At 37.6% G+C, this 288,358-nt stretch overlaps 1 protein-coding gene and 1 long non-coding RNA gene across 3 annotated transcripts; one reads left to right on the top strand and one right to left on the bottom strand.

The window, feature by feature from the left end:
- Positions 1 to 101,657: 101,657 nt before the first annotated feature.
- SKAP2 (src kinase associated phosphoprotein 2) lies at positions 101,658 to 242,696 on the bottom strand. Its single transcript, XM_081343192.1, has 13 exons — positions 242,565 to 242,696; positions 236,079 to 236,184; positions 226,686 to 226,711; positions 204,311 to 204,418; positions 157,234 to 157,311; positions 155,650 to 155,733; positions 151,644 to 151,768; positions 150,690 to 150,753; positions 150,159 to 150,275; positions 132,968 to 133,051; positions 115,937 to 116,049; positions 106,281 to 106,382; positions 101,658 to 104,245 (listed from the first exon to the last, which is right to left on the bottom strand). Exons 1-12 carry the CDS (start codon positions 242,614 to 242,616, stop codon positions 106,290 to 106,292), a joined length of 1,050 nt encoding a protein of 349 aa, XP_081199318.1. The 5' UTR covers positions 242,617 to 242,696; the 3' UTR covers positions 101,658 to 104,245; positions 106,281 to 106,289.
- Positions 242,697 to 243,032: 336 nt separating this feature from the next.
- Positions 243,033 to 269,011, top strand: LOC308678504. Of its 2 annotated transcripts, none has more exons than XR_014028668.1 (3): positions 243,033 to 243,169; positions 251,583 to 251,645; positions 268,652 to 269,011. It is a non-coding gene; the product is annotated as an uncharacterized lncRNA (long non-coding RNA). The 2 variants fall into 2 exon arrangements; XR_014028669.1 differs by lacking the exon at positions 268,652 to 269,011 and adding an exon at positions 252,073 to 252,145.
- The last annotated feature ends 19,347 nt before the right edge of the window (positions 269,012 to 288,358 follow it).

The following is a 288,358-nucleotide window of genomic DNA, read 5'->3' as shown; positions in this document are numbered from 1 at the left end:
CCACTACGGTGGGAAGGTAACAGCGTTCCATGCGCCTTTGGCATCTAGTCAGGCCGGCCACATGACCATGGAGACGTCCTCGGACAAACGCTGGCTCTTCGGCTTTGAAACGGAGATGAGCACCGGCCCCTAGAGTCGGAAACAACTAGCACGCATGTGCGGGGGAACTTTTACCTTTACCTTTATATAACTACATATTTTATTTTTTAATTACAGTGGAATACATTACCTTGTGAACATTTAAAACTGTGTTCCATAGATGTTTGCAAATTAACAGATAAAATTTTTCAGAATGATTTGAGTTTAATAAAACATGCTGCTGTAGGGTTTGGATTAAATTACTCTCAATGTCCTTGCAAAAGCTGATGATTCTATGGAAAAGGAGGGGGGGAATCCAAAAGGAGGTGCTGCTAATGTAACCTCCACTGTACATTGCTTGGTAATTTGCTTTGTCAGTATGTTTTCTCAGTCTTACTATAAGAGTGGACGATAACTTTGAGGCTCTAATTAGGATTCAAACTATCATTCATGGAGTCTGGTAAGAAATAATTTGGATGAGAATAAAATAAAGCAACTGATTTTGACCTTTTCAAAAATTCAAAAATATAAATCCTTCTTTTCTCATATAAAAAATGGGCAGAGGACTGATAAAAAGACAAAGATGTTAGTCATAGATTGATGAATATTTTTTTAAAAAATCAGAATATTAAAAAGCAATATACACCCATACATCATATTATCAGTGTATCATCTGTCTATCTATCTATCTATCTATCTATCTATCTATCTATCTATCTATCTATCTATCTATCTATCTATCTATCTATCTATCTATCATCTAGCTATCTATCATCATAATCTATCTCTGTCCATTGTTAAAATACACATTTTGCTGGTAAAAACATTTTTTAAGGTTACAAATGATGACAGCGAGATGTGTAGCTTTCTAGCACCACCTTACAGTTTAAGACTTTGAGTTGACTAATACTTTTATACAATATCACCTATAGTGGGAGAGTGAAAGATATCAAGATGGTGGCCACACAATTGAAGTCCTGCCCTTTCAATATGCGTTAGAAGTTGCAACAGCCATTTATGATTTCCCCACTAATGGATGCTTTTGTCAATGCACTTTTGAATAGGGTTTGCCTTTTAAGAGTTTTACAGGAAACTCAGTGGGCTGCAGATTGTTGGTGAAAACCAGACACTTACACATGTTTATCTACATGCAAAGTAAATTACATGTTGGTAAAGGTTGTGCCGATGTTCTTATGGATGTTATGTCTGTCATGTCATCATTCTTCAAATTACAAAATTTGTGTTGGTTGCCTCTGTGACTGAGGAACATTTTCTAATGTGAACAGTTCGATGTCATCATGATGCATAGGATATCATTCGGATGTGCTTTAGCAGATGCACTTTGAGAATTTTGAAAGAAAAGTGGGAATAACTTAATTTGCCATGAATCCGAATGGCAATGTCTGGGGAAGAAATGTTTAGCACAAAACTAGTATGGTCCCTCAACCTGTCAATCTACTGAATCCTCCCAGTTTTCTCAAGAATGTATTTTCCCCATACCCTAATAAAGTCATCAGTACCACTTAACTTTCCAAGAAAACACATCTTAATTCCTTTATTTCCAAACAGTTCTAACAAAGGCTGAATGAAAAGAGTTCTTATTACCACTAAGACAATAACAGATTAAAGCAGATGAGTCAAATAGTTAAACTTCTTCTTAGAGTTATCCCTAGAGAGGAATGTACCATGTTGCTATGGAAGCTGCAGTGGTATTGGCCATGTAACCAAGGCTGACAGACTGCCTGCATGTGGGTGGCTGTCTTCTTTCCAGCTGTGACCTGCTGAATTATATCACCTGTCCCACTTGATATATTAGGATATGCCCAAGCTCAAGATGCATGTTGCTGCAATAGGGAAATTAATGTCCACTACTGGAGGCAATTAATAATGATTAGGAGCAAAACAGCAGGGTTAAATCGGTGCATTTAACGAAGTGTTCATACAGAGGTTTTTGTACTGACTTTCAGCGTGGGGGTTCCTTAGAATTCCCAGGACTTGTATTTATCAGATGATGGAGGCTTCAGAACAATTATATTAATTACAGTGTATATTTAGTTCAAATATCATAGGTTTTTAGTGGGACAAATTGATTTCCTTCTTATCAGTAGAAATATGCATACAGCATAGTATTCTAGAGATGAAACTGGAGAGTTCAATCCTTGCATTCCATTCACAGATATAGCCATTATTCAAATGTACATTGGTGCATAGCTGTAAATTTGAAATTCTCAAATTCTAGTCCTTTGCTCAGTCTGTCCTATGTTTAGATTTAGCAAGCCAGTTATAAATATATTGGATAAAATAAACAGTTTATTGCAACAAGAAATTGGCAGTTCTGTGGCTTTGTAGTTTTTGTTTCTGATATGCAGAGATCACACACTTCCTAGTTTTTAATGCAGGTCTTAAGTAGAGTTATGAATGAGTCTCTGCCAAGTGTATTACTTTTGCATCAATCCATTTACTGTAATAACATTATGGGAATTCTGCCAGTAAGTAGAATGATCTGCTTTCTTTAAATTCTGTATTCCTGTTCATAACTTGGTGAAATATAAATAGCTTTTGCAGAATCAGATTCTGAGACCAAATATGTAACTGCTATGTATATATTAAATTATCCACCTGATGTTAAAAGTCCTAATGCCAGAAAGGCAGTTTTTGTGAATATTAAAATGAATTATTATATAGATATCCATCACAAACTATAATGATGCCATATGAGATCATTGTCGATTTCAGAAAAGACAGGCACAGCCACACTCCTCTGTGCACTAATGATTCACCTGTGGAGATGGTTACTAACTTCAAATTCCTGTGCAGTTAACATGTAGGCTGGCTTGGTTGCTCAACAGTGAGACAGACACTGGTGAAGCAGGTGCAGCAGCACCTGCATTTTCTGCGTCACATGAGAAAAGCACATCTTCCTTCCCCTATCCTTACCACTTTCTACAGAGGGACGATCGAGAGCATCCTGTCATACAGCATCACAGTCTGGTTTAGAAGCATCACTGCTTCAGATAGGAAGGCGGTGCAGAGAGTGATGAGGGTGACTGAAAAGATTATTGGCAGTTCCCTCCCTTCCATCCAGGACATAGCACATAAGCATTGCTTAAGCAGGATCCGGAAGATTGTCTGGGACATGATACATTTGTTGTGATTCCATGCCAACCAGTGGACCCAGCAGTTGAGTCTGGGGAATCAGAGGAGGAGGAGGAGGGACCTGGAGAGCCATCAGAGTCGGAGGAAGGCTCTGATGAGCTCCAGGACTTGATGAAGAGCCTGGCCCTTCCACTCATGCTCAGGCTGAGCCCCAGCTGTGCTGGGAAGCTGAGTCAGACTCTGAGGACTCACAGCTGAAAGACATTATAGACATTCGCAAATGCCGACAGGCAACAAGAGCAGGCAGAGGGAGGCAATGGGGTGACTCCAAGGGCGAAGGAGAAAGCATTGAGAAGCCACGCCTTGGGGTTGCATAATAAAAAGGGAAGGTGTGCGTGGTGCTGGTTGCTGAAGGCAACTGTTTGCAAAGGACTCAAGTTTCATGGGATCATGTTCTGATTGCCTTGCCTATGAACAATTCTCCGTTTGAATCATGTTTTGTTTGTCTTTGCTTTTGGGACATTTTGCAGGTCTGTAAATAATATTAAAAGGGGTTTGTTTTTCCTGCATTTCCAGCCTACTTGTTGGAAAAGGGGTTTGTCCTTGTAAGTGAACAAGGACTCACGTAGGATGGGACAGAACAACTTCCTCTTCATGACCTGTTTTCCTTGTTATCTTCTGGAAGGAGGCTTCGTGGTATCCGAAGCAGAACATCCAAATTCAGTTAGTTTTGTTCCATGCAGTATTAATCTTGTGAACTCTAAAGCTTCCTCCTTCCGTTATGTATTCAAGATGGACAGTGATTAATATTTATATGTTACTTATATGTAAGGGTATATAGTATGTTTAAATGTGCGTTATGTATGTGTACACTTTGAGAGCAAGCAACTAAATTTCATTTTTAATGTGTGCTGTTATGCCCATAATAAAAGGTTATCTAATCTAATCTAATCTAATTTAATCTTTCATGATGTCATGTGTACAGTGATTTTGTGGTGCAAGTGATGTCACCAGCCTCAAAATTAGTGGAGGAATTTGTGATATAATTCAAAGGGCAATGTGAAAGCAAGACAGATAATATATAGGGACAAAGGGGGTGGGTGGGAAACCAGCATAGTAAGATTAAAGACTTCGTTGCAGAATCTTTTCAGACTTTAAACTGTAATGTGTTTGGTTTGGCTCTGGTTTAATCTGATGTATGAACTCAGTCATTATGGACTGTATTTCAGTAGCAGGATTTCTTTAAATAATGAACTATAATCTTTTAAGTTACCCCAAGAAAACTTTGCTGTGAAAGGATATAATATTTTAAAAATAAGATCCATAAAAATAAATCCATAAGACCCTAAAGACTGGCTCTGCCAGTTAGCTTGGAACTCCAATGGGGGAGCATCACAGTGAACGTGATTGACACTAGATCCCATCTCCCTCGCATCCCACTTCCACCCTCCCAATCTTTTAATTGGGCTGCAGTATTTGGCTTTTCATTGTATTTTATTTATATCTTTTAGCTTTGTACAGTTTTTATCTTTTATTATTATAAGTTGCCCAGAATTATCCTGGATAAGATTGGTGGGCAATACATTTTTTTACAAATAAATAAATAAGAAACCATCATGTATAGTTGTGTTTGTTATGCTAAGTCAATGATGTATTCAATAAGCCATAAATAAGCAAACCATGTCTAATGAAATATGTGAACTAGATCATTACAGCTAGAAGGAAAAGCAAAACTCAGGAACATAGCTTAGGGGTCCTAGAACCCCTCAAGAGACAAACTACAAAGTAATATAAGAACATGAGTTTTACATTTGTATGATTAATGACAACATGCCAGTCATCTAAGGTTTCTGTTTTTCTGTTAAATTTTCAAAACTGAAAAAGGCACAACTTACTTCACCTGAGCAACTTGTGTGGAACAGGAGAGTCAATCTCATAATACTGCATACTTTAACATTGTTGTAATATTTCTACCTAGACCTATATGATTTTTTTTCCTTTCTGATTTCATATATTAACTATCTTTCCTAATTCAATATGATAACTTCAACAAATCTTATTTTCTATTTTTCCATAGTTAAGTAAACAAAAAAGCCATATGCTTTGCTTTTGCATGCTTCAAAGTTTATAATATGTAGAGCTATTGAAAATTTGCTTCCTATGAACTTTCTTCAGGGTAAAAATATGTATTCTTATATTTCAATGAAATATACCATATGCTGGTTAACCTTTAATGTCCATCTAGCTATACAGTGGTCTAGATCAATCAGGAAAAACAACAACATTGCATTAGTAATGGAACCTCCAGTTCACCCTTTTTCTCTTCCAATCATTACCAAACAAACCACAGACTTGAGAAGTTACGTATTATTAACATTTTAAGTCTTTCCATCCAGGAAGCTCTGGAACATACTAGCCAAAGTTTCCAAACTCTTGCACTCATAGGAATACTTTTCAACAGCTTATCATGTCAAAATTGAATAAGAGGCTACAAAACTCATCTCTGCTTCTCCTGCCTTCACTCCCTTCATGAGTGGGAAGCCGCTCCATATTGAAAGCTAATATCATACAGCAATATGGATTTTTCATGTATCTTTCATGCCACTTCATAGGATATTATTTAAAAGATATTTCAAGGTCTGGACAGTTTTCTTTTTATGGGATGCTGCTCCTTCTGATTTTATCTGCTATATTGCCAGATTGCCAGTTATGCTCTTCTTAGTACCAAAGTAATGGGGCAACAGTGAGGATTGTAGACAAATTCATACTAAATGTATGCTTTTCAAAGGCATTTCCGAACAACAGATTTTACTTTGCCTAAAATTTCTAATTCAATAATTCATTCAATAATTAAAAAGGATATAGAAGAGGCTATTTTGACCTGTTCCACTTTTTCTGGGATGCTAAGGACTATGGGAATGTGTACACATTTACAAGCCTATTGATTCAAGGAATTAATGCCTAATCAGGTCCTGCATTCTTCTGATAAAAGTTGAGCAAAGAAAAGAATTTGATGCCTAAAAAAGAATGTCTTGTTTAAGTCCCTTATTGTTGTCCCCAGGCACATATTATCTCTTTATTCTTGTTTCTAAGGGATTAAAGTATTATTATTGCTTGAGTTTATATGTTTGCCCACTTTAATGGTATTATTATGATGATGATGATTTTGTTGATTTGCATGTACACTGAGTGCTTCTGTACTGGAGATAAATTCCTTGTGTGTCAAATCATACTTGGCCAAATAAAATTCAGTTCCATTCCATTCCATTCCGTTCTATTCCATTCCATTCCATTCCATTCCATTCCATTCCATTCCATTCCATTCCATTCCATTCCATTCAACACTATCTATTCTTATATTAGAATGCTGTCAATTCTGCATTTAGCAACTATATCATCATTATTTCAGATGGGATTCCATGGTGTTTGAGGGCAGGACTAGTCAAACATCTAATCCTGTCATTCACCTGTAAATAGTGAAGTACCACCTCGGCAGCAGCAATTATGACTTCACGTGGACTTTTCCAATTTGAAGAAGATTTTAAGACTGCAGCAGGGGATCTGTAAGATTTAATGAGATGGTAAAAACCTAGTCAGAGGATTAGTAGGGTTCAATTCAATTAAGTAGGGTTCAATACTAGAAGTGTCTCCCCCTCATAAGAGAATGTTTGCTTAAATAATGGAGGCTATTTTTTAATAATCACAGACTGTTTCCTGGACTAGGTGGTTTCCATGTTTCTCTCAATTCACTAGCAAATCTGGCAAAGTTCACATAATTGGAGTTAAGGCGTCAATCTAGCAACACATGGTTTTCCTGCCATTTTAATTTTGTTTTTTATTAATAGTATATTTTAACATTTTTTGTTTCCTTTTAATTAATTTCCAGTTAAAATAAGTATACTGGAGTACACTATGTGTATTAGATTTTTTTAGACTATTTATAAATTTAATCATAACTTTTTCAGGCAAGATAAAATGTGGAGGTAAAAGATGCAGGTAAATGATTCTTAGTGGATTTGAACACTCTGGGGAAATGAAAGAAAGAAATGACATGGCATCAGTCCAGGCTCTCTCTCTTCATCCAAGTCAACTAAACAACCAAAAATAGAATACCATCTTATATGAAAGGAATCTATAAGTAAAACAAATTTCTCTCCCACCTCTAGCAAATTTGCATGGGACTTTCAAACAGAACTCAAAAAAACAACAGCTGTTAGATCTTTCCTGATCTGTCAGACAGTTGCTAAATGAAAATCCAGTCTATGTTTTAACTTCTTTTTTTTCATCCATGCTGAATGAGGATAAGATGTAAGCTAGACTGGAATATAGATTTTGGAACAGAGAAAGGAACTATTATTTATAACAAGAAAAAAAATCTTTTAAACAGTTCCAAAGTGATCTGTGAACTGCAGTTGGGCTGTTAGATCTACTGTATTCCTTTAGTTTATACTACAAATGCAGTTGAATCCATGGACAAGCATGCTTGAATTGCAGCTAATCAGAATGATTTCAACACTAATACTTTCAAGGTTGACTCAGCCTTCCATCCTTCTGAGGTAGGTAAAATGAGGACCCAGATTGTTGGGGGCAATTAAGCTGACTTTGTAATAATGCCGCTTGGGGGTGTGTGTGAAAGCCCTAATAAGCAGGCATATACATAGAATGAAGGCTACTGCTAAGCTTGTAAGCCACCCTGAGTCTTCGGAGAAGGGCGGGATATAAATGGAATTAAAATAAAAATAAAATAAAATATCCTGATGTTATGTACCATATTGAAATGGAATAAATCTATTTTCCAAAGTAGGTGATGGTCAGGATTTGGTGGTCAGATCAGTCAGTGATCATTCAGCAAATATCCAGCAGAATACCTTTGTTTAAAATGGGAAGGTACAGAGTTCATTAATCTTCAAATTGGAGACTGCTGGGACCACCTTCTTTTATAAGTTTCATTACCAAATTAGAAAAAGGATAGGTGACAGATGAGCAATTTCCCATAGTTGTCATTTGGAAAGCAGCCATACCAGTTATAATGAAGTGAAATTGAAACACCGTAAGTTCCTCCCATGCTGCCATTTTTTCAATACAAATGTCAGCTTTTCCACAATACCTATGTAATAGGGCTCCTGCATTTTAGTCCCCAAAGTAGAAAAATGTTGAATACAAAAATGATGGGAATAGGAAGGGTTAAATTAATCCTGCTCTGAAACTCCTGTAGAATCACTGAAACTGAACCACCTCCTACTGGCATCTGTTCTCAAGAGGAACATAAAGGACATTAATAAAACTGCTCACATTGACAATCTAACTTTCTAGTCTGGCAGTGTAGCAAAAGTGCTAAATTCCTATACTGAAACAAGCGGCTTCATTTAGAAATAGAAACTATCAAGAGGCTATTCATTTGTCTCTTACTCAGTAGAGTTTGGATCCAGCAATCTTTTCTGAAAAATCTTCCAACAGAAGGCTCTTTCTAGACATCTTGTTGACACTATGTTGACTTCTGGAAATTGTTGTAATTGAAGAAGCATCTGCAAAGGAGGTTGAAAAAGTCAAGATGGTGGCCATGACTATACAATCAAAGTCCAGTCCAGTACATGTGTACTACATACTTGGTTGCACAGCTGGGATTGTGATCACGGCATCCTGGCTGCCGTTCTGACATTTTTGAATCTCCTGTTTGGTTGCCTCTATGAGGTTGGTAAGATATGATTTAGATTTCTGCCTCAGTGCACATCAAGGAACATATGTGTCTGTTGTTCAGAGGGTTGCATGGCTATTGCATTTCTACTTTTTGCAAATGTTAGCATTAACTAGGGGATCCTGAAACAACAATGTGTTTTATCTTCTGCCCTCTTCTCAGTAGAAAGTCGGATCAGCCAAATAGCATGCAGGACACACATCCGTACACATGTAGGTAGGTACATTCATTGACCCACCTGCAATTATCTTCAACCTATGCTTATCCATCCACCCCATCAAAGTCTACATACAGTTGTGGAAAGCCTAAATCAAGTTTAAGAAATGCTAAAGCCCACTTTCAAGATACCTGTACCTCACACTCATCTTTAGCATTATTTTAAAATAGATGCAAATCCTCATCTATTACATTCAGAACCAGTATATTTGTAAATTACATCCCAATGATAAAAGAAAAGCAAATATATGCAAACAAAATGATATACTACATGTATATGCATACATATACATATGCATATAGTCCTTCAGGGAAAAAAATACCAGGACTATCCCTAATACTGAATTCCCTTGTGCCTACTTGCCTGGCTCCCTGCTGTCTTTTTCTTAAATAGATTATTTTATTTATATTCTTTGCCAACACTCCTCCAGATCCAACATATGCTTCATCACATTCTTAGAAAATAAAAAAAATATGGCTGGCTGCAATTCAGTGCTTTCTTTGGAAGTTGCCCATCTGCCTAGGAAACCCTCCAAATGAACCAGGAAGTGGTAAGAAATAACTTGGAAAAACCCAAGAAGGAATCAGAAAATATTCTCAAAAGTTTCCCTTGCATTTTCTCAGCAGCCTTGCCTACTGTATGGTGATAGCCATTTACAAAAGCCACTTTAATTTGGGCTCAAAATTTCAAGTTTGTTCACTGCTTTGAAAAAGGTAAGTGTTGAATGGATCCTGATATACACCGTTTTATTTTCAAATGTGTGTTTAATTTTTTTGCATGTGGGTTAGAGATGGGAGATATATATAGCATATAGTGCATATGTCAGTTGCAATTTTTATCATCTGTTTTCTGACTTATATGCAGATGACTGTGTACAGTATATAAGTGCAAATCCAAGGTTGTTATGTCTATGGTATAATTGTCTGAGAAGCACCTATGTTTACCACAATTCTAATTTAATATATTAGCAACTTCAAAACATGGAAAACTGTTGCATAAACATATATAAGGAAGAAGATACTGTCATCCCAAGGCTTGGTAGATTCACACAAAGGGCATTGCTTAATATGTATGCTGTAGCTGAGGTATCCTCAAAGCAAAGTTTGTTTGACCAGCATATCAACTAGAGTTTAGGCAAAAATCATTTGAAGTTTGCAGTGACATATTTCCAGATACTTAGAACATTGGGATTGCTGTTACGCTGCACTGTTTGCAAATTAAATTTTTCATGCAAGTGCATAAACATTTGGTGGAAGCAAAAACCATTTATGAATGGCCACCACTATTTCAATGGATAAGGGCAATATAACAAAATTACACCCTTAAGTGTCCTATGGGTAGAAAGGTGGAGTCCAAATTGAAATAATAAATACAGGCAATACATTACAAGATTATTTGAGCATGAATGAAATATACATTTTTACACAAGAAGGGGTATCTTAACGAAGCATTTCAACACATATTAACTATCTATTTTGCTGCAAATTGGCGGAGCCTAGCTTCTATATCTTTTCCTCACCTCTTCAAAATAGGAGTGTTTCTTCCTCCGTATGTTTGAATAAACTCTAGAATGTATATTTACCAAAATACAGCAGTTGTCTCATTCAGTTTTGACAGTAAAGCAAAATATATGGACAACAGGAGTTTGCCTCTACTGTTCACTGTATTCTCCTGAAGATCTATTTAGAAGTATTTATCTTCTACCAATATGCAATTCAAAGGAAGAAAAGTATGGTTTTAGAGTTAGGCAAGAAAAATGAAATGCACAGATATAGAATAGGTGGCACCTAGCTGAATAGCAGTAACTGCGAGGGGGATCTAGGAATCCTAGTGGACAACCACTTAAATGTGAGCCATCACTGCTGCCGCTGCCAAAAACCCCAACACAGTCTTGGGTTGCATTAACAGAGGGATAGAATCAAGATCAGATGAAATGTTAATAGAACTTTATAATGACTTGGAATATTGCATCTAATTTGGTCACAATGATATGAAAAGATGTTGGGATTCTAAAATAGAGTGCAGAGAAGAGCAACAAAGATAATTAAGGGGCTGAAGGCTAAAACATAGGAATTGGATATGTCTAGCCTAATGAAAAGAAGGACTGGGATCATATGATAGCAGTGTTTTAATATTTGAGGGGCTGCTACAAAGCACCTGAAGGCAGGACAAGAATCAATGGATGGAAAATAACCTAGGAGGAACTAACCTAGAAGTAAGGAGAAATTTCCTGACAGGGAGAACAATTAACCAATGGAACAGCTTGTTTCCAGAAGTTGTGGGTGCTCTACTACTGGAGATTTTTAAGAAGAGATTGGATAGCCATTTATCTGAAATGATACAGAATTTCCTTCTTGTTGGACTAGAAGATCTCTATGGACCATTCCAACTCTGTTACTGTGTTATTCTTGACCATTAAGTATTTCTTCTCTTGTTCATCCAGGATGACATTATAGGAAATTCCATGTAATTTATGTCTCTAAGGCCACACATATATTTTCATTCTTCATTAACTGATAAATGCCTTCCATTGCCGTCTTTTTTTTTACATTTTCACTGATGGGATAGCAAACAATGACCCTCTCTTTGTTCTATATTTAAACAGATGAAATTGACAAGAGCTTGAACAGGCTATTATTTTTGTTATCATACTAGACAACCTGTACCCTGATGGGTTGTTTCATGGATATTTCCTTACCTAAACAGAAAAATAGAATGGGTGGGCAAAAAAAAAAAACACAGTGGGAGAGTGAGCAATTTCCAGCTGGCTTCCCCATTGAGTTTCCTTGAAAGAAGCTGTCAGGGAGCATCAGAAACCTTTCCTTCCTTCCTTCCTTCCTTCCTTCTCAGGAGGGATTAAAAAGCAGACAAGGACACCATCGTAAATGTAATTCCCACAGAACTCTAAGCCATTATGTGCTGAGCTTTTGTGTGAAGAAAAAATGATCTTGGTTCTCTTCCTCTCTCTTGTTACCAAGATTGGGACTTAGAGCCTGGAGGTTGTACAAAAAGGAAGCACCCTCTCCTAAGTGCAGCTCAGCAGCAGATATCCATGTTATTTTCTTGGTAGCCATAGGGAAGGGATGGTGTTCTGTCTCATTGTTCCTCAGCCTAATCCTTAGTACCTCAGAATCACTTTTCTGTCCTATCTTGCATGGTTTGCCTCTTGTATGGCTATGAGGAAACCATTGCATAGCTGCTTAGATAATAAATCCTCTGGCAATTGCCCAAATCTTAGGATAATTCTGTCCAAAGACATCTTAAATAGCAGCTGTCTTTGCACTATCCATTGTTGAAGAGATCGCAACTGCCTACACCAGCTAAGTCAAAACTCTTTTTTTACTGCAGCATTCTGTACATTTTCTTGCAACTTACCCCTCATTTCATTATCTCATTTCAGTTCATTTCCACTCAGCACCTTCACCTGATTCACCATCTCCAATATATTTGATTTTTAAAAGCTTTCAGATTGAACCAACCATAAAAAATCATTCATTTTGAATTATAAGAAAATACTGGAAAGTTGTGAATTAATACTGCCTGAATAATGAGATACCAGATTTCAGACAGATGTATTGTCAAAATGTCAGAATATTTGCCTTGCTGCCATGCCATATGTTTTTCCCATACTCAGTATTGTGCAGTCTCCCATTCAAACACTACCTGAACCTGAACCTGCTTATTTTTTCTTAAAATTAGCCAAATTCAGCGTTATCTTGCCACCTGCTATGACCACTGTGTGTTTTTTTTTAAAAAAAGGTGCCGGAACTCACACACGTCATACTTTGCCTACTTTATAAAGTTCCATCCAAAAAAGGTGCCGGAACTCCATTCTGGGCATTCTATGAGAAAAAAAGCCCTGGCTATGACTATTATGAAAAACTCATTTTCTTCAAAGCTGTTTTCCTGCAATAAAAGCACTGGAAGAAAATCAGAGTGTAAGCACAATTTTAGCAAATGCAAAGAGCTAAATTAATCAGATTGCCCTCTGTTGACAAGTTCTATCACTTGATTACAGTCCCCACAGTGACTGCAGCCTTAAAAACTATTGCCAGGAGATTGTTCATTCCAGAACTACCAGATCTGATCAGCAGAAATCCAGATGACAGCAGAGAGATATAGAAAATGCATTTTTGCCATCCAGAAGCATCCAGATTGTATAATCTAGTGGAATGAATTAAACTATTTTACTCACGCTCTATAGATTTAGGAATGCATGCAACACATGCAAATATATTGGGCCTCTTAATTCCAATTGTTTTTTAACAGATATATCTTTCATTTCATTTTCCTAATCTCAAAATCATTTTGAATCAGGATGCTAAGGGCATCGCATTACAGAGCGAAAGAAAATATAGCATTTTTTATAATGTGAAGGTTTAGTTTCCATCTTCAGTTATGAATATGAGGAAGAGGAACATAGGATTCCTAGTGAAATTCTGCTGAGCTGTTCTATTACTGTGTTGTTATGGTAACCAAGTATTAGGGTTACCATATCTTCTTTCCCCAATAGAGTCAGAGTAGATTTTTTCTCTGTAACTTTTAAATTAATAAATTAATTAATTTATAAATTAATTAATTAATTTATCAATAATTAATTAATTAATTAAAATGAATTAATATGTTATTAATTTTATGATATTTTGTTGGATTTAAAAGATGAAATCTACCAGAAATAATACATATTTCATCTGTATACCGACATAAATACTAGACCGCTGTTTGAAAAATCTGACGCATATTTATGCTGTGCTGTTTTTTAAATTTTACTGCAAAGGGTCACCAGACCTTTTAAAATCAAAGGTTAGATCTGGTCTAAATCATGCCTTAAGCTATTTTTACAGTAAAATACACTGAATAAATGAAGGTATTTGCTTCCAAAGTCTAAAAGTATACTTCCCCATTTTAGTATTGGGTTAAAAATATATGTACTCCTGGTCATTATGGCCTACTGATTATAACACTAATCAAGCATCACATTCTCTATGAACCCTTTGCCTAAAATTTTTCAACCATTCTGTAGAAGTGATTAAATTTTCAACTGACATGGTTCAAGATCATGGATGCTGGAAATCATACAATAGCAGGTAGAGAATATCAAGTCCATTTTTTTCTATCTTTAAGAAAGGGATGAAAAAGAAATAGAACAAACCAATACAATCAATACAATGGGTTATGTAGATGCTGAATTGGTTTACACATATTTATAATATTTACACATATTTATAATAAGGGTTCTATAGATCCCATAATCCTGTGTATATTATTAGGAAACTCTTCTTTGGGAAAAATAAAATAAAATTGAACATGATGGGTGGCCTCTAAATGCTGGATTCTGAGGGGGGAGGGAAGAAGAAAAAGTGAGAATGGATTGGCATAATCTGTGTGTGGCATGCTATTAAGCATTCTAGGCTTTCCATTAAACTAAATGTTGTAGATCTTACTTGCCTGGGACATTTATAAAGTTTGGAAGTCTAATTAGAAATCTAATACTACTTTTTGTCACATGATATGAGATGAGGAAGAGACAATCATATGGTTATTGTGTTGATAATTTGTGGGGATGGGGAACAATAAAATTCTTGGCTAGTTCTGATATATTGAGCTAGAACAATACAACCATCAATCTGGTTTGTGAATTCAGTATGACAGCAAACCACCACTATTTTCCTCTCATTTTCTGCATATCCCCTTTGTTCTCTTCGTTATTTCGTTTTTCCCCAGTCTATACAGGAAAGGGACAATCTAAACTCAGCACTGGCAGAGTACCTCTGAATTTAAACCAAGAGCTCTCAATAACATCATCCCTTATTTAGAAGCATTTCCTTGTTATTACACATCTTTTGGACCTGGCCTTAAATATAAAAACTGTTGTGTATTGGGTTCGTTGCGCAGGAATGAAGACGAGGCAAGTGAGTTCAGCAAAGATCATGGTTTATTGCTTGCAGGATCTGAACTGGGGAACAGGGCTGCAGATGCAGCAATTTATACCCTGGCCCCTAGGCGGCGGCCAATAGGTTTGAAGCAACCTATTGCTGCCCTAGGGGCAACCAATAGCAATGCTGGAGACGGTTTGTCTGAGGAGCTGGGAGCCATTAGCTAGCTTCCCTGCTCAAACAGCCTTCCAGCAATTACCACGTGGTTTTCCCTTAACAAAGCAAGCCCAATACATTACACCCCTCCCCCCCTAGAACGAACAACATTATAGCAACAACAGAATATAATTACAGCAATACAAATTACAAAGTGAAAACAGGTTTCCACTTAGCAGCTCAATAAGGCACTTACAACATCATAGCTTCATTGTTCAGGACAATCTTGTAGGTCAACAGGCATTACAAAAGGTACATACAACATTATAGCTTTATTATTTCAGGACATAATCTTGCAGATAAGCAGGAGGTTTGCGAGCCCTTGTGGAATGCCTGGGGAACCCAGGCACTTCCTGGTCTACCAGCTTGCCCGCTGGGCTGGGTAGACCAGCGTCTCTTAGTTCAAGCGATTCAGGATGGCTCGGTGCTCTCAGGCTGGCCTTTCCAGGTTGGCCCACCCCAGAGTCAGTTTGTTCAGCAGAGTTAGTCCAGTGGCTGTATAACTCAGGTTGGCTTTCTCCATCAGGGGACCCATGTTGCACTTCCGGGCTCCCCTCCTCTCCAGCCAACTCCCCGTTGCTTTGGCTGTTTAAGCTTTCAGAGTCTATGTCTGGATCGGCCTGGCTGCCGGTTTGCAGCCCTTGGTATGGACTTATGATGAAGTCCTCATTTTGTGGACGTTCTGGGAAACGCTTCCTAAGCTGATCAATGTGGTGCTGGACAACTCGCCCACCCTCTAGGCCCACTTCGTAGGAGAGAGGGCCTGACGTTTTAGTGATTTTTCCTGGCACCCACAAATTCCCATGCCCACAGTTCCTGGCCCACACCCCGTCGCCCACTTGCAGCCCCCTCGGGGGGGTTGGGTGAGAGGCTTCTGCTGCCACCTGGTCTGGGTGCAACCTGTCCAGTTTTGTGATCAATCACCTCCCCCAGCGCAGCTCTGCTGGGCTTTTTCCTGTAGCCATGCATGGCGTGTAATGTTGGCAAAGCAAAAAATCTGCCAGTCTGTGGTGCCAGTCCCCAGTCACTATACGCTTCAGTGACTCTTTTGTGGTGCGAACCATGCATTCGGCTTGACCATTAGAAGAAGGGTGAAATGGGGCCGATGTATTCTGCCACAGTAAATTGGGCTCCATTGTCGGATACTACAACATCTGGCAGCCCGTGCATGGCAAAGAGTTTCCTAAGCACCTGGATGGTCCTAGCAGTAGTCATGTTTGCAACTGGTATTACTTCAAGCCATTTAGAGTGGCCATCGACCACTATAAGGAAGAGCTGTCCCTGAAAGGGCCCAGCGAAGTCTATGTGAATTCTAGACCAGGGAGTGTGAGTCTCCTCCCACCTGTGAACTGGAGCATGCGGCATTTCAGGCCTTGATTGCTGGCATGTATAACATCCATGCACCTGGGCCTCAATGGCCTTATCTAATCCTGGCCACCATAAGTAGCTTCTAGCTAAAGCTTTCATACAGACAATACCCGGATGGCCTTCGTACAGTGATTGTAAAACCCTGTCTCTTAGTGAGGTAGGAACTATGACCCTGTTCCCCCAAAGAATACAACCCTTGTGAGCTGATAGCTCATGTCTTCTTGTAAAATAACTCTGAAATTCAGGTCCTGGGCTTTTATCCAGCCACCCTGTGTGTACCCAAGAAAGCACTCTACTTAGTGTCTTGTCAGCCGCCGTTTCTGCATCTATGTCTCCTGCTTGGAGGGTAAAGTTTGGCAAGTCCTGAATGGACAAAACGCGGGCTGCTGGGGCCGGATCTGGTTTGATTTGTGGTAGTGGAAGCCTGCTCAGGCTGTCTGCATGGCCCATCTCTTTGCAGGGTTTGTGAATCAGCTTATACGTATAAGCTGATAAAAAAATAGACCATCTCAGCATTCTAGGGGTAATATGTGGGATGTCTGTTTGTCTGTAGTGAATAATCCCAATAGCGGTTTGTGGTCTGTGAAGGCCGTGAAGTCCCTGCCATATAAGTAGTCGTGGAATTTTTTAAGTCCAGTTACAATGGCCAATGCCTCTTTGTCAATTTGAGCGTAATTACGCTCAGCAAAGGACAGTGTCCTCAAATAAAAAGCAATGGGAACTTGAGGTCTATCTTTCTCTAAGTGACTCAAGACTGCACCCACCCCATATGGAGACACATCACATGCTAAGCAAACTGGTTTAGACTTCTTGAAATGGATGATAGTGGAACTGACAACAGAAGGGTCTTCAGATCCTAAAAACTTTTTTCGTGAATGCTAGTCTACTTCCAAGAAGCTTTTTTATCTAGGAGCCTGTGAAGCAACTCTGCCGCTGCAGCCTTGTTAGGAAGGAATGCATGGTAGAAGTTGAGGAGGCCCAAGAATGCTTGCAGGTGCCATCTGAATGGCTTTTACTTTGGACTCAGTGGGGTGGATGCCATCATCATCAATGCGAAACCCCAAAAATTCAGTTGAAGGGACCCCAATACTGCACTTGCTCTGTTTTAGGTTGAGGCTTGCTCCACACAGCCTCTGCAGGACGGCTCTGAACCTCCTTGCTAGCACCTCTGTGGATTCTCCGGCAATAAGCATGTCATCAAAATAGGGACAAACCCCAGAATGCCCTTGAGTGTGCGTTCCATGATTCCCTGAAAAATGCCCGGGGCTACACTGACCCCAAATTGCAGGTGCTTAACTTTGAATGCCCCCCTGTGGGTTACAATTGTCTGTGCTGCGGCTGTGGCCTCATCAACAGGAAGTTGCTGATAGGCCTGCGCCAAATCTAATTTTGCAAAAGTGGTGCCACCCTGCAGAGATGACAGGATGTGGCTCACTACTGGAACTGGGTATGCGTGCTGTTTGAGGGCCCGGTTAATTGTGCGTTTATAATCTGTGCAGATTCTGACTTATCTGTTGGCTTTGAGTGGTGTTACAATAGGAGTTTCCCACTCCCCACCATCTACTAGTTGCAAAACACCCTGTTCAACAAGTTTTTCTAGTTCCGTGTCTATTTTGTGTTTGAGGGCAAATGGGACCCTATGAGGCTTAATCCTGACTGTTACTACATTTGGGTTTAGTTTGAATGCTATTGGCGAGCCCGTGTAAGTTCCTAGAGCTGAATCAAATACATCTGCAAATTCCTCGTAAACTGTCACAAGACTCTTGACTTGTGTCCGGTTGATTCCAGTTACTTGGATGCCTAGTGCATCAAACCAATTGAGTCCAATTAGGCTCGTTCTCTGGCCCCCTACTACAACATCCAGGTGTCCTGAAAACCCCTTAAATTTAACGGCCAAGGTGGCTTCACCTTTGACTGCGACTCTGGCATTCTGAAAATCTGTTAGAATTATGTCAGAGGGCCTCAGCTTAGCCCATCTCTTACTGCGACCAAAAACAAAATTAAATGTTTCAAGGGAAATAATGGAAACGGCGGAGCCTGTGTCCAGCTCCATCTTACAGGGGACCTCTTGCAACTCCACCTGCAGTCTATACTTGGGCTTAATGGGGTGGTGAGCCCTGGTACAGCAGACGCTTCTGCGGCTTGAACAAAACCCTATGCTGTACAGCCCTGGGGCCCTGATACCTCTCCTGGTAGGATCTTCCAACTGACGATTCGCTGGCCGGTCCCTCTGGTGACCTCTGCAGACAGATGCAATGTGGCCAGTTTTTCTGCAGGCCCGGCACCTGCAGTCCAAGCATTGGTGATGACTGCCACAACCTGGACATCTAGGCAAGGGATCTGCCTTGTAAATAGTCTCTTGTTGCTTGCTGCTGCGGTGCTGTTGGTCGGGTTGTCTGTGCAACTTGTCTACTTCGGTGTCTTCTTCAGGGCCTTCTGTGAGTTCTGCATTCTCGTGGTGGACGGCTTCTTCACATTGCATTGTTTTGGCAAGCCAGATAGCTCAGACGGCTCCTCCGGCAGCTTCATCCGCCATGGCTTCCTTCTGGGTGTCCGAAAATGATAGGACCTCCCTGGCAAATAGTTTCTGCTGTAGCTCTCAGTTGTGGAGGCCACAGACGAGCTGGTCTCAAAGTCTCTCTTCGATGTCTGAGAATTGGCACAGTTGTGCAGCCTGCCTCAAGGCCACGATGTACTCGGATGTGGTCTCTCCCAGTTGCTGTATTCTTTGCTCGAAGGCATAGCACCATGTAATCACTGACATCTTTGGTTGGAAGTGTTCTCCGAGCTTCTTCTTCAATTCTGCGTAGGAGACAGACTCCAACAGTGTTGGCACGAACAGGTTCTCTGCTAGATTGAACATCACTGGGCCACACAAACAGAGTAGCGTGGCAGCCTTCAGTCCGTCCTCTGCAACCTGGTTCGCCTGAAGGTAGTTTTTGACCTGGGACAGGTACGAGGGCCATTCTTCTGGTTGCTTGATGTTAAATTCTCACATACTTCCGACCATGGCCATTCTGCTGGTCTTCACGGTTGGATCTCAGCGTCTTGAAATCCTGCCTCTCCGTTGCCCAGAGACTGGTCCTCTGAGCGTGTGGTCACTAGTGTGGCTTAGCTAGCCAACCGTAGGGGGGAGGGGAATTGCTTTCCCACCAGGCATGCGCTGCCTCTCCCCTAGTGACTTTCAGCTTTGACGGAGAAGCAGGATCCCACCTTCGTCGCCAGTGTTGTGTACTGGGTTCATTGTGCAGGAATGAAGACGAGGCGAGTGAGTTCAGCAAAGATCATGGTTTATTGCTTGCAGGATATGAATTAGGGAACAGGGCTGCAGGTGCATCAATTTTTACCCTGGCACCTAGGCAGCAGCCAATAGGTTTGAAGCAACCTATTGCTGCCCTAGAGGCAACCAATAGCAGCACTGGAGATGGTTTGTCTGAGGAGCTGGGAGCCGTTAGCTAGCTTCCCTGCTCAAACATCCTTCCAGCAATTACCACGTGGTTTTCCCTTAACAAAGCTAGCCCAATACATTACAAAAACACTCATGGTTTATCTGGAATGCTTCTACCCTTATAACTAATAATATTATCTTTGATATCATATTTCAAGTTACCACTATAAGCTTGTACTTCTTGACAAATTGCCTGTCACCATTAATAGTTGTTTGTAAATAGCCAGTTGCTAGTTGATTTTTAAAATCAATACCCAGATAATTTTAAATACCAATATAAATTATTTTAATGTGTTATGTAATCATTGTAGGTTTTGTAACATAATGTGACACTGGATTCGTAGTTATGCTAAAAAATTTCCCACTTGCGTATCACTTGTATATAATACAGAAGGGGAATGTGTTTTAGACAATAAAATCTGGGTGGGAAAATTTGTTGTCACATTTCCTCTGAATCATTAAGCACAGAAGCATCCACACTGCCCACTGCTTTGTAGAGGAGTTGTGGTAAAATGTGCAAGTTTACTGCTTCTCATCTCCCCTGGCAAACAGATTGCTTATTTTAGTTTTGAAAATGAAGAGATGGCAGCATCGTGGCTCTGTAAATAAGAGCATGCATCTCAATTTTCTGCAAATGCTTAAGTGGTTTACATCTGTTTCTTCCCCAGTTGTATTTCTCAAACATGAATTTCCATTTTAAAAAGAGTCGTAAAATCACCACTATTTCTCTACAGATCTATTAGCAATAAAATAGCCTACAGAGGTTTGCACAGCCATGGAAAATGTGCAGTGATAATAGGATGTCCTGCTGTTACATATCTTGTACAAACTTTACATCTATCACTGTGGAAGCATCTATCTGCAGGGTTAGAGTAGAGCAAACAACTTGAATAAGACAGACCAAAAGTAGGAGAATGGTATAAGATGCTCTGTATACACATCATTAATCAGACATGATGAATTCCCAAACTCAAAAATGCATTTACTTAGAGTCAACCAAGTAGGGAAAATGCTGATCAGACTCTGAGATGTAAAACTTTACATAAAATTAATCTCTAGGAAACTGGAGTTGCATCGTAACAAGAGGAGGCTTATTTCCATATTCCTCTCAGTGCTTTCACTGTTTCATATTGCTAAATTATGGCAAACTCAAGCCTTGAAGCTGCCAGATACTCTGGTGATGAATGTCAGAGAAATACTAGATCAGGAAGCATTGCCTGCATCCCCAAGGTCAATCAGGAGGACTGGAGAGAGAACTTTGGAAGCTGTACATAAAAGCACAGCAAGAGGTCATCTGAGGTTGGGCACGGCTAACAGCCTCCACTTCGGCATTTCAAGTGTTATTCTAAACAGAACTGTACAACCTGTGGTCCCTGGGGAACAAGCAGCCTCAAATAACCTAAATTCCTTCAAAATGTAGGCAAAATTATTAAATACTTGACTGGTGCTTTATTGGCCTCTGTTAAGTGTTTAATTTTGTTTTGATGAAGTGATTCACATCTTGGGGACACATGATTTACCCCAGGGAAGTACTTCATGTCAGCCTGGTCGCTTTCTCTGTTGCATTGCACAACACGAAGGCATCTCTTGTCTACTAGAAGTGCCAGAGAATGGAGCCTTGTGGATACCTGCTTTCCTGCTTTTTAGAAAATGATGTTACATTATTTCATAAAGCAACTCTGAAGAGATGCTTTGCCTGAAATATCATCAAAACAAATTCGTCTTTGAAGTATTATGAATCCAAATATTTTATGTTAATTGAATGTAAATGTCAAATGAACTAAATACTGATTTAATTTTTAGAATGTCCTTACCTAATACTTTTTGAAAGTGTTGCCACTAACATACTACTTAAACAAGAGTGGGGCCATTATCTGCCCCTCCCCCAAATTATATATTGTCCTGAAGGCAAAAGGTAAAGACTCTTTTATGCTTCTAGCCCATCTTTACTCAGAAGCACATGAAGTCCAGATCTTTAGGACTACAGCAAATTGTCAGTGTTCTGACATAACGAGAACATGTTTGAAGGATGCCAGATTAGAGACCCTGAAGAATTAATCTACCTAGCTGTGCTCTTGGGTTGGGCCTCAACACAGTCTAACGTTTCCCCTTTCCTTTCCTTAGAACAGGGCTTTTCAACCTTTTCACCCATTGTACCACTTTTAGGATATGGCAATATCCGAGTACCACCAGTCGCCTAGCAAGGTGTCAAATACGTGATGACGAAAAAAAAAAAAGGAAAAAAGTGATGAAGTACAGGTAGTCCTCAACTTACAACAGTTCACTTAGTGACTGTTCGAAGTTACAATGGCACTGAAAAAGTGCCCCCCAAAGCCACAGCCGAGCAAGACACTTGCCTGCCTGCCTGGTGGCGCTCTTCCTCCTGTCCAAGGTTTTCATTGGTGTGAGCATTTCTGTTGAGGATTGGCAGTGGAGGTGGGGTGGGGTGGGTGTTTGGTTTTTATTCCCCCCGTCTGCTGGGTGGTTGCAGCAGGTTTTGGTCACTTCACATGACCCTGGGACACTGTGACTGTCATAAATATGAATCAGTTGCCAAGCATCTGAATGTAAATCACCAGACCCTGGAGATGCTGCAGCATTCCAGCTGATTGGCACTTCTTCTAAGCTCAGAAGCGCCAGGATCAGCGCCGAGCTCCAGCTGGAGCCTGGCACTGATCCTGGCACTTCCACTGAGCCCTGACAGCCCTGCAGCTCCAGCCATCTCTCGCTCAGGCTTGTGCAGTGCTGCCACCGGTTCAGCTCATTCCCCTCCCCTGCTACCACTTTTCTAGGATGGTCACGTATCACCTGCCAGGTGGCAATGTACCACAGGTGGTACCTGTACCACTGGTTGAAAAGCTCTGCCTTAGAACACTTTGTTAAGTGTTCTTCTGACTTTAAAACAAATCCAAAGCAACTTCCAAAAGTGAAGTTTGGGGAGTGGGGGGGGAGCTATTTAAAAAATGCTAACTTTCCAAACACATTGAATTGTAAAATACAAAACACATTATAAAACAGCAAAACAGTACGTCAATTCTAAGAAACAAAAGTAAAAACAAGTTTATTGCTGATTAAAATTCAGACCAAAAAAATAGTTGGATTGTCTAACTAATTATATAAAGTAGGCAAATAATGAATGAATCTTTAGCTGTACCCCATGAAAAATCTACTGGATTAAAAGATTCAGAACTACAGTAATATCCATGATACAGGCCCTAAAGCTATTTTCAATTTGCCTAATGTAGTTAGAGAGAGAGAGAGAGAGAGAGAGAGAGAGAGAGAGAGAGAGAGAGAGAGAGAGAGAGAGAGAGAGAGAGAGAGAGGAGGGAGGGAGGGAGGGAGGGAGGGAGGGAGGGAGAGAGAGAGAGAGAGAGAGAGAGAGAGAGAGTAGTTTATATATGGATATTCCTATGCAACTGTCATAGAAGGGCAATATAAGAGAACCTCTGTGGAAAAGCTTTTTGTCATGTAATTAATTCATTATGCTGTAAGTTCAGTATATAGAAACATATTCTTACATGGAAGAGAAATGTTATTTGATGTTTTAAAGACAGGAGGTGTGAATATTTAATTTCCCACAATGATGTTTTTTGCCTGATAGATTATCTGGAACTGATTTTTATGTGCGAAAAATGTATCAATATGAAATATGTATGCTCAAGCATAATATTCTATTTTAAACATGAACTGCTAGGCATAACATGATCTATTGTGATGATAGTAGAAGAAGACCTTCAACCTCACTTGAAGGAGACACCAAGTAAGGTTGAGATGTTGCAATATTCGAGCACCGTTTATAAAAAGATGTTTCTTAGGAGGCTTTGCCAGAGAAAGACAGCTAGATTACTATTATTTGCCTAAATAATCAAGCTTCTCTGTCCAAATTGCAAATCTTAATCTCAGCTGCAGAAGAGTCCACCTGATAAATAGTCTTTTGGACTCTCTATTCTCTTTTTCTATTTAAGCTCTAAATACGTAATCTAAGAAAAACTTTGCAGAAAGTAGCACATGGTGATCCTATATAACAGGAAAGTTTTTTTGAGAAGAACATTCCAACGGAGTGGGAAAATCGAGTCTCCTCATGGCCTTTCAAATGCAGCTGGAAATTTTCATCTGCCCCAAACTGCTTGTTTGTTATGGTGGTCTTGTCCAGATGGTGGCTAGTCCTTGAACACTCTCCAGCTCCCCATCTGCTCAGTCAATTTCTTCAGTTGCAAGAGGCAAAAAATATAATTTCAACTCCTCAACTTACATTTTCAGTCCTTGGCTGACATTACTGTTCATGGCTGCAGCACTCAACTTAAATCCTCCTCCTCCTCCTCCTCCTCCTCCCCTCTAAAAGGGTAACTGAGTACAAAGACAAAGCAAAAAAATATGGTTTTGAAATCAATTAGAATAAAACAACACAAGATACTAAGTCACATTAAAATAGATGTGTGTGTGAGAGAGAATAAAATACTGTTGACTTTCAACAGTTCGTTCGTTGATCGTTTGAAGTTACAATGGGACTGAAAGAAGTGACTAATGACCATTTTTCACACTTATGACTATTGCAGCATCCCCATAGTCAAATAATCAAAATTCAGATGCTTGGCAACTGACTCACATTTATGATGTTTGCTGTGTCCCAGGGTCATGTGATCACCTTTTACAACCTTTTGGCAAGCAAAGTCAATGGGGAAGACAGATTCACTTAATAAATGTGTGTTACTAACTTAGCAACTAGAGTGATTCACTTAACAATGGTGGCAAAAAAGGTTGTAAAATGGAGTAGAACTCATTTATTAACTGTTTCATTTAGCAACAGAAACATTGGGGTAAATTATGGTCTTAAGTTGAGGACTACGTGTATATAAAGAGTTTTCTTCAGATATGGACAGATGGGAGTTATTAAACCTTTGGAGAAAGTTGAATGTTCTCAAAGTGAATATTATTCTCAGATTAATTTACATTTTGAGATGAATTCCTGTTCAATTTCTGAAAAATCTTTCCAGAAAATAAACTCTTTAGAAAATTTCTAAAGTTCTCCAATTCTGAGAATACCTTTACCCAAAATGCAATTACAAATTATTAAAGGTTGATTCAGTTTTTCAAATCTGAAGTTATTCATCAAGCTTACCTATTGTCAAGTGTTAATAATAGTAATCATCAATTGCTGTTAATTTTCTAATCTAGACGATCGGAGGTCGGCAGTTTGGCGGGTCGAATCCCGAGTGCCGCGTAGCAGAGTGAGCGCCTGTTACTTGTCCCAGCTTCTGCCCCCCTAGCAGTTCGAAAGCACGTAAAAATGCAAGTAGAAAAATAGGGACCACTACGGTGGGAAGGTAACAGCGTTCCATGCGCCTTTGGCATCTAGTCAGGCCGGCCACATGACCATGGAGACGTCCTCGGACAAACGCTGGCTCTTCGGCTTTGAAATGGAGATGAGCACCGGCCCCTAGAGTCGGAAACGACTAGCACATGCATGTGCGGGGGAACCTTTACCTTTACCTATATAGTATTTTTAGTTAGATGATAATATTAGTATCTAAATGTAATAGAACTGTAGTATCACTGGAAACAATCATATCAATTAGAAAATTATGAAATAGAATTAAAAAAATACACATTTCCCATACTAAATTGACATTATGCATCAATGCATTAAAGACCTGAAAAAACTTGATACGTATGATTGGATTGCCTACAGAGTGGATAAATATAATGCAATATAGGTCTGATTTTTACATAATACCATTATCATTATTTAAATGTACTAGAAAATATTCTACTAAGAATAATAATTTGAAAGGTAAAAGTAAAGGTTTCCATGTCCAGTTGTGTCTGACTCTAGAGCGCAGTGCTCATCTCCACTTCTTGGCTGAGGGAGCCAGCATTGTCTATGGCCATGTGGCCAGCATGACTATATTCTGAGGTACATGGAACACTGTTGCCTTCCCACCAAAGTGGTACCTTTTTATCTACTTGCATTTGCATGCTTTCAAACTGCTAGGTTGGCAGGAGTTGGGGCAAGTAATGGGAGCTCACTTCATTGTGCAGCATTTGGGTCTTGAAGCCAGGTCATCAGTTTTCTAGCTGACAAGCTCAGCATCTTTAGCTGCAGAGCCATTGTACCCCATTTGAAGGGTAATGATTGCATTACTTTGATTTTTGCAATGAGTGTTTTTAATGATCTTGTTATCTGAAGTGAGTGTGTATGGCCATGTGTGTACATTTGTTTTGTACCAGCTTTCTCTCTAATGTGACATTTCAATCTATCTACTGAAAGCAGCATGCAAATGATGTGCCTCCTATTGCAAAACCAAGCAAAACTTGTGATGGTAATATTTCAGTAAGAGTGATCCCTCAGTCAAAATATTTTATGGGGAAATCAGGCTATGCTAAACCCAGAATATAAGCAATCACATGCTGTCATTTTACCAGATTCCTTTGACAGACATTTTTGAATCTTGTAACATTGCGCTATAAATTTCTTCCTGTTTCAACTTTTAGCTATCAAAGGTTAAGGCAAATATAAAATTCGAACCATAAAAAATGACCTATCATGCTAAAGCAAAGTGTCTCAATAAAATATTTAAACAACATATTTCCATACATTTAAGAGACTATACCTTAAAATGCCAAAAGAATGTGGGAGTAACTTCCCAGAAGTGCTTAACAGAGTCTCCTTATTAAGGCAGATGAGAGAAGAAGAGAAAATGGAGTAACTGACCTTTCTCCTACAGCAAACCCTCCTCCCAAATTGTAGCATCTCAATTTTTACCAAGCAGGATTAGACTTATTTTTCAAGCCAACAGCCATTCTCAACCACACTATAACTAAAGATAATAATAATAATAATAATAATAATAATAATAATAATAATAATAATAATAATAATAATAATAATAATAATAATAATAATAATAATAATAATAAGAAGAAGAAGAAGAAGAAGAAGAAGAAGAAGAAGAAGAAGAAGAAGAAGAAGAAGAAGAAGAAGAAGAAGAAGAAGAAGAAGAAGAAGAAGAAGAAGAAGAAGAAGAAGAAGAAGAAGAAGAAGAAGTTGGAAGGGACCTTGGAGGTCATCAGGCAGGAAACCCTATACCATTTCAGGCAAATGGCTGTCCAGTCTCTTCTTAAAAACCTCCAGTGTTGGAGCATTCACCACTTCTGGAGGCAGGTTATTCCACTGGTTAATTGTTCTGTCAGGAAGTTTCTCCTTAGTTCTAGGTTGCTTTTCTCCTTTATTAGTTTCCATCCGTTGCTTCTTGTCCTGCCTTCAGGGGCTTTGGAGAATAGCTTGACTCCCTCTTCTTTGTGGCAGCCCCTAAGATATTGGAACACTGCTATCATGTCACCCCTCACCCTTCTCTTCATTAAACTACACATACCCAATTCCAGCAACCGTTCCCGATATGTTTTAGCCTCCAGTCCCCCAATCATCTTTGTTGCTCTTCTCTGTACCCTTTCTAGAGTCTCGACATCTTTTTTGCATCGTGGTGACCAAAACTGGATGCAGTATTCCAGGTGTGGCCTTACCAAAGCATTGTAAAGTGGTATTAGTACTTCACTTGATCTTGATTCTATCCTTCTGTTAATGCAGCCTAGCACTGTGTTGGCTTTTTTGGCAGCTGCAGCACACTGCTGGCTCATATTGAATTGATTGTCTACTAGGACTCCAAGATCCCTCTCACAGTTACTACTATTGAGCAAGGTACCACCTATACTATACTTGTGCATTTGATTTTTCCTGCATGAATGTAGCTGGGCTAAAATTTATTCAGTTTAATTAAAAATAAGTTAATTAGACATGATTAATTAATCATGTTTTACAAAGTGGTACATGTTAGAAAAAAATTCTGGAGACATTCTTTGGGACTTTAGCACCTCTTTCTATATCCATCAAAGCAGCCTCGCTTTTTTTAGACTCCTAAGTAACCCTAAAAAAATGATGATGGCATTGATGCTTTAAGGAATCTGCTGAAAAAGTGAATGAAAATATTGGTTTCAGTTTGCATCATGTTCTCTGTTCTATGATTCAACTTGTTTGTTTCTCAGAACTTAGAAAAATGAATTAAAATGGAAAATGTAACATTCTGATTATAAATAAAAAATATGTCCTCTAAATACATAGTTCTCCTTTTTTGTCTAATAGCAATGAAAACATTGCAGCCAAATATAATAGTAGTTCAGTGAGCAACTTGGATGGCATTTTTTGTTTTGTTTTCATTGTTTGGGCAAGATCACTTCTTAGGTGAAGAAAGAGACTATATTTTTCTTTGAGAGACTTCCATGGAAAGAGATGAGGCTGAAAGCAACTCTTAACTCTCTCCCACATATATTTTTCTTGCAATTAAAGGAACAGAATAGAACAAGTTTAAAAACAATTAGTACACATGATGTTCATTCTTGGCTCATTCCATATCCTTTTCTGCCTGAGAATGCTCAGCAGTCTTTCATGAAAAATGTTTTTGAACTAATGAGGTATATTTGCATTCCCTTTAGAATGGATTTGGAATTTTTCATCTATGCTGTGCCATGAAAAATGAATGTGTTTTTCACAGAAGTAATTTGAACATAAACCATCACATCAATGAAAAGACAGCCTTTGCAGAAGCTTTTTAACTTAGCTCATTCCATTTGTTTTCACTGGGGAAGGTCAGACATAGGCAAGGGATGTAAATTTCATGCACAAAACCTAGATGCTGATGAGATTTGTTTTTGTAGATAATCTATAGCAAAGATATTTTTCATAATGTCATGGCAAAATAAATTAAAATGTTCATCTTCATATGGTTGGTTCCATTGCATTAAAATAAATGTTGCAAGCTCATTTAATTAGTATAGTTAGGAATGTCTCTTCCCTGCTTCACTGACTTTCCAAATCACAAGTTAATTTGTCAAAATCAGACCATTGTTTTTCCTTCATTCTTCATTACGGCAAAAGACAGCCCTATTTAAATAAAAGTTTATGCTACAGAGAGCAGAGTGGTGAACTATCCCAAATATTTTTATAAGCCAATGTTAGAAAAGTTTGGTGCACACAGTACAAAAATACCTGGATAGGATCAGGAGATACCTGGATAGGATCAAGAGAGGTTGTTGGATCTTTGACTAGATGGATTAAAAAAAATCAAGCAGTTCCTTGTAAGCGATCATACTTTTGTACCATTTCTCATGCTGGCAGCTAAATAGACTTGGTAACCATTTCCCTCAGTATTTCCAAAGACAATGGATGGCATGAGATGCAGTCCTATAAATTATCCTACTCAGATTATCCTACTCTTATCCTTCAAGACTCTTGGTTAATCTATTATTTTGTATTACGCAGTTATCTTGATTGTATCATCATTCCCATTAGTATGTAGTGTACCTTCCTTACTAGGACATGAGTAGAACAACTTCTTCATTAAATGCATGATCAAATTATGAAGACAATCCTCTAAACATTTTTAAATAAAAAATAAGTTAGAGTAAGAGGCATAGTAGAGAAGAAAAACAGTAAATAAAATCGGAATTACAATATAACCAATACAGTAAGGACACTTGAGGTTGCAATTTCTAAAGCACATATATAAGGTGTCACTAAATGCTATTTTTAATGGGCCTAAAAGGGGAAATTATGAATAATAGAGAGTACCGGGTAACTATATTCATACTATCAATAAATCAAATCAAATGAAAATAAGCTCTTCTGAGCAACAAGAATTAACAATAATTCCCACGTACTTTTTAAAGTGTGAGTCTTGGATGCCATTAAAAGCCAAATGTGACCCTCAATCTCCCAAAAGTCCTTCATTACTGAATTATGATAACAATCCAACCCCCCAATAGAAGTGGCTAGCAAGCTAAGACTGGTACATAGGCAGTGGTGGGGATTCAAATATGTGAACATCCGGTTCTCTGTATGGATGCCACTTCTGGAAGTCCATTCTGGGCCTGGGCAACAAAAAATTAGCTACCAGTTCTGCCGAAGTGATGCGAAGTGGCTGAATCCTACCACCGTATGTTGGCTGTGATCTTATAGAGCGTGATATACTGAGGAAGTCACTCATACTGTTATATCTTCAGTTCTTAGGCATTAAGCGAGATGAAGTGTTGAAACAGCAAACAAGTTTATTAACTCAGAACAGAAGCAAGCTAATGGCTGTTGCGCAGCTATTTATACGGTTGGCCTCTAGGCAGTGACCAATAGGTTTAAAGTAACCTCTCCAAATCTAATTATCAGCCTGGAGACAGCAAGTTTGGCTTCAGTAACAGCAACCGTTACATAACACAGAAAAGTAGGTCAGACATTAAGCAAGTGATTTTAAACATAAATGGCCAATACATTACACATACCTTTGCCAATCTGTGACTATTTTTTTTAAATTTACTTTAATAAATGCTCTTAAAGACCACGGAATCTTCATTGATGAGAAATGGCTCTACTAAACAGTCATGATACTTCCATGGTATACTGCTATTGTATTTGTTATCAGTGTGCTTCCAAATGCAATTCAAAGTGGCTGGATGGAGTCACTGAAGAAGTAGGTGTGAGCTTAAATGGACTCCAGAAGATGGTAGAGGACAGGAAGGCCTGGAGGAACGTTGTCCATGAGGTCGCGATGGGTCGGACACGATTTTGCAATTAACAACAACAACAATAAGAAAAATACAATGCTCCTTGGCAAAAACCTAAGCACCAACTTATCTTGGCAAAGAAGGTAAGTGACAATTATTATTATTATTATTTATTAAACTTATATACCGCCCTTCTCCCGCAGGACCCAGGGCGGTTCACAAGGCAATTAAAACAACATCACAATACAAAAATTAATAACAATTAAAATAGATTAAATTATCCTTAATTGAAATCTAAAACCCTATAACTCTGATTAAAAACCCAATTACAATAAGTTAAAAAATTTAAAAATCCTCAGTCCTGGCCGGAAAGCTCAAAGAGCCAGGTCTTCAGGTCCCGGCGGAACGAACGAAAATCAGGGGCAGTCCTAAGCTCTACAGGTAACTGGTTCCAGAGGGCAGGCGCACCCACAGAGAAGGCCCTCCCCTGGGCATTGCCCGCCGGCAATCTTTTGCCGGCGGCACCCTGAGAAGGCCCTCCCTGTGGGAGCGCACAAGACGAAGGAAACTTGATGCCGGCAGCAGGTGTCCCCTCAGATATCTCGGACCCAAGCCATTTAGGGCTTTATAGGTATGAACATATGAACAATATGAACATCATGATATCATCATACATGCATCACCATTTTTCCAAGATTGTGGTTTATTATGGACACTTCAGAAGCACCCTTCTTTTTATTTGTATGTGTTATATGAAAAATATATGAAAAACAAAAGGGAAAAAGAGGTCTTGAGAAAACCTGTTTGGTTTTCTTTTCATGCTTTCAGTTTAGCCTTAAATCCAGAGGTGTCCACAGAGTGTAGTCCAAAAATCATATAGGCCACCATTTGAAGCTCCATCTGTTTTTCAGTTTTTACCAGTGGCTTTATTTATGATAAGTGGGTTGAACCAGTGGGAGATTTCCACGTTATCAACTTCATCAGTGATTGTGCCCACCAAGGGTACAAGGAAACATCCTGTTCTAGGCAGATAATATTACATAATTAATAATAGTTGTATTTTTAGTATGGTATTTTTGTTTGTGTTTATACTAAGAATAGTACAAGGCCTATAATACCATGCTAGAGATGAAAATATAAAATAAAGAATGAAGGGACATGGTAATTTTAGTTTAGTTATTCAAAGCTGTATTTGAAGTTGTTCAAAAGGCTTAATGCTCCTTAAAGCAGAGCATCACCACCAAAGCACCCCAAAACCAATTAGAACTAGTCTATTCATTTGAACAACCAGATTACATAATTACAATTACCAAGAATTTCTGGCTGCTCAAAAAAATGCATTGTAAATCTGAGGTTTTTCCTCCCTGACATATCTGATGACAGAATTTGGTAGATGGTAATTGACTAGAAATAATGGAGAGTTGAATTAAATGTATATCTGTTATGAAAAAGGCAAAGACTAACATTGGGAATGGATTGAAACTAAAACCGCAGTGTTGCCAGCTTCTATATAAACCTAGGAGAAAACCACATTTGAAATATTATGTAAAGTTCTTGTCACCACAGTTCATATTTTAGAACTGGAAGAGATATAGGAAAGGGCAGTGAAACTGATCAAGGAGCTGAAGCAAGTAATAGGTATATAAATTGATGTATGATGAGGAGAAACCCAGGAACAATACTATGAAGCTGAATGAGGGAGATTCGAGACAGAGAAAATGAAGTGTTTCTTCACACAGCAGATAATTAAACTATGAAATTCACTGTCAAGAGATGTAATATCAGCCATCTATTTGGACAGCTTCAAAAGACTTAAAACAATTATATTTGCCTCTCATCATAAATAATAATAGAGCCATTTTAATATAATGAGTGAATTACAAGATACTATACCCAACTTTCATTGGCCTGGACTGCAGATGAATGCCTTGAAATTTCCATTTTAAAAGATGCAAGTTTTATTAGCTGATAAAATACTGACAGGAAGATGCCATGGCAAATATACAAACACCAGCATGAAAAAAAAGCTACTTGTTGAATCTTCATCAAATAGATCTCTGTCAGAAATGGCATGGAAATGGTCTTGTTTGGCAATCTAAGTGGGTTAAATCATATAGAAAGAGGATTAGTTTCAGAGACTTTGATACCAGCCTTGGGCTGTTATCAATAATAAAAACTTAAACTCAATTCAGTTGCTAAAGATTTTTAAATATAATTATGTTATAGGTATAGAAGACTTGATTTCTCAGTTTCTTTTAATCTCCCATAGAAAGTCTGCAGAAAAAAAGATAAATAGTTATGTGGTGGCAGCAGCTGAATAATGCTGCTAGTTTTAAAATAGAAGCTCGGAGACTCTATGAATCTTGAGTCTATGAATTGACTAACTGATTTCAATCAATTTATATGGCTGCCCATCTCCCAACAATGACTCTAGGCTCCTAACATAAAGTTAAAATGTAATAAAAACAACCGGTAACAATAAATATACACATAATGTCAGCTGAAAACAGCAACAACCCCCTACAATAACATCCACCTCATGGACCCCTTTCCCTTCCTAGCCTCTATGCATTTGGAAAGCAGCCATGTGTTTAAAACTTTCCAAATTGTCAACTAATTTAAGGTCAACTGGATCTTCAGTTCCTGTTCTATCACATATTGAATATATAGATCTTTTATGCTTTAGATAGCTACATATTCTACATTAGCTTTAGGAGCTATCTAAGAATGCTCAGTACTGGGAGAAAGGGAATTTGAGAAGAGCTATCAGAAAATCTTGTAAAATCTTGTACTTGGCATGAAGGTCTGTGAGTTCAATTCAATTCAATTCCCAGAAGAGGAATATCAAACAATATCTGGCTACTTATGTCTGAAGAGCTCCAGTAAGGACAAAAGTGATGTTTTCCACTTTTGTTGCACCTTCTCGTCAGTGTTTAACTCCTGGCAGCTGCCTGAACTGGTCCCTTGGGTTTTCTTGCCAAAATTTCAGAATTTGTTTGCCATTGGATTCTTCCTCCTAGAACAGAGAGAAAATGAACTGGCCTAAGATCATGCAATTGTCTTGATGCCTAAGGAAGGATTAGAATTCACAGTTTCCCATTTTCCACTCCAGACCATACCATTACATATACTGGCTCTTAAAGACTGCCAGCCCTTTCTCAAATTCCCCAGGCACTCACAATTTATCTAGTTGTTTTCAAGGAACCATTGCAACTGTGTTTTAGTCTCTTAAGCTTTTTCAGAATCCAAGGTGATGGAACATGACGAGATAGGTAGAAATGTGAAGATCTCTGAATATTGTCCCTAAAGTTATAGCCATAGTCAATCTACTCTTGCATCTTGCTATGAAATCATGGGCTGTATTTGCAAACCCTTGGCTGATTGAGACTTCAGATGTAGGCAACTATTATCAGGCCTGCTCAATGATCAATAGCCTCACTGTGTATTAAAAGTACACCCTTCCCCATCATCCAGCCAACCTTACCAGTTTTCAACATTTTTTCTACTCTAAGAACATGAATACTCATATTGTGAATGACTACCATTCCCACCTCCATGCTTTTGGTTAATTAACTTTGAAGTTATTTTGTCAGATAAGGTTGTTTATGGTTAACCAGTGATGACTCATCTCTTTTATTTTGCAGTTATATTGCTGAGTCGATGCATAGAAGTGAAAGCCTTTGCTAAAGACACCTAGTTAAACTGCCAGCAAAACACACACACACACACACACACTTACTTCTTGGTTAGACAGTACTGAGGAGTTTAAAATAAATTCAGAGTTATTTAAACTTAATTTATTGCCAGGAAAATAAACCCTCTGATGCCATTATTATTTTTTTAATCTGGGCTATCAAATGTCACACGCTACTGCCTTTTAATGTAAGGTCGTTGGAAACAACATATCAGGGGTGTCACCAACACAAATCAAATGAAATTCCCTTAAAAATAAAAATGTCATGGTTAGAATAATATGCAATAGTTATTTCATACTATGAAAGATTTCTAATATATCAAGAGTTCACCTTTTTCTTTATATCATTTTTAGCACGGAATACAGTTTTATTTAGCAGATACAAAATAAGAGCAGTTTACAGGCTTAGGGTAAAGGCACTAGTAAGAAAAGTAGGTGAAATTCATTACCACAATGGAAGTATCTATTAGAAAATATTTTCTTTTAAAATCTATTAAATAATTGGACATTTAAATTTCACATGCAGCATGCCCTTCTAGTCAGGGATATTCCTTAATTCAAAAATCAAGAGAAACTTTAATTCTGTTGAAAGTCAAATTTATGTAGGTGATATGTCAGAATTTCAGTATCCCTGGCTGGTTGTTCCTGCTGGGCGGTCAATCTGCTTATTTAGAGGTAAAATCAGGGCTTTTTTTCTCATAGAACGCTCAGAACGGAGTTCCGGCACCTTTTTTGGATGGAACCTTGTAGGGTAGGCAAGGCGGGTTGAATGACATGTGTGAGTTCCGGCACCTTTTTCTTTTACAAAAAAAGCACTGGGTAAAATAATCAGAAACAAAGAAGAAAAGAAAAACTGAACTGGGGCTCTCAGTTTATCACTACAAGCAGTCAGAAACACCCCCCCCCAAAAGAAGCTTCAATTCCTGGTTTGAGAGGGTAGTCATTGAAACAATCCTGAGAACTTTATCACTGACACGTAGTTTGCAGGATGAGATCTCCTCTCTTCATCTTTGTAACTCATTTTCATTTCGACTGATAGGCTCAAACTTAAGCTTCCCATCTTACAATGAAATACTTCTAAAACATTTATACGTCTTATGTGCCAAACAAAGATTAAGCTGCTGACAATGATGAAATATATGCATCAACTTTATACAGTCCCGATGGTGTTGTAAAATATAGTGCTGGATGCTAGAAATCTGAAATATTTGTGATGAGCATAGCTTTTTTCCCTTTAAATTCTGAAGTTATAACCAGCTCCTGCTTGCATGACAGACACCTGGAAATCTGTTAACAGTTTACAGTCAAAACATGTTTCTGTTGCTGTGTTATATCAATATATAAAATGGACAGTCTGAAAACAGGCTTCCTAGACATTTTCTTTCTCTACTTTACATATAATGATAGAAGTAAGGGTAGTCCTCCACTTACACTTTTAACAATGGTCTGAAGTTATGACAGCCACTGTTGTAAATGCTGCTTTTCTGGCATGTAAAACAATTCCCACCATCGCAACACATCCATTTCATGTTCACATGATGGCAATTCAGTCACTTGGTTATCAATTTATATTTACAACCAGTAGCAGCATCCTGCAGTCAAATGATTGCAATTTACAACTATTGTTGAAGTTTTGGGCAAGAACATTCACTGTGGAAAATGAATTCGCTTAATGACCATGAGATTTGTTTAACAGCTGGTGACTCACAACAGTCATAAAAATGGCAACAAAATCAAATCCTGTCATAGGGTGCTTCAACTTACAAGACTTATGACAAAAATTCTGGTCCCTATTGTATGAAATGTTTAAAAGAGGTTTGCAATATGCAATTTGAGAAAGTTAAGGTTCAAATAGATACAAGGAAAGATGGAGAGGGGGGAAAAAGAAAAAAAAATCTAGCAATTTTACTAAACTGTGTCCAAAAAGGAGACTGCAAGCTATAATAGAATAATGTTTATTTAATGAATATGATTATACCAGAAAGATATGAATTTATGGAAATGAGACCAATTCTTGAAAAATAAGCCAAGGTCATAATAGAATAGCAGGCTAGGAAGGTAGAAAGATGGAGATGTTTACCCCAAGTATTGCTAGCAAATAGTTCAGGAAATATGTAAGATGCAGCTTGTAGATAATTGTCTAATTAACATAATGACCACTAAACACAAATCCAGATGACCAGTCTTACTTTATTTATTTCCAATAAATTTCCAATAGCTGCTGTCCTGCTTATTCAAATTCCTGATTTCCTAAATGTTTGCATCCAATTGAGAGCTACTTATTCACAACAAAAGACCACTGAATTAATATAACATGCAGTCTGTGGACAGAATATATGTCAGAATGAAGATTAAGGGGCAATTTTCTAGGTTTGGGAAAATAATTGAGGTTATTAATTGTATCCATTCTTTCTTCTTTATTCATTAGATGAAATGGCTAATATTTAAGGAAAACTTCCGTTGCAATGATAAGACAGGAGTTTCACTGGGAATAATATTATTAGCCATTTTCCCCAAGGATCCCTACTGCATTTCATATCTTACAGTTGTTATTCTTTAAAGGTACAAGAGTTGCATCTTTAATATATCTAAGTCTGTGCTTATGTGTAGTATGCTTCAATAGATAATTCAATGTTGAGTTAGTTTTCATTGTGTATATACAGTACCTGGTTAATTTAAATTTATTTAAATTTCAATCACAGATGCTTGCATGAATGGTGTTTAAAAAGCACTGCATTTGAGTTGAGTTGACCTGAATTAGTTCTGTGGTGAGTCACATGCTTCAGTTATTCCATGATGAATACACACACACACACACACACACACACACACACACACTCTTTAATTATTTAGCTAGATAGAAATAAACTAATAAATGTTTATTGTATGAAATTCAACTATTGTTTTCTATCCACAAAGACACTTCTATGTGATCCCAGTTATAAAATCAGCCAACAGATGAAAATTAGACAGCACTTTTTTTTAATCCCATCAAGTGTCATCAGGAACATGAGTTTAATTTCCAATTTCCTGGCTAGAATGCAGGTTTTTGTTTAATCATGCAGAGGGCAGTTTTGCCAATGAAATTGGCTTTTACTTAACCCCTTTATTTCATAAAACATAGGATAAGTTTTCACGAGGAAGAACAGGAAGAACAGGGAGTTTCCCTTCACACATATTTGAGAAAAATCTATAAGAAGAAACATATGAGTTCATTTTCATTGGATTATGATTTCACAAGTTTTTCTCCTTTGTTGCTTGGCTTCCAGAACAAGATTCTCTATTCAGACAGGACACCAGGATACTTCATTGTCCAAAATTTATTATAACTTTGCAAATCCAGGTCTAGCACACATGGGGATGATAGTAAAACTCTGGGAGCAAGATTCTGGAACAAAATAACGGTATATTTATTACCAACCAACAATGCTTGAACTATGATGTGTGAAAACATGAATGGTTACAAAGAAACTCAAAGAAAATAAGTTGCAAAAGTAAACCTTTTCATAGCTCCACCCATCAAATTTACTTTCACATCTTTTTAACCATGAATATAATACAGTAACTACTTCCTCTTGAAGTCTACTTGCTTGTTAAATATTTGCTGCTATAGTTCAAACTCTTACTATGCTCAGGAATTAAACAATAATAAAATATTAAAAATATTTATTAAAATTCAAAGTAATTTCTTAATTTCTTGCTTAATTCTCCCATATATCAAGAAGATCCATGTGAATTCATTCCAATCATCCTCTTTGAAATTTTTGTTGTAAAAAATTCAGCTATGGTTGAGCATGAGTGGAATTTTAAGAGCTTATTTAAGTAATACATAACAGGTTAGCTAATTGATCTCAGTTGGATTGTAAATGCTGTCTTCCCTTGCTTTTCCTATACTTTTCCCAGTTAATTTCTTTTTCTGTCCGGGGCATTGTTTCTCAGCCTTGATAACTTGAAAATTTATGGGTATTAACTCCCACAGTTCCCCCATCAGTATCTAGGGAATTTGTTTTGTCTAGATCTAGAGAATTTATTTTCATTAGTTGAGTAAAAGGAATTCTCATCAAAACCTTTGCCTTGTACAAGGGCGTAATTCCCACAAGGTAGAGGGGATTATAAAAATTAGTAAGATGGCAGATGCAGTGTTGGGGTGCAAGCTCCACTCTTTTTATCCATGTACATCACCTGCACATTGGAAATAGGTGGCATTTCAGTCATAAGGCTCTATCCACCATTTTGTCAACTTTGACCCTTTCCTTCAGGATATCACTGACCATATAGCCACTGCTGATGTTTAAGGAGTTTTATAAAATTTGTTAAGTTTTGTATTTCTGACCTTTGGAAGAAGAGACAGAGCACTTTCCTTTCTGGTTTCCTAGAGCTGGGCCCAAGATGGAAAACCTACACCTAAAATCCTAAGAACATTCTCTGGATAAATAAAGAGCGGTAGAGGAATTTCAGCCACATTAGGGAGAAAGCATTGCAAGCAATCATCCCTCTTCTGGTTTGTAACACTTGCTTCCTCAGCTCTGATTTTTTCTTTTCTTTTCTTTTTTGTCCATATAGAATACCTATTGGTTCATTAATGTTTCTGTTATTTCAAAGTTGATGGATTGATCCTTCTTTAAATTTTCTCAGGTGTAACACAACTCTGTATGTTTTGTTTCATACTAGGACGCAATATGCTTAGAGCCCACAAAAATATTTTACTGTTATTCTTTTAAACAAAAAGCATAAAAATAAAATAGAAGTTATTTATTTTCATGCCTTTTAATAAAAATAGCTAAGAGATGCACAAATATGAACTTATTTGTAACCTATAGGCATAGTATGAATAGTGAAGCACAATAACTGATGATATACATCAAAAAATAATGCATATATTATTTACAATTCCCAATTTCTTTACAAACATACAAAGAATATATTGGGAAAAAATCATTCAGAATCAATCAATTAATTAAGAATTCTATTATTTTAATGGCACAGGACCATAACTAATATTGCCACCTGGTAGGTGATATGTGCATATGCATTTATGGTACATGTGATAAGTTCAATGTTAAATATGGTTTTTGGATAAGAGGAAACAACACTTTATAAAGTGCTGGTCACTTTATAAAGTGCTGGTCAAGTTCCAGATACCTCCTTCATTTGGAACCATTAAGAGTTCATCTGAGGTCCAGAATAGCATCTATTGAAAACTGAATATAATGATGCAATATTTGTACTATTTCTTCAGATTGGAAGGATATTTTCTGTGCCTGGAGGCACCTAATTTCACTCACAACTAATTTCTAATATTGCTTCATGCTATTACTTGTAAATTCAGTGTATAGTTAGGGGCATATTAAGTTCATTACCATTCTGAACCCATGTCCATTTTTTTTCTTCAATGCACTGCCTTTCAAAATCATTTTTAAAGGAAACAATATATCACAATTGACCTCTTATTAAGATACCGTAATATCTTCTCCACAGAACGAAGAATCTTAGGTGTGCGTTGTCCCAGAGCTACAAATGTGGAGGGGTTCTATAACGTGGCACCAAAATGTTAAGATTTATATATTAAAACACTCTATATTTACATTTTGATTCCTGGATTAAATTATCCTGTATGCTTACCGTGAACTCACCCTCTAAGAATGAATCTAATGTAATCAAAATGCATGGTGAAAGGAGGTTCAGTGAACAAAAACGTATCAGCAATAATGTGGGAAGAAAAATTATTTACTTTTTGAGTGAACAATGTTACATAAAACACAGAAAGGTATTCAGAAATTGTCAGCCAAAAAAATTAAAGGCATGAAATAAGAAATGGATATATAGCTAAATCTGGTTTATATAAGCTTATTCATTATACTTCTATATATTGTTCTGTTGAAAATCCTCCTTGCTATCAACACCTGTATTTACCTCTTCACAAAGTTCTTTAAACTTCCTTTTTCTCCCTTGGAGGATATCATCCTCTTCAGCCAATCACAACTTCCTTGATCTTCTTTCTATTTACCTATTCATTCTTTCTTCATTTTATCTTCATATTTATTTATTCAATTTATATACCGCCCTTCTCCCGTAGGACTCAGGGCGGTTCACAAGGTGTTTTTTTTTTAAAAAAAAACAGATACAACAATTACAAAACTTAAAATCAATTAAAAAGAATTATATAAACCTTGCAATAAAACCCCAGTTAAAAAACAGTTAAAATCCCAATTAATATACTCAGACCAGGCCAGAGAGCTCAAAGAGCCAGGTCTTCAGATCCCAGCGGAATGAGCAAAGGTCAGGGGCAATCCTAAACTCTACTGGCAGCTGATTCCAGAGGGCAGGCGCACCCACAGAGAAGGCCCTCCCCTGTTCACTCCATTTTTCCTGGCAAACATTATTTTATTCTTTGATACCTTAATTTTAACATGTATATATGTTATTGCATCATGACTATTAGCATACATGGAATATCATATGAATTTTCAGAGTATCATATTGCATCATCTGCATAAAAAAGTACAAGTATATTAATAACCTACACTGGCACTATTTAATTTAATTAATTATAAAAATAAAGAAAAATAAAACATCCATAATTACTCTGACATAACCACAATTACACATTTAATCACAGTCAAGTGGACAATGGATCAGTATTGAATAATTCAACAAGCATTCTGTTTATTCTCATTTACTTTACTTCATGCATATATTGTTCTTACTGCATTCACAAGTAAGATTTCCTATATTGAAAAGTTAACATACATCCCAGCACATCTGAAAATTCACATACCTGAAATGACTATAGCTGAACATTACTCAGGTTATGACTTTGTGGGTCAAGACATATCTGAATGATACTGATTATCTAGACTTAGTTCAATCAACATTTCATCAAGGGCATAGTACTGAGATTGTTATAGTTACCTTGGTGGGCAATCTGTGTTGCTAATACACCTGGTGTGCATGTGTACAATTGTAGCCCAATTAATTATCTTGGTTCTCATGGAAGCTTTCAATGCTATTGACCTTAATATCCATCTTACTGTATAAAGACTTGAATTACTGTTCTGCAGTAGATTTGATTCTTTTTGTTAAATCTTGTTCAAAAGAGGGTCCTGCTAGAGATGACAGTTTGACATCAATGCTACTGACCTATGTTCTCCTGCCTTGTTTGCTTACCTATCCATGTTGCTCAATGTCTACATGAAATTGCTAGATGGCACATGGCACACTGGCCCTTTCAAATAGGGATTTCTCTATATATCATCTAGTTCCTTAACATCCAACTCCAAAAAGTGGTGTCGAATCAGGGGTGTCAAACTGCTGGCCTGCAGGCTGGATGCGTCATGCTGAAACCGTGCCTACCCATTGCTGGCAATGGAAAAAAAGTTGTGATACATCGCGATATGTCACGTTACATTGCGAGTTTGACACCCCTGTCTTAAATAGTGTTTGAAGATTCTCCTAGATTTAGGAGAATAAGCTGATATAATTAAGCTGAATACGCTGAAAAGATAGAGGTGGTGCTGATAAATAAGAAACTGGAGACAAGAAGATTTAGCCTGAAAGTGCAGGTTGGAGATTTTTTTTTTAATCCCATTTATATCCTGCCCTTCTCCGAAGACTCAGGGCGGCTTACAATCTAAGAGGAACAAATCAATGTGCTTAGCAATAGCCTTCATTCTATGTATATGCCTGCTTATTAGGGCTTTCGGGGGGCCCCAAGCGGCATTATTACAAAGTCAGCTTATTCCCCCCAACAATCTGGGTCCTCATTTTACCTACCTCAGAAGGATGGAAGGCTGAGTCAACCTTGAGCCTGGTGGGACTCGAACCTGCACTAATTGCAGGCAGCTGGTGTTACTTTAAGGAGGCATTAGTCCACTGCTCCACCAAGGCTCTTGATGGAAATGGAGGCGATATTCTTGAATAGGAAACTGGAGACAAGAAGACTTAACCTGGAAGAATCTGATTCCTCCTGAAAGAACAGGCCCCTATTAGATCTTCACCTATCGTTAGATTCAGAGCTATCAGTTTTGGTAACTAGCTCTTCTGCATTACTAGGTTTAGGTTACCAGCTGAAACCTTTCTGAGCCATTTAGATTTATAATATTAATCCCTGAATACTAAAAAGTGTTTTATATTCTACTACTAATCAGTACAAGCTTCATGAGCCCATGATGTCAGTATTAGAAGATCAAGACTAGTTTCAAATGGCATGCTTACATTTGGCATTGCCCTTGACTTTTAAAGCTTTAAATGGCTTATGGCTGATCTAAGCAAGTATTTGGCCTATAAGGACTTGCCTTGCCAATAAGATTAGCAAGGAAACTATTCCCAGATGCCACTGCTGTCAGCAGTCAGCTATTCTGGTATGAAAGAGAGGAGTTCTTCCTGCTGTGCTCCCAAGCACGGCAGGTGTTGCTTTGGGAGTTGCCTTTGACAGCTTGCTTTCAGAAAATTTCTGAAGATGCATTTCTTTTGCTTGGACATTCAAAGATTAAATAAAAAAGTAACATTAAGATTTTATTTAAAACTTTTAAATATTGCTAGTCACCTTGAGCATTCATCTAAGCATAAAGCAGGTGATATATCAAGGAACCAAGAGAAGTACAGCTATTGCTTTGCTTCAAGTTTTTCCTCAACCTTTGCTTTTTTTTTAACCTTCATAACTTGTCAAGGTTTTTTCAATTAAGCAGTACATAATTAAATCAATGATTAAACAAAGAAGTTTGAGTTGATAAAGTGCCATTATGCACCCTGACTGCCATTGAGCTCTAATGATATGTAGATTAAGAGCAATTGTTCTATTACTATACTAGTTTCAAGGCAGCCTTTCATTTGTTTGGTTCCTTGTCAAGCCCTGGTATGCTCTGGTGATGAGGAAACAGAAACTCTGTCATAAACTAAGCCAGAGTAGGATCTGGTTTAGTGCTTCTGGAATTATGTTACACAAAATGAAGCCCAAACTTTTATTTTAAGTTAATGTTATCTGATTATTTAAGTTATATACTTAATCTAAAACATTATCTTATAACGTTATTAGATATCTGAGGAACTGCCTATCCCCAATTACATCTCATTAGCTCTGGCAGAATGGACACACTGTCTTCTAATGACTTACATCTGATGGATCCCACCTGATGGAACATTCTCCTCCTTAGCTTATTCCTGTTAATGTTCTTTAAGTCCCAGAAGACCTGGCTTTGTCATTAGGCATGGAAATCTCAAGGGATAAGGGATATCCTAAGATGGACTAACATTGTCTTTAATTTACTTTCTCCTGCACCTGCTAGTTATATTTTTTCATAATGATTGTTTTTTATAATTATTGCTTTATTTAATATTGTACACCACTCGGGAACTCTTCGTGTGAGATGGGCAGTCATATAAATTTACTAAATCAAGATCTAAAGAAACATTTTCAGTAATAAATGTATGATTTGTCTCTAGAAGTGATCCTAATTATTCTTAAGAATACATTATAAAATTTAAAGAGGTTTTGTATATAGTACATATATACACACAGAGAGGGAGAGAGCCACTATGGCTGAATCATAGATTAGCATCCAAGTTTCCATAATATTGGAAAGTCAAGAGCAGACATTGCAAAAGAAGAAAGAAGCACTACTTGTTACTAGCCACTTTTTTAAAAAAAAAACCAGTAGTACAAATATACAATATCATTAATCTAATGAGGCAGAATTATTTGTCCTATTCATAGGCATTCAGTAGAAGCCACAATGGCATCATGAACATTAAGCAGAAGACAGCAGTGTGGTACAACTGCCAAATCTTGGGCTGCAACAGTACTATAGTATGAATATAGTACTGATGTCATGTTAAGTGGCAATTCTGTTCTGTGCTGTACTGACCACCACTTGACATACTGTGTCCAGCTCAGTTCACATAATACAAGAAGGACAGTGAGTAATTGGAAAGTGTAGAGCAGATCAATGAAAGTAGTGAAGGGCTCAGAGGCTAAATTGTGTGAAGTACAGTTAAAGCAGCTGTAAGTGTTAGTCTAGTCTAGGACGAAGAGATGATAGCAATCTTCCAATATTTCCTAATCTTTTTTGCCCCACATCAAAAATGTCAGTCATAGGCAGCTAAGTGCTCAAGTGGCATTAGTCTAAAGAATAAATGCATAAATATACAGCAGGCATCAAGAGTCTGAGGACTTCCAGATGTTGCTGAACTACAACTCTCAATTACTTCAGTTATCATAGTTAATAATGAGGGATGCTGAAATTGGAATCCGATAATGTTTGGAGATCCCTCCCTCTTCAAATGAAGTTTCTAATGCATATAGAAACCCTGGTCAATCCTATCCATATGGAAAAAGACTACAAACAAAGAAACAGCACTCCTACAATTGACTAATACTGTCTATTATAACAATGACTCACTTAAAGATATCATAAAGAATGTATTTCTGTTGTTGTCTCGATACATTTAAAACATAAGACATATTTAACGTTTAAACAAACACTTTTGAGGTACTTTAAATATGCTAGCAAGGTATGTAGAATTCCATCTTATCAGTGAAACAATTATAGTCTTGAGCTGCAAAATCATCTGTTTCTCCTAAGGTAAAGGTAAAGGTAAAGGTTCCCCCGCACATGCGTGCTAGTCGTTTCTGACTCTAGGGGCCGGTGCTCATCTCCGTTTCATAGCCGAAGAGCCAGCGTTTGTCCGAGGACGTCTCCGTGGTCATGTGGCCGGCATGACTAGACGCCAAAGGCGCACGGAACGCTGTTACCTTCCCACCGGAGTGGTCCCTATTTTTCTACTTGCATTTTTACGTGCTTTCGAACTGCTAGGTGGGCAGAAGCTGGGACGAGTAACAGGCGCTCACTCTGTTACGCGGCACTCGGGATTCGACCCGCCAAACTGCCGACCTTCTGATCGACAAGCTCAGCATCCTAACCCACTGAGCCACCGCGTCATCTGATTTGGCTGCATTTTACACAGAACAGGGGGGAAAAGCAGCATCAAGATTGTGATGTTGGTGGAAAACCTAATTTATTAGATTTGACATGGTAAGGAGATAGCTGTACCATTTCATGCATATTATATTACATATTAAGGACTCAAAAGAGAATCTGCAGATCAATATATCTTAAGGAGTTATATTTAAGTAAACTACTGACTTCTAATGCATGTTCTACATTCTAAACAAAGCAAGGGAAAGGATCTACTATTGCCATCTGCATGGAGAAATTTTGAAGTTAATGTGAAGAGATAGATAGAATATGAGATGGGAGAAATGCATTGAAACATTAATCTATTTAACTTCTAGATTGTTTTTGATAGGGGTAAGAAATCTCTTACTCAGAATTTGAGCTAGAATATGTAAGAATGCAAGTAGAAAAATAGGGACCACTATGGTGGGAAGGTAACAGTGTTCCATGCGCCTTTGGTGTCTAGTCATGCCGGCCACATGACCATGGAGACGTCCTCGGACAAGCGCTGGCTCTTCGGCTTTGAAACGGAGATGAGCACCGGCCCCTAGAGTTGGAAACAACTAGCACGCATGTGCGGGGGAACCTTTACCTTTACCTTTAATGTTTTCTTTTGCCTTACATCCTTCTCTTCAAGTATGGCTGTTCAAGGCCTCTGTTTCTAAATGCGTCTCTAAGTAGCAGCACCAAGAATTACGTAAGTTATTTAAAATGCTCTAAAGTCTAAAATCGAGCTTTGATTTTGATCTGTCTGACTGAACCTGCCATGGATAACATTGTTCCAACCTCAGCACTGGCAAATGTTATGCGATTTTTAGTAAGGGAGTAGGGGTGACTCAAACCATCATAAAAAAATTGCATAGAATCTGAACACGGTTCCAGCTTTTCTTCTGTTGGAACTAAGGTTTTAACCAATCTGAGCAGAAATACTTTTGTTTTTCTTTTTGTGGGGCTGAGTGCAGGATTTTAGATTACATACATGAAACAGCTCAGCAAGTGGACTTGTTATAACACAGCTATAGTTCCAAGAGTTCCACATCTCTGCTATGTTGTATCAAGAGATCCAGATTAATTCATAAACAGTACTCTGAAATAACTAAGTTTGCTCAAGGGAAATGCTGTATTGAGGATTATTATGAGAGGATTATTATTAAAGGAGGTAATGTAAACCAGCAAATTTCATAATCCAATATTTTAAGTTTGTGCAGTGTTTTTTTACATCACAATATATGTTCTTGAGGCTGTCTCAAAGGTACTTTATAGTTGAGCAAGTTCTGAAGAGAACCTGAAAGGAAACATTCAAGGATAATAGCAACTTCCATTTAAAAAAGAAAATGAAAGCATTTGAGCTTATTTAGCAAAATGGATTAAGTGACAAGGATATAATATTGTAGATAAACAGAACAATCAAGGAAGTTAGAAAAAGTTAAGATCAAGGCAGTATGTCAAAGCAGCCTTTCGCAGCCAGCATCAATCCAGTGGTGATGAGTTTCTGGATTAATAGGCAATGATCTAATTAGCCCTGGTTATTGGTAATAAGACATTTTGCCAGCAACTGTGGCTGTCATCTTCAGACTGAAGGTGGTCTGATAATCAAGCTAGTCTCATTTTATTTCATGGCTCTCCAAATCCTCCAACAAAGCTGATAGGCCATCTGTTCAGGATAGACAAAAGACAGGGCATGCTTAATTATCAGACCTAGACCAGTCTTCCACTGTTTGATGTCTTCCGATGTTTCAGAATCAGTGGGAAATATAGTCCTATATATTTGAGGACAACCAGATTGGTGAAAGGTAAGCAAAAACATGAAAAATAAAATACTTCAATAAATATTAGCTTAAAGAGTTACAAATCAAATGTGTACATGTTTCTAAATACCAGTTGCTTGGATGATTTCATCAGTATGTGCTTTATTGGCTGGTCCGTACAATTTTGAAGACAATGTAGACCACCAATCTTTTCCTCTTATGCATGAGGTGGCCTTGAGAATATGGCAGCCACTTACATGCATGACTTGGAAGCCAAGTTAGCAAGAAATGAAATAAGATGGAAAAATCATCCTGATTACAGGAGTATTAAACGTGTCATGAATGGAACACTCAGCCAAATGGAAGACAGCTTATTCTTTGTCCTAAGCAGGACCCAAGATCTCAGGTTCATTCTGAGAAATGCAGTCAAATCTTTTGATAAATTACTAGCCTGACACCTCCTGCTCTCAATGTCCGTTGAATATTTCTCCTTAATATCGAGAAGGTAGATAGTGCCCTAATGAAGGATTTAGAGCTGGGGAGAGGTGGGGAAGAGAAAAGAGTTTTATATTCCTTTTGCATCCTTTGCTGGGATTATTAAGAACACTTTCTAGTCTAACTTGTGACTTGCTAAGGATGCTAATGTGGAAAAGCAATCAGAAAATAAATGTTCTAAAATTGCCTATTCATTCTGAAAAGTGATTCTCTGATCATCAAAGGCCAGATGCAGAAAATGCAAAGTTCATCTAATCCTCATTTGAGGGTTAAATGGTTTAAAGTATGTCTATTCCCTAAAAAAATGAGTTAAAATTCTACACAAATTCTCAACAACTGTCCTGCAAATACTTTTACCAGAAGAAACTTTAAAATTGATGAATGAGTTTATATAATATATGAAATAAATATTCACTGCACACATACTAAATTTAGATTCACTACCTGAATCAAACCAAACCAAAGGGAGTGAAAATAGACAAGATAAAAAAGCTTAACAATGGCCTTTGCTTAATTTGACACATCCTTCCTCAAATATTTTTTATTACAAAATCCTTTTATGTTTTTTTAAATAGGACAGCTTCCTTCCTTTGTTTGATTTAAATGAGGCACAAAGAGTTAGAAGTTAGCCATTTAAAATAGGCAAATAAAAGAGGAGATAAGAAAACACGGGTCTTAAACAACCAAAATGCTTGACACTGCAAAAAAAAAAAAAGCCAGAATGAAGAATGAGAACAACAACCTGGCTATGCAATTCCCTCACAATCATAAAAATTCTATTTGATTCTGGAGGTTCCAGCTCAAATCAAATCAATGGCATTTTCCTTTTGATTTCAGAGGAGCAGGAGATGGCCAAATTTACTACTTTGGGCTCTACTGTCCCCAAAGTTTGAAGTTTTCTACAGAATATATCTATGTATGTATGTATGTATGTATGTATGTATGTATGTATGTATGTATGTATTGATATCTGTACATATTCAATATGTATCCTTCCTAAATTATTCATCCATTATTGTACAGCAGTAACTGTTCCTGCTTCTCCTTTATATCAAGCAAGATGATGGTGGTGGATAATGCTGACAATGATGACCATTGATGGAATACCGTAATCTTTGATGGAAACAACCATCAAAGCCATCAGTACCCGGGCTGTACCTGTGATAAAATATTTCTGCTTAAATGCTCTTCAGGAAGTTTTATTGAATGTTTTGGGGGCAGGTGTGATATACTTTTTATGAGTGAATGATTAAATAAACCAAATGCAGAAGAGTGCAAGTATCCTCTTAATATAATTTATGCTTATGCATTTGCTAGAACTGAAACACAGAAACTAGAATAAAAATGAGAGTTATGGATGGTTAGGCAGCTGACAGGTATGTGCTGTGATGTTTCAGAGAAATATTCCAACTTCAGACTTGGCTGGGTCTAATTTAGGAAGAAGATGCCAAAACTTTCTCTAGTGCACCATTTTTGTTTCAAAGTGGCCACCCATATAAATCTGGGATCTTATACAGGATATATTATTGTTTCTTTTACATTAATTCCAACAGTAGTATATAACATCAAACTAGTAGGCAGAGACAGCTTTATCCTTTATGAGGGATTTGATCTCTTTTTTAAACCATTCATTCACTATATCAGGGGATTATAATCTTTGCAATTTAACTTTTATGCATTGTATAAAGAACCACCTCTTTTTAGCAGTCCTAAATTTCCCAGAGATAGTGGGTAGATTAACCCAAATTATCTGACTAAGGAGACTTGGATAAACACTGTCTATATTTTCTGATGTGCACACTTTTACGTGTTTTTAATTTGTTTCCATTATCTGCTTTCTGTTAGGTAGCCCCAAATGTTGTAATCTCTTAGCAACAACGTTCCGTCCTTCTAATATTTTTAATCCACTTTTTCTGCACTTTTTTCAATATCCACAATACCATTTTGAAATTTTATATTCAGAACTACACAAAATGTTTCAAGTTTGATTGTACCATAGATCCATATACAAGTAAGACTTCTGAAAAAATATTTTTTAGTTCTTTTCCTAATTATTCCCAGCATGAAGCATAGTGTAGCGCATTTTAGAAAAAACTCAATATCCACGTGTCACAGCCTCTTGATGACACAGATAGGTCTGTATTTCTATAATTCTGTATCACTGGAATTACAATCAGAATTTTTTGGGGCACATACAAAAATGTTTCCAAGAATATACCTCGTTCTTACTATTTTTATAACAAAACTATATGATTCTTCCAAGGTTTTCCAGAATGTTGCTTTTATTAAAATAAGAAAAGCCACAAGATCTTAGTAACTATGGCCTGATCTCTCTGTGAGGTTAGCTTAAACCAAGAGTTGTTGGAACTTCGAAGCTCCTTCTCTGCAAGTTAATCAATGCAGTAATGAATAATGAACGTTAAATATTGTCCAGCAGGGCCCCTACTTCTGGGTCATTTTTAATAGGCAAGTAATAGGCAAGTAAACATACATGATCTGTAAGGGAAAAGATAAAGCAAAGAAATTTTTTTATAAAGATTCGATTTGTAGTGCATGGGGAAGTGGGTTAAGATGTGATAGAGCACAAGGTGTTGCAAACCTGATACATATTGAAAAGAGTTGTCATTGTATAATGGGATATCTGGCCCTTAGGGCTCCTTTTTGAAACCCTTACAAGTTCTTTGGCCATGATTGTTGAGAACTGATAGCATCGATTCCTGTGATGAATGTTATTCTGCAACACATAAAATAGAGAAATCATACTGAAAGAATATAGAGAACTCTGCAAATTTCCTAGTTCTCTCACAGGCTAAAGTATCTGCATTTTTTACTCCTGGCAAAAACAGGAGACATGTCAAACACAAGGCCCGGGGGCCAGATCCGGCCCGCGAAGTGGTTTCATGTGGCCCACGAAGCCATCCTGGAAACAGTGAGGGAACGGCCCCCACTGTCTTGGCCCTGGCCCAGAGACCTTCCTTCTGCCAGAGACCCTCAGATCTGTCCCACTCCTGCCCAGGCCCCCATAAGCACCCTTCATGCGAATGATGTAGAGCTGGCCACACCCACCCAGTATGCCATACACACTCTAGCCACGCCCACCCAGTAGGCCACGCCCACCCGGCCCCCTGAGGGCAACTGCAATGCTGATGCGGCCCTCAATGAAATTGAGTTTGACACCCCTGCCCTACAGTTTCCTTGGCACTTGTCTCTTTCTCAGAGCTGAGAGTAACCTGGCCCAAAGTCGCCCAGCTGGCTTCATGCCCAAAGTGGGATTAGAACTCATGGCCTGATCCTTGATTATTATACAAACTGATTCATGATATTTATGATATAGCTCTCCAATATTTGATATAGAATCATGCATATTGCTCTGTCTGCCCCAAATATTAAATTTGTCCTTTGATTATTATCTATTGCCGATCCAGCTTCTTAGAAAACAGTATGGATATCATTCCTTTCTATGGCAAAAGCAGCGTTTGCTAAGATTGTACACCAATTAATGTGAATGCAAATGTTCCATAACTAAGAAAACTTTCCATGGCATTTTCAGTAAGCAGTCCCCAACCCACCATAAATCATAACTTTTCTTCTATAAGGTACTAGCAAAACTGCAGTTGTCTTTCAAAGGCCATAGAATATTTTGCATGTGCGTCCTTCTAAGGCAGGGCTTTTCATCCAGTGGTATGGGTACCACCTGTGGTACATTGGCACCTGGCAGGTGGTACGTTACTATCCTAGAAAAATGGTAGCAGGGGAGGGGAATGAGCTGAACTGGTGGCAGCACCACACAAGCCTGAGCGAGAGATGGCTAGAGCTGCAGGGCTGCCAGGGCTCAGCGGAAGTGCCAGGATCAGCGCTGATACCAGTGCTTCTGCTGAGCCCAGAAAAAGTGGCAATCAGCTGGAATGTTTCAACATCTCCAGGCTCTTGTGATTTACATTCAGATGCTTGGTAACTGATTCATATTTATGACGGTCACAGTGTCCCGGGGTCATGTGAAGTGACCAAAACCTGCTGCAACCACCCAGCAGACGGGGGGAATAAAAACCAAACACCCACCCCACCCCACCCCGACTGCCAATCTTCAACAATGAAAAACTCGAACAGGAGGAAGAGCACCACCGGGCGGGCAGGCAGGTGTCTTGCTCGGCTCTGTCTTGGGGGGCACTTTTTCAGTGCCATTGTAACTTCGAACAGTCACTAAGCGAACTGTTGTAAGTCAAGGACTACCTGTATTTCATCACTTTTTTCCTTTTTTTGGGGTCATCAAGTTTTTGACACCTTGCTAGGCGACTGGTGGTACTCGGATGTTGCCATATCCTAAAAGTGGTACGATGGGTGAAAAGGTTGAAAAGGCCTGATCTAAGGGATCATGACAGAACCATAAGGCTAGCACAGGGAATATTCAGTCCATTGAATTATCATTTTAAAATTATTTTGTTGTCATCAATATTTTTATTGGAATCGTAAATTTTAGCCATCACAGACTCTTTGTGCATATTAGCAAACACAGCAGATTTAATCAGACTGAACGAAGCAAGATGAAAAGTTCCAAAAACTTTACTGAATTACAAAGCTCTAAATTGTATCTTGAAACCACTTCAGTAAAATAATAGCTTTTGAGACAAAACAAAGATTTAGAATTATACAACAGAGCAGATTATTCCAAGCTGCTAAATGAATGAGAAAGAACCCTGTAAGCACATTTGTATATATCTACAAAAGAAACTAAGGCCCAAAAGCAGGTTTCATTTATTTTTTCTTGTAGTTAGGAAATTTCAGTTGGCATTTTAAGAGATCTCTGTGAGTTCATCCTTAAAACTCTTCAACAGCAGTTTTTTTTAATCTGCTCTTTTCATGTAATCTCTTGTGATTGGCATTCCAGCATTATATGCATTTTTTATTCTTTTTTCTTTCTTTCAACATAGTACTTGCATTGGCATTTTTCTCATCCTTCTGCCACCTTCAATCTCATGTGCTAAATAGCCAGAGGTTGAGATGAAGCTCCCATCCCAGAAGCATGGCTGTTTTTATAGAACCTGATAGAGAAAGCCAAATGGAGTGGGAGATCAAATAAAGCACAGCTCCATGATTTCAAAGCACATTATACATTTTATATATTGTTCTCTTCCTCCTTAATTGCTGATTTGGTTCTTTTTCATTCATGGGATTTGACTGCAGTGAAACAATATTGGTACACTGGAAAAAAAATGCAAAGCAGTATTTGATAAAATGTGTAATAATGGAAAGGAAAAGACCTAGTGATAGGCATAACTTCCAAATGCAGTCCTGTATCTATTAAAACCAGAAGAAAACTTCAAAGAAATGCTAGACTACTGTCTTCTGAGAAATCACAGCAGAAATTCTAACTATAAAGGTAAAGGTAAAGGTTCCCCCGCACATGCATGCTAGTCGTTTCCGACTCTAGGGGCCGGTGCTCATCTCTGTTTCAAAGTGTTTGATGCAAGAATGCCTAATTTTGGGGGGGAATTTTTAACTGAAGAAAAAAATACTAGCTTGCTGTATCTCATTTCAACTAAATTAAAAAGAAAGCAAAACATAAACTCATCCCCAACTAGTCTGACTTATAAAAATGTTGCAATTTGTTTCTGAAATGGCTTGAGCAACTCCCAGAATTGAAGACTTTGTGACAGACTGTAGGAGGCCATACTTTTCTGTGAATCTGTCATAAAGGTATGAAGGTATGAATGCAGTCCAGACACTTCAACCAATAGTTTGTTCTAGTGAGCTGACAAGTGACAAGATGGAGTAGGAAATCTTAGCCATTATTTCCCATAGGATGGAGAAAGATACTGTAAGTCTGCTATTCTGTTAAAGGAAGATGGGGCTTTTAATAATCTAGGGCAGGGGTGTTAAACTCAATTTCATTGAGGGCCACATCAGCATTGCGGTTGCCCTCAGGGGGCCGGGAGGGTATGGCCAGGGTGGGCATGGCCTACTGGGTGGGCGTGGCTAGAGTGCATATGGCCTACTGGGTGCTGGCATCAAGGCATCAAGGGTGCCTATGGGAGCCTGGGCAGGAGTGGGACAGATCTGAGGGTCTCTGGCAGGAGGAGGGTCTCTGGGCCAGGGCCAAGGCAGTGGGGGCCGTTCCCTCACTGTTTCCAGGATGGCTTCGCGGGCTGCATAAAAACACTTCACGGGCCAGATCTGGCCCCCGGGCCTTGTGTTTGACATGTCTGATCTAGGGTAATTGTGAGAAGATGGAGAACTTTGATGGATGCATTGTGATTGCTAGCAACCTAAGATGGACCTAAATAGAGATAGACACAACTGAGAGAAATATACTGAAGGGCACAACCCAGAGAAATATACTGAAGAAAGATGGGGACTAACATGGGACAATATCTACCAGAAGAGCACTCTGAAGAGCCAGCAGAAAGAGAATATTATACTATGTTCTACATTAGCACGTAAAAGAAAACCAGGCTGTGAAAGAACATGGTGACTGGACACTATCCAAACTGCCACAGCCACAGCATAGGAAAACTGAAAGAAATAGTGAAAGATCAGAAGCTGTAGACGCAGGGGTCTTCAAACTCAGCCCTTTTATGACTTATGGACTTCAACTCCCAGAATTCCTCAGCCAGCATGCCTGGCTGAGAAATTCTGGGAGTTGAAGTCCATGAGTCATAAAAGGGCCGAGTTTGAAGACCTCTGCTGTAGAGAGACCACCTGGTCCACAGAATCGCCAAGAGTTGGACTCGACTGATTGGACCTCCTGGAACATATGCTATTTTAAAAGACTTAAATTACTTAATGATCACCTGTCCAATTATGTCTGATTCTAGGGGGTGGTGCTTATCTCCTTATCCTAGCTGAGAAAGCCAGACACTTCCATGGTCATGTGGCCAGCATGACTATATGCCGAGGTGCATGGGGTGAAGAGGAAAGTAAAGTAAAGTTTTTACATAGCATGATTAAGCCGTGGCTAATTTCTTTCTATGCTAGCTAACAATGGGCAGGAACAGATAGACTTTGTAGCAGTGAATAACTTTATTAGCTGTTATAAAGAATGCTCCTGAAAGCAAAAGGAGATGAGAAAAAAATTCTGAAGTTGTTCTCATATTTTAAGCATTCACAAGAATCTGTGACAGATTAAATAAATAAACTCTTGCAAGGTTAGTGTTATATCTTGACAGATTTCAAAATCTCATCATAACATTGCTGCCCAAAGATTGATACATGACGGACAGCAAATAAATAAAATAATAAAATAAAATAATACAAAACATCTTTTGGATATTCATAGAATGCTAAGCTCCCTAATAACCTCTCTTTTTTAAAATCTTAAAAAGTAATTTTAATTTAATTGGTTGATTTACAAATGACATTTTTGGGGAGGGGTATAAATGATCTAGTATTAGCAGGGGCTACATTATCAACCAGAGACAATAACATCAACTCTGGTTACAACTAGAACTGCTATTATAAAATAAGGGCAAAAAAAGGCAGGAGACCCATCTTTAGTTCTACTTCTACTTCCAGTAGTTTGTTTTTTCAAGCCAAAATACTTCCTTCTAATCTACAGTAGGTGATAATTTGCTTATGTGAATGTTAGTACTGCTAATCAAACAAAGATGACTTGAACAGAGTCCAAGGCAGCATACCAAATCCAATTTCTACACATTTAGTCATACAGAAACTTACACAAAATCTGTGTGAAACTCAAGGTTTCATACACAATTCTTGCTTTATTATTTTTTTTAAAAAATCTGTTGCTTTTTTGCAATACTGTCAAATAGATCCTTTCTTGAGCTGGACATTTCTTGCTGTAAAAATGATTCCTCTTCTTGTGACAGGATCTCCAGCTGAGACTGCTGTGCTTAATTAGGAGAAAATGCATATTTTAATCCACCCTGTAGAGCAGTAACATTTCACTATGTGGTCTTGGCAAAGCAGCCATTTAACTATTTCTGTAGAGGCTTGAGTTGCAGAACATTGTTTTAATGTCATAGTATTTCCCTTTATATCAGTCGTGCTTGTAACAATCCTGTAGGTATCAGAACATAGACAATTAAATCCTACTCCATCATGTTGGGGGCCAATGAAATTTTCCCCCGATATAAGCCATCACCACATACCAGCTGTTAGTTACTGGTACAATACTCTTCCTTTCACTAGGAGAGTGTGCTCCTTGACTAGCAATGCCATGGAGAGTTGACTTTCGTTCCACCATTTGTGTCTGCCTTTTCTGAACTTGAATTGTGGAGATCAAAAATAATGACAACCCTTGATTTTCTACTATGCATTTGACTGAAATAGTGTCACAGCAACAGCTGGACAACAACATTATTGTAAATCTTAAAGTGCTTTTTAATTAACTTTATTTTTTTAAAAAAAATTCTCTTTAAGTGCATTTCATATATAGCACAAATACAATATATATATATATATATATATATATATATATATATATATATATATATATATATATATATATATATATATATATATATATATACACACACACACACACACACACACACACACACACACACATGCATCAAGAATAAATCCAATATTTATAAAAGAGTGGTTCCATCAGACAGCTATTTATTAATGGAGAAAATAAACAGTTTTTAAAAATATGCATAGATGATAAACTAAGCAGCTATAGAATGGATTATTCTCAATCCAGTCGAACCCCAAGATTCTCTCACAGAATTTATTACATTTCCTTGGTTTTTCTGTATTAATTTTATTTGAATCAGCAAAAGACTCTCCAAAAAAAATAATTTCAGTCCCCAAAGCTTTTTTAAGAATTTTTTCTTTACACTGTTTACAAATTTTCTTATATTTATCTACTTTATATTATGCAATTGTGTTTCATTTTGCATTTATCTATGTGAGGTAGAATATTTAGGAATGAGTTTTTGTGATTGTGAATACAGACAATATGTTTTTTTAGGGAAGGATAAAGAAAGAGCTTTTTTAATAACTTTGTTCTATATTACACAAGAAATTTAGTTGGAATTAGATTATTCTTTAAGGATGATTTATAATACTTTAATAATTATGCACAATAAATTGGTTTAGATTTAATTTCAGATATTTAGGATTTATAGATCCTTTAAAATCAATGGAAGGTAGCTATTTCTAACATAATAGAACTACAGTATAGCAAGTTCAAAAACCCAAGGTGCATCAATCCAAACGGTCTGACCGGTAAAAAAACTTACACATATATTCCCTTGGTCTGGCTGACAAAAGAGAGGAGGAGAGCCGGTGGCCTAGAGGTTAATACAACTGTCTAGTATGCAGGCTGCTTAGGTTCGAATCCCACAATAGCGACTTGAGCCCTGCTTAACGCTCCCAGGTTGGAGCTGCAAGGCAAAAAAATCATAATAATAATCATAATAATAGAACTGCAATATAGCAAGTTCAAAAACCCAAGATCAAACCAGTCTGACCAGTAAAAAACCTACACACACACACACACACACACACACACACACACACACACACACACACACACATGATAAATTTAAAAACTGGAATCCCAGGGGTAGACATTTGAAATAAGTAAAAAAAATCAATCCACTCCAGTTGAGCAAAATAACAGACAGAATTCTAACACAACCATGATGGTTTGCATAACCAACATACCATCTGACACATAAAAACAACACCACTTCTGACCACAACACCCAAGACACAAATCCAACAACATCACTAAACAACCACACACAACAAAACAAGCACACACAACACCCAAACAACAACAGAGTATTGAGACAACACCTGTCTCACCATATACGATGAAACAAGAAATGACAGTCCTGTTTATACATCCCACAGAATCATTCACAGCTGACAAACATGACACTTGCCTTCATTCAAACACACCAAGCGACTGTGCACAACAAGACGGACACGCACAGCAACCACACACCAAAAGAACTTTGAGATCCAGTAAACTGAGTTATACAACAGAGCCGATCTTACGGCAACTGGGTAAGGAGGTATGAGGGAGGGCGAATCACTTACATGTCCCAGGAGGACATCTGCTTTCTTCCACAACAGAACCAGACCCACGACGACCACACGTGAGGGAACGAGACAAACTTCATGGCTCCACTTCGCACGAAGAACCTACCAGCCAGTGCATGTGTGCGGCGCGATGAGGCTTACATGCCAAACAGCTGATAGGCGCGATTTTTAAATCTCAACCAGAGACCAGCTTTTGCAGTGAAGCCGGAACCACCGTGGTTATATACTCACGTTCCACACCTTGACCATTATAACTGCCATATAAGTGTATGTGCTGGCTCCCTTATCATTCGGCCCTTGCACTGATGATGTCAACAGCTAGTTGACGAAAGCTCAGCAATAAAGAAGGCTTTTTTCTTATATCCCGGAGTTCATCATTTTATTTTTACTGATTTCGGCAGATAGACATTGGAGGAAAGGCATATGCACCAGTGGATCGGGGCAGGTGGCTACTTGTAGGGATCACAGAAGGGAGAGAGTCAAAGGGAAACCCGATATGGTACAGGATAGCTAAGCACGAGCAAGGAAGGTAGGGAAGGAGGGCACAGAAGACAAAGGAGTCCCAGGGCTGACAGCTATGGCAGTGGATGAGGCACAGCAAAAGAAGACAGGATCAATTGAGGTGGTCAAACCGAAGCAGACAGGGAGGAGAGCGATGGTGTTGTGATTCAGGGTCAGCCTGTGGGTTCGGCAGTTGGGTTGGACGACTCAGAGGAGGAGGAGGGGGGTGTTGAAAACCTTGCTGAGGGGTTTGAAGATCTTGCTGATGAGAGCCCTCAGCCAGGCCCCTCCCACTTGGTCACCACGGAGACCCAGCTGTGTGAGCCTGACAGCGTGGATGAAGATGACCCACAGCTGGCCCTGTTCAAGGACGCCCGACGCAGGAGACAGTCAATTAGGAGTAAACAGAGGAAGGCAATGGGGCTTCTCGGAAGGAGGCAGAGAGAAGCCACGCCCTGAATTCTATATAAGGGGAATGTGTGGGGAGGGCTGGTTTGCTGAAGGCAACCGCTCGGATAGTTCATGTTTCTTAAAGCTCCTGTTTCTTGGTTTGTCTTGTTCCGTTTGTTTTTGTTGCAATAAATTTGGCAGGCGTAATTCCAGCCTCTTGCCTTCTTGAAAAAGGGGTTGTCCCTGCCTTTTCTGCAGGGCCGGTAGCAGGCTGGTACAGAACAGATGGGAGGAAAAGGGACGGTAGGACCAGATTGCGAGAAGGGAGATGCGAGACAGTTAGAACAATTACGGTTGGTTAGAGAAGGGCCCATCACGCGCTACATGAGCAGAGCGCAGAGCTGAATAGGCTTATAAACGGACTCTCCAACCTTCAATGCTGACTCTGATGATGCCGGCAGAGGACCGGCGAAAGCTTAGACGGTAGTTATTTGTTTTTAAATGGTTGCTTTTATTGTTTTTATGATTTTTAACAATAAATAGCTGTTTTTATCTGTGTTTGAAGATTTTATATTTTTACACACACACACACACACACACACACACACACTCACATCTATGGTTCTAGCCTACTCTGCATCCTTGAGGTAACTTCTCTTTACTTTTTGCTCTTATGTTTCATGACTTCTGAATTTCATGTCTATTCTACCAAATATAATTAACTGGAATTGGTATAATTATACTTTGTTTATGGCAGATTTGTAATGTCTTAAATAAGTTTTCCTGAGAATCAGAACTTTGAATATGCATACTCCCCTGGTAGTCTCTTTTAATTGAGAAACCAAGGTCTAATCACATTTTTTTCTGAATCATATCCATCAAGTACTTAGCCACAAACACCACCAGGTGATCCTTGGTCAGTTATCTTGAATCATCTCACCTGCTTCAAAGTTTTCTGGTGAAGCTAAAATGTAGGCTGGCCTACTTGTATGCCCTCTACTCCTATACACCTTCTTGAGACTAAGTTCTTCTGAACTCAGAAAAATTCACTTATTCACATGCACATCTTTTAGCAAAGATGTTGCTGAAATTGAGAACAGGTTCTACTATATAGTGCTGGTGTATTTTACTTAGTTGAGTGCATTTTTTTGGAAAACGAATGTTACTCATTCATTTTAAGATGCTTGGTATTTAGCTGCCAAACTACATGAGAATTCATAAATTTTTATGCCAGGGAAACATAATCTGAGCTTTCAAATACCAGTCAGAACACATTCCAGAAAAACAGACACAACCATGACCAAAATGTTGGGAACCATAAAATTTACCAGGATAAAACATATGTTTGATTTAATTTACAATTATACACTTATAATAAAATTAAATACACAACATTGTAATTCATCATGTAATTAACAATTTCCCATTCCATCACATAAAGCGTTCTGGACCACTGCTGATCTGAACCTTTGGAGGAACAAAGCATGCTTTCCTTGTTTGTGACAATAACAATGGCTTAAATAATTTCTTTTCCTGCAGTAACATCTTGTCATGCCCCAGCATTTACTAGCTGTTATAATCATATCTATTGTATTCTTATCTGTAATTTAATTTTCACAGAATCAAATTGGAAGATAAAAATTACTCTGCTGACATAAATAATCTAACTGCTACGTGTGACAACTTTTGCAAAAAACAACAATAAAACTTAGAAATGAAATATACCCTATCATACTTATTACTTTTCTGCTTTCATTCTTTGAAGAATATTACAGTGAAAATTGAAATTGTATATCATTTAATCAACTTTAAAAAGATATCACAGCCAAATAATCCCTTTTAAATAATAAATTAAATTCTCTGACAAATTTGAGTCTTTCATAAAGAAAAATCTGTTCTTCATCAAATGAGATTATACTTGTATAAATGTCCTTTCCAAATAAATCCAAACTATAACATTCATTGTGGGGGGAGAAGTTCCAAATTTTGAAGATGAAATAGTCCTCTAAAGAGGAACACAACATCTCATGTTGGACAATCTACACTTTCTTCTTACAGAACAATTATTATGATACAATGGCAAGAAAATGTGACCTGGAGCAGAAACCAGGTCTCAGTGCATCAAGCTAACAAAGACATATGACATCTGGGAAAATTCTCCAATGCAGGTCTTCTTCAGGTCAGCCTCTAGTTTCCTTTTGGGAATTTGATGAATCTGGCACACAGTCTGGCATCTAGGTTGCTAATTGGTACACAACTTAGAGGAGTGGTCAAAGCTCAAAAATATCTCGAAATATTTACACCGGTTGCCATTTGCTTTTAGAAGAAATCAGGATTTATTTTACTTTTTGAAATGCCATTCAGCATATGAACCTATCAGACACTAGATCATCTTTAAGATTCCCTAATTTCAGAGGCCATCTATCAGTTATGGAGTAGAGGTCAAACGTTTCCCTAAGGGTTTGTGATTGTTCCCATTGTCCGAAATTCAGGAAACAAATGGAGACATTTCTCTTCAGCCAAGCATTTTGAATGGGATTGATGATTATTTAAACTGCTGTTTTTAACTGTCTCCCTCTCCCTCTCCCTCCCTCTCTTTCTCTCTCTCTGCGTGTTTCTAGAATGGAGGACTCTAAAGAGTTGAATAAAGGGTGAAGCATAAAATAATAAAAAAGCAATAGAATCTTTTGTTCGAATCTCTTTCTTTTAGGTTGAAGAACTGTGTACGACCTGTGTAATGACAGAATAGAATAGAATAGAATAGAATAGAATAGAATAGAATAGAATAGAATAGAATAGAATAGAATAGAATAGAATAGAATAGAATAGAATAGAATGGAATGGAATGGAATGGAATGGAATGGAATGGAATGGAATGGAATGGAATGGAATGGAACGGAGCGGAATGGAACGGAACGGAACGGAACGGAACAGAACAGAACAGAACAGAACAGAACAGAACAGAATAGAATAGAATAGAATAGAATAGAATAGAATAGAATAGAATAGAGCTGGAAGGAACCTTGGAGGTCTTCTAGTCCAGCCCCCTGCTTGAGCAGGAAAATCTATACCATTTCAGACAAGTGACTGTCTAGTCTCATCTTAAAAATTTCCAGTGATGGAGCATCTGTAGGCAAGCTGGTGTGGTCTTACAAGGGTTTTAGAAAGCTGTACTGGAGGGATTTTATCTTTGATCGCGTGCATTTCTGTAGATATATAATGTTCTCATAAATGCACGTGATCAAAGATAAAACCTCCCTGGAATGTATATGGGTCAATATAAAAAGGGAAAAAAAGTGACATTGCCATAGGCCACCCAACCAATCAGAAGAAATAGACCTGATAGATAAAACAGTAACAGATAGAAAAAGAAAAGAAAATTAGCTTTGGTAATCCATAAGAACACTGAAGATTTTCGTTGATGAAATCACATTCATCCAGTTTAACAGAGAGCTCTCACTTATTCTTTTTTAATGTCTGACTTTCCAAGATATAAAGATTCCATTTTGAAAACCACTTCTGAAAAATCTATCCCTAGTTAGGGTACCAATATTGGACTATCTGAACTTTCATCATTCACCGCATAAAGGCAAATGATGATGATGATGGCATAAACCCTGTTAGTTGCATTTTATTTAATTTGTGGCCACTTTACTCTCTCTCTCTCCCTTTCTGCCCTTGAATATTATCCTGTATAAAACGAACTTTGCAGCAGCAAACAAATGGGAAATGAGCAATTTGAGTGTAAGAATACAGATCCCAACTCTCTCCTGAATCATCCTAACTCAGCATTCTGCAATTGGACATACTCAGATGACTTTGAAATGCTCAAAAATTAAAATATTATGAAATCAGATGTTATTTTCTTTAAACATTTCTTCTTCTAAAAGTGGGAGTTTATTTCCCATGTACAGTGGATATAGAAATCTACACTCTCCTGCTAAAATGCCAGGTTTTTGAGATATAAAAAAGAAATCAGACCAAGACAAATCACTTCAGAAAATTTTACACTTTGAATATATCAATTGAAAAGCAAACTAAAACCTTTGGGGGGGAAAGTAATTAACAAAATCTTACATCCCTACTTATAACAAGTTATTGTAATTCTGTATTCAAAATTAATTAATCACATCCAAACTGATGTTAAATGGTAATCACTAACACACCTGCAATCAATTAAAGTGGCTCTGATCAAGTCCATATAAAGTTCAGCTATTCTACTAGGATTTTTCTGACACTCAGTTCCCTCTTACAGCAAAAGCCATGATCTGCAAAGAGCTTATAAAGCAACAAAGATATCTTATTGTTGGAAGGCATCAGTCAGGAGAAGATATAAAAACATTTCCAAGGCCTTGGATAGAACATATAACACAGTGAAGACTGTTAACAACAAATTAAAAAATGTGGTATAACAGTGACATACCAAAAACTAGATGTTTCTACACACACAAGAAGAAAACTGGTTCAAGAAGCAGTGAAGAGACCTACAGCAATATTAAAGAAGTTGCACGAATTTCTGTCAACTATTAGTTGTGTATTACATGTGACAACAATGTCCATGTTCTTCATATGTCCAGCCTGTGGAATAGGTTGGCAGACAAAAGCATGTGGAAAAATGTGTAATGGTCTGATGAGACCAAGGCTGAACTTTTTGGCCATAATTCCAAAAAGTATGGTGGAAACCCTATGGACAGTACCAAAAGGCAAAACGATATGACACTAGAAGATGAGCCCCTCAGGTCAGAAGGCGTCCAATATGCTACTGGGGAAGAGAAGAGGGCTAGTACTAGTAGCGCCAGAAAGAATGAAGTGACTGGACCAAAGCCGAAAGGACGCTCAGCTGTGGATGTGTCTAGTGGTGAAAGGAAAGTCCAATGCTGTAAAGATTTTTTCTCCATAGGAACCTGGAATGTAAGATCCATGAATCAAGAAAAGCTGGACGTGGTCAAACAAGAGATGACAAGACTGAACATCGACATCTTAGGTATCAGCAAACTAAAATGGACAGGAATGGGTGAATTTAATTCAGATGACCATCAGGTATACTACTGCGGGCAAGAATCCCTCAGAAGAAATGGAGTAGACTTCATAGTCAATAAAAGTGTAGGAAAAGCAGTACTGGGATACAATCCTCAAAATGACAGAATGATCTCAGTTCGAATCCAAGGCAAACCATGCAATATCACAGTAGTCCAAGTCTAAGCCCCAACCACAGGTGCTGAAGACGATGAAATTGACCGGTTCTATGAAGCCCTACAGCACCTTACAGAACTAACACCAAAAAATGATGTCCTTATCATCATGGGGGATTGGAATGCTAAAGTAGGAAGCCAAAAGATAACCAGAATAACAGGCAAGTTTGGCCTTGGAGTACAAAATGAAGCAGGGCACAGGCTGATAGGGCAAATAGCTGAGGACAGGAGGGAAATGTAAGACAAGGGAGAAAAAGAAAGATACACTCAATTGAATGCAGAATTCCAGAGAATAGGTAGAAGAGATAAGAATGCCTTCTTAAATGGACAGTTCAAAGAAATAGAAGAAAACAATAGAACAGGGAGGACCAGAGTTCTCTTCAAGAAAATTGGAGAGATGAAGGGAAGGTTTCATGCAAAAATGGCCATGATAAAGGACGAAAATGGCAGGGACCTAACAGAGGCAGAAGAGATTAAGAAGAGGTGGCAAAATTACACAGAAGAACTATACAACAACGAGCTTAACGTCCCTGATAACCACGATGAGGTGGTCACTGACCTCGAGCCAGACATCCTAGAATGTGAAGTTAGACAGCACACTAAAAAGCAGAGACACCACCCTGCCAACAAAAGTGCGTATAGACAAGGCTATGGTCTTCCCAGTTGCAATGTATGGCTGTGAAAGTTGAACCATAAGAAAAGCTGAGTGCCAAAGAATTGAAGCCTTTGAACTATGATGCTGGAGAAGACTCCTGCGAGTCCCTTGGACTGCAAGGCGATCAAACCGGTCAGTCCTAGAGGAGATCAACCCTGACTGCTCTTTAGAAGGCCAGATCCTGAAGTTGAAACTCAAATACTCTGGCCACCTAATGAGAAGGAAGGACTCGCTGGAGAAGAGCCTAATGCTGGGAAAGGTTGAGGACAAGAGAAGAAAGGGACGACAGAGAATGAGGTGGCTGGATGGAGTCACTGAAGCAGTAGACATGAGCCTAAATGGACTCCAGAAGATGATAGAGGACAGGAAGGCCTGGAGGAATGTTGTCCATGGGGTCGCGATGGGTCGGACATGACTTCACAACTAACAACAACAACAAGGCTCAAGGTTGACTCAGCCTTCCATCCTTCCGAGGTAGGTAAAATGAGGACCCAGATTGTTGGGGGCAATAAGCTGACTTTGTAATAATGCTGTTTGGGGGGGGGGCGAAAGCCCTAATAAGCAGGCATATACATAGAATGAAGGCTATTGCTAAGCACATTGATTTGTGCCTCTTAGATTGTAAGCCGCCCTGAGTCTTCAGAGAAGGGCGGGATATAAATGGGATTAAAATAAAATAAAAATAAAATAAATAATGATTATAAGATATTTGCAAAGATTTTAGCAAATAGATTAATGAAGGTTATGCAACAAATTATTTATACTGATCAAACAGGATTTATAAGTGGTAGGCAAATGAAAAATAATGTGAGACATATTGTAAACTTATTGGAATATTTGGAAAGAAATAATCAAGTCCCGGCAGCTTTGATCTTTTTGGACGCTGAAAAAGCGTTCGATCAATTGAATTGGCAATTTTTATTTAAAGTTTTAGAGAAGATGGAGTTTGGTGATAAGTTTCTACAACCTATTAGATCAATTTATCAAAAACAAACAGCTCAAATAATAATTAATGGTAGCTTAACAGAAGCTTGTAAAATTGAAAAGGGTACGAGACACGGATGTCCATTGTCGCCATTGCTGTTTGTTTTAACACTGGAAATATTATTGATTAAGATACGTGATTCAAAGAAAATAAAGGGAATTAAAATAAAAGATCAAGATTATAGATTGAGAGCATTTGTGGATGACTTGGTTATTACATTAAGTCAACCGACTCAATCGGTTGTAGATTTAATGGAAATAATTTTGCAATATGGTCAAGTTTCTGGATTTAAGGTGAATAGGCAAAAAACTAAAATATTGTCTAAAAATATGACTACAGAATAAAAGGAGGTTTTAGGAGAATTAACTGGATTTGAAATAGTTAAAAAGATTAAATATTTGGGGGTATATCTCAGCTTCAAATGTGAAATTGTATAAAAATAATTATGAATTGTTATGGTTAAAAATACAAAAAATATTAGATAGCTGGAGAAAATTACAATTGTCTTTATTGGGAAGAATTGCAGCAGTAAAAATGAATGTTTTGCCAAAAATTTTATTTTTGTTTCAAATGATTCCTATACTTAAAAAAGACTCAAATTTGGAGGAATGGCAGAGAGGTGTCAATAAATTTATTTGGCCAGGGAAGAGACCGAGAGTTAAATTTAAGATAATGCAAGATATATGTGAAAGAGGTGGCCTTAAAGTGCCCAATCTTAAATTATATTATGAGGCTGCGGCTTTATCCTCAATTAGTAATTGGTTTAATTTAACAGAAGGGACATTATTGAATATTGAGGGGTGTTATTTGTTATATGGCTGGCATGCTTATTTATTGTAGGATAAAAAGGTGGATAATGTTTTTAAGACACATATATTAAGGTATGCCCTGTTGCGAGTTTGGAAAAAATATCAATATAAGTTAAGTTATAAAATACCAATTTGGGCAATACCCAAACATGCGATAGAAAATATAAATGTGGGATTTAAACATGATGTGACTACATATAAAGAAATCCTTAGACTGGAAAGGAATGTATGGCAATTAAAGCCATTTAATATTTTAAAAGAGGAAAAAATAGTACAAACTTGGTTTCAGTATGGCCAGATACAAGCTAGATGGAAAGAAGATCAGAAAATTGGCATCTCGATATCAGATGTACCGTAAATTTGGTAAAACAAATTAGAGATCAAAGTCAAGCGCATATAAAAAGGATATATAATGCATTGATAGAAATAGATTCTGAAACGGAACTTGTTAAAGATTGTATGATAAAATGGGCCCAGAATATTCAAGAGCCAATTACGATGGATACTTGGGGAAAAATCTGGGTCAGAAATGTAAAATTTACACAGGCACAAAACTTAAGAGAGAACTTTTATAAAATGTTTTATAGGTGGCACTTAGATCCTAAAACATTAGCATGTATGTATCCAAATTATCAGCCTAAATGTTGGAGGTGTGGTTGTGATGATGCAACGTATTATCATATATGGTGGACTTGTAAAAAGGTTAAAGCTTTTTGGATTAAAATTTGGTGGAATATGCAGAAGATATTTAAGAAAAAGATAAGGTTTTCTCCACAGTTATTTTTGTTGGGTAGTATTACAGATTGTACTGTGATAGAGACTAAATTGATGTTGCATTTAATAACGGCAGCAAGACTTTTGGTATCACAATATTGGAAGAAGGAGGAACTGCCTACTATAGAAGAATGGACTTTGAAAGTTTCAAACTTGGCAGAAATGGCAAAAATCTCAGCATATTTGAAAGAACAATCGCAACAGAGATACTGGAGTGGAGAAGATGGATTGATTATATACAGAATAAATATGGGACTAAAAAGTTTCATTTAGCATATGAATGAGTATTAGTATAATTATTATTAGAATTATAAGATGTGTTATTATTTAGTTATGTTTAAGCGAGTTAAAGTGCGATAGGATTTGAAGTTTAATTATAGTTATTTAGCATATTTTAGTTTACCGTAAGTTTGTTAAAGGCAATACCCTGTATTCAGCTCTGGGAAGTCGGGGGGGAGGGGGAGGGAGGGGAATTGGGGTTATGTTTTAAATGTATTGGATAATGTATGTTATGTTTATGTTTTAAAATGTATTGTAAAACTTTAAAACTCTTTAATAAAAAAAAAAGAATGGCTTCATCAGAAGAAGATTACAGTTTTGTAATGGTCCAGCCAGAGACTGGATCTGACTCTAATTGAAAATATATGAGGTGACCTGAAGAGGGCTGGGCACAGAAGATACACTCACAATATGACAGACCTGGAGCAGTTTTACAAGGAATAGTGAGCAAATATTCCCAAGATGTACCATGTACCATGCTGATAGGCTCCTACTCCCAGTAGACTAAATGCTGTCATAAAATTGAAAAGGTGCTTCAACAAACTATTAGTTTAAGAATATGTATGATTATGCAAATATGTTATGGAAAGTGTTTAATTTCCCCCTAAAAATTCAGTTTGTTTTTCAATTGAATTGTAAAATTCATTCATTCATTCATTTTTCATATTTCTCAACTGCTCATCTCCCATATCATCTCTGAGCATTTTACATTCCCTGAACCACATCTAGATTATTGGTTGTCCCTGTCCAGTCTTTGTGAGGTCAATTGGAAATTAGAAATCAGATATAAATAAGTGTATACAATGTATGCAATACAGACACATTGCTTTATTTTAAAGATAACTGCATTTTTCCCAATTTACATATATGCATGCTTACATGCCTGCATACCATCACAACCCTATTGGTTTTGTCTTCCACAACAGTCCGTTTCTTGTGATGTTCTTGGGAAAAATAATTCCACTGTATGGATAATAGAAGAGCTTTACACAGCTGAAGCAAATAAAAGTAGCTGTGACTAAGTAGACCTAAATTAAGGCATCATTTGCTATGCTACTGTCTTTGGAGACATCAGGAACCACCACTATTACTCCAAAAAAAAAAAGAATGTCCAAACCATTACTTAACATTATTGTGTGCATCATAATCTGTTTCTTGGTTGCAGCTCTGAGCAGCTGTAATAGAATTAATTATACTTCATTTTGCTGTCTTTAACATTATTGACCAAATTTAAGAACAAATGAGAAATGCTTATCAAGCTTGAAGAAAATAATCCATCAGTGGCACAATTTAAATTCTCTACAGTTCTCTTATTAATCAAAGTAACACTTACTATCCTATCTCCATTTCCCATTAACCGTCATTAAGCACTGTTGCTGATTGAAGCAATTTCTTTAGGGATCTCAACCTCGTTTTTAAGAGAATCTTCTACAGTGGAAAACAATATCATAGAGGAACACTGACTTGAGGAGAGGAAGGAGGTTCTTCAATCATCTCTTGACCTTGACATTCTGCTACATCAAAAGTTCACAACTAAGCAAGCAAGCAAGATGTTCAGAACTTTCAGAGTTTTTTTTCCAATGGTAGAAAGAATCATCCATTATTAACAACAAGAGGAAAACATTTCAGAAGACAGCATTGGGGAGCTGGGTTAAGTATCTAGCTTTAATTGATGCACTTCAAATTACATTGGAGGCTCCTTATTTTCCAGGATCCTCATGGCAGAATCCTATTATATTGCCAAGTTCAGCTTTTCCTAACTCATTGCTGCTTTGGATCTATTAGGTTATAACTACCACTATTCTAAGTCAGTTGTTGTTGTTGTTAGTTGCGAAGTCATGTCCGACCCATCGTGACCCCATGGACAACATTCCTCCAGGCCTTCCTGTCATCTTCTGGAGTCCATTTAGGCTCATGCCTACTGCTTCAGTGACTCCATCCAGCCACCTCATTCTCTGTCGTCCCTTTCTTCTCTTGTCCTCAACCTTTCCCAGCATTAGGCTCTTCTCCAGCGAGTCCTTCCTTCTTATTAGGTGGCCAGAGTATTTGAGTTTCAACTTCAGGATCTGGCCTTCTAAAGAGCAGTCAGGGTTGATCTCCTCTAGGACTGACCGGTTTGATCGCCTTGCAGTCCAAGGGACTCGCAGGAGTCTTCTCCAGCATCATAGTTCAAAGGCTTCAATTCTTTGGCACTCAGCTTTTCTTATGGTTCAACTTTCACAGCCATACATTGCAACTGGGAAGACCATAGCCTTGTCTATACGCACTTTTGTTGGCAGGGTGGTGTCTCTGCTTTTTAGTGTGCTGTCTAACTTCACATTCTAGGATGTCTGGCTCGAGGTCAGTGACCACCTCATCGTGGTTATCAGGGACGTTAAGCTCGTTGTTGTATAGTTCTTCTGTGTAATTTTGCCACCTCTTCTTAATCCCTGCCATTTTGGTCCTTTATCATGCCCATTTTTGCATGAAACGTTCCCTTCATCTCTCCAATTTTCTTGAAAACAACTCTGGTCCTCCCTGTTCTATTGTTTTCTTCTATTTCTTTGCACTGTCCATTTAAGAAGGCATTCTTATCTCTTCTACCTATTCTCTGGAATTCTGCATTCAATTGAGTGTATCTTTCTTTTTCTCCCTTGTCTTTCATTTCCCATCTGTCCTCAGCTATTTGCCCTATCAGCCTGTGCCCTGCTTCATTTTGTACTCCAAGGCCAAACTTGCCTGTTATTCTGGTTATTTTTTGGCTTCCTACTTTAACATTCCAATCCCCCATGATGATAAGGACATCATTTTTTGGTGTTAGTTCTATAAGGTGCTTGTAGGGCTTCATAGAACCGGTCAATTTAATCGTCTTCAGCACCTGTGGTTGGGGCATATACTTGGACTACTGTGATACAGAATGGTTTGCCTTGGATTCGAACTGAGATCATTCTGTCATTTTGGGGATTGTATCCCAGTATTGCTTTTCCTACTCTTTTATTATTTATGAAGGCTAATCCATTTCTTCTGAGGGATTCTTGCCCGCAGTAGTATACCTGATGGTCATCTGAATTAAATTCACCCATTCCTGTCCATTTTAGTTCGCTGATACCTAAGATGTCGATGTTCAGTCTTGTCATCTCTTGTTTGACCATGTCCAGCTTTCCTTGATTCATGGATCTTACATTCCAGGTTCCTATGGAGAAAAAATCTTTACAGCATCATCCTTTCACCACCAGATACATCCACAGCTGAATGTCCTTTCAGCTTTGGCCCAGTCGCTTCATTCTTTCTGGCGCTACTAGTACTAGCCCTCTGCTCTTCCCCAGTAGCATATTGGACGCCTTCCGATCTGAGGGGCTCATCTTCCAGCATCATATCGTTTTGCCTTTTGGTACTGTCCATAGGGTTTTCATGGCAAAGATACTGGAGTGGGTTGCCATTTCCTTCTCCAGTGGATCACATTTTGTCAGAACTCTTTGCTATGAGCTGTCTGTCTTGAGTGGCCCTGCACAGCACAGCTCATAGCTTCATTGAATTACATAAGCCCCTTCGCCATGACAAGGCAGTAATCCATGATGGGGTCTAAGTCAGTATGCTGATGGAAATTTAAGTCTAATATATCCAAATAGTATAAAATATACTAAGTTCAGATATCCAAATTCAGTTTCACTAATCATGATTCACCTCAACTTTACTGCTCTCTGTATCACTATTTATTTTGTAAATTAGTGACTATAAGCATTAGTCATTCCTCAAAAGATATCAGGGTACTTATCACAACTGTCTTCCTTTCTGATATGCAATTTTATGGTCTGTCCATAACATGTGTCTTGCTAGACAAAGCAAAAAATGCTAAAGGGCAAAGGCCCCCAACCTTTTGGGCACCAGGGACTGGTTCCAGAGAGGCATGGTTTCACGTGGTACTTGGATCCCTCAGGTGCATGAATGGGGCTTCACTTGCTTACGTGGGATGAATCCTGGCAGGCTGTGGACTAGTGCTGATCCGTGACCTTGAGGTTAAAGACCCCTTCTATAGTCACCATGACCAATTGTTATCCAGCTGAATGGAAAATGGGATGGACAGATTTCTGTGATAAGCAGCTGTTTAATTTCTTACCAAATAACAAGAAATAGTAACTTTTGTGTAAGAATTGTTGTTATATTCACATAGAGCCATAATAAATCCTTCATAAATCTCACTAATTATTATTGGTTTTTCTTAAAAAAAATTCTAGCTACATTTTGTTAGTGAGCTAAACATGCATGAATTGACGAAGATCTTTTTATTTCTATTATACTGACTGATTTTGGTTAAACTTGAATGTAACAATAACCTATAGCTTAGCATTACAAGAAGTGGCCTAATCTTTTTCTGAACACCCCATTTTCCTGTTCCCTCAAGCATTTTTTTTAGAAACTTCCATTGTAGGAGAACCACAGTTCAATACATTAACTGTAACTTTAGTTAATAAAAATGTTGGTTTTAGAAATTATGATCTGAACTTTGCATACATCCACTCATATATCATAATTAAGATTGATAGTAGTTTATTCATTTTGGAAATGATAAACTGGGTCATTCAAAAGAAGAGAAAGGAAACTTCTCAATTCTTTGTACTGCTGTACTTAGTGTAGCAGAAGGCATACATGAGGTATCAATACACTGCACCTCATTTTCAAATGATGTACTAAACTACAAAAGACAGATTTTAGAAATGTGCAGATCACAAGAATGCTTCAAAGCATTGGGTCAATTGAGGTTGCAAAATGAATTGGATTTCAAATGATTTATTCAGAGAATTGAGTTGCTTTGCTTTGAATAGAAATGTTGAAATGTATCTACTAAATTCAATTAGCCTCTTCAAGCTAGAAAAAAGAGGCATCTGCACATGTGCAAAAGCCATTTTTATTATCTCAGAGCACTGTGGTGCAGCCATTTATTATAGATATAGATATTATAGATATAGATATTATAGATATGTTTCACCAGTATTTCACTTTAAAGTGACTCTTTGAGTAAAATTGAAGCACACTTTGGAATTCCACAAAATATTAGCATAAATCTAACTGCCTTTTACTTTGGTCCTGATCACACCTGTATTTTCACCTCTCTGCAACACTGGCATTGAAAGATTAGATGTGACACATAGCTGTACCTAGGATTGATATGGATATACTGTATTAAGAAATATCATTTATATACCATGTATAACAACTTTAAAATTTAATGGCTATTCTTTAATTTGGGTAGGGTAATTTTTTTGCAAATTGAGAATGAGTTGAATTCATGTAGGCAATACAACATTCTTCCATATGTTTATGAAACTAAAAAAAATGTCCTCCACAAAAATAAAATGCTAAGTTGGATTTTGGATCAGTGTAATATTCGCTCCTGTTAGAGCACTTAAAAAGGAAAGCATCTACAAAGTGTTCCATTAATTTGACAAATTTACAGCACTATGATTAGAAAAGCAAAACAGGGCATAGTGTTTAGGAGCATGAATGGATTTCAGGTCTGTAGTCCTTCATCTGTGCAAACAAAGTTAGCTAGCCTATCACATATCTTCCAACTATTTATCAGTTGTTGCTGGCATAGATGCTAAACGGTAGGATGTAGATGTTAAAGTATATTAGCGAATTGGTTTTAGATGAATTATTAAAAATCCAGTAAAAGTATTAAGAATTTCTTGTACTCCGATGCTTGGCTTTGTAGATGTGTTACACTGTCAGGTATTGTTAAAAATAAAAATATAGCAATTCTGCATTCTACATACTACCATGGAAACTTAAAAGAGTCTATGTTCATATGTGCAGAAGACAGTAGGAACTTATCAAGTATAACCTGCATGCCTTCTGTTAGGTTGTGTTGCTAAACACTTGATGACTTGCATGTGTGAATGAGCCAAAGTAAAATTAAAATTAAATGTAACTTATTTCAAACTGAGCGCAGCACCTATCAATTGAATCTGCTCATCAGAATAATGAAAAATCAAATTATGTGCATGCACGAGCCAATTCTTAGCCAGAAAAGCGTGTTATTTTTACCATAGAAGGCAAATACAGTTATGCAGACATTCAGTTATTTTTACCACACTAGACAATTTTTCATATAGAACTAAATTTATGTAATTAAACCTATGAAAAAGAGTTTTATGAGAAGAGAAACACCAGTTTACATTTATTAGCTTTTAACTTAAATAAAGATTTGTGATAGATTAAGGCATTCTATTAACAAATAAATATGTTTGTATAAAACTAGAGATTATAGTGTGGCTTTGCTCATTTATAAATTTGTGAATATTGTGCATCTGTAATAGAAGGATAGTAACATAAAAAGAATCAGATATAATTAAAATATACTAAGAGAGTGACAAACAGCAAAAACTTGGCTTTCAGTTATATCAGAACTAAACGGTAACCATATTATTTCTCCAAACTATTTTCACTTAGCACAGTTCAGATAGAATTATTGCTATGACCTTTTAAAAATGTGAAGGAGTGAATCAATACCCTTTTAGAGGCAAGATTGCAGGAGGAGAAACCAGCCTAGCTGTAATGGTGTGTATTTCTGCATCAGAAAGCAGTTGAAACCTAATTATCGTCAATCAAGTACAAGGTAGCCTTGATGAGGGTATGATTGTGTGACAGGGAAAGAAAGTAAAGATGGACTGTGTATGCATAAAGATTTTCTGAACTCTCTAAGAAATTATCCTCCTGTTCTAATGACTGTCTCTGATATGTCAGGAATATCACATATGATTGAATGGCAGCCTGCCCTTTCTCAATAGATCTCAAATCCAAGAATCATATTGTACTGTCAAAATTGTCCAAATGTTTAGCTAGAATGGTGCTATATATTATTAAATAATAATAATCAACCAATCAGCAGCTGTTCTGTGCAATCTGAAATTGTAGTTAGAATAAAAATTATAGTAATTTATATAAGTGAAAACTGCAGTGCTTAATACCATTTTAACCCAATTCCTTATTGGTTTTGATTTATGTGCTTCATGAGGGGAGGGTCACTGACTGTTTTGCTGAGATAAACAGCTGCTTGCCAACACAAAACTTCTTTTTTTGGTCCACATGAATGGGTCTCATAACAAAGCATTTCAGAAGCAAAATGCCTGTGGACTACATACACCAATAGAAAACAAATGTTCTTTCTTGCAGACTCATTAAGCAATCTTATGTTGCAGGATCACTGAATTCAATGTTACTGTTTTCTGTGCCTAGATAAGTAATATAGGACTTTAAGCAAAATACCCTTTATTGCAAGGAGCTACACAGCTTCTAGAATCTGTGCCATGTTATTTACTTTGTCATTTTTAAAATAAGGCCACAAGTTGAAACTGGCCATGAGGCCATTTTTAGACTCACATGTGAAAGATGCCTAAGCATTAACAGGTATAGTAAGTGGCAGATCATGGAAGAAAGAGACTCTTCAGTGTTTCTCAAATTATAAGGGATTCAATGAAGTTCATAAATTTCAATCCCAACAGTCTAGTCTTTTAGTCAAATCATTGAAGGGGACGCATGATTCGAATGCTATACCATCCTTGCATTTTAAAAAAGATGCCACATCATTCTATTTCTATTTGCTTATAGCCTTTCTTTGAGCTATTTTATTTCTCCTACTTCTTTTAGCACTTGGGAAGAGAAGAGCTTTTTATGGCTGGCTTAATTCCTGTGTCCCTAAATTTTGGCTAACGACATCCCTTCCCTACCTATTTACTGTAGTGATGAATGGAGCTTCCATGATTTCCACTGACAAATCATTTCATTGCTGGCATATCTTATAGTTAAAAATGTTTCCTAATGTTCTACAGCTCCAATTCCTGCTTCCTGTCTCTGTTTTTTGATACTTTCATAAAATGTAAAACCAAATTCTTCTTAAACCACTTACCAGCATTTCCTGCTAGATGATGCAATACCATCCCAGTTATAATATTTAAAATTCAGTTTTCAAGATGCAAATGTCTTTTTAAACTAAACCTGTGCTCTGCCTGTTTTATGCTGGTTATTCATCATCTAAATACAGGTGGAACTGGTATAATCATATTGATGAAAGTAGCACTGAGCCAGTCACCCTAGCAACTAATGATGGGGCAAGGTTGAACTCTGCCTCAAAGAACTTCTTGTGGCACTTCCTGTTCCCACAGCATTCCTTGGAATAACTGTAAGCCCTCCCCTAATATTGGGGCCTCATCTACCAAATGTTATGACAGATGAATTAATCTTCTTTATTTGGCTTTTCAAGCCTGTCTCATCATTGCAGCCATTAAGATAACTTTGAAGTAATTACACAAAGGGTAATAAATGTTTGTATACGTTCAGTCTCTCCATTTATAAACAAGATACTAAATGAAGTGCTTAATTTTATACAATAGCCTAAAGGTGAAGGCTTGATGTTAAGCTATGTTTCAGTGCAAGCAACAGAAGGTTCTCTAACTGTATTGATAGAGAGAAACTGTCTAGCAATCACATTGCAATTATTTCCTCTCTATTCCTTCAATCTTGTTTTTTAAAGCAATCACACATATACAGATACAACAGAAGTTAGCTACATTAAAAGTGACAAGATAATAACATCTTCTAAAATAATTTTTAAAAGCTAAAAAGGTAAAGGTAAAGGTTCCCCCGCACATGCGTGCTAGTCGTTTCCAACTCTAGGGGCCGGTGCTCATCTCCGTTTCAAAGCCGAAGAGCCAGCACTTGTCCGAGGACGTCTCCGTGGTCATGTGGCCGGCATGACTAGACGCCAGAGGCACACAGAACGCTGTTACCTTCCCACCGTATTGGTCCCTATTTTTCTACTTGCATTTTTACCTGCTTTCGAACTGCTAGGTTGGCAGAAGCTGGGACGAGTAACAGGCGCTCACTCTGTTACACGGCACTTGGGATTCGACCCGCCAAACTGCCGACCTTCTGATCGACAAGCTCAGCGTCCTAACCCACTGAGCCACCGCGTCCCTTTTTTAAAAGCTAGATTACTGTAATTAAGTATGTACGCAAAATAGGACTATTTCTTCTAATACGAGAAAAATAAAAAAATTTCCTATTTCAAAATAACTAAATTATTTGCCTTAGTGTTTTTTTTAAATAATTTGCTATCAAGACCAATATTATTCAAAACAAAGAAATAATACTTTTAAGGCAATTCAATCCCCTACTTTTGAATTATAAAATATTAGTGGCTCAGATTTCTAAATTCCAGCTGAGCTACTATTGGCACAGCAATGAAGAGTGAAGAAATAACTTTCTTTTCTTTTCCCATACTTTATTATGATTTTTTTGGAATATACATTGGGAACTAGTGTTGAGAATATGCTAGAATATTCATCATTGCCATCATTTTATATAATCTCATCTTATATTGGATGCTCTGTCTGGATCAGAGTTCTCTCAAATTTTGATTAAAAAATAATTGAATAAAGTAATACACCCACACATTATTCAATATATATATAGCAATAGCACTTAGATTTATATACAACCCCCTTTGCAGACTGTCTCAGCGGTTTACAGAGTTACCATATTGCTTCCAATAATCTGGGTCCTCATTTTACTGACCTTGGAAAGATGCAAGGTTGAGTCAACTTGAGATGGTCAGGATCAAACTTATGGCTGTGGGTAGAGTTAGCATGCAGTACTGCATTTTAACCAGTGGGACACCATAGCTCTTATTTATAATTTTTACTGTCATGCTGCTTAAAACAAAGACTTCCCTCTTCAAATCAAGTTCACCTTTTGGTGATTATATAGACATGACCATGTTCGTTTTATAGATACTGAATCCTCAAGGATGTATTTTCAACTTCCCAGTTATGACTTAGGATTTCCTGGTTGTGTAATATCATCACATCCAACCTTGCTTATATTTCTTTTTCTTTTTTGAAATCAACAAAGTCAGCTGGGTATTCCAATCTACTATATGAAGATTTTTTTTTCTATAGTTCAAAATTTGTTACAGGTTGAATATAATGAAAAGTTTTATTAAGTGATTTTTGTATAGGCCACAATATTGATTCTAAGCCACAACCAATATTTAATTTATTATATTCTCACTCCCAAATCTATCAGATTTAATAAATATGTTTTAATATATTAGTATCATTTGATGCGGTGGCTCAGTGGGTTAGGATGCTGAGCCTGTCGATCAGAAGGTCGGCAGTTTGGCGGGTCAAATCCCGAGTGCCGCGTAACAAAGTGAGCGCCTGTTACTCTTCCCAGCTTCTGCCAACCTAGCAGTTCGAAAGCACGTAAAAAGGCAAGTAGAAAAATAGGGACCACTACGGTGGGAAGGTAACAGTGTTCCGTGCGCCTTTGGCGTCTAGTTATGCTGGCCACATGACCACAGAGACATCCTCAGACAAGCGCTGGCTCTTCGGCTTTGAAACAGAGATGAGCACCGGCCCCTAGAGTTGGAAACGACTAGCACGCATGTGCAGGGGAACCTTTACCTTTACCTTTTATCATATGATACCATACCTAGAAAGTTATGGAAATTGAAAAGTAACTTGCCACACATTAGAATCAAGAACCTACGGGCTGCAAGATTTCATCTGGTGGGTAAAGTTAAGTGAATGGCAACAATGCAGTCATTTTCCATTTTGGGTGCTTTTTATCTATGAGAAAAAAATAAGGACCAATCTTTTATTTTTTGGAACTGAGCTGTACAAATAATTTTGGGTTATTGGCCATACTTGGTCTCTCAGTAGTGTGCTAAGGGGTTAGAGAGAAAGAAAGAAAGAAAACACAATGGAGTAGATGCTCAAGCCAGACCAAAAAATAAATTTGGTAATTTTTAAATTTAACTTCAATTAATATGAATGATAGTATTATTAGTGCCTACATATTTAATAATTTTCTAACATGGAACACTGAAACTATAATTCAGCAGTAAATTTTAGAAGGCTTTAGGGATGGAATTGTGAGCTAGAGTACAGCTTGTGCACCCCTAGTTTAGAAAATCGGTTAAGAGATTAATCAGTTTTTTTTAAACTGGATTTTTAGAGCTGGTATTAATTTATTTATTTTATTTATTTATTTTAATTCCATTTATATCCCATCCTTCTCCGAAGACTCAGGGCGGCTTACAAGCTTAGCAATAGCCTTCATTCTATGAGGGAGGATCCCTTGCAGGGTCGTGCCGAGGAATTTAGTCAACATCTGTCGGATAAAATCGCTCGGATTCGGACCGGTTTGGACTCCAACTGGGCAGAGTCTGGCGATCAGGACACGAGCGGTCTTGTCAATGTTACCTGGGAAGAGTTTGATTCTGTGACCCCTGATGAAGTGGACAGGATTATGGGGAGGCTGAGCTCCTCCACATGTTTGTTGGACCCGTGCCCTTCCTGGCTGGTTTATGCAGCTAGGGAGAGGACACGAGGCTGGCTCCAGGCGGTTATATCTGCTTCTTTGAGTGAGGGTTATTTCCCCACCGTCTTGAAGGAGGCGGTGGTGAGACCTCTCCTCAAGAAGCCTGCCTTGGACCCAGCTGTATTGAACAACTTTCGTCCAGTCTCCAACCTTCGCTTTCTTGCGAAGGTTGTTGAGAGTGTGGTGGCGCATCAACTCCCTCTGGTCCTGGATGAAGCGGATTATTTGGACCCCTACCAATCGGGTTTCAGGCCCGGGTACAGCACGGAGACGGCATTGGTCGCATTGGTGAATGATCTCTGGAGGGCTCGGGATAGGGGATATTCCTCTGTCCTAGTCCTATTAGACCTCTCGGCGGCTTTCGATACCATCGACCATGGTATCCTGCTGCAGCGTCTCAGGGGATTGGGAGTGGGAGGCACAGTTTTTCGGTGGTTCTCCTCCTATCTCCTGGGACGCTCGCAGTCGGTGTTGGCAGGGGGGCAGAGATCGGCCCCTAGGTCTCTCGTTTGTGGAGTTCCTCAGGGGTCGGTTCTCTCGCCTCTCCTGTTCAACATCTACATGAAACCGCTGGGTGAGATCATTCGTGGTTTTGGAGTTGGGTATCATCAATATGCCAATGATACCCAACTTTTCTTTTCAACCCCAAACCACTCCAGTGATGCCCTCGCTGTGATGTCCCGTTGCCTGGAGGCGGTTCGGGTCTGGATGGGGAGGAACAGACTTCAACCCAACCCTGACAAGACTGAGTGGCTGTACATTCCGGCATCCCGGGACATTCAAAATGTTCCATCTCTTTCTGTGGGGGGTGAGCTTTTACCCCCCATGGATAGGGCTCGCAACTTGGGAGTCCTCCTAGATTCACGGCTTACCCTGGAAGATCATATAGTGGCCGTGACTAGGGGGGCTTTCGCCCAGGTTCACCTGGTGCGCCAGTTGCGGCCCTATCTGGACCGGGATGCCTTGTGTACGGTCACTCATGCGCTCGTGACCTCTCGCCTTGACTACTGTAATGCTCTCTACATGGGGCTTCCCTTGAAGACCACTCGGAGGCTCCAACTGGTACAGAATGCGGCCGCGAGAGTTGTCTTGGGAGTTTCCCAGTACTCCCATGTTACACCTTTGCTCCGCGAGCTGCATTGGCTACCAGTTGTCTTCCGGGTGAGGTTCAAGGTCTTGGTTATGATCTTCAAGTCCTTACATGGCATGGGTCCGGGTTACCTCAGGGACCACCTGCTGCCGGCGTCAACTCCCCTCCGCCCTGTGCGTTCCCACAGAGAGGGCCTCCTCAGGGTGCCTCCGGTCAGGGAATGCTGACTGGTGGCCCCCAGGGGGAGGGCCTTCTCTGTGGGCGCTCCGGCATTATGGAACCAACTGCCGGTGGAGCTCCGGACGACATCAGACCTCCGAACCTTCCGTCGCGGGTTGAAGACCCACTTATTTGAATTAGCGGGTCTGGCCTGATGGGGGATTATGGGTTTTAAATTTGGTGTTTTTGTATTGTATTCTTGTTTTTAACTGGGCATTGATTTAATTTCCTTTTAACTTTTGTACCGTTATTTTTATATATGCCCTGTGAACCGCCCTGAGTCCCTAGGGAGAAGGGCGGTATAGAAATCAAATAAACGTAAACGTAAACGTAAACGTATATGCCTGCTTATTAGGGCTTTCACACACCCCCAAGCGGCATTATTACAAAGTCAGCTTAATTGCCCCCAACAATCTGGGTCCTCATTTTACCTACCTCGGAAGGATGGAAGGCTGAGTCAACCTTGAGCCTGGTGGGACTCGAACCTGCACTAATTGCAGGCAGCTGGTGTTACTTAAGGAGGCATTAGCGCACTGCTCCACCAAAGCTCACTATTGTTTTGAAAACTAAGCTCTATTATCTATAATTTAAAAAGCAATGAATCCATTTTATTTGTTGCCCTTTTAGTATTTAAAAGTTATATTGGCTAGTGTTTTTACAATAGGCCTAAAAACATTTCCGTCTCTAGTCCTATTCAGACTGGATAAAAATGGGTTTTATATTCATGATGTGCATTGAATTACACTGAATTACAACACCAACTTATATTATTCAAGCCATTTAAAAGGGATCCAGCATAATTATTTTAGAACTGAGGAGGAGAGGTTACTATTTAATACTAAAGAGTCTGTAATAGATAGTATTCACATCAGGCTATTATAAAGACACATCTCTCTCTCTCCCTCCACCCAGTAACCTTTACTTCTGTGATATCCTTGTCTTGACCAATAAATCACATCACTTATCTTCTTGATTGCACAGGTTGCCCATGTTGGTTCCCTCATTGCTCTAAATTAATCCCAATAAACAGGTGACGAACAACTGTTTATAATATATTCCGTTGTGTTCCATTAGTATAAAATATGGCCCAAAATTTAGAATCTCTTCATTGCTTATTGGTCAGACCTTTGACAAAAATAAAAATATATAATTTCTTGGAGCTGAACAATTGCTGTTGGCCACATGGACACATCCATGCCTTTTTCTTGAACTGAAGATGGAAAGGATTTGCCACTGTCTTCTAGGTATATTTTTTACGTCCCCAGTCTAGCTTGTATCTGTGGTATCTTCTGATAATGTCCAACATATTTATCAGACCCAATCTTCTTAGTTTCTCAGCCCAGAGAAGGTCAGACAGATGCTGCCACCTGCTGAGACTTAACAAAGAAACTGAGATACAATTTTTTGCCCAGAGGAGGGCAGACTGTGTCACTCATTGATAGGTCTAAAGAAAGGATTTCAACATCGCCCACAAGATAGAATTATAGCAGAGCCCTATAATTCACTGAGGAGGGTGAACAAAAAGAAATTATTGCTTTCAGTAGATGTACACTCTCTAATACATCTTCAGAATTTCCAGTGTATTTGCAATGTAAACATCCAAGTGTGTAACTCAACTGTAAAACATCAGGTGTTCTCTTGAGATCTACTTTATAACATTCTGAATTTCTATTCTCTCACAAGAGCAATAAAATTAGCTGACCATTGTTAATATGTTTAAAAAACCTCTTATGTATATCTTTCTTTAAGGCTATCCTTTTATTTTGTTTTAGGACATACAGTCATGGCCGAAATTGTTGGCACCCCAGAAATTTTTCCAGAAAATCAAGTATTTCTCACAGAAAAGTATTGCAGGAACACATGCTTTGCTATACACAGGTTTATTCCCTTTGTGTGTATTGGAACACAACAAAAAAAGGGAGGAAAAAAAGCAAATTGGACATAATGTCAAACAAAACTCCAAAAATGGGCCGGACAAAATTATTGGCACCCTTAACTTAATATTTGGTTGCACACCCTTTGGAAAAAATAACTGAAATCAGTCGCTTCCTATAACCATCAATAAGCTTCTTACACCTCTCATCTGGAATTTTGGACCACTCTTCCTTTGCAAACTGCTCCAGGTCTCTCTTATTGGAAGGGCGCCTTTTCCCAATAGCAATTTTAAGATCTCTCCACAGGTATTCAATGGGATTCAGATCTGGACTCATTGCTGGCCACTTCAGAACTCTCCAGTGCTTTCTTGCCATCCATTTCTGAGTGCTTTTTGATGTATGTTTGGGGTCATTGTCCTGCTGGAAGACCCAAGATCTCGGACGCAAACCCAGCTTTCTGACACTGGGCTCTACAGTGCGACCCAAAATCCTTTGGTAATCCTCAGATTTCATGATGCCTTGCACACATTCAAGGCACCCAGTGCCAGAGGTAGCAAAACAACCCCAAAACATCATTGAACCTCCACCATATTTCACTGTAGGTACTGTGTTCTTTTCTTTGTAGGCCTCATTTCGTTTTCGGTAAACAGTAGAATGATGTGCTTTACCAAAAAGCTCTATCTTGGTCTCTTATGTCCACAAGACGTTTTCCCAGAAGGATTTTGGCTTACTCAAGTACATTTTGGCAAACTGTAATCTTGCTTTTTTATGTCTCTGTGTCAGCAGTGGGGTCCTCCTGGGTCTCCTGCCATAGCGTTTCATTTCATTTAAATGTCGACGGATAGTTTGCACTGACACTGATGCTCCCTGAGCCTGCAGGACAGCTTGCATTTCTTTGGAACTTGTTTGGGGCTGCTTATCCACCATCCGGACTATCCTGTGTTGCAACCTTTCATCAATTTTTCTCTTCTGTCCACGACCAGGGAGATTCACTACAGTGCCATGGGTTGCAAACTTGTTGATAATGTTGCGCACTGTGGACAAAGGCAAATCTAGATCTCTGGAGATGGACTTGTAACCTTGAGATTGTTCATATTTGTCCACAATTTTGGTTCTCAAGTCCTCAGACAGTTCTCTTCTCCTCTTTCTGTTGTCCATGCTTAGCATGGCACACACAGACACACAATGCAAAGACTAAGTGAACTTCTCTCCTTTTTATCTGCTTTCAGGTGTGATTTTTATATTGCCCACACCTGTTACTTGCCCCAGGTGAGTTTAAAGGAGCATCACATGCTTGAAACAATCTTGTTTACCCACAATTTTGAAAGGGTGCCAATAAATTTGTCCGGCCCATTTTTGGAGTTTTGTTTGACATTATGTCCAATTTGCTTTTTTCCTCCCTTTTTTGTTGTGTTCCAATACACACAAAGGGAATAAACCTGTGTATAGCAAAACATGTGTTCCTGCAATACTTTTCTGTGAGAAATATTTGATTTTCTTGAAAAATTTCTGGGGTGCCAACAATTTCGGCCATGACTGTATTTCTGATATAGTTGATGGAAAGATAACTGGGCAGATAAAATATTTCAGTCGTTGGCAGCTTAATTTTCAGGTAAATGTGGTTTGTTTCTTGACTGTACTTTGCATATTACATGTGTATTTTTTTCTTCTATTTAAGATTATTGAAGGAACATTATATTGACTACAAAGGCTTAGTGAAGTAACCAGTTTCCTTGGGTTATATCTATCTATTTTATGTATCCCTGTGTCCTAGTTTTTCCCCTAGAGTGTTCTGTATAATGCTGAGAAAGTGTCAGAAATAATGACTGTCTACCTATATCTGCAATAAAATGTAGAGCATGGATATTATAGTTGTAAGTATCAAAGATTTATTTCATGACTGCAGGTAATGATGAATCTTTTAGCACAACTAATGTCTGGAGGAAACCTCTCTTCTTCTCTGGGCTGCCAAAGAAAGACTATTTATAGGCCCTTAGCACAGTGGGGTTTTAGCATAAAGAGCAATGTGTCTAAGGTACCACTGGATTGGAAACATTTTAGGAAGGGCTTCTTTTATTCAAGATCTTTTAGAATATGACATTAGATTCCCTCTTTGTGTGTTTATGCCCTCCCAAAGACAGGGGACATATGTTTAACATCAAACCATTAATCCCTAAACCCAGATTCCTATGACAACCCAAACCCAACAGAATGAGCCCTTTGCCTTAGCTCAGGGTAAATGTCACAATTTACTGCTGATTTAAAGAAGAGGGTCAGGCCATGAGAAACATGGCAATCTTCAATACAGCTGGAAAACAATATGCATGATAAGCCAAAATTCAATACCTTAGTTTGCTAATTAAATGGGTTCCCACCAGGACCAAGTGGTGGTTGTGGTGACTGTTGTGGTGGTTTAGAAAATACTTGACAATACAAATTATTAGCACATGATCCATTTCTGCATTCCTATGCATTTTTCTTGCATAAGAAATCCAATCTTCACCTGGACACTGAGAACAGAAGTAAGGATTTACCTTGAGATGCTTGCCGCAAAATAAGATACAATTCAATTAGAATTGCCTCTGAATATTTTATTCTAATATACTACTTACAGTATCACTTATTTTGCCTTTGCTTTGACAAATCAATCAGGGAAGAATAAAGAACTACTATTCCAAGACATTAAGTGTTCCCTTTTGAATGTGACTTTTACTTTTAAAAACATGACAGGCTTTGGATTGATTCCTGAATTTCAAAACAAAGCTTCTTTCTTTAGAAAGACCTACCACTTTCCAAAATGTTACGCTCTCATTTTCTGATTTGAGTATTTTGGATGTCCTTCAAGCCTTGCTGAAATATAAGGTTTGGATTCAAATGTTATCATTAGAACACTAGCTACTGTTTCAAAGCCAGTATAATTAACTTTCCAGATAACTGCTGTGACATCATGAACAACAGTAAATATTTAAATAAGCATGTCAGAATGCCTAAAAAAAGCAGCCAACCAGTAAAAGATTACAAAACTACTCCATTGGCTTCCTGAGACAATGGCCTTTGATAGAAAAATTAGAAGCCTTGTGGCATTTTAAAGAGCAGCAAATTTATTATAGCATAAGTTTTATAGGATTAAAACATGATCCATGAAAATATCTAGGATGTCTTGGAGGTTGACAAGGATCTCACACACTTTTTTTCTATCTTGGAGTATAATGTTAAACTACCCAAGATGGGGGGGGGAGAGCACATTTTGTCTAGGAGTTGGGGAGGGACCCTGGAATCTTTCTGACAACTGAACAGTGAATAGGGTTGAAGTGCCCATGCAATTAGTTTCCAAATTTATTCACTGATAATCAGCAGCAGGAAGAGGCTGAACAGCTGGAGGTTTTAAGTAAAACAACAATAATAAAAGAAATAACTGCAAGCTTTAACTCAGATCCAAACTATATGAGTAATAACCAAAATAACAATAAAACTAATAAAAAATTGGATAAGTATAAATCTCATCAGCCAATGGAAAAGAACATTCTAAATCTATTAATATTTCCAAAGACATTACCTCCTTGCCACCCCACTGCTATGCAACTTGTCATCTCAGCTATATTATTTGCCTTAAAGCATCATCTAAGTGGTTTTCTTCCCCTGCGTGCATCTTCTGCAACCTCCGCAGGATACAGCCCACTACTCCCCTGCAGGAGAACAAGATGATCATTAACAAGCAAAGATACTTCAGGCACAAGCCAGAGCTCCAGTGTCTCCAAGCCTTCCTATCTCCCATCAAAATTCATCTTCTGTCACTGTTCTAGAAACAGAAAAGCTCATTACAGCACCATTCCCCTTTTGCAAGAAGCCCTGATTGCTGCACTGGTGCCTTTGGAAGGCAAAGATGTAATTTAGCAAAATAATGTACCATGCTGATTAATTTAATGTAGCCCATGACTAATTATGGTAATTCATTACATCTACAATTAGGCTAAGTAATTTATTGCACTGCAGTCTCATAAAGCAGAGGATTTATATCGAGTTTTGAATGTCACCCAAAGGACATTTCTGTACCTTGTCTTTACTGAAGCGGAATAAGGCAGCCAGATGAGATGAGCCCAAAATATTTAAATTCCCTACACACCTTTCCTCTGCCATATTTGATGCTTGTATTGCAAGCACTACACGGCTATGATGTAGAGCCATTTTTCTGAATGGAGCCTCTTACTGAAATTGCCTTTTGTGATGACGAGGCATTAAGTCCAGGCCTCTCTTTTTTTCCCTTTTAATTGTTGTTGTTAAGGCCACATTATTCAGTTTTACTTTATTCTAAAAACTGGAAACGTATGGTGCAGAGAATCAGGTTTGTCAGACCATTTTGCATCTTGTTTGCTTCATTTTAGGTGGTGATTGAAGCGAAAAGTTTTAGCAGTCGATCCAGTGATTCTGCAGACGGTACAATACTGCAATCTCACTCAACAAAGACTCCGCATATGAGTGTGCACGCGCCTGAGGCAGAGAGGAAGGACAGAATAGAACATCTCCCTTTGCTCCGGGAGAAAAAAGACGCACACGTGGCATTACTGTGAAATACAGTCTTCCTACTACCCTGCAGCACGTTTGCTCTTGCACTGCTGTACTTTAGAGACCGATTTGTTTAGCTGATCACTGTCTCTTTGACATGGCTGCAAATGTTACCTTTCTTTTTCAATCAAAAACACAGCAGGGTGTGCCATCTGTTTGGCACAGCCTCGCCTCTCTTCCCCAATGCCTTTTTGTGCTGATCATTTTACATGGCAATTTGTTCTTAAACCCCCTTCTGCCATGACATTTTTAAAAAAAAAAATCTTAAATTTTCATTTATTTATTTTTTCTCCTGCTAGAAGAAGCACCACTTGGCTTCCAGACTTGTATGCCTCCAAGGCTGATCAGGGGGCATCAGCAAAGTAGCAGACAGAAGAGATCTCTGTCCATCAGCTGACAATCTGTTTGTCAGCCTGGGAGTGATTTAGCATTGACATATTTACCAAAGCTATTTTATTTTCTTCTTCCTCTCTCTCTCTCTCTCTCTCTGTTTGTAATCTTGAAATGACCACACTGCCATGTTATTTTCCTCCCTCTGATTTAACTTGTGACCCTGTTATTTGTATGGAAGATTTACCTTTTCTGTAGAAAGCTAATCCGCATAAAAACTACTGCATGATGTTCGATTGCCATTAGATCAACATTGTTCAGTGGGAGAAAGGGCTTCCGTTCCCCTCACCCACCCATTTTAGATGCAGCTCAGCACACAAATAGGACCAGTGTTGAAACAGATGATGAACACCCTAAAGTGGAAGCCACAGGAACTGGGGAGTTTGGGATGCTTTCAGCGTGCAAATGAATTATCTTCACTGTGTGCATGTACAGGGAAGAGCTCATTAGAATTCGGCATCCTTTGCTTTTCTAATGTTAATTTTCCAGTCAGGCAGGAAATACAGGGGCAGGAATTTCTAGTGCAATTACAGTCAACACATATAATTGTGAAAATTTTCTTTCTTATAGAGAAAATAATTTAATTTTTCCTATTCTTTCTTGACTTTCAAAATGAACATACAATTATTGTCCTTCCTATAATAAGAGGATAAAAGAAAGCTTGCTTGATTCTGGTTTAGAACTGAGTACAGTAACTGGTTTTTTTAAAGCTTCATTTTGAAAATGGCTGCTGCTAAAAGATAAGATTCTGTGAAATCTTTTAATAAGATTTGTATGAAAGGAATAATAAGGCAGGATTCAGAGAGTAAAATCACAGGGTTACAAGTTTTCTATGTCTAAAAAATAAGGGAAGAGTATCAGTACTAAAGGTCTTTTACCTTGTGCAGAAAGAGATCTAGTGAGAACAAAGCTATTAAATGAGGATTGGGGAGGGAGAGGGGGATATACAGTATTACATATCTTTTTATCAAGCCAGGACTAAGTTATTTCATGTTTCTATGAAACATTCTACAGTAAGGAGCAAATGTCATGTTTCAGATGAAGATTTAGAAAGATTTGCCTGTTGGGCAAAGCTGTAAACTCTTTCATATAAAAGCTGAATTTCAGAACCCTCCAGATCTCATCTGCTGCTTTTCTTGCATCAGGGAAATAGCTTTTCACCTAGAAGAAATAAAATATAGAAAAATGCATCCCCTGCTACATCAGTTTTCAAATGCTCATTACTCACTTTAATTATTCAGCCAAATGTCTTGTTTATATAATTTGCTACTTATGCTACTGTATTGTTTAACCTCATAAAATAAGGGCATTTGAATGATTGTTCATTTTTCAAAGAAAGGAACTTCCCTTCTTCATATATATATACATATCTTTCCTTTAAATATGTGTTTTCCACTTTTGTAGTGTAAAAGACCATTTTGTCCTATTGAAGTTATTTGAAATGTATCTAGTGAATATTAATTTTGAAAAGTTAATATACGCTCATTAACTGAATGTGTTGAATATTAGACTGAGGTCTTGATGGTTAAAATGTTTTAAAAATGTTCTTTGAAAGAGATCTGCAGCTTTTTACACCTCTCAAAAGACACCCAGAACTCACAATTCACTTTCTTTTTATTTATAAGCAAGTAGAAAAACACAGCTGTAAATGCTTGCTGTTTGTAAAAGCAGCAATGAAGACATACTCAATTATGCCAAGTGTGGAATACTGTAGCACGCTATATCTTGTGCCATCTTCATCTTTAAAATTTAAAAACTCTTTAAAAATTAAGACCACAGAATAGGCTGCAGTGCTGTTCTTGGTATTTTCATTGCCATTAAATAATCAATATTTAATACAATTTATTTCTATAAGACAAAGCATGACAATAAGCATGAGAAGAATCTGTGTTATAAAGAGTTTCTTGGTTAGCCATTTGCTGCTTTTCAGCATTATTTTTGGAGGGGGAGCAGATTGTCCCCCTTATAAGAAACTATACTGGGCATCGATGCATCTCTTGCAGTAATAACCACTTTCCAGTTTCCAGTCTCCGTGAGATATAATGTCCCATATATATTTTTCCCCTCTAAAAATGGCTTTTATTTTTGTAGCACATTCTAGAAACACTACATTTTTTTTACAATTTCTTTTGCTGGCATTTCTGATTTTACCAGGTGGCAATGGATATTGTTTTCTTCATCATCTTTCTTCTTCTCCAGTTTCCATTGAATACTTACTCATTACTATGTGGCATCATTGAGTATTTAAGTTCTGTTACAGCATTTGAAAAAGAAACAATAAAATGAAGAATAGGAGAGGCATTCCTTGAAGATGCTGTCTTATGTGAAGACATGTGGAAATGTAGGAAATAAAAAAGCTGAAGTCTCCTAAAAAAATTACATTATAATGAAATGCATTTTCAAAAGCCGCTTGTCTACTTGTAGCCCCATAGTGAGATAGGCAGCAAAAAAATTAACAAATAAATTAAGTTAAGTTCAGAGATTGTAAATCCCATTCATGAAATTTGGAAATATTCATTCAATATTCTAAAACATTCATTCAAAAATAACGTTGAAAGCAATTTGTTGCCTATCATATTGAGATATTGCTGTCCTTTTCAGTAAATCAATAGTAAATATATTGAAGTAAATTGCAAATCAAACTTCCAATAGGTGACTTTTTGTAGTAGACAAGGGGCTTCATTTGAGAACCAACTTAGTTTAGTACAGGGGTAGGCAACCTTGGCTCTTTTATGACTCGTGGACTTCAACTTCCAGAATTCCTAAGCCAGGCATGCTGGCTGAGGAATTCTGGGAGTTGAAGTCCATGAGTTATAAAAGAGCCAAGGTTGCCTACCCCTGGTCTAGTAGTTAAACTATGCTCTCATTTTATTTTAGGTAAAGGTAAAGGTTCCCTCGCACATACGTGCTACTCGTTTCCGACTCTAGAGGCCGGTGCTCATCTCCGTTTCAAAGCCAAAGAGCCAGCGCTTGTCCAAGGATGTCTCCGTGGTCATGTGGCCAGCATGACTAGATGCCAGAGGCACACGGAACGCTGTTACCTTCCCACCATAGTGGTCCCTATTTTTCTACTTGCATTTTTACATGCTTTCGAATTGCTAGGTTGGCAGAAGCTGGGACGAGTAACAGACGCAGTTACGCGGCACTCGGGATTCGACCCGCCAAACTGCCGACCTTCTGATCGACAAGCTCAGCGTCCTAACCCATTGAGCCCCACGTCCCTTGTATTTTAGGTACAGATGCCCATAAAGTGATTTTGGACCAATCATTTTTTCCTAGCCCTAGTGAGAAGGCAATGGCAAATTTCTTTTGAAATACTGTACATGAATAGGTGCATGTAGCTGACAAAAACTAGCACCTGTTTTAGAGATAAAAAGAAAAAAAAAATATCATGGTACATTAAGAAATATGAAACATACAAAAATGGTTATAGCTGAGTAAAAGTTCCTTCCCAAAGGAAGGCACCACTTTCTTGACCCTTAATTCTCTTTCTGTTACTAGAAGAATCTCTGAGCATTGCTCATTTTCCTGAAGGCATGCCTACATGACATGTGAAGGCAAAGGGCATATTTCCTTTATGCATTACTCCCATGATGAGAAGTCATCAGATTTCGGAGTTTTCCTTGGTCTCACAACTATTTCTGTCAAATGGATTGAAAGGGAAGAGGGCAGATCTAGCATCACTAATGAGCATGGAGGATAGTGAGAGAGTTGCTGTTATGCATTCCATCAAGATGTCACACTTTTAAGCTTCAAGTTACAGAGAGGCACACTATCCTTATCCCTGGATTCTTAAGCAGAAGATTTGATCAGGAGGGCTACGAATTTAATTTATATCAGGCTCTTTTCTGCACGTCACTTTTCCTCAGCCTAAATTTCCAATTGTAAATTAATCTATTAAATAATACATATAACATACAGTACCAAGACAAATGTAAGAGATATTTAAATATAGTTCACCCAACTTTAGAATTTGGATTTCTTAAATATTATTGCCTGGACCCAAGAGGGGTGTTTTGTAGATCTCCTGGTACATATTTAAACTGTAGAGGCTGTTAGGATGCAATGCTTTTGTCAAATAAAAGAGCTTTAATGACAGAACAGAGAAAGACTGAGTAAGATTGCTTTTATTTACTGAATCATTCAAGTACTGTGAGGGATTTGGAAGGTCCGTAAAATTGAACTTTCAAAAGAAATATATAATGTTATCCCCCAAAAACGGTATACCATGAATTGGAATGACAATGATGTCTTTCATCCAAATTACGTATCTGTGCAGAAAATTAACTAGATGTGGACAGAAGTCTCATGCAGCTCAATAAACCCCATTCACTCCAGGAGATAGAACACCCCATATTTGTAGAACACAGTGTACATATAGACTTTCTTCCTACATTGGAATCAATAAATGCAGTTTAAATGACTTGAACACTGGATACGTGCCGGAGTTCTAACCTGGAGTTTTACTTCAACTCTTTTTCTTTTTTTTAACCTTCAAATCAGTGTTAAATTTTGGCAGCTGCTTAAACACATCCCTGTAACTTTCTGAACAACATTTCAGAAATGATTTGCCACTTCCTCCTTCCCAAGGGTGAGAAAGAGAGACTGGCTCAAGGTAACCCTGTGGTTTTGTGCCTAACGTGAAACTAGAATTCATGATTTCTAGCCTGATGCCTATGAGTATATAGGATCTAATCTGGGTTGGTCACCGGGGCTAGAGTTTTAATTTACTGAGTTTTTGGACCTGTGCCAGAACCTATCCTCAATTTAATAAATATGATGCATAGAATAGCCCAAACTACACGTTCTAGTAGAGAGAAGTTCTCTGAGGATGGACTCCAGCAAGATTCTGAAAGGTCAGAAAACTAAATCTCTGATCCCAGTGACTGACCCAAATTGGATCCTACAACATTATCCTGAGACACTTTGATTTGTCTTCATTCACATAGTATACTGTACATTTTAAAGGACTTATTTGATACTGCTACTTATTTTCAGTATCCTGCTCGTAGACAGCTGATATCCATGCCTTTCAGCAGCTTGTTTAAATCTATGGAAGATGATTCCGTTGGTACTTTTGTTTCCAGCTTGCCAATCTGGAATGTTTACTTACCTTTGATGCACAACCAAGAAATGATATAAGGGAAAGTGATTATAATTCAACTGAAACTCTTCAAATCCTTAATGTTAGATTTGGGAATTAAACATGTGCAGCCTACCCAATGTTTCCATCTGGATAGTGAGATTTCAGCTACGAAGGGGAACTTTCTTGGGGAATTGGAAACCAGGAGAGGCAAAGTCGTTCATTTCCTTTCTTTCAGAAAGTACATTGCACTCTTTAATCATCAGTCACAAATGATTTCTTGCCCATAATTTGAATAAGTTATAATTTTGCACTTTTCTCTAGAAATTCAAGAGTTTCCATTGAAGGTTGTTCTGTGCATTTGTCAATGAGCACACAAACTCCAGTTAATAAAATTAATGAAAATCTGGGCACAGATTTCATTAATTTAAGCACATTTACCTCTTCTACTCAAATAAAGCATTCCACAAAGGTTACATACTGTATTGCACACTTTCATTCACACCTGAATCTTTTAAAATGAGTTCAGTGTTATCTTTTCCACAGGAAAGCTGTTTCAGTCTGGTATTTTAATTGCTAAAACATTTATTTAGATTTCATTTCAAATGTTACTGTAAGCCACTTTGAACAGATTGTTGTAAAAACAAGATATAAATTACAAAGTGAATGTTATGAGGCAAGAACTACCAACTTAATTGTCTGTAACTGATACATACTAGGCATTTTTATTGAATTAAAGTGGCTACATGTTTCTACAGAACTATCCTAAAGGTACACTGACAATCTAAGGATGAATGTCATTGTAATGCTTTGGTAATAATTCTACTATTCTCATCGCTTCCCATTTTCTGCAACCTGCTCAAATTCCTTTTAAAAAGATATATCGCTCTTGTGGAAATCAGGCATATGAATCATAATGCCAAATTATAGCACTCTTTGCAGATATGCCATGAAACATATATTAGTTTACATGTTTTTCTAAATACTTTTGCAGTATGGTATATACTGTAATACAAAAGACTTTTGCAAACCTGGACTAAAACAGAATCATAAATGGAAGAGGCCATTCAATTGAACCCTCAGCTCAGTGCAAAAATGTAGGTGGAAATACACACAGCAGGTATCCAACCTGTGGTTGCATATTTCCACTGAAGGTGGCCTCTTCATCTCCCTGGATAATTGGCCCCATTGTTGACATGCTGTTGTTGGTAGAATTCACTTGGAGTCTGGTATTATTATTCAATATTTTTCCATTAATATTTTAAAACTCTTTCTTATAACATAATCTAGTTTTATGTACCTGTTTTATTGTTCTTATTTAAGTATTAAATGCATGAAATAATAAAGTACTTTTCGGTATATGGTTTTTTTATACTTAAAACAGTCATTAGGGCAGAGAATTGGTTGTTAAATTATTTGAATCCCACTACTGCATACAACCATGTAATTCATTGGTGGTCTCCCTCCAAGTCCTAGCCAAAGTTAACACACTTTGGCTTCTGAACCAAAATCGGTGAAACTACCCACAGTGATCTGTTACTCATTCATAGCAGGATCCAAAAGTGTCCTTTTATTCATAGAAGACTCTCAGGTCACTGAATATTTCCCAGATGTAGCAATGACTTCTCTGTAGCCCTTTTTGCCATGTCTCAAAGGATCATCCCCAGAACATATTTTCAGGGAGCTTTGGGAATGCCATGAGTTGGAGTCCTTCACTCATTTATGGACCCATTCTTTAACACATTTAATTTGTTCTTCTTAAGTGGATAAAATTTTTAAGCATACAATATTCACCCTTTTAAAAAGACCTACTTAGATCGCTAAAGTTTCATTAGAGTCAATGAAAGTATAATAATAGTTTCTAATGGAATCACCTCCATTTACCCTTCTAGTCCAATAGCACATTTGCAAAAGCACTTGAAGCTAATGGAATTTAAGGAACTGATTAAACCTCAGTACAACTAGGGCAGGGGTGTCAAACTCAATTTCATTGAGGGCCGCATCAGCATTGTGGTTGCCCTCAGGGGGCCGGGTGGGTGTGGCCAGGGTGGGCGTGGCCTACTGGGTGGGCGTGGCTAGAGTGCGTATGGCCTACTGGGTGGGCGTGGCCAGCCCTACATCGTTTGCATCAAGGGTGCCTATGGGGGCCTGGGCAGGAGTGGGACAGATCTGAGGGTCTCTGGCAGGAGGAGGGTCTCTGGGCCAGGGCCATGGCAGTGGGGGCCGTTCCCTCACTGTTTCCAGGATTGCTTCGCGGGCCACATGAAACCACTTCGCGGGCCGGATCCGGCCCCCGGGCCTTGTGTTTGACATGTCTGAACTAGGGGGTGGGGGGAGGAAAAAAGGAATAACTTCAAGCTGTATTTAAACCACCTGTATTGACACCCTATTAAAAAATGGCTCTTTTGAGAATATTCTTCAATATTTTTTCATAACTATTTACTCTTAATATTGTTTGCCAGTTTGTTTGAAGGGGAAGCTAGGATTATTGAAATGTTGGAAACTCGATATGAAACAAACAATTTATTGATATCTCTGTTTAGGTATTTTCTCCCATGCTTCTACAGTAGGATTTAGAAGTCATAAGTTGAATCTGCATTTTGTAAAAAATGAATATACATTTTAAATGATTTTCATGGATATGTATGACATTTCCTTTTAAATATGCTACTGCAAAAGGATATAAATAAAAATTAATGCAAGTTAACATTTTGTAACAATGGTCTTTAATCCTGAGTTAATTTAGGTAGTTATTCCTGAACCACGTTGTAATCTGGAATGTTACTTAGAAATGCCTTACAAGGTACAGAAAATACTGGAACATGTTCAGCAATGCATATCCAGTTCCAGATTGACTTATAGCCTTATTAATTTAGGCCTCAACTATATGTTAGGGCTATATTCTTGAATATACCTACAACTGCAGGATAAATTAAACACGAAAGATTTACAAGATATGTTCATGAATTTTCTTTCCCTTTTATGCCCTTAATGCAGGCATGTCAAACTGCTGGCCCACGGGCCGGATGCATCACGTGTAAGCCACGCTCAACCCAGCTTGGGCAAGGGGTAAAAAGTTATGATATGTCACGACACATCATGTGATGCGGCGAGTTTGACACCCCTGCCTTAATGAATGACTTCATGAATTTATCAAATCCCTTTCACTTGCATTAATTTAAATTAGGAAAACACAAATTTTGTAATCACTATATATTGGGATCAATGTATGTTTGCAGGACTGAATAACAAAGCTAAAAAAATAGAAGTTCTTGTTGAGCTTACAAACCATAGCTTGAAAAATAGAAGAAATATGTTATTATATTTACAAAACTCCAGATGACCAATAGCAACAAAATTGCAACCCATATATGATTGCCTTGTACATAGATATCTTCAGCAATTTTCTGGACTGTAATCGTAAACTAATTTTATGATAATCTACATGAAAAAGTGTATTTAAGAAATATTGTATTCGTTCTGAAAAAGTGCATCTATCTTTAGTTTTTTTGCTTTAGACTTTGGTTAAAGAGCAATGGAAACTCTTACCCCTCTGAATTGTTCAGACTGGATTTTCAACAACAACAACAACAACAATAATAATAATCCAACAAAAAGTAAAATATTGAAAACCATTATGAGAGGATAATGGTAAGAGTCAATTCTACAAGCTCCAAGTATTGCCACTCCTTTATTTTAATCATTATTTTAAACTGTGAAGAATAGTAGATTCTTAACTAGGATTGAATCTGAACCAATGACACTTTTGCTGACATTTAAATGCATCATAAACTAATTTATAACAAGCTACAATAGATGGTGCTGTTGCTGTTTACCAACAGGGTTGAAAAAGAAATCCAGAACTCACATTCAGGAAGCATAGCAAAATAATAGACTGTTGTTGGAAGTAGCTGGGGGACCTAAAAATGTGTTAGTAAAGACAACCTTTTCCATTTTTTCTAATAAATTCTTACTTGCTAGTTTTAAACAATCCATGGTGAAATACTATTATTACATTGCCAATAATCCCAATAGTAGCTCTCCCTCATAATGAAAAACTATCACACTATTCCACCTGCGTCAGAATAGTCTGCAGTTTTTTCTCACCATTCATCTCCTATGCCACACACATTTCATTAATTGCCTGGCAAACTAACATGCATAGACCTCCACACAGAAAGAATTTCTCCTTTAGTTCTCCCTATGTAGCAAACCTGTTTTTTCACTCCAGAAGCAGAATTTCTCCAGGATTTCCTCTGTTGGGGAAATTGGAGGGAGATTGGGGAGAGTTAAAGTTGGGGGACTTCAGAGCTACAGCCTCTGATGACAAGATGTCAGTGATCTGACAGTAGTTCTATAGCAATAGGGAATTGTTGCCTTCTGCTCTGTGCAGTGTCCACCAGATCCATGTCTGGACAGAAATAAACCAGAAGTTAGAAAAGTAACATCAGTCAGTAAAAGGCTTCATAACAAGAGCCCTAGCAATCAAGACCCAGCATAGTTGTTTGGGGAGGGAGGGAGGGAGGGAGGGAGGGAGGAAGGAAGGAAGGAAGGAAGGAAGGAAGGAAGGAAGGAAGGAAGGAAGGAAGGAAGGAAGGAAGGAAGGAGAGCGAGCCCACTAGAGGTAAGAGGAACATCTTATTGCTGAAGCAGCTAAAATAAGTGCTTGGAAACATCACAGCCCTGTTTTCTAAGAGGTTGCTTTGTGAAATATCTCTCTGATAAAGAGGAAAAAGCATGAAACCAGGATATCCTTGTTAAGCAGTTTTATTATCTCACAATTAAGTGTTAAAGGAGTGATTTTTCACAGAGACAGCAACTGCAAGTGGAATGATGGGAGCTCAATGGAAGAGCGAGATTTTTAAGAGAGCTGTGAGGACAATTCAATAGTTTGCCTAAGCTGAAAAAAATACTTGAGGGTGGATATAGGAAAATGGGTAAATGATCAATATGCATTATCGTCTTGTGAAATGTTTTATATCTTTCTACTTAAAATACTTAACTTGATCCTGAGACCAGTGTTGAATAATTGTCTCACTGGCATTATTTATTTGTTTACTTATTTCTGTACTATCTCCCACAAAGTCCCATCTTGAGGCATATATTAAAATAAATTATTAAAATAAATTGTAATACGATAAAGGAAGGCAACAGAAAGCATAACAATTACCCTTAACATTCATAGAGGGGGGAAAAAAACCTTGGTGAAGGAACACATCACTAGAAGATGTTTAAAAAAATACTGTACAGGCAGTCATTGAGTTATAAGCAGTGGTATGACCAGAATTTCCATTGCTTTTTTGCCGCCTGGCTTCTTTCATTGACTTCACTTGTTGAAAGCCACTTGGGAAGGTGGCAAGGGCCATCATATGACCTCGGGATGCTACAAACATTTAAAAATATGCTTGACAAGTCAATGTAGTTTAATCACATGATACTGCATTGGTTTGTTAGTGTAAGGACCAGTCCATCATAAGAATGGTTTTTAAGTTCCATAGTTTCAAACAGTTGCTAAATGAATAGTTGTAAGTCGAGGACTACCCATAATAGGTGCTTCCTGGATTTTAGGAACATTTTTTTTGCAATTAAGGGCCACTGCAATGGTTTGGCTTATATATCAATGCTATTGTAGTGACTTTACTAGAAACAGTTGTGATGGAATGTGGACCTGAAGGAAAAGTAGGGGAAGACTTTTAGTAACACAGAATTTTCCCAGAGAAAGGGGTGCATTAAGAGATTCTGCAATCCCAAATTGGATTGGGGGGGGGGAAATGTTTGAGCTAGCCACTTCCTCATCCCTCATCCTTCTCATGATATATCTAGCAGGATAGAAGCTTTAGTTTGGCAAGATTCTATGCATTAGGAATCAGCAAATAAAGATTGGACTTCATTGGAATTTAGTGTTGTCTCTAGACTTGGGCTTGACAGACATCGGGGCATTTTTCAAATTCATTGCTTAACAGAATGTGGGTGAAGAATAATGTTAGATGAACTCCAAATGCACTTAACTGAAGCTGCCAATAACTTAGGGAATTAATTTTAGTCTCAAAAAGTTTCCATTCCAACTATTTCCGGCAGCCAACTAACTCTACAATTTCTTCTCCTTGGACTTTTACATTTTCACCTTTCTGGGCCATGCAGAAACAGGATGGGTATCCTGTGGCATGGTTGCTAACCTTGACCCCAAGACCATGAAAATTTCATTATTCCTCACCCAACATCCAAAACAGGGGAACAAAGACTGAGAAATGTCTACCTTTTTGGAACAATGTGAAACGCTTCCCACACAGTTGCTGGTTTACCAGCCCACTTCTTGTATCTGCACAAAACTCTTAACAGAATAACAGAATTGGAAGAGACCTTTGTGTCCAACCCCATGCTCAAGCAGAAAACTCTATATTACTATTTCAGAAAAATGGTTGTCCAGTTTCTTTCTAAAAGCCTCCAGTATTGGAACACCCAAAACCTCTGGATGCAAGTCGTTCCACTGGTTAATTGTTGTGTCAGGAAATTTCTCCAGAGTTCTAGATTAGTTCTCTCCTTAATTAGTTTCCATCCATTGCTTCTTGTCCTGCCTTCAGGTACTTTAGAGAATTCATCTTTGTGGAAGCCCCTTAGATATTGGAGCACTGCTATCATATTACCCCTAATCCTTCTTTTCATTAAACTGGAATACCCAATTCCTGCAACCTTTCTTTGTATGTTTTATCCTCCAGTTCCCTAATCATCTTTACTGCTCTTCTCTGCATTCTCTCTAGAGTGGGGGTGTCAAACTCGCCGCATCACGTGACATGTCACAACGTATTGCAACTTTTATACCCTTGCTGGAGCTGGGGTGAGCACAGTTTCTGCATGACGTATCCGGCCTGCGGGCTGGCAGTTTGATACCCCTGCTCTAGAGACTCAGTACCTTTTTTATATTGTGGCAACCAGGTGTGCTCTTACCAAGGCATTATAAAGTGGTATTAAAACTTCAGGTGTAATTGATTCTATCCCTCTATTAATACAGCCTAGGACCGCATTGTCTTCTTTGGCAGCTGCAGCACATTGCTGGCTCATATTTAAATGATTGTCCACTAGGACTCCAAGATTCCACTCAGAATTACTACTATTGAGTCAAGTACTATTCTGTGTGCATTTAGTTTTTCTTGCCTAAATGTAAAACCTTACTTTTCTCTACATTGAATTACAAATCCATCTGGTGGTGATGCTGTCTAATTGATATTTTCCTATCAAACAGTAGATGGTGGTCAACTTTATCAGATGCCTTACTGAAGTCTAAGTAGATTATATCCACAGCATTTCTCTGGTCCATTAATTTTAGCACTTTGTCAAAAAATGTACTAAGATTTGTCTGGCATGATCTGTTTTTGACAAGCCCATGTTGGCTTCTGGTTGTGATTTTGTTTGCCTCTAGGTGTTTGTAGATTCATTGTTTGATTATCTTTTCTAGAATCTTTCCAGGTGTCTATGGAGATTCTCAGTCACCCAGAAAGCCCAGTTGTCTTGTGAAAAAGCATCTTTGGGATAATCTTTCCAGGTATTGATGTCAAGTCTGTAGTTCCCTGGATCCATTTTTTCCTTTTTTTCTTTTAAAGGATAAGGGTTCTTATTTTAAATCTGTCTCAGAAAGTAAATTCCATCCAAATTTAGTGGGCATCAATCCCCTCCCAAGTTTATAAACAGATTCATTAGAGCTACTACAAGTACTTGATTTACAACAAACGGGATCAAATATTTTGTTGCTAAGTAAGGCAGTTGTTAAGGGAGTTGTGCCAGATGTTAAGACTTTTTTTGCTATGGTTGTTAAGCAAATTGTTGCAGTTGTTAAGTAAATCATGTGATTGTTAAGTGGAACCAGTTTCTACTACGGTCAGAAGCCCACAAATAGCAATCACTTCATCCTAGAATGCTGCAACCATCATAAATACATGTCAGTTGCTAATCTCCTGAATTTTGATTACATGACTATGGGGATACTATGTACAATGGTCCTAAGTGCGGGGATCAGTTGTAAATCCCATTTTTCAATGTGGTTGTAACTTCAAACAGTCACTGAATGAAGTTGTAAGTCAAGGATTACCTGTACCTGTTTAGATTATCCCAACATGTTTGATGGGACATGTTTCCTTTGAAGAGTGTAAATGTGACAGGATAAGAATTCTGAGGCACGGAATTGTGCTGAGCTGTTCTATTTTCCTTTATCCCAATACCAGCCCATCCTCAAAAATAATCTTTACTAACCTTCTTATGGCTGAAGTCACCTCTTTAATCTCTTTTGGCTTTCTGCTTGAGTGTACATACTGCACAAGCATTATATTGTGTTTATCCCACTGGTTTATCATTACAAATAGTGTCCTAATGTTGCTTTAAAAGCCAATTACAGGAATATTTTCAATTCCAAGCTTTATTTATTTATTTATTTATTTATTTATTTATTTATTTATTTATTTATTTATTTATTTATTTATTTATTTATTTATTTATTTATTTATTTATTTATTTATTTATTTATTTATTTATTTATTATTGATGGGATTTATATCCCGCCCTATCTCCCGAAGGACTCAGGGCGGCTAACAACAAAACATATAATAAGTACAGAAATTAAGATAAAAAAAATTAAAATCATCTGTGCAATAAATTAAAATTAAAAACTAAAAATAAATTAAAAATCCTAAATATAATTAATTAAAATGCCTGTCAGTCCAGGTCAGCCTGGTGGAAAAGGAGTGTTTTGAGGCCGCGGCGAAAGGATTGGAGATTTTGGGCCATCCGAAGCTCAGGGGGGAGCTGATTCCATAGGGCTGGCGCTCCCACAGAGAAGGCCCTCCCCCTGGGGGTCGACAGCCAACATTGCCTAGCTGACGGTACCCTGAGGAGGCCTTCTCTGTGTGAACGTATTGGGCGATGGGAATTTGTTCCCGGCAGCAGATGGTCCTGCAAGTATCCCGGGCCTAAGCCATGTAGGGCTTTAAAGGTAAGTACCAGCACCTTAGATCTCACCCAGAGGGCAACCAGTAGCCAGTGCAGCTCACGCAGGAGGGGTGTAATATGGGAGTATCGGGGTGCTCCCATCACAACCCGTGCAGCTGCACTCTGCACCAGCTGAAGCCTCCGGGTGGTCTTCAAGGGCAGCCCCATGTAGAGAGCATTACAGTAATCTATACGGGAGGTAACGAGTGCGTGGGTGACTGTACGTAGGGCATCTCGGTCCAAAAAGGGGTGCAATTGGTATATTAGGCGAATCTGGGCAAATGTCCCCCTAGCCACGACTCCAATATGATCTTCAAAACTGAGTCGTGAATCTAGGAGGACGCCCAGATTGCGTGCTCTATCAATGGGAGGTAACATCTCTCCTCCTATAGTCAAAGATGGAACCTCTTGGACTAAACGAGATGACGGTATGTACAGCCACTCAGTCTTGGCCGGGTTGAGTCGAAGCCTGTTTTTCCCCATCCAAATCTGTACCGCTTCCAGGCAACGGGACATCACATCGAGGGCATCACTGGGTTGGTTCGGGGTGGAGATGAATAGCTGGGTATCATCAGCATTATTGATGATACCTCACTCCGAAACTGCGTATGATCTCACCCAGTGACTTCATGTAGATGTATCTCATGTTTTGCCTGAAAACCAATGTCCATTCTTAGCAACTGGAAATGCAGATGTTATGAACATAATTACCAACCTGTTGCTTCTTGCAGACGTGCTCTCACTCCATGAGTGCTCTGGGGCCATGGATGGCTACTATAGAAGAAAGGAATTGGGACATAAACCACACAATCAAATGAATAACCATATGCATGTGTGTATGAAGTGTATAAACTAACATGAGTACATCCTGGCATCTCTGCACAGGAAAGCATCTGTGTTACCCTTACGTCTCTGAATAAATTCAGATGACAGGTCCATTTCATTTCTTATTCATTCTGGAGGCCAGATGGCATTAGAATCATTTACTTCACCTTGTTGTGTTTAATTACTACAATCAACACACTATTTTCCAAATTAATCATAACAAAGTAATTTCATTAGTAACCCAGCAGGCTACTGAATTATTAGCATCATAACAGTTTGCAAACAATTAAACTTTATTTGAACCTTAAAAATTTGCAGCATGGAATGTTATTCTAGGATCTAATGGCAGTATAATACAAATATAGTACAGAGAAAATAAGCAAGATATTACATAAAATATGACTTACAAAATAACTTGTTTGCAAAGGAACACAAGGAAATATAAGTAAATAATGAGAACAAACAAATTAGCATACATTGCCAAATGGTTCGCATTAATGGGGTTTTTTCCCCCAGCCCCTCTTCTCCCTTCTCCCAGTTTATGGCATTTGTCCAGCCTTCATAAATAAATATGCCCATCCTTTTATTTCTACTGGCTTAGATTAAAGTACGTCTAGTTAAATGGTATGAATATAGTACCTTTGAAATGTCTGCACTCTGAATGGTGTGTTTGCTAGTACATGAAAGAAAGGTTAAGAGAACAATAAAATCACTGCTGTCTACATCATCCAATCCATAGGAAAAATTATTTGAAGGGTTTGTCATTGATCAGTTGGCTAAGGACTCCCTCTCCTGGATTAACATGAAAAAGGGAAGAAAATTCTCCAGATATTTTAAGTTGCAAAAAAATCATTTGAACACCAAAGAAAGTGGCTGGGGGATGGGTTTCTCACCAGCATGTGCCGTGAAAGTCTACTGCCATCTTCTGGCAAACATTGCTAATACAAAAGACTCTTAGATTAGCATTATTTCTAGCACTAACAAGCGTTTTGGAATAGTGATATAATTCTTTATTTGTCAACTATCATTGCATCTCAGGCATGTCAGGTCATATCCATAAAATTGAAGAATGATTAATCCTTCTAAAGAATTCTTCATTCACCAATGAATGTTCTTAAAATAATAGTCTAGCCAATAGTCTTCAATGGAATTTGTTAACAAAAAACAATAAAACATAAGATAAACATTGCAACTGAAAAAGGCTTTTATGCCTTGATGCATACCAAAAATCATTAACCACATGCTAAAACTGCTCCTGGATTATACCACTTCAGAAAGCAGTGATGGAGAACCCTTCTCTGCGATGGGTTAGCGTAGATAGAATTGGATACAGACTCAATGGTGAAACCTTTTACATGTTTCTTCAAAAGCAAACAAGATTTATTTCCTTGTAAGTTCATATAAAATCACAATCTACATTAGATTCATTTAGATCCCTCTGATTGCAATGGGAGTTTATTTCCAACTCAGCCAATTAACCTTCTCCTTATCGTATTAGCTTTCTATGAGTAAAGATTTTAGTTTTTAAAAAAATATATTTATGGAATTATATGCAGAAAATTAATAGCTTCATTATTTGATAAACTATTTGCATGTATGCATGGTAAAAGATAACTAGAAAGATAAACAGAATAAAAGCCTTTTAAGACAACTTAATTTTTCAACTTATGAGCACTTTGTATTTTGAGCTATATTAATTTTAGAAGAATTTGGTCTAATCTTGGTCTTTGGCCACCATTAATTTAGAAACAGGAAATATATAAAATAACATTGTTATGATCTCAATACATATTTTTATGAAATTTATGGCCTCTGCACCCCCAAAATAAAAAGTCTTAACACTGAACCCTTCTTGGTTCTGCTCTTTTGAGAGATGCAGATGAAATAGTACAACAGAACTTCAGAGAAATATTTTAAGTTAGTCAGACTTAATCAAAATGCTGCCTATGTCAATCTGGAAAAGAGATTAAGAACATGATACCTGCAGAACGTGAGCATACAAATGGAGGTGATCCCAGGAGACAGCCAAAATATGGAAAGAGAATACAAGTCACCCAAATATCAATTTTCCTATCTCAGATTTGTTATTATAAGCAAACAAAAGCAGTTTGGACCACTGCAATGGTTTGTGGATCAACATAACTCTCACTCTATATAGGGGAAAAATGAGGAATTTTGGAATAAACAGAATAAACTCAAAATATGGATTCAAACAAGTTTTTGGAAGAAGCACTTATATTCCTAAAAGCTCTGCTAAGAAAAAAAATGTGTACCTAAGAATATGCATGAACTGATACTATAATGTGTAATGTACACCTCCTTCAAATATATTAAAAATAGATATATATTTCAATATGCTATCACAGTGTCACATCATGTGTGTGTGTGTGTGCATGCGTGCGCGTGCGTGTGATTTAAATTTTTAAGATTAAAATACAAATGAAGGAAAAAGCTTTTCCTTTTCAGTTGAGAAAAAGCAGGTCATAACAATGTTTACAGGAAAGATCCATTGCTGTGTATCACTATGTCAAGTAGAGGCATAAAATCTTGCAAAAATCTTCTGTGTTGCACATATTGAAATTAATTAGGCTGATCATCAAAAATTTATTGCAGTTCTCTTCCATTAAATTTCAAGTGCATATAATCAGGTTATGCTCATTTACCAAGTAAGTAATAAATACAACCCTAAATAACTGTATGCCATAATAAAAAGTGTCAAAGCAAATAGCAAAAACAAAAGTAAAAAATGTATCTTCCCAGTCTTTTATTCCTTGTAGATCTCTATAGCTTCTTTACAACCTCCACTAGTTGGCTTCCAGTTTGCAGAATAAGCCTGGCTGGAAAACAAGGGAAAAATCTTGTTACCACTACAAAAAGGTAGCTCATAATAATAATAATTTTATTTATATACCGCCCTTCTCCCGGAGGACTCAGGGTGGTGAACAGGGCAAATATATAAAAAATACAAAAATACAAAAGTTAAAAGGAATTAAACATATGCCCAACTAAAAACAGTGAATACAAATATTAAAGTAACAATAAAAAACCCCACCCATCCCCCATCAGGCCAGGCCGGCTTGTTCAAATAAGAATCTTTGGATCGCGACGGAAGGAGCGAAGGTCGGGCGCCATCCGGAGCTCAACCGGTAACTGATTCCATAGCTCCGGGGCGCCCACAGAGAAGGACCTCCCCCTGGGGAATAAGAAATTCTCCACTCCCTGTTTTCCCAACCTAAGGGCCTCTATATAGTTTTGGAATATGATCCTCCACTACAGGGAGAAACTACATTTCAGGAAAACACTGGAAATTTCTTTATTCATTACATTTCTACCCCGCCACAATTAATGTGTCCCTAATCTATAGCTTTAATACATCTTAGAAAACAGATGTACAAAAAATGCACAGACTAGAGGCCTGTTTCCTTCTTTGATTAATGAAAACAAAACAAAAAAATTAAAAAGCACCTCCCTTATCAATAAAAATACTAAATAATATCCTTAATCTTGGTTACCTGCAGTTCACAAATTATAAGGCAATAACAGGAGATGTGCTTAATGCACACTACAAGTAATATATATTCTCATTTTTAGTCAAAAAGTAACACTCCATGCCCTAACCATGCGGACGTTCTGCTCATTTTCCCCAGTAATTAATCAGAATAGAAAACCCCTTAGTCCCTTGCGCTGGTGGAGAGTAGAGACACAACATAATATAACAACTTCATGTGACAAATGACTGAATCTTATCCTATTAATGTAGAACAACATCTTTACAAGATTTCAATTGATGAATCCCATATCTAAACTAAATGAAGACTGCAAACGTGAACAAGAAAGACTGGTACCTAATTCTTCTCAGCTTGCAATGTCAAATTTTCAAAAAATTGGGGAAAGGGAGAAAAGTCTATGAGCTGAAACAAGAATGTTTCTTAGATTAATTTTAGAACATCTGGTTATGTAAACAAATCCTTGAAAACAGTATGTGGTACCACCACCTTTGTCCACATGGTCTGGAACCTATTTAGATCATTGGTAGCATAAGAAATTTGGGTGAACAGCTATAACTTCAACAGAGCTGGCATTTGTACTGAAGAGGGCTAGATAAAAAAAAAATCTTTGGAACACACAGTTATGGACTTGTAACACCTGTCTGTCTGCAGCATCTCTCTTTTACAAGGATGCAGCTGTTGAAAGCTCCTACATTCTTAGAAAAAATACAGCTGATTTAGGCTGCTGCATGGAAGTCCTATAAGAACATCTCACAGGCTCCAAAACACATTTTTGTATCTGGAGAATTGCACAGCCCTAATATTAGGCACACATGGGTTATCGCTATTAAAACAGCTAAATACAAAACATATCTATAGGAAAAGAAGCTGCTAAACACAGCCAAATTTGAGGATAGCCTGGAAAAAATGAAAATAGTCACGGTATATGAAATATTTTGAATTTAAATCTTTTACAATGAAAGGTATTTAAAAAAGACTTGTGAACCATGTTCAAAATTTGTAATAAAACAAGTTTTAGGATCCAGACACATATAACATTTGAACCACATGATTTTTCTTGAAGCCCATTAATAATAACTATCCAGTCAAAAGTAGTTTGCAAGCATAACCTGGCTAAAGAGTACCACAAATGATCAGGTTTCTAATATCACAAGCCCATCTTTTCCTTTGCCACCTCAGAATCATTGGACAACATTTTTGCTATTCCTAGAAACACAGTATTTTATCTGATGTAAAAATTACAGATCTTTTTTCTCCTCCCATCCCAAGAAATACATTAAAGATTCCAGGAAAAGAAACCTATATAAAATAGAGTAAAAGAACATATAAACCATTACAGAAAATTGAATTAAAATGTACTTACTCTTGCCTCTCAAATATCATACATCTCCATTATGTAGGCTTTAGGCACCAAGCCAATGGTTCCTTTCATTTCTCCTACCCACCAGCCAAATCTATTGTACTCCTAATTGAAAACAATATGCAGTATTAACCTTTAGTCTGATATGAATGCAACAGAGTTTTGCATATGACTCAAGTTTCCTCCTTATGTACAGTTATAAGAGCGTGAATGGAAAATTAAAATGTTAAGGAAGAGCATATGAATGTTGTACGCAGGACTTTTTCAAGCACTTGAAATACAGTTAGGGCCAAGACAGGAAATTACTCTTTAAATGGCTAGGCATCTGTTTCTATGTATGAAAAAAGATTTTTTTAAAAAGCTATTTACTTATCTATGCATCCTGCAAGCCATATATACTCAATGAGACAAGAATGTGATTATATAATCATGTGTTTTGTTTGTATTTCCTGATATGGTGATAAACACTTTTTAAACAAAAAAAGGAAGATAAACCCTGGATCTCTACACACGTTCAATTGGAAATATTTTTCCAGTTGTAGGTAACTGGTTCAGTCTTTCTTGTAATGCTACTTTTTAATATAAAAAAGGTGCACATTTTTGAAGCATTTTTCAGAAATGTTCAGATTGGACTCATCTTCATTTGTCTCTATTCTGTTTGGATTTCACTAATAAAAACATACTTCTGTATTACCGTAAATATACACAGACACACAAACATACAGTATTTCATAAAAATGTATATCCACTGGTACCAACTCAGAAATAGTTTAACAAAGTTGAAAAAGATCGTATATTATTTTTTGTTAAATTCATATAAAATAATTGCGTATCATTACCCCTGCTCTGTGTTAAACAATGCTTCCTGCCATAAAATTTTATCACAGATCTTATATGCCTGACAAATGACTAAATGCATTTTGCTTTGAATTTTGTTTAGGCATAGCAATATGAATCCAAACCAAACCAAGTATATGAAAGTTTAAGGAAACAATCTTTTCCAAAAGCAATACCAAATAACAGAGATCAAATTTAATTGTTTTTGTCCCTGGAAGGTAAATGTTGTTATGATTAATCTTAACAGGAGCTCAATAACTTTCAGCAACTAAAAATGAATTCCAGTAAAGTATGTGCCAAAGGAAACAGAAGAAAACAGATTCCTTGTTCAAAAGACAGACTGACATTAAACTGTATAAAAAAGTGAAGGAAAATAGAACAGACCCAAAGAGCATTCTGCCACAGTGGGTTGCGTTTGCCAGTCTGTTTTTACCTGAAGCTAAACATTAATGCGTTCTGATGGAATTTAGGCATTATATGGGATGCAAATTCACCTATCCTTCCATAGCATTTAAGGGAATAGAAACAGCAAGGTACCAAAATTACTTCCATCCCTTCTAGGGCTTCCTTCAAATGATCTGATTAACTTGTGCCAGATCTATTAACCCTAATCTATTAACAGCCCGTGTATGCTTTCTATCCCGTGCTATCTTCAGTTCACATTTGTTTCCTGTCTACTCCTATCCATTAACCCCTTGTTCATAACCTCAAATTTGCCTTTCTTCCTGAGGCTGTCCCTCCCATCTCACCGTCCACCTTAAATTCTAATTTGGCAGAACCACTTAGGAGAAGGTTTCTCCAGATTATGCTGTAACGTAAAATACCAGAGATTTTTGTTTTAGTTTTTGATAATGAGGACAATTTTATGTAGTGGGGAAAGTTAAGACTCCTATAAATTTGAGATATTAAAAGCCAATACCCTCATTTAACCAAAGGGCACAACAATAAACCACATCACCGAGTTCTGCTTTTACCTCATTTGCCATCAGGATAGAAGAGGAGCTCCAAATAAAAACTTTTAACTTCTTTATTCCCACATGGCTATAAATGACGCTAGTTCACCAGTGCAATTCAGTAAGCAAGTTTCCTTACATGCTTACAGTAAGAATTGACTTTTGCTGGACTGATTATTCTGGGGCCAAAACCCTTAAAGGCAAGAGGCACTTGCTGTCTCACCAGGGGGTTCAGATGTTCCAGCTGTGCATGTTTGTTTAATAAACACATTTCATTCCACATTAGCCTGCTTAAATACACAACAGCAACAGTCTCTAGAGATTTAAAGTGCAAGTAATCACTCATAATGCCAGTCCTCACCTGTGTTAGAGGAATCTTGCCAAGGAAGCTTTCCAAAATAACTTTTTTTTTTGTAAATGTGGGCTGGAGAACAGGGCAGAGAACAAACATGATGTTTTGCAGAGTGCTTTTTTTTTACTTAAGGGGTCATTAAAGCTTTTTATGACAGAATGAAAATATTCCATGTAGATATTTCAGGAACTTGGAAGCAACATATTCTGAGGGTGATGAGGAGGATGGACCTCAGGAGCCACAAATTAAAATAATAAACTCCCCCCCCCGAAAAAACCCCATCTTGCTATTTAAGAATATTTAAATTTAATGCACTTGTCTGATTTAAAATATTATGGCAATGGAAGTATAATAGTATCAGAAGTTATTTATGGACAGGCTTCAAACACTGAAATCTTACTTTATCTTTACTATTCTTGATATGAAGCCCACAAGCAATCTGAATCCCAATTAAAGCATATGAAATATAAGCAGGAAAGAAAAAAATGAACTGCTATATTGAAAATGTAATGTTTTAGCCTTAGGTTACTGCTATCACTACAGAGACATCCATTTTTAATTAGTTAATTTGCTTACACCCCTTTCTTAAAATGTCTGTAACTTTTGTATGTACTTACAAGTCAATTTGACCATGCTTTTACAGCATCTTTAGGGATACATTACTTTCAGCAACAATAAAAGACAACTGATTTGGGCTAGTAGCTACCCTCAGAGTCATATGCTAGTTCTGTGTATGAGTGCACACACAAATATAAATGAATGGAACTTAACAGTCACCTCTAAAGAAAACCCAAGTATTACTGCAATTTCAATTGCAGTATTATTCTATAGATTGCCAGGCATAGATTATTTATCTAAAATATTAAATCAATGACTCAATTAAGAACAATCGGATTACCAACAAGATTCATATGTAATCATTTCCTACAATTTAATGTTCAGAGTCAAAATAATATATGCTATGAAGCAGCTCCTTAGGTGCACTAAATTTATTTAAGAGATCATGAAGTATTGCTTATGAAAGTACAAAATGCTTAAGGTGGGACTTGAATTTAAATATCAGGCAGCCTCAATAGTCAAATATTTAATTGTAATGAATAACAAATATAGTATGAATACCACTTGCAACCTAATTGTTCATATTCTATTCAGATATAGATAAACCTAATATCTTTAATTCTTCTACATGTCTAGATATACTTTGTATCCTTCCCATCAGCTCTTTCTTACAGCTTTGGCAACTGATTCAGCTTCAGAAAGACTGATAAAATAATGAAGAGTCCTTTAATCTGCAAGAAACCATTCTAGTCAATTTACAAGAATTATTGCATTCCTTTGTAGGATGTGTAATTATTTTCTATTAATCATGTACTATGAAGCTGCATTATGTGGCTATTCTGTTATCACTGGGAAGAAGCCTGCAGTCAGCTCCCAACAATGTTAGGTAATTACTAACACAAAGCTTCTTTTTCCTTCTGGAGAAATTCTATCAAGATCTAGAAGCACTGTAATGCTTTACTGTATGAAAGTAACCATGAAAGAAATTAAAGACCTATATAATGAATTGCTTAACAATAAATGTGCAGGTGAGAAGAGGCTAGTGGAAGAAAAGGGAAGAAAAAATGCTTTTAAATTTGGGAGAAGCAGATTCAAATTTCTCTTACTGAGAGTAAACTCAAATAATGTAATTTTGCTATTGTTAACCTATTTCAGTTGGTCTACTTCCTAATCCAAAATAAATCTATGAGAATTCTCTAAAGTGACGTTTAAATGTGCACGTATACATGCACACAAGCACACTATTATGATCATCATTATCATGGAAGGCATTCAAATTTCAGGACTGTAATAACTGAGAATGCTATTATCTTAACATTTTTGTAATTAAAAGTCCTACACCAAACAAACTGCTCTTAAGAGTCTCCTCTTTGTCTGTAAAAAATGCTTCCATGGAGAGTGCTCTGTCTTTAATACATATGTGATTTTGTATGCACTTGTGTGATGAAACAGAATGAATGGGTCAGATCCAACTACTTGAAGCTTTAGTTCCATTCAATATTTTCCTTAAATTAGTTCCACTGATTTCCATGTGATTATAGGTACTGACAAAGGCTGCAATTCCTAAATTTCATAATACTAGATTTACTTCCAAGAAACAGATTCCACAAAATATCACCTGATTATAAATGATTAAGAATGCATTCAAGATGATTCATAACAATTACTTGATTTAACCTCATATTAGGACATGAAAATTTTTATATAATTTTTAAAAATATATGCCAAACTAAATGAGTATGACAAACACAAAAATCCTTAATGAATGTTTAGCATTGGAATATTGTATGGCCACAGATTCAAGAAAAGGCAGCTCGCTTGCTATTGGAAAGCTCTGTGTGAAGCTATCTAAATATAGACTAACTGCAAATTTTGGATTTGGTACTGATTATGGTATCTTTAAATGCTTCAGATATGAACTAAAAGTCCTATAATCCAGATGCATAAATTTACTGAGTATGCTGGAACAGCAAAGTCTCACAGAAATATGGAACTGTAGGGGGATGGTTTGAAATTGGCAAGCAGTTTGCTGTAACGGAAAAGAAAAATACATGATCATGATTTCTAGTAAATTACTGCACACTTTTCAAAAGCAATTTCAATAAATGCTTCAGATACAGTCCAGAATAAAAAGGCTATGTTGCACATGTATTTAAAAAATGAAAACCAAGGTTTTCTTCTATAGAATATTTTAATAGATTTCTATTATTTTGTTAGACAAAATTTAAGATAGCAGATTTATTTTGGTTTTTCTCAGAGCTACTCTTGACCAAAGTCAAATTCTTCTACTAAAAAACAATACCATATTATATGTCAAAACTCCACAGGTAGCCATATTATCTGAGTCATGGAAGTTGCACTCTTATTAAATATTATTACTCTTAAAGTAAATGTGCAAATGGTGGCCCATAGAGTAACTGATTATATGAAACACATGTCCAAACCCCAATTTCTGTTATTAATAAAAAGAATAAAAATACCAACCATGTTGCCTTATAATTGTATGTTCCAGGCACATGAAATTGCTCAAATTTACAAATTAAAATAATCTTGACCTTGACAGAACAATTTTCAACTTTTACACCTTATTATGTACTCATAATAAAAGCACTGGAAATCTTGATAATATGTACATTTATAGTGAAAATTATGTCTACACTTTTTGGGAAATGGAAACAGTGGGATATTAAGTGTTAAATCAGCTTTTTCAGTTTCAGGTGCATTTGTTTTTAAAAAAGTGTAACACATCATTTATCCAATTGTTAACAAAAGTTCCTCGATTCACTAAAATCATGACATGAGTTTCCTCCTGTAGTGTTATTTTAACACCAAAATATTGATTTTAATTGTTATATTTTAAAAATGAATTCTGGTTCCTTGTTTCTGCAAAATTACCTTAACTGATTTCCTCTATGAATTGAAATATGTGGATGTTTAATTAAAGAATTATGGAATTATTTGAAGTTGATATCTTCATAAAAATCAAGAGAAAATAATCACAATAACATGCTGATACAGACACAAAGTCTTAACAAAAAATACTTTCTGATTATAATCACTATTATAATTAATTTAGACTACATTATGGATTTTTTTCAGCAATGAACATACAGAAAATATAATAAAATGAAAACTCTTTTCTGTTGAAATAATATTTTGTTCCTGTTTTATCTTTTAATTTATACTATATTCTTTCTACAGCATATAATGTCTACATTTAATTCTTTCTCATGAGAATAGGATTTGATCAGAATTAATGTCAAAAAGGGTCTGATATATGATAAGGGGGTAATAGGTAATAACTAAGACGAAGCGGAAGTTAAATTTCTGACACCCACTTTTGAACAACACACATTAACCAGTGCACCTCTAATTTTCAACCACTAGATGGGGTAAAGAATTATTTTTCTAAAAAACACACACAAAAAAACAACAACCAAGAATTACCAGGTGACAAATAGCTAAAGCTTTTTATAGTCTTAAGAAATATTGACAGCTTTAGGAAATGTTTGATCAAGTTCTTAAGCTTCAAAAGCTTTAGATTATTTTACCTTAGCAAGTACTCTTAAATTCTTTCTCTGACTAATAACCCTCAGAACTGGATAAATTATTATCCTGTGCATTTTTGTTTCCTAAATTCAGAGCTGATAGAAGACTGCTGAACTATTTACAACAGCAATACTCAAACTGAAAAAACAAGTTAAATTTTGATTTAAATTTCTTTTCAGTTTTAAAAATTAAGTACCGGTAACTCAAAATATAGCCAAGTTGCAAGATCTCAATCAAAAGCCAAATATTCCAAATACATTTAACAAAGTATGAGACAGGTTAGAGGACAAGGGGACTCCAACTAATATTCTCTTTTATAATGGAACACTTTCAATCCTGAGTCGAATAACAATTAATCTTACTATTAAAAATGGTATAAAAGTACTTTTAAAAAATTTAGGAGCTTAATTACAAGAACCCTAAAAATTACTTAGTAGAAGAAACCTACAAGTTAGTTACAAGAAACAAACAAGGTATTTCTAGACACCAGTCAAAAATAATTCTTGCCAGCCAAATCTTATTGCCTTCTTTGATAAAGTGACTAAATTAATGGATAAGGGAAATGCTATGTACATAGATTACTTACGACTCCAGTAAGGCATTCAACAAAGTAGATCATATTCTACTTCTTGCTAAGACAGAAAAATGTGGGATAGACAGTATCACCACCAGATAGATTTGCAATTGGCTAACCAACCATACTCAGCATATAATCCTCAATGGAACTAGATCTACATGGAGTAGAATTCAAGGTTCAACACTCTTGAACTTCTTCATAAATGATCTAACTGAGGGGATAGAAGGGAACTTGTTAAATTTGCAGACAACATTAAGCTGGGGGGGGGGAGATAGCTAACACCTAAAGTGTTAGGCTCAAGATAGACTCAAGACTCTGAAGGATCTTGACAGATTTGTACACTGGGCCCTATCCAACAAATGCAATGAGTGAGAAAAGTAAGCTTCTACACATAAGGAAAAGAAACCAAATGCACAGGTATAGAATAGGTGGTACCTGGCTTAACAGTAGTAACTGTGAGAGGATGTAGGTATCCTAGAAGACTACCATTTAAGTATGAACCAGCAGTGAATTGCAACTGCTGAAAAAGTTAATGCTGTCTTGGGCTACATTAACAGAGGAATAGTTTCAAGAACATGTGAAGTTGATAATACTGCTTTATACTGTACTAGTGAAACCATACTTGGAATACCTGCATCCAGTTCTGGTCACCACAATACAAAAAAGATGTTGAAATCCTAGAAAGAGTGCAAAAAAAGCAACAAAGATGAAAAGATGTCTAGAGACAAAATGGTACAATGAACGATTGAGGGAATAATCTAATCTAATGAAGAGAGAGACTAGGGGTGATATGGTAGCAGTCCTCCAGTACTTGAGAGATTGTCACAGGGAAGAAGAACTCAGCCTATTTTCCAAGCCACCTGAGGGCAGTAAGAAATAATGGGTGGAAGATCATTAAAGAGAAAACCAAACTAGAACTCGGAGAAATTTCCTGACAGTGAGAACAATTAATCAATGGAATGGCTTACCTCCAGAAGTTGTGGGTACTCCACCACTGGAGGTTTTTACAAAGAGACTAGACAGCTATTTGCCCAGAATGGTATAGGATTTCCTGCATGAGCAGAGGGTTGGACTAGAAGACTTCCAAGGTCCCTTCCAAACCTATTATTCTATGCTTTATGTTCTAAATTGGATTAGCGTTTAGTTTACACATTTAAGTGACAATTCTTGAAAGCTAAACATTAAATATAATCCAATGTACTGTTTCTTAAAAATAAACCCACCCATTTTGTTCAAAGGGGCTTCTTCTTAAATATCAAATAGGAAGATTGAAGGGAAGATTGCTCTGTCTCGCTCTATGTCTAGCAACCTCCTACCGAATTAAATAATGCAAAAGGAGGAGGTAAAGCATGATCTACATGTAAGTAATGTTGCATCAAACTCTTCTCTATTAGTAACATACTCTGTTTCCATCTGTAACATGAGATTAAAATATTATTCATCCAAGGACTGTCAGGAGGGCAGATTTAATAAACAACCCTACTAACCATAGGGTTAGTAGAACACATGAGTTACTTAGTTGTTAGATTTACAACAAACAGAACAAATTCATGGTCAAATTATCATTAGTAACACTATATCTTCTTGGATCACTTCTAGCTATTTTTAGCTCAAACAGGAAACGTTCTGCACTTTACTATTATGAAGACATGGCTCAGAGAATATTATTTATTTATTTATTTATTTATTTATTTTGTTACATTTATATACCGCCCTTTCCCGGAGGACTCAGGGCGGTTTACAGGGTAATTAAAAGCCAAAAATACAAAAGTTAAAAACCAAGTTTAAAAAAGATTAAAGTTATCCCTGTACAAATAAAACCCCAATTAAAATAAATTAATCCTCAGCCTGGGCCAGAGAGCTCGAAGAGCCAGGTTTTCAGGCCCCGGCGGAATGAACGGAGGTCGGGGGCAGTCCTCAGCTCCACCGGCAGCTGGTTCCAAAGGGCAGGCGCCCCCACTGAGAAGGCCCTATCCCTGGGTGTTACCCGCCGGCAATCTCTTACCGGTGGGACCCTGAGAAGACCCTCCCTGTGGGAGCGCACTGGACGAAGGGAACTTGATGCCGGTAGCAGGTGTTCCCTCAGATACCCCGGACCCAAGCCATGTAGGGCTTTATAGGTGATGACCAGCCTAGAAGCTACTGACGTTCTTAGGAAAGTATTAGATGAAAATTCTGATGTCATGAGTAACCTCTGGTTTTGGTATGGTAGCAATTTTAAAAAGTTCTGCAAAGAGTTGCACATTGTGGCTAAAAAAAAAAAGTGCTCCAGCCAGTTTTCCATGCAAAGTTATCTGAAAGGTGTAGTGCTACTGAATGGTTCAAGGCAGCAGCCAACTCCCAGATAAAGTTGCCATTAAATCTTTCTTCACAATAAAATAATGTGAGGTTTTTTAGTCTTATACGAATCTCTCTCTCTCTTTCCCCTCCCTCCCACCATCTCTCTCTCTCTCTCTCTCAGCATATACAAGAAGTACCAAAGAAAAGGAAGTAAAACATATACATTCACATTCACTTCATACTATATTGACAAAGATACATTTTACAAGCAATAAGAGTATTGTCTCAGCGGGAAGTTACTTAGTGGTGTGTAACCAAGATTCCAAACAGAGATAAATAAGTTTTAAAGACAATTCCTGTTGCACAATAAAACTTCAAATGTGGTTACATTAAATTGACAAAATAATTAATGTGCAAGGAACTTCTCACCAAGTGTGAAAGATGCAAAGGAAATGCCCATTTCCTCACGACCTTGAAGTTTGCTTTTTTTTTTCCCTTTGGTCTTATTTCAACTATCTCCCCATACCTATCTTTTAGGGGTGGAATACGGTACCTTACTGAGAATGTAGATAACATCACCACGTTTGAATGACAGCTCATCAGGAACATCCCCAGTGCAGTCCCATAAACCTTGATAGAAATTAACATAATCGGGTTTTTTATTGCCTGGGGAAGAAAAAGATGCATACATTAGATTTTTGAGCCTGATTGCTGCTCTGATGAAGCTTTTTTTCAATCTTTTTTTTTAAAAAAAGAGTACATCTCCCTTTGGTTTTTACTAGTCTTTCTAAGTGTAACATAAAAAAGCTTCTTTTCCATTGTAAAACTTAGCTCTACATCTTCTCTGCCACTGCTACAGTATTCATTTTCACACAAGAAATGTGAAACAGGGCTGCTGACCTTAGGAAAAAATTTGGCAACAGACAAAACAAATATTTCCTTGAAGTCTAGGAGGGTGAAATCTTTGAAAATTTCACTCTTTTTGAGATCTAGCACAAAACCATTGTAGATATTTCTGTAGACAGAATCTTGCTGCAGCTGCATTTTTAAAAGAAATGTATTTGTGTCAGCAACACTCTTTAGATATAAACTCATCCTTCTAAGAACATAAGCACAATGAATGTGCTACGTTCTAACTGCCATACAGACCATTAACTGATAGATTATTTTAGCTCTGTTTGTTCTGTAATGCCACAATAACAGCATATTAAATGCTTTGTCATATGCATATCATACACCAAAACATTTACTGGAGCACACAAGACAATGCCACTAAAATATACTGCAAGCTTCTGCATGCATGGCAGACAATTTCCTGTTTTCAGGTCCGTAAGAAGTGAACTGACTGAGTTAACCCACCAATGAGTATCCCCAATGAGGCAAACAGCTGTGATAGGGTTACAAAAACCAGACTAGATGCAAATGTATTCATCGTCTGCATCTTTTTGCCCAAAGATAAGGATCATGCAATTGATTAGATTATATGGGAAGGTATCTCAATTTTATTAAGGAGACAAAATGCCACTCTGCTAATAGACAGAATATTATTTTCATGTCATTTAACCCTCCTTCCACTGTTATGTGTAGCTTTCTGAACAAGATGGAAATTACTGCTACATATGGAAAAATCATTCCCATTTGCATGACAGAAACAGCATTTTAGAAACTTAGAGAGCCTTTGGTTGTACAGACTGTACACTTGACCCATAAAATAAAAGCTATATTTACATTTCACTACTTCTTAGTGCATTGGAATGTAATATGGATTTCTTTCACTACTTCCTTCATTATGATTCAGTCAAATGTCTCTACTGAAACACCTCAACTCTACCCCGACAACAAATACATACCCCAACAAATAAAATCATAAAATAACTTATCGCATTGCTCCAAAAAAGGAATATTTTAACTGCCATTATATAACACTAGAGGGCGCTTGGGATTGGTTGCGCAGTCATGGTTCATTTTCGACAATTATTATTTTTAGTGCAATTTGTTAATCCTATAAGCAAACACATACACACTTTCATAATTTATTAGGATACATTAGGAACTTAAGAGTAAAGTAAAATCCCTCTATGGAAACCAGAACATTTCCTGCTCCTTCCCCATCTCCCCTTTGCAGATTTCAAATGGTAAAACAGAACATATTCAAGAATAAATGGTAGGTATATATGTACTTTTATACGAGTTTGAGAAATTCTCTAATATCCTAAAAGGCCCTTAAGGCTTTGATGGAAAATACTGCAGGGTGAATCTATGACATCCCCAAGTGAAGTTCACAAAGACCTCATTATGAAACGGTTTCCAATTTCTGTAGGTAGCAGGAGGTTAAATTACCTAAGGATTCAACAACATCTCCCAACCATGGAGTATCTTACTGATTTTCCAACTTAATGTTAAGAAGGGGAACAAACACATGTAACTTAACTGGGCGGGTCATATAATTCATGAAATTATGATTGGCTCTTGTTTCACAGGGTGTCCCTACAAGCCATAATCTTTAATACAAATAGAATATCTAGATTACATTAAACAAAAAATCAGACTGCTAATCTAAAATAAAAGCCATTGAGACCATGTTATGAGTGGAATTCCTGAATTTAGTCTACAAAAACAGTTTTAATTATTTTATTAATTAATTAAATAAATTTATAGGCCGCCATCTTACCTCAAGGATAATTATGTGGCATTTATTCCTCTAGGATTATTCAATGTACCTAAGCTGAAATCATGTTGATGTTACTAAGATCAAAATGCTTCCATATTTTGAACTTAAGTACTCTCATGGTCTATACTGATGGGTCCTCATTAGGTTTTAGGAAATAAGAGATGGCTTAAAATACTTAAGACATATTTTAAACTGGCTTTAAAATAATTATTTTAATATGACTTTGCACATTATTAATAGATACATTTAACTTCTGTGGCATGACAGTTAGGATGCTGAACAGTTTCAAATTCTTACTAGTTACACAGAGGTCAGTGATTGACTTTGTGCAGTGCTGAATCTCAACCTAACCATCTCACAAGAAGATTGTATGAGACTGTATGTGCCACTTTGATGTGTTCAAGGGAGCAGTAAGATTTAAATGTATGTCATCTTTATCAAGTCATATAGTCAAATGGATAGTCGAGAGAATACTAAACAATAAAAAACAAGGGATCTAAAATAACCCTTATTAACCTGAATAGCTACTTCAAAATTTAGTACATCCCAGGCACTTCCTTGAAGATATAAAGCTGTAATTTAAAGAGAAAATTGAAGTATATGGTGAGAGGATAGTCATATTAAAAGTATTAAATCTTAAATGAAAAAGAAATCAAATGAAATTAATTTTGTCTTGCCCATAAATTATTTTTTCGACACAGACCACAATACAGAAAAGGCCATCTAAATTATCATGTTCATATCAAATAATATGCGTATTTTCCTAAATGAGATCTTAATTAACATTTTCTTAAGCCTCAGAATTTCTACATCAACTGTATAAGCCATACAGAACTGACATTACATCTAGTACTGTAGCCCAATGCATGGGCTAAAAGTTGGCTCTCAACTTTTAATATGTATCTTAAAGTCATTCTTTTGAACAACCCAAGTCTCTCAAAAAACAAAAATAAATAACAGAGCCAGCTTGGTACATCAATAAAGTGTTGGACTAGGAATGGAGATCCAGGTTTCCAGTCCATCCTGCGCCACGAAAACTTTGGCTGACTTCAGGCCACTCATTTTGTCTTAAGAGTTTCTCAATCTTGGCAACCTGAAGATGTGTGGATTTCAGCTCTCAGCATGTTGGTTGGAAAATTCTGGGAATTGAAGTCCACAGAAACTAAAGTTGCTAAATTGAGAAACACTCTTTTAGACCAACCTATCTCAGATTGGGGAAAAGAGGAAGGAGCGCTATCTATGCCATCTTCAGCTTCTGGATGAAAGGCAGAATATAAAACTAATAAACAAAAGAGTTCCTGTTCTTTACTGGAAGGCAAAGTCAAAAGCTGAGGCTGACAAAAAGCTGACGGAACATAGCGGAGAATCCGAGAGACATTTGCTGTTTTGCAAAAGAGCTTGAGAAGCAAGAAGAGCAACAGGAGAAAGTGAAGAAGGGAATCCTATCTTACAGAAGCTGCTGCAAAAAGAAAGAGGGTAAAAAGATACCATGAAAGCAGGGTAGGCAGAAAGAAAAGGATATCCCCAATGGCATGGAGCCGAAAGTCTGGTTTAACCACCATCTCTTTGCAAAAACAATGAAAGCAACAGATAAAAATACTGAGGCAGAGAGCTCTCCTTTGCAGGTGGTTGAAGTCATTCAAAAGAATGAACACGAGGAGGAACAAGAAGTAAGATCCCTCTATGGTGGAATAGCTGCAAGGCCATTCTTCAACATGCCCAGCTAGGAATGTTAGAATAATATTGCTGAGCTTTTTTTCCATCTAAATTTCTGTGTTCTAGCAGGAATATGTGAAGGATTAATTGAGAAACACTTTTGTAACCCAAGGAATCACTCTGGCTGCCATGCTTATATTCTTTTCTTTCAAGCCAGGACATCTAATTCATAGCACAATGAATAAGATAATCTTCCCACATAGCAGAAATACAGCACATTTTTCACCTGTTATTCTCTTATCTTCATTTAGAGTCCAAAGTGTCCAGTCTCACCTGATATTGATATCCTGAGAAAGGGAGTTAGTCTTTTCAGTCTGTAAACTTTAAAAAAGTTTCCAAGCAGCAATTAATCCATTTTGGAGCAACACAGCTATTTCTTATGTGTAGTTGACTTGAAAGGGCCTGAGATGGAGTCTACTAACAGATGTTTTCTAACAGTTCCGTCTCAACTTCTATGTGTACTTGAGGGAGACAGATAAACAGATTTTGGGATGTGGGAAAGAGGTTATGAAGAATGTTTAACCAATGAAACAGTCTGCCTTCTGGAAATGTGGGTGCTCCATCACTGAAGGAAATAAGGACTCTTGCTTGAGCAGGGGTTTGTACTAGATTCAAAACCCATTCCAGACCTATGATCCTATGATTCTATATAGTCAATATTTTAAAAAGAGTACCGGTATTTTGATTTAGGAAATGTGGTCAATAGCTTCACAATAGGATCAAGGTGATTCAACATTTTCCTCTATATAAAGTACCTTGATCTGCAAATTGTTAGTAGCTTATTGTTTGTAATGTTAAAATGACCATTTATTTGAATACAAATGGATTGGACATGTTCCAGGGTTGATTAGGAAATTAGGAATCTAGCTCATCTATGCAATCTAAAAACCCCCGCAACTTTATTTTCTTATTTAGTTCATCAAAATCTCCAGTTGAAGCAACATACTGTTCTAGGTAGGCATCCTTGGAATTGCTTTTTAAATGTTATTTCTGCTAATTGTAAATTCATTTCCTTCTAAACATACAAGTTTTTGATAAGAACTTGCCAAGAATTTGGGAGGAGAAAAATAACATCCTTCTCCATGGAACTTCTTGTAGGTTAACATTTCTGCCATCTCTTCCCATTCTACTTTATCATGTTCCTGAAGTCCATCCAGATGTGTTGCAGAAGATCTGCAAACAGGATCTTCTATGTATAAACATATTAATGCCATCAGTCTGTTATAAAGACTTAAATGTTAGAGTAACTTTCAAGTTTCTATCTGTCAAAAGAAAGGATCACATGATTTCTCTATGTTGCTTTTTGTTGAAATTAATTAGTCTGGAAATAATTTTCAATCAGGAAAATGGACAGGGGGAGCAGAGGTAACGGAGGTCTTCCTGTGATGCAATTCAGATTCAATAAATAAATAAAAAGCAGTAGGAAGATTTTGGCTTTCAAGTTCAGAAGAAAGCAGTAAGATGATTTAAGTGACTCTTTCCTGGCATCCAACATTCCTTCCTCAAATATGGTGACATATGCCAGGAGCAAAACACAAAGCAATTGGTAGAAAATGCTTACTTTGCATAATGAAACAGGGATTTGCATAATATGCATAGCAGGCTGCCTTCATTTAGGGAATTGCAAACCTAAAAGAGTACCATACAATCACTTTAATTCAGATAGGTATCAGCTTAAATGTGATTATAAATCTAATGGTGATTATATATTTCTATTGTCATTAATGTAAAATGCAATTGCTCTGAGCCATTTAATACAGTTTCATATATGGAACATGCAAAGTTAGAAAGATTGTTGATTATTATTTTTGATGCCTGGCCTAAATATTGACTAGACCAAAGGCAACAGTGTAATATAAATGCTTGTTAAGACAGTAAAAACTGAGTTTTACACCCTGAATTGTGGTAACCAGTTAACAGTACAAACACACAAGAAGTGTCAAGCTTCTATGTGGGTGTATATGCATGCCTGACTGGAAGGGGAAGCAGCAGGGAGGGACGGTTTTAATCGGTGTCATGCTGCTTCTTCTTCACCTTTATTAAGATTACACAGAGGAAGATGCAAGTGTATGTCTACTCAGAAGTAAGTGCTAAATTTTAATGTGGTTTATGCCCAGGTAAGCAAAGTGCAGCAGTCTCAGAGGCTTAAACTGAAAAAGATGGCCTAGGAAGACACAACCATTTTTTCCAGCATTCCAGTCCAAAGACAGATTTGTTCAGGAGGGATATGTAACCAGTACAGTTTAAAGTAAAAGAGAAAAAAAAAGATGCTACTAGTTGGTCAAGATACATACTGTAGGTGTACGTACACACACACACACACACACACACACACACACCATGCAAAAACATGACGGAAAGTTTAACAATAATTAATTTACCTTAAGGGTGAAACTATTATTGTAAATCAAGTATTTTGTTTATGCTCTTCCTTCATTTTTAAAATTTTATTTTACATTCATATTAATTTTAAATCTCAAGTACTGTAATTAGTAATGCTTGTAACCATAACATTTGAAAGCGTAATTAATATTGATTGAATATCTTTTTATATTCTCTCTTATGTATATTTAACTCTCTAAGGCACTTATGTGGTAGAATACTAAGAATCTAATATATTCTATATTATTTTATTGAGCCAAAATAATGTGTTGCATTAAGAGAATGGAACAATAGATAGTTTATATGACTTAAAAGATTGAGGTAGTTCTATATTGATATTTTAACTGTACATCACACAGAGTCCCTCTGTGAGTGAGATGGGAAGTTTCTAAATGTGATAAATAAATAAAATAAATTATATATATATACTTTTAGTTTCTACAAATGTCACATTTATTCACTATTCTATATTTTTTCTAATTTGATTAGTATTGCTATATTTTGGGTTGGTTGTATTTTTTCATATCTTCTGGCTATGTACTATATATGTATGCATATGTACCACACAGATACCAAACAGAAGTTACTGTATGCCAATTATTTTGGGTGGAAAGTTTTAATGTAAAAAAAAAAGAATCACATTCTTAAATAAGGATAAAATAAGCTCATCTGATATAATACCCAGAAAACTCCTCCCCCCCACAAACAAAAAAGGAAAAAGAAAGAAAATATCTTTTGTCAATTCACTCTTCAGAATACAACATTATATGTTTAGGTTTCTGGAGACAGAGGTTACTTTGAAATGTTCAAACTATTGCCTGAAGTGAATTTCATGTTGGGAAATAATTATTATTATGCTCTCAGGAATATGGTTATGTCCACTTAATTTTATGTCAGCTCATAAAAATGTTAGGACAAAAACATTAATATTTTATTATACAAATAGTTCACTCTTTCAACACTGTATACTGGAAAATTAAGCTTGATTGTATATTATTTTTCTGCAACTGTAATTAGCATAATATTTGGACAAATATCAGTCCACAGATGTTAGGAAAAATGGGCACTCTGGAATGTTTGTGGAGCTTCTGATATGGTGACTCAACATTTTAAAGTTTTGCACAGGATAAGGAATTAGAAGAGTTGGAAGGAATCCAACTACAGTTATCTTATCACAGCTGCAGTTACTTGAGAAACGCTGAAATGTACACTACTTTCAAACAGGGTCAGCAATCTTTTCAGGCATTGTATAATTTGATGTGATGCTGTAAATGCTAAAACATAAGCATTAAAAAGATTTTTTTTCATTTTAAGAAAGTGAGATCTTATCAGATTTCATGTTTTCTTGCCCAAAAACTGACAAGAGGAAAATAAAAATAAAAATGTGACAGTCTCATAGGATTTTGGTCATTTTAAGACAGCAATCTAGAGAGGATATACTGCTAGTAAGCATCATACTACTTCTTGTTACAATTCCATTATTAGAAACGTAACAACCAATTCTTTGTTTCTATGTATATAAACTAATTTGTTGTCTGTAAACTATGCAATTTAAGGCTTTTAATTCATGCAGAAGAAGGACTATAGGATTACAGGACTGTAATAGAAATACATAGTTATACTTAGAATGAAGAACATTTACACCCCCCACACACACACACCCACACACGCTTCAGTATGCTGGACCCCAAATAGGCAGGCAAAATAAGGAAGATAATTTAATTTACAATTTATTTGAAACATTTTAATTAAAAAGTATTTCCTTTAGAGGTAAGAAATTGGGGGGAAAAAAGCTTACATTTATTTTTATAGTTTACACAACAAAGAAATTTCAACATAAAAGTTGATTGGTTTCTGAGAAATCATCTGTCCAGTTACATCACAATAAATTAGACATAATAATATGTAAACATAAGGATTGAAAAAAAGCATTGTATTCTGTTTGTTAGCTCTGTTTGTTAGCTAAAAATAAAACTACTTTACCTCCAATGTATCAAGGACTTTGGCAAGATTCTGGTTTCTAAAAGAAAGGCTTTTTACATTCTTCTTGCTAATGGCCAATTATTAACAAAACATTTAAAAGAGAAACAAAAAGATGCAAAAAGGCAAATTAAAATACAAGCAAATCTATTTTAGTTAGCCAGTGCAACAGTACAAAATCCATATTGCAAGTATTACAAAGTCTATTCTACATGGCCCTGGTTACCTTTATGCTGTTAACAAAGCAGTAGAACTTATGAAGATGATAGGGCAAAATAAGATGTTGCTTCTACTTTAGATTTTTTAACATGGGATTAGACAAATAATGAAGGGCCAATCCATCAGCAGCTATTGGCAATAATGGACAGATACATTTATGTAGTACTTATTTTGAATACTGTTTTTTCAATAACAACTTCTCCAAGCAATTTATTAAAGTTAAAGGAGTTCAATAAACGTATTTCAATTCAATTGCTATAGTTTCATCAGAGCATTCACCCCTGAACCAAAGAACACATTTTCTCTACAGATTTCCCCAACATGAAGTCTTCAGTTGTGGTGGGATTACAACTTCCAAAATCCTTAGCCTTTGGCCATGCTTGTGGAAATTCTGGGAGCTGTATTCCCATTTCATTTGTATATAATGCAGAAAAACTATCATATCATACTGGTTTGTGAGCTTCCTCACTATTTTTTAAAATGGTGGATCTTTGATCAGATATACCACCATACTCCTAAAGAATCCAAGAGTATATAAAGAACTTATATTTTAAATCTGTCCAATTATTGTATGCCACCCCAACTGACAAACAGATAGCTCAGTGCTGCAGGACATATCTGCTAAGTTCAAATGTGAAGATTGTTTAAAACAAACCAATCGCAAAGCAACAAAGTGCATTTAAGTTTGAGCTTGTTGAATATACTGTAACACCATTTATCAAGATTTACTTGCTCTAGAAACTTACATCCAATTGTTGACTTTGAAATTTATCTGGATTAACCACATAAATAACAGAGAAAGTCCAGAGTCTACAGACTATTACCTAACTCAACCTTCCTATAAAAGAGTGACATACAGTATACTATTTACCACTTCATGCTTATGGTTCACTGAAATATCAATCCTACACAGACTAAGACCTACTGAAATCAAGGCAATCCTATATTGGCTGAACACACAGAATCTAAACAGAAGTAACTTCTGATACTTTTTGAGGGAGGCAGAGGATAACCATGGTGTTCCAGGAGAAGAAATAACAATACTGTGAGGAGCATCAAAAATTTTAGGTGATGCTTAAATATTTTTGTATGGTGTTTTACCTCATTTCTGAAAAGACTTTAGGCTTCATGTTCTAATGGCCTTGAAGTGGAGCCAGTTGACGTTATGTTAATGTAAATGTATGCCGAGTTACCAAAAGGTTTCAAGGATCCCACTGTTATTTATGGTAAGAAATATTACTGAATCTATTGTAGTGGTCCCTCCAAAAGCAAGATCTGATGACTTAAAACTTTGTTTCCTTTGCAGCAAACATTAGCCTAAACTGTCCACAACAACCTGTTCATATAGTTTCCTGCCAGAGGGCGGAAGTCAGGTCTGTTTCCTTTCCACATGCTACAACAGGAAGGGCACAGTGAAGAAATTTCCTGAACATATTCCTCATCCACCCTTTCTCTGACAGCAGTGGAAGAATGATGTGGAGCAAATATGACAAAAAAGATAACCTCAGGTTCATTCTTTCAGGACACAGTAACAAAGCACACCAGGCATTCAGCTGATGCCTGGGGTTTGGAGGTGTTTCGATAAGGAATAAATGTTGGATTTCCAAATCCAAAAGTTAGCTGAGTATCGAAATGGCAATGCCAGTAAAGCAAATGTTAGTATGCCCTTAAGAAAAGCTGTTTTGTTCTAGAGTATCTGAACCAGTTCCCCAACTCCCTTTTTTGTGTGTGGATTAAAACCAGGGCAAGTTGCCAACACAAATGAAAGAAAGTATGGCTCCCCCCCCCCCGCCCCAACACACACACTACAATTCCTGGGTAGTGCTGTTCCCTTCTAATTTTCATACCACCATCACCTTTCCTTCTGCAGTCATTGGACCCTGGCATTTCTTAGGTCGGTTCATTTGCTTTCTGCAGTATAATCATATGCAATGAAGATATGCATGGCCAACATTTAAGCAGGCTGCAGATCAATTAGTGGTCTTAAGTTTATCTGATTTTTATCAAAGAAGACAGAGCTGTGGGTCGATTGTCAGAGCCTGTGTCAAGATGACCTTTTCAGAGATGTCTACATTGTTGGTCCCCTGGGCAACTTGTTGTCCCCTGTTAGTCTCTGAATGACAGAAGTCTGTTCTGCTCAAGCACAAAGTATACACAGATGTCTATATTACATTCTTATAGGTTTGACAGCAACTGCATGTTGTATCTATAAACTGTCCTTTAGCAGTGACACATCCTCAATGATGATAAGCTAATTTATGCAGCTAAATCTCCTTTGTGAAGAAATGAAAGCTAATTGAGTCATTACAAAGTAATTCAGAAAGGAATACCTTGTATAAATTGGCTTACTTTATAAATCCTTCTCAAGTAATTTTCATGCATCCTAAATGGGGCTATTCAGATTTTGGCCTCCACCAAATCCCATTCAGCTGTAGTGCCATAGGAGAATGATTAAGCTTCTGGAATTTCATATATCTTTTATTATTATTATTTTATTTATTTTTACAAATTTTATTATTTAAAACTTTGGACAAGGTGTTAACGGTCTGACATTCCTTCTTCTCTTACATCATTTTTGTATTTTATATACATATCATTTATATACAATTATACAATATTCAATCTTATCGACCACCTTATTCTAGTAATATGTGAAATCAGCATCTTGTATATCTCTATTGAGACCTTCCTTTCTGTTAAACTTATTCCAAATTTTGTAATAATCTGACTCATCTTTATTTTTTATTTCCAAAGTTAACTTGTCCATTTCTGCGCACACCATATTTTATTTATCACTTCAGTCTTGTCAGGTATTTCACTATCTTTCCATTTCTGGGCGAACATCATTCTCGCTGCTGTGATGTTATGTATATAACTCTTCTTTGGTATGTTTCTCTGTTGTTATGCCAAGCAGGAAAAATTCTGGTCTGTAATCTACTCTCCGTCCTGATATTTCTTCTAGCCATGTCCATATCCTTTGCCAAAACTTTTGCGTTTTATTACAGGACCACCAAACATGAAAATAAGTACCTAGTTCTTCAGAACATTTCCAGCAACTAGGGGATATTGTTTTGTACATTTTGGCTAATCGTGCTGGAGGGAGATGCCACCGGTAAAACATCTTATATAAATTTTCTTTGTAAGCTGAGGCCAGCGTTATCTTTTTATTTCTATCCCAAAGAGTTTGCCATATATCAAGATCAATACCATGTCCCAAATTTTTAGCCCATATCAACATTGTTTCTTTAGCTTGTTCCTCAAACATTTTATACCCCAATAAAAATCTATACAATTTCCTTATTTGTTTCTCATCTGGCCCCAATAAGATTTTATCCAATGCAGTTTCTTGAATATTTATCCCCCACTCTTTCTTATCTTTCCCATATCGTGTTTGTATCTGTAAGTAAAGCCCACCATTCCAATTTTATCCCTTGTTGTTCTAGTTCCTGTCTGGATTTCAATTCTCCCAAATCATCCATAATATCTTTGTACGTAGTGCTGTTCTCCAAATTGAACAAATTTGGGTAGACTATCGCCTCTAGGGTGGACAGCCAGACTGGTACTTTAACGTAATTTTGTTTTCTAATTTGATTCCAAATTTTGAGAAGTGCTTGTCTATTCTGATGGTTTTGAAAATGTTGATATAGCCCTTATTTCTCATTCCATAGGAATGCGTGCCAGCCTAATTGCAAATCATGGCCTTCTAAAATTAATAATCTTTTATTCTTTAAAATTATCCATTCTCTAATCCAGATTAGCGCCACTGCATGGTAATATGTTTCCCAGTCCGGTAGTCCAGAACCCCCATTTTCTTTAGCATCTTGCAAGTGTTTCATTTTAATCCACAGTTTTTTCCCTTGCCATATAAAATTTAGTGTCAGTTTGTTCAGGTTCCCGAAAAATTTTTGATCTAGTTGTATAGGGATATTTTGGAACAGGAATAGGATTTTAGGTAGTACATTCATTTTTACGACAGTGATTCTCCCTAACAATGAAAGACTTAAGTTTCCCCATTTTTCCAGGTCTTCTTTTATTTGTTTCACTATTTTGTCGTAATTGTCTTCTTTAATTGAAGTACATCTGGCCGTAATAGTAATTCCTAGATATTTTATCTTTTTAACTATTTGTATGTCCATAATCCTAGTCAAGTTTTCTTTCTATTTATTTGTCATGTTTTTAGTTTTATCCTTATTTATTTTCACCCCAGCGGCTTCTCCATATTTATCTAGTTCTTCCAACAGTTTCAGTCCCGATTCTTGTGGATCCTCCATACTAAAGACCAAATAATCCGTGAATGCTTGGAGTTTAAAAATTTCTTTTTTCATTTCTAATCCTTTTATATGCAGTTCATTTCTAATTATCCTCATTAGGACTTCTAGCGTCAGTATAAATAGTAATGGGGATAAAGGGCATTCTTGTCGTGTTCCTTTTGTATTTGAAATTTCCTAGTTACTTCCCCATTTATTATTATTTTAGCTTCCTGATTAGAATATATTGCCCTAATTATGTTTATAAATTTTTCACCCATATCCATATACCTAAGTTGTTGATGTATAAATGACCACTTAACGTTATCAAAAGCGTATTATCTTTTGGGATCAGAACAATATTCACCTCTGACCATGACTTTGGGATTTTTGCTTCATCCAGGACCATGTTAAACACATCCAATAAAGGTTGTCCTAAGATGTTTTGTTGTTCCTTATAGATTTCTGTTAGAAGGCCATCAGGACCTGATGCTTTATTATTATTTTGTTTATTAATGGCCGTAATCACCTCTGTCATCCTAATTTCTTCATTCAACATATTTTTAATTTCATCTGTAACTTTTGGTAGTGATGCTTTTTTGAAACATTCCTCCGCTTTCTCCTCATTTTCCTGGTTATCTTCCTTGTATAATTTCTCGTAGAATTCCTGGGCTATGATTTTTCTCTCCTCTTCTTGATAGTGTATTCTGCCTTTGTTGTCTCGTAATTTACTGATCCAACTTTTCTCCTTTAATTTTTTCAATTTGTGTGCAAGCCATCGGCCAGGTTTGTTTACATTTTTGAAGAGGTTCTGTTTTGTATGTCTTATCTGTTGTGCTAAAAAAATTTCTAAGATGTTAAGTTTATGTTTAATTAAGTCCATTTGTTGTTTTACATTCTTTTTTGTGGTTCTTGTTGAAGTATTGTTTCTAATCTTTTGTATTCCCCTTCTAACATTTTCTGTTGTTGTTTTTTCTCCTTATTCTTTTTCGCCATATATGCTACGGCTACTCCTCTCATAATTAATTGCCTTAGCTGTGTCCCAATGATTTTGGACAGAGGTGTCTTCAGTTTTATTTTCTTTAAAAAAGAAGTCCAATTCCCTCTCCATCTTTAGTCTGAAGTCATCTTCTTTTAGTATTGATCTTTGTATAGTCCATCTAGATGTTTTTTTGGACCCTTTCCAGCTAAATTTCACAGGATTGTGGTCTGCCCAGGTGCTTGTCTCTATACACACATCTTCAACTTCAGAGTTAATTTCCCTTGACATCCACACCATGTCGATCCTAGACCACGAGCTGTGTCAATTTGAGTAGTATGTGTACTGTCTTGCCTCACGATTCCTTTCTCTACATATGTCCTGAATGTTTAGGTCTTTGGCCATTTTAAAGAAGGATCTTGGTAGTGTCCTTCTTTTCCTTTTCCTGGTCTTGTTACCCTTATAATCCAAATTATTATCAATAATAGCGTTGAAATCTCCTAGCACACAGATCTCGTCGTAATCTATATCACGTATCTTATTATGTAACATTTTAAAAAACTGTTCTTCGTTTCCATTTGGGGCGCATATTTCTACTATCACTACTTTCCTATGGTTTATTTCTACCTCTACTATCTATATTCTACCTTCTCTATCTTTATAAATTTGTTTAGCTACCAGTTTCTCATTCACATATAATACCACCCCACTCTTTTTTTGTTGATCTAATGATACAAATATATTTCCTAATTTTGGCTGGTCTAACAGGTGTTTTTGTTGTTCTTTTATAAGAACTTCCTGAATTGCTATTATATCTAATTTTTGATGAATAAGTTTATTAAAGATTTCCTGTCTTTTCATTGGCGAGTTTAAACCATTAATATTCAGTGACAAAATCCTGCATTCTTCTCCCTTTATTTTACTTATATCTGGGTCTTGTGCTTCTCGTTGTGCGGATCTCTTTTATTTCTTTGTCTCTGCCTTCATATTTCTCTGTAGTTTCTCCAGATTTATTTCCTCTATCCTCTGTTCCTAGTACCTTCCCTTCTATAGCCATCTGTCTTGCATCCCTTTCTCTTATGACCCCTCCATCTTGGTCTTCTACTTCATCTTCATTGTTAAAATGGAGCTTATAAAAATCTTCTGCCTTGTCTATCGAGTCTAATCTATACCTTCTATCTTGCCACGAGACTAGAATGCCTTATGGAGTTAGCCATCTAAAGTTCACATTGTATCTAATCAGTTTCGCTGTCAAAAATTGGTAGCCTGGTCTCAAGTCTCTCATTCTTTTAGGCATTTGTTTGAGAATTGTTATTTGTTGCCCTCCATAATCTAGCGGTTCCTCTCTTGATCTATGTAGTAATTCATCCTGGGTCCATTTTTTAACCAATCTCACATGTACTTCTTTCAGAAGGTTATGTCCCCTCGCATAATTAGTTTGGACCCTATACGTCTCATCTATTTCCGCCATCATTTCATCTTTTCCTATGCCTAGTGCTTTTGCCATTAAGTCCGCCATCATGTCCGGCAAGTCTTCACCGTTTTTTCCCTCAACATTTTGAAAGCGCAGATAGTGGGCGGCTTTCTCCGCTTCCAGGAAGATCACTGTTGTTTCAAGTTCTCTGTTCACCCGGATTAATGTTTCACTTAAGTCCTCTACCTTCTTCTCCTCCTTATCCATTCTTACTTCCATTTCCTGTAGTCTTTGCTCATTTTTTATTAATTGTTGTTGAATCACCTCAAGTTTACTATCAATTGCTTGTATTTTTTCCTTGAGCTCACCAGTATCATTTCTCACTTGGTCTATCTCTTTCTTCATCTCTTTTTTCATCTCTTCATGGTTCTTAGTCATTGCTTCTTGCATATTTTGCAGAAGGGCTTGTAGATCTTTAAAGAAGTTTGACCTTTCCCTTTGTAGCATGTCATCAATGGACTTCTGACTAGAAGGGCTTGAAGACATCCCTAACCCCTGTGGCGCTGCCCTCTTTCCTGCACTGATCTTTGTTAAGTTAGGTATGCTTGTCATATTTAATCAGATTTTTGTAAAAATACTCTTTATGGGGTATTTCCACCTTCTTTTCCCCCCTCTCTCCCTCAACCACAATCTCCTTTTTTATTTCCTAATTCAACAGCCACCCTACCCTCTACCTCTAATATATTGTAGCTCTTATGATATTGATAAATTCAACCAATTTAATACCACTCAAGCAGTTAATACCACTCTTTACAAATACTTACGGTAATTCCTTTAACCTTAAATAAACCTTTGTCAATATATCAATTATATTTATATATATATATATATATATATATATATATATATATATATATATATATATATATATATATATAAACAATCAAGTAATTAATTAATTAGCTATTTAATTATTTCAGTTCTATTAATTTATCTAATTATAGCAATCAACAATTGCAGCAATATAGTTATTTCACGAATATAGCAAGTAGTTTATATATTTATGTGTGTCTTTTTATCTATATTTATATATCACCTTTATTTTCCTGTCCCATCAAAGTCACATTCCTTTTTGATTATAAATTTCCAACTCCGGGTTTGTAGCTCCTTTTATATATTCTTCAGCCAATGGCTAGTAGTTATCTCACTATCCGAACTGCAGTCCTAAAGTTGTTGTGTCACTTTCTCCATCTTGGATCCGTTATACTCCCATGGCTTATAAATCAAAAGTTCAACGTCTGTCCGAACTATACACTTTCCTTCTACTTATAGTCCACACTTGTTTTCTCAAAAGTTCAGTCTCCAAGACTCAAAAACTTATCTTTTCCCTTTACTTTTCTGTCCGTTTGCCTGATCTCACAGCTAATTTACGATCTTCTAACTTCCTGGCTTCCTCTTCTTGTCGCTCTCACTTGTCGCCTTATCTCTCGTTGCTTCTCTCGCCGCTCGCTTCCTCTCGGTAAGGCACCCTCTTCTAGCCAGCATCCATTTCAAAAGCGCTCCCTTTCACTTTTTAAATGTAAAATCTTGGGATTAATTTTCGTCAGATCTGATACACCATTGTTCCACTATGTCGATGCTAGTTCCGTCCCTCTGTCAGATCTTTGTGTCAGCCATTACTGGCCTCCTTCTCCCCAGTCCGCTTGCATCGGGCTTTTCTTCAGATCTCCAACATGGGCCGTTGCTCATGTAGGTTCTCCGGGACGCCCACAACTTCGGCTGTCCCTCTAGGACCTATGACTCCGAGGAGCCCCCGTATACACTGGGTGAGAGGCTGTGCGATACAGAGAAGCCCATTCACACAGCTGCCCGCTCTGACAGCTGGCCCCACCCCCCCTGAAATTTCAAATATCTTTATGTGTGCTAGAGGGAAGGCAAGTCTTCAAAAGCAAATATAGACACCACGTCCAACATACCTGAAATACTGCTTACAGCATCCTGACTTTGTTTGGTTGGTTCCTCACTCTTTCCTGGCATTTCAGCTACTGTTGATGCTTCTTCTGCAGATACAATAAGTTCAACAAATAAGTTAGCTTAAAGAATTTTAATCCTAGATCGTTCAGAAAAGACCAAGAAAATAATTCATTTGTGTACACTTTGTCTCTTCAGAACATGTTGGAGACTAAAACTGTGTTAAACATTTGCCACTCTCCCTTAGTTACAAACACCAACAGTTGGAATAAAAAACATACGTAGCTTATTTACAACCATTTGTTTTTTTTTATAAAGATAGAAAGTAGATTTTAATTGCCAACAGGTCAGCCTTCCCAAATCTAGTGTCCTACAAATGTTGTTAGATTTTCATTGTGGAGCTGAGTTCAACATATTGGAAGTTTCCAGTAATTCTTTTCAGTTTGAATTTGCTTATAATCTATATATGTCCTCTAAGGTTATTTTTTCTACAGCATTCTCTCAAAATCAAAATTTTATTTTAGTTTACGTACTCACATGGTGATAACCACTAGCACTTTAAGACAATGCTGCCCAAGACATTTTGCTGCCTAAAGCAGAGTTCAGAGTTTGGCCCAGCTTCATGGTCATCCCCATCAGATTAATTTCTGAATCCACCAATTTCTTATTCACTGAAATACTGCATGAATCAAGTCATTTCAATTTACCTCTTGGCAGGACTACCCCTGCATCAAACTGACATAACTGCAGCCCTTTTTTTCTCTTTTAAGTTATAAATATATATGGAAATCTTTGCCATGCTGTAAATTGTTCAATTAAATCAACACAAGCTAATCTGCAACATGAATCACTAAAAGCTTTAGACCACAGTTATTCAAGTGACTTCTCCTTTATCCATCTAGACTCAATATTGTTCTACTCCTAATGGGGCATGATCACACAATTTGCTTATACTGAATTGTGGCTGCACCTGATTCCACTTTGAAAGCAGTCTTTGCAAGATATACTGAAATACTTGGAAAAATTTCAACATCAGTGCTGAGAAAATCTGTGAACCAGCTGACTCTAACCACAAGATGTTGTTTTGTAGATTACAGGAGTCACAAAGTATGCAATTATCAGGCTACTATAAATGTGGGATTGTAGAATGGTCTATGAGAATTTTGTTGAAAGATAGGAGGAGGAAGAGCTGCAGCCAGGGCAACAATCAGATAAGAGCATCAATAGTCATGATATTGGTTTCTTGTCTGGACTACCTAGAAATAGTGACAGATTAGTATGCTTCAGAAGCAGTGCATCTGATTTCAGAAATCTTACCAATTTATGTAACTGTATGGTTTTTACTGATCATTATCAACAAGTTTTTTACTTAGAATTAATAAGGAGCACTCTATCACCTGTAAGTATACAGGATGGCTTAATTATCATTACAATATTGCACTTAGCTGCAATTCCTATAATAACACAGTCACAATTTAGATTCAGTTTCAACAAACAGTACTACGTGTCACAATTCCTGAACCACAACAATTTAGTTAGTCTAATAACATGACTGATTATTACAATTCAGATGGTATCACTTTGTCTAATCTAATTTGATCTCATTGCCTCTCTTAGCAACTAGTTGGGCTCTGACTATGGCAGAGCAGATGGTTTGTTGTCCATTTAAAAGAAAGCTAACATCAATAAGTATGTGTGATATTCAAAGTACAATATGTGGCTGGGTGTGCTCACTTTACAATTCATTTAGTGGTTCCTTGATTGTTCAGATGGGGTCAGCATGTTTAAATTAATGTGGAAATCCAGCTTGCAATGTCTAGCAATGAAACTTCCTGGGTGGACCATAGTAAGGTCTACCTTGTAGGCTGGCAGATTAGGTTTTTGTATTAGCCTCACTTCACACAAAGGAAAATGCAGAATAGTAAAACAGCTTCCTCATGCTACATATTAATCAAGCACACTGACAAGACTTGAAAAATCTTTCTATCTTACTGTCAGGGACACCAAACTTTCATTCCTTAGTCACATCTCATGAACAGTCAGATCCATTGATGTCCAGTGGGGAATCTACTGTTCCAGTGGACATCAGTCTTAAATAATTTACACTTGATAAACATTACTTAATTTGCAGTATTTTGCAAAAGATCATTTTTGTTGCTAAAAATGTTGACAAACTTTATTTGCGGCATTCAAGCAACGGTACCAGCTGTTGTTTTCAATTTATTACTGTACAGTCTTAGCAAATGATAAACAATGCAATACTTAATTTTAGTTGCACTTAATTAAGAATTCTACTCTTTCAAAAACACTCTTCCACATAATTTAGTCTAGGCAACCCAGCAACCATTAGTGGACATTATTCCAGATTCTCACAGCCATATGTTATTTCATATTTGTTATATCCTGTCAATTAAACATTTACTGTGTATACATTTTTTAAATTTTTATAACAGTTATAGAATACATAAGAATGTTTGTGTGCTTGTATGCATAAAGACAATCTTCTCATCCAACTTTAGAAATTAATTACAGCTTTTTTGATGCCTTAAATAAATTAATTAAGATAAAGCTTTCCCATATCATATTTCCTTTCTTTACTGCTTGCATAATTACATATATGCTTTGAGGAATTTCTCTGGACACTCACAAGAGGTGAACACATCACGTTCAATAGATAAAACAGAACACATCAAATAAATGGATATAAAAAATTATCTAAATTTGTTCCTGTGGTTCACGTCTGCCATAACACAAGTAATCTTTTGGTGGATAAGCCAATCCTTAACTAAGTCCTTCTATCTCCTCTAATTCAAAGCTCTGGTCTCTGTCACAAAAATACCTACATTAGCTCTAATAGCACATTAATAACAAGCACTCTGTTGGGCTACATTAGTTAGGAAATGCTCTGTCACTAAACAATATTAATACCGGTACTTTAGATAGCGAACTTGTGGGTGAATATATTCTACTCAATACTTCAACAATGGTAAACAAAAACAGCTGAACTATGCAGTAAAATTCATCAAAGCACACAGATGGTTGTAAGATTTTCATTATGTAGTTTCCATAGCAATCATATTGCAAATCTGGAAGCTTCTTGCAAATAAGCAGCTTGTGTTTACATGCCTTTCAGCTGCACCATGGAATTCTTCGATATGGGAAGTGATTACTCCAATCACATTAGAAAAATGACTAGGATATACGTCATATTTTCTGTTGATATCTAAGACTAGTTTCTCTGCAAAAACTAGTTGTTGATAATTTCATGCTCTTAGCAAAGGAACGTGCATCCTTTGTAAGCTGTGATCTCAGCATGTTAAATATGCAATAGCTGTTTCAACTGTATAAGTAAATATACTGTATCATCTTTTAGACTCTACCAAAGCATTGTTGTGGGCCTCTTCATGACCATCTAAGGAGGTAGGCAACAGCAGCAGCAGAATGATGTAGCATACTGTGCAGTATCTGGAGCACCAGACACAAGATAACCATCATAAACATTCTTGTTTTGAAGACTAACAGACCAGACACTTTAGGTGGATAACAGAGCCAAAATCCTGAATATTACAAAAGTCAGCAGTGTCTAACCAACCTCTTGTTGCCAGAGGACTGCTAATATATAAAGGGAATTTGAATGATTCTGTTGTGTAGAAATGTTGGACCACTTCTCCAGGATGAATTACTTCAATTCATTTCAGACCTGCAGTAACATTTCTATAAAATTTAAGTATGGACTTTTGACTGGGCCATTCCAAAATGTCTCTTGTAGATCTTCATGTATGTTTGGAATCACTTTTTGCTATATGAACACTTCAGCTTCAACTGCTATTTTTCTATAATATAATGCATTTAATGATAGCCGTTGTCCATGTCCTGAGCCACCAAAGCATTCCCAAATTACAACATTTTCATGTTTGAAAGCTGGTATAAGGTTCTTACTGAGAGGCAGTGTTTCATTTTCACATCCCTAATAATATCCATAGCTTGAAAAGTTCTACTTTTGACTCATCTATTCTCCCAGAATCTAGAGGGATATCCATGTACTTTTTGGTGAACTTGAAATGAGTACTGACATTTTTTTTCCTAATGAGCCATGGTTTTTTTAACCTAGCTATCGTCCCATAATTCCTATTTTTACCACTGTTTTTCTGACAGGTGAAGCATTAGCTTTGACTTTGACCAAGGAAAGAAGAACTTGCACATCCCCAAATGCTCTTCCAAGTTCTCTGATTTCCTTGATGGTTTTATTCAGCTCTTTTGCAAAGATTTTGACAGGATAAACATTCTCAGGAAGATTTAATATGGTCCCAAATCTCAAATTCAAGACTGTCACAGTCAACTGGAGAAATGATTCCATAATATTTTCCAGATAGGCATCAAAATAGTTCTACAAGGAAGTTTTTAGAAATTGAGTTTATGTTACCTCTTTTTGCATCCTCTGCAATGCAATTTTCTATATAATTTTACACACCCTACTTTCTAAATACATTTTCTATAGTGTTGATTCTATCCACACTGATATGAATGCTTCTATTCAAAGGCGACAAATAATACCAAGAATGACATTCTGATTACAGGTAGTCCTCAACTTACAACCATTCTTTTAGTGACCATTTGAAGTTACAAAACTCAAAGTGACTTACGACCATTTTTCACACTTATGACCACTGCAGCATCCCTATATTCATGTGATCAAAATTCAGACACTTGGCAACTGACTCATATATATGAAGGGTTATGTGATCCCCTTTTGCAACCTTTTGACAGACAAAATCAATATGGAAGCCAATTTTACACAATAACCATATTATCAGTATAATAACTGCAGTGATTCACTTTTAACAGCTGTTGCAAAAAGGTCGTAAAATGGAGCAAAATTCACTTAACTGTCTTGCTTAACAACAGAAATTAAGGGCTCAATTGTAGTCGTAATCAAGGACTACCCATATTCACAGAGTATGCTAAAGTCACAGCACACAGAGCAGGCTTTTGTAACTATTTTATAATGTGGAACTTCCATTCTGGAAAATATAACACTTTTGGAGGAGATGCCAACATTTTTTTTAATTTCAGCAATTATTTTATGGTAGAAGAGTACACCATTTGTATATGTGTATATGTATGCATATGTATATGTAGCAGTAAACAAATGTCATTCTCTTGAGTTCATGAAGACTATTAACTGCCTTAAATGCATAAGGTATATATCAAAAGCCACATTCTTAAGGATTTTTCTATGTGTGTGTGTGTCTCTCTCTCTCTCTTTCTTTCTCTCATCTTTGGCAAATAAAGAGGTTCAGGAAACATATTTCCAGATGACTGACGTTGCTCCCTCCTTCAGAAATCTACAAATTTCTCATGGATATCATAGATAACTAGCAGATATATTTAGCCTCAATTTGTTTGGCTTTGCAGGATGCCATAGCTCTTAAAAAAGCAATAAGAAGAACTCAGAATAGGGTATTTCTGAGCACATGTGAACTGACTTTCCATATATAACAATGTGGTTCAATATAGGTAAAGAAAAGTTAATTAAGCAAAGTCAATAATGTTAAATAAGGACAATTCAGTAGTAAGTAATCATACTGGATTTTTTTTAAAGTCCTAATTCATCAACAGCTGAAATATAAAAGGGCTGTAAATTTTAAAAATTGCCTGGTTTCCTCAACAGAGAGTGGTCCATTGCTACCAAGAAAACTTTATTTCTTATCAAGAAAACTGTAGTACACGCCAAGACAGAGATAAGGTGACCCCTGAAGTCTTGTAGAAAATGCAGTCTTTAAATAACTTTATTATATTTTGAATTAATGAAAAGTACCTTTGTTTACCCTTTCTATTTATGAAGGCAGCTAATGCAATTGAGGTGTTTAAGGTGTTCAGAAAGGTTATTATGTGTTTTTGAGATTTCATTGATGCCGTTCTTAGGCATGATGTAATTACACTTGGTAATCTGGTAGCTTTTATTACCCAAGAAAGGCAAAAATAAGGACATGTGCCCACAATATAATTGATCCAATACATACTAAACTGAGAAAAAAAACATTGATGAAGGCACTGCATAACAAGTATGTATTATGGTGAATAATTAGTATTTCATGAATGAATGTATACAATTTCTCCTAACAATATTTTAAGCTTTTGACATAAGATGGAAAAACAAAGATACAGATTTGACACTGCACACTCTTCTCAAATAACTGTAATCTCAAATAACTGTCACTGAATTATGACTATTTGATTGTAGTGGTGCCAGTAAGCAATTACTTTTGAAGACTGGTTCCCAGCATTATTAATCTAAAGCAATAGAATACAGGTTTATGTCAGCAGAAATGGAATATAAAGTACATATAATTTCACACACACACACACACACAGAGAGAGAGAGAGAGAGAGAGAATTCTTCACAATTTGAGAACACATATAGTGCAGCCACTTATATACACCTCAAACAAAAGCTATATTAAACACCTTTTTCATGCATCCTCATGCCAAACACTCAATGAACACAGAAGAGAAATAATGACTTTTCAACCTCCCTCTTCCAATTATAAACAAATTTAAATAAAAATCACACGTAAAATACATAACAATAAGACACGTGATGCAATCAAGTTTGACAACCATGCTGTAGAACAGGGGTGTCAAATTGCTGGCCCGCAGGCCAGATGTGTCATGCGGAAGCCACGCCCACCCCATTGCCAGCAATGGCAAAATCGTCCCGATACGTTGCGCGATGTCACATGACATCGCGAGTTTGACATGTCTGCTGTAGAATAACCAAAAAATTTCAATTTGCCCATCCCACTTCAGATTTAACCATTTAAGTTCCGCAAGACTTACAAATGCAGAGAGGGAATGTCTGCTTTACATCTCTTTTTGAATCACTACTCTTTTAGTTCTGCTTGCAAAAACTGAAGTATACCTCTTGGGCATTTTTGATATGTGTTAGTCCAAGACAGCTTTCATGTTCTTTTTTAGCAATATTGCTCAACCATGGCAACTTTAAGTATGTACATCTCAACTCCCAGAACTGCCCATTAACACAAAAATCATTAGTTTAAATCGGCATTTAGCATTTCTTTCAAAATGAGATCATAACGAGATTTCTAAGATACCAAATTAAAAAAAAATTCAAAGGATTAGCTTAAGGGAGTGATAGCAGAACTAATATGGTATTTTTTTTCCAGATAGAAGCGAACCATGACCTTAGAGCAGACATGTCAAACTTGCAACGTCATGTGACATCACGCAACGTATCGGAGCTTTTTCTCCATTGCCGGCAATGGGGTGGGCACGGTTTCCTCGTGACGCGTCCAGCCCACGGGCCGGCAGTTTGACACCTGTCCTAGAGGAATTTTCTAATATTTTAACAGTTTAACATTTCTGAACCCAAGGATGGAACGTTAATATTACTCATTTCATACACATCTACAAAGATAAGTACAAAAGTCAGAATCCAAAGATCTAGATAACCAAGGCGTCACTAACATGTATGACATGACTAATTCATGAGAAAATTCTAAGAGGAGCAGAAAGAAGCCTTGAAAACCTGCAGGCCACAGCTACTGAATGACCGTATAGTGCTGCCTTACTTTAAAAGCATCTTTCTAATGTTAAAGCCTTGTTTCAGATACCCTGTTTTATCTCCTCCAATTGGCTTGTAAATTTTTCAGTCTTTTGGTGCTTAAACTAAAAAGCGAAAAATATGCACAGGTAACAGATGAAAACAGAAAAGGTCTTTTTTTGGAAGAATAAAGCATAAAATGGATAAATTAAAAGAATACAGTTGTCGCACATGGCACTTGATGGTACATAAGAGAACAAGTCATTCATTATATGGAAGAGAATTTATTTATTTATTTTTAGGAAAGAAGGAGAACTAGGAGGCCCTTCAGCTTCTCCTGTCTGTCTTTTGTGCCCCCATGCAGCCCCTGTAACGTGAGGTATAAAAAGAATATTTCAGATCCTACTATGAAAAGCAATGGGTTGCAGCATCCACTTCCTTTACTTCCTCCACTAGAGTACAGACCAGGTGCCATGACTCGGTGGTTTAATGACACTAGAAAAGATCTGAACTCCAGCAGTTAGAGTTCTACCACAGCTTGGACTCTATCACTTGCCTCAGCATCTGCCAACCTAGCAGTTCAAAAGCATGCTACAGGCAAATAAATAAACAGGTATTTTAGTATTTAGTATTTAGTATTTATTATATTTGTATACCGCCCTTCTCCCGAAGGACTCAGGGCGGTGAACAGGGCACATATAAAAATACAGAATACAAAAATTAAAAAAGAATTAAATAGGAGCCCGAGCTAAAACAATAGATGGTAATAAAAAATCCACAATAAGAACCCCAACACATCCCCCATCAGGCCAGGCCGGCTTGTTCAAATAGATAGGTCTTCAGACCGCGTCGGAAGGAGCGAAGGTCAGGTACCATCTGGAGCTCAACCGGCAGCTGATTCCATAAAGCCGGGGCGCCCACAGAGAAGGCCCTCCCCCTGGGGGCCACCAGCCGACATTCTCTGACCGGTGGCACCCTGAGGAGGCCCTCTCTGTGGGAACGCACAGGGCGGAGGGAAGTTGACGCCGGCAGCAGGTGATCCCCGAGGTACTCCGGACCCATGCCATGTAGGGCTTTGAAAACCATCACCAAAACCTTGAATCTCACCCGGAAGACAACTGGTAGCCAATGCAGCTCGCGGAGCAAAGGTGTAACATGGGAGTATCGGGAAACTCCCAAGACAACTCTCGCGGCTGCATTCTGTACCAGCTGGAGCCTCCGAATGGTCTTCAAGGGAATCCCCATGTAGAGAGCGTTGCAGTAGTCCAGACGAGAGGTCACGAGCGCATGAGTGACCGTACACAGGGCATCCCGGTCTAGATAGGGCCGCAACTGGCGCACCAGGCGAACCTGGACGAAAGCCCCTCTAGTCACAGCCACTATATGATCTTCCAAAGTAAGGTACCACTTTAGTAGGAAAAAAAACAGCACTTCGAGAGGCAGTATGCATTCAACGAATGCCAGAGCTAGCCAAATGTGACATCTGAATGCGAGGGGACATTGGCCCTGGATGACACTGCAGAATGCCATCAAGTCTTCTGAGTGTGGAGCTACACTGAACAGGTTGACCTTGACTTACAACAGTTCGTTTAGTGACTGTTCAAAATTACAACAGCACTGAAAAAAGGAACTTATGATCATTTTCACACTTAAGGCCCTTGCAGCATTCCCATGGTCATGTGATCAAAATTCACTTGGCAACTGACTCATATTTTTAATGTCTACTGCGTCCTGGGGTCATGTGATCTCCTTTTGCAACCTTCTGACTAGCAAAGTCAATGGGGAAACCAGATTCACATAACAACCGTGTTACTAACTTAACAACAGCACCGATTCACCCAAGAAGGTGGCAAGAAGGGTCATAAAATGGGGCTTAACACATGTCTCACTTAGCAACACAAATTTCTGGCTCAATGGTGCTCATACGTCGAGTCTAGTCTCCTGGTAATGGAACGCTGCCATATGTTAAATAAATAACCTCCTTTGACATTTTCCTACTCACATGGCCTTTTCCCCTTTCAGCTATTTTTCTCTTTTTTAAAACCACACACCAGCATCAACACCTGAATACATGTGCAGAATTAGCACCTCAATGAAACAAAGCTAGACTTCTGTAGGCAGAAGATGAAAAAAACAGAAGCAGGAAGAGATACTAATCCCCAAAGGGGAGCGGGGAAATGTCTTGCTTTCCCATCTGGTAACTGAATATTGCCAATTTCAACTGAACGAGTGTATATAGCCTACTTGCATATATATAAATGTACCTGTCCATACATAGCTGCCAAAAGACACAACCTCCAAAATTGTAGACCCAGATCAGAAAATGTAATTAATAAAAATAATACTCAGGTTTCTGGACATATCTCAGGAGAAAAGAAACATGTGCTTCAACTAATGACAAACAGGTACAAAATAAATAAAATGATGTACAGACGTTCTTATGTGAGTGTGGTTTTAAGGATTATAATATAAAAATACTTCTGTGTAAAAAGACAAGTGCGCTGTTTGGGAAAAACACAAAACTAATTACTAATATGCTAAAATAGACTAGACAATATTGAATATTGTCTAGTATCAAACAATGTTTTTAACATGCTTTTTAAAAACAGCATGGAAACTAAATATGAGTGTGTTCAAATCATAAACTGCAATCAAGTTTTCTGATTTAACAATAGAAAGATATTTAACCATGACAGTTATTTCAGAAAGCTACTTTGAAAATAGTATCAGAGATGAAGTTTTGGGAGATTTCAGAAAAGGGAAGGAGAAAGGAAAGGAGAAAGGAGAAAGGAAAGGAGAAAGGAGAAAGGAGAAAGGAGAGGAAAGGAAAGGAAAGGAAAGGAAAGGAAAGGAAAGGAAAGGAAAGGAAAGGAAAGGAAAGGAAAGGAAAGGAAAGGAAAGGAAAGGAAAGGAAAGGAAAGGAAAGGAAAGGAAAGGAAAGGAAAGGAAAGGAAAGGAAAGGAAAGGAAAGGAAAGGAAAGGAAAGGAAAGGTAGAAAAATGGGGGGAAAGGCTGAATTGATCTGAAATCATGAAATGTACAAGGAGAATTTAGATGCAATATGTTTGGATACCATAGGCATTCAAACGTCATACTGTAAAGATCCATGACTGCTTTTAATCTTGACTCTTATTTTACAAGGAGCATATAAAATCCATCTGTGCTTAAATAGATACAGATAGAGTATGTTGATCTATCCAAAGATCTTTAAAACATGTACATTTCTGTAATTTTTGAGCTGGTCTTTAGAAATATTCTACTGTAGATTACAAATCTATCACAATAATCTGTAATTTATGGGAGGACGTTATAGATGCTACCTATCTGTAAGTGGTGCACTTGAAAAGAAACACAGGTATTTGGAAGAATAAAGAGATGCATGGAAGTCTCCATCTCTGAAAATATACTTTTATGTTCAGTATACAGTAGCTGAGATGGTTTTAAAACTCACAGGACTTGTTATGGGAATATACATGCTAAAGGCTGCTCCAATTGTTCACCAATCTCTGATCTGGATGCCATCCTGTCATTAATATATTTTATGGTCATTATTCATAAATGGAAATGAGCAATTTAGCATTTAACAAGTTCCATAAAATATTTTTATACTCTCTAAGTTATTTCTATATCTATAGAAGAAGAACAAAACTTAATGTTCCCTGAATAGAGTTCTGCTCGTACAGTAAGAAGTCCTCTTGCTTTTCCTGTAGTTTTGTACTTCCCACTAAAATTTGTTCAAGAACATCTAATTGCCTGGAATAAGTTTTGAGGAGGAGGATGCACATGAATTTCCTCTAACCATCTAATTTCCTCTAACGATCCTCACTGCTATAAATCATTCTACCCTAAGGAAAGTTTGACTGGTTATCATTAACCAGCATTTACAGTACAATACTGAATTTTCTTTTAAAGTTGTAAAATATGTGATATTAAAAACAAATGTTGCACGCATCCTAGGACTATAAAATGTTTTTACACTTATGACTATGAAATGTTTCTACAATACTACACATTGAAATCTTTTCAATAATTTAGATATTGGCTTTTGAGTACAGAATTCTCTCAAAGAGATGACTGGCATAATATAAAAATCACACAAATACAATCAATATTTTTGAGGTAATCTTTCACTGGGGACGATATGACTTGTATACTTTGTGTAGGAATGCTTTCTTTACCTTACTTCCTAATCACAAATTATGGTCATGAAAGACATCAGCTTTGTTTGCCTAAGTATTAGTGAAACATTATACTCTAGATGCATAATGAATAACTGCTAAGCTTGTAAGCCGCCCTGAGTCTTCGGAGAAGGGCGGGATATAAATGTAATAAATAAATAAATAAATAAATAAATAAATAAATAACACCTTCATGACTAAGCAAAGTATATAAAGTGTAACAGCTGCCAGAAATGAGGTCAACAATGAAAAGGTTGTTAACATAAGTAAAATTACTTTTGTTTCTCTAGCATGACAAGATTCTCTAACATTGGTTTCTCATTCTTGCATAAGCATCCAACCATCTTATATTGCTTTTGCAAATCAATGTCAAAAGTACTTTTATGTTGGCTGATTCAAAGCAGGAAAAAATTGAGCAGTATTAGTAGTGAGATTACTTATTTTATTACTTATTTTAATCCAGAGCAAAATTTTGGAAACATAATGCTTAGTAGTTTCTCTCATTATAGATTGCTTCAAAATTAAACAGCACAATCCAAAATAATGTATATTTTAATATGCAAAAATCAGTGTTATAGTCGCTATAATAGAGAGGAGAAACTCTTCAGAAGATTTAAAGCAGGAGACCAAATCTCATTTAGCCAGTGCAACTAATGGTGAGGGATCTTTGAGGAACCACAAGTTCTGCACACAGCTTTAAATCAAATACAATACTGTACTACTTACTAAAATATCATCTGATTTTTTTAAAAAAATTCCATTTAAATCAACCATTTTTTAAAAAAAATAACTCCTTTTTATAATTCAGGCAATATGAACAACCTAAGAGTAGTCATTCTACTTCATCCCCAAATTGCTCCAGTTTCTTTTACAGTGGTACATTGGTATTCAACTGCTTTGAAACTCATTGAATTTGGTACTCAACTCAATTTTGTCCTGGTACTCATCATTTGTTTGATAACTCACAAGCTAGAACTTGTCAGTGTCAGCTGTCTTATGATTCACTACATTCCTTATGGGAAAAATCTGGCTGGTACTCATCTCTTATGGTACTCATTGTGCCTCCTAGAACAAATTAACAATGAGAACCAAGGTAGCACTGTAGGTTTTTGTTTTACAATCAGGCCAGGAATGTATTAACAAGGGAGATCAGAGCAGCAAAGAGAAGCTTACTCTGAAAAGATGAGGATTTAGTTCTTAACAAATGAAACAGGAAATGTGTAGAAAAGCCTGAAAAATATCATTGGCCACATCCGGGACATAAACTGTTTTAACGCTTTCCCTTAGGATGCCACTGCAGGGCACGGCATGCAAAACCACTAGACACATAGACAGTTTTTTGCATCGTACCATCACTTTGCTGAACACCTAATTCCCACTGTCTTATGTCTAAGCATATTTGCCCATGTGGCATGACTGTATTATTACTATCCTTATCTTTTCTACTACCTGGTCTTTTTGGTATAAATATTATGGTTATTATTACTCTGTTGTTTTGCATGTACACTGAGAGCTTCTGCACTGGAGACAACAATTTCAAATGCTAGGCTGCAAACCATAAAAGTAATATAATAAAGTATATAAAATAACCGATGGTAAACCTGGCTATGTAATAATTGTACTTAAGAGAATTATACTTAAGAGAATTTTGTTCAAACAGCATTCCAAGAATGTAGGTAGGCTGGAAGAAGACCTATCCATGTTCCATTATCCTCTCCCTCTGCCCTTATATCCTGTTCTTTGCATTGCTTCCATGTAGTGCATGATGCCAACATTAAACTCATATTGGACCCAAATGTAAAATACAAGAAAACAATGAATTCATCTTAAGCTAACAATTTAAAAAATAACCAAAACTGTGTAATAATGGAAAGCTCTTTGCCTTCTTGTTCTTCAGGTTTTTAGAAAGCAAGACTGAGCTATACACAGAGCCTTGGTGGAGCAGTGGGCTAATGCCTCCTTAAGTAACACCAGTTGCCTGCAATTAGTGCAGGTTCGCATCCCACCAGGCTCAAGGTTGACTCAGCCTTCCATCCTTCCAAGGTAGGTAAAATGAGGACCCAGATTGTTGGGGACAATAAGCTGACTTTGTAATAATGCCGCTTGGGGGCCCCCCGAAAACCCTAATAAGCAGGTATGTATAGTTGCAAGAAAAAGTGAATGTTTCCATCTTATGTTCAATTAAAACATGACAACAGCTAATGTTTGTGTAGTATTATTTTAAGCAGACTGTGTTTTTCTATTGTTGTGACTTACATGACGTTTAGAGCGCATTTTATGGCCAATTCATGCAAAACTCCACATAATCCCAAAGGGTTCACATACTTTTTCTTGCAACTGTACATAGAATGAAGGCTATTGCTAAGCACATTGTGCTTTAGATTGTAAGCCGCCCTGAGTCTTCGGAGAAGGGCGGGATATAAATGGGATTTTTTTTTAAAAAAAAACTTGTTATATCAACCTTACCCAAAAGATCTTGCTTTTGGAGATGATATACCACTGGGTTTGTCAAGCACAAAAAGCTCAGGAGCCAAACGTGCTTAGGAACTGAAGCTGCAAATGTCGCAAGTTTTATTACACTTGTGACTGATACCAATGTCCAATTATTACTGACATTTGGGATTTGGGGCTGAAATCTTACAAAGATCAGAATGAACAGTGAAGTAATACTCTGTGGGAAATTTCTGAAGAAGAGAGCTTAAAGGGCTCTCTCCAAGCATATAGCAGATTATACTAGCTGAGCTCTATATTGCTTAGAATCAGACAAACCCAGAATATATGTAATTTTATCTAATCTGTAATAAAGGAGACAATTTCTGTGTTATTTGAACCAGAGTTCTATAGGCATGTTGAGATCTTAAATACATGTGCAAATAAAATTGCAAAGGTGCAAATAAAATTGTATTGTTATGAGTAATTCTTAGAATTAAATAATAATGTTGTTATATTTCAAATAATGCATTATCTACATTAGATGGAAGAGACATGTTTAGGTACACCCAGGGGCTTGAGCACATCAGTGCTTATGAAAGTCCATGCTACTTCTCATAAGCCGTATCAGCAGCTTCTTCTAAAATTTCCTTCTATTCAAATTGATACTGAGGGCAAAGCTGCTGTTTAAGAATGAAGGAGCCAGGAATCCCTTAATTGCATGGTTTTATTTTATTTTTTTTGGATATGGGCCAGATATAAAGCACTAAAACAGATACTGCAGCAAACACCTGATTAAATTCAGTAAAGCCCAATGTCCCAAGGTACTGCTAGAAATATGTAGTTTTACAATCTTGGGCTGCATTGCAGTATATAGGTGTAGATTAGTAACTGTGCTTTGGTATTGCACTTCTGTGCAATTCTTATACATCAATGCAATCACTTTCCAACCTAAATTACTTCTTAATTTCCCTTAAGGAATCCCACTGCTTGTTTTAACATTAAGGAGGCTGGGTGTGCAATGCACTTTACGAAGTAGAAATTCTCTAGAGGTAGAAAATGCTTCACAACCAAATTAGGCTTGAAAGGGTCTATAAGAGGTTTGCTGCTAGTTGTCAGAAAATGAAGCAAGATATAAGATAATCCAGAGATAGTCTGTTTGTAAAATTACTAGTGTTAAAAGTTTACAAGTGAAAGCAAGGGACTTGTAGCAAAGGCAGTAGACGTCCATGCTATTGGGGATATTAATTAAAAGAAAGACATTTATAGCATAAACATCATTAGTTATGGCTTACAATTGGGAAAATTGGTTTATTTAACTGATAAAAGAAATCAATAGTTTAGTTTCTACTTCACATAATCAGCTCCATTCTTCTCATCAAGAGACGTATAAAACATCCAATGTATAATCTGCACAGATATAAATGTGCTTTAAATACCACGGGATTTACTCTGAGAGAGTTATGGAATTACAGCTTAAATATCAACTTGAATTGAGGGCCAGTTTGGGATAGCAGCTAAGGTATCAGGGTAAAAATTAGGAAACAGTGAGTTCTAATCCTACTTTAGGCACAAAGCCAGCTGGGTGACTCTGAGCTAGTCACTTTCTCTCAGCCCTAGGAAGGAAGCAATGACAAATTACTTCTGAAAAACCTTGTCAAGAAAACTGCAAGGACTGTCCAGGCAGTCTCTGAAAAATGGAGACTGAACAGAAGAAAAAAAGAAAATCTTGAATAAACAAATAAGTTGGTAATATTTGCCTACTTAAAAGAATGCCAATTCTTAATTCCAGAAGGGGAATAACAAGAATGCATGACAATTCTGTCCTGTTTCATGTAATTTGTATATCCTTTGACTGATGTGTCTTCAAAAGCCACAAAAGGAACTTTTATAGAATAGACAAATATGTATATAGCATCTTAAACCCATCTGTCAAAAACAATGCTTTTCAGTATGCCCCTTTCCTTATACAGTGTGCTAAATTTAATGCAAACTATATTTTCCAAAGATTGGAAATACCTACTATGTAACATGCATTTATGTAATTTATACTGTATCACTTAGCTTCTGATTGATAACACCAGTGCCTCCTATGACTACAGTTTACATTCCTATTACATTTAGTACAGAAATGATTTAGTTTTCTATTTAAGATCTCATTTCTATACAACTTTAAGAGTGAAACCTCATTTCCATGTGATTTTATACCCTTATGAACCCCCTCTTGCCATTTTGTTTTCACCACAATGAGTTTCATCTCTGTGAGCCATAAAAATATTTTTATGAGATTTATATCTAGTTGTCAAGAACTAGAAATCTTGACCATAACTAGATGGATAAAAAAATTAGTAAAAACCTTAGCATAATCTGATTTCTGTAAATAGATGTAGAAAAATTCGAGCACAGCTCCACTGCTTTTATTTATTATTTATCAGCAGATCCTCTTTAAAAGCAAACAAAGCAAGTTACCCTGTCACTCCTTTAAAAGCATAATCTCAAGTATCAAGGAATAGGTGACAATTATAGAAAGAGTGAAACATATGTGATTAAAAACTATAGACTAAATTTTAAAAAATGACCAAATAAGGCAGTTAGTCTGTCAGTCAATATGAGAGTCAATTTTCTGAACAATTGCATTTCAGAAATAACATTAATGAGTCAATCATCTTAAGAGATTATTTTTTATAATTTCTATACCCCTATATGAAACTTTTATTTTAAAATATTATTACTACTATTACTCCAGATGCTACAAATATCTGAATTCAAATGTTATACAGAACTGAGACAGAAGTATATGACTTGTCCAAGAGGTAGGATTTACATACTGTTCCCCCATCTAAGAAAACATTTTCCAACCTCATCTGCTCTAAATTTTGGTACTGCAATTCCCAGAATTCCCAGCTAGTCGAAATATGCCTGGAAGGCACCAGATTGGTGAAATCTGTTTAAATTCTACTTGCTAGTATACAAAGAATGATCACCAATTTTCACAGCCCTTTCAACCAACTGGAACAAAAATACCTGGAAGCTCTTCATAAATGTCATCAACTATAGGTTCCACTCCTGGTTGAGAAGGAGGTATGGAATTTTCCTCAATGTCATCATATTCCTCCTCTGGAATAGTTGGAGATCCCATATCTGTTAAAAATGCAAAACATAGAAAAGATATTCAGGCACTTTAGCCAGGTACATTCACCAGGAACTCTCTAGGGCAGAAGATATGCTCACATCCTTCAATTTTCATATCAAAGTAATACAATACATCCCTTCTAATTGTACTTATTAAACACTACAAATACTACTAATTAAATAGCACTTTAATTAGGAATGAACACTTTGTTTAAGCTTCTTTGGAAGGGAAGTCAACTAGGTACAATGGCACTTACTCCTAAATGTAGAGAGGATTCCTTAACCTTTCATAAATATACATAGATGAAAAAGAAAATACACTATTAATGACAACACAATAATCACATGATCAACAAAGAAAAAACAAGGAAGTTTTGATTTTCAGCATACATTATTGGCAAAGTGACTTAACAACTGGCATACCTTGTAATATAAATTTCAGCCTTTCTACCCATTCTGCAGCTTCTTTGGGAGTAGCAGCTGTAAACTGTTCAGAAATTTCATTTTAGAGAAGAATAATCATGAGCATCAAAACATAACCAGCACTATATTAATAAAACCAAAAAAGTAGCATTCTGGTCATTTCTTCGAGACACCATTAGTAATTCTTTACATGTCTTCTGGTACTTTTCTTGCAAGGATGCTTCTTATAATGTACAGTTAATTTTGACAAATTTATGTAATTGAAGCAGAGGATGATGGATTTAGAACTCTGATCAGCAGCTGTGCATAAAAAAAGCTGCTTCTCTTCATCAATGTCAAAACCAGGACTGATGAACAAAATTTGCCCTTGACAATTAGAAGACACCCATGAATTTCTTTAGACTGCTGGGTACAGTTTTCTTAAAAATGTTCTTGTCACATTCCAACATAGTACCTGACAACTTAATTAACTGGCTTTCAACTGCAATCTCAGATATTTAAAACTTATTAAACTTACATTTCACACTGATGCCTAGCTGATAGATCTCACATTGCATACTTTTAACTTTGATTTCCCCCTTAGGCCTCTAAGCAATGCAATACATATTAAACATTGAAGAATTTATATTCAATTATTTTACAACATTATTAATTCAAGAAATCAGGCAAACCTATTAGATAACAGATACTTAAATGTAAGCAGTAAAATGAACCAGCAGATAAATATGACATAAGAGCTGTTCTTATCCAAAAATTTAGTATTAGAACAATCTTTCTGCAAAATTTATTATATGAATCTACAAGGTAAGAAAATAAAGGATTCCCATTCCCCATCCCCACCCAGGCTCTTTTTCCAACATGTCAGGGAATGTTTTACCAAAATATTAATGTCTCCATAACTGGAACAGTAACAGTTTTATCAATTTAATTTCAAGACAACATAAAAACTCCAACCTGATAAATGCGTTTATCAGGAGCAGTGATTTCAAAACAGCAATCTTTCTTTCCGTCTTTCCGAAGGGTATTATTCATTCTGACAGTGTAGCCATCTATAGCGAATTCACCTTTCTGTTGTTTGTCTGTTGTAGATGAAAAGTAAAGATAGAATTTCATTTGCAACATTGAAAATGAATGTCTCACCAGGTTATCATTTATTCAGATTTTGTTTTTCTGTTTCATGAATATTCAATAGACTGGGTTAAACATTATTGTGAGTGGATTTAGTGATGGTTGAAAGATAAAACTTTTTTAAGGAAAAACTACAAAGAACATTTTTGAAAAGGCTGCTTATAGAATCCCACAGGATGATCCTTACAGATGGTCTTATTTAGCGTGAAGTGCACACACTGATGCCTCACTGGGGTGGGGAGCACGGGGGTGGGGAAGAGAATCAAGAACTGGAACCTGGAACTTGAAATACAAGTCTTCCATAAATCAGTGTCTCTTCTTGGTTCAGTAATCACTGATCCAGCAAAGATCTCCCTGTTATACCTGCCCCAGTAACGGAATTCAAAAAGTGAACTTCAAATGGAGTTTGTAAAGGTGTTTTTCACCTAGTGACCAAAGCAATTGAATATGGAAAAGCTATAGCTACGGGTTTATTGTGCCGTTTGTTCAATGTGAATTGGCAACATGTTAAACTCCTTTTTTAAACAGGAGTTTTTAAATTGCGAAGATAAAAACTAATGCAAACTAAAAAAAAGAATCAAAAGAAATAACAAAAGCTGCAGCAAAGAAAAAATAGAAAGAAAAAAGAAATAAAAAATACAGCTTTTGGTAAAGAAAAAAGAACTGTATAAAGAAATGAATTCACCCTTTAACAACAAGCATAAACAAGTTTAGTAATTTATCTTGTAGAGTACAGCCAATTGATCTCGTTTTTTATATTGCTTATCTATAAGCAATCGTTAAAGACTTGTTTCAGTCCCGATCAGCAAAAGTCCATGAGCAATATCTATTTTAACATTGATCAAATAAATCAACTTTATCTTCCTTCCTTTTGTCCTTGAACTTGATTTCATTTTTTTTTCTTTATAAAATTCTTCAAAGTTTTAACAAATTCTCTTATAAATTCAACATAAGAAAATTATCCATGTAATTCTCTTGGCTTGTTATTTATATAATCCTTTTAATTATTAAGAATTAGCCAATTTTTTTTGTCTTTCTAGTGCAGTATCTTTTTTTATATCAGTCCATATCATTCTTACAGGAGGTCATTTTAAGTTCACTTTTAAATCAATCTCATTCTTGTCAAGTAAAACTTGTTCCTCTTCTATAACATCTTTTAAACATAGTCTACCTATACCTACACTATACCTACATTATACCTACACTATTATTTTCCAAGTCCATTGTTAAAAATATCCTTCAATATGTCCAACAGTAAAATAATTTGCTTCCCTGAGTATTAGTAAGACAAATTTAATTGTAATATCTAGTTCCTTATGGTTACCTTTAGTGTCCAAACTTCACACGTCAATATCTCATCCTATCACTTGTTAAAAAAGAATTCAAAATCTTTTCCCATGGAAAAGATTCTTATTAAACTCTTGTGATTCTTGTAACCCTTTTTCCTTTCTGCACATTTTGGTTTTTTTTTCCTTTTTATTTGATGTATTTTCTTTAGGGTTTTTAAAAATCTTTGTATTTAAATTTGTTGTTTATGTCTAGGTTAAGTTTCAAACCCTGATTTGTAGTTCATTTTGACTTTTATGTGTCGAAGATCCCATTACAAATATATCAAGTACTCTAAAGTAGTATATGTTGAACAACTGCTAAACCAAGTTTCGGTTTTCTGAGTGATCTGATAGTCCCTTAATAATTTGGGAATGCATTTTTTACAACTTTGGTAATATTCTAAACCACATGGAAACAGTAAGTGGAGACACCACTAATTGCACACATTTTCTGAATCGAGTTTTGACATTAAACATGCTGTACTTGCTTTTAGCTTAATTGTTCCCATGATCAATAACAGAAATATATGGCAAGAAGGATGAAGTCAACCAGAGACAAAACTAACATGTGATCTTGTTCATTTTTTACACTTCTCCTTCACAGTCATCATGAATTAAGCTATCTCAACAGCTTCTATCTTAGGCCCTAGTTAACCAACCAGTCCACTCATTAAAGAGAAAAAAGAGAAAAGGAGGTGTCTGAGATATACTGTAAACCAGCGGTCCCCAATCTTTTTGCACCAGGGAATGGTTTCATGGAAAACAATTTTTTCCATGGATCAGGGGGAGCGAGAATGGTTTCAGTTTCACTCACTTGCCTGCCACTCACCTATACTGTGCGACCTGGTTGCTAACAGGCAATGTACCAGTACCAGTCTGTGGCCCAGGGGTTGGAGACCCCTGATGTAAATGTAATTGTTGTGATTCTCTTTCACTTTCTCACTGTGGTGTAGAACAGGGTCAAAATAGTGTTCCTAAGTAAAGGAACTATGAAAATATAATGACAATATCTCAAAAATGAACCGTATCTACCAGCAATACATTTCTATAAACTGTTGGATGTTGCTTTTTCCAAGACTGCCCCTGAAAATGGTCCAAACTCCTATGGCTTATAAAGAAATGTTACGGATTTATTTGTCTGACATCCTGGGACTTGAAATGACTGTAACAATATTGAAGTTATATGGATTCCAGTGCTGTCCTTCATTATTAAGTATTAAATTGTGAATGGCAGAAAATTGGAAAGCTAGGGAAGAAACTAAAGAACTACAGTAAGCTAAGGAAAACATCTATTGTGCTCCCTGATGAACACTGCCACATTGTATTTGTAATATAAATTTCAACTGCTTCTAAGTTTTTGGTAGCATCCAGATTTTAAACCATCACAAGCAAATAAATTTTCCTTTGATTCTTTTGACATTGGACAGCTTATACACATCATCCTGAAACATTTTCTTACCAGATTGTGCAGCTATATGATACATCACCTGAATTTTTATTTAAAAAATGTTTTACCATGGAATGAAATAAACCTTAAATATAAAACTCTATAGCAACAGAGAATGTCTTGTAGAGGTTTCTCATTATTTCCAGCTAGATCCAAATGAAACCTAATGATACTCAACAGATCCAAAATGCTGAAATCATATTTGAGGTGATAGTGGTGGGAGGAGGAAGAATTACCAAAGGAAACTAAACAAGATAATGCTGTAACATCTTGAAAGCTGATCAAAGTTCAGAAAAAAAAGACCCATGTAAAATTCCAAAGGAAATAAGAAAGAAGGTAAGAGAACATTTCATCAAGACAGTATATTTACACCATCTGGAAGCACATGGAGAATTATTTATTTTATTTATTTAATTAGATTTGTATACCGCTCTTTCCCGAAGGACTCAGGGCGGTTTACAGGGTAATTAAAACAAAAAATACTAAAGTTTAAAACGATTAAAAAAAAATTACAACAGTCCCTGAAAAAGTAAAAGCCCCCAATTAAAATTAAAATTAAAATTCTCAGCCTGGGCCAGAGAGCTCGAAGAGCCAGGTCTTCAGGTCCCAATGGAATGAACGGAGGTCGGGGGCAGACCTCAGCTCCACGGGCAGCTGGTTCCAGAGGGCAGGCGCACCCACTGAGAAGGCCCTCCCCCTGGGTGTTACCCGCCAGCAATCTTTTACCGGCAGCACCCTGAGAAGGCCCTCTCTGTGGGAGCACACTGGACGAAGGGAATGTGATGCTGGCAGCAGGTGTTCCCTCAGATATCCCGGACCCAAGCCATTTAGGGCTTTATAGGTCATTACCAGCACCTATATTATATGAAAGCCAGGAAAATTGCACGTAAATCTGGTATGCAATTAAACAATAGAGAGGCCCCTGAGACCTCTAAAGACTTAATTGTTAATCCCCATTAATCAACATTCAAGATAACCCCTATATTTTGCAATACAAACAGTTAATTGTTAATATCCATTCAGTAGCGTTCAAAATAGTCCCTATATTTTGCAATACCTTTGTCACTTCCATAGTAGTAGAAAACTGTTCGACTCAAAGCACACCAACGTTTTTGCCACTCAAAGCCAAGGAAACTGTGATCTGCAATTAAAATAATTCACACAGATTTTTACAACAAAACTTATTAATTACAAACAGACCAAAATAAGCAATTCATGATGTGCAATTGGAAAAGATACGTTCTGGTGCAAATATGAATATAGGCAAGGACTGCCAAAAGTAAAGATTATTCTTCACCCACTTTGGCACCTACCCCGGATACATTTCTCTCACATCTTCAAACTGATCTTACATAGATATTTGAAATGTTTAAGGAGATCCTGTACTGGGCACAGGATAAACTGTGATTTTTGAGCTCTTTTCCAACTCTACATTTGAATGATTATATGATAATGCATAAGAGAATGTATATATCCAATTCAGAGGCTCTGAAGCTTAAGTTGCATATACTGTATACATATTATTTCCCTTTTTTCATTTTCAAAATTCTTAAATGTTCCATTTTCATCAGGACCAATAAATTATTTTTACTGTTGTAAGATATTATTTTTCATTTTATAAACTTCTAGCGATATGCATGATCTTATTATCTCAAGAATGTGGCTAATAATAGCAGCATCCATTGTTTAGCATTGAATGAACAATGTGTTTTTTCAAAATGTTTTTTTTTAAATTATGATGAAATAATGGTATGATAGAAAAGCTATTGTAATTGAATCTAAGATCTACATTACAGAGCCAAGACATTTCTCTTGTCTTTGGAATCAAGAATAATATGCTTGGTTGGATAGTTGGTTGTTGGTTTGCTTTTGGGTCCAATTCAAGGTATTGGTTATCATGTTTTAAAGTTCTATAAAGCATGGAAACCAGATTATCTGAGGAACTGTCTTGTCCCAATGGATTGGCCCACAACACATTTTTTCCAGTATAAGGAGCATGCTACAGATCCCATTGATTAAAGATTTTCAGCTGATGAGTTCTAGAAGAATAGCATTTTCTGCCATGTCTCCATTCTCTTTGGAATACCTTGCCAACAAAGGCAAGATCTGCCCCCATCTGCTTGGCCTTCCAGAAAAACATTAAAACCTGGCTCTGCTGGTTGGCTTGGGGCCCTGTTGGGAGCACTTTATGTTGGAGGTGGCTGGTGGACTAATAGGGAGGATGCCACCACTGTGCCATTCTTGCTCTGGCTTTTCCAGTTTTATATCTAATCTTGTTAATATTTCAATAATTATTATTTTAATTGTACTCTACCCAGAATTGCTTTTTACAATGAGATGGGTGGCATATAAACTTAATGAATAAAATAAAATACATAAAATACAACCGTGATGATCCCTGAAGTTAAGGGGCAGGGAGTAAAAATAGTAACAACAAACTTCTCTTGTCCATGGTGCTCAGATACAACGAAGCTATACTCCCAGCAAGAAATGTTCATTATATTTCCACCTATATTTTTAATTATGGTTAAATTCTTTCAATATTTTCCAAAATAAGTGAATCATTTGCCTCTGGAAACAAAATGATTGCAAGTACTACAAAAATTTAAAGTATTATTTCTATCACCTTTTTTTAATTTACCTTTTCTACGTTTTTCCAAATATCCAGATACTGAAACAAATGGAAGATCTTGTGCCGCAATAGGAAGAAACTGATGTCCTGGAAAGAGAAAGGGACATACAGAACAATTTTTTCAAGCACTATGAAATAATCTCCTACTGGATAAAAATATATACTAACTAATGACTGTACGTTTGGTTTATATGAATATAGAAATTAGTAGTTTATATTCATTAGCACACATTAAACTGGGCTACAAAATAGTTAAAATTTACTGAAGCATTTACTTTGTTCGAGTTCCTTTTCTTTGGTATAGTCAGAAGGATTGTTTATTTAGTAGAACATGGAACATTAATCAGTTAAGAAAATCATCTGCTTTTACCATTAAGAAAATTAATGCTGCAGCACAGACACTTCTGTTCAAGATTCCAGGCAGTCAGCCATACCTCTGTCTAGGATAATGTTATTTCTTTCTCTCCATCATTCCCTCCCAACAATCAAAAAGATCTCTCTGGCCTCTAAGTTTTTGCAGCCTTCATTAGGCAATATTATATTTTCTCCACATATTTTAAGTACAATTAAACTCCCCAAATTTAAAATCAATCATAGTTGCCAGATCTTTCTCAAGTATCATCCACAATTAGTCAATCTCATAAATTTAGTTGAATGTGTTTTTTAAAAATTCAGCTGTCATTTTCCTAGTTGTAGGAAATTGTTAATACCCATTTCAGGCTTTTATGTAAAGCGCAATTATTTATTAGAGGTGGCAGATGTATAGAATTTTAATGAGCTATTTTGAATGCCCTATGAGAAGAATGAGGGTATAAAATTACACACACACACACACACACACACACACACACACACACACACACGTATATGTGTGTGTGTGTATGTATGTATACACACTGGACCTAAACATATTTTTAGCATTGCTCTTTCAATTGCATTTATTATAATTATTAAATTTAGAAAGACAAGTTCATATTGTTTTATTTTTGCTCAATATCAGCTCTCTTATAAGCATAACCTAACTGTCAAGAATGGCTATATAACAGAGTTCCCAATCTTTCCGGCTTTATGGACCAGTAAGAGGGGAAGAGAGGATGGTTTGAAGCCCACCATTCACGCAAACTGAGCACACATGCACGCACTGACCCACTGCTCGTGCAAGTAGGGATGCACACATGCATGCACTTGTTCACAATTTCAAAAGCCCAGTTCTGAACAGTTCAAGGCCCGGTAGGGGGTCATGACTCAGGGTTGCGGACTCCATCTATAGAAGACCCTTAAAGAGCAACCATAAAGTTGAGATCAAGATTCCTCATTTATGACAAGGCATAGATTTATTCCAGTTTGAAGCAGACTTAGATATTTCCGAAGCTTCCAACTCTCTCTCTAGATTAGGAATGAGTAAACATTGATCCCCTTAAGAATCCTATGTATGTTGACATTAATGAACACCTGACAATTGCTAATTTACACCATTATAATACTCCAATAGCTGAACCTGGCTATATTCGTTGGTTGCGTGTTTCCTACATATTAACAAATACTACAAATAATTGAACAGTAATTAATTTCCTCTCTTTAGTTCCCATATGCTCATTTCTACATCACAGTAGTTAACAGAACCCATAGCACTGATTTCAAAGGATCAGATGGAGTAAACTACAAAGCCGGCAATTATCCAACTGTCAGCCTTTTACAATGATTACCAAGAGCTCTTGGCATCAAGGACCAGCTTGGCACTGGGCAATATGAATCATCATTTCTCAGCATGACACAATAGGCAATCATGTTACTCACAGCATCATCTGAAGGCCTTTGGGCTACTGGAGAAAAATTAATATGGAAAAGACTGGGAAATCTAGAGAGTACTCTGTCCAGTCCAGAAATATTATCTGTAAAGAGACTAAAGGCTTCTTTGGACAATCTGTTACAGGGAAATCTCGTTTCCAAAATGTCATAGCAGTATTATTTAGCACAAAATATGTCCTTTGCTTATTCACACTGATGCTGTGATAGTACATCACCCTTCATTTCTTGTCTTCACTTTTCCTAATTTCTAAGTAAACTGTTTTCTCCCTTCCTTGTTATGAGTTTATATCAGGAGTCCTTGTTAAATTTCTGTATTCCCTAATTTATTGATTCAGTTATTCCACTACAGAAATTACCTGGGAAGCTACTGAAGAGCTATATCATTAAATATAGCAACGGGGTATTAAAAACAGAATACTAAAAACCAGTTATCTGCTAAAATAACTAGTTAAAAACAAGACAAGAGACACAAAAACATGCATTATTTTTACATGATTTTTTTAAAAAATTCATCTGACACCAAGAAGACTATGGGTGAGACCTGTATTAGTGATGATTGGGTAGATACATTGACACTTGTGTAACTTAAAATATTTGTAGCCAACGAATTCCAGTAATTCCAATCGGTGTACTCCAAGTTTAATTAATTTGGGATTTAAAACTGGAAAAATGGCATTTGTAAAACTTTACTGAGAATTTGTCTATAATATTGGAGTCCTTTTGTGAGCCATTTTAAGATAGTCAGCTGTACATCATATTACCACATTTCAAATTATAATTAATCAAAATTACTTGCTGTCTAGTGCAAAAAGTCAGATTTTGACTTTCCCCTTTCTGAGCTTTCTTTTATGTTTCATAACACACAAAGGATTATCTACAAGTTTACTTTCCTTAACTGTTTATTAAATTCAATTAGTAGCATTTATGATAAAGACCGGTGTATCCTGCCAGCATAACATAACCAGGCTTCAAGGCAAAGCCTACTTCTGATTAACAAGTGTTTAGAAGTTTCACCATACCACAATATTGTCCATTCTTGCTTGGATTGATGAGATGGGCAATATAATCCAAAATATCTAGAGGATATCACGCTGGGGAAGGCTGCCTTAAAAATGATTGCCATATCTTAGAAAGAAAAAGTATTTATTAGCTGAACATTTTAGAAGTACTGTATATAAAAATCTACAAGAAAGCAGAATAATCTAGTGGTAATTCTTGAGTTATGAAGGCAGCTGGGGCCATAATTTCCTTCGCTAAGCAAAACATTCATAAAATGTCATTTGACCATATAACATAGAGATAGCAATACTCCAGTTGCTATCATAACTCCAAGACTCCCAGATTATTAAGCAAAGATGTCACAGGATTGTGATGTGAGAAGAGACAAGATTTCTAGGCAAGGGGGTCATCAGGCAAGAGCTATGGGTGGGAAGCTAGACAGACTTCATGGATAGGTGCTATGGAATGTGGGCAGGTGGATGAAAAAGTAATGAGAATAGAATAGAATAGAATAGAATAGAATAGAATAGAATAGAATAGAATAGAATAGAATAGAATAGAATAGAATAGAATAGAATAGAATAGAATAGAATAGAATAGAATAGAATAGAATAGAATAGAATAGAATAATAGAATAGAGCTGGAAGGGACCTTGGAGGTCTTCTAGTCTAGCCCCCTGTTCAAGCAGGAGGACCTATACCATCTCAGACAAGTGACTGTCTAGCCCAGGGGTGTCAAACTCAATTTCATTGAGGGCCACATCAGCACTGCAGTTGCCCTCAGGGGGCCAGGTGGGTATGGCCTGGGTGGGCGTGGCCTACTGGGTGGGCGTGGCTAAAGTGCGTATGGCCTACTGGGTGGGCATGGCCAGCTCTACCTCATTCGCATCAAGAGTGCCTATGGGGCCTGGGCAGGAGTGGGACAGATCTGAGGGTCTCTGGCAGAAGGAGGGTCTCTGGGCCAGGGCCAAGGCAGTGGGGGCCATTCCCTCACTGTTTCCAGGATGGCTTTGCGGGCCGCATAAAACCACTTCGCAGGCCGGATCTGGCTCCCGGGCCTTGTGTTTGACATGTCTGGTCTAGCCTCTTTTTAAAAATCTCCAGTGATAGAGCACCCATGATTTCTGAAAGCAAGCTGTTCCACTGGTTAATTGTCCTCACTGTCAGGAAGTTTCTCCTTAATTCCAGCTTGCTTCTCTCTTTGATCAGTTTCCAACCATTGTTTCTTGTCCTGCCCTCTGAGGCTTTGGTGAATAACGTGATCCCCTCTTCTTGGTGGCAGCTCCTCAAATACTGGGATACTGCTATCATGTCTCCCCTATTTCTTCTTTTCTTTAGACTAGCCAAACCCAAGTCCTGCATCCATTCTTCGTATGTTTTAGTCTCTAGGCCTTTAAACATCTTAGTTGCTTTTCTCTGAATTTTTTTCCAAACTCTCAATGTTTTTTTAGTGATATGGTGACCAAAATTGGCTGCAATATTCCAGGTGTGGTCTTACTAGGCTTTTATAAAGCGGTACTAATACTCCACGTGATCTTGATTCTATGCCTCTGTTTATACAACCCAGGATAGTATTAGTCTTTTTGGTGGCTGCTGCACACTCCTGGCTCATAGTCAAGTGATCGTCCACTAAGACTCCAAAGTCCCTCTCACACTTACTGTTTTTGAGCCAGGTTTTGCCCAATCTGTACTTGTACCTTTGATTTTTCCTGCCTAAATGTAAAACTTTACTTTTCTCCACAATGAAACTCATTTTATTGGATAGGGCCCATTGTTCAAGTTTGTCAAGATCTTTTTGGATCCTTAGTTTGTCTTCTGGGGTGTTGGCTACTCCTGCCAGTTTGGTGTCATCTGCAAATTTGATGAGTTCCCTTTCAATTCCCTTATCAATTCCCTTACTGGGCCTAAGACAGAGCTTTGTGGTACCCCACTACTTACTTCTCTCCATGTGGATGTACTACCATTGAGGACTACTCACTGAGTACAGTTTGCCAGCCAGCTACAAATCCATCTGGTGGTGATGTTGTCTCTTCCATCTTTTTCTAGCTTACTGAAATCTAAGTATACTATGTCCACAGCATTTCACTGGTTTACTAGTTTAGTCACTTTATCCAAGAACGAAATAAGATTGGTTTGGCATGATCTGTTTTTAACAAACCCGTGCTGGCTACTAGTTATAACTTTTGTTTGCTTCTAGTTGTTCGCAGATCTGATTTTTGATTATCTTTTCTAGGATCTTCCCAGGTATTGATGTTAAACGGATTGGTCCTGGGTCCATTTTTTTCCCTTTCTTGAAGATGAGAACCACATCAGCCCTTTTCCAATCCTCAGGTACTTTCCCGCTGCTCCAGGATTTATGAAAGATGTGGTGCAATGGTTCTGAGACAACATCTGCCAGCTTCTTCAGAACTCTGGGATGTAATCTGTCAGGTCCTAGTGATTTATATTTGTCAAGGTCGAATAGGTGTTCTCTTACCATTTTCTTGTTAGTTTTAATTTTTGTTTGGAATGGAAATGACCTGCAGGACCGATATGCAGTCTTCTTACTTTGCTTGTGGGAAACTAGTAGGGAAGCTTGCAAACTGTAATCACATGATCATGGGATGCTGCAACCAACATAATTGGTTGCAGCCAGTTTCCAAGCATCTGAATCACTAGTTACTGAGTATTGCAAAATGACTGCAGAGTATACATCAAAATAATAACAGAGTATGCAGAGTATGCATCAAAATAATAACAGCTCTAAAATAAGTGCAAAAAGATGTTTCATATTTCATTTTTAAAAGATAGCATGCTATTGGGTTATGAGATGCATTTGACAGTGCATTATATTACTTAAAAGCTATTGTAAAAGCTAAATTATCATAGTAAAGACTATTTGAGGGTTGTAAGATGATTATTCATTTGGGAAGCAGATGCAACTCTTCAACAAGATGCTTGGTGAGAAACTTACTGGGGGGAAAAGGTGTGAAAAACATGTAGGTGCACTGGAAAGAACTGCTGTATTGGAGGATGGAATATAGAGGGAGGGAAGGAGGGAGGGAGAGACTGGATTTCAGAACTATTCCATGACATTTTCAAATACAGCACTTGGTAATTGGTAATGGAGCATTCCGTTCACTGCCTTGGGCTCATACATAAACACTGCAAACATGCATTTTTTTTATCAACTATAGATTCCCACTTTCATATTCTTCCATAATAACTTGAATGAAAAATCCATGTCATGCATTCTGGCATGCATTTACAGTAACTCCATTATGCTTAATTAAATCTATATCTTAATTTGCCTGCACAACACCACTTCATCCAGATCTATCACATATTCCCCCCTTTTACTTACAAAGATTCACAACATATATATATATATATATATATATATATATATATATATATATATATATATATATATATATATATATATATATATAATTTCTAAACACAATTGTTAATTCTTCTTGTTTATCATTCATATCTTTTATGTTCTCAGTTATAATTTTCCATATGCCATGGTGGTTATCAAACTGGCCTCAGAATACTGACTTCTGTTGCTTCAAGGCTTTCATATTTGTTTAGTAAAACAAAAATAATGCTAAGTTACTAGCTTTACTCACACCTATGCTACCTTCAGACTTTTCTGCTTAAGGTAAGGACAGTGTTAAGACAGTTTTTTTACTTTGTTGTTGTTAGTTACGAAGTCGTGTCCGACCCATCGCGACCCTATGGACAATGTTCCTCCAGGCCTTCCTGTCCTCTACCATCTTCTGGAGTCCATTTAAGCTCACGCCTACTGCTTCAGTGACTCCATCCAGCCACCTCATTCTCTGTCGTCCCCTTCTTCTATTGCCCTCAATCTTTCCCAGCATTAGGCTCTTCTCCAGTGAGTCCTTCCTTCTCATTAGATGGCCAAAGTATTTGAGTTTTAGCTTCAGGATCTGGCCTTCTAAAGAGCAGTCAGGGTTGATCTCCTCTAGGACTGACCGGTTTGATCGCCTTGCAGTCCAAGGGACTCGCAGGAGTCTTCTCCAGCACCATAGTTCAAAGGCTTCAATTCTTTGGCGCTCAGCCTTTCTTATGGTCCAGCTTTCACTGCCATACATTGCAACTGGGAAGACCATAGCCTTGACTATACGTACTTTTGTTGACAGGGTGATGTCTCTGCTTTTTAGTGTGCTGTCTAGATTTGCCATGGCTTTCCTCCCCAGGAGCAAGCGTCTTTTAATTTCTTGGCTACAGTCCCCATCTGCAGTGATCTTGGAGCCCAGGAAAATAAAATCTGTCACTACCTCCATTTCTTCCCCATCTATTTGCCAGGAATTGAGAGGGCCAGATGCCATGATCTTGGTTTTCTTAATGTTTAGTTTCAACCCACATTTTGCACTCTCCTTCTTCACTCGCAACAAGAGGCTCTTTAGTTCCTCTTCACTTTCTGCCATTAGAGTGGTATCATCTGCATATCTTAGGTTGTTGATGTTTCTTCCGGCAATCTTAATTCCAACTTTTGATTCATCTAGCCCTGCCTTTCTCATGATGTGCTCTGCATATAAGTTAAATAGGCAAGGCGACAGTATACAGCCTTGCCGGACTCCTTTCCCAATTTTGAACCAATCAGTGGTTCCGTGTCCAGTTCTCACTGTTGCTTCTTGGCCTACATATAGGTTTCTCAAGAGACAAATAAGATGGTCTGGTATGCCCATCTCTTTAAGAACTTGCCAGAGTTTGTTATGATCCACACAATCAAAGGCTTTAGCATAGTCAATGAAGCAGAAGTAGATGTTTTTCTGGAACTCTCTAGCTTTCTCCATGATCCAGCGTATGTTAGCAATTTGATCTCTAGTTCCTCTGCCTCTTCGAAATCCTGCCTGTACTTCTGGTAGTTTTTTTACTAGTATGCTACAAATATAACCAAAGGCCATTATTACTCTAGCCATGCTTATACTATTGTATATAAAGCAGAATCTAGTGGTGACCTTTCAGACCAAAATAGCATTGCCTCATCCCTCTAATTATGGGATATGTAGCTCAGTGGCACACATTCAAAATATGATATTCTGACGTTTGGTGGAAACTATTTTTATTTATGAAAAAAGACTAATTAAAACAGTTCTGTTAAGAGTGAAAGAGTTTAGATGAGAGACACAAAACAATATGTTCAAAATATAAAGGCAAAATTTATGTGAAGATAAATGTTCACTGGCATATAGCTCCTATTTGTAGTTCAGAAATTGCGGTTTCAGCAAGCAAAACTTACAGATGTGAATCTAGCCAATATGCCTAACTTTTATCCTGTCAAATTTTCAAAAACTGCATAATGGATTATTAATAATAGGCTTCTAAAATCTATTCTGCATGGATAACACAAAACTGTCTGGTTATTAAATTTTGGAAAACCTTTATTAAAGCATTATATGCTTTGTTAGCAAATGGCTTTATCCTGCAGTTTCAAAATGGTTAAATTATAAAGTTACATAAAATAGCTATTGCTTTTAAAAAAATAAGCACATGACAATGTTCTCTTTTGACACATTAAAGTTAGTAAAAAAAATTATAAGAGTTTTTATTGAATTTTATAGGGTTAGGAAGAGGATACAACCAGGGTAAGGATCAGGATTTGGGATGGGGTTAGGGTCGGGATTGGGGTAGGAACGGCGTTGGGAACAACTTTGGGGTTGCACCCCCCCCCCAGTAACATTTTCAAGCTTTAGCAAACAGACTATTGTCCGGATACATATGTTCAATTAACACTAATTAATATAACAGTAAATAGCTATAATATATATGCTAAACGATAATCATAAACAGTATCAATTAGTCAATACATATCATTCTCCTTACTAATATATATTCAAAATAACATATCACATTCATTTCTTGCTAGTTCGTTTTCCTAACCATTGGTAAAATGTATCCCATGTTTTAAAATAAATTGAATCCTCTTTCTCTTTAATCTCTAAGGTTAATCTGTCCATTTCTGCAAAATTTTCTTGATTAAAATCTCCTCAGTTGGTAAGTTTTCATTTTTTCAGTATTGGGCAAATGCTATTCTTGCTGCTGTTAATACATGCAATATTAGATAGTCATTCTCCTTCTCATACTTAGCTTCCAATATTCCTAACAGAAACAGTTCTGGTTTATTCAACCTGTATTTTAGTCATCTTTTCCAACTATGTATGCATCTTAAGCCAGAACCTTTTCACTTTAGGGCATACCCACCAGATATGGTAGTAAGTACCTGGCCTTTGTTTACATTTCCAACAATTATTCGAAGTATTTTTAAACATTTTAGCTAATCTTACTGGTGTCATATGCCATCTATAAAACATTTTATACAAATTTTCTTTATATGAAACTGCTTTAGTCAATTTAATATTTCTATCCCATAATTTTTGCCAGTCTTCCAAATCTATAGAATATCCAAAGTTTTTTGCTCATGTTACCATTATATCTTTTACTTGTTCTTCTTTCATGTTCAAGTTTAGCAGAAACCTGAAAAGTTTCTTAATCAGGTTTTCGTCTGTTTAATCTATACTAAACTACCTGAGTGGTTTTCAACAATGGAAGCTTTTGCTTACCCAAACTTAATTAACTATGACAAAGTCGTTACCTACAAAGATATTCTAGATAAGGAAGGGAAACTGAAAGACAGACAAGATTTACATCGACAAGGTATTGTTAGCATGGTGGCCATATTTGCAAATTCAAACAAGATATAGAAAAGATGCAAAGACAATGGAATTTTATAAAGGACAGACAGAATTTGATCAAATATTATTATCAAATATTATTAAAAACAGACAAAAACCTGATTAAGTTAGTAAATTTTTAAAGGGAAATTGCCTACAAAAATCCACCAATAGAAACAATAAACATTGTTTCTATACACAGCACAAACTTTGCTTTCTTCATTCTGAAAAGCAAATCAGTAATCAATATTCTTAGAAGCACTAATCCTTTGCAAAAATCACCAGTTTAGTGATTGAAGAGTTTGCTCCATCTACACAGCTAATCCCTCCTTATTTGTTTGGGTCTTCTATTAATTTCAGCCACTTACAATGGGAGCAATGTCAGATTAATATATCTCCACATGCTACACATGTCTTGACAACCAACAAACCATACTATTGTCAGGATAATCTCTACAAACACAGGGAATTTTGTTAGCAAGTCAGAAGGCAACATTCACAAATCAAACATTTATAAATAAGTGTAATGTAAAATAACAGCTTCCCAGCTCCCCTATCTCACATACCAATAAGCTAATACCTCAATGTTATATTTTTCCAACCTTCACAAATAAAGTTAAAACCCCTCCAGTTAAAAAGACTTCACTTTCACAAAGTTATACTTTTTTCCTGACACATAGGAAATGGAAAAGCATGTTTAAGATATGTTTTAAAAGTTTAATTACCGGTACATTAAAATCCTGGAAATCCTAAATCCTAAAATCCATTTTTGTTGCCAAAAATATTAATGCAGAGAGGATAAGTTTATTTTTAAAAAACGTACTTTAGATTACCTTTTCTAATTTGTTTAAACACATTTTATATGTGACATTTATTTCAAAACCAATCCAGTCTCTTTAATTTTATAACTCTATTGCTGTCTATCAGACTGTTGCCTAAGAAACTTACATGAAATTGTCTGCACAGAAATCAGGACTCAAAAACAAAGAAATATCTTTTTTTAAAATCTTCACTGATAGAAAAGTATATGCTATAAAACATAATAACAAAGTATGGAATCCTGAGAATAGAACTTGAGATATATAAAACTGAAAAGGAACATCTATAGAACTGCCTTTCCTAGATTGGACATCCTCTAGTTTTGCAGATTAAAACTCTAGAATTCCCCAAGACATTAAAGCAGGGGTCCTCAACCCCCGGTCCATGGACCGGTACCAGGCCACAGCATACCACCAACCGGTCCACACAAACAAAGCACCATCCGCAGGAAGCAGGCAGCACACAAAACCATGCCCCACCGGTCCATGGAAAAATGTAACTGGTCCCTGGTGCCCAAAAGATTGGGGACCTGTGCTCTAAAGCATAGTTTTTCAGCCTTGGCAAATTTATGATGTGTGGACTTGAACTCCTAGAATCCCCCAGCCATCCTGGGTTTGGTCCACAGTTCTTAAAGTTGCCAAGGTTGAGAATTACTGCTTCTAAAGAGATCTATATAGGAGGAAATGTATTCTACAGTATCACATTGTCATGTGGGCTCTATTAATCTACACTTTGCTTTTTCAACCTAGTAATCTTCTTTTGAAAAAATGTGGAAACAGTATAGTCTTCACCCCACCCCTTAGTCTACTAAGTTGTCATATGGGTTACAGATGATTCCATACATTTAGAATTGAGGGAGGGTGATAGCTAAAAAAGCAGAAGAAAGATGCAAATATGATTGGAAAGCAGCTGGAGAGTTGAGCTTTCTATTTTATCCTGAAGAAAGAAGAGATAAAAAAAGAAAGTACTTCAATAGAATAGAATAAAATAGAATAGAATAGAATAGAATAGAATAGAATAGAATAGAATAGAATAGAATAGAATAGAATAGAATAGAATAGAATAGAATAGAATAGAATAGAATAGAATAGAATAGAATAGAATAATAACTTTATTGTCACCTTGAATGTACACTTATCAACATACATTACAATGAAATTTTGTTGCATGCAGCTCTCAAAGGGTCACCACCTCTGATATACACTACATAAATATGATAAAAATAAATAAATACAGAATTGTGCATATACCCACAGAGAAACAACAGTCTAGTTCAGGTTATGTATACATGTGCATGGCAAGAAAAATGATTTACCAGATAGATGGCATAGGGAGCAAAGCTATTACAGAGTTGGGTAGTCCTGCTAGAAATACTTTGAAATCTCCTCCCAGAGGGGAGCAACAGAAAGAGACTGTAAAGTGGGTGTGTGGGGTCTCTAAGAATGCTTTGAGCTCTAAGCACATAGCACTTATAAGCAGCATCCTCAATACCAGGAAGCGAGCTTCCTATGATCTTCTCGTCTGTCCTTACCAATCTCTATATGAACTTTCTATCTGAGGCACTGCTGCCACCAAACCAGACAGTGATGCAGTTTATTAAAATGCTTTCAATCGTGTCTCTGTAAAAAGTGGCCAGGACAGAAGGAGAAAGATGTGCTCTCCTCATCCAACGCAAGAAATGCAGATGCTGGTTTGCACGCTTCACTGAGGATGATGTGTGGAGAGACCAATTCAGACCAATTCAGTTAACTGCACTCCCAGATACGTAATACTGCTGACCACCTCTACAGCTGCATCCTTGATACTGAGTGAAGTATGATTATGCCGGCTCTTTCTAAAATCTACAATGATCTCCTTTGTTTTATCAACATTAAGAACCAGGTTACTTTTATTGCACCAGTCCACCAGAGCCTTCATCTCTTCCCTATAAGCATGTTCATTGTCATCCCAGATAAGACCCACCACTGCAGTGTCGTCTGCATACTTTACAATATGATTCGTAGCAGATTTGGCACAGTAGTTGTGGGTCATCAAGGTGAACAGTAGCAGACTCAGGACACAGCCCTGTGGAGAACCCATACTCGAGGAGATGGAATTGGAAACTTTCTTTCAACTCACACAACCTGGGGTCTATCAATAAGGAAATCAACATCCAATTACATAAAGGAGTATTAAAACCTAATAGGCACAGTTTGTTCACCAGATGCTGAGGGATGATTGTGTTGAATGCTGAACTAAAATCCACAAACAGCATTCACACTTGAGTATTCTTCCCCTCCAGGTACGCTAAGCTAAGATGAAGCACACAGAAAAGTGCATCTTCTACAGAGTGGTTCTTCCGATAGGCAAACCATAATGAGTCAAATGTAGGGGGAAGGCATGAAACCATGTAGTCCTATACCAATCTCTCAAAACACTTCATCATAATGGAAGTGAGTGTAACTGGAAGGTAATCAGTAAGATATGTGATTTTAGTTTTTTGGGGCACTGATACAATGATTGCAGTCTTAAAACATGATGGAACCATGGCCTGATGCAACAAGAGATTGAAGATGTCTATGAGAACAGTGGCCAGCTAGTCAGCACACTCCTTAAGTATTTGCCCAGGTTTATTATCAGGACCCGCAGCTTTCCCAGTTTTGACTTTCCACAGGACCTTCTGAACAGCAGTTGTATCAAACCTGAGCACCTGCTCATCAGGAAGGGGAACAGCCTTCCTAGCTGGAACGTTGTTGTTGCCTCAAACCATCCAAAAAAACATATTTAGCTTGTTTAGAGAGTCTGTGTCACCTTTGCATGTCAGGGAAGCTGCCTTATAATCAGTAACTACCTGAATTTTGCCACATAGTCTCAGATCCATAGGATCTTGAAAGAGATTCTGCACTTTCTGATTATAGGCCCACTTTGCTGATTTTATAACACGCCTCAACTCAGCTCTTGCTATTCTAATTGCTGCCGCATCACCTGATTTGAAAGCGGTGTTTCTCACCTTCAACACTGCATGGACCTTCTGTGACATCCAAGGTTCCTCATTTACTCGCATAATAATAGACTTAAGAACACTGACATCCTCCATACACTTTGGGATATAACAGGAAGTCTTTAGGAATTCCAGGGCCAGAAGGCTTTCTTGCCAGGAGAAAGTCAAGGAAACATTCTGGCCCTGAAATAACTAAAGATTTTCTTTACAGGATCAAATTTCCAACCCTTGTGCACGGAGAAAGGTTACTTTACTCCATGCACAGCATGGCACAGTCTGACTCTGAGTAATTCAACTTTTGATCAGGCCTGATAAAGGTGAATCTGAAAGCTGCACAGCAGAAACCAGAGGTGTTTTTTTTAACTGTTTACTGGCATCCACCTGAATTTCTTTTACTCCCTTATTTGAAAATGAAGCTTTTATGAAAAAACAAGCAAGAGGTAAGTTAAACTTTCCAGCAATTCTGTATTAGTATTGCAACCTTTGTAATCCTTCCATGTGCATACTATATGTTACTATATATGTTTAGTAGTGCAGACATATGGATGTACTTTCCTTTGTCCTAGAACTGGAAAGCATTTACATTGGCATTAGTCACACTGAACAAAGCATGCCTTTAATGTACATCCGGTGATGCTGCCCTATTCTTTGCAACACTCCTGTGCATAACACTCTTAAGAGAGGTTATTGGCAATTTTCCCTGGCTGAAATTTGATATCACTAGCCACAGGAAAACCTATCACCAATCACCAAACAGAAAGGCTGTCTCTGGTAAAGTCCAGATGCTATATCCAATCAATATTTTTCTAATTTCTTGTTTTCCAAGAGTCTCAACCTATGAAGCTAATGACCACTAGATGGCAGAAAAGAATTTAAGCACAACATACAGTAGAGGTTGCCTAATTTGGGCAACTCAGATGCAGCTGTGTGTTCTTAGAGCAGGAGTTCAAGAAATGAATTTTGGTGTATATGAGAAAAAGATATGTTTGTCCTGGGTACAGTCATATTATTATTTTTTCCCCAAATGATTACTGACTTGCTGAATTATCAACCACTAAGTGGGATCAAGAGAGTTTTTCTCTCTTGTCTGCCATCTAGAAATCATTCAGATTTGTGCAATCAAGATGCAACTGCGGGGAAAGGGCTTTTAAAGAGTTGGACTTTGAGAAGTCACTTGTGTTAAATCATAGCATGCCTACAGCTCTGAATATCCACGGAAGGGGGTAGGGGAATAGGGATACCATGCAGGCTGTGTGAATATGCTCACAGAACAACCATCATAGGAGAGAACATTGTTTGGTCATATTTTGGACTGATTTGTTACACTCGAAAGGAAATTTGGGATTTATAGTTAGCCACATTAACTGGAATACCTCATTTCCATTACATTTAAATTGCAACACAAAAAGAACTGAACCACCATTCAATTTTGCACTATAAAATCACATTAAAATATAATTTGGAATTGTGAAAAATGAATCATCCAAATCTAGATATATAGCAGAACCTTAGCTATAGCAAGAAGAAATAGCCAAGCAAAACAACAAGTGAGGATACTGAAATCTGAGACAAATTGAAAGAAAACTGAAAAATGTCATAAAAAGTATGTGAGGGTGCTTATATTTCTAAAGGTATCTCTCATCAACTAATAAGGCCCATCCCACCTACCAAGGTATCTTTTTCCCTCCAAACTTTAAAAAAGTACTTCTAAAGAAAGTAGAACACGTCAATTAAATCTAGAAGCTGCAAAGTGCATATTACATAATCCTTCTGCTTACTATGTAAACAGAAGCAATAATTCACAAAAAATATGATTCAAGAAACATAGCCAAATTGGCGAGGAGAGTTTTGCAAATTAGGGAGTTGCAAGATGTTGAGAGAATTTGCGTTTTATCCCTATTTAAAACTGCTCATATACAAAGCTTTTATCATACTTGCAGATAACTTATGAGTTTATAGACAGCTTTACAAAAACAGATGTTTGAGCTTAAAGGCAATCTCTAAGAAGGAAAAGAAGGAAACAGCTGGACTAAGCAACAAGCACCAGCAAGCTGAATGACAAAATAGAGTGCTGAAATCCTGAGGCAAAACCACAAGGAAGACAAACACCACCTGAAGAATTGTTTTAGGCTGTTGCCTGCTATTTTAGAAGTTTCTCTTTTCCTCTGCCCCGCCCCTCATGAACAGCTCCGTAAGTCCTTCACTTTCTATCACTCTATTTTATTATATGATAATATGATTACAAAAATCTAGGTTTTATGAATTATGTTAAAGAGCAAACCTCATCAAGTCTAGAATTCCAACCATGGAACTGCTTGTTTAAATTAGTATTTTGGGAATAACTGGAAAAAGAACACTAGTTGCTTTGCAGTATGTGGCTGCACACAAAAAAATGGAGTAGCAGAAGACAAAAAAAGTCAAAATATGGGCAGGCTGGAATGAAAATAATGAAAAAGTGAAAGCTTTTTGAATGTACTTTATATTCTTTTGGGGGAGTCTTTGGAGATCTTGGTAAATGTTACATGCATGCTTTTATATCCTCCCTCTCTACAAGTAAAAAGAAAACGTATTTTATTGAATATCTGAGACCCCAATCAAATATCTGGGACCTCTTAATGAATTGCAATCAGATTTTTATATCCACATTTTTAAATATCTTGTAATTAATGAACAAATAATAATATTTCTAATGTTTCAAAACCATCAGTTTTTAATTGGATTGCCCTGGATTCAATTGTTGTATCTGCTATTTGATATTTTCTTCTAGGTTGGATGCATTTATCTAATCATTTCTCAGCCCTCAAACAAAGAGAATAACTTCCTCATCTATAATTCATAGAAAGTAAATCTTATTTGGTTTTCAGGAGGAATTGCACACTAAATCCTCATTGATCGTTATTATTAGCAGCAGCCACTTCAGACAAACTGGAAGGACTGAGTAGGTCCACTGAGATTCTATATGGGGTCATCAAACAGGCTTGCAAGTTGTTTTTGTTCACATTTGGCTGGGTTGGGGGACTGTTTAGAATCACTTGGAAAGGGCAAGAGAAAATAGATGAAAATGCCCTTCACTCAATATATACGTGCATGTGCATGCAGGCGTGCACATGTGTGAACACACACACACACACACACACACACACACACACAGACTTTTACAAAGCCTGTTGAACAGCAGTGCCTCCTGATCACTAAAATGGATGTAATGGTTTGACTCACTACAAATGTAATGTCTGGTTGAATGTTATGTTGATTTATTTAAATTCTTTCTTCTCAGAAATAGTTTTCATTGTGACTTAATTTATTGGTCTTAGTTGTCATGAGGTGTGTTTTTTTGTTTCACATTATTTTGCCATAGAAGTGGGTGATAGGCAGATTAACATGACAGATGTTGACATGACAAAAAAGACCAAGCAAGGGTTCAGTTTCTAAAGTCTAGCGTACCATATTCACGGTAATAGACTAGCTCTCTCTGGAACATGTACTAATATCTTATGAAAGCCTATACAAAACTTAAACCATTTGGATAAATTTCTGATATGAATATAAAAATGTAAAAGGAATATACAGTCTGCTCAATGTCTGCATTGAATGTGAATAATGAATAATACTTTGCCCCTAAATATATTTGTGTTTTAATGTGATTCTGAATAATGAGTTTTAGGGACAAAGTATTTTTTTTATTTTTGTTTTACATTTTGTTTATTGTGCTTGATGTTATTTTTAATTATTTTGACCCACCTAGAGTCACATATGGGAGATGGGCAACTATAGAAATTGAACAAACAAACAAATAAAATCACAGTTTTCAACAAGTTTCTCTGAGCATTGCTCATTATACAAATTGGCATGTATTACCAATCTCAGTGATACATAGTCTTCTACATGCTAGTCTTCTTTTTTTAAAGCATCCCAACTTCTGAATGTGAAAATGTATGTAGGAACTAGTATTTAAGCTTTTCTTTTTGCTCATACTCACGGAGCAATTTTAATTTACTGCCAGAAATGGAGTACTTTAAAAAAAAAGCATCAAGATGAAATAGCTGTCTCTTCACAGATTTCAAAAGAGGATATCAAAGGAGACCTAGCTATCACTTTGTTCATCCCATCTTTTCCATTCAAGATGAATCTGTCTTGAACAATGATTTCTGGCAATGGGCCAAAGGACAGCTGATTCTAGGTGAACATATAAGATTTCAGTTATGAATAAAAACAAATGTTGCATTTTTCCCTTTTAAACTTGCACTACTAAAACAGAGGACTTGAATTACATAATTCCAAGCAGGCATTCAGCTATGCAGTCATCACTTTTTTCTTTCAAAAAGTACCGAAAGGTCAAACAGACATTTCTCAGAAATAAGATGCCCTTCTAAAGATTGATTCCTATGTATTTAGGAGCATAATCAAGTGGGGTTTCTAAATACACAAAAGCAAATTTTCATTTTTAGGATAAGGGAGGAAATTTCATGCGATCTGAAGTTCTTGCAAGTAGGACTAACATAAATGAACATTATAAAAAGAGTGATGACCTATACCAAGCATTTTCATTGCCTAGAATGGTAGGTAACCTTATTAAGTGATCAGAAAATTGCCTCTTAAGTATCTTTTAATACTATCATTTACTCCTCAATATAACTGTATGTTTTATTAAGTGCTTGGATTGCTTTTTTCTTCCCCAAAGATCAAAATGCATTTGCATTAATTCTATTTCTCCCAACTGCATCCACTCTATCTGTTTGTTTTTTTTCCATTTTCTCAGCAAAAATAACTCTTGGACCTTGCAAGCAGCCAAAATATCAGGCTTTAACCATCTGTCAACTGGCTTGGATTCAGAAAACATGCTCTCATAGTTTTGGTTCTAATTGTGTTTAATGCTGCACTAATTATTTCAATGGGGAATAATGTTGTACAGTCAAAGTTGACTCATTTTATAAACTGGAAGCTCCTCAGCTATAAATTGGCAGGTCTCATCCTTCATTTCTCCTAAGCGTTGTGCCAAAAGGGAATAAGTATATGGTTGCTCTGTGACCAAATGTCATGTGCTGGGCAGAAACATTGATCCTGGCTATTAATCACTCTGCAAGCCCTCCCAGTAATCAAAGGGCACAGCTGCAATGATATATGGCCAATGTCAAAGCAGAAAGCCCTTTACAAGACTGTAGGCCTACCAGCTGATGGCCAGTGTGTAATATAGTATAGTAGAGCATGCACACTAGCCAGTCCAAAATGCCCAGGCTAATTAATCACTAACTCTAACAATTCATACTATCATTAAACACCTTTATTGGCTGAATTATCTGAGGATTCCTAGTCTGTAATTGCTTGGGTCCAGCCTTCTCACCTGGATACATAAAGCCAAACATTACCTGTTCTGGATCAGCCCTGTCCTTTCGTTCTCCGTTGAGAAGAGTTTGTTGGTCCCTCAGTGAACCAGTCATGAGAGAAAAAATAGATCTGTTTCCCAAAGATCTCAGGGTAGCTCAGTTTACTGAGAGACCCAAAGCATATCAGTGTCAGAATCATTAGATCAGCTTTAAATCTACTGATCTGCATTTTATCCTCTGAGGTAGGAACGTAGTCAATGTAGTATGGTTCTATTTCCCATTCTCATTTTAATAAATACATTCATGTCTAATTCCAAGAACTGAATTACAAAGAAATATCCTTGCTATATATCGGAAGAGGACTATAGCTGCTTTAAGAAAACAAATGTGTTCTTTATGTTTGTTTAATTTTCATAATTGAAGGCTTCCTGGCAGTTTAACAAGAAAAGGAGGGCAACCTGTCCTTTCATTTGGATACATCTGACCTAGTCATTTAAGTCCTTCTTGAAATCTGAGGAGCTATTCAAGGGCTTATAATATACTTTTGACATTTATTCCATTTGTACTACAATTTGCTGCAAGACAAATAGTAGTCTTTGAAACGTATAAACCAACCCAGTGATGCCCTCGATGTGATGTCCCGTTGCCTGGAAGCGGTACAGATTTGGATGGGAAAAAACAGGCTTCGACTCAACCCGGCCAAGACTGAGTGGCTCTACATACCGTCATCTCGTTTAGTCCAAGAGGTTCCATCTTTGACTATAGGAGGAGAGATGTTACCTCCCATTGATAGAGCACGCAATCTGGGCGTCCTCCTAGATTCACGACTCAGTTTTGAAGATCATATTGGAGTCGTGGCTAGGGGGGCATTTGCCCAGATTCGCCTAATATACCAATTGCGCCCTTTTCTGGACCGAGATGCCCTACGTACAGTCACCCACGCACTCGTTACCTCCCGTATAGACTACTGTAATGCTCTCTACATGGGGCTGCCCTTGAAGACCACCCGGAGGCTTCAGCCGGTGCAGAGTGCAGCTGCACGGGTAGTGATGGGAGCACCCCGATACTCCCATATTACACCCCTCCTGCGTGAGCTGCATTGGCTACCGGTTGCCCTCTGGGTGAGATTTAAGGTGCTGGTACTTACCTTTAAAGCCCTACATGGCTTAGGCCCGGGATACTTGCAGGACCATCTGCTGCCGGGAACGAATTCCCATCGCCCAGTACGCTCACACAGAGAAGGCCTCCTCAGGGTACCGTCAGCTAGGCAATGTTGGCTGGCAACCCCCAGGGGAAGGGGCTTCTCTGTGGGAGCACCAGTCCTATGGAATCAGCTCCCCCCTGAGCTTCGGATGGCCCAAAATCTCCAATCCTTTCGCCGCGGCCTCAAAACACTCCTATTCCACCAGGCTGACCTGGACTGACAGGCATTTTAATTAATTATATTTACAATTTTTAATTTATTTTTAGTTTTTAATTTTAATTTATTGCACAGATGATTTTAATTTTACTTTTATCTTAATTTCTGTACTTATTATATGTTTTGTTGTTAGCCGCCCTGAGTCCTTCGGGAGATAGGGCGGGATATAAATCCCATTAATAAATAATAAAATAAATAAATAAATAAATATTCCTGTTAGGAATAAACAGAAACATATGAATGTCACCAGATTCTTTCTTTAGTTTATTTGATTCTGATATCTGGAATGTGATAAGAAATCATCATTAACATTATCATTATTCTAACAGTTTATTCCAGATGAAGATAATAAGAAAATTGATAACTATGGAAGAATGTATTAAAAAAAATACCTATCTCGATATAGATGTGTTATCAATTTGGACTAAGTACTGATTGCATTCTAGAGAAATAATGATTCTACATTGACTGAGGTAAAACATGTCCAAAATTTATTGCATACTTGTAATCCATAGCACACATTGGCATTGTCGACAGAGATTTTCTTTCTTCTCCGCCCCCCCCCCCATTTATTTGGGTTAAAAAGAATTCAATCACATTCATAAATATGAGCCTTATCTTTAAAATCCGAATTGCTTGGTATCAAGCCACCTAAAAAAATGTTTTTCTCCTAGAACATCTAACCATTTTTAAAATTCCCAGAGTGATGTTCATGCACTCTTTTCTTGGCAACGTACATCCCCTAGACTTGTTTCTTGTTCCCGATCTACTTTTTTCTGATCAAACCAGTGTTGATTCATCCTTAATCCACTAATTAATATAATCAACTTCAGCTAATACACACACACACACACACACACACAAACACAGAGAAAGAGAGAGAGAGATTATATTTAAACATTTTTAAAAAGGAAGATTACAAACCAATATAAAGTAAGAAAAATAAAAGAAAAAGTAGATCAAAGAAAAAGATTATAGTGCAAGAAAGGGGGAAAAACTAATAGAAAAAGAAAAATACAAGGTAAGGATATATCTCTGAAACAATGACCCAAAATGATGCAGGTTATCTGGTTTAAGATAATTTTAGTTCTTATATTATAATTTAATGTACAAGTAACTCCCAATCTTTTTTACAGCAACTATAAATAAGTACAATTATAGATTTACCTTCTACTCTACAGTGACAACATAACTCTTTTCTTTCTGAAATATAACCTTTCTAAATCATCAAAACCATAAATCATAAGATCAGGTTTTTTTATGTTTCACACAAAAGGTCCAAAAGAGATTTCCAGTCAAACATTTAGTTTACTGTAATTATAGTCAAGTACAAGGAAAGTACTCTGCACAATTATATATAATCTATCACAGAAGATCAGCGGTCCCCAACTTTTCTGACTTGGAGGACTGGCGGAGGGCAGAGGGGAATGGGTCTGCAGGAGTGACAGGTAAGCGTGCTTGCATGTGCAGCTCCATTTGCATGAGCAACAGGTGCTCATGCTCACCTCTCACACAAATGGAGCTGAATGTGCAAGTGCATGCGCCTAATGCTCATGCAAGTGAAGCTGCACACATGTGCCTGCTCATCCGCCCCTTGCATGGCCCAGTTCCAAACAGGCCACAGCTTGGGACTGTGCATGCTACCAGGGATTGGGCATCCCTGCAGATGATAAGCTTTAATAAGAAACTACATAAACCCACTAGCACAAATGGAGCTGCACACGCAAATGCGTGCACCTACCACTCATGCGAATGGAGATGCACACATGGTCATGTTCATCCACCATTTGCACGGCCTAGTTCCAAACAGGGGGTTGGGGATCCCTACAGTAAATGATGAACAAAATAAAGTTTAAGACAAAATTAAAATAATAAAGAAATAAACCCACTCCCCATCTTTTCGATTGCTCATATTGATGTGTTTTCTTTGTTTTCTTTCTCTTTTTCTTTTCCTCCTTGGTTATTTTATTGTTCTATTTTACTTCTGCTTTGCTTAATTTTCTTTTTTATTTCATTTACAGTTGTGAGCCACCTAGAGTAGCCACATTGAAAGAGAGGCAGCAAATAAATTTAACAACAACAACCCCCAGTTAGGCACCATTTGGATGTGGTTGTGGGGCTTGTATGGTCTGAGGAAGATGAGAGGTATGCCAGAGATTCAACCACATTGGACAGTTCTCATCAGAGGAGTCAGACAAATACTGTCTCTGCCATAAAAAAAATATGGTGACATGTAAATCACAGAAATCTATACTATCTCATCCTTCCCCCAGATTAACAAGGATCACATTAGATTTTGGAATTCCTGGAAATCTGCCTTCAAATCCTCTGAAATATCTCAATTATGCTAAAGTATGTAAAGCTTGCTCTAGGACTACAGAAATCAACCATGCTCACCTAGGGAAATTCCAAATCTGATGGCAAAGAATGAAAGAACTGTGATGATTGTGCCATTGTTCTTCCTGGTATAGACGTTCTTTCTCCACCTATGAGTTCTCACTTGAGAGTTATTGGACAACTTTTATTTCTACAGGCTTTAAAGTTTCTGGGCTAACCATGTTCCCCAGCTTTCTTTTAAATTGTTTTTAATCACCAGGAATCTAATGATGCAAATTAAGAAGATAATGCAATCTCCTAGAGGTCAGGACCATCAACAAATATTTAGGTTGAGATACATACATAACTACAGAAAGGTTGCTGCATAAAGATTTAAAATATGGATTATAAGCATTTGCTGTATTGTAAAAAAGCAGATTTTACTACAAGAACTTACCAGGAGTTGGATGACTGAAGCAAACCTTTCACCATCTTTATACGATCACAGCAAAGTATGTCAGCCCAAATAAAGATATTAGAATATACTGTATCTGAATATTAATTTTATCACATTTATTGTTAAGTTTCATAGTGTTAGCAATACACATCTCAAAGGCCACTTTTAACAAATTTCATAAGTCTGCATGTTTTATGAATAAGGTTATCTTTCTTTTTTATCAATCTTACCTAAGTTATTACATTTTCAGAAAGAAGCCCTTTTTAACATTCTTGTGAGCATTTCAGGGACTTTTCTAATGTTTTAATATTCATTATAGATAAATATGTAGCACTGTAGAATTTGTAGAATCTTAATTGGTGCCAAACATTCTGTGCAAATTTTGTTTTTCTTTTAAATTCTCTTTGCAGCAAACTCCTCATTTATTGGAGAAATGATGTCTGGATAATGCTGCATGAGACAATGAATATGACATTTTGGAAGCCATGCTAACTTTCTCAGAGCAGATATGAAAGTGAACTCTGCAACAGATGTTGGTCATGATGAGATTTCTGTATTTAGTGGAGTAGAATGACAGCCAACTGCTAACTACCATTTAGAGGACAGTTGACATTGCCTTTCTTATTTGGTTGTTTATAAATTTTCATGAATAATTCCATTATAACAATTTGGAAAAATATTTGTTGCATCATGCCAGAAAACTGACACATCCATTTTCTGTTTTGGTCTTTGTAAGTAAGTAAGTAAGTAAGTAAGTAAGTAAGTAAGTAAGTAAGAAATAAATAAATAAATAAATAAATAAATAAATAAATAAATAAATAAATAAACTCATTTATTTATTTAAAGGTTCTTTGAGTCACATCAGATGTGCTTGGGTTAAATCCTCTTTGCAAAGTATATATAAATTAAATGACATAGCACTCTGATCACTTTTTCCTCCTGATCTAATAACACTAATTCTTGAACTATGTGATTTCTCGCCAGCCTAGTCAATTCTGTGACTAATTGATCTAGGCCACAATCACTGAAATTGGAAGTGCAAACTACATATACAGTTGCAAGAAAAAGTATGTGAACCCTTTGGGATTACGTGGAGTTTTGCATGAATTGGCCATAAAATGCGCTCTAAACGTCATGTAAGTCACAACAATAGAAAAACACAGTCTGCTTAAAATAATACTACACAAACATTAGCTGTTGTCATGTTTTAATTGAACATAAGATGGAAACATTCACAGTGCAGGGTGGAAAAAGTATGTGAACCTTTGGACTTAATAACTGGTTGACCCTCCTTTGGCAGCAATAACCTCAACCAAACGTTTCCTGTAGTTGCAGATCAGACCTGCACAACGATCTGGAGTAATTTTGGACCACTCCTCTTCACAAAACTGTTTCAGTGTAGCAATATTCTTGGGATGTCTGGTGTGAATCGCTCTCTTAAGGCCATGCCACAGCATTTCAATCGGGTTGAGGTCAGGACTCTGACTGAGCCACTCCAGAAAGCGTATTCTGATCTGTTGAAGCCATTGTTTTGTTGAATTACTTGTATGATTTGGGTCATTGTCCTGTTGCATCACCCATCCTCTGCAGAGCTTCAGTTGGCGGATAGATGGTCATACGTTTTCCTGCAAAATGTCCTGATAAACTCTGGAATTCATTTTCCCATCAATGACAACAATCCGTCGAGGCCCTGAGGCAGCAAAGCAGCCCCAAACCATGATGCTCCCTCCGCCATGTTTTACAGTGGGGATGAGGTTTTGATGTTGGTGTGCTGTGCCTTTTTTTCTCCACACATAGTGTTGTGTGTTTTTCCCAAACAACTCAATTTTGGTTTCATCTGTCCACAGTATATTTTGCCAGTAGTGCTGTGGAACATCCAGGTGCTCTTTTGCAAACTTCAAACATGCTGCAATATTTTTTTTGGACAGCAATGGCTTCCTCCGTGGTGTCCTCCCATGTACTCCATTCTTATTTAATGTTTTCCTTATTGTAGACGTGTCAACAAAAATGTTAGCATGTGCCAGAGATTTCTGTAGGTCTTTAGCTGACACTCTAGGATTCTTCTTTACCTCATTAAGCATTATGCGCTTAATGGACAACAATGCCTAGGGAGAGTAGCAACAGTGCTAAACTTTCTCCATTTGTAGACAGTCTGTCCTACCGTGGACACATGAACATCAAGGCTTTTGGAAATACTTTTGTAACCCTTTCCAGCTTCATGCAAGTCAACAATTCTTGATCGTAGGTCTTCTGAGAGCTCTTTTCTGCGAGGCATGGTTCACATCAGACAGTGCTTCTTGAGACCAGTAAACCCAAAACAGGTGTGTGTTTTTAAAGGGCAGGACAACTGTCAGCAACACATCCAATATCATCACACTGATTGGAGTCAAGGTTGCCTCACGCCTGGCTCCAATTAGCTCTTGGAGAAGTCATTAGGCTAGGGGTTCACATACTTTTTCCACCCTGCACTGTGAACGTTTCCATCTTATGTTCAATTAAAACATGACAACAGCTAATGTTTGTGTAGTATTATTTTAAGCAGACTGTTTTTCTATTGTTGTGACTTACATGACGATTAGAGCGCATTTTATGGCCAATTAATGCAAAACTCCACGTAATCCCAAAGGGTTCACATACTTTTTCTTTCAACTGTAGCTTCTAAAAAAATGAATGTGACACAGAGTTCATCCAAAGATTGCTGGTCAACTGTAATTTTGTATATGTTTGAAAGAAAAAATAAATATACTGGAAGTTACCATACTCAATTATTTTAATTTCAACTTCAATTAATTAATTTATCAAAGGAAAACTTATCTCCTGGAGTTGTTCTATCACTGGAGGTCCTTAAGAAAAGATGGACAGCCATTTGTCCAGGATGCAAATGGGCAGAGGTTGGATTAGATCCCTTGCAGTCCTATGATTCTATGAATTTATTAAATAAAATGTCATTGTTTAATTTGACCCATCCTACTTTATAGTGTTTGGTGCAGCTCTCAGTATGCCACACCAAGTCCCTACAAACAAAGTATGTGTTGTTTATCTTTGATTTAGAACAGTGTTTTTCAACCACTGTTCTGTGGCACACTAGTGTGCCGCGAGATGTTGCCTGGTGTGCCGTGGGAAAAATTGAAAAGTAATTATAAAATACTTTCTTTGTGTTTATTTGATTCCTATTCAAGAGAATTACTTTATATATAGTCAATATAGGCACAGAGTTAAATTTTTTAACATTTTCTAATGGTGGAGTGCCTCGTGATTTTTTTCATGAAACAAGTGTGCCTTTGCCCAAAAAAGGTTGAAAAACACTGATTTAGAATACCTAGAACTGGGATCTTTAGGTTAAAAAGAACATGTATGCATTCATTCAGTCAGTCACAATTGTGGTTACAATTTACTATTTTACCATTCCATATATTTGCTTCATAGAACTTTTCATCTTTTTAACATCTTCTCTCATATCTTCTCTAAACTTCATAAATCTTTCATGCTTTCTTTTTTCAAAAGCATGAATTTTGTTTTCCGTCTGACCAAATTTATTTCCCATTTGTTCAAAACAGTTCTGAAGTATATTGTGTGCAACTATTTTTCCACAGGTTAATCTAACAAGTCCATCCTGCCTTCTACCATTTTTATAGCAACCATTTTCAATCTCAAAGTGATAATGTCTTGAGTAAGCAAAATAAAAAGATAACTCTCCTTTTTTTATATACCTTTCATTTTAGTAGCTGTAACTTCAGCAACAATAGGCATCACATCTCCATGGCAACTGTATGTCATAGAATGATTCTTTAAATTATCTTCTCTTATGGAGATTCTGCCAATTATACACTCTCTTTAAGAATAAATAACAAGCATCCCCACACAGGACTGGTCTCTTTAACTGTTTCATCAAAAGAAATAATTATCATAATCATCATTGTAATCATAAAAAAGTCTATCTTCTTGTGCATTTTGAATTTTTTTTACATCTTTTAATTACGCTTTCTATAAATAGTTCTTGAACCTTTAAATCAAAGTCTTTCTTGGGTTTTTTTGCCTAGAAATATTTGCATTTACTATCTCCAGACCACTTCCACCAGAGACCATCTACAATTTCAACCAATGCCATCTCTGTCCTATAACAAGGTCTGAAACCTGACTGAAAGAGGTCCAGGTAACCCATTTCTTGCAGGGCCCTCTAAACTGTGGTGGAACCACTTTTTCCACCACCTTCCCTAAAAAGGGGAAATGGGAAACTTGTTCAGGCAGGTGGAAATTCAGTGAAGGTTTCTTAAGGAAAGGACACACCAAGGCTTCCTTAAATGGTACCAGAAACAGCCTCTCCTGTATTTCTTACTGCCTGGATCCAGCTACAGGTCACCCTCCTGTAGGCTTTTACAAAGCAGGAGGGACAAGTTCTAATAAACAAAGAAGTTTGACCCTGTCTGATTCCTCAGATCCAACAGGGTCAAACTGTTCCCAGATAACTAGGTTATCTGTTCCCAGATAACCTGGGCATCTCCAATGGATCCAATCCATGCTAGAATTCCAATTGAGAATGAATTTGAGGGATTTTATCCATCAGATGCTCGACAAATCCTCACATGGACCTGTAAATGTTCATTCCTTCCCTAGGAAGGAACAGGTGATCTTAAACAGACTGTCAGACAGCACTCTGCAGATGCAGTAAGAGCAGAGAAAAAGTGACATTTCTTTGCTTTTACTGCCAGGAGGTAGGTCTTAATGGTGGCTCTGATCCAGCTGCCTGTAATTATTGACTTGCCTACCCCAGTAACATTTGCCTTTTAAGAGATATAGTCTTGATCCTTTCCCCTCTTCCTCCAGGTAATATTCTCTTTCTCCATGAGAGGGAACAGCTGACACTTTGAAACAGTGCAGCTGTCACAGCCCTAAAGGTTTCCTTTCCTAGCCATTTTGCTTCTCTGACCTTTACTCAGTTGACTATCACACCTTAAGAAAAAAAAATTTCATAAGGGCCAGTAGCTACTCTCCTGCTAACTATATACCTTTATAGCTCTGGTTTTGCTTGTTTATCTGGCAAGCCAAGTTATTTATTGTCAGAAAGGAAAAAGACAAAATTGCTCTGGGCTGCTTAACTGATATTGCTGATATCATGTTTAATCCCCCAGTTATCCATTCTCTAGAATATGGACTTGGACTTCCTTTGTAATCTTTGTCTTACTTCCTAGATGAATAGATGTTCCTAGGCTATGAATCTGTTTTTTCCATTGTGGTACAACTCTAAGAATAATTTTTATGAAGATAAGTAGCTTAGGGTGTCTCTGACAAATTCCTCATTTATTGTCATGAACATATTTTGCTTACGCCATGCTCAACTTCCCAACCATTATATATAGGATTATAGTCCTCAAAATTTGTACTATTATGTTTAGACACAATGTATAAAAATTAATACACTTAAGACTATGATAACATAATCTAGATATTATTATATATAATATAGCTATGCATATTTACCTAGAATAAATACCAATTATTTAAGGGATGTAATTCCAGGTAGTTCAGGATAGAATTTCACTGCATATCCCACACAAAATTAGTGTAATACAATGAATGTAACATAAAATATGAAATACCTAGTTTGGAACATTGGCTCATTCATTTTTAAATATTTTTCTTTGTCAAAGAGATGTCACACAAACATTCCATTAAGTGAAATGTACTGGAGTATGAGGATGATTTGCCAAACTATCAGAAAAAGTTTTAATAGTAGTTCACAATCTGTAATAAGATGGGAATAATAGCTTCTGTCATGTTCTATTTTATTTCTTTGAAACTTGGGATTTTCTCCAGTTTAAGGATGAGCTCTATACAGCCTCATTTTCTCTGGCATGAATATTCCCCTTAAGCTTAAAATATCTCTTTAATACAAAGAACATTAGAACTGTAATCTAAATTATGAATGCAGGAATAAATGGATTTTCCAAACAACTTTTGAGGTTACAAAAGAAAAAAAATGATTTCCAAACTGACCCAAATTATTTTATTCAAAATTTATGAAAGATTTTACATTAGATAAGTTACTTGATCAGGAAAGAAGTGTTTTCAGATTTTCATATAAAAATTTTCATATAAAAAGTAGAGAGTGTTTTAAAAACAATCACATTGTTCCCCTTCAGGCTCTTTCTTTTCAATCTGAGCTAACGACATAACTTAAGTATGGTCCATTTAATTAAGAGTTTTTGCAAAACAGACAGAAGGCAATCTGGAAGTGTTTGCTAAGGATTTTGGTCTTTCAGAATTTAATACTGAAATGCTTCTATCAAACTATTATAATCAAACATCAATTAACAGAATAAAACAGTAATTTCCAAAGAAAAATATACAGCACATTTCAAGGACCTTTTTCTACATATTTTTTTCTTTTTCTCAAAAGGAATCAATTTCATTCTAACAGCAATAAAGCCACTGAGCAGTAACAGTGATATCCACTTGGTTTAGTCTTTTCTCCTGCCTCTAGAGTGCGCCCAAATCACTTCTATTATTTGGAGCTTCATCATCAAATCTCTTGTATCTCCTCTATCAATATGTAAATTAAATGAATTTCTTTTCCTTTTTGTGGATTTCACTCCTGATAAAAAAGATTGAAGAAATAAATTGTGATGAAAAATCAAAATAATATTTTATTGTTACTGGGAAATGACAGACGTCTTTTTAAAATGATGTAACCATCGTATATATAACAAAATCATCTGTGCAGCCAGTCAACTTACAGAACCAGTATTGCATATTTCCTTATTTTGAAATTCTGGTACACTTATGATTTAAGAAAACAAATATGGCTACAGAAGATAGTACCGAAAACCAATGTTCAACCACGGAAGACAAAGGTGGTTTTCCAAGTATTAAGTAGCCATCTTGGAAATAATCCTAGCTAGAAGAGAAAAATTGCCCTACTAAAAACATTCTAGCCTGCATTTTGTAGCAGGCTGTAAAGGATGATCTTCCTTCTCTGCACCAATATTACAACACAGGTTATTAAATTCAAATTCAACTTCTAAAATTCTGGCTAATCAAAAATTAATTGAAATTAGCACAGTTGCAATGGATCATTCTGTTCCCTATGCTATGTATTCAGACTGGACATGGAAAAAAGGACTTTCCTGTTTCTTTGAATATAAAGGATAAATAGTAATCTGTCAATTTTTCAAACAGTTTCTTGGAATTACAAAACCTATACAGCTGTCCTTAAACTCAAGGTTTTCTGCTTTATTCCATCAAAAAATATGCTTTTCTGAAACTTAACCGTACACTTAACCTTTTGTCTTAAGTTCAATAGTGAGCTATAATTTAAAGCAGAGTGATAAAGTTAAAATCCTAATCGTTTAGTTATAATTGTTAATCCATATTGATAGATCTATGATGGCAGCCTATCCTTCTTGAACATCTTAGTTGGTTACTACTCATATTTGTGATTATGAATTTTAAAAGATAAATTATGTGATGTGCTTTTCTTTTTCCAGTGTATAATATTGCAGTAAAATAACCTAAGTTCTAAAATTTACAGAGGAAGAATAATTTCTAACCGTCCATTAATTCATTATAATATATAGAGATAACAGTGAGGAACAAAGAGCAGACATATGAATAAACAAACATGCACAAACAATGTAAGTTCTAAATGTGTTACATTGTTATATAGAACAATATGCAAAATATAATTGGATATTATTTATGGAAGTCAAAAAGGATAGCAGAAATACAATTGTAAATACAGAAAAATACCTATATATATAAATTTTACAGAGGCATATAACTAAATGTCAATCAATCTATCTGGGTACAATTAACACATGCTTTTCTCTAAGATTTTAATTTATCATAATCAAGTAACATTTGCAGGATCATATCCTAAATTATTTATCCCTGAATATAAAATATATAGTCTGATTTGTTGATGTTGCCTTTTGGTTTTTTAAAGGTTTCTTTACCAGAAGCAAATTCAGTATTTTGAGGACCAAAATATAAAATCACCACATGGCAACCATAGTAAAATATATTTTATTCTATAAATTAAAGTAGTGATGTATATACCAAATATAAGCATGAAACTTTTAATACGACAAAACTTGCCATTTAGGAAACTGTTTTGTTAAACATATCACCTCTTTGATGCTCTTTACAATAAGGAAAATTGAGCAATCAATGAACTAACTATAAAACTTCCCAGTGTTATTTCCTTTATGTTGCCTTTATGTTGCCGATCATACATTTTTGGATGAATCTACTTAGTTTGTGTGCTTTAACATGCAAGTATAAAGGGAGCAGTCTCAACAAATCCATCGTTAATGAAATGAAAAATGCATCATTCAGTACGGTACTTCTTTTGAATCAATGTATTGTGGGATATAAAAGTCTGGCACAATATTATGTATCAAACTCAGCAACTCCTTGGTGCCAAAATTTCCTTCTAACACTATTAAAATTACTGCACTGACCTACCTGGTATGAAAAGCTCCTAAAAACCTGCATGCAAACCTTAAGTGCAGAAACAGAGAGAATTCATTGCACAAAAAGAAAGGTGGGGAGGCATTGAGAAAGTGATGCAAGATGTACTTTTGATTTTGTATAACAGTTGGGTCATAATTACTCCACAGCTAATAGAGTTATTGAAATAAAATTATTTTTGGAATCTTTGATAACTTTCCCTTGCAAAAAAAAATCAGGAATTCTGTGCATGATGTAAAAGTTATTTCCAAAACGTAACCAAAATATGAAGACTGAAAAGTATAGAAACAACACACAGGCATGAAGGTTTATTGGATGATATAATAACAGAAAGTCTAATTAGCAAAACCAATCTCAGCATCCTACTAAATGACAGGCTGGATAATTAAATTATTTAGTCAAAAGAAAAAGAAAAAAAAGCTATTTCTCATTTGTTAGATACGGGTTCATAATTGCGCTGTAACAGGTTTCCTATTCTACCCAAGAAGCAACTACTATATATAAGCATGCTAGTAAAACTTCTTAGAATATTTTACTAGCATGCTTACATATAGTAGCTGCCTCTTGGGTAGAATATTCTTCTAAAAAGTTTTACATAGTATAAATAAGGTTTACGATTTAATTACTTCTTCAGAAATAATTCCATCTATAGACCTAAAATGTTCTTATCCATCCATTTCATTAAGAGTATTCTTACTGGTGCTCAAAAATCTTTATGGACATTTCTCAAGGATCAACCTTTATGAATCAGCAAAAAGAAAATAATGAGAAAGGTGGGTGAAATTTTCCCCCTTAAATTATACCATTTATACTCCTTTTAAAAAGATGTTTACATAAAACCTTACCGTCCAGCTCTCTAAAGCATTTTGACACAAAGAATATTCCTCTGTAGTAAATGCCGTATAGTTGAACAATAGATGAAAACTCAAATTTCACCATCTTCTAGTAAAAGAAATTACATACTCCAGCTTCCAGTTTTCTTGGTGTCTCTTTATAAAAAAATTCCCGTGTGCGTATTTCAATCTTCTAGAGACTGTCAGTGTTTCTCTCACTCTATATTTTTGCAGTATTTGCATACAGCCAAATATGTATTACAAAGGTATATGAATAAGTTTTATATGTACAACATTTCTCATGTAAAAATTTGTTTGATAAATCTGAACAAATCACTTCAACACAATTATAATAAACACCCAATCTAGTTTTGTTATTTTAATAAATAAGTATTTTAAATATATGGACACAAATGTTGTAAATTTTGTAAAAATTGCCAATGGGCTATTTCAGACCCATATTGGCATTATTTATAAAATTTTACTGAGACCTTTTAAAAAAAGGGGTGAGAGGACAAAAACGTCTACAAACTCATGTCGTATTTTAGAATTAAAATTTTATTTAAAAAATTGAAAAATGCTATTCTTCAGTAAAAGTTATTTCAGAAACTTCCAGATAATTCCACCAATGCCCTTAACAAGCCTGTTTTGACTATCATCACCTATACAAATTGTAAGTATTTTGTTTAAATATAAACCATATAACCATGTGTTCCTTAAGTTATTATTGAAGATCTAGCAACAATTACTATCAGTCAAGCAGAAGATTGTTTGGAAAGATTTGACTGTGAATGCACACAAGTCAAAGCATAGCTTTGGTGTAAAGAAAGCTATAAAGCCATAAAAACCAGTGTGCAATTTCCCTGATCTGGCCTCTTACGGTCATAAAACTCAAAACATCTTTTCTGAACTGTCTTCATTCATTGGTGCCGTAACTATCTAGGTTATAAATACTTCTCATCTTCTGACATGTTAACTCCCAAAGGCTCATTTCCTGCGGAAATTGTAAATTCTTTAAATATTGCCATAATAGCAAAGACATAAGATTATTATGGTTAAAGAGCATTCCCTTGGATCATACAGAAACATGATGGGTTTGATTCTTAACAGGGGAAAAAGTTAAAAATCCAAGAATAATTCTGTCAAGTTGCAATGTGAACATATCAAATTGAACTTGTTGGTAAACACTATTATTGAGCGCTGGCAAAGAACAAAATAATGCCCTAATATTCTGCTTATAAATAGTTTTCTCTTACACATTTGTTCAACAGTAGTGTAACCCCTACAAGGAATAAACTCAGAACTGTTAGTAGGCTCTTCTGAAATGGTATTTTGCATGCAATCAACAATGCAGCATTATTCCTCCATCACAAAACAGAGTGCAGAAAAAAAATTGTTGGAGACAGTGGAGTTCTATCAGTTGCACAAATGTGCAGTTGCTAAAAGTCAAATATGCTCCTCTTGTAATCAAATAGGCCAGCTCAGCACTACTGCTGGCTTGGGGCGAAAAGCAAATTCCACCAGCCACAAACTTAGAAACAGTCTTGAATTATTTGTTGCTGACCGCTGGCTGAACCCTATTCTGATGAGCACCATCACCATTAGCCACTTCTCAGTGTATTCCATCACCCAATGGCAACAGCCGCATGCTACAGCTCAGCCTCCGAGAAATTGATCAAACAGGGTAATGAGACTATTCCTTTTCCGAGGTTATTTTAAATGAATATAAATATTTTCTTTCTACATAATTTGTCCCCAAAGGTCACAGATCTCCCAATGTTCCTAAAGAAAAATGCTACAAAACCCCAGTCTTCGTATTTGAAAGGAAAAGAACAATTCTGCAGTTTCGGGTTGTTGTTTTTTTGGAGGGGGGGGGGACGATAGCATAAATCTTAATGCCCTGGCAGCATCCTATGCAATTGATTAAAGAAAACATTTAAGCTGCACATTTTAGTTACAGCTGAAAAGATATAATGCAATTTCAGAAAGATGTATAACCAATCATGACTTACTTATTATGAAGCCACTGAAGAGCCTTTTTTGCTAAATAGTCTAAACTGAAAATACATACAAATTGAAAATAAGGACTGCATCTAAAACTGCCTAACAGAGCCTCTCCCCTGCCTATAGGAGCAGTTATCCAGGTTCCTGCTGAAACATTTCAAACCCCCCACCCCCGCTTTTGAGGAGTAACATGAATCAAAGGATTATTCAGTAATAATCCAGCCCAGCCTACCATGTAATGCAGAAATACTCATTTGGTTGCATATGGAGTGGTTTGCTTTCCAGGCCAATTGTATGGTTGAACACGCTTAAAATATTGGGGCAAATATTTCAGGTAGACATTTTTCATAATGCATTTTGTATCTGTGCTCCTAAATAGAAGTTTAATTCACTTATTGTTCAGACAATTTTACCTTTTCCAGCTACAAAGACAAAAATAAATCCCTTCACATTTAGATATAATCTTCAAACATAGTTTTCAACAATAATTTGAAAATGTCTATTCATAATCTTCATTTGTTGCAAAATTACTGGAACATTTATAATGAAAAAAGAACACGCTGGTCTATTTTAAGCATTATGCTAAGTAAGCCTTATTACACTTGCTTGCTTTGAACTTGAGTGATGCTCCTTCAACAAATATATCACTCATTCAACAAATCATAGTTTTAAAATAATTACTCTAGGATGTTATGAATATAACCACAATATAAAGCCAAGTTCTGTATTTTTATACAGGCCAGTCAGAAAGGTCAGAAGCTTATTTGGCAGTAGGACTAATCAAATCCTTCCTACATGGCTATGTTCTATATCTAAATCAGCATCATGTCATCCTATTTTTTTCCCTTGTGGCTAAACAATACATTCATACTGTATGATTGGTTCAAAGTACTGGCTTGAACTTTACTACTTTGAACCAGCATGTGCAAATACCTGCTCATCTCCATATACACTTGCCCATAATTTTTTTCGTAGTTAGCTTGCTATAAGTGACTCTCCATCTAACTCAGAGTGTCAAACTGCCAGCCCGCGGGCCTGACGCATCATCGGGAAGCCACACCCACCTCATTGCCGGCAATGGTGAAAAAGCTGATACGTTGCGTGACATCACGTGACGTCGCAAGTTTGACATGTCTAAGTAGTTCCCATGCAAGTAGACTTAGAGCTTTCACTATTCAAATACTTTCCCAACAAAGGTTCATATAAAACATATCGTTATATTTTTATGCCAGGAAAATATTTTACTTTTCTTAACATTTTTTAAGCCACAATATAGCTGTGCTTACTTTTAGGGGGGAGGTTGCTTATATTTTAATACATAATTTTATTATCTTGTTAGTAAACTAACCTCAAAATGCTATTTAAAGATAATATATTTTATATGGCAATACAGCATCAGGAAAAGATGCATGCATCATTAACAATAAGAATGTTTCTTCCAGAGAGCAAAATTGAGAATAAAATATTTGGAACAACTTTTTAAATGTCTGCATACATACTACAAGTGTCCTTTTTTCATTCATTCAGTCAGGGCATTTTACTTTTATTATTCATGTTTTGTGCATGTCACTAACGGATTTGAATTCATATTTCTGACAGCACTAACCCAGTTCAGAATAACCATCATTATTAAGCAATGAATAAAATTTACAATGAATCTCATTTGAGTTAAAATTAAGCATAAACCTTAATATAAATTTTGTTTTGCTTTATGCCTGCTTAAGTTAGATACAAAACAAGACTAACAGCTTATGTCAGCAAAGCCAAATGAAAAATCCTGGCTATTATTATGTGAATTATATATACTCTAAATAAACTAATGGAGTTTTTTTGACACTATATTTTGATGAAGGTTGTAGGAAAACCTTTGCAGGGGGAATAGATATTTAGACAGAAAATGGTTATTTTTGGTTTTGCCTCAAATGTATTTTTTTTCCAAATACTTGGAAAAAATAAACAATAATAATTGGAAAAGTTAAATAAATAATCTCAAAACTTTTTTTTTGTTTAGAACAATTTTTTTAACTTGGCAATGTTAATATGCATGCACTTCATGTCTTAGAATTCCCAAGCCAGTGTGAAAAACAATGGTTTAGAATATCAAATACAATATAACAGGGGGCTCAAACCTTGCCATCATTTATCAACCCCCACACACCATATTTTCTATTAACTTGCAATGAGAAGATTTTTTATTCAAATATCAGACCTTATAACTGATATATGCAGACACCTCTTCAACATAAGACAAGAGGTATTTCTGCCTCATCCTTCTGGAGGGACTATCATCTCAACCAAAGGAAGGAAAGAAGGAAATTCAGTACCCTCCTTTGCTTGGGGCTTGGGGGATTCTCAAGCGACAACTAAGCTTTATTCATTCTGTTTTACCATCACGTAGATAGCTTCTTTCACCTTCAATATTATATTTTTCAAGCTTAACAAAACAAAGAAATCCTTTATTTCTTAAACCTCAGATATTTATACTTCCATCTGTAAAAAAGTGTAAAATGCTTTAAAGGAAGTTCATAGTAAACTTAATTATAATTTAAATTATACTATTCCCATTCATAAATAAATCAAATGTATATGTATTGTGTTGCATATTCTAGAATACCAAAATAGATCAATAAATTGTGGTGGAAAAAATGAATAATGCATCTATTCTTTTTTTCCCCGAAAGCATCTATTTTTTTCCCCCTGAAGACTCCCATGAAAAAAATGGTTTTATTCCATGGCTTCAAAATGTATGGAAATTCTATATTCCTGCAAGACAGTTTCTATAACTAAAGCACCTAGAACATATACTATATGATTTACATATGAACAAATCTGACACTAATTAAGTAGAACTATCATAAGTGGCAGATAAGCCTGCCATTATTTTTCTAGCTACAGAAATCTAAAGCTTTGGGATACATATGGATAATAATAATGATAACTTTATGATAACTTTATTGTCACTTTGAATGTACACCAATCGGCATACATCAAAATGAAATTTTGTTGCATACAGCTCTCAAAGGGTCACCACCTCCGATATATACTCCTTGTTCGTGGCCCGCTCAAATTTCACATTGTCCATTTTAGTCTCTAGGGAGTGAACAATGGCAAACAGGACAGATGGAAATGGGGCTTGATTGTACCCCTGCAATCAATAGCTTCCTAAGTGATGTATACAATATTCTATATGAAGTGAAATCTAGAATGATCAAATATCTTCACCATTTTTAATCCACCCCAAAACTTACAAAATGAATTAAAAGATCTGCTAGATCAGAACTGAACCTGTCAGAAAAAAGAAATGCTCTTCACAAATACATCCAACACTATAAGATTTATTTTTTAATATACATGGGACAAAAATGCATAAAATTACTAATTAAAGTCAACAGTACATGAAAATTAGCAGTTACTAGCACGAGAGCTATAATCAATACTCTAGCCATTTGATAACGCCAGTTGCAATGGCAGAAGAATCATCACAACCTCAAGTGCCAACAAGCCAGATGGTGTCACTAGAAAGATTATAGCCACTGACTGGCAGCTTAATCCATTAGTGCCCGCAGGAAGGAATAATGAAAACAAGAAATAGTTAGAGGTGGTGAAGTCACTCAGTTATCACTAACCATAGTAAGATTTTCAGATTATTTTGGAAATTCATCCTCTTTAACACTTGGTAAGTAAAAAAGTTCTGTTGACAAGAGATCTGTAATACTGAACAAACATTTCCATGATTTCCTAGAGATTTCATAGTCATTGGAGATACCCATTCCATTTATTGATTTTTCTGTTATAGTTTTATGGGCTTCTTGTTTTCCTAAATTAAATCCTAAAACACACAGAAACAATCTCTGCAAAATGAGAACTTCTTAACTGAAGCAATCAAAGCAGAAATAATATCTCAGATCTTAATTTAGCCAGTTTATGGAAAGTTAGGCAAATAGTAGACAGATAATCCTTTCACTTTACTGCTATCAAACTAAATATTAAAGTAATACCTGATAATATGGTCAGCCTCGTGGGTCCTTTTCCCATTTGTTTGCAAAGCAGTAAACCAGAATCCAGTTATACTTTATTTTCCTCAAACACTAATTTAAGTAATATTGCATTCTGGCAAATACACTGCATACTATTCTAACACCTGAGACAACTATTTATGGTGAATAGATGGTACTATAGAGGTACCATACACTGTGTTTTCCTGGGGATTACCACCTTGATGTAACGAGAAGTTTTAATGACCCTGAAACAACATCAGTTGTCAAGAACAAAAGAGGAAATGTACAGCTAAAAGTAATCAACAATGTAAAGGTGGCTAGAAGGGGCTCTGCAGGTGTGGAGAAAGCCATTCGCTAGGGAAACAAACTCAAAAGTAAACTCAGAAGAAAGCAATGGTACATCATTTTTATATTATTCCTAGAAACCTTACAGATATGTCAGTTTTAAAATATTGCATGTCAACCTACTTCTAGATCTGAAGTCACTCCTCTAATAACAGAATAGAGTGGAGGTATGGCATAATCAAATCAAAGCCAAATTTGGTTCTTCACTGATGGTGTCAATATTGAAAGAGAAACATCAAATATGAGAAGCATGAATCAGGAATAGCTGGAATTCACAACTAGGTGTTTTAAGAATTAGTGCAGTTAGATGGTTCAGAATGGGCCATTTTAAATCAGATAATTATATAATACACTTATTTGACTACTTTGGGAATGGCAGTGATATTCAAAACAAAAAACAAAAGACCAACACTGCTAACCAACACTACCAACACATTGTGCTTAGCTTTATTTCCATAAATGACAGCATCATATCTATTAGAATTAGTGGCAATCATCAATTGAACATTAGTGTTATAGAAATATATGTACCTTTTACTGATGAAACAGGAAAGAATATAGTTATAATTAATTGGGTTTGGGGAAGGTAACACCTTGTTTCTTTGCAAAAACTGTTGCTATTTCATTACATGGTGTAGTGCATTTTAAATTTCAAAAAATCCAATAGTTACAAAATTCTATTTAATAAAATTAACACTTAGCAATCAACTAATAAAAACAATATTTAGAAAAAAATCCATAAATATTTAAATACTCACAATACTCCAAAGCAGGCAATATCCATGATTAATATAAGACAACAAGAAATTGAAAACTACTAATGTATTTTGCAAGTAACATAAAATAATGCCACACTAATCACTAGTCAAATTAATACAATCTAAAAAAATACTTAGTAATAAACAGAAGATGGAGAAATGCAATCCCGTTTAAAAGGGCACTTTCAGATATTGTAGAATAGACCATTAATTATTAAGTGTCAAACATATATGAATTAAACTTTAAAAAAATAAAACAGTTGTTGTGTCAGCAAGATTTGACTTGAAAGACATATAATCAAAATATAAGATCATCGTATGAAAAAGTTTCTGGTTTCCTAGCTCTTTGAAAAATCCCTTGATCAGCTGTGAAAAGGGATAAAACACATTGGCAAAATTAAATTTGAAAAATAATTAGTTCAGGAATCTACTGACTTATAAAATGCAATATAACAAGCAATTGCTAGCTGTTAAACAATAATCAAAGAATTAAGGTACCCATTAAATTGTGTAAAACTGCCAGAGAAGTGAAGCAGTCAAAACAACTTTAACAATTTTAAATAACCAATATGGAACAAGACTACAATATATGGTCTAGAGCAGACATGTCAAACACAAGGACCGGGGGCCAGATGCAGCCTGCGAAGTGGTTTCATGTGGCTCGCAAAGCCATCCTGGAAACAGTGAGGGAATGACCCATGCTGCCTTGGCCCTGGCCCAGATCAGCTGGGAGCCAATGTACAATTTTGTGGTGGTCATCTAGGCTGAAACGCATTCAGTCTTAGCTCTGCAAGGCCATCTGGAAACAGCGAGGGACCAGCCCATGTTGCGTCGGCCCCGCCCCCTTGCACATGCGGGGGAGGTGTCACCCTTTGTGAGGAATGAAGAAATGCACCATCGCCTGGAAGTGGCCAGCACATGGCCCTCGTCTACTTCATATATCTGGCTTGATGGGCTCCAGGGGATGGGTTTCGGCAGGCAGTGGGGCGCTCTCATCACAGCACCGAGAAGCTGAGCCAGACAGTGCGAATCCAAAAAGAAGTGTGCCACCACCCAGCCACAGCCCGTCTGGTTTTGGCAGGCAGCAGGGTGCTCTCCTCACAGTGCCGAGATGCTGAGCCAGACGGTGCAAATCCGAAGAGAAGTGTGACACTACCCAGCCCCCAGCCTGCCTGGTTTCAGCAGGCAGTGGGGTGCTCTCTTCACAGCGCCAAGAGCTGAGCTGGGTGGTGTGAATCTGATGATAAGTGCAATGCTGCCTAGCCCTCAGCCTGCCCAGTTTCAGTAGGCAGCAAGGTGCATAGCTGGTGAGCTTTACACTGCCAGGCTAAGCATCTCAGTGCTGTGATGAGAGCGACCCGCTGCCTGCCAAAATCGGGCAGGCTAGGGGCTGGGCAGCATTGCGCAGGTAAATTTGACTCTCATGCTGCTCATGGCATCCCCACCCCCAGAGCCCACCAAGCCAGATATGTGAAGTAGACAAGGGCCATGTGTTGGCCACTTCCAGGCAATGGAGCATTTCTTTATTCCTCACAAAGGATGACAGCTCCCCATCTGTGTTACTTGCCTGTTTTTCTCCCTCCCTCATCTCAATTATTTTCCCACCACTCTGTTCTAGGAAGGAAGGAAGGAAGGAAGGAAGGAAGGAAGGAAGGAAGGAAGGAAGGAAGGAAGGAAGGAAGGAAGGAAGGAAGGAAGGAAGGAAGGAAGGAAGGAGGCTCTGAGGGAACTCCTGCCTTAGTCCTAACCGGCTGCCCTTTCACCACCCCCTTGCCCCCTCCTCCTGGCCTATCCCATCCTATTGCTAAGGAAGCTTTGGATACAAAGCTAGGTCTCCTCCCATGGAGAGCGAGTGGGCCTCCCTCTGACTTTGCCCTCATACCCATCATGAGCAACCTGGCTAAGGAAAGAAGCATAGCAGCAGCAGCCTTGAGGAGGAGGTAAGTGCAGCTGGGCACCCCCTTGGGGAAATGGGGCTGGGCTTGGTGCTGCAGGTGCTTGAGGGCTTGGCTGGGTGTTTGACCTCTGCTGCCCAGGACTCTGGGCAGCCTGCGGCACCATTCAGCCCCCCTCCTGAGAGGAACAGTGAGGCTCCTCCAGTGGACCATGCCTTGGCACTTGCTACAGTCCCACCCCCTTCTGCCAGAGACCCTCAGATCTGTCCCACTCCTGCCCAGGCCCCACAGGCATCCTTAACGTGAATGATGTAGAGCTGACCACACCCACTCCACCCAGCAGGCTGTGCCCACCCTGGCCATACCCATCCGGCCCCCCAAGGGCAACCGCAATGGTGATGCGTCCCTCAATAAAATTGAGTTTGACACCCCTGGTCTAGAGCAGGAGTTTTCAAACTTTTTCAAGCTACATAAATTGTTAATTAACATAATTATCAAAATACTGGTATATGTTGTTTTTACAACTGAGAACAAGCTCCATTCTTTTATCTACTGTATATGTTAGAAAAAATGTTATGGATGCCCCTAATTAGTTTTGCTCATAAACAGCAATGCAGGCCAGAGGAAAGATCCAAGCTAGCAAGAAGCAGGGGATTAATAAAAAGTGACTGTGGTCATTGACTTTTAAAATTATTATTTGATAGCATCAAATTACCAAAATGAAATATGGATCAATAAAAACTAAATGGAATAAATTCATTTTTGCTCTTAAAAGCCTGGTAATATGATATAGAAATCTGAAGGAATCAAGAATACAAAATGGCAGCAAATAAAAACAACAACAAATGACTAAAGTTGATGTTATCCATGACGGGTTAAAGTTCCTTAATTCAAAGTTCCAAGCAAAGTAGTCAATTATCTAAGTCAGCAAAGAAATATTCATGCAAAAAAGATGTAATCCTTCAGCAAAGCACAGAGGTTTGGGATTTGCTCTATCTATCAAAAACAAATGGAAGTCTAGTCAGAGAATTTGCAAGACAAGCCTGCTGGGTGATAAAATCCAGACTATTGAAAATTAAATTGGTCTCTTCCCTCTGCATTTTCAGATGTCCATTAAGAACTATATTTTTACCATGCATTTCAATAGGGCAATCTAGGATGATTTATTATCTGTAATGTTTATTACTTCTGTTGTCATTTGATTTTTTTTATTATTATTATCCTGAAATAGCCACATCAGAATTCTTATTTCAGTATCAGAATGTGAGGTATAAATATTTTAACTAACTTTTTAAATAAGACACTACTCTTTATAAATGCACTGTACAGCTTTTTCTAACTGAAATATATGTACATCTTGGGAACTACAATCCTTCCTATACCTTCCAAACCTTTTAAAAATGTTTAACTGAAACAAGTTAGTAGAGCAAATATATCATCTTACTTTTAATGTGATCTACAAGCTTTAATGAAGAACACGTAAGTAGTATGTCATAACCAATTTTATAAAGCATTGATTTCATTTTGCTCTATGTAGATACTTAGCACGCCACCATTTTAGAATCAGGCAACTACCCTGACAGGCAAATTTTCAACATCCATTTTCCATGGTTGAACTCAGGGTAGAGAATTTATTTCAAAGCCTAAATCACTATATTATCTACTTATTAGCATTCTAAGCTCCAAACAAAAATAGACAAATTTTGATTCATAACAAAAGAACACTTCAGAATGCATCACAAGATCATTAGTTTTTTTCTCCCCACTTCCAGTATGTCTGGTAGTTAAGCTATTTGAAGTTTGAAAAATAATGAAGAAATCAAGTTGACATGGTAGGCTACCATAAATTTTACCTATTAACTGATTTTATTATCACTTACCTATATTCCTATGACTAAATAAATAATGGCACAGTATAACTCTAGATACTCACATAGTAAAAATGATGAATCTATTTTATCTATCTTGAAGCCAAAACAGAGAAAGATGTCTGCACAGAAGGTGCACCAGAATAAAGGGAGAAACTCTGGTGAAGGAGAAAGAAATTCCATCAAAAGGACGAATTCTTTAATCTTTTGACATGTGGTCCTATTTCTATTCCACTCATGCATAATAAAAACTTCCTACAAAGTAGCAAAGATTACTGAGGGCTATTTAAATATACTTTTTGCGTCTCTGTTTACTACTCCCTGTCAGAAAGCCCCTTCAGTATTCCATCAGTCTTGGAAGTAAGTCATTGTACTATCTCTTATTTGAGGTGAGGAAAGATTGATTTTCTTTCGTTTGTATGCCAGCACGTACATCTGAATATCCCAAAAGTACATAGCTGAATTTTGCATTCTGACTGATAGGCATACAATTTCTGGTACTGAATTTTCTTCATGAAATCATATAAACATATTAGATTCATGACTGAATCATGGGTATAATTATTGCCATCTGACATATGAGGAATCCCACACACAAGTATTTCAAAAATTGGCTTTTTTTTCCAAAGCTAACATATTGGAAAATAGAGAAATCAGAGTCAGGATGAATCAGAAGATGCTGCAGTCTTGAAAACTCTTCTCTGAAATAATATTCCATCCTACTATATTATATTATGGTGTTGGGATGTAAATGCACTATGGCATAATAGTATGAATAACTTTTCTACAAACAAAATCCACTTTTTGTTTTTATTTACCATACCGTAGCTTTTTCCCAAATTAAGATCAAACATTAGTTGCAAATAGTTCACATTTCAACTTTTTTTAAAATCTCTCTTAAAAACAGCAATATTTGCCACGTAAGATTTATATGCAAAACAATACACTTCTGTTCTTCTGATTTCCAATTCTATCAAGGGTGAACTCTGTCAGATCAAGGCCTACTCCTTGCCACAAACATATTAACAAATGTGCAACACTGTTATACTATAGAAGAGGCCATCATTTGTTTTACAAGAAAACTAATCATCAATAAATAAATAAAATCCTATTCAAAAATCAGTTATCCTGACCCTTTTGTACAGAGAAGCCCCCACACCTTTCAGACAACTTGTATTAATGAGCAGTCATGACTATAGAATCTCCATCAGTTTTTCTGACAAAGCTGTAACTAGTCTAGCTTCTCATTGTAATTCCATTAATCTGGGGCAGTCGGGTTCCAATGTGAAAATCAAACCTCCATCAAAGCCTTTATCAGTTTACAATAACCTACAAGTGAACTCTGCCTGTTAGCATATAGCAAGTTATGATTTTCCTATCAATCAGACCATAAGCCAATAAAAGAAGAACCAGGCAGGAGCCATATGGTGGTCAAGAATTGTATATCTTGTTTTATTTGAGGTAGCTTCTTCACAACTGTTTTTCTCACCTTCATAGCTTCTTTCTTTCTCATTTCTGTACGATGGCTGGTCCCCTGTATTATTCTCCCTGCTAGAAATTTAATTGCTGCTGACAACTGAGTCAAAGCATTACTGAGGTGTGCTTGAATTTCATTAGAAGATGTAACTTATGTATCTTTTCTACAGTACCTAATAAATCATAAAGAAACCAAAACACGTATGGCTTGAGGGAAATAACTGGAAAATTAGGTAGCCATTGGGGAATTGAATGGACTTTTGAACTGGGGAGAGAGGGGGCAAATAATTTGTTACAAGACAAAGAATACAAGCCAGCAGCAGACTTTAAAATATATAGAGACACGTATATGTCAAAAACCAACATTTTCAGAAACAGCGTTCAACATTATTCTAAAAAGCACATTCATTGTTCAACTTTATATTCGAAAAAAAATTGGAATTCTAACTCATGCCTTCTGGAGGGGGGAAACCACAGTCAGAAAGACAAAGCAGTTACCAGTTTGACAGAAAAGAAATTTCTGCCCCATTTAGTTATTCCACTGATAGTCAAAATGATCTTTCAGTATAGTACTATATGATGCTTGTCTTTAGCTGGGTTTTTATACATTTTAATGTTTTAATAATATTATTATTTGTAACTGTTTTTTAAATTTGCTGATCACCTCTCAAAGTCACTTATTCATTATAAATTTGAAAAATAAATAAATATATACAGAGCTCTACAGTTATAAACAAAGATGTTCATTTATACAATCTTTATCTTGTGAATAAAATGCTAAATAGTTAATTTAAAAATTAACAATTAAATAAAATGTATGTATTTATGGCATGGTCTTAAAATACTGTTGAAAGGTTTAGTTAAAGATGAATGATCTTTTAATTAAAGATACCACTGGCTGCTTATAATTTCTAAGCTACTTAGAACACAGTGTCCATCACTTTTATCTGGATACACAAATCACTAATCTATGTTTCTACAGAACTTACAAATGAAATATCTGGAATTCTTTTAAGTATTTTGCATATGAGAAAGTATATGCTTTCAAAAAGAATCTGCCAAGGTTCCACTACTACATTCAAAAGAGGGTTTAGGTGGTTAAAATGTGAATTTCCTTAAAGCACTTAACTGAGAGAAAAGGAGGACTGCATTAAAGAATTAATCTTAAACCCCCATAGCCATTGTGTTCAAGGGGATTTATTTCTGAACAGCCCATGCTATAAATAGAATTCATTTCTCATTTTTGATTTTTTACAAAAAGAAAGACCTTGTAAAATATTCAAATTGATATAATTAACATAGCTTAATAATAGTATTTGGAAGCTTTTTAAAATGAATAGTTAATGCATTTGTATTGGTAATACTTAAGGCTCAGGCTTCAAAATTGTTCTACAATTGACTTTTCATTTTCATAAGCAAAAGCAGTTGTCTATATTTTTTTCTCTCTCAAAAAAACAAGAAAAAAATATTTCTCATGCTTGCTTCTTTGTATATGTATTCAATGTGTTGAATGTGTCCGCTGCCATAAAACACGGGGAATGGAACATAAGCACCAGATTTGTCAGATAAAGACAAAGGTTTATACTCTACTTAATGCCTTCAGGGAAAAATAAGTCTAAAAACTTCATCTAATCTATTATACCAATAAATACATGTATTTAAAAAAAACTTAAAAGGCTATTTTATTGCTGATATTTAACCGGCTTTTTTCTTAGAATATAAAAAGGTGGATTCAAAACAGGAAAACTTTTATTGTTAACATTATACAATCTACAAAATTTGAAGAACACTAAGATCCTGCTTGCTTGGCTGTTAGAAGGTTTATCAATCTATCTGAGTTATCCCTACCCTGCAATAGCCATAATTTTATATCTCATAAATGCAATATATGATTCCAAAGGGAATAATCTGAATAACATAAAATGTAGCCTATCATGCTGTAAAAAGCATATTTTTTTCATTCAACAATTGAAACAAAACTAAACAATTTGATTGGTATATGGCAAACCACCACTTCCCCAACAGCCCTCATTTACCAGTCTAAATTTTTGAGCAACAAATTCATTTAAATTGAAGTTATATGTATGCGTGATTTATCAAACATCACTTAATTCTCATTAATAAAAGATAGTAAGCCATGATTCCCTCAATTATTTTCCCTTAAAATATAATTATAACTGATTATGTTTTTTTATTTTAAAATTGTAGGAAAAGTGTTCAAATTTTAAAAAATAATTGTTCAGGAAGTACACACTAACTTATTAACTGGGAAAAAATCTTAAGAATAAATTATTTAATCTTTTAAGAATTTTTCCCATTTTATGTTTGAAAGAAAAAAAATATTTCAATCACTTTTATTTGCTTATGAAGAACATCTAAGAAACAAGTTTTAATTTTAATACAAAACAAGCAAGAATATCATTTCAAATATTATTATTTCACCATGCTTTTTCTGCCACTAGAGAGTGCTCTTCAGTTCCTTAACAAGCTTGGAAAGGTAAGAAACTTTTCAGGGCCTTAAGCTTCCTGACACTTTACTGTTCTCCAATATCTTCTTATGCAGTTCATTAGAGTCCAAACAAACTATCAACAATATTATAATTATTCAGGATGAGATCTAGAAAAATCACTCACCATCAGAAGGAGCTTCATCCTCTTTATCATAACGGTCAGATGCTAGAGAGAGACTGTCAGGAGCAACAGGACAAGACCTTTCATTCTCTTCGCCATCTTCATAATCTCCTGCACACATAAAACATTATCAGTGATTAAAAGCAGAGACTTTCAGTTTTACTTTATAATAATAATAATAATAATAATTTTATTTGTATACCGCCCTTCTCCCGAAGGACTCAGGGCGGTGAACAGGGCAAACATATAAAAATACAAGAATACAAATATTAAAAAAGATTAAACAAAGATTAAACACAGAGCAACGTTTTCCTAATTGGTTATATTGGTATGGCAATCTCCAGGGGCTGAGAATTCTAACATCATCCTACCAAGACATGATAGGTGCCAAGTTTAGGACAGCTAGCATAAAGAGCACCTTGAATTTCAAAATCAATAGTGAATTTCAGAAGTATACATCATGAACTCACTTTCTAACTAGCTCAGAACAAAAGTTCCAAAACTTGACTGGTTTAATTCCCAATGTGTTCAATGAGAATAAAGAAAAATCTTTCCATTTTAAAAACTTACTAATTCAAAAAGGAAGTGGAAAAATAAAACATAAATTCACTAGATGTTTGAATTCTCACAGTAAGATGGATTTCTTTTCTTTTTATTTTTTTTTAAACAGTGCTAGAGAAGGACATACTGCCCGATCCACTTGGGTATTATTGGCAGAGGAGGAGCTTTGCAAACACAGAAACACGGAGACCAAAACCCTCACTACCCTTCAGTTATTTCCAACACTCAGTTAATAGGCTTATTTTGCAATTAAAACTCTTTACACTCCAAATTTTCAATGCCACATCGCAAGGATGTTACCAGACCACTAGCAATAGTCCCCAAAACACTCAGCTAAAAAATAAAAATAAAAATGAACAGACTGTAAATTAAGTACAAATCCTGCTTAAGATACTGGCTTGTTAAAAAAAAAAACAATAATCCAAGGGCTGCACACCAGGTGTGTAACTTTAACATATCAAGAACAATCTTGGATTATTTAGCCAGTCCCTTTGGTCTAACAAATCTTGCCTAAGAAAGCAAAAGCATCATCACACTTGCTGAATCTGACTTTGACAGGTGAAATGAGCCACTGTGTTTGAATTTACAGAGATATAGGTTTGAATTAAAATATTTAACCCACTGTAAACAATGGGTTTGGGGCAGATAATTCATTCAGCTAATATTGTATAGAACAACTCTCTAAAAGAAGCAATTGTATTCTTCTATCAACAATTTCTAAAATATACTTTTCTCAATGACCATACCTCATCCAATTGAAAAATGATAATTGCAACACAATGTCTGTTATGAATTTAACAGTAGAGAGGAAAGGAAAAATATTTTATTGGCCCGAGAAGTAGATACTTGATGTAATGTTTGCATTAAGAATTTCCCATGATAGCAGCATAACAGGGTGCACCACATGGGCATACCACTTATAATTCTGCTAGTGTAGTTTTTTGAATTAAGCATTACATTTTCAATAAATTGTAAATATGTGTGTCTATACTGATGCTTTGTCGACTTACAACAATGCAGTCTATATCTATTGTAATGCAGCTCAGTTCAGTTCTCAGCACTTTTGCCACAACCACAATTGAATCATATGAATAGCTTCCAAAGGCTATAGATCTTGGTCTGCATACATACTATCTGAATTTGCTTCTATATCCATGTGTATGTTATAGTCTTATTATCAACAGGGAATTACACAAGGAAATGTAATAGCCACTGAACTCAGATAAGTGATTAAATTCCCTGATCTCTCCAAAATATCTGTTTCCTTAAAAACTCCATGGAGAATGCTACAATGGTCATAAGTTTGAGGAATTCACTTTTTTCAGTGTACTTTGCTAAATGGATGGTTGCAGGTCAAGAACTACCTATAGTTTCTTTTTTACAAATCTTTTCTTTAAAAAGCATTGATCCTGTGTATGTAATTTCACAGGATTCAGATAATAATACTCCATTTCTATAGCAGTGTGGATCTTACATACTGTATCTTTCAGTCTTATGATCCAAAAGTTTCTTTTTCATCTTATACAATAGTTGAAAGGGATCTTGTAAGTCATCTAGTCCAAGCCCCTGCTCAAGCAGGAGATCCTATACCATTTCTGACAAGTGGCTGTCCAGTCTCTTCTTGAGAGCCTCAAGTTATGAAGCACCCACAACTTCTGAAGGCAAGCTGTTCCACTGGTTGATTGTTCTCAATGTCAGAAAATTTCTCCTTATTTCTAGGTTGAATATCTCCTCAATCAGTTTCCATCCACTATTCCTTGTCTGGCCTTCAGATACTTTGGAAAAGAGTTGACCACTTCCTCTCTGTGACAATCCCTCAAATATTGAACACTGCTATCATGTCACCCTGGTCTTTCTCTTCACTAGACTAGCCATGTCCACTTCTTATAACCATTCTTCATATGTTTTAAATCAGACTGCAAAAACCAGTATTTGTTTTATGTCTTCAATGTTATTTCTTCACCATAGCTTTCCCAGATCTTTTCTACCCTCTTTCCTTCATGTTTTGCAGGAATACCGGTGAAGGCAGTATTTTAAATGTATACAATATCCTTGTGTGTTTTTTTTTAAAAAATACTCTCATTAATATAAAATCTTTCTACGTTTCAAGTACTTCAAAGAAAGAACAGGACTGCTGCTTATGCAAATTGATACTCCATAAATCAAAGCAGTTACAAATAAAGAAAAGTGGAGGTTCATATAACATAGCTATGCTATAACATGTACGCTGCATAACTGCAGCCACAGCCACATCATCATAGGAGCCTCTTGGATTTGGAAATGCTGCATGCGCTACAAGAAACAAAATGGTTTACACCCAAGCTTGATCCACTTACAGAAATGCCTTTCTTATGCAGTCTTCCATGCACAGTTAGGTCATTAATACCGCAGGTATTTGTTGTGAGTCTTCTCAAGATATATTTGACAACAATGAATTCAACAGTTTCCACAGTGGGGCCTACCTGGTAGAATAAATTATCAACATATGGAGGAAACTTCCATTCCTACTTATTTTTCCAGGGATTTTAATGTTTCCTTATCAGTGTTATACATTCATTTGTTGTATCATTTAACTACTCTTTTAATTGATTTTTAACACAATCCAATAGTTAGTGGAATGAGCAGTGTATACATTCTTAAAACAAAATTTATTTACAGACACACACAAATTAAAAGCGTATCTGTAAAAGCAGTAGTTCACCAACACCCTTGCAAGTGGCAATTTTCATTAAGTAAACCTCTCACAATCTCTAGCTTTCTAGCTCTAAGTCATTCATTCTGCTGTTCTCCAATTTAACACAACACATCTAGATTGGGCTTTCACTTTCAGAATTAACAGTTTGCTTTAAGAGTTTTGGAATAGGAATTCTAGGATCTGTGCAACTGGTGAATACAAGACATCAGTCAGCAAAGACTATTCCAACTTCATATTTAGTCTTACACACAGATTCTTCCCCATGGCTGTCTTCATGAATCTACTTCCAATTTTCTTTGCAATTTATGCTGCCTCAATAACCATACTCTAACTGGCTTAATACTATGGCTTGTAAGAAGTCCTGTCCTTAGAGCTTTACTGCAGACAATTTAAGGGTAGAATTTATGCATTTCTCTAATTTTAGCTCCTCTCTCACCCATGCAATAGAAAAACCCAAATGGCTATCTTTAAAATATGGTGGGGCAGTCCTGAGCTAATGAAAGAATGGTGGACCAGGGTCGAACCAGGGCTTGGCTAAAATAGGGAGAGGGAGGAGGAGGAGAGGGAGAAGGAGGAGGAGGAGGAAATCCTGTAATGCACCTATTTGGGACATAACCAGCAACACACATGGCCAAATCAAGTTTAAACTGAATTTCCATGTAGAGAATACTACCACTCTTTTAAAAAAACATTACCTAGATATTAAAAACAGATCTATCTTCCAGAAAAAAGCTAGACTTGTGCATATAAGGAGTCTTCATAATGCCTAAGCACACTGAACAAGTATAATATTTTGACTCATCTGCTTAAGTGGATTCTCTTTATCAAGTGTAAGGACATGTGTGGAGAATAGATCACATTTTAGGTCATATTTTTACAGAAATATTTAGAATTCAAAAGGATTCACAAATTTCTAACTAAAAAATGAACAAAATGGGAACACATTTTAGAAATATTCTACCTATGCATTCCCGTGGAAGAGGTGGTTACGTAATGATTTGGAATATTGCTAGCTCCTTAATTGTACACTCCCACTCATATTCTGACATTTCTCTGTGACTTAGAGCAGAATTATTAAAAGTTGGAAAGAATTTCAGAAATTCTGTTCTACCTAGCTTTCCATCCCAAGCTTCCTGGCAACCTTATCACTATCTGCATTCAAATTACAGTGAGCATCTATAATTTGTAGTCACAAAAGTACAAATTTCTTAAAATCTATCTTCATGACTCAAAACTTTTGTGGGGTTGTATAGATGTAATATTCTTCACTACGACACAGCATGCAACTAGAATTAAAAGGAGACATTCCCTTGATAGGGGCCAATAGGAGATTAGAAGTAGTCTGATGGCTACAATTACAGATGTTCACTAGTTCAAACTAAAATTGGAGATTCCTAGCTGTTACCAAATCTGCATTTCAGTATCATATCTGGATCCTAAGAAAAGCCTAAAACTGTTTCCCCACTTAGGTCTCACTTTCTAATATCCTGATAAATTCAGAAAATAAAATTCCCTATTCAAAGACACCCACATCCTTTCCAAACATCCTTTCCAAAAGATTGTGGACAGCTCTCTTAAATTAAAATTAAAATAAATTCTTAACCAGTGTGGGAGGCAGGAAGGGAGTGAGTGGAAGAAAGATGGAATTGGAAACACTTACTGGACTTCCATAAATTGATTTCTATAAAGGTCCAAGTCAATATCATCAAATTCTTCGAAACTTCTGTCTTGAGAAATACTTCTTCTAATTGTATTTCGTGCTGGTTGTCTTTAAAAGATCCACTTCTTACTTTTCAAATTAATATCATTTCGCTATTGTTTATATTTCCCCCTTTCATTTATCTTTATAGTATGCCTGGAGTGTTGTATCATTTAAAAAACATGGTCTTTTCTTAAAGCAAAGATGGTATACATTGTCTCATGCTTCACCTCTTTTGCCAGCAGCTACACTGTGAAACTCACTGCCTCCAGACAGTTAAACAATTCAGTGCTTGTCTTTCTTTGGAAAATACCACATATCCCAGGTTTTGTCTAATTTGCTAAGGTTTTAGCTTAACAATTCTTATTTCCTTATACCTTATTTTCTCTTTGTTTCTTCTTTAAAATATGCAATGTTTTATTGTCAGCTTGATGGCACAGTTGTGTCATAGTTAATTGTATTCTTACCTTTTTTTAAAAGATTGTATTTGTATCTTAAAGATTTTAAACATTATCTGCAATTGCAGCTCAATATTATTTAGAAAGAGGTCTTCAGTAAATAGTTTCAAATGTGATCAAAAGAGAACTTCCAGCAATGTGAACTCCTACCTTTGTGATCAATCAAGCACATTTTTCCCTGTCATTTCCATCCTTTGCATATTTTATAACATTTCATAAATTGCAAAAAAAAAATAGAGGTATGGCCACCAGACTTTCTGCCAGTTATTTTTAGTGCTTTTTGTTATCCATACTAAGGGGGCTGACTCTTGGTTTGAGGACCCTTGGCAACAAGTCATTCAAGAATATTTCTGCACTGCAGAATCACAGAAATTTATTGGTCTGGGACAACTACATTCCAAGAAACTGTGGTAGTTCTAGAGGCAATAATGAAGCTGTGTGTGGGCCACCTGTTTAACTTTTTGCCATGCCCCTAGATAGTGCTCATTTGGAAGCAATACAGTAAATGTAAAAAGTGACTAGATCTGGCCACCTGGTGCTGCTTGGAGTACTCAGCCAAAAAAATTAATTAAACAACTCTCAGGGCAGGCAGCAGGGATTGATCCTGCTAAGGCGTCAGAGATATGGCATTTGCTCAGAGATATAAGTTTCCAATTTTGGCAGGGGTGTACAAAAAACAAATCCCCTTCAGGCAGATTAAATACTTGCATCATTCTGCTTTGTAAGCAGTTATAAATATGCTGTTTTAAAACCTAAGATGCTCATCCAACACATGTCTACAAGCAAATAGTGCTGCCATTGCATGTGATTTCACTCACAGCATTCAGCTTCAGTTTAAATCTGGGGAATCAGAGTTTGAAACCTGTAAAACCATAAATGCTTAGAAATATGTGGCAAGATTCCACATAGTCAAAGAACAGTTTTCATTTCATAGACAGCTCCCCAACAATATCTTGAACTAACAGGATATATGACTCTACCTATGGGCGTCACAGAAATAATCGATTTATTTTTATCAGACAGTCAATAAAGTTTGTGATGGGATTTAATTGTAATTATGCTGTTTTAAATGGAGGCATTATCTAATTCTGATTTTTATCAGAAACACTGTAATTCTTAACATTATTGGGAAAATATTGGAATATTGTACAACACATTCAAGATTTCACCTTAAACACATGTAGCGGGGCTGGCTGAAAGGCTTTGCAGGAGCCTGCCTGAGGAGATGGAAGCTTGGACAGCTGCTGCTGGTTTTGGAAGCGGTGGGCATGAATCAGGCAGAAGGAGAGAGTGAAAGAGAATGAGAAGGTGGAATTTTATTGCTTCTTTCACAGTGGGGGATATCCTGAGTGGAGTCAAGAGAGAGAGTGAGGAGAGAGAAAGTTGCTGGGGTTGCTAAATTCAGTTTTTAACAGTAAAGAAAAGGGGTGAGGGGTTTAGCCTGGGGCTGTTAAACAACGCCACACATTGACTATCAGGGCAAGGGGCTGGTCATCTTTGTTCCTCAAATCCCCCCCTTGACAACAAGAATCTGCCACCTCACTTCACATGAGCTCCCACTGGAAAAGACACTTTATTAACACCTTGAAAGGGCAGTTGCACAGCGTGATGGAGGGGAGCGGGGCTGGGAGGAGCTGGGCTTTGGCGGCCTCTGAGGGGGTAAAGCTACACATGGGGGCTCATCTCGGATTCCCTGCCTGCCCCCCCTCTTTAGCAAGGGAGGGTTGGTCTTGTGTAAGGATATAAGCCAGTGAACAAAATGGACTCTAACGCAGCTATCAGGTGGTGCGAAGAGCGGAATAGTGAAGTAAGGATGAGCGTAGTAATTGATGTTCCTGGTGATGTTTGGTCAAAGGAGAGAATTTTGCAGATATTGAGGTTTTTGTCCCGGCTCAGAAGGTATACGTGATAAATACAAGGGTGGATCAGGATTCCCCCCATTTTTATGTACTGCTGGAATGGAAGAAGAGTATTCCAGAGTGCTTTCAGGTTGAAAGTTTACAACTGACAGAAGATGTCACAGTAGGGGTGATTTTTCTGACTGCATGGGGCACACCGTCGACCAAACCATTAGGCCAGAAGAAAGAGAAGCATACTTTCTTACCCACAGGGATAGTGGAAGTAGGGTTCACACAGGAAGGGGGAAGTTTGACTTCCATCCAAAACCTGACGGGGGGGGGTTATTGCATAGGGCATGGATATAGGAAATTACATACCTTTTCAGGGATGCAACCGGTGCCAGAAGGGGAAGAGGACTATGAAGGTTGGATGGAACAGGCAATACAAGCAGTTGAGGAATGGGAGATAACGGACACCCAGAAAAGGCAATGGGTTAGAGAGAGTTTAAAGGGCCCTGCTGCAGAAGCTATTAGAAACCTAACATTGAGCCAGGGACATTTTACTCTGCATGACTATCTCTCTTTGTTGCATGATGAATTTAAATCTGACGAAACAGTCTCTAGCTTCCTGATTCGTTTGCAACACATGTATCAGAAGAGGGGTGAGAAGCTGTCTGAATATATAAGGTGCCTGAATAGATTATTATATCAGGTTGTGGAGAGGGGGGATTAGATCCAACTGAGGTGGAACAAGCCAGGATAGAACAACTCTCCCAGGGTGCTTTGGCTTCGGACCCTGTCTGAAGCCAAATAAAGCTCGAAGCTAGAGGGAATGTTGGGGATTTTACGAGCTTATAAAGAGAGTGGGCAACTGAGGTAGTGGAGGAGGCTAAGGAGGTAACAGCCGAGTTGCCAGTAGGACAGCTCTTAGGCCCAGGAGTGGGAAAGGTTAGAGAGGATGATGTTAAATTAACAACGATGCAAGCACAGATACTGGATTTAAGTAAGATAATGGCTTCTTGGACAGTAATGAGTAGCCCGACGGAGGTTGGATTGGGCCAACTGATGGGGGGATGGGCTCGTCCACCCTGGTTAATAATTCAATGAGACCAGTGGTTTGTTACAATTGTGGGGGCGTGGGGCATTTTAGGCATGCGTGTACAAAACTGTACAGAAGATCAGGGAACCCAGTGCAGTCAGGAAACTGTCAAGGGCCCCCAGTGATGGAGCTAGCTGGGTGCCCAGTGATTTCAGTCAGCACTGAGAAGACAGAGTTCCCTTAGAAACCCTCAACAAAAATGGGAGTGATGGGAGTACCCCCTTTAATGAGAAATCTCTGTCCCCTTCAATTGACAGAAACTGGAACCACGGGACCTCAGCAACAGTCTTTGGAGAATCAGACACGGGTCATTAAACCAGACACTGGGTTTCCCACTACTGGGCTCCCCAGCAGCTGGTGGGCTCTTCCCCAGTGGTGTCAGTACAGGTGGAAGGTATTTATACTAAGGCCCTTTTGGATTCGGGTGTGCAAGTCACATTATTATACAAGGATTTTTATGACAAATATTTGACGTATATGCCCATACAGGAACTGGGTGAAGATCTGTGTATTGGGACTGAGAAATTTCCCTATGATGGATATTTACCCATACGGCTGACGTATGGGCTTTCTATTGCCAGGTATATGGAGACCTTTGATACTCTGGCTATTATGTGCAATCGCCCCCGGGAGTTAGTCAGGGTTTATTGATTGTGGGGACGAACACCAGTCTGGTTAGGTGGTTACTCACCCCAGTTGTTCCCTTGGGGAATGACCCGATAGCAAGGGATGTTCACTCTGCACTGCAGACAGTATGCCAGAGTTTGGTGCGGGAGCATCAGGCCCCTGCAGAGGGGGTGGGGCAGTTATGGAAATTGGATAGGGAAAAGAGGATAATACAACCAGGAGAAGTGGTGTGTCTGAGGGCTTCCATTAAGTAGATTGGGAACAGCCTGGTCCATACCTCATTCTTGAAGAGTTAGGGATGGAATGGTGGGATAGAGTTAATTCCAGAGGTAGTCTCCACGTGGGATTTAAGGCAGGCAAAAGGGCAGATCTGGGCTGGCGTTCGGAATATCACAGGCCTCCCTGTACGGCTGAGGGATCGGATGTTGTTGGGGCAGGTAAGCCCAGCTATTCTGATTGGGTCTCTGAGTAGTAAGGGAAAGACTGAGGGGGAGGTTTCGATGGATCAGTTCTCACCCAAGAATACAGAGTTTTCTCCTGAGTGGTGGGAGAGAGCGAGAGACCAGCTTTGGAAGTGAAGACATATATTCTCGAGAGATGATTTTGATGTGGGCTGTGCTAGGAGTGCCCAGCATATAATCCGGCTGATAGAGGATAAACCTTTTAGGGAGAGATCTTGGTGGATCCCCTTAAGTGATCTGGATGATCTCAGACAGCATCTAGCAGAGCTGAAAAAGACTGGGATCATTAGGGAATCCCGAAGTCCTTATGCTTCCCTTATAGTAGTGGTCAGGAAGAAGAATGGGTCCCTGAGGATGTGTATAGATTACTGCACTCTTAACCGGAGCACTATCCCTGATCAGTATACAACTCCTCGGATAGAGGATGCCCTGCAGTGTTTGTCAGGGGCGAAATGGTTTAGTGTACTGGATTTAAGAAGTGGTCACCATCAGATCCCCATGCATCTGAAGGACAGGGAGAAAACTGCGTTCATCTGCCCATTGGCCTTTTACGAATTTAATTGAATGCCCCAGGGGCTGTCAGGGGCTCTGGCGACTTTTCAAAGGCTCATGGAACGGACAGTGGGGGATAGGAACCTGATAAAGGTGTTGGTCTACTTAGATGATATTATTGTCTTTGGTGAGACCCCTGAAGAGCATGAGGAGTGTTTGGAGAAGGTATTGACAAGGCTCCATGACGAAGGCCTGAAATTGTTATTAGATAAATGTCAATTTTACCAACCATCTGTTACTTATTTAGGTGATGTTGTCTTGGCCGAGGAGTAGCAATGGACTTGCCAAGTTTGAGGCAGTTTTCCCTTGGCCCAGGCCCCAGAACGTAGCTGAATTGCAATCATTTTTTGGGATTTTGTTCATATTATGGAGGTTTGTAGAAAGGTTTGTGAAGATAGCTCACCTGTTCAATGAGTTGCTAAGGAATTAAGAAGTAGAGGAAGCGGTGGGTTATTCAAATCGGATACATAAAACCAAGGGACCCAGGAAGTCCTGGGAATCTATTCAGGCAGAATGGACTGAATGGTGTGAGCAAGCTTTTGACCAACTGAAGTGGAGGCTTACGAACACCCCAGTCCTGGCTTATGCTGATCCTAATCAACCGTATGAGTTACATGTGGACACTAGTCGGGATGGCCTTGGGGGGCGGGTGTTATATCAGGCACATGATCAACAGTTGAAGTCCGTTGCATATATTAGCAAGGGCTTAACCCCCAGGAAAAAGAATTATCCCACTCATAATTTAGAACTTTTGGCACTCAAGTGGGCAGTTGTGGATAAGTTGAAGGATTATTTGTATGGGGCAGAGTTTGAGGTTAAGACAGATAACAATCCACTCATATACTTGCTCACAATCATTAAACTTGATGCCACAGGACACCAATGGTTGGCTGCCCTTTCTGCATTTAGGTTCAGTTTGAGATATTGCCCAGGGGTGAGAACACAGATGCAGATGCTTTGTTAAGGAGGCCCTGGGATTCAGGGCCAGGTATTAGAGAGTGGATACAATTGCCCCCTGATGGCATTCAAGCGCTGTATCAAAGGATCAAGCATTGAGCTAGGGGAGCAATTGGGGCTGAATCAGTGGGGGTTACTATTGCAGGTGTCCCCAAATTATACTGCAATCCCATTCAGGTGAGAGGGGAGGGTAGGTTTGCCCTGACTAAGAAAGATCTGAGGAGGGACCAGGTGGAAGATCCCCTCTGTGCCTGGTTAAAAGAGAAGTGGTCAGCGGAAGGTTTTACTTGCCAATTCACCAAGAGGAACCCGAGTGCTGTATAAGGAGTTGGATCGCTTACAGCTTTGTGATGGAATGGTTTATTTGAGGGACCCTTTGGATGGGCCTGAAGAAACGTGGCAACTTTTGCTTCTGGAGAAACACAGAGAAGCAGTGATGATTGCGCTACATGATGAGCACAGTCATTTGGGGCCGGAAAAGACTTTTAAGTTAGTAATGGATCGATTCTACTGGCCCTGTATGAAGACGGAAGTTGGGGACTATTGTAGATCTTGCCTGCATTGCGTTCAGAGGAAAATCCTACCTTCAAGGATTGCACCGATGGGCCATCTGCAAAGTTATTTTCTTTGCCTGGAACCAGATGTAAGTGGGCAAGGAAACGTATTGGTCATGACTGATCATTTTACCCATTATGCTCAGGCCTTCCTGACAAAAGATCAGCGTGCTGTTACAGTATCCAAAGTATTGGTGGAGAAGTTTTTTGTACATTATGGGCTGCCTCAGCGCATACACTCCGACCAAGGGAGAGATTTTGAAAGCAGGCTTGTTAAGCAACTATTGGGCTTACTGGGCATTCAGACGTCTTGTACCACCCTGTATCTTCCACAAGGAGATCCGCAGCCTGAGATGTTTAATCATACTCTTTTGGATATGTTGGGGACACTCACTGAAGAACAGAAGCAACACTGGACGCAACATATTTCTACCGTCATCCATGCATATAATAGCACAAGGAATGATGCCACCAGGTATTCCCCATTTTGGTTGATGTTCGGTAGGGAAGTCCGCCTGCCGGTAGACATAGTCTTTGGCATCTCAATGGATTTGACCTCTGTTAGGTCACATTGTAACTATGTAGACAGATTGAGGAAAAATTTGAAGGGGGCTTATGAAAAGGCTGCAGAGGCCATAGGGGTACAGGAATGGCAGAATAAGAGGAACTATGACTTAAAATTAAGAGTTCAGGACTCGCAGTCTGGTGATCAGGTGCTATTAAGGAATTTGGGTCCCTCTGGGAAGCACAAACTGGCAGATCAGTGGGGCCCCCAGTTGCATGTTGTTAATGAGAAGCTGCTGAGACTACCAGTGTATCGGATATGACCAGAGGGAAGTTCATGGCCTTTGAAAGTGTGGCATCAGAACCATTTATTGCCCTTCAACGAGGCAGTACAAGTCACACAGGCAGTCATCACAACTGAGCCCCGTATAGTGGGAAGAAGGTTAGGAACTAGGTCGAAACCCGATCTGTCTGTAGTAAGGGAAATGGAAGACTCTGAAGAAGAAGAGAGTTGTATAAGTTGGTTGTGGTCATTGGGGGATATTGGGATCACCCAACCCACCATGGGTAGTGAGGCGGAATAAGAACAGCCTGGGCCTGACATTTCAGAACCCATACCTAGAGCTTGTGAATGGGAGAGGACTCCTCAAAGATTTAAGGTAGGGGATCAGCCTGGAAGATTTTTGGGACAGGAGGAGTTGTTGACCCCAGACATCACAGTTAGGGGAGCTGTTAGAGATGGATCAGGTCACTTCACATGGCCCACAATCACCAGCATTAGAGGAGCCACCAATGCTGGGTACCTCCAGGGGTGGGGAGTTACGAGGAGACAGTGCCCACAATATTACCGAGCCTAAAGTGAAGAGACCAAGGTGGGTGATACAACCAGTGAAGAAATTAACATAAGATGCCCCAGGACATAGCAAAGAGAGAGAGTGATGCTTACTGTGTAATGAAGGTTGATTCCCGCCCGGATAATATAGATGCTTAGCAGAAAGTTCACTATTCCTTGGGCGACCAAAGAAACTGCTTAGGTGGGGGGAGTGTGTAGTGGGGCTTGCTAAAAGGCTTTGTGGGAGCCTGCCCGAGGAGAATGAAGCTTGGACAGTTGCAGCCGGTTCTGGGCACGGCGGGCATGGATCAGACGGAAGGAAAGCAAAAGGAGGAAAGAAAGGAGGTGGGGGTGGTTGCTGTAGCGGTTGTCGGGGAGAGACCAGGTGAAGCTGAAGAGGGATTTAAGGTTTTTAGCTGATCCCTTTCTCAGAAGGAGAGGGAAGAAGAGAGTGAGAATGAGAAGGTAGAATTTTATTGCTTCTTTCGCGCGGGGGTGGGGGGATATCCTGAGCAGAGACAAGAGGGAGAGAGTGAGGAGAGAGAAAGTTGCTGGGGTTGCTAAATTCAGTTTTTAACAATAAAGGAAAGTGGGGAGGGGTTTTGGCATCAATGAAACTTGAGACTGCAAGCGATGACAGAAGAGAAGGAGAGCCTGATTGCTGTTGCTTTGGAGACCAGCGGCCATCCGAACTTTGATTACTGTTCCTTGTGCAAATTATAGACATTGTGGGGAGTTGCCCTTGCGGGACGAGCTGTTACTGCAGAGCGCTGACTACCTTTGTTTGTGTTTCCATTGCTGCCTGGAGCCGGGGTTTTCCCCATCCCCTTGTTTCCAAATGGTTGCTGTAAAATCATTGACTATTGCTGTCACGACTGCCTGGGGCTGTTAAACAAAGTCACGCATTGACTATCAGGGCTAGGGGCTGGTCATCTTTGTTCCTGAAAGCACCCCCCTTGATGACGAGAATCTGCCACCTTCTCATTTCGCATGATCTCCCGCTGGAAAAGACACTTTATTAACACCTTGAGAGGGTAGCTGCGCAACGGAGAGGGGCTGGGAGGGCCTGGGCTTTGCGGCCTCTGAGGGGGTAACACTACACACAGGATTAAGACGACCAGTTGCTCTTTGTGGATTTAGACTACAGTATGCTCTAGCCCAGACTTTTTTACTGTCCGTGAGCCATATCCAGCATTTTGGCTGTCTCTGTCAGGCCTGTGGCGGCAGTAGTGGCAGTGTTGGGATAGTGGCAGTGGGGTGGGAGGTAGCAGTGGGGGGCAGAGCAGTGGCAAGGGTGGGACAGTGGAGGGTGGGACAACAGTCCTTGTTTCTTGTATGGCCCTTTGAGAAAATTAATTGCCAATCCCTGTTCTAGCCACTTCAAACATGCAGTAAAAAAACAGAATAACTCTCACTAACTTTAATACTGAATTTTGCCCATTTTTTAAAGATTGATTAGTCTAGCAGTTTTCAAAGAGCACTGTTTTAGAAGCTATGAATACTTTCATTTATTTGGTCAGTGGCCTCACTGCATCAGGCAACCTGAAATAAAATTTTACTTAATTTTATATTTGGAATGGCAACAGAAATCAGTAAAGAAAAATGTTAATTACTATCTATGTAAGAGAACTCTAAGGAACAGTGACTATCAGGTAAGTCTATGCAAAAGAATTTGTACGCATAACTGAAAGCATTACAGCCTAATCACACATCTAAAAGCAACGCATGTTCAAATGAAATGTCTACAGACTCATTAGCAGGCAGCCATTCTATTATAATCATGCATAATACCAGTACTGCCTTGAGCCTGTGCCAATGACAACAGCATAAATTTTGCATCTCATTTCTGTAGCCATAAAATTAATGATCAGTTTAAAAATAATTCTTTATAAAAAGTTGTTACACAAAGAAAGAGCACACGTGTGTTCCTACAATGTAGCCAAGAGGATAATTAAGAGGCTAATGTTCATTAAAATATCTTCCCTAGAACATTTTGATTTATCCCAGAATATTTTCTTATAGGTTTCATTAATTAAACACAGTTAATGGTTACTGGAAATAATAATGCTCCTAACATTTTTTCTTCTGCAATATGATCTCTTATGTTGTGATAGCAGTATATTTTAAGTCACTTGCATAGTGGCAGGCCTTTCTTTATTAAACAGTGTTTTTACATTTATTCTGTAGTAAATTTGCTTATTGATCCTATAGATGATGATGTTGCTCTAATACGGGAAGCTAGATATCTAATCATTATGAATAGAAGTTACTCCTTAATTTGCATCTATCATTTTGAAATAAACTGATTATCAGGGAATTTTTGCTTTTTTGCATTAAAAGCCTTCCTACACTCAATAATTTTTAAAGGAGTGCCAATAATTATCTTCTGCCAAAAATATCTGCAAGAAAACATTTATCAATATATATTTCAATTATTCAGTTATGACTAACTGTTGGGGTTTTTGATGAACAAATCCTTACACACATATATATCCTTACATAACAACATATATACTACTCTAATGCCAAATTCTGGATATGTCTGAATTATTGTCTCAGGAATTGACAGTCGGCACTTGTTGCAATTTCCAGGAATTTAACCTTAGCTCCTCTGGAAGATCAGCATGTTAAAAAAGGTTGGCCTAAATGACAAGATATGGCTGAACTTTATTTGAACTCCAGAATCTGGATATCTTATGCGTTCTAGTGGTAATTATCAAAATAAATTTAACAACTGTATTAGTAATGAAGGGATTCCAATCTGAAGTGAGAAACAACTTCCCTTTCTCTCATTAAAAATTTGAATTTGTTGGGAAAAAGTCAAAATTGCAATGAGCAATAAAAATTGATATGAATTAGGGTCTTAGGTTCACACAGACCAAAGGACAGCATGTCTCAGTGAATGTACTACCAAACTAAGACAACATAAGGTAAAGCAGGTAAAAGTAATAAGTAATAAGGCATATACTGCCAAGGCATGCTTGCTTATTTATTTACTAATGGCTATACCAAATTCCATTGAATTTGAAAAGAAGTGCAGTACTATTTTTAAAAAATCAGTACTGAGCATATCCTAATGTATAATAGAAACACAATTCCTGCTTTTAATTTTTTCAATTTTGTATTATCTTTACACAAACAACTATAGACATTTGTAGTTCAGAATTACTCTGACTAGTAGCCCATTAGCAGCATATATTGTATGAATCTTCATTTCAGTTCTGAATTCAAGTGGTAGTTTTCTATGTTCCCATCTGGTTTTGTCATTTTTAACATCTTTACCTTTTTTTTTTATTTGCGTTTTTATTTTCTTGTTTTAAAATGCTTTTAACAATTTGTAAACCATCCAGAATTGAAAAGCTGCAGCTGGGAAGCACATATTAATGATGTAGTTACCCCGGTATTTAGACTGGATTTGTACTATATTAAAGAATTGTCATGGGGTGTAAGTTGTTCTAAATAAAGCTGTTTTTTGGTGGTGGTGATTTATTATTCTCCCACCAATAAATGATAGAATGGTTACTGGCTCTCTTCCATTCTTTCTTGCCTCCTTTCTTCCCTCCCTCCCTTCCCTTCCTGTCATTCTTTCCTTTCTTCCCTCCCTCCCTTCCACACTTACTTCCTTTTTTTCCTCCTTCCCTCCCCCTTCCTTCCTTCCTCCCTCCCACCCTCCCTCCTTCCCCTCTCTCCTTCCTTCTCCCCCAAATTCCTGCTGGCTTCCCCATTTACTTTGCTTGTGAGAAACATGCAGGGAGAACATCAGTGAGGAAACCAACAGGAGGTGGCAAGTTCAAGGCCAGCATATAGGTAAGTGGTTGCTACCAGGTAGAGGAGGGAACAAGAGATGTGCAGGTTATGACAGTGTAAGAGGTGCTGAGGGTATGAGAGGTGCTGAGAGGGTTGGGAACAGTATTTGGATGTGCGTCAGAGATTCCATGCAAGTCAGGTGAGTGACCAGATGGGTGATGTAAGTCAAGTAGGGTATATAGGTGTACATGAGAAGTGGTGTACAGGTCACATCGTGTATACAGGAGGTGGTGCAGGTCAACATGGATGCATAGGAGTTAATGGGTAAGAGATGTTATGGATCAAATAGGGCATCAGGGAGTAGAGTTACAGGAATACGTGAGAAGTGCTGCACTAGTTGGAGATTGTGTGTGAAGGAGGTGTGGGCCAGGAAGAATGTCTAGGGTGTTTAGGAGTATGGAAGAGATGCCATGAAAATCATGGCAATGTCTGGAGAGACAGTATGGAGCAGAGAAGGTGTGTGGGTTCCCAAGAGGTACTACATGGGAAAAGTATGCATGAGGAATGCAGATTGGAGAGGGTGTGTGGGGGTGCCATGAAGTTCAGGAAAGATACACAGGGTGTATAGCCTGGCTCAGGAAGCATTCATGGGGGCATGCAAGGGATTCCACACACTTCAGGAAAGGCATGCAACGGATGACACAAGTAAGAGAGGTGTGCAGGAGGATCAGCATGGGTTGGGAAAGACATGCAACAGGGGCAGTATGGGTCACAGGGGAGCAGCATAGATAAGGGGTGTGTGCAGGATGGCATGGGCCAGCAGGGTGCACAGGAATTCCTTCCTCCCTGTTCCTCCGTCCCTCCTCTCTTTTCTTGCCCCTTCCATTTCCAGCAGGCAGGTAAGTGGCTAATGCTAAGTGGTGGAGGAAGCAAGGGATTACAAGACAAGCTGGGAACTGTCACAAAACATTGTAAATGAAGATCATGTGGCCAAAGCAGCAGCCATGGCTTGGGTCCGGGATATCTGAGGGAACACCTGCTGCCGGCATCAAGCTCCCTTCGTCCAGTGTGCTCCCACAGGGAGGGTCTTCTCAGGGTGCCACCGGTAAGAGATTGCCGGTGGACGACACCCAGGGATAGGGCCTTCTCAGTGGGTGCGCCTGCCCTTTGGAACCAGCTGCCAGTGGAGCTTAGGACTGCCCCCGACCTCCGTTCATTCCGCCGGGACCTGAAGACCTGGCTCTTCGAGCTCTCTGGCCCAGGCTGAGAATTTTAATTTTAGTTTTAATTTTAACTGGGGTTTTACTTATTCAGGGACGAATAAAAAATTTTAAATTTGTTTTTAACTTTTGTATTTTTGTTTTTAATCACCCTGTAAACCGCCCTGAGTCCTTCGGGAAAGGGCGGTATATAAATGTAATAAAATAAATAAATAAATAAATAAATAGCACTGAAGTAGTCACAATTTCCCAAATTTCATTCCCTTGAGAATCATGAGTCCTGGATTTTGAATATATTCTGTAAATTAGTCTATTTGCAGTACCTTGGTTCAAAAATTGTTACCCAATGATGCATTGTTTTGCTCAGTTAAAGATAAGATGTTTTAGTACTACATAGACAGATAAATAACAGTTTAGAGCTGTTTCTCACCCTCAACAATTTTAGGATATATGGACTCCAACTTCTCTGAGCTGAACCTCTTAAAGTTGCTATGATTGAAAAACACTGGTTTATATAGAAGATAAAGGCAGAAATTCTGGGACCTGTAGCCCAAGTCATATGGAGACACCAAGCTAGGAATGTTGAAGTTAAGATTAAGAGTTCATACAATTTTACTGATACAAACTTAAAATAGCAATGATTATATCATGGTGTGGAGGCATCAAGGGTGAACTCATCTGAATCATTCATTTATGTCCTTTCCTGAATTTTTAAGGGTTGAACCTAGATTTCTTATTCTCTGAAAATTTTAGCTTTTGTTACATAGTCATATTTATATAGTCCACTACCTTCTCCCAAAATTTAGTAAATATAAAATGTTGTAAAAACATGTTTTAAAAATAGCATTTATCTTTATTATATTTCCAACAAAATACTGTTTTTGATATTATTTTTCTCTATAAGTATAATTTATAGACAGCACACTAAATCTAAATCACTGGAGAAGAGCCTAATGCTGGGAAAGGTTGAGGGCAATAGAAGAAGGGGACGACAGAGAATGAGGTGGCTGGATGGAGTCACTGAAGCAGTAGGTGTGAGCCTAAATGGACTCCAGAAGATGGTAGAGGACAGGAAGGCCTGGAGGAACGTTGTCCATAGGGTCGCGATGGGTCGGACACGACTTCGCAGCTAACAACAACAACATAAATATAATTGAATTCAATAAATTCTAAATAATTTTGAAAAAGTCAGTTTGTTCAAGTCTCTTGCTATAGAAGTTAAGACATTTTCCTATTGTTTAGGTAATATAAGAACCTTTAACTCTTTACTCATCTCATTTCTTTGTATCTGCATATCAAATTGATTTACTGATAACAAATATCTACAAAAACTAATGAGTTTTTTTTAGTTTCAGAAGATTTAACAATTGCTTTTCTATATCACCAAAGCTTTAGATTTACCGCTTTCAGAGGAATTAAGTTCTCTTACAGACTTTTTTAAAAGGATTCCATCACAAAGCAACAAGTTGAAAATAAAATACAGTACACACAAAAAAATTTCTAAACTCACAAAATAAGTGAACATTATGTCTCATGAGCAAGAAAATCTTCAGAGCAAACTAGAGGACACGTAGAATGGTTACAGAGCAGAAATTCATGAATTTTATTGGATCAATAACAGATGATGGGACTTAGATTTCATCCTCCTAGGACAGACAAACTCTCTCTCTCTCTCTCTCTCTCTCTCTCTCTCTCTCTCTCTCTCTCAACAAAACTATATGCATATTTGTAAATGTATGTGTGTATGCATGTGTGTGTGTATATATACAGGGGGAGGAGGGGGGGAGAGAGAGGAAGAGAGAGAGAGAGAAACTCAAGTAGCTTCAGGATACATACGGTAATTACGGTAAAAAAGACAGACTTGAGTATCACCTAGCTTGGATTTTAACAACTCTCACCCTGTCACATCCTCACAAAATTGTTCCCATGGAGAATGTAACCAGTCACAAAATATCATCTAATAGAATATAAATAAAGTACTGCTAGTTGCCACCCACCATTTTATATTCAAATAATCGCTCTGGGAATTATCTGGGGAATACACATTTTACAGGCTTGAATCTGCAGCATACAAGCTTCCAATTCTTTTTTTATTATTATTAAAAGTGAGGGAAACCTTAGAATTAGGTAGTGAAAGAAACTTGGTGGACATCAAATTATTTCTTAGGTAGACCATTGTCCTTGAAAGCTACATAGAAACCCAGAGTCTAAAAAATCCAAGCACACAAAGAATAATGCACAGAACACATAAATGGCACTTGACTCACATATTAAGGCAAGAGTAATGGGTCCAGGAAACAGGATGACAATACAACCATGTGCTGCAATAAATTCACGCACTCTTGGTACATAAGGTGATATATTCCTTTTAGTATGTCGGGAACATCTCCAACTTTCATAGGTTTAACAGCTTTCCCACAGGAAGCAATAAGGATATTATGCATGTACAAGATTTTATGAATGAGTCTACCCTAATAAACCATCTGTTTAGGATCTAGATGGTTAGATCCATGCTTGAAGGAATGCTTTTATGCAGATGCACTTTGAGTATTACAATATATCAGAAAGTCAACTTGATATTTAAGTACACATTGCTAGACAGTCTTTGTAATACTACCCTTTCTCCAATTCAATCCCTATCCCCACGATCACATTATTGCAGCAAAAAGCAATAAGTTTCTTAAAAAAGGGAAGAAAAGAAAGAAAAACTGATGTACTTATTTTGTTAAAAGAAAAGAAAAAATCCCAACAAAAACTTTTTAAATCTGGGAGCAATTCAAACTAGCAGGTGTTCAAATTATGACAACTTTAAAATGCACTAAATTTTAAAATTCAAAAAATAAAATCTGTACTACATTAAACAGAAGGATTCCAAGCTGAAAGCATCCCCATTTTGAATTCAAAACATGTATTTTAAAATCAGAAAGGGACAAAAACAAAGAAACATTTTCTTCTGTTTAGAAACATAGCAGGATACTTCCCAACAAAACTGGCAAGACAAGTTTTGAGTACAGAGTTTTGAGTCCAAAGGACCTCATGGTCTTTAGCAGTCAACAAGATTTGTTTTTAAAAATGTTGCTACCAGCATCTCACTAACCTATCTGGATAGGCAGTCTGATTCTTGTATATGAAAATTATTCTCAGTTTGGGATCAATTTGTAGAATGCTTTAGGCAAATATTGACATTTACTTTTTATTCACTGGTTTGAAAAATGTAAAATCCAAATTGGATTACATTAGAAAATCAGAAAGCCTTCTTTTCTCCTTTTGCATCTAAACTCAGTGATCAAACCACTTCTAGGAACACTCTATACCTGGACATAATTATGAAAATGAACACACAAGTTCCAAAAACAATTGAACAAAGTTGTTGTTTCAGTGACAGGCAGCTGAACATTGTTTGTACAGCATCCTGACAATATCTTGTCTTAAGGTAGGCCTATAAACTTTGTCATAAAATGAAATAAATTACTCTTTCTGGCTATTGCCCTACTTGTGGGAGGGGGAGAATCTACTGTAGTTCCACAGATGCTTTCTTGACCTCATGCTGTGACCCTTATACCAGCATTCACAGGCTGCAGGTCATGACCTCATGAATTAGCATCATGAAAATAAGGGCCATTTCAGGTTCAGCTTCAAAACAGGCCACTGTATCAGGCTATTTTTAATGAGATTATAAGGTCTGTTTCGAGAAATCCATTAGAAGATAATATGCAAGCCAGATTTCAGCTTCCGATTATTTCAACTCTTGTTCTGAAATTCTAAACCACGAAAATAAAACTATGATTTCTGCAAATGTAACTGCAAGTTGTTGCCTAGCTTTTCTGGGAGAAAATATTCATGGTATTTGCTACATTTTGCTTCTATTTGACCATTTATATTTTGGACATATCTTATGCTGATGCTTTCATTTTGTCTGTTTTTTAAACTTGCAGTCATAGATCAAGAAATACAAAAGAAACATGTTAAGAACCAGATAAAAAGAGGAAAGTAAAATTCACATCCAGAAGCAGAGTACTTCTTTTGTTGGATCAAAATCTGATTTCTGTTCTTGGAAAATGTCTTGGAAAATTCATTGATAGAAGTGCAATATCCCTGCTTCTATTTTTTCTGTAAAAGGGTCAATATCATGACTTAAGGATTCCACTGTATTTGTCCAGCAAAGAAGTAATCAGTTGCTTATAAGAGACTTCTTTAAAAAAAAATTCCAAAACAGCAGTAAGTAAAGCATCACAGTAAGCAAAGTGGAGAATATTTTAAAAACTTTCATTAAATTTAGAATATTAGGAAGGTTGTAAGACCCTGTCAATGACAATAGCCAGTGATTTCATTTGAAATATTTTTCTCTCCCATTTTTTAGTTCTTGGTTAGTGTGCGTTTTTGTTTTATAAAAGCAGCAAAACAAAAAGGAAATGGAAAGGCTTCCATTATTTTGTCCAGCAGGGGGAGCCAGCATACCCAGCCATGCCATATGTGCACAGTCTGAGGTGATTGAATGCACTTAAGATCCGTTTGGAAGCTCAGTAGTAATAAAAAATATTTAAGCCACATGCAAATGAAAAATGTATTCTTACCTCTTTCAGGAAATTCTTCTGGGTAGCTGCAGGAAAGGAAAAAGAAGGGGTGGGAAAAGAGGACAAGGTAAGTGTTTGCAAATCTAAAGAAAAGTGCATGTTTTTTCAGGTTAACAAAATGATACCCCACAACTAATTACCGGAAGGCACTTTGGGTAACACTACCTCAAAAATATGATCTAAGGTTTGAAGAAGTTTTTCATGAGATTAATAGTTGCATATTTGTAATGAACAAATAATGACTGTATTATGTTGCACCTAAGCTTCAATTGAAAACATCTATATATTAATATGGAAAACAGAAAAAAAATCATCACTACTCTGAAAAATTCACAATATGTTTAAGAAAGATTAAAGTAATGCTTAGATAAGTTAAAGAACAATAAAAACAATTACAGAAAGTTAAATCTAACAACAGTATCTTGAGGACAACACAAATATACACCTGTAAAGATGTTGCTGAATACAAGACAGAAAAGGAAACATACAATAGCTGGGTCAGGATGATTTGTGAATCTGCACTGATAGTGGGATATTATTTCCTGACATTCAGTGGTTCATGCCCTGCTATCATTATAATAACAGCAAGTATTAACTTTTTCTACTTGGTTTTTTTTTATTTTAATATATTGCACATGCCTAGAGATGCTCATTCCAAGGAAGTGAGTTATAAATTAAAAAACTAAATAAACAACAATGGACAACAAACTGTATCCATATAAATACCACCCGGGCAGAAGAGCAAAAAGCTAAGAGATAGATGCTGCACTTTTATTGTGCTAAAGCAGACATGTCAAACACAAGGCCCGGGGGCCGGATCCGGCCCGCGAGGTGGTTTCATGTGGCCCGCGAAGCCATCCTGGAAACAGTGAGGGAACAGCCCCCACTGCCTTGGCCCTGGCCCAGAGACCCTCTTTCTGCCAGAGACCCTCAGATCTGTCCCACTCCTGCCCAGGCCCCCATAAGCACCCTTGATGCGAACGATGTAGAGCTGGCCACGCCCACCCAGTAGGCCGTACGCACTCCAGCCACGCCCACCCAGTAGGCCACGCCCACCCTGGCCATACCCACCCGGCCCCGAGGGCAACCGCAATGCTGATGCGGCCCTCAATGAAATTGAGTTTGACACCCCTGTGCTAAAGCATCCCTGGGCAAGAATCTGATCTATTATTACCATAAGCAAGCCACATCACACAACTATTGTAGTATTATTTGGTACATTTTGTTATATTCCTCAAGTCTGGCTCTGGTGTTAAAATGTTGGACACAATAAGCATTTTATCAGTGTTAAATGATATAGTGGTAGGTGCAAATTATCCTAGGTAAATATTATTCTTGATAAGGAAGAAAGTTATGCTGGCAAAAAGCCAAGCTATCAGTGATGAATCATATTCATCATAGCAACAACCTCTTATATTGCTTATCTATTTTGTCACTTCTCCAGACAACCACGGCAGCACAACAGTCAGATATAATACTGTAAGCAAGTAGAACATGGATAAACCATGTATCAGACAAGAATAGCAAAACATAAAGGTTTTCAGTGCACATCAAGTTTCTTTCAAAAGCGTTATCTACTTTCATAAAGTGCAGAGAAATATTACTTTGATCTTTTGCAATGCCTCATTTTGTAAGAAATAATGGTTCATGGTAGGATTTATATAATTAAGCAAATAGTCACCCTAGAATGAATGTAGCATGAGTTCCAGCGTTGCTAATTTCTGATACGGAAGGCACCATTTCAAAAATTTCAGATTTATCAAATGCTTCTGTAAACATTGGTTGCAAAGAAGAACAAGACTAGATACCAAGTATTAGAAATTTCCAAGAATCCCAACAATAATAGATCAACAATGAAACTTATTACCTAGACTGCTTTGGGCATCAAATCATAAAGCAGACAACTATCTGTCAGGAACACTTTAACTGGGATTCCTGCCCTAAGCAGAGTGTTGGACTTGATGGCCTACAGGGTCCTGTCCAACACTAAGATTCAATTCAATCCTATACTGGATTGTGAGGATTCTTGAAAAAGAGATTTACTTCATTGAATTACAGAACATTACTTGTTAGCAACACTTTTAAAAACCTGTCTTGCTAAGAATGTCTGAAGTTACTTTTCTGACATCTAATATAAGCCATCATTACATCACTTCATTCCAAAAACCATGAACCATTCACAAACTGCCAGAACTGCGGCCAACTCCAAGCAACAGAAAAGAAAACAAAAAAGGCAAAGCGGCAGAAATATAACAATCCTTTTAGTCTGTTAAGAGCCATGGTGACACAGTGGTTAGAAAGCAGCATTCAGTTTTGCGCAGTAGCGCAGCAGCTGAGGAATCCTGGGGCTCCGCAGCCTACAGCTGATTTTTTTTCTGTTTGGAGAACCTAAATGGGCCTACCCTAAACTCTCCCCAGAGAAGCAACAAAGAAGGAGGAGTGCCCCGCCAACCATGGAGAGACGCTGTCGATCTGGTCGTCCAGGGAAAACTCTCCAGAAACCAGCAGAAGAAAGGCTAGCTTCACTCCAGAGTCTAGTCCAAGCTACAAGCAGCCAAAGCCAAAAAGCACTAATTTAAGCTTGATTGTAAACAACATGTTTGGAACTGGGTAAGAATACTGATTCTCTCTCTTCTACTCGATAATTGATTTCCCAGAGGAAAAAACCCAAGAAGCAACAATCCTCCGAAAGTGAGAAGGAGGAGGACTTTTGCTCTACCCTCCCACAGACGGAAGTGGTGAATTAAACTTTTATGGGGGACAGAAATACATTGAAATGAAATGAAATGAATATAAGACTTCAATCTGGATAAGTTTCAAATTGGTGGAATTAGTTTCTTATCAAAAGATTACTGATGAAAACAGAAGAAATTGCTTGTTATGAAAACTGAAAAATGAACTGGTACTGACATCTAGTGGTGGATGAAAATATATAATTGTAGTTGCTCTGATACAGGAATTGGCAGAAAGCCCAGAAAAAAAGATAACCTGTTTTTGTGACCTTCTAAATGGAGAATAGTTGCAACAAAGAAAACATTTTGAGCTATCTACAAAGCGAGAACCATAAACCTTAGGGGGAAAAACTGAACTTCTTGGATTATAAATACTTATTGAACTGTGACTCTAAAGCTGTTTGCAGAGAAAGGAAAACTTGGAATTTTTGGCTATCATGGAACACCAGAGATCTTCAGAAAGAACATATTAAGAAAAACAAATACTTTCCAGGAGGAAATGTATGCTATGCTACAACTAATACAAATGACAATGACTTCAAACCACGAGGAAATAAAAAACAACTTTGAAAATATAAATGAACACATCTTCAATTTAATCTCACAACAAAAACTCTCAAAAAATAAAAAAAGAGAGCAATCAAATAAAGCAGACAATTGAACACAACCCAAAGGAAAGAGACTTAAAGATAGAACCCAACAATGGAAGGAATTATGGCTTAATCCAGGCCAAGAAAAACTTGCAGACATGGAAAAGATAACCTACACTTAAAGATTGCAAAATAAGCCTGAGGACAAGAAAAAAGATTCAACAAAATGGATTACAGAGCTGTCAGGAGAACTACAAGAACTTGATAAAAAAATATAAAAGAAATTGAGAAAGAAAGAAAAAGATTTTCAATGAATACAAAGGGGCAAAACATCCTACAAAAACATCTTACTTGACTTGTCTCTTGTACCTACAACATCTACAAGACTATGGGAAGACCTTCTGGTCCAGTGGAGCATACTGATTAGGAAAGTTATTTGGCAAAAAAGAAGTTAGAATTAAGAAATTAGATGATGGGATTAATTAGATGGAATATCTAAAGATTAAACACTTGTTTGAATTTGATTAAAGAAATAGAAAAATTCTGGATATAAATGAATTTTAGTTTAAGATGGGCCCCTCAAGTAACACAGTATTTTTTATGATATGAGAAATATAAAAATGTTGGGTTTATATGAGGGAAATGTTTTAGATACTTACAGTAAGTGTAATTGATTTTGAGAAAATTTCAATTGATAGGAATGTTTTGAATGGATTTAAAAGATTAGATTATTGGATTTATTAGATGGGATACTTAAAGATTAAACATTTGTTTGAATATGATTAAAAAGAACAGAAAAATTCTGAATATAAATGTATTTTAGCTTAAGAGGGGCATGTTTCTCAAGTAGTATACTATTTCCCCTTTTTTCTTCTCTTTTTTTGTTTTTGTTTTAAGATATGAGAAATGTAAAATTGTTGGGATGATTTGTATGAGGAAAAAGATTTAAACACGTAAGTGTAATTAACTGATGAAATTTTAACTGGTAAGAATGTTTTGAACAATGCGGGAAAAACAAATTTAAACAGGAACTCTGAAAACAGGATTTATGACAAGGTAATTAAGATGATCAATTAGAAATGAAGCTGTGGTTGTTACTTGTAAAAATACTACAAAAATGTTTATATTCAATTGTTATCAAAATACTAAGAAGTGTACTAACTCATGTTTGATAAAAGAAAATATTATTGGAAGAAGAGAAAATCAAGGAAAGCTACTATGTGGATTATGGAATTATAGAAATTAACTGCTATTGTCCTGAGCATGTTGTCCTGAGCATGTTATCTGGACTGAGTTCGATCCTGTTTCCCCTGATGATGTGGACAGGATCATGGGGAGGCTGAGCACCACCACCTGTTTGTTGGATCCGTGCCCCTCCTGGCTGGTTTATGCGGCCCGGGAGGAGACACGAGGCTGGTTCCAGGCAGTAATAACTGCTTCTTTGAAGGAGGGTGTCTTCCCTGCCGCCTTGAAGGAGGCGGTGGTGAGACCCCTCCTCAAAAAGCCTGCCCTGGACCTGGCTGTTTTAAATAACTATCGTCCAGTCTCCAACCTTCGCTTTCTGGCAAAGGTTGTTGAGAGTGTGATGGCGCATCAGCTTCCTCTGTTCCTGGAGAAAACTGATTATCTGGACCTGTACCAATCGGGTTTCAGGCTCGGACACAGCACAGAGACGGCATTGGTCGTGCTGGTGAATGATCTCTGGCAGGCTCGGGACAGGGGTTGTTCCTCTGTCCTAGTCCTATTAGATCTCTCAGCGGCTTTTGATACCATTGACCATGGTATCCTACTGCGGCGTCTCAGGGGGTTGGGAGTAGGAGGCACCGTTTTACGGTGGTTCTCCTCCTACCTCCTGGGCCGCTCGCAGTCGGTGTTGACGGGAGGGCAGAGATCCACCCCGAGGCCTCTTGTTTGTGGAGTTCCTCAGGGGTCGGTTCTCTCGCCCCTACTGTTCAACATCTATATGAAGCCGCTGGGTGAGATCATTCGTGGTTTCGGGGTGGGGTATCATCAGTACGCTGATGATACCCAACTTTTTCTTTCCACCCCGAACCAACCGAGCGATGCCCTCGCCGTGATGTCCCGTTGCCTGGAGGCGGTCTAGGTCTGGATGGGGAGAAATAGGCTTCGTCTCAATCCTGCCAAGACTGAGTGGCTGTGCATATCGGCATCTCGGGTTAACCAACTTATTCCACCTCTAACGATGGGGGGTGAGGTGTTACCCCCCGTTGATAGGGCTCACAACTTGGGCGTCCTCCTTGACTCCCGGCTCCATTTTGAAGACCATATAGGAGCCATGACCAGGGGGGCTTTTGCCCAGGTTCGCCTGGTGCGCCAGTTGCGACCCTACCTGGACCGAGATGCCCTACGCACAGTCACTCATGCCCTCGTGACCTCCCGTTTAGACTACTGCAACGCTCTCTACATGGGGCTGCCCTTGAGGACCACTCGGAGGCTTCAGCTGGTGCAGAATGCAGCCGCACGAGTTGTGATGGGGGTTTCCCGATACTCCCATGTAACACCTCTACTCCGCGAGCTGCATTGGCTTCCGGTTGCCCTCCGGGTAAGATTCAAGGTGCTGGTAATGACCTATAAAGCCCTAAATGGCTTGGGTCCGGGATATCTGAGGGAACACCTGCTGCCAGCATCAAGTTCCCTTCGTCCAGTGCGCTCCCACAAGGAGGGTCTTTTCAGGGTTCCGCCGGTAAAAGATTGCCGGTGGGTAACGCCCAGGGGGAGGGCCTTCTCAGTGGTTGTGCCTGCCCTCTAAAACCAGCTGCCCGTAGAGTTGAGGACTGCCCCCGACCTCCGTTCATTCCGCTGGGACCTGAAGACCTGGCTCTTCGAGCTCTCTGGCCCAGGCTGAGAATTTTAACTTTAATTTTAATTTTAATTTAATTGGGGTTTTTGTTCTCTCAGGGACTATTATAATCTTTTTGATTGTTTTTAATTTTTGTATTTCTTGTTTTAATTCCCTGTAAACCCCCCTGAGTCCTTCGGGAAAGGGCGGTATACAAATCCAATTAAATAAATAAATAAACCCAGACAACATGCTGTTTACCAAATATTAAGGTGATTATGTTAAAAAATAATAAAATATATTTTTAAAAAGCAGCATTCTAATTCATAATTGTATCACTAGATTATTGCTAAACATTTTTACATGACCTCTATAAACATTTCTTAATGAATTTTTTAGACATTATTTATTTTATTTATTTTATTAAATTTATATACCGCCCTATTCCCATAGGACTCAGGGCGGTTTACAGGGAAGATTAAAAACATAACATACAAAAATTAAAATCAGATTAAAACAATTAATTAAATCAAGTCCCCAAAATTTAAAACTAAAACCCAATAAAAAATTAAAACCCCTCAGCCTGGGCCAGACAGCTCGAAGAACCAAGCCTTGGTGGCGCAGTGGGCTAATGCCTCCTTAAGTAACACCAGCTGCCTGCAATTAGTGCAGGTTCGCATCCCACCAGGCTCAAGGTTGACTCAGCCTTCCATCCTTCCGAGGTAGGTAAAATGAGGACCCAGATTGTTGGGGGCAATAAGCTGACTTTGTAATAATGCCGCTGGGGGGGGGGGGCGAAGGCCCTAATAAGCAGGCATATACATAGAATGAAGGCTACTGCTAAGCTTGTAAGCCGCCCTGAGTCTTCGGAGAAGGGCGCGATATAAATGGAATTAAAAATATATATATATATCAGTTGTCCATGTTTAATTTGAAAAGAAAAATATTATATATTTCCACCAATTAAAAAATAATAATCTGCTTTTTAAAGCATTCTGAGAAGCAAGACAGGAAATATACAGTTAGCAACAAAATTTTAAAAATTAACTTTACATAAATGAAAGCAAATATATGTATCTCAGGGTAATGTTGTGAGATCCGGTCAGCCCTAAGGACCAGAAGTTTAGTCTTCTGAGTTTTTGGACTCATGCTGGAGCCCATCCTCATTGTTTCATGATTTTTGTCCTGCTAAGATTGTTTGTATACTGAGGAGGGACAGATGTAAATAGGGATACTACATCAAAGGAGACCATGAACTTGTCAGGAGTCACATTTAAGCCTTGTAGTTTTATTAAAACCTATGTGGATATTGTGACCGTGATGTTCGAGGGTGGGATCAGGAAGTTTAAGCATTGTGCCAGCCATTTAGCCAGGTTGTAGATAGGAGTATTGCAAGCACCACAGTAGGTCTGAGGGGTACTCCTATTTTGTGTATCTTGGAGAGTCCATAAAATCTCACTTGGACGGCATTTGTTCCTCTCATTTTTCAACATTTCCATTATACAGTTCTTTTGTTTGAGTTGGCTGAGATAAGCATTCAACTGTGTGTCCATTGTTCTCATCTCTGATGTCTTTGCTGGTCTGTGTACTGAGGAACCATTAAGTAAGGCAAATGCCTTCATTTCATAATATATAAAGTTCATCATCACCATTGAAACTGCCTTTATCTGCTGGTTAAAGTAATAATGTCCTGATCTTGTTTCAGGTCTTTCAAGGTGCATTGATCCTTTGGCTGAGTATATTGTTTGGTTTGTGTGCAACACCACTCCGTTACATTTTGTCTGACAGCATGTTTTTCTGGCTGTTATATCTCTACCGTTTTGAATATGGATTCTAACACTGCTATGAATTCTCTTGTTGTGGTGTCACATGCGTTAAACCCTCGTCATGCTCAAGTATTCATCATTCCTGCTGGCTTAATTGTTCGTTAATTAAATTATGGTTCAAGTTCACACAAGTTTAGAAGCATGGCTTTAATTTTTGAATTTTATCCCTTTTTTTGCCTGTCTTTCTTTTTAAAAGAGTCCTAATAACATTCTCTAGGTGGGCGATTAGTTCTTCATACTGATAGCTGCTTTATACTTGTCCAATCCTAGATGGCAGTCATTAAGACCTCTAACATATGTTTGCTGAATGCTTTTGCCATACATCTGCCCATCTCCATTAACCAGTGGTTAGTATTGTAGGCTATGTGAAATAACCCCTTTCCAAGTGCATCAGTGTAGGGGCAGGATGGCCACTGCAAAGTGATACAGTCAGAAAGCACCATATCTTATGACTTCATCACTTAGTGACAGCAATCCAGGCAGTCACGGCTACCATAACGTTGAGGTATGCAGTTTGTTAAGTGGGGAGCAGTGGGAATCCCAGGTAAGGAGTGCAGGGGTGTAAATCAGGGATGGGGGAAGCCTGAAAAGACCAAGTACAGGTTGCATTTATGTTGGGAGATGGGGCTGCTGAAGAATGACATAAATGCAGGAAGGCCAGGGAAAAGGAGGGCATGCTGCATGCAAGTGACAGGGAAAGAAGGCACGCTGTAAGTATGTAAGTAAAAGGAGGAAGAAGGGAACAGTGCAAGTGAAGGAGGAAGGCAGGCAGAGTACACTCAAGCATAGGGGGAAGGAGGGTACTGAGTGAAAGGAAGATGATCTGATAGATACAAAGGGGGAAGTAAGTTGTGGTGCACATGAAGGGGTAAAAACAAAGAAAACTGGGGGCGGGAGGGGGAGAGACTTACCCAAGAGACTTATCATTTTCCCTGCCAGCTTCTTTATTGACTTTGCTTGTGGGAAGCTGGGACGATCACAAATAGTAAATTGTGACATGACTGCAAGACACAGCAACTGATCTTAAGTGCAAGATGGTTGTCAAACACCTGAAGTTTGTTCACGTGACCACTCCAATGATCAGAACTTCAAAGACTGATTTTAAGTCCCTTCATTCAGCACCATCATAGCTTTTTTGAATGGTTGCTGAACTATGGACATTAAGCGAGGACTACCTGTAGCTATATTTCTTCTTCTGCCTATTAGAGAAGAACAGGCTGATGATAGGAGCTTGAGTTTCCCATGTCTCCTTTGTTTGGAATATGAAATATGATGGTATATAAAGCTGAATAAATAATGATTTAATTTATACTGGAGCCTTTATTAATTTATTCAGTTTTCTTATTAATAAAGGAGAAATTATAAGGATAGCCTATTCCACAGATTGGTTGCAAACTGATATACTTTCTATATTAAATGTATTTTATACAAGCATGATTACTTACTTGGACCTGATGTCTTTCATCTTCTTAACCAAAGCATCCCTCTTTTCCCTTGCTCTTTTGGATAAATTTTCATCTTTTAGGATATCTGATATGAATGTGTCAACCTCTAAATCATGAAAGAATAAAGAGAGAGAGATGAGTCAAAAAAAGAAATACTAATTTTCAGATGATTAATACCTCTATTTTAGTTTTTTTCATAAAGCAGTAACAGCCAAACTATTTAATGGGAGTTACTTTATCAGTTCCAGGCATAAAATAATTGAAATATATTTCAAACTGTAAATTGAATAGATTTGTTCACTGCTCTGCTTATGCTTAGCACAGCAAATGCTGTTTTGACATTTGCTATGATTCAATGAACAAAAGCCTAACAAGTTTTTATAAACTGTCAAAACATATAAAATATATGCACCCCACCCATTACTCAAAGAATAAAGTCTAGAAGATGATAAACTGCTTCAACTCATATGTGACTGTCACAGAATCAAACTTCACTTGGCACTTTTATTAACAAAATAACATTTTTAAAACTGTGATTTCTTTGTCTATCTTAAAGTTGATCTATCCTGAAATCCCGAGTGTAAAAATTTGGAAAGTGAAATGGTAGTAAATCTCAAAGCTACCAACAGAATCACCTTGTGCATAGAACAACTGCTAATATGAATACTAAAACAACATAATATCTATGATAAAACAAAGAGAACTAGTAAGTTTCAGTGTAAAACTATCACTAAATATGGCAATACTGTAAACTCATATACATACACAAGTAAAATGCCATTTCCATTTTTATTTTTTAATGTCTTTTGATGCATAACTTTACCTTGATACACATTAATTTAATCTGGATGTACTGTTAAACAGAATTCTCTGTAATGCACCCTGGAGAGGCCATCAGCTGGTTACAGATATTACATTAAACCATGACTATGGTTAACTACAGTTAAATACACAGTTGGTAGTTCACACATCATTCTGACCCAGTGGTTTATCAATACCTATAGGTGTGTTGATGCAACAGTCTAAACCAGAGTCCCCAACCCCCGGTCTGTGGAATGGCACCGGGCCGTGGCATGCCACAAACTGGTCCACACAAACAAGCAAAGCCTGGTCCACAGGATGCAAGGCAGTACATGAAACCACACACCCTCCAGTTTGCAGAAAAACCTCTCTTCACGGAACCGGTCCCTAGTGCTCAAATGGTTGGGGACCTCTGGTCTAAACCAAAGAAACCATATTATGACTTTGATGTTAGTGAGTTCAAATGTTCATGTGTGTATGCTTCTTTTGCTATGCAAAATATAGTTCGGTTTAGTAGCAGTAGCAGATCCCCATACATAGACAGTAAATTGTTTTATGTTTATTATGAACACCAGGTTTTGAAGGACAAGTGATGCAGGGGTTGTCCTATTTGTTCTCTAAAAACATAAACCTGATCATGTTACAAATAGTCTGCTGGATTATCCTTTTGGTCTCACCCAGGACTGCTTTTCTTACATAACAAGTTCAATTCGCATCAAAAATAGCTATGCAATCTAGTTGTTCAGTTGACTGAAGAATAGATTTTTTCTGGCTATAATGAGGCAATTATTCAGTTAATGGCAGGCTGAAATTAGACAGGCTGGTTGTTATACATAACCACATTCACTGCATGGTTGGGCTAATGCCTAATCTGAGTTAGCACACAACACTTGTATTTCAAAAATTTTCATAAATAGTAATTGTCACAGCCCAATGGAATATGAGTAGAAACAGTTCATGTTAGGTTTTACATAAAAGGATAGAAAAATCTACAATGCATAATCATAAGATATTGGTCTATAAATAAATTAACAAAATATTGGTAAATGGGAGCAGTGATACTTAGGTAACCAAAAAGATTAATTTCCGAATTTAAATGAAAGATTCTAAAATAACAATTACCTCTTTATATAACTTTCATCTCAAAGCAGAAAACCAAATAACTAACTAGGAATAAACTCTGCGTAATCGTGTTATTTGGCTGACAAATTTGGCATAACCCAAGTCTGTTACTGGCTTGGAGCCCACACTGTCATTCTTCTATTTCATCAGCAGAAATTGACTCTTAATGCTCCTGGTCTATCTTATGGCCACTCAGAAGGGAGGGAGGGAGGGAGGGAGGGAGGGAGGGAGGGAGGAAGGAAGGAAGGAAGGAAGGAAGGAAGGAAGGAAGGAAGGAAGGAAGACATTGTATTGAGAAAAACAGTACCTTTTTCTTAGAAGTTGAGTCATGTTATATTTTAAGCAAAAAAATACCATTTTCATTCAAAATTGTCTCTGAATAACTGAATAAAAGCAAACAGAATCACAAGACGGCTAGACTCAATATTACTTTTAAAAGAAATCAATGGGGCAGCAAGTGTATAAAAATAGCATACCCTGTTTTTTATTCCTGATATGGGACACTATAACCTCATAGAAAAGACGAAGACTCTTCTTGTAATACTACAGGTTATTTCAAAAATGTTTCTCTTCTTTAACTTCAATGTATCTCTTTTCATTTCAGCACTCTTTTTAAGACAGTGGCCCCCAAACTTTGGGCACCAGGGACTGATCTTGTGGTGATAGTTTTTTCTGTGGACCAGAGGGGACATGGTTCCACATGCTCCCTGCATCCCGTGATGGGGCTTCCCTTGTTTGCATGGTCCGATTTCTGGCATGCCGCAGCCCAGTGCCACTCCACAGACCGGGGTTTGGAGACCCCTGCTTTAAGAGATAGTAATCAGCTTAAATTATATCACATAATGATTATGTCTTTTTCAATTATCCAGAACTCTTCTGTAATGAACATCCATTTCAGGAATATTCAGACTAAAAACAAACACTATAAAAAGTGTGATCTTTATGTCTGAGAGCTAAACGTAAAAAATATAAAACTCTACTCTGTATAGATTGCATTAATGGACCATTGTCAAGAGAAATAAAGGTGTATGACTGCTGCTCTTTTCATTTTGGCAGCTAAAACGGTTTCATGTGCTCAAATAGATAATCCATATTCATGACTCACAATCGTGAAAGTTAAATTAAGTTGTAACTCCTAAATTAAGAGGCAAGAATGAGTTCAATGGAAGAGAATAGAGTGCTTTCTGTAGAGTGCTTACTGTAAGCTTCTATTATTGCATTTCAGTGAATATTTGTGAACATATGTGCATGAAATAGATACATAATTTATGTACCCTTACACATCTGCACAAATCTCTACAAACCTACACCCACACAAATAATTCAAAAGAAGAGTTTCAGAGTTCAGAGTATAGAATTTCTCTGCACTTCATTAAAGTTTGCAAGTCATTTATCAGGAAGGCTTCTGCTTGACCATGCAAAAAGATGCCACTGCTTTTAGAGTTGCATTAAAGATATGCTACTCTGATTATTCACTTAATTAAAGCAGTGGCAACTTTTTCACATACATGGCAGAATTGTGCTTGCACAAGATCCAAAATCTAAAAAATTTAAGATCCAACTTTGGCATTTTCACGTCCTGTCATTATGTATGGGGCCTACATGACTTTAGTTAAGATTTCATTCATTCTTCCCTTTGTACCTTTTTTTCTCTTCAAGTTTCTAATTATTATTCAGTTTCTATAATTACATATCCAGCACAATACTGATGAGGGGAAGGATGGAGGGAGATCTGGAGAAAACAATTATCTAACTGGTCCACTGTTAGGAAAGATTAGGACTTATAAAAATTAGTCCTGCAACATAAGTACTTAACTGAGGACTTATTTCAGTCATTTATCATGAGAACTTTTTAGCTTGTTTTTAACTTTTGATTTATCAAGGGAAAAGTAACTCATTCATTTCTCTTTACACCTCATGACAATGTCATATTAATAAGACCATAGTTAATAGCAATACACAGAAAAGTCAGACAGGTTGGCCAAAATTTCAGTACTATGCTCCATTTGTGCTTTAGTTAAAGTCCATGCTGGCTGGAGATTTCTGGGAGTTGAGGTCACATATCTTAAAGTTGCCAAGATTGAGAATCACAGATTTAGACTCTCTTAGTGTGAAGTCAGAAAATGGAACACTCTACTCAGAAAAAAAGCTGGGCAGTTAATAAAAACAAAAACTAAGACCCATCATACACTGTGGATTAAATTAATTCTTAATTTAATTTTGAATATGTGTATGTATAATATACGTACATATACACATTCAAAATTAAACTTATTTCCTGGCAAATAGGCTACAACCATATAGTCTCAAAATAAGCAAGCTGTCTTCTGATACAGGGTGGATTAGCATATCAAAGTAAAACATAATGTGGTTACTTTGGATTTTTTGTGCAAAACCAAAAATTAGTTTGTAGGCTATGAATAATAGGATAGCTTGCTGTACAACTCTAGCAAATTTCAATTCATTCAAGGGCTAAACCAAGTCCCAATCACAACTTGGAGCAGTTCCTAGGTTACCTCTGTTAATCTCAAAACGCTAAGCAGAGTAAGGCCCAGTCAGTTCTTGGATAGGAGGCCTCCAAGACTGTAAATTAGTCTGGGTAATCAAAAATATTCTGAAAAGAGGCAGTTCCTTCTGGTTGCTGGGAAAAAATACAGACATTTGCATCTAGTGAGGGGAAGCTGAACTTGAAGGATTTGCATTACTGCACACTTCAAAAATGATTAATAATAATAAGTGCCTCAGATCCCACATAAATATAACACTCTTCTGCTATTCATTAAAATAGCCCAATGTTTTCACTTCATGTCTGGAAAGAATGGGCCAATGCTTTAAGGCTTACTGTTAGAAAGAGCAGCATTTGTTTCAGGCTTGGTCAGAAGCCTTAATAGATTCAGTCTGACTTCATGGCTAGCTGTAGTGTTTGCCTGAGATCTAAAAGCACTTATTCAAGATAATTTTTGAAGACTATGCAACCCTAATGTTTATGTGGTATAAAAGAGTATGAAATTAGATCTATTTCTATTGGCACCCAGGAAGGAATTCTTGAAAAGCTGACAGAATCACATCTTGCCAGAGCTATAAATACTTTTCAAAAGTATACTCAAGCAATCTTTCAACCTATAATTGTTGACTGAGATGTAATCGATCAAGAAATATTTGGCATGTAATAATTTTTTCATGTTTTTAAAGGAACTACAAGCCTGAGAATTCTTCTTTGAACTGTTACAGTATTCTTACTATGAACTCATACTAATCTAACCCATTCAGTAGTTATTTCATATATTTAATATAGTTGGTTCTTGATTAAGACAATTCATGTAGTAAATTCAATATTTAAACAAAGTGTTTACAGGTATGTTTGAAAAAAAATTCAGTGTAATGGATATTGGTGGGGGCAAATCAAGTTATTTGCTGAATAATATTACACAAGTCCACTTAGAGAAAGAGCCTGCTGACTTTAGAAAAATGCATTTCATTATATATGGGAACAGAATTTCAGTCAAACCTATGATAGAAATTTAGTGCTGGCATAAATATAAAACAGTCACCAATAGAAATGGGATTTTATTTCATTTGAAAGCATATAGTTGACAAAAGGATATATATTTTATAAAACTAGGTGGCTTTCAGTCTGGTATAATGTGTGACACAGGAAATACAACACAGAGCAACCTATTTTAAGATTATGAAAATGTAAGCAAATATGGAAACGTCAAAGGCTTTTTTTTGGCTGAAACAAAGCCCCAATTCTGCATTTCGGACATTGGTCCAAGAAAAAAAAAATCAGGAATCCAGTTGGACATATCTATGCATTGAGATGCTTCTACAGTACCACTCTTAAGTTCTTGGCAAAACTCTTTACACTTATAGCATCAGCATTTAATAAATGCACATTTATTTTTCAAATTAAAATTTTATTATTTTTATTCTGCCTTCATTACCTTAGAAGTAATTCAAGGCACTGAACAAACATAATACTCCTTTCCCTTTATGTTTTTCTCACAACAACCCCACAACTCAAAATCACTCGGGCATTTTTATGCCTAAAGTGGAACTAGAACTCAGTCTCCCGATTCCTATTTCTATACCTTATCACTGGCCTTATACACCAAACTGACCTTAAGAATATATCCCAAAAATAAGACAGCAGGAGTACAAAAGCAGATTTTCTGATGAATACTGATATCAAGCTTTCCCTAGTCCAAGTCAGAGAAGCATTTGGCCATTTCTTGTCCAAATATTTAAAAAACGAACAGCTAAGCATCAGGCCACTCTGCTTTGCGACTCAGCTGCTCCTCTAAGGTAAGTTTCTTGATGACCATCGTACGGAGTCCCCCTTTTCTTTATTATTACAATTGGAAAACAAAATTTTCGAGTTTAGATCTTCGGCTTCCTTTCCAAAAAGCAATCACTCCCGCCCAGAAGTCACTTCTCTATTTCTTCTACCTTCCCTTTTCTTTCCTTACTCTCCTGTAGCCCTATCACACTGCCTCTAGCAAAGCGCTCCCTAGTCTCCCACGCTTGCAGAGTTTCCCTCCCAGCCGCGCAGGGCACATTCACCTGCAAGGAAGTTACTGATCTCCTCGGGGATGGCGGACAAGCCCTGCATCATGACTGGGTGGTCGCACGGGATCCCCTTGCTCAGCAAAGACAAGGAAAAGATATAACCACACCCCTTTCCCAACTCCGGGAAGTTAGTTAATAAACCTCGGGGGCGGGACTACTTCACCAGCTTCTGCCAACAATAGTATATTAACTAGTACAGTATTGCGCATGTGCTCTTAGCACGGAGCACGCTTACGTTACTGCAAAAGTTCGCATTTCTATGGTTACAAGAACTCCGGACTGACAAGTGTCGCAGCACGTGACTCTAGTTTTACATTCTCTCCATATTTAGTGAGGGCTTCCCGTTCTTAAGTTTGATCTGAGTCTTAAGTTCTTTTCCACTATCAAAAATGGCCAAAAATGGGCCACGGCAGCTTCAGACTTTGGGGCATCTCTATTCGATAAGACGATTGGAATATAAATATGCAAGACGCTTCTTTGATTGGCTGAATTATGCTTTCCCGGTTTTAGTTCCCCACCACTCGGTATGCGGTCTTCTACTTCTGCCACGATCTGGGATTCTACGTTTAAACAATCGGGAATTTATCCTGGCTGCAGAGGTATGTCATTATCAGAATGACTCCTTTGGGGACGAACGGGATTTTCTTTTGAATGGACTTGCATAAGAGCGTTCTGTCCACCTGCGGAGGGTTCTGTGTCTGTAATAAAATGGAAAAAGTAATCCGCTTGTAGAGAAATAGCAGCCAAAACATCATTCGCAGGAGAAGGCTTTTTCGGTTTTGTTTTGATTTTAAGCAGCAATTTGTTCCACACTCCCGTTCATCTATATAATCGGGGGGGGGGGAATAAAATGCAAGATTATTGTTCTATAATTAATGCAAAGTCATGGCTTTCTAATTAGTTGCAATCTTTCTGAATCTCAAAAAGTCACTTAAAAATCTACGGGTTGGTTTCCCAGATTGTGAGATGTACCGTGGTGAAGTCAATCTAAGGGAAGCCCAAACTTTCCCAAAGTTTTATTGTACTGTTTTCCTTATTCATTTCTGTTCATTTTGGTATTTGTTTTTTAGGGGCGTATGTACACTAAGGTTATACTAAAGAGAAGTTTGATGTCAAAAAGTTTAGGAAACCCTGGCCTAGAAGGAATAAATAAGGAACAAATTTATAGTTTCTAAAGCTGAGCATGCTCAAAACAAAAAAAAACCTGTCTTAATTATACTATTATTGATTAATTCTGAAATCATTATTTTCTCCACAACAATTCTGTATTCCATTATTTTGTATACAGAAGATACTATACACATAGAATGAAAGAATGCCTTTTATTGAGTTCATTTATCTATAAAGCATGACATTACAGACACGTATTTGCTAGAATTTCAGTCAAGAAAATATTTAGCTTTGAATTTAGAATTTGGTCGCTTCCACGTATGTTGAGATTACAATTCCCAGAATTTATAAACAGCATAGTTATTGTAACCATATGCATGCAGACCAAATTTAAATAGGATGAATATAGGTAATTTATAAATATCCTGTGTTGCACAGAGGACCAAAGGACATTAATTTGCTGCTGGAATTAACGGAAAAGTATTAATCTGATTTTAATAAACTATTGTGAAACATTTTTTTCTTTACTTACACTTCAGAGCACACTTCTTTATGTTCATTATTGCTTTGCTTACAGTAGAAATTTAAAATTGTCCTGTTTCATCTTAATCACTATCAAACCATCTTTAAAAGGACCCAATAGTTCATTAACAGCTTCTGACATTCCAAAAATATCCTTTATTTATGTTAAGTTATGAATTGATTAAGATCTTTTCATTCAGTTCCACTAATGGCAGTGTCTGATATGTATTTGCATCTAGGATTTTTGTCCTGGTTAGACAAACCTTTTTATTATTAGTTTACAAAGACCAATTTTGTTCCTCAAGTCTTGAACTCTTAAAAGGCCCAACATAAGACCCAGCATAAAAGGACTGGTAATTGGTACAGTAAAACAAAGAGCACACTCAGGCTTTCATTCTTAATACAACAATCTTATGATAATCCTTCTGTTCTGCTGGCCAGGTGGCATAAGATGGATGCTGAAACCTGATTAAGATGACTTCTTAGCTGAGCTGATGATAGCTCTGTTTCACTTTACTTCCCTGATGAAATGGCTGGTGACAAGTGATAGCTGATGGAAATAGGAGTGTGATAAAGCTGCAGCTGATTGTGGCCCTGTCTCCTTCAGTCTCTCTGCTATGAACCTGATATAATGACTACTGCCATGTGACAGCTGATATGGTTTCTCAGCGAAGCTTACTTCTCTTCATTCGTTCTGCTGCCAGCCTAATAGTTTAATATGAAGGAAGCAGTTATAAGCCACTGGCCTTTCAACCTCCATTAATCCTTTAGCTAGGAATTTAATGCAATTTTATCCAACCTACTGCTGTTGAGATGAGTTGGCACTGTAGCTCCCAGAATCTCCAATAAACATTTGTGCCATGATTGCTTATATTTTTTTTAAGAGTTGCACTCTGACACACCTGGAGGGCACTAAACTGGAAAGTACCATTGTACCAGCAATTTGAGGAGTTGAAATTTTTAAACAATCTGAAGACTAGAAGATTGTGGAAAGCCAATCTAATTTGGTGCAAGTACGGTGAAAGCTTTTAAAAAAACAACAACAACAACAACCTTGGTTAACTTGGCAGATGGTGAAGATCCTGACAGTAGTTTACCTATATCTGGAAAATCTTAGTTTCTAACTCTGTATTCTTCCCCACTTTCAGAGGAAACATTGAGGATGAGCAATTTTGTTTGCTCACATCTTTAAAAATGGAAATATCCATTGAAGAAAATAGGGAAATGAAAAATCTGCATGAAGGATTGAACATAACCTTCCTTCTCATTGATTTATTCCTCAGCAGCTTTCTATTACTTTTTTTAATGTATAGGAGAGAAAACTAGATAATAGGCATTTTGATCAAATAATGAAAATAAATGTTCTCTGCATTTCTTGAACTATAGTTTGGTATTTCTTCCACGCCTTATCTTTAATTAGACAAGGAAGCTATTTTAGCTAGCAGTAGTATTTTATTATCCATTTTATTACTGACTTAACCCACATTCAAGCAATTAAGTAACTGGTCCGTATAATGTCATACAGTAATGGTATCTGTGGGTTATAGTGATTTTTATATTTGTGTTAATTGTTAATAAATGCTATTCTTTCTGCCTAGGGAATACTTGTATTGTGTTTGTCTCTCTCTCCAATTGTTATAATAGCTATTAATGTGTACTTTCGGTTACACATTTCTGTCAAAAGGCTCGGGAAGCATGTATGTACATAATAGGTTAACAAGGAAATAGTATCCAATCCAGCAATTTTGACCTTTGGGGCTAATCTTAATCCTACTTTAAGTTTAATTTACTGTTCAGTCTCTCCTCAGAAACCAATTTAAGATGTCATCTAAACCAACAAATACTCTATTTACATTGAAATTACTTTCCCTGTTGACATTATTATAACTGTTAGCTGTGTGAAAGGAGAGGATCTGAAGTCAAATGAAAATACTCCGATAGAAAGTAAGAGGACTTTCTTAAATGGATTGGAGATCACAGCTTAAAGCTCCAGCAACCATATAGTGCCAATTAAGCTAAAGTGTAGAAACTTAAGCCAAAAACTTGCCAAGAAAGTTCATGAACTGAAATTTAAAATCTATTAAATCTTTATTTGTGAATTAATTGAACAGTCTGGACATAGGGGAGCTTCCAGAGATGATCTACCTCGGTAACCCTTCTGTGAAAAGAAATAAATCATACTGTGAGTTAAGGTGGGTGAGGAGCAAAGTAGTGGCCCGCATGCCTAACGGCGTGCAAATCACATAACTAAAAATCAAAAATAGTGGTGGTACATTCAGGGCAAGTGCATCTGAGATTCCTTTCATCTTAGCATGTCTGGCTTAGTTCAGTGCAACACTTGTTTTGCAGCTGTCTCACAGCACTCTTTTCAAACTGGGAAAATGTCCTATCTGTACACAAATCACTAGTCTACAAGGGCAGATTATTTATCTAGGGTCTGTAATCTGTGCTCTTCAGGCAGAAATTAGGTGTTCAGCTCAGCCCTTCTACTCTACTGAGCCTCCGTGCTATCAGCCCCCTCTGCCACAAAGATCCTGCAGGAGAAGGGCAGTGTGGACAACTGTGGGATCTGGCAGGGAGCTGTGAACCATAAACCCAAAGCTTTCGCTGTGTCCCTGCATAACAGATACAGTGCCCTTGCTGACCTTAATAGGGATATTATGGAAACAGGTAAAGGTAGTTGTGATGATAACTCAAATAAGCAGAGGACCATGGTCCGAGATGAACTTGTTTTTGACAGGGAGAAGTGCGAATCAGGTATTACACATCAGTCATGCAAGAAAAGAAAGGTACCCAAAAAAAGAAGCCACCTTCTGGTTGGTGATTCAATTATAAGGGATGTAAATTTAGGAAAGGATACAGAGGTTTCAAAAGAGGTCAGGTGTCTTCCAGACCTTGGGAAGAATTCCATGGATGAGAATCCTAAAGGGGAAAACAACTCAAGAAGCTTGGGAAATTTTGAAAAGTGAGATAATAAAGGCCCAGTCTAGAACAATACCAACAAAGAAGAAAAATAACAGCTCTCAAAAGAAACCAGCATGGCTGCATAAAGAACTCTGATAAATTGAAAGATAAAAAGGACAAGTATAAGAAGTGGAAAGAGGGGCACATAACTAAGGCAGAATATCAGCAAATAGCCCGTGGCTGCAAAGATGAAATGAGGGAAGCTAAGGCTCAAAATGAACTAAGGCTTGCGACCAAAGTCAAAAATAACAAAAAAAGCTTCTTTCAACATATAAAAAACAAGAAAAAAAGTTAAGGAAATGATTGGTCCATTAGTGGGGGAAAATGGCAAGAAGGTGACAAGCAACAGGGAGAAAGCAGAACTATTTAACTCGTTTTTTGCATCTGTCTTTACACAAAGGGGAAAAAATCCAACCTACCAAAACCAGTGCCATAAAAAAACAGAATAGAAACGCAAGTTAAGATAGGCAAGAAAATGGTAAGTGAGCACCTGTCCAGCCTAGACGAGTTCAAATCTCCAGGACCAGATGGATTACACCCCAAGGTTCTCAAGGAACTGGCAGACGTGATCTCAGAACCACTGGACTATATTTTTCAAAGATTCTGGAGCACTGGGGAACCACCAGAGGACTGGAAGAGAGCTGATGTGGTTCCCATCTTCAAAAAAGGGAAAAAAATAGATCCAGGAAACTACAGACCTATCAGCCTGACCTCAATATGTGGGAAGATTCTGGAAAAGATAAACAACAAATCAGCGAACACCTTGATGGAAACAAAGTCATCACTAAAACTCAACATGGGTTTGTCAAAAACATCATGCCAGACAAATCTCATTGCATTCTTTGACCAAGTGACAAAATTATGGGACCAGAGGAATGCTGTAGATATAATTTACTTGGACTTCAGTAAGGCATTTGATAAAGTAGATCACAACCTACTACTTGATAAGATAGAAAAATGTGGGTTAGACAGCATCACCACCAGATGGATTCGTAGCTGGCTGACAGGCCATACTCAGCATGTGGTCCTCAATGGAACTGCATCTACATGGAAGGAAGTGTGTAGTGGGGTGCCCCAGGGCTCTGTTCTGGGCCCAGTGTTCTTCAACATCTTCATCAGCGATTTGGATGAGGGGATGCATGGGGAACTCATCAAATTTGCAGACGACACCAAGCTGGCAGGAATAGCCAATACTCCAGATTCAAGAAGATAGGCTTAAAATACAGGAGGATCTGGACAGACTTGAATACTGGGTGCTATCTAACAAAATGAAATTCAATGGTGAAAAAAGTAAGGTTCTACACTTAGGCAGGAAAAATCAAATGCACAGGTATAGTATAGGTGGTACCTTGCTCAATAGTAGTAACTGTGAGTGGGATCTCAGAGTCCTAGTGGACAATCACTTCAATATGAGCCAGCAGTGTGCTGCGGCTGCCAAAAAAGCCAACACAGTGCTAGGCTGCATTAACAGAGGGATAGAATCAAGATCACGTGAAGTACTAATACCACTTTACAATGCCTTGGTAAGGCCACACCTGGAATACTGCATCCAGTTTTGGTCACCACGATGTAAAAAATGTTGAGACTCTAGGGAGGGTACAGAGAAGGGCAACAAAGATGATTGGGGGACTGGACGCTAAAACATAGGGAACGGTTGCTGGAATTGGGTATGTGTAGTTTAACGAAGAGAAGGGTGAGGGGTGACATGATAGCAGTGTTCCAATATCTCAGGGGCTGCCACAAAAAAGAGGGAGTCAAGCTATTCTCCAAAGCACCTGAAAGCAGGACAAGAAGCAACGGATGGAAACTAGTCAAGGAGAGAAGCAACCTAGAACTAAGGAGAAACTTCCTGACAGTTAGAACAATTAACCAGTGGAACAACCTGCTTCCTGAAATGGTATAGGGTTCCCTGCCTGAGCAGGGGGTTGGACTAGATGTCCTCCAAGGTGTCCTTCCAACATCATCATCATCATCATCATCATCATTGATATGATTTTATATTGATATGATTTTAAAATGCCCTGTAAACCGCCCTGAGTCCTTCGGGAAAGGGTGGTATATAAATCTAATAAAATCTAAATCATCATCATTATTATTATTATTTTCACATGGTATCCTATGTGATTTGAGTTTACCTTGTAGCTTACCATGTAGAAATTATTCTTGGATGGATGGAACTATGCCAACAAATGCTATGTTACACTTGTAATTTATTGCATTTATTACGTAGTGGTCAATATTGCTACAATTGGAGGATGAGGGGGGGAAATGAAGATTTTTCATGTTTTGCAGTAGTAATAAGTCAGAACCTGTGTTCTAATCTGTAAATTCTGGGCTTCTCGCTTCCCGAACAAAAATATCCTTGGTAGTTCACTAGGTAGCTGTGATATTTTTTTATACTATTCTTTCTAACTGGGGACTAAGGGATGTTATCTTGCCAGATTTCTTCCTTGCACTGATTGCTTGCTTCCACTGCTCTGCCCAGAACAGAGTCCCTTGTGTTTGTCTCAGCTGAAAAACAATTTTCTGGTGGTGAAATCCACCTACAAGCTACCACAGTTCCATGTTAGCCACTGAATAGTTCAAGGTCAATGAGATTTTCAAATGGTCTACTTGCCTGCTGACTAAAGCATCTCACAGGATTTTTAAGCAAGCAATTGTACCTATTAGCTAATGCACCTCTGTGTTAACCAATGGGTAGACTGGGCTGAATGGATTTTTAAAGGTCCAGATCCATTCATAAATCAGCACTGTTATGTATTATCTAATAGGCAGCTTGCACTAACGGGATTATTCCCCTAACTTTAAACATGATTTTATTTTGTGGGTAACTTTGTTACAGGACATTGCATGTCAAAACAACTAGACACAAAAAATTTTTCCCATGCCATCACTCTACTAAACACCTAATTTCCATAGTGTCTTATGACTAAGAATATTTACCCATATATTAGGGCTATATTACTGTTACCCTTCTCATCTTTCCTATTATCTTCTCCTCTTGGTATCTTATGATTTATCGCAATGTTGTTGTATGTACATTGAGAACTTATGCACCAGAGACAAATTCCTTGTGTGTCCACCTGCACTTGGCCAATAAAAAATATTCTATTCTATTCTATTCTATTCTATTCTATTCTATTCTATTCTATTCTATTCTATTCTATTCTTACTCTTACTCTTACTCTTACTCTTACTCTTACTCTTACTCTTACTCTATTTATAGAGATCCCTCCAAACAGTTGCATTAAAGTGCTGAATTCCGCAAATTGGCCCTGGTTATGTAATAAGCATTCTGTTCTTGAAATTGTGTTGACAAGAGTTGAAACAATTATCAGAATAAAATCTATCATTATCTCCAAGAGTGCAAGTTACATTTAGGAAAAATCATGATTGCATACTGTTTCTAGCTAGCCTCTAAGATTTAAAACAACTGAAGCTGTTATCTAGTTGCCTCCCCTTAGACTTGCAGCTATCCCCAAAATAGCATGGGGATTTCTAGAATTACATAATTTTTTCAGAGGTTTTGGAAATAGTTCCTTGTTCAAGGGGAAGAGGATTATTTTCAATATTTAAAAGTGAAATCTTGCTATTTATGTCAGAAGGAGCTTCTCTCAGAAAATGATGGGCAAGTTCAAGCTTCACATCTTTCTGTTTTAAATGTAAATGGGAGAGTTGTTGATACCTTGTTTATAAAAGGAATGGAGATCCCTGTAAGTTGGAGAAGTATCTTTTTTTAAAAAAAGTCATCCCTTAAAAAAGCAGAATATGATGGGATATAGATAAAAGACAGCTGTGTTCTCTTACTGGATTCAACAGAAATAGACTCGGATAACTCAAAAATCATTGACATTCATTTTAAAAATGAAAATACTGTAATGTCAAGTGTCTAGTAATTGAATATACTAATATTTACAGCTTTCTTATTCTGAAATTGTGACTCTGATGGGAAAAATGAAAAATCCATCATTTGAATGTCTACTTATATTGAGTACCTTGATTTTATAGAAATGTGTACTGCCAATCAAACACAAAAATGACATTGAAATGTTTAACAAAATCTAGAGTAGCCAACATGATAGATCCATGCTATTTTGCTGCTTATCCAGTGGATTACCTCTGAAATTTTTGATATTCTGTGTTATGCTTTGAGTTAAATTAATACAATTTGACTCTGTCAACAGGAGCTACTGATCATCATATTCTATGGGATTTCTGGCGAGCTGCTTATTCAACGAGTAGTATGTGCCTTATGATTTAATGGACAGTCTTTGAACTTATGCAGCATATACAATAGCTACTGAATTAGTCTTATTCCCAGATGAGTGTGCATAGAATTAACCAAATTAATTTTAATTATATAGTAGCTTCTGAAGGTCTTTGACTAACTGCCAATTGTTTTGTCTGTTCTTACAGTTGTGCCTAATGACTTGAAAAAAAACCTAATGAATGTAATTACTGAGGCCTAAGTATCTCAAGGTATGGCTGTTTTTCTTTGCTAGCCTTTAAATTCTTTTTTCCATTTTTTAAGCATGACTTACAAAAACTGCCTTGCAGAAATGAAAGAATTCTTTCAAACAAAATCATAATAACTGTTTTAAATAAATGCCCACACTGCCATTTCTAATTCTGTACATTACATTTTATTTTTTTTTAAAAACTGCTGAACATTTGACTGATTGAACGTTTTCCAATATATTAATCAAGCAATATTAATATAGTAATAGCTGATATTAATGTGGAATATTCTAATTTGAAAAATGTTTAAGGTATGACCTGCTCTCTATAAATACACCTTACCAAGGTAGTATTTCTTTTAAATAAGTATTAATAGGATGACACTGTACGAGCATTAATATTTGTATCTCTTAGACTTATCTATCCATATATGTTTCTTTTTCAGCAGAAATGGATTAAACCTGGTATGGTTGAAGTTTATTTTCTTTTGCCTTCTTATGAAAGTAAACATAAATTATTGCATAAACATAAATGGCTCTTTTAAGAGCATTTTTGTTTTCAATGTAGAGTACTTATCAATGCAGAGAATTTTGTCAATTTTGCAATAGCCATGTGATGTTTTAACAGATGTGCAGTTAGGAACTTGGAAAAAGCAAGGTTGCACAATAAAAATGGAAGCTATAACACAAAGACATGTGAGGAGTCCCAGAGTCAGGAAATTACATTTGACAATCTAGAGCAGGGGTGTCAAACTCAATTTCATTCAGGGCCGCATCAGCATTGTGGTTACCCTCAGGGGGCCGGGTGGGTATGGCCAGGGTGGGCGTGGCCTACTGGGTGGGCGTGGCTAGAGTGTGTATGGCCTACGCATCAAGAGTGCCTATGGGGGCCTGGGCAGGAGTGGGACAGATCTGAGGGTCTCTGGCAGGAGGAGGGTCTCTGGGCCAGGGCCAAGGCAGTGGGGCCATTCCCTCACTGTTTCCAGGATGGCTTCGCAGGCCACATGAAACCACTTCGCGGGCCAGATCCGGCCCCCGGGCCTTTTGTTTGACATGTCTGGTCTAGAGAGACAAAACTCTGCCATGGTGCCCACCTTGTATAATCTTCTCCCCTCAGAAATGAAGCTCCATCTCTCTAAATATTCCACAAATCTCTGAAGAGTTGGCTGTGCAATTGCAGTCCCAAAACACACAGGGATATTGTGATGGTCCTCTTAATTAATTAATTAATTAATTAATTAATTAAAATCCTGCATTTGAACTGCAGCAAAAGCTGACTTGCAGTCCTCCCAGCTCAGCATTGGGGGATCAGAAATTGGGAGGTTGAGGCTGTTATCTACCATTGCATCTTTTATACTGTCTGCATCTGATCCGTCTGATAATATTTAATGTATTTTGAGTTTTAAAATTTAGAGACTTTCCAAGGAAGGATGTAAACTTTCTAGATATTTTGAAGCCACAGGGGGGAAAACCCTGCTTTTTCTGTGTTACTGAATAGGAGGGATAGAAATATATTTATTTATTTATTTATTTATTTATTAGTTTTTATAAACCGCCCTTCTCCCGAGAGACTCGGGGCGGTGTACAGAGGAAGGAATGTGTACAGATTGAACAATAAAAATAATAAAAAACAATAGTGAAAACAAACTGGGACCCCAATTAACGCTATCATGCCAGGCCGGATTGCTGGAACAGGAAAGTTTTTAAGTCGCGTCGGAAGGTACGGAGGTCGGGGGCCATCCGGATTTCGGTTGGTAAGCTGTTCCAGAGGGCTGGCGCACCCACTGAGAATGCCCTCCCCCTGGGGGCCACCAGCCGACATTCCTTGAGCGGTGGCACCCTGAGGAGGCCCTCTCTGTGGGAGCGCACAGGACGGTGGGGTGCTGACATTGGCAGAAGGTGCTCCCGTAGGTAGTCCGGACCCATGCCATGTAGGGCTTTGTATGTCATTGTTAGCACCTTGAACTTCACACAGAAGGCAACCGGAAGCCAGTGCAGCGCACGGAGGAGAGGTGTGATATGGGAGTATCGGGAGGCTCCCAAGAGTGTCCGAGCCGCTGCACTTTGCACCAGTTGAAGCTTCCGAGTGGATCTCAAGGGCAGCCCCATGTAGAGAGCGTTACAATAGTCTAGGCGAGAGGTCACAAGGGCATGGGTGACTGTACGTAAGGAATCCAGGTCCAGATAAGGCCGTAGTTGGCGAACTAGTCGAACCCGGGAGAAGGCCCCCTTGGTCACAGCTCCTATGTGGTCTTCCAGGGAGAGCTGCGAGTCTAGGAGGACACCCAGGTTGCGGGCCCTATCAACAGGGGGTAGTAACTTGTCCCCGATGTTAAGCAATGGGACGTTCTGAATATCCTGGCTTGCCGGTACGTACAGCCATTCAGTCTTGTCCGGGTTCAGTTGAAGCCTGTTTCTCCCCATCCATTCCCGGACCGCTTTCAGGCAGCGGGACATCACGTCTAGGGCATCACTGATATTGTTTGGAGTTGAGATGAAAAGCTGGGTGTCATCAGCATACTGATGGTACCGTACTCCAAAACTGCGAATGATCTCACCCAGCGGTTTCATGTAGATGTTGAACAGGAGAGGCGAGAGGACCGACCCCTGAGGGACTCCGCAAGCGAGAGGCCTCGGGGTCGACCTCTGTCCCCCTGTCAGCACCGACTGCGAGCGACCCTGGAGAAAGGAGGAGAACCAACGCAGAACCGTGCCTCCCACTCCCAGTCCCCTGAGGCGTCGCAGCAAGATACCATGGTCGATGGTATCGAAAGCCGCCGAGAGGTCTAATAAGACTAGGACAGAGGAATGGCCCCTGTCCCGGGCTCTCCAGAGATCATTCATCAGAGCGACCAATGCCGTCTCCGTGCTGTAGCCCGGCCTGAAACCCGATTGGTACGGGTCTAGATAAACCGCTTCATCCAGGATCTGAGGAAGTTGGTGCGCCACCACGCTCTCAACAACCTTCGCAAGGAAGCGAAGATTGGAGACTGGACGAAAGTTATTCAAAGAGGATGGGTCCAAGGTGGGCTTCTTGAGGAGAGGTCTCACCACCGCCTCCTTCAAGGCGGTGGGGAAGTGACCCTCACTCAGAGAAGGAGAGATGACCGCTAGGAACCAGCCTCGTGTCCCCTCTCGAGCTGCATAGGCCAGCCAGGAAGGGCACGGGTCCAGTAAGCATGTGGAGGAGCTCAACCTTCTCATAATCCTGTCCACTTCCTTAGGAGTTACAGGATCAAATTCTTCCCAGATGACGTCGACAAGACTGTCCATGTCTTGTTCTTCCATCTCAGCCCAGTTGGAGTCCAGGCCAGTTCGAATCCGAGCAATTTTATCCAGCAGATATTGACCGAATTCCTCAGCTCGACCCTGCAAGGGTTCCTCCCTCACCTCTTGGTTTAATAGGGAGCGAGTCACCCTGAACAAGGCAGCCGGGCGATTATCTGCGGACGCGATGAGGGTGGAAAAATAGTTGGATTTTACCACCCTTATCGCAGCGAGATAAGACCTGGTGAGGATTCTTAGTCGCAATCGGTCGGATTCGGATCGACTGGATCTCCAACGGCTCTCTAGGCCCCGTCTCCGACGCTTCATCTCCCGGAGCTCCTCGGTGAACCATGGGGCTCGCTGGGATCTGCGCCGGGTCAGAGGCCGCAAGGGTACAACTCGGTCCAGAGCCTCCGTGGCTGCCTTTTCCCAGGCTTCCACTAAGGCATCCGCCGAGCTGTGAGCAGGGAGTGCATGCGTGTCCCTAAGCGCTGCCTGGAACTTATCAGGGTCCATTAGGCGCCTAGGGCGGTACCATCTGACTGGCACCGTGCACCCACGGTGGGGGGTGGCAAGGGGGAAGTCTAGCCGCAGGAGGTGGTGATCGGTCCATGACAGGGGCGTAACAGTTGTGGCACCCCCACCGATATCATCACGCCACCGTCCAGACAAGAACACCAAGTCTGGGCTGTGGCCTCTCTCATGAGTCGGTCCAGAAATTATTTGCGACAGGTCCATGGCCGCCATGGAAGCCATGAACTCCCGAGCCAGTTCGGACGACCCTCCCAGGGACGGTAGATTAAAGTCGCCCAAGACCATGAGTCTTGGGAATTCAACCACCAACCCTGAGAGGGCATCGAGTAGCTCGGGCAGGGCCGCCGCTGCACGATTAGGTGGTAGGTACGCCAGCAGCAGGCCCAACTGCGCCCCTGGGCCGTATCTCAGTAGGAGAGACTCACACCCGACCATCTGAGGGACGGTGGTCTCTCACGGGCTAAGGGATTCCCTGATGATAACTGCCACTCCCCCGCCCCTCCCATGAGCCCGAGGCTGGTGCAGCACCTGGAAACCTGGCGGGCAGAGGTCAACCAGAGGAACACCCCCCTCTGGGCCCAGCCAGGTTTCCGTGATGCAAGCCAGGTCCGCATGCTCGCTCTCCACTAGGTCACGAATCAGGTGAGCTTTGTTAGCTACGGACCTTGCATTCAGGTAGACCAGCCTTAGCATGGGAGGGTGCGCACCTTTGCTCCCGGGTCCTCCGGGGGAGAACAGAGGGTCGGAGCGTCTCACCGCTTGTACAGAGCGGAGATGACACTCCCGGTGACGATACGGCCCTCTGTCTGTGCACCTTCTGCCATTCCCCACCATCCTAGGGATGGGATGTTTGTCAGTACGCCACTGGGTGTTATCGGCGACTGGCCCTCGTTGTACGCCGTCGCGAACGGTCGTGGGCCTGGCATGCGTTATGGTGGCTGGTAGGCGTGCCTTTCCCGCGCAACCATAGTCTTCTCCCTCCCCCCTCCCTAACCCCACAAAAAACTTAACTAAGAACTTAATCAGGGGCCTCTTGTTGGGCTTATGCTGGAGGCCCCTGACCCTGCCCGGCCATCTCTCAGAGGCCCAGTGGTTGGGCCCGTCATCGAGATTGGATGTGATGCAGGCGGGTCGCACCCAGGAGAGTGGGGAACCCCTGAGGGCGTGTAGTACTGTGCTGGAGTATTGAACGAGCATAGTCACAAGGGGTTCCGGGAAGGCAGTCCCCTGGATGCTTATGTTCATATTTATGCTACCATTTAGTGCCCTAAATTTACTTTGCTGTTTTAGGAATATACATGCAACATGTATAAGTTTTTTTTTAAATTACCATATATGTACAAGTATGATCTAGTGTAGGGGTGTCAAACTCGCAACGTCACGTGAAGTCTCGCGACATGTCGTGACTTTTTTGCCATTGTCGGCAATAGGGTGGACATAGTTTCTCTATGATGCATCTGGCCCGTGGGCCGGCAGTTTGACACCCCTGATCTAGTGAGATTATAATTTCATTTACTTATTGAATATATTTAAAATATTTTTTTACTATTTGTTCCAAATAGAAATATAAACCAGAGAATTGTAAAAAACAATTGTATTAAATTTGACTATTGGACAAACTGGGTAAAAACAAAGATGGGAATCCATCAAAATGATAATAAAACAGAATAATATCAGGAACAGATCCACCAAATTCACAAAGAAAGTACACATCAAAATCTTCCTCTTCCTCTTGGCTGTGTCCTGAGCAGAAAAATATTTGCACAAGAACAGTATTGCTTGTATACTTTGGATAAAAGTTATTCTGATATTTCTTAATAAAAAATGAGAGAGAAAAGGGATAACAATACACAAACATATTATCTTGTTGCATTTATAATTCCAAAAGAAAGTAAGTTTAGTGATGGCGAACCTTTTAGAGACCGAGTGCCCAAACCGCAACCCCAAACCTACTTATTTATTGCAAAGTGCCAGGGGTGCATCAGCATTATGGTGCCCTCAAGGGGGGGGGCAGTGCCGCCTCTGGCACGCAAAAACCAGGGGCACAAAAATGGGCCACTGTGCTGCAAGGCGCTGCAACACGCAAGAATGGGGCAGTGCTAGTGAGTATCACACAGGCACTAGCCCCGCCCCATTTGCAGCACGTGCATGCTTGCGGCCTCGTGTGCATGCGCATGCATGTAAAATGCTTCCCCCTCCCTTTTCTTCCAGTCCACCAATCGACAATGGTTGCTGACCTCTGCTCTACCATCTCTACTCGAGCTTGCTAGTCGGCTGCTTCGCCTCCTTTGTGTTGGGCAGGGCTCCTGCTCCGGGCAGCAGTGGAGGCCTGATGGACCTGCTGCTGGTGGTGGTGGCGCGCGTGCCAACAGAGAGAGCTCTGAGTGCCGCCTCTGGCACGCGTGCCATAGGTTTGCCACCACTGTAATAGATATTTATTTTATTTATTTATTATATCTATTATATATTATATATATTATATTTATATTCTGCTATAATCCCATCCAATCAGGTTTTATAACTTAGAATTCTGCAAAACCTGAGTCCCATAACTCAAATGCAGGAGTTGCTTATGGCTTCAGGACAACCTATAACCTTGGATAGACAAATCCATTTTCATGATAAAATTCTTCACAAAGTTAGAAAAATCTTTGTGCAAAACATCTTTCTATATAATGTCATCATACATCAAAGTATCTCCATGAAGTTGCTTTTAATATACTTTGCATTCAAGTCTGCTACAACAAAACTTTGTTTGAATTTCTGCCTGTGAGAGTTGGCTTAAACTATGAATTATTACTTTGTGAAATTAAGGAATCTTGGCAAAATCTCCATGCAAATTTAGTTTTAGTGTAAAATGTCAGAATATCGTGTAGTTTACAATGAGATCATTCAGTTAACAATAGAGCTTCTCATGATGGAGTGTCCCTAAAGCAGAGTCAAAAGACTAAAAGTTTTCAAACACGTTTCACAGCAGTATACTGCTGGGAAAACAAGCACATGTGAAAATATAATATTCTATTTATTCAACCCTTTATATTAAAAGATGACCATTAAAATTGTGGTTCTTTACTAAATCTGTGGTTTCTATTTTATGGGCCTTGAGGCAGGAAGTGCCTGTTCTGTACCAGCCTGCTACCGGCCCTGCAGAAAAGGCAGGGACAACCCCTCCACAAACGGCAAGAGGCTGGAACTACGCCTGCCAAATTTATAGCTACAAAAACAAACAAGACACGAACCAAGAAACCGGAGCTTTAAGAAGCATGAACCATCCGAGCGATTGCCTTCAGCAAACCAGCCCTCCCAGACATTCCCCTTATATAGAGTTCAGGGCGTGGCTTCTCTCTGCCTCCTTCCGAGAAGCCCCATTGCCTTCCTCTGTTTACTCCTAATTGACTGCCTCCTGCGTCGGGCGTCCTTGAACAGGGCCAGCTGTGGGTCATCTTCATCCACACTGTCAGGCTCACACAGCTGGGTCTCCGTGGTGACCAAGTGGGAGGGGCCTGGCTGAGGGCTATCATCAGCAAGATCTTCAACCCCCTCAGCAAGGTCTTCAACACCCCCCTCCTCCTCTGAGTCGTCTGACCCAACTGCCGAACCCACAGGCTGACCCTGAATCACAACAGTGCCAGCATTTATATCTATTGTGGTTTTGGATGGGACCTATCCATTAACCCATGATTAGCCAGGTCCTGATTCTTCCTATGTCTTGTAATTCAGTAATAGTCCGCTTTAATTTACTTTGGCTATCAGAGCACTGAAAACATATGCTGTGTTTGAGATATTTGCAACCTACATAGTATTTAGAAAAAAAAATGGATACCTATAACAACCTGCCTTTGATATTCCAAATGAGCATCCATTGTGTATAATTGCCCACTTTAAATTGTGAAATTGATTGAGCTACTGCTCAGTAGAATGATATGTCAGTTACATTTGCCATTTCCAGTCAGATGAACCATTCCTGTTCAAACTGTTCATCAATTGCAGGTTGGTATGTGCTCTTCAGGGTCTGAAGAAGGGAATATTTATTTATTTATTTATTTTTGGGACTTATATGCCGCCTTATCTCCCGAAGGACTCAGGGCGGCTAACAACAATAAAAATACAATAATACAAAAGTTAAAAAAAAGAATTAAACTAGCAGCCCCAATAATAAGTTAAAAACATTTTAAAAATCCCTGTCAGTCCAGGTCAGCCTGATGGAAAAGAAATGTTTTAAGGCCGCAGTGAAAGGACCGGAGATCCGGGGCCATCCGGAGCTCAAGGGGAAGTTGGTTCCACAGGGCCAGCACTCCTACAGAGAAGGGCCTCCCCCTGGGGGTCGCCAGCCGACATTGTCTAGCCAACGGCACCCTGAGGAGGCCCTCCCTGTGTGAGCGCACTGGATGATATACTTATACACCATGTACCAATTGAATGGCTCTCTCTTAGATCATTACGACTTGCATACATGGACAAAGTACCCCCATATAGTCATTCAAGAAACCCTCTTTGAGCTGTGGTGGCACAGTAGTTAGAATACAATACAGCAGTCTAATTCTGCTGACTTCTGGCTGCCAGCAGTTCGGCAATTCAATTCTCACTGCGTCAACATTGACACAATATTTTTATTTATTTATTTATTTATTGATGGGATTTATATCCCGCCCTATCTCCCGAAGGACTCAGGGCGGCTAACAACAAAACATATAATAAGTACAGAAATCAAAATAAAAATGAAATTGAGAACATCAGTGCAGTAAATTAAAATTAGAGAATTTAAAAAATGAATTAAAAATACTAAATATAAATTAATTAAAATGCCTGTCAGTCTAGGTCAGCCTGGTGGAACAGGTGTGTTTTGAGGCCGCGGCGAAAGGATTGGAGGTTTTGGGCCATCCGAAGCTCGGGGGGGAGCTGATTCCATAGGGTTGGCGCTCCCACAGAGAAGGCCCTCCCCCTGGGGGTCGCCAGCCGACATTGCCTAGCTGACGGTACCCTGAGGAGGCCTTCTCTGTGTGAGCGTACTGGACGATGGGAATTTGTTCCCGGCAGCAGATGGTTCTGCAAGTATCCCGGACCTAAGCCATGTAGGGCTTTAAAGGTAAGTACCAGCACCTTAAATCTCACCCGGAGGGCAACTGGTAGCCAATGCAGCTCACGCAGGAGGGGTGTAATATGGGAGTATCGGGGAGCTCCCATCACAACCCGTGCAGCTGCATTCTGCACCAGCTGAAGCCTCCGGGTGGTCTTCAAGGGCAGCCCCATGTAGAGAGCATTACAGTAATCAATATGGGAGGTAACGAGTGCGTGGGTGACTGTACGTAGGGCATCTCGGTCCAAAAAGGGGCGTAATTGGTATATAAGATGAATCTGTGCAAATGCCCCCCTAGCCACGGCTCCAATGTGATCTTCAAAACTGAGTCGTGAATCTAGGAGGACGCCCAGATTGCGTGCTCTATCAATGGGAGGTAACATCTCTCCTCCTATAGTCAGAGATGGAACCTCTTGGACTAAACTAGATGACGGTATGTACAGCCACTCAGTCTTGGCCGGGTTGAGTCGAAGCCTGTTTTCTCCCATCCAAATCTGTACCGCTTCCAGACAACGGGACATCATATCGAGGGCATCACTGGGTTGGTTCGGGGTGGAGATGAATAGCTGGGTATCATCAGCATATTGATGATATTTCACCCCGAAGCTACGGATGATCTCTCCCAGCGGCTTCATATAGATGTTGAACAGGAGGGGCGAGAGCACCGAACCCTGAGGGACTCCACAATTAAGAGGCCTAGGGCTCGACCTCTGCCCTCCTGCCAACACCGTCTGCGAACGGTCCGAGAGGTAGGAGGAGAACCACCGCAGAACGGTGCCTCCCACTCCCAGCCCCTCAAGACGACGCAGTAAGATACCATGGTCGATGGTATCAAAAGCCGCTGATAGATCTAATAGGACCAGGACAGAGGAATAACCTCTATCTCGGGCCCGCCAGAGATCGTTCACCAGCGCGACCAATGCCGTCTCCGTGCTGTGCCCTGGTCTGAAACCCGATTGGTACGGATCTAGATATTCAGCTTCCTCCAGGTTCAAAGGGAGCTGTCGTGCCACCACGCTCTCAACGACCTTCGCATGGAAGCGAAGGTTGGAGACAGGACGGAAGTTGTTTAAAACAGCTGGGTCCAGTGCCGGTTTCTTGAGGAGGGGCCTTACCACCGCCTCTTTCAAGGCAGCAGGGAAGTACCCTTCACTCAGTGAGGCATTGATAACTGCTAGGAGCCAGCCTCGTGTAACCTCCATTTTGTCCTTCCAAGGTCGGTAAAATGAGGACCCAGATTGTTGGGGGCAATAGGCTGACTCTGTAAACCGCTTAGAGAGGACTGTAAAGCACTGTGAAGCGGTATATAAATCTAAGTGCTATTGTCAATAAAATATAGAATTCTATGTAAATACTTAACATTTATTCCCCTGGATATGTATTTTGGAATTCAATATAATGATGTTAGTAATGAAACTTGTAGAAACTATGAATAGGAGATAAAAATGCTTTATGTTGGGTCAGCCAAATTAAGGAATCAAAATAAATCAATAATTAAAAAAATAACTTCTTAATCTTATTGGCAATACAATTTATCAAATGAAGAATGCCAGGCTTTTGAAAAAGTACATTAATGTTTCTTAATATCAGTAGATATTTTCAATTAATATTGTATAAAATTCTGCTTCCTGCCTTTGATGTATTACTTTAACCAAAGTTAATGAAAGTGTCAGAGAAGAAGGAAACCAACCTGAATATACAAAAATGGACAAATTAAAACATTTAAATAGAATTCTACATTTTGTATTGACAACAAAGCAAAGCCTTGAATTTTCCTCATTTTAGACAAAGATCATGGCAATATATTTTCTGTAATGCTTGCATTCCACTTTACTTCAATAATAAAATCTCTTCGTACACATATATAGTATCAAGGTTCCAACTGATGATCCAAACAAAGTAAGCACAGCTGAGGCATTCCAATCTCTAATGCAAAACTTTATTGAGTACAGCATATCGGCACTGATGAATAGAAAAGGAGCTCTGGTTAAAATGGTCCCAGAACAGTAAATTAAAAATATAAAACCTCCCTTCCTCCCTAATAGTGCAGGTCACATTCCCCAATTAAGTGTCAGATATTTGTTAAGAGAAAATCTTCAGTTCCCAGCTAACAGTTCTCTGGTGACCTTGGTTCTTATGATGGACCGCTCACACCTACAATGAGCATTCCAGTCATCTCCTCTCCCCTCTGGGTCTGTTGGCAAGCCAAGAAACAACAATGGCTGAAGCAGAATACCAAGTTTCTTTGAAGCTCGACGTATAGTATATGCATAGCCATTCTACAAACATATAGAAAGAGCTGAATTTAGTTCACAGGACCTTCCATTCACAAAAAAGATCATACTGGATTTCAAAAAAAACATATTTTTATTATAAAAATAATAAAATTACTAAAAATGTGCAAAAACTAGAATTTATAATGAAGATACAAGACAAGCAATCTAAAAGATATTTGAGAATAACTTTATCTGTAAGGAAAATAAAGTAGATTTAATGTGTTGCTTTCTAGCATATCTGAACATATGTGCCATCCTTGCTAAGCAGATCTTTATTGATAAAACTAGCTTTGCTATGCAGACTAATGATTGTTGAAAAAGCTAGTTGCATGGATTAATGTCTAGCAAAGGCAATAAATTCTGATTAAATCCTGATTCTGGACAATATCAGTACAAATCATTTCACAACTAATAAGGAAAATAATCTTGTTCTTCAGTTGGTAGGTCTGACACCTCGCATCCTTATGGACCATAGCATACCAGGCCCCCCGTGTCCTGCTTTGTTTCCTGGGGTTTGCCCAAACCCACGTCCACTGCATCAATGATATTATCTAACCATCTCATCATCTGCTGTCCCCTTCTCCTTTGCCCTCATTCTTTCCCAACATCAGGGTCTTTTCCAATGAGTCCACTCTTTTCATTTGGTAGCCAAAGTATTTGATCAATGATGTTGGTACATATATCATAATCAAGTATGAAAACAATTTTATAATTGCAGTTATTTATACTAAAAGTAATATCCTTTCCAACATAGTTAAGATGTAAATCTAGTTCTCATGGCCCAACAGGGTGATTTCATTTTATAAATTAATGGGAACTAAAATTCTTATCTTGTACTGCCAGATCTCTCTGTAATAGAAGACAATGGCAGCTTTCCCATTGACCTCAGTGGAAATGAGATTAGGTCTATCATTTTCATATATTACACTTCAAGGAGCTATGGTTTGAAATTCTGCATTCTGTGCCAAGTATTTCAAGGGGCTCAGTAGTGCAATAACCATAAGCAGAGAATTTTTAAGCAGTACACGGATTACCCTGGTAATTAATTTTGTACTCCTTTTGCAAAAAAAGTTTGAACGTGTGTGTGTGTGTATGTGTGTGTATGCACACACACATACATACACAGGTACACATGTATGTTTATGTGGCTTCAAGTTATTGCTGACTTCTGACAACTGCCTGGACAAGTCCCTGCAGTTTTTGACAAGGTTTCAAAAATGGTCTGCCATTGTCTGCCATATTTCCTAGGGCTAAGAGATTGTGACTGACCTAAGGTCACCCAATTAGTTTTCTGCCTGAGGCTGGACTTGAACTCTCAGTCTCCCAGTTTCTAGCCTGATGCCTAAACCACTACACCTAATTAGCTTCTTAAGTATTACCTAAGTCTAAGTGCACATGGATTAGAGAGTCAATACACTATGTCCGTGGTGGCGAACCTATGGCACAGGTGCCACAGGTGGCACGCAGAGACCTCTCTGTGGGCACGCGCGCCGTCGCCCCAGTCCTAGGCCTTCAGCTGGGTTTTATGAAACCTTTTCACTTTAGGCCTCTGCCACCATGTGCAAAAAAAAAAGGTTCAATCAATCAATCAATCAATTTCAACTTCTCGCAGGGAAAAAAAGATCTCGCAAAGTTGGAATTGATTGATTGGACTTTTTAGTCCCACCCAGTCTGCCCACCCAATGGGCCACACCCACCCGGCACCTGATGATACGTAAGTGGGTTTTGGGTTGCAGTTTGGGCACTCAGTCTCTAAAAGGTTCGCCATCACTGCACTATGTCAGTACAAATTCCAAGCTTTGTTATTTTATTATTTTCTGATCTTTTGGTAATAGGTATATTAATACAACGGAAACCATATTTCCTACAGAGAAATTTGAATTATCAAAATATATTCTTGCTTTCTACTATTTCTGTAATGGTGTTAGTTAAACTTTAGCATTGCAACCACTGATCTATTTGATTTTTCACTAAATACCACTCTATTTGTATTCAGCAAGGAAAAGGATGGTAAAGATATACCCTAACTAAATTCCAGCTTCATTCTATTGCTGCTGTACTTCTGCACTTAAATGATAGTAGCCTCCATCTTGACTTTTTATCTTACATGTATCACAAAGACATTCCTGGGATCAGCTAAGTACAGTAAGGTGCTGCTACCTGATTTGGGACAAACAGAAATAATGTTCTCATACAAACCAAGGATTATTTAATTAACATATCCCCATATTCTGCCATATAAAACATTTCAAATATACGCTCATTTCCTCAAACTGGCCCTTTTGTTCTTGCCTTTATTTTTTTCCTTTCATGTTAAATAAATCCTGATTCTGGTATCTCAATATCCTGAACCAGTGTCTGAGCAGGATTGGACTGGATGAGAGCTAATAAATTGAAAATCCAGACAACTATATGGTTTATGTGTACAATTAAGTGATATTCAATTAAATAGTATTTAATCTTAAAAGGATTGCACTCTGCTTAACGATCAGATACATAAATTTGTAGCTGTCTTCAGTTTACAATATATATGCTGTTTTAATTGACTGTGTGCTACCCAGAGAATTCTTACTAGTGGGTGATATAATAAATTGGTGTTTAGGTAAGCAGACTGATAGACAAACATCCTTTCTTCTAAATTTTTCACAAATTCAGAAACTGAATTCCTAGTAGGCTTTAGACATTGCATAGTATTTTGTGACCTATAATTCTTCCTAATAGCTGGCAATAAAATGAAGTAGTTCTGTGTTCATGGAATTGGTGGGAGAGAGACTATTGCAGTGTGTTAGTAGACATCAAACTATAGTTAATCATGATAATTGTAGATTCAATACATTTTAATTTGTACTTTGTTTCTACAAATCTGTAGTGCCCTAAGAAAGTAAACTTGAGATTTCAGAACATTAGGCTCTAATCTATGTGCACTCACTTGGTTGTAAGATTCATTGATTAGAGTAAGACATACTGTTAAGTAAACATTTTTGCCTTTTACCTGATAATCTGTTAAAACATAGAATAGAATATTATTTGGTTCTGACTATCAGAACATTAATATTCTGATGTCCTTCATGAATCAGACACACTGTTTTTTTGCTATTTCATCTATTTCTATTCTTTTTTATTACAGTATTTATATGACTAAAACCCAGCTGCTAAATCTTTCTGTACTGTTGAAACCAAGGAGATGATATTGGAGAAATGAGGCAGAGACAATGTTGTATACGCATGTTTAAAGTCCAGAGTCCCTCCTTCCTGCCCCACAGGCTGACCCCAGGAGAGATGGAGGAGCTCCGAACCTTTGTGGATAAGAACCTAGGGGTTTCATCCAGCCTGCTAAATCCAAAATGGCATCGGTGCTCTTAAAGGAGAAAAAGGATAGATCATTAAGGTTGTACGTGGATTTCAGAAGGATTAATGGAGTTTGTGTAGAGAATATGTACCCCCTCCCTGTCATGAAAGACATGCTGGAGCACTTGTCCAAAGGGAAGGTGTTCACCAAGCTGGACTTGAGAAAGGCGTACTATTGTATGAGGTTCAAAGAGGGGGATGAATGGAAGACAGCTTTTCATTGCCCTTTAGGGTGCTACCAATTCCAAGTGAGGTCCTTTGGACTACAAGGAGCACAAGCTATGTTCATGCAGCTAATTAATGAGGTATTGCATGAACACCTGTACAAAGGGTGCTGGTTTACCTGGTAAAATTCTCATCTACTCTGAGACAATAGAAGAGCACATGAAGCTAGTGAGGGAAGTGCTGCAGAAATTACTGAAAGCTAAATTTTATGCCAGATTATCCAAGTGCAATTTCCACAAAACTAGTTTGGACTACTTGGAGTACTGGATATCAAGCAGGGGGTTAGAAACAGATCTTGGGAAAGTGAAGCCCCCTGAACCCGGAGGCAACTGCAGAGCTTTCTGTGGTTTGCCAACTTCTACCGACAATTCATCCTTTACTTTGCACAGATAGCTTTACCTATCACACAACTATTAAATACGGAAGAGGGAGGGTTGAAGCTCAAAGCCGTGGGAAGAGATAGCCATGGACTTTGTTGTGGAACTAACTGAGTGTTCTGGAAATACAGTAATTTGGACTGTGATTGACCTGTTTTCGAAGCAAGCACATTTTGTGGCATGCCTGAAACTCCCATCAGCCTGAACCTTGGCCAAGTTGTTCGTGCAGCATATATATACCGTATTTTTCGGACCATAAGACGCACTTTTTTCCCCAAAAGTGGGGGGGAAACGAGGGTGCATCTTATGGTCCGAAGGTGATCCGTATGGCCAGCCCCAACCCCTGCAAGTGGAGCACGAATCGGCACGTGCTGAGAAACGCCGATCTCACGCTCCTGCACTCTCCCTTGCTCGGTTTCAGCTTCCCTTGCTACAAGAGAAAGCAGGCTGAAACGGAGTGAGGGAGATTGCTAGGAATGCGAATTGGCTGATCTCGCGCTGCTGCAATCTGCCTCATTTCAGCCTGCTTTCTCTTTTAGCAAGGGAAGCTGAAACCGAGCGAGGGAGTTTGCAGGAGCGCGAGATCAGCCGATTTGCATTTCTGGCAATCTCCCTCACTCCGTTTCAGCTTGCTTTCTCTTGTAGCAAGGGAAGCTGAAACCGAGCGAGGGAGTTTGCAGGAGCGCGAGATCGGCCGATTCGCATTTCTGGCAATCTCCCTCACTCCGTTTCAGCTTGCTTTCTGCAAGAGAAAGCCGGGCTGCAGGGCCGCCTCCGCGGGTACTGCTCTAATGCAGAGAGGGAAGGACAAAGAGGGAGGGAAGGAAGGAAGGAAAGGAAGGGACAATGGGAGAGGGAGGGAGAGAAAGAGAGAGAGAGAGAGAAAGAGGGAGAGAGAGAGAGAGAGAAGGAGAAAGAATTTTTTTTTCTTGTTTTCCTGCTCTAAAAACTGGGTGCGTCTTATGGTCTGGTGCGTCTTATGGTCCGAAAAATACGGTAAACTGCCTGGAGTCCCAAGGCATATCATTTCTAATTGGGGGGGGGGAAGTTTACCACAAAGTTTTGGTGAGAGTTTATCAAACTAATAGTTTCCTCACAGGACCTTAATTCTGAGTTACATCCAAGTACTAATGGATCAGCTGAGAGAGCTAACTCAATGGTAGAGCAATATTTGCGTTGCTATGTGAACTACCAACAGACCAATTGGTCTGCCTTTTGCTGAAGTAAGATATATTAATTCTGTATATACAGTAGTAGCACTGGGTTCACCTCATTCAAAATCACTATGGGAGCGGATTTTGTACCAATGTCAGAACTTCTGAGGGAACCTTCCTCCTCGTTGTCCTTAGCTGATTGGATGGATAACCTGAAAACTACATGGAGGGAGGTACAGAAGGCATTGGATAAGACTAGGGAATCATATAAGAGGCAAGCTGACCGGAAGAGGGTTCCTCAAGAGATCTATAGGATTGGGGATCAGGTGCACCTGTCTACTAAGTATCTTATGCTGAGTCCTAAGTACATAGGACCTTTCTCAATTGTGAAAGTCATTAATCCTACAACTGTTGAACTACGATTGCCGAAAGAATTGAAGCAAGTCCACCTAATATTCCATTGGAGTTTGTTGAAATTGTTTAGAAGATCTAAGCTTAAGACCAGGTGGAGAGGAACCTCCTCGTCCTATATTAGTGGTGAGAAGCATTAAGAAAATACTAGATTCAAGAATGTTTAGGGGAAGTTACACTGCTTAGTCCACTGGAAAGTTTACCCCTTAACTGATGCTGAATGGATAAGAGCATATAATGTTAAGGCTGACAGATAAATAAGAAAGGTTCATGATAAATACCCCCACCATCCAAGGGGATGAAGTTTGAATGTCTGGTTAATTATACTTACTGTTGTCCTATGTCTACTCTTCTTTCAGGGGGGCGGCATGTCAAGGTTAAATTGCTAAGATGCCTGCTAACATCTATTGCTACTCAACTTGCCATAGAAATAGGGGGGAGGGATAGGAAGCGTGGAAGGAAGCAGGACTCTAAGAAGCATCCACGGACTGTGACAGCGTACAAGAATGTCAAGGTCACTAACGCAGGTGTCTGACAGAGAAGTGGACCATTCTCATAACAAACCAAAGATGTATGATTGGGCAATGTGAACACTTGGTGGGTGCAGGGTTATGAAAAGCTATTGTTAACTAGGCAGATTTTCAGGGGGGGGGAATCAGAGATGGTTTTACTTCTTCAGTTCTGAAATGTGTACTCAATAAAGTTTTATATTTATGGCATTCCAAAGACTTGAAAATTCCTTGATTTTGAGTTCACTAGTCAGACAGCTGACAGCTACTGTATTAAGGTTCCCATATTGATATTAACATCTACTTTTACAAGACATATGAAAATATGTTGAAGGGATTGCTACATATATGTTTATACATATATGTTTATTTATTAGCATTGCTTTTTTTCTTTGCTGACCTAAGGATACCACAACCCATTAGGGATGACACAACTATTATAATTTATGAGACCTACATAATCCCTTTTGACAGATCTAAGATGCCATTGACTCAAACTGAATGCTTGCTCTTATCTAACCAGATATTATTTTCTCAAATGCATACCATATTATTGGCATTCCCCAATTCACTTACGCTTATTTTTGGTCTTTTCATAGCATATATTTATATTTATATTATTTATATTTATATTTATATATTTATATATATATTTATATTTATATTTATATTTATATTTATATTTATATTTATATTTATATTTATATTTATATTTAATTAAATAAATAAACCAAAGCTACCACTGCTGAATATTGTTATTGAGTCTGAGACTACGAATAGTTAAAGAAACAGTGCTTGCAAGCTACTTCCTGAGGGTGGAAATCTTTCTTAGTTGTAGACATATGCAAACGTTTTTAGATATGTACCATGCCTGGTTGTTGTTCATACTTTTGACTTTTATGTTTAGAATTATTTCTAAAAGTAGAAACTTTCTGATCACGTATAATCCATCTAAGCTGTCCTTATCTATTTTGCTGGAAGATAGACAAATAGCAATAAGCGTACAGTTTTCTTCACAAAAAGTCAAAGTTATTTCCCTTTGCCTTATGAAGTTAATTTTGGAGCTCCTTCTCCAGGTGCATTGACTTTCCTCATACCCTCAGTTTCTCACCTACTTTTAGCTCTGTTTTGATTTATTTTTAGTTTCCCATTCCTTTTTCAACTTTACCAGCAAGGATGACCTTTGCACCTACCAAAGTTACTCCACAGGGTCAAAGAAGATACTTGTCTTTCCACCACATCGTGTGATACTAACAGATGGTGGACTAAAATAAATTATTATGCTTGACAAGATTGAAAGAAGAAGAAGGGGAAGAGAACGGAGAGGGTGCATGAATATCTTCATAACGATTATTGGAATGTCCTTGAAAAAGCTATGGGCTTCTGGTGGACACTAGTTAAGATGGTGAACATTTGTCTATATAGAATCAACGGGCTTGATAAAGTAATAAATAGATAATAATTTGGAATATATTTTAATGCTTGTATTCCTGTTATTAGTGATATTATATTTTTGGGCCATATTAATTGTAGATTACGTTTCTTCCTGGCCTACCAGATCAGTTAAATCTTTATGTCCCTGACATAATTTTAGTTACTCATGGCATTGGAATTCCCTTTCTAATATGTTAAAAGTATTGTTTTTCTTGTACTTTCCATTTTGAAATATTTATGGTGGATTTCAGTTTATTTGACTATCATTTTAAAGGTCTAGTAATACTGATAACAAAATATGTCAAGATCCTAGAAAATAATTTCATTCTATATGACTCTTCTGCATACTTTCTTATGCTTCTTACACATAAAAATATTGCCTGATAATATAAGTGTGCTGTATCAGAGATATTTATTGTTCTTTGCAATGGAATTAATATCTGATAAATTGTAGAATGATACTAGAAGCAAAGCAGATATTTAATCACACAGATAAATAAATACACACTTAGGATGCAGCATATCTGAGATAACTCTTCAAAACATAACATTTTTTGCTGACATTGTTCTCATAATAATCCACAAATGTCTGTGCTATAAATTTGCAAGTCACATTAATGTGGCAATAAAATTTAGTGACTTGAACGTTGCACTTGTAAAATATTTATGAATATGCATGATTGTCACAGGGATAAACTGATCCATCCATTTCATTTTGGTTCCATTTCCCTCCCTCTGTAGGTCACAGCCCATCAAGTCCCCAGCATGGAATTGAAATATTTTTCTGGAAACTTCAGTGAGGAAAATGTTATTTTAAAGAAAAGCATACAGCTGTTTCCATCACTTTGTAGGGTTCATTAGCTGAGTCTTTGTATATTTTTCTCCTTTTTTTCATATGGTCCAGTTGGTTTTCTAAATTTCTGTTGGGCGTGATTCCTTGCCATGACTCAACTTCACTTCTTCCATGAAGCCTTTAGCTTAACCCTATATAAAAAGGAAAGTCTGCAGTACTAGAATTTACTAGGGAATAAGCCTTGGAGGAGTTAGCTCCCTGAGACTTACTTCCAGGAAGACATGGTTAACATTAAATTGCTGGTATATGTTGTTGTTGTTGTTGTTAGTTGCGAAGTCGTGTCCGACCCATCGCGACCCTATGGACAATGTTCCTCCAGGCCTTCCTGTCCTCTATGGTATATGCTGGTATATAGAGCAAGCTAAATATATTTATTCAGCGCCAAGACTGGTTTTGATCTATGGGACCTCCTTCCTAGAAGGTGTCTTTAAGATGGCATAGCAAAGAACTTTATTGATAACTTTTTTTCATTCAGTTGGCCTTTGAATGTATACACTGGAAGAGAGGATCAGTAATTTACTTCCAAATATTTGTATTTCTCTGCAGTAAAGAGCAAGAGTTTTGAAATATATATTTGGAGCTTCTGCCAACCTAGCAGTTCGAAAGCACGTCAAAATGCAAGTAGAAAAATAGGGACCACTACAGTGGGAAGGTAACAGCGTTCCGTGCGCCTTTGGCGTCTAGTCATGCCAGCCACATGACCACGGAGATGTCCTCGGACAAGCGCTGGCTCTTCGGCTTTGAAACGGAGATGAGCACCGGCCCCTAGAGTCGGAAACGACTAGCACGCATGTGCGGGGGAACCTTTACCTTTACCTTTTTATAGCAAAAGAATCTGCAAATGTATTCCTGAATTAATTACAACACAGATCATTATTCTCCTCAATAATATATGCCACAACTATACTGCAGTTTCCAGTGTCTTTGTAAATAATACACCTTCTCTTTATAACTCTGTCCCCATGAATTAAATGTTTAAAAATAGTGTATCATTCATCCAAAGAAAACCTTGTCAGCTACTCTTTAATGTTAAATGGTTTCTAAAGGGGTATTGGTGATAGGGGGGAAAATGGTAAGCTTGTGTTACTAATTATGCAGGTAGTAGTGGTATCAGCTACCAGCTCCATCTAAATAGGAGTTCATAATGGGAAACCTTTACAAAATTTCAGTGCTGTATTGAGGAACAGTGAGCAAAGTGAGAATGGGATGACAGATGAGGAAAAGGGATAGAAAGGGAAATAGTAGAAAAGCCTTTGGTTAACATATAAGCATATGTACAGAACAGTGTGTGTGTGTGTGTGTGTGTGTGTGTGTGTGTGTGTGTGTGTGTGTGTGTGTGTAAATGGCCGGCAGAATTTTATAAACATATTATTAGAAAATGTTAATTAAATTGTGAGAATATTCTTCAATGTCAAAAATAATTTTCTACAGGAAAAAAATAAATTTGATGAAAAATTGAATTCCAAGTGGGAGTTGTCTTTGGATTATAATGTATATACAGTTTTGTTCTGTATCTAAGGTTTGGTGTTTCTTCCTGATAATTTATAGTTTATATTCTGAGTTGGACTGTGTTAACTAGGTATGTTCAGTTTAAGGGTATAATAGGAATAAGTGTACCTTATACTGTATGTATACTTTTCTGCTTTTCATATATTTCTGTTATACTTTTTATGTATATTCTTTCATACAAAGTAAAAGTAAACAAAAGACAATGGATAGACGTGGCGATAAGTGAAACGTGACCTAACATGAGAAAGATGAGATATATATTCTGATCATATGTATCTTCCACTATTTCATCAGAAGAGGAAAATGCAAGAAGAAGAGATCTTATTTAATACTGGGGAAGACTCTAAGGAAGTTTTTATATTATTAGGATTAGTATTATTATCCCAAGGCATAGTGCACATAAGTTTTCTCTGTCCTGCCTTAGAGTGATCTCATGCAGCGACAAAGTTTCTGACATTGTAGTTAAGTTGATCACCCAAAATCATAGACCATCCCATTGCTGGACTACTTCCCTTACTATAAACTAAGTGCTGATTTCTCTAATTTTCCAGCTGCAGAACCACACAGTCTTATTAATCTGCAAAGGCTTATAATCAGACTACAGACTTACAATAGAACTTTTTTTTTCCTGAGACTGTATAGCTCTATTAAATTGAGATACAGGAGAAGCATTCAAGTAAAGCTTGAAATTAAATTAAGCAGAACTTACTAAAAATAATTTCAGTAACATATCTATACTTTATAGCCCTAGACATGTCTGTCATTGATATAGCTTGTACTCTAATTTCATATTTGTAATCAGTAAAAATCTTAATATGGACTATGCATGTCCCTTTTGATGAGAAGGGGACTGCAATTTCTTATTGTTTCCTCTCTGGAGTTGGTATGAACCATTGGGGCCTGATTTTTTTTCCCTCCATTTTGTGAAGATTTGGTGGGATTTCATTGGTAAAATAATGGGTTACACTTCACAATTAGTTTCCTAACATGACTCCAGATCTGAAACCTTTTATAATGAAGAGAAGGCTAAAACTCTTTTTCAGTCCATCCTATATTGTGGGTCCCTCTCTGACAAGGGACATTCCTTTGAGATAGAGAATAAGAAGAATTAATCACCTTTTCACCCAGTATGAGACTGCAAAATTAAGCAGGACAAATTCTTCACAGATGAATTAACCCTGGAATAGATTTGTGTCTATTGTTTTTGTAGCTGAGCTTCAACCAAAACTGAATATAGCAATAGCACTTAGATTTATATACTACTTCATTGTACTTTGCAATCCTCTCTAATCAGTTTACAGAGTCAGCATATTTCCCCCAACAATCTGGGCCCTCATTTTACTGACCTCAGAAGGATGGAAGGCTGAGTCAACCTTCAGCTGGTAAGAATCGAACTGTCAAACTGCTGGCAGTACTGCATTCTAACCACTACACCACCACGGCTCTTGAATATGGTTATTCAATGCAGCATTCACAGTTATTCTGTAGGGCAATGCAGAGAGCCAGATTCAAAGGTAAAATATGATGTGGGACCCGTATAAATGCAAACAGTACTTTCAGGAACACCTTAAAGCAGTTGTGTCTTTTCTTGGACTAATGTGGCTTCCAAGAGAAGACATGATTAGTTTTATATCATCTATATACGTGCTGCATCCATACCCATATGCACTTCAGATTAGATTGCCCTTGCGTCTAGGACTCTGCATAGCTCTGCAAATAATACATTTGTAGCTATCCATGATACTGGTTGTCCAGATCTGACAGATGCCTGTTAATACGCAGTAAAAAATATTGTGTCAGCTTCCAATTAACTCAACATTTAGTTCTTACTAGAATCATTTAGTTCTTACTAGAATCCTAAAGTTGAAATTCAAATACTTTGGCCACCTAATGAGAAGGAAGGACTCACTGGAGAAGAGCCTAATGCTGGGAAAGATTGAGGGCAAGAGAAGAAAGGGACGACAGAGAATGTGGTGGCTGGATGGAGTCACTGAAGCAGTAGGCGTGAGCTTAAATGGACTCCAGAAGATGGTAGAGGACAGGAAGGCCTGGAGGAACGTTCTCCATGGGGTCGCGATGGGTCGGACACAATTTCGCAGCTAACAACAACAAGAATCAATAATACTTAAGTTATGACTATATTGTCCTACTGATTTCATTAAATGAACTTATCTTCTATATTCTATCCCTAGAATGGCCAATTCAATGAATTTCAACCTTAGTTTTTGTCCAATATAGAATCCATCTCTGATAAGGGAAGGAAAAAATATTAACCAAGAAACTGTCACAATGAAAGCAATACAGTAGGACTTGGTATAACTAACTGAATTTAATTCTCATTAAGAAGCAAAGAAGTTTCTGCTTACAAACAATTTTTAGACTTAACAAAAGGAGTTGCTTTCACAAAATCTGTAGAGCAGCACTCGATAAGTAGCATTTTAAATAACATCTGGTGTGAATTAGAAAACTATTCAACTTACAATGCTGCTAAAGATGGTGTGATATAAATGTAGTTTACAGAACTGTAGATTATGTTTTCATACACATATGCTGGTTTTATTAGGTGATTAAACTTCAGAGTTCCAGAAATACAAGAAATGACAAAAAATAAAAGAAAATGCCTCTGAGGTTAAATTACACATCTAATGAACTAAAAGATATCTTTTGATTTGGGTTTTTCATTTCAACTCCTCTAGTTTAAATGGGCCTCATGATCATAACAGTAAATATCAGCTCGAATATGTCCCAGGAGGTATCATTAAATACATATTACACATTTTTCTAATTTGTACACTAACTTGTTTGCAAGAATTCACAGGAATGCTGAACCCTTCAAAATTTCATGTTTCCCTCAGCAATCTACAATAGCCCCTTAGTCCAAATGACATGTATTATTTCCTTTGTGAGCATGATGTAGATGGGTTACTAAAAGTTTTATGGTGAGGAAGCCTAGAAGGTTTATTCCCAAACTAATTGAATATATCATTGCTTTGCATTTTTAAAAGAGTGGACTGATGTATTGCGTTCCTTCCATGCCATTCTGGGCAGGCCATCTGTAGAAGGAAAGGTTCCTATATTAAATGACAGGCTGCAGATTCTAAATGAAAAGTTATGGCTGCTGAGAAGTATGTCTCAAAAGCCATATTTGATTGCGTAAATCACAGCATGAAATAAATTACACTAACTGAAGAATTTCATGCAGTAGAGCAGGGGTGTCAAACTCAATTTCACTGATGGCCGCATCAGCATTGCGGTTGCCCTCAAGGGGCCGGGTGGGTATGGCCAAGGTGGGCGTGGCCTACTGGGTGGGCGTGGCTAGAGTACATACGGCCTACTAGGTGGGCATGGCCAGCTCTACATTTTTCGCATCAAGGGTGCCTATGGGGGCCTGGGCAGGAGTAGGACAGATCTGAGGGTCTCTGGCAGAAGGAGGGTCTCTGGGCCAGGGCCAAGGCAGTGGGGGCCGTTCCCTCACTGTTTCCAGGAAGTCTTCGTGGGCCACATGAAACCACTTCGCGGGCCGGATCCGGCCCCCGGGCCTTGTGTTTGACATGTCTGCAGTAGAGCATTGATTGGCATTTTAACTGGTAAAAATGAGAAGGCTGCCAGAAATGTGACAATAAAAGACTAAAATGAGATAAAACAATGCTGGATCCATTTGTTTAAGCCAAATTTTGTCTCATTCATAACAAAGTTGTACATGGTGCAACCTGTTCTTAAAGGTAAAGAAAGTGAAGAGCTTTTGTGTTTCTTATGGCTTCTCTTGATGTAGTTCAAAATGCTACATTTACTTAAAAGAAAGAATACATTCCTTTTCAAACATTTTACCATTAAAATAGAAGATTTAATTTAATCATTCTGAGAAGACAGTCTTGGAGAACAATTATTGCTTTGGGGAATCACAATTTAAATTCAGGTCTGGTTCCTGTTCCACAAATATAGTATTGATTTCTATCTAGCCCTACTTTGTTTCCAATATTAAATTTATATGGGGAAAATAATTTGAAGCAAGAAACTGAGGAGAGATAAACATCATGTACAGGAAAAAGTCTGTTATGAGCTCTATTCTATTGAGAAAATTAAAGAAAACAAATAGTTCTTTAATTTAGTGCTTCAGTAAAAGAGAAAGCTGGACATAGTTAGCCATATTTACATTTTGGTTTATTCTCAGAATCCTCTACATACTCAATTTAAATCAAAGCATGACTCTCTGATTTAAAAAAAACATTTAAGAACTAAGATCTGCAAAATATATATATTGGTAAATGAGAGAAATAAAAAGTAAACGTAAGCGTGTGAGAGTTGACATCCAATTAATTGTTTCAAGATTGTAACTATCTATGACATAGTGTGTAAATAATGATAATTTATAGAAATTCTAATGTATCTTCACCTTTGCATTTTTAAAAAGCATCTTTTATAGCTGCTGGTCTTTTGTTCATATTGCTGATAATTTTTAAACAAATATTTGTATCAAAGCAGCTTAGAGACCAAAGGAAAAAGAAAAAGGAAGGGGAGGGAAGACTTAGTAACATATCTGAGTAAAATTAAAATGAAAAACAGAAGTGATGGCATCGTGGAAGCTTACTAAAGATAACCTGCCTAGGTCAAGAGCAGGGTTCTTCAAACTTGGCCCTTTTATGACTTGTGAACTTCAACTCCCAGAATTCCTCAGCCAGCATGCTTGGCTGAAGAATTCTGGGAGTTGAAGTCCACAAGTCATAAAAGGGCCAAGTTTGAAGACCCCTGGTCAAGAGTATAAACAATACCTTTGTAAATCAACACACCAGTTTCTGAAGAGAACCAGCTGTATTAAATATCTGCTGGAAAACTCAGCTAGGAGCGGGTCGGTTGAATAAATTTCTGATCATTCTTACCAATATTTTTCTTTTTCATATTGAAGAAGAAGAAGAAGAAATAAGAGGATTAGTTATCCTAAACAGAATGGAGGGGAAGATAATTAAAAGAGGAAATAATGTGTTTTGGATTTGAAACAAGCAGAACTCAGGTGAAAAGTGGACAAACTATAGTGGATAAATATGTTGGAAGAGATCATGGGAAAAAATCCTGAAAGTACAAATCTCAATTACCACCATGGGAAGAAAAAAAAGGATGAATGTTGAGAGCAAAAACCAAGATATAGAATACAGAATAACAAGAGTTGGAAGGGACCTTCAAAGTCTTCTAGTCCAACCCTCTGCTCAAGCAAGAGACTATACCATATGAGAGAAATGGTTGCCCAATTTCTTCTTAAAAACCTCCAGTGATGGAGCATCCACAATTTCTAGAGGCAAGTCATTCCACTGATTAATTGTTCTAATAGTCAGGAAATTTATTCTGAATTCTAGGTTGATTCTTTCCTTGATTAGTCTCCATCCATTACTTCTTGTCCTCCTTAAGATGCTTTGAGAATAGGTTGACCCCTTCTGCTTCTTTGTGGCAACTCCTTAGATATTGGAAGACTGCTATCATGGTCCCTCATGAGGGAGCTGTTAGCTGCATGAATATGCTGAATATGAGTATGAATTTCCTGATAGAAAAAGCTGTTACGCTGTGGAATAATCTGCCTAGCACACAGATGGAATCCCCTTGCTGGACATGTTCAGACCTAGGAGAGTTGACCAACTCATAAGGATGGTTTAGTATTTTTATACAGGAGGTTGAACTAAATGACTTACTGCCCCTTCTCAACTTACACCTTCTATAATTCTATCACAAAGCAGCCTACATATTGAAAACAAAGGAAATAATTATCTTTGTCTGTATTAGAAATTAATATTGCTTGACAATAAATGATTTCAATGTGCATAAATGGAGATATATTTGCATTTCCCTTTGGAACAAAAACTGCCTTTTAAATTCTTTTCAGTCAAGTTGCTGTGACAAACTTGTTTGATGGGCATCAGGGACCGAAAGCAAGCTTCCAGGGAAAAAGTAACCATCACTCATGCTTCATTGGATTTCTATGACAGAATGATCAAATTCTGCAGAAGCTGGCATAAACACATCATTATCAAGCTCCTGCCTGAGCATTTTTTAACCGATCACGGATGCTAAGGTCCTTAGTGGCTGCTGTTTTTTTGGCACTGTTTGTAGTTATTTGACCTTTTCTCAGTGGATAATCCACACAAAAAGCCCTAATTACTTCTCCAGCTTTGAGCGGTCCAACAGTGTGAATAATCAATGACACTGATTTAGGAATTGCACAATCAGATGTGATGGTGTTTAAAGCACATTTTTTCATTGACCTGCCACCCAGCACAGGACAATAACAAGCAATAAAGCTGCTGTTGTAATCACAAACTGACCAGATGACCTTGGGGGCTGGAAACTGATTATTGGATGTTTGTTTCAGACAATGTCATTTACAGAATGTATTTTGATCTAGGATGCTTCATTACATGTCAACATCATACCACATTTTGCCATAGGCAAATAAAGGATACATCTGAACTTAAAAGGTGGCTAATTACATGATTAACTCACTTGTAATAGACACAAAACACTAGCACGTAGAGGTGTAAGTAGATGCTTTGCATACATCTGCTAACAAACAAGCTTTGTTTTTAGATTTAGATGAAAAACAAATATTTATGCTGTTTCACAGACTAAGGAAATGTTAATAGTACTGGCAACAATAGTTGTCTTTAATTCACTGTGGCAGATGCTTTACCAGCTTTTTAATGTATACTTATAAGACTCCTGTGAAATTGAGGAAACTGGAAAATTTTCCACTGCTTATTTCTATAGATATTCCTGTCTCGTGAGGGATTCAAGCAGTTCATTTTTTTTCTTATTCTGTTGGTGGAGGGAAGCATTTGTAACTTCATCTTCAGAAAAGAAAAATATACAGATATGATTATTCTGTATCACAAAAACGAATTTATTTTAATGGTATGAATTTATATTATCCTCTTAAGAATATGGTAAAAACTGCTATTTCCTTACTGGAAAAATGAATTTTTTCTGCAGGCGAGTAAGGTTTGTCTCAGATCAATTTTGTCATTACTATCTAAAATAGAACAGAAATCTTTGTCCTTCATACCAATTTCCTAAGTCTTCTACAAGTTTAAGGCATTATATATCAACAGCATATTTGTTCAGTAATCTGTTCTGTGTCTATGATAGAGAAAAGAGGCTGATACAGTACCTGGCACACTAGCAATAACTTCTTCATCTCAGTGATGTACAATGTGGTAGTTGGTGGTATGCTGTGCAATATATTATGACCCTTCTATTGTGATATCAATAAGATGTCTTGCCCATTTTTTGTCTGACAGATCTTTCTGAGTAATTTCAGCCCTCAGAAACAAAGGTCATTTAACTTACCTTAGAGGCTATAAACGCCATCATAAAACTTGGAAGCTTTGTATTCAACTTGACTTTTTCGTGATTAAGAAATTACTTTTTCATCATATCTACTATTTACTACATTTTCCAAGTTCCATGCTTAGTAAGTTAAACGATGAGGGCAACCACATTCCCTATTTATTGATGGATATAGTTAGAGGAATTGAGCAAATGGAGAATTTTGTCAGCAGAACAATACCTCTGTGTGGCCATTTTTTCCAGTGTTTTTGCGCCACCACGATTTTTAGTACTCAGGAAGTTTATAAATCAAATAATAAAAACAATGCAGTAAAAGCAATAAATTTAATAACTCTCAAAAAAAAGTAAAACTTAAAGTAGATCACTGTTGTTCATGCAAGAAGCAAGGCATAAATATTAGTTTCATAGACCAGCTGAAAAAACCAGATTTTCACTGCTTTCTGTGACTATAGTGAAGGTTAAATGGATTTGGGGGGAGCATATTCTAGAGGATGGAGGAAGCAATAGTGAAGTATTGCTTCCAGGCCCCTGTTCTTTCTGAACAGAGGAACCTGAAGTATCCCTCTCAAGCAGAATGAATAGGCTAGCCAGATTCAACTTCAGCTTCAGTTTGGAATGGACAGTATCCTAGATGAGTCTCTATATACTTGTGTGTTTAGACATAGACATAGAATAGAACATAGACATAGAATAACTTTGTCACTTTAAATGTACACTAATTGGCATACATTAAAATGAAATTTCATTGCATACAACTCTCGGAAGGGTCACCACGTCCAGTATACACTACATAAATATGACAAAAAAAGAAAAAAAATGCAAACACCCACATACCTTCAAGCATTGTTAATTGATGTTTTGACCTCCTCTTTTTGTATATGCCTACCATATGGAATCCCATGACATCCTCTCCAGGTGAGCAAGCCACTTTATTTGCTGTTTTTGTATGTAATTTAAGGTAATTTCTATGCCAATTCTTTCTCTTAAGGCCTCATTTCAGATTTTATCTCCCCTGGTTACTCCAGCAGCTTTCCTCAAACATCTCAGTTTCATGATGGCTAACTTTCATTTATGTTTTGTTATAAGTGTCCGTGTCCACTAGTAAAATAAGGTGGGGATGAATATGCTTTGTATGAGATGATGATGATGATAACTTTATTGTCACTTTGAATGTACACCAATCGGCATACATCAAAATGAAATTTCGTTGCATACAGCTCTCAAAGGGTCACCACCTCCGATATATACTTGTTTGGGGCCCGCTCAAATTTCACATTGTCCATTTTAGTCTCTAGGGAGTGAACGATGGCAAACAGGACAGATGGAAATGGAGCTCCATGTGGATTAGCCCTCAAGTTAGCTTGTATTCTGACAACCTCGCCTTCTTTCCTTTTTCTGATCCTGACTCTTCCATCCTTTCCTTAAAGAGGCCTTGCTTCTTTTCGCCCCTGGAGCACACTGCTGCCGCCGCCACCAACTCCTCCAAAAGCCTCTCGCTCTTCCTCTGGGCCTGCCGACAGCCTCATCCAGTTCCTTCGCCCCATAAGCTCCAGGTCCTCTCCTCTGCCTCCTCTGGAAACAGCCCTGATTTGCAGTAGAATCCATCACTGGGCCAGCAGTCAGATCTTGCTGCTGGTAGAACAAATTCAAACAGCGCCAACGACTTTTAACGGTCTCACCAACAGTTTCAAAACAACTAGAAACTCGCCAGGCCAGCAAAGATTGTCGGTCGTATGTCGTATGTTACCTTAGTTCCACCATGTTGCTCAAACACATTAAAATCTTCCTGATCATGTGGCCTATAGCCCTTACTATCCCTCCCAAAACTATTCACCTTCAAGAGCCAATGCAGCCGCAGCCATTCCAGGCGCCGCCATCTTAGAATGTTCTTCATGCTGACAAGTACTGCCTTATACTGTAGAAGTGGAGAAAACTGTCCCAATATTTGGTTTGCCTTATTGCATCATATATTAATTTCTTAATCCATTTTACCATCTTCAGAAAACAATTTCCTAGATATTTGAACTTTGATACTTGTTTTAAACTTGTTCCTTCTATTACTATGTTTATGGTATGCTTTTTTTCTTCTGATCACCATTTTCTGTTTGCTGATTTTTAAATTATTCTGCCTTGCATTCTTGGTTCATGGCCATAAGATGTTGTTGCAGTTTCTTAAATTTACTTGCTGTCAATGCCTAATCATCTGCAAAAAGTAGTTCATTGATATTATTTCCATTCTTGGATTTGGCTGCTTTGCTTATGCTGTTAATGTAGGTGATAAATAGTAGTGGTGATAATATATATATCCCTGTTTTACTTCTGATATTACTATGAAGAGTTCTGATGTTCCTTGGTTTGTTCTGACTACACTTCTGCAATCACTATATAAGCTTTTACACACTCTAATAAGATGTTAACTTACTCCATATTGGGTCAATGTATTCAATAACAATTTCCTATGAACTCTATCACATGCTTTCTCTTGCTCTATAAATGCCACAAAGAGATTCTTATTATATTACATATTATTTTCTACTAGTTGTTTAAGCACAGATTCTATTTCTTCTAAAACCTATCTGCTCTTCTACTAGTTGTGGTTTCATAACTGGTCTTAATCTCCTTTCTATTATCTTGGCATACATTTTCCCTACATGGCTCAAGAGTGAGATAGCTCGACACTATGTGCATTCTTGTTTGTTCCTTTTGTTTTTCCAAGTGCCAATTAGTAGGTGCAGTTAGTTGTGTCAATGCTGCATTAAAGATTCTGTGTAGCCATCTGATGCTGCTTTTCCCTGCTGCTTGAATTATTCTTGTTCGTACCCCAACTATTCCTGGTGCTTTGTATATGGGTGACTTTTTAACAACTCTTGCTACTTCTTCAATCAGTATATCTAGTTCTAGCATTGTTGTTTTTGGTCATGTGTTACTTCTTTGTGATACTCTCCTAGAAGTGTTCTTGCTACCTTTCTATGACTTCTAATAATTTTATTAGTGGCTTTCTGTTCTCATCATTGGTTATTTCTGTGGATTATAATCCCCCTCTCTTTTCCAAATATATTTCACTACCTTGAAAATATTCTGTGGGCTGATCTCTCATTATCTGCTAATAATTTTCCAAAGCACTTCCAAGATTTTTGTTTTGCTTTCTTGATTATCCTGTTAGTTGCTCTGCATTGTAATCTGCATATTATACAATCTTCTTCTTCACCTGATTTTATCGGCGCTAAAATGCTTTTTTCAGCTTAACTGCTTTTTTAACCTGTTTACACCAACTTGCAGTGTGTTTGGTCCCATTCTGTCTTTTTACACTTTTTCTTCTGCATAATTCTTCTGTAATTCTTCTGTATGCCTTCCATTCATCTCCCACCTCTGATGACAGTTGACTAAATTGTCTCCACCTTTTGTTGTAACTGTTCTACTACTTCTTATTTAAGTTTTGCTATCTTAATTAATTCCTGTTTTTCATTTGGTCTTTTTCTGTTAATATTAGAGTTGTCATATCTTGCTGTTAGCTCTACAGTCTTATGGTCAGTGTTACAAAGTCCATTGGGGAAAGCTTTTGCACTGATTTATTCTGAATCCTTTTTTTACTCTTGTTAATATGTAATTAATCAGATTTTAATGGTGATGTCATTCCATTTATACCATTTATAATGTTGTGAGTCTTGGTGTTCAAAAATGTGTTGGTGATACAAAGATGGTATTGGCTGCATAAGTCCAGTATTCTTTGCCTGTTCTCACTCCTGTCATTGTTCTTAGCAGCATGTGGGCCAATAACTGTTTGTATTCTCTTCTGTTAGTACCCACTCTCTCTGTTGATGTCTAGTATGCATTTTGCTATGTCTGGGTGAATCAAGAAGCCCATTCCATTCTTTGTTGTGGTCCTTCATGAGTAGATAAACAAGTACCCTTTGTGAGATTTCTTACTATCACGTCCTCTGCATCTTGTATCGGCTAGTCCCATTATCTTGATCCTTCTCCTTTCCATTATTTCTACAATTTCTGTTTTATTTCCCAAGCTAGCTATGTTAAAAGTTTCTATTTTGTAATTTCACTGTTCTGTCTCATAGTTCTTTAACATTGCCCCCATCATTTTTTATTTGATAAATCCATTTGTATCTCATTATAATTTCTGTAATAATATATTATCCATTGCTGGGTTGTTGAGCTTGTCACAAAAAGTCCTTTTAGCCAGGCTGTTTCAGGATGACCCAGGATGGCCTTCATGGATGCTATAGCAGTCTTATGACACAAGGCCATGCCATACTTTGCCCACTCTTAATAATCCCTTACTTTGTCCTATTATCACCTCTCGTGAAGTGGATGCAGGGTTGAACTCTGAGAGGTCTTTCTTTGAATACAGAGAGAATATTCCCGCCCATTAAATTGGAGTTTCTGTGTCCTCAGAATTGACACAGTCTCAGGAACATGACATTCTTGCATATTTTATCTTCCAGGATTCCCTTAAGGGTCATGGATGGGTCCAAAATTGATTACAGATCTTAGGCAAAAGTAATTGAAATTTCATCCTCTTTATTCAGAAAACTGTGTTATATTTTAATTTATAAGATGTAAGTTATTCCTTCTTCAGTCGCATCAGTGAAGTCACTGAAATATCATAAACTGGGCCAAAATTGTTAGTTGGAAAACGCCTGCTGCAGCTATCAATGACATGGCAGAAAAATGGAAAAGTTGGCACCACATACAGGACCTTGTCAGTGTCCATTGAGTAAGTAACATGATACATACCATATAAATTACAGTAATCAGGGCTCCCACTAGCTCTGCTCTACCTTACAGGCCCTAAGATGAATCCCTCCTAAGTATGCATTACTATCATGATGGGGGGAAAAGTGAGACTGGCTTAGTAATTGGGGAAGGCAGCTGGTATCCTTCAGCTTAATTTCAAGCAATCATTTTTTTATCTCTGCTTGTCTGGAGCATCTACCCTTCATCTAGAGCTCAGTGGAGGGAAGGATAAGAATAAAACATGAGTGAATGACTGGAAAAGAATGAAAAGGGTACTTCAAAAAATAGTGTGTTCCTTCACATCATTTATTGTAAGCTTTTGTCACTGTAAATTTTAATATCTTTAAATAGTTGGCATTATCTTCATAAATAAGAACAGCTGTTATTAGCCTCAGAGGCTTTTAATTGTTTATCTAATAACGGTTAAATAAACACAATGTTGGAATTGCATACAATCTAAAACAAGAGTAAGACCCATTTAATTCAATTTAATTTATGAGCAAATATGTAAGCAACAGTGTTCATCTCCCTTTATTCTCATCTTTTAAGCATCTTGCTTTTCTCCCAGTTATGTGCACTATAGGAAGATTTCACAGTAACAACTTGAGCACTATTAATCTTTAAATGTGAATGAATCAACACTCATGCTGATGCAATAAATTCAGCAGTCCTATAGTATCTTCCTCTGAATCTTTTTGAAAGGAGTATTTTGAATATATTACAAGACAACAATTATTAAAAAAAACATATATCTGTCTGTCAACAGATATCATCTTTCCTTTACCACTGAGACAGCTGGCAAGTTTAGCTTCCTGGCTTCAGTAATTCTGGTTTTGTATATGATTTCTTGTGGCTTCTACTTAAAGAGATAAGATATAGCTGGAGAGTGTTTATACTGCACTACAGGCTGTGATAAGGCTGTTGATCCTGGTTTCACTATCCATATAAAATGGTGCATCTCAGAAAGATTATGTGCCAGATCAAATAAGCAGCTAATCATATCTAATGTAAATATGTAATACAGCACATTATCTCCATCTAATTGATCTTTGAGCTGAAACCGCAAAAATCTGCAAACAAGTTTTTGCTTGTTGTTGCAATGCTCAGTATCGACAGACTTTCGAAATTCAGACTATATGAAGTATGGGAATCTTTGCATCCAATCAGTGGGTTCAAAAAAAGATTCAGCAGCAGTATTGCCAAGATAAAGTTAAACTAAACATATCATATTCTTTTCAGTGATATTAACTTATCTTGCTTTGGTATGGTTTCATTCCTGGATCTTAATGTTCAGTTTTGTTCTCTGTCTGATTTCAGTGGTAAAGGAAAGATGATATCTGTTGACAGGCAAATCAGAATGATTACTTTAACTATTAAAAACATCTTGTACAAAATATCAGTCTTCTTTATGTATATCTTGACAACTCTTAAGAGAATGAAAATATATATGGATAAACAATGTGCTCTTATATGACTTTTGTGAACCAAAATGTACCACATTGTCAGAATGTGTAAAACTATTTCATCTGTGTACAGATTTGTTACAACACATGATATTGCTCTTTCATATATGATACTGTGTGTCTTTCTAATTTGCTCTGATTTACCTTTTTCATCATAAAGAAGGCTATGTCAAGAAAGGATAAGACTTCTCTAGTCTATTTTGTGCATTTCAAATTTGTTTTGCAGTTACAGCATCTTTCTGTTTGTCTCTTCCTTTCTTCTAAGAAGTTCAGAACAGCTTACAAGGGATACTGTATTCCTCCTTTTATCATTATAATAATATTCTGTTGGGCTGAGTTACAGCAATTGCCTGAAGATATTCCATGTTCAAGTGATCCCTTTAAACTGATTCTCTGTGAGAGCTCAGTTCAACTCTGAACCAATGCAAGATAGTGCTATTCTCTAGGTATGATGTATTACAACTCACTCATGAGCACTTTAGGGGATGATACATCCTAATTTAAAAGGTTTGTGGAATGCTGAGATGAAGAACTGAATATAATGTTTGTGTACCTCCAATGACAGCAATAAAATTAAAGTGTAAGAATAGTTGTGCTAAGTTACTTTGTAGGGAGTACAAAGCCATCCCTAGGTTAAATTCATGAAGTAATTTTTAAAAATAAGCAATTGGAAGAAATATCCTGTAGATCTGTTTTATGTAAAGTAAAAGATAAAGACTAAGGAAGAGAACCTGGAATGAGCTTACAGGAAGACTTTGGAAAACAGAAGAAACAGTATTTCTAATTGCTATTTTAGCCACACTTTCTCTACCACTAAGGTCATTTAAAGGGCTATATAACTAGGATCAGCAGATGATCTGATAAGAATGTCTCTAAGAACACACTTCCAAAGTCTAGCTACTTTGGAGCAAACTAACAAAATGTTATCTGCCTTTGAGGCAGTATTATCTTTCTCTGCAGATTCTTTTTCCTCACAGCCAGTTCATCAAACTATGGCCAGTCATTGTTAACATTACTGGGGAGGTAATGCCCTAATGAAGAAGTCCCCACCCCCACTATCAGGCCATAGCCTATTTACAATCAGACCTTGCGAGTGGAAAGTCAATGCACACCCACAGCTCAGCCCGCACAAGCGGTGGCAGGCCAGTACATGTGCACGTGCATGCACAGCTCAACTAGTTGAGCCACATGTGTATGCATGTGAGCGCTGGCCCACTGCTTGTTGTGAGTCCAGCTGCACGCATGGCAGTCTGCCATTCACATGGCCCAGTTCCCTTCTCCGCCTTCCAGCCACACTGACAAGCCGCAAAGGTTGGGGACTGCTGCCTTAATGGGCCTGCCAACCACAGAAAAGATTCTGTTTTAAACACATACATGTCTTATCCGAGGGCAAAGAAAGTAGGAAAGAAAACAAAAAGATAAGATGCATATAACAAATCCAAGCAAAGAATATCATATCAGCCTCTACAAGCTCAACCCTTTAATATGTTATTAAATATTAGTGTGTTAAATGTTAACATGGTTTCTCATGGCAAAAAAAAAATCAGAAGGGAACTTGTAGTATGTTTTCCATGTTAACGTAATAATGCCTCTTAATGAAATTGGTTAGTCAGAAAACCTGCTACTTAGACTACTAAAATAAATCTGGAATTTCTTTTCTTTTACTGGTTCATTTTTAATGAAAAAGCACTTGTCCATCAGATCATTATGAATATTAAAATAATTTTAGTTAATGAGTCAGTTACTCAACTAAATTCCTGTAAATATTATTGAAAAATATTAAGAGATAGTCATCTAAACTGAAGCTTCAAGTTCAAAAGGAGCAGAACGCTTTGCAATATCATATGCTGATAGCAAGTAAACAACAACAAAAGATATCACCTACAAATTTTGCTTGAATATTGTCTGGAAAAATCTATTTGATCATAAATAGAATCAGCAGCCTGTTATATTTCCCAGTTAGCATAGCTTTTTTGGTCACTTGACTGGGTTTGATGGCAGTTGAAGTCCATCATATGTGGAGGCCACCAAGTTGGAAAAGCTATAACAGAATTTTGTTCTTCAATGGAATATATGCTGTGATGTTTAATTAATAGCAAAGGAAAAAACTAGAAAATGACAACTGTGAGCATTGTAACATGTCCAAGGCATAATAAATCAATATTCTTCCAACTTAGAAATTTAGAATTAAAGCTGTAACACATTAAAGCCACAATGTAT

Source organism: Vipera berus, assembly GCF_964194415.1.
Source record: "Vipera berus genome assembly, chromosome: Z".
NCBI lineage: Eukaryota > Metazoa > Chordata > Lepidosauria > Squamata > Viperidae > Vipera > Vipera berus.
Note: the sequence above shows the minus strand (reverse complement) of the source record. Positions and strands in the feature narration are given on the sequence as shown.

What these genes read in the sequence shown, in the direction of transcription:
- SKAP2 (XM_081343192.1), bottom strand. Translation starts at nt 242,616, where the DNA reads ATGATGCAGGGCTTGTCCGCCATCCCCGAGGAGATCAGTAACTTCCTT. An exon ending in GCTGAAATTTATATTACAAG is followed by an intron (nt 150,276 to 150,689) that starts GTATGCCAGTTG and finishes CATTTTTAACAG; the next exon opens with ATATGGGATCTCCAACTATT. An exon ending in CATTTATGAAGAGCTTCCAG is followed by an intron (nt 133,052 to 150,158) that starts GTATTTTTGTTC and finishes TTGTATCTGCAG; the next exon opens with AAGAAGCATCAACAGTAGCT.